Here is a 206621-nt window from a genome sequence, read left to right as displayed (position 1 = left end):
TAGTTTTTGTTCAGACACAACAGGCTTTATTTCCTGTATGGAAGCAGAGAGGTCCCTAGTGAATCCTTTCAGCATAAAGGAAGCAGTTATATTAAATTGGCTTCATGACAATTTGCACTCCACAGGCTTCCAGAACTGAGCGCATAAACCAGTATCTGTTTTTACTCTTTGGTTCTGTTTTGTGAGTAGCTGGCCTCACTCCAGGATATCTTTTAAAATCTTTTGTTTGTTAAAATAAATTAAAAGGTGACTACTGTCATATGAGTAAAGACATGGTTCTGTTTATCAGGGCCGAACTCTAAAAACATTTTTTTTAATGTTACAGTAAATTCACGATTTTGTGGCTATAACTATCTCTGGCATTTTAAGATGTGTAGGCTCAGGAGAGTGTATATTTACTTAACATTTACTTAAGTGCTTGTTGTATGCCAGGTGTTCTTCTAAGCACTTTTCAAATATTAACTCATTTAACTCTAATAACAACTCAATGATGTAGGGACTGTTATTACCCCCATTTTACAGATGACTTTCCAAGCTCATATGACTAGTAAGTGCCAAATCGAGAATTCGAGCCCAAGCTTAAGAGCAGAGCCAGTATCATGGGCATGTGGCCTCTGCGGCCACATAGGGACCCATAGTTAGGAGGGCCCGACACTTGGTTTAATACTCTGCTGTCTCTCTCTTGAATTTCTTAGCATATTTTGAACAAGAGGCTCACATTGTATTTTGCACTGGACCTTGCCGATTATTTAGTTGGCCCTGCTTGAGAATCTGTGCTCCTAAAGAGCCATGTCAACTACAACAGAAGTACAACACCTAATGCAGGGCCTGGCCCAGCAGCTCTGCAATAAACAGGAATTCCATTCCCCTCCCTGCTATTTTAACAAGGCAACAAACAATGAGAAGACCGCTTGTGATGTTTAAGTTGTTTTTTTTTCCTCTTAAATCTGTCTTATAAGTATGATATAAATCTAATAAAGAAATGGTAAGAAATTAACAAAGAAATTGACTTTTGGTGAAAAGAGGCTTGATCACCCAAGATGACATAAAATTAAAATGCTGAGGCTACCCTAGCCTTTCTCTTGTTCTTTTAGAAATTCTCTTTCTCTGAATAAAGTAAAGTAGGCTCATCTGTCAGGACATTTTCCCAGGTTTTTGGCTGGAGAAACGCATGGCAGAAGACTCTCAGAATAGTGAAAGCACTTTGCCGTCTGGATTCGGTGGTCAGCGGGGCAGCCAAGCGCTAGTTCACTGTGTTTTGACTTTAAATCTCAGATCTCAGGCACTGGCTCTGTGTCACCTGACGTAAAAGTCTGAAATATCAGGTACCATATTTGTGTGGTTCCACCAGGAGTGGAGATGAAGTAAGCCTCTACTTTTCTAGGGAGAAAGTGATTTTTTTTTTTTTTTAGAGACAGCAGCATGTACATTTTATGCATCTTTGAAAAGTTTTTCTCTGTCACTGTTCCTGAGTGGCACTAGGTGAATAGTTGATGAGTGGACTGTGTTCAGTGCAGTTAATGCCTGTGCTCCAGGGCAGCTGTCCCAGGGCCCCCGCAACTAAGCCTGCTGCATTGGCTCCTGTCGGGCCAGAGCTTACGATGCTTAGGCCATGGAGAATTGTAGAAAAGAAGCCATGATTTTTTCCAGAAACGTATGTCCCAGATGTTTTGCAGAGCCTTAACTTAGACAGTGGTTAGCCTGGAATGTCAGAGAAAGAATCTGTGTGTGTTATATCACTAAAAGTTCAGAAATATCTTCCTGGGTTCAGGCTGCTAGGCACACGTTCAGAGCCCAGCTGAGGCACATGTGATCATGCCTTCTTGCTCAGTTCCAGATTATTTGGTAAACCAATGCCTATTCCCCTGTGTCTTATTGTTACGGCTAATTCAAGTCCTCAGGGTCACACTAGCAAAGGGAGCTGGTTTGAGACTGCAGTAGGGGCTGTATCCCTGCCGTGCATTTCTGCGGCATGAAGAAAGCTAGTGTTCCACTCTCAACTGAAACTGAAGAAATCAGTAGCTAACTTGTCCTTTCCAATTTCTCTTGAGGCACTCTGGAATGCAGCTCTTACTGGAAGAGACTATTCATGAAAAATTAGTTGCATCAGTGTTTAAATGAGAGGCAGGGAAACCACACATCCTGCCCACACCTACTTCCCTGGAAGATTTTATCTACAGTTCAGCTGTCCTAAAGGGTCTCAGCAGCTTGCCAGGTCAAAGCCTAAATGTTTCAGAAGGGACATCCAAAAGTCATCACAGGAAGCTTTCGCCTGGAACGAAGAGTGCTATGAAACCACGTCAACAAGAGGAATGTTGTACACTTTTAAACTGAATAGCAAGAGGTCCTTGCTAGAAGGGAGATGACCCAAGCTTCCCTGTATAAAAGCAACTGGAAACACACTGTTTAATTGCCTTTACCAAGATAGGTTAACGTTGGGAAATGTGCCACCTCTTACGGTGCAGCTCCTTGCATTGAATCTGTGCTTCATATCTCCTAAAAAGCCCCATCTCACCAAAAAGAGTTTGATAGCAATGTATGAAGCTTCTTTTATCCACAGTAATGCCATCGTGAATATTAAAGAAGGTCGTCCTCCATACAGCTCAGTGTTGGGGACCTTGTGTAGTTTCTTCCCCATGATTTCAGCTTTAGCAGGCGATGAGCAGACATCCACATTTTGTCATCTGCCATGAGCTTGCTTCTGTAAGCCCCAGCACCCCAGGACTCTAAAATCAAGTGGTCTGTGTTCTTGTTCCCACTCACTTTAAATTTATTTATTTATGGCTGTGTTGGGTCTTCGTTTCTGCGCGAGGGCTCTCTCCAGTTGCGGCGAGCGGGGGAGCCACTCTTCATCGCGGTGCGCGGGCCTCTCACTATCGCGGCCTCTCCCGTTGCGGAGCACAGGCTCCAGACGCGCAGGCTCAGTAGTTGTGGCTCACGGGCCTAGTTGCTCTGCGGCATGTGAGATCTTCCCAGACCAGGGCTTGAACCCGTGTCCCCTGAATTGGCAGGCAGATTCTCAACCACTGCGCCACCAGGGAAGCCCCCCACTAACTTTAAACGTGGATTTGACGTGCCTCCTCCTTTTCCCTTCAAAGTAGTCACCTGATGCCAGGCTCTGTCATCTCGCACAAACAACAAACTTTGGAATAATTTTTGTTTTTTTACTCTTTCTTTAATCCACATATAATTGGTTGCCTTTTTTTTTTTTTTAATATCCCCAGAATTTTCCCTTATCTTTTCATCCTCTTCTCTCCTTGTCATCTGATTTCACCCATTGATTCTGCGTTTGGACTAGTTCATATCCAGCCTTCCTTTTTAGTCCCATGGTCACAACTAAGCTAACTCTTTAACATAAATTCCTTGCTTTGTTAGCACATTTTTTGAAGAACTGAGGCATAAAGAGATTAAGTAACTTATCTAAGATTTTACAACTAGAAGGTAGCAGAGCTGGCATTTGAACCAAGGTACTGTAGCTCCAGCCAGACTTATTTGAACAGCTATGTTAGGTTTAAAATTTTAAAAGTGCTAGAAAGGAAATCAGCAGGGTGCTGTGAAGGCAATACAGTGCTGACTGCTCTAGAGAGGGATATCAGGAAAGGCCTCTAAGAGACATTTCAGCTGAGATTTGAGGCAGAGTGCCTGAAATATTTGTCCTCTTCCCACTTCCCCTCCCAACTTACATTTCACCTCTTCCGTAAAACATCCCCTGTTCCCCCATAGCCTGGTTTCAGCAACTTCTTCTCTACCCACTTCTGTGTCCTAGCCGCCCACACCTAAGGTTAGCACGGATTATGTACCAGCATATTGCAGTACCTTGTACTTACATAAACACCTGTGAAGGGAAGACACGGATGCTTTTGCTAATGAATTATTTGTTTGCCTTACTTCAGGGACTGTACCTCATGCTACTTTTGTGCCCTTGCTCCACTCTTGGTCACACCTACCACAGCTCATGACAGAATGTAGCCATTAAGTAAGTATATAAATTCTTATACTTTCAGACTTTGTCTAGGCCTACTTAGTTCCATTTCATCTGAACCAGTGGTTCTCAAGCTTTTTGGTCTCAAGACCTCATTAAAAATTATTGAAAGACCCCAATGAACTTTTGTTTGTGGGAGCTATATTTGTCAATATTTACCACATTAGAAATTAAACCAGAAATTTTTTAAACATAGGAATAGACGGGGACACATTCTATTAACCATCAGAGCAATGACATCATCACACATCCTGTAGCATCTAGAAAACTATAAAATAATGAGAAGGAAAAAGATAACACCTCAGTATGCCTTAATCACATGACAATAGTTTTCACCTCATGGAGCCCTGAAAAGACCTTGAGGGCCCCCAGGGGTCCCTGGGCCACATTTTGAGAAGTGCTGCTCTTTATGTATAATGACACACCAATGAGTTCATCTCCTCTAGCAGCCTTTAGTCAGTCTGTGCTCTGTGTACTAGTTTTCTATTGCTGTGTAACAAAGTGCAGCAAGCTTAGTGGCTTAAAATAACAGTCATTATCTCACAGCTCCGTAGGTTAGAAACCCATTCAGGGCTTAACTAGTTCTCTACTCAGGGTCTCACAGGCTGTAATCAAGGTGACAGCCAGGACTGGGTTCTGATCTGGAACTCTAGATCTTCCAAACTTGTTCAGGGTGTTGCTGGCTGAATTCAGTTCCTTGCAGTTGTAGGGCTCATGGTGACCTGTTTCTTAATGGCCAGCAGGAGAGTCTCTACTGCAGCTTGTCTCTTTTAAGAACTCATGTGACTGGGATCAGGCACACCTACGGTAATCTCTCTCCCTTTTAATTAAATCAGTGTCAACTGACTAGGAACCATAATAACATCCTCAAAATCCCTTTTGCCATATTAATATAACATAGTCAGGAGAGAAATAGCCCATAATATTCATAGGTCCCATTTCTACTTCAGGATAGGGGATCATACAGGGTGTGGGCATCATGGTTAGAATACTGGGGGCCAGCTTCGAATTCGGCCAGCTACAATGTACCTGATGTTTTTTGTTTTGTTTTGAAAAAAAATTTTTTTTTAACTTTTACTTAGACCACCAGACTCCTTCATTAGTATCCAAGTTCTCTAACTTTTTTTTAGTACGGGAAATTCATGCCTTCCAAACCTCGTCCCTTTTCTAGCAAGTTATTCTGTGCCTCACTTTGTTTACTTGTCCAATAGGCATAATAATGGTACCTAGTTCTAGAGTTGTGAACACCAAACTAGATGATACATGTACTGCCTTTAGCACAGAGCCTAACACATAGTAAGCCCTCAGTTACCTATGTCTCCAGGCAACCAAGGTGGCTTCCTTGGTATGTAGTGTCCTAAAGGAAGGCTCTCCTTAAACTAAGACCAGCAACCACTCCCACCCTCTAGGATGGCCTTTATCAAACAAAGCAGAAAATAACATATGTTGCCAAGAATGTGGAGAAATTGAAACCCTTATACATTGCTGGTGGGAATGTAGAATGGTTCAGCAGCTGTGGAAAACAGTTCAGCAGTTCCTCAAAGAATTAAAGTTACCATGTGACTCAGCAATTCCACTCCTAGGTATATACCCCAGAGAATTGAAAACATGTTCACACATATCCTGTACCCAAACATTCATTCCAGCATTATTCATAATAGTCAAAAGGTGGGAACAACCCAGATGTCCACCAAACTAATGGATGGATTAACAAAAGTGATATATCTGTACGATGAAATATTATTCAGTCACAAAAAGGATGTGACTAATTCATGACATGCTACAGCACAGATGAATGAACCTTGAAAACATGCTAAGGGAAATAAGCCAATCATAAAAACCCACATATTGTATGATTACATTTATATGAACTGTCCAGAATAGGCAAATCCATTGAGAGAAAGTAGATTCATTGTTGCCAGGTGCTGTGGGAGAGGACAATGAGGGTGACTTTAAATGGATGTGGGGTTTTCTTTTAAGTGAGATGTTCTAGAATTCGATAGTGGTGATGGTTGTACAACTATGAATATACTGAAACCCACTGAGTTGTACACTATAAAAGGGTGTACCTTATGGCATGTGGATTATTTCTCAATGAAAAAAAACTATCATCAGTAGTCAGGGAATCTGTCCTTAGATATTTGTGGGTGTGTATACAGATGAAGAAAGACAAACCAAAAACTAAGCACAGCAGCCAGGAAGCTGCTACAGGGAGTGTTTTTGTTTATTGTGATTCCATCTCTGCCCATGACCAGAGACTGAACAAAGACTGAAGGTGCTGGGGACAAAGCGTGGCCACTGGGGAGGAGCTGAGTAAGAACTGGGTGAAAAGAGCCAGTGGGGGGGCCTGGAGGGAGAAGATGGCCTTGGCACACAGTAACTCGCTCTCCCACCTCCTCCCTAAAGGGCCTCAACCCAGACCACGGAGGTGAATTGTATTTTCCAAAGTTGGCCAGCCACATGCTCTGCAGTATGACCTGGCTGCTTCCTCACGCAGAAGTGGAGTTTGGTTGCTCTCCCTTGGAATTTAAACCGGCCACCAGAATGCAGCGAGAGTGGGAAGTGACATTCTAACTCAGACATTCCCCGGGGGATGCCCTCACAGAAGGCAGCCACCAGGCTGTGAGAAGCGCAAGCCCCACGGAGGGGCCAGGTGTAGGTGTTCAGGGTCACGGTCACAGCTGAGCATAAGCTTTGAGTCATCTCAATCCAGGTGCTAGACGTGTGAGGGGAGAAGCCTCCAGATGATTCCAGCCCCGCCATTTGAGTCACTCCCAGCCTTTCTTGTCCTCCCAGCTGAGGCTCAAACACCATGGAGCAGAGAAAACCCCTCCCTTCTGTGCCCAGTGAATTTCTGACCCACAGCGTCCATGAGCAGAATTAAATGGTTGCTGTTTTCTGCCACTAAGTTTTCGGGGAATTCATTTCAAAGCAATAGGTAATTAGAACAATAACCTTTCAGAAGGAGCCAGTCCCTCTAAAGTTTGGTTACTTTGGCTTAATATTAGGAGAGGAGACGATTTCTCCCTCCAAGGCAAAAGGAAGAAAATGTATTTCTACACCATGGATAGGAAAAGGCTTTTTTTTTTTTTCTCCTTGCTCCTTGGCCTGCATGTAGCAGTGAAATAGAAACCAATGGATTCTTTTAAATCTTTTAACCATATGCAGATGAATAAGCAAATGCTTGGACTTGATTCCTAATCTCTTTTCCTTCCCTGTATAACTGATTTTTTTTCCACTCTAATAAACTTTAGCATTTAAACAGAAGTCATGTGTCACATGTATGATGATTAGTGGCAAGAATGTAGAAAAAGAGATAGCTGCGGAGCACGAAGCCTTAATTAATAGCCAAGCCATTCAACTGAAAATAAGAACAGTGTTTCTGGCAGGGAAATGTGAACTTGGCATCCTTTTTCTTCCCTCAGTCTTTTTAGGAAAATTATTTAAAATTCAATGATTATAAAGAGAACTTTTCAGAGTTTTCAGTTGAGCTCCAGTGATTGAAGTACAGTAATCTTTCAATGACATTGAGTAGGGCCACCCTCCCCATCCCTGGGTCCTTCTGTGAACTGCCAAACCCCAGAATTTGCAAACTGAGACTAGTGCAGAAATCAAACAGAAGAAAAGGCGACAGCAGCAGGAGGGATGGAATCTGGAATGACAGTCTTCTCCTCTTTTGAAAAAAGGGGAAAGAAGTTTCATTCTTCAAAGAAAAGAGAAAGAAAACAAGACTTTTATGGAAATACCATATACAGAGTTGGCAGAAATTCAGCAAGGAATAAAAAGTATCCAAAATGTTGCCTTGTTCAGTTCCATCCTGGCAGCCAAATGATAGAGGCTCCATTTTCAAGCTGATTTGCTCTGAACTTTCTGGACCTATGACCATGCAAGGCCTCTAGAAGTGCCTAAGCTTTGGTCCGTTGATTCCCCAGCTGAACAAACTAAAGTCTAAAGCAGCCAGATGGAGAAAGAGCTTAAAATTCATCAAAATCTTATAGAAAACAAAGTGTTTATGGATGAAATGAAAAAAGGCCTGAGATTTGATTCAAACTTCATTGCCAGGGTGGGGAAGGAAGGCAGGTTTACAGATGCAACAGGATTAGCCATAGGTGATCTCCCTGGAATTGGGGCAGGGGGGACAGTGGGTACACTGGGCATCATTATACCCAAACTTCATCATATTATATTATTCCCTTTACTTTTGTATGTATTTGAGCATTTCCATAATTAAAAGTTTCAAAAATATAAATCATGTTATCAATCTTCAACTGCTAAAAAGTCAAAGAATGTATTGATTACAGGTAAAATGAAACAAACTAGATTTTAAAATGAGAACAAGAAAGGAAATTTACAAAGTACTTCTGTTCATATTTAACTCATGAGAAGAAATTCAGTCAGTCTGCAAATCTGATTTCTGAACCAGAATACGTTTTTCTGACTTAGAATATTCAGTCCTGGAGCTTTCACTACACTGCTCTCGAGTACAGAATATCACCTTCTTCTTTATCCATGTAAGGGCTGTGCTTCTCATTGCTCAGTAAATATTTGAGGTGTTCCCACCTCAACTTGATGAGGCCTTCACAGGAGGCTCCCGGCACTGACTCCCACTGAAGGTGTCCCCTTTCTCCAAGGACACGCTCCCTGCTCCTATCCAGAAGACGGCAATAGCACAAGTCACCTCTGTGGACTGGGAATATTAAAGTCAGTGCTGACCCTAAAGTCTTTGTGCTGCTGAGGAGATTGCATTATGGAGCAGAGGAAAGGCAGCTGCATGGTAAGAGCCCTGGGTCAGGTTGTGGCTTTGCCACTATGCATGTGTTTAATCACGGTTAATTGTAATATATCTGTGTTTCCTCACCACGTACATAACATGAAGGATTTGGACGAGATCATCTTTGAGATCCCTTCCAACAGCACTGCCACCACAACAATAGTAACAGTAGCTTGCATGATTTATCACATGCTAGCAACAATGCCAGGTACTGCACTAAGCACAGTGCGTGCAGTGACTCATTTAATCCTCAGACCCAGGCAATGGAGTTCCCACACTTTAGAGACCCCTCCACTTGCCACTCCTTCCTTATGGGGCCAGAAAGGTGTGACCACCCGAACCCACACTCCCTTTCTGGACCAAGCTCTGGCTGCCAAGGACCCCAGAATCCCCTGCCTCAGTGGCCCAGGCCTGCTTCTAGGACTTGCGGGGTCCTCTTCCTCAGGTGTGCCCTCCCAGGTTGGTTTACGGTGGGGAAAAGTAAGGAAGGCTTTTAGGCCCTGCAGGCTGGGGGCAGGACACAAGGCACGAAACTCCTCAGTGGAACCAGGTAGAAAGAGAAGGACAATGGGGTGGGGGGAGTTATTTAAGCTCTTGGCTGGGGTCCTGTAGATGTTAGGGCTGGGAATAGTGAGATTAGTATTATTATTACCATAGATTTTTACAGAGGATGAAACTGAGACGCAAAATGCTTGAGTGATTGCCTGAGGTCGCACAGCTGGTTAGTGGTGGAGCCAGGGCTCAGAGTGTTGTCCTTGTGATTCCAGGCTCTCTTGCCTTTCATGCTGCCACCCAGCGAAACCTGCAGACCCCGCAGATCCCCGAGGGCCTCATGAGATGCAGGGAAGGTCCTGAAAAGCTATCTTCCACCAACTAAGCTGCTTTTCTACCCCCAACTAAATTATTGGTGCCAACTGAGAATGTGGCAGACAGTAGTGGTGGCCGAGCCTCATCCAGAAAAAATTACCATGGGAAGTTGATTCAACAGAAAAATATTTGATGTAAGAGTATGACAGTTAATCCTAGGATTTCACTTTTTGTTCTGAACTTCTGACCCACAGCTGCTAGACCAACCACGGAATATCAAGAAGGTACCTTAACTAGATTTTAACCCTGTTAAACAAGTGTTTGGCCAATCAAATAAGTAGGCCTTTGTTGATTTCCTTTAAACTCTAAAACCAGGAAATGACTTCTAATATGTTATGACCCCCACCTTCCCTCCAAGGACATCCTGAGGCACAGAAATAAAATCTAACCAAACATGCTTTCAATGACTATTTATCATGAAACATCCAGCAAATTATAGGTGATTTGAAAAAGCAAATTTCTGAACAAAGCTATAAAAATATTCTTGCAGTATTTTTAGAAGGCATAATTTGATGTATTTAGTACCAAGTACTCAATTTAGCTATGTGTTAGATATTAAGCACAAATATCTAAAGTTAGTTTTAATAATAGTAACTAACGGTATTGAGTGCTTGTTATGTGCCAGGCACAATCCTTCATCTTTTGCATGAATTCACTCACTCGATCCTCACACAGCCACATGTAGTAGTTAATATTATTATTTCTTCACAGATGAGTAAACCGAGATACAGAAAGAATGGTAAGCTTAGAACTGAGATTATACACAAAGAGGTTTATCAAAGTAGTATTTAAAATAGAAGAAAATTGGAAACAATCTAAATTGGAAAACATTTAGTAAATTATGATATGTCCATAGTGAACAGACTTGTGGTTGCCAAGGGGACGGGGGGAGAGAGAAGGATGGACTGGGAGTTTGAGGTTGGTAGGTGCAAACTATTACATTTAGAATGGATAAACAATAAGGTCCTACTGTATAGCACAGGGAATTATATTGAATATGCTGTGATAAACCATAATGGAAAAGAATATTTAAAAAGAAAGTATACATGTGTATAACTGAGTCATTTTGCTGTGCAGCAGAGATTGGCACAGCGTTGTAAATCAGCTATACTTTGTTAAAAAAATAAATTTAAAAAATTTATATGTCCAGATAATGGACTATTTGTGCAGTCATTAAAAATCATATTCTTGAAGAATATTTAATGGTGTAAAAAATGCTTAAAATGCTATATTAAGTAAATTTTTTTAAATGATGCAAATAAGTGTATATTGCGAGCACAGTTTGAAAATCGACATAAATATATGCAAAGTTTAAAAAGGGATAAAAACATATAAAAGGTTTAAAATGGCTCTCTCTGAGTTAAGGAATTATGTATGAAGTTTGTTCTATAATTTTTAAAAATCTATATTGATTATGTATTACATAATGAAAGAAAATAAGATTTTAAAAAATGACAATTTCTGTGAACCATTAGTTTAGGGAGTAGAAAAGAAACATAATGTCTTCTAAGAAATATTATACAGCAGTATGACAAATAATAATAGAAATAACTACTTAATAAACACGTGTCTAGGGAATTCCCTAGTGGTCCAGTGGTTAGGACTCTGCACTTTCACTGCCAAGGGCCTGGGTCCAGTCCTTGTTAGGGGAACTAAGGTCACACAAGCCTCGCAGCTCGGCCCTCCCCACCCAGAAAAAAAAACACAGTAAACATGTGTCTAATACGTACCGTTTTACATGCAGCTTTCACAGCATCTCACTTGATCCCTGAAAAGACACTGAGAGGAAAGTAGTCTTGGCTTCCATTTTTCAAATGATGAAAATAAAGCTCAGAGAGGTTATGACTTTTCCAAGACTCCACAGATGGTACATGGCCAAGCCAGGTCTGAAATCTTTGGACACTCAGTCACAGTGCAGCATCTGTGAACAGAGGCCCCGTTTGTGGGCAGAGCCAGAAATAGGTTGTACTGACCATGTTCTAACTTCTTCACAGTGAGGTTGAATAAGTATGGCAGCAGATGAAGAGAGCCTCACACCAGTTCATGGGAAGGCCCATGAGGTAGGAATCGGGAGATGTGAGTTCTGGTCTTGCCATTAATTAGGTCTGTGGGCAAATCCTTTGACCTCTCTGGACCCCTATTCATCTAGATCAGCGGTCCCCAACCTGTTTGGCACCAGGGACCAGTTTCCTGGAAAATAATTTTTCCACGGACCAGGGTGGGTGGGTGGGGATGGTTTTGGGATGATTCAAGGGCATTACATTTAATGTGCACTTTATTTCTTTTAATATTACATTGTAGTATATAATGAAATAATTATACAACTCACCATAATGCAGAGTTGGAGCCCTGAGCTTGTTTTCCTGCAACTAGATGGTCCCATGTGGGGGTGATGGGAGACAGTGATACCCGAAGTGTGTTGCTTCTGTCCAGTCTACTCCGTAATCTTGTTTTGGTTGCTGTCACTGCAGAAAACCCTGCTTCACAAAGATAGGATGTTGGGGGCTTTCCTGGTGGCGCAGTGGTTGGGAGTCCGCCTGCCAGTGCAGGGGACACGGGCTCGGGCCCTGGTCCGGGAGGATCCCACATGCCGCGGAGCGACTGAGCCCGTGCGCCACAACTACTGAGCGTGCGCTCTAGAGCCCGCGCACCTAGAGCCCGCGCACCTAGAGCCCGTGCTCTGCAACGGGAGAGCCCACCGCAGTGAGAAGCCTGCGCACCGCAGCAAAGAGTAGTCCCTGCTCACCTCAACTAGAGAGAAGCCCGGGTGCAGCAACAAAGACCCAACACAGCCAGAAATAAATTAAAAAAAAAAAATAGGATGTTGGAAATGGAAGCAGGCTTTTCAGTGTTTTTGTGGCAGTCTCAGGATATTCCGCCTTGAACATATGGAGATTTGAAGTTGTCTCAAACATACTTTTAAGGCCACCGTCATTTGCGATCTCAAGCAGTCGATCCTCTTCTAGCATGGACAAAGTCGATTCACCCGGCTTATTCACAAATGGGTCGCGGATCCATTCCTTCACAGTTTGGGGGTCTTTTGTGGTTGGGAAGTAATGCTCAGACTCTTTTGAAAGCTGAGATAGGTGATCGTGCACCAGCTGGGAGAAAGAAGGCCCTGGCTCAGTTTCTTTCAAAATCTCTGCTAATGTTTGAAACATGTCAAAAATCCCATTGTTCACTCATCGCCCCCATAATTCCAGTTTGGCTTTGAATGCAGCCACTTTATCCCCCGACTTGAACACAGTTGTCGTTCTCCTTTGAAGTGACAGATTGAGTTCGTTGAGCAGGCTGAATATGTCACACAAGTAAGCAATTTTGTGACCCATTGTGTGTCACTGAAATGTGCTGCCAGTGGTGACTGTTTCTAAAAGAAATCTCCGGAGCGGCTCTCAAAACTCAAAAACTCTGGCCAGTGATCTACGTTTAGAAAGCCATCTCACTTCTGTGTATAAGAGAAGATGTGTGTGCTCCGCGTCCATCTCCTCACAGAGCTGCATGAACAGACGTGAATTAAGGGCATGTGCTTTAATGTGGTTGATAATTCTAATCACATCCTGCAAAACGTTGTTAAGTTCAGGTGATATTTTTCGGCTAACCAGCATTTCCCCATGGACGACACAGTGCGTAGACTCACATTCAGAAGCGACCTCTTCGACCTGATTAGTGAAACCAGGAAGCCGTCCAGTCGTGGCAGCCACTCTGTCCCTTGCATATACCGACACAAAATGACCAGTTCAGTTTTCCTGATATGTAATCATTCAAAGACTTGAATAGTTCTGCAGCTGTGGTGTTGGTTGGCAACAAAAGTGCACATAACATATCCTCATGCACAATCTCCTGAAAAATGTATCACACAAAAACAAGCATTATTGCCTTGTTGTCAACATCAGTAGGCTCATCAACCTGGATTGCGTACCACGGTGACTCAATCCTCTCTAACAGTTGTGCCTCAATATCCTCTGCTATTTCATCAATTCATCTTGTTATGGTGCTAGCTGAAAGAGGGACACGTCACCTTTTGAACTGCAGCCTCTCCTGAAAGTTCACGACAAATGTCCTTAGCAGCAGGTAGGATCCACTCTTCACCAATAGTAAAGGGCTTCTTAGCTTTAGCAATGCAGTTAGCCACTTAGAATGATGTTCACAGTGCAGACACATTTGATGAAGTGGTGGCCTTCAATAATTGCTTATCTTCTTCGTGTTCACGTTTTTTTCTCTTGAAAAACTCCAAAGGCTTGTCTTTTAATGCAGGGTGCTTGGTCTCAATGTGGCAAAGCAGTTTTGAAGATTTCGTGGCTTCGTTGGATAGCCAATCATCACATATTATACAAAGTGGGCTTGGAGAATGTGAATCACCTGTTGCAATGAACCCGTAATTTAAGTAGGACTTTCGTTTTTCTCTTTTAAATGCAGCTTTCTTTCTGTGGGCAGTCTTAGAGTCTTCTGCTCTCATCATTGGGTCTTTCCCCTTTTCAAAGAAGCTCTCCAGCGACGTTTGTTTTTTACTCATTTGGGCTAGGCTTAGCCTGTGGGCTTACCAAAACTGTGACTGAGACAAGTGCGCAGTGCAGGAAAAAGGTGCGGACGGAAATGGTAAATAAAACAATGGGCGGGCCACGTGCGGACTAAAATGAGTGTCGGTTTCTGACTTAAAGCCTGCCACCAGATGCAGCTGTACAATTGAAGTACGTCAACTCACTTGCCACTATAAAGTCTGCCACCAGATGCACTTAATTGTCACTTGCCACTCACTGATAGGGTTTTGATATGAGTCTGCAAGCAATTGATTTATTACGGTCTCTGGGCAGTCAAACCTCTCTGCTAATGATAATCTGTATTTGCAGCCGCTCCCCAGTGCTGGCATCACCACCTCAGCTCCACCTCAGATCATCAGGCATTAGATCCTCATAGGCAGCGCGCAACCTAGATCCCTCGCGTGCCCGTTCTTCCTCCAGTAGTGGTCCATAGCCCAGGGGTTGGGGACCCCTGATCTAGATACAACACAAATGTAATAGAACTTCCTGGGCCCAGGGACTGTCTTGGAGGTCAGTGACTGCCTTGTCACCTGCCAAAATACCCTAAGTATGATTCCAAAGGCTTTGAATGACAATGTTGATTTCTGCTGAAGATGAGGGGGAGGAGGGTTGCATCACACATCATCAGCAAAACATCCTTACGGTTTCCTTTAAATACTTCTTTTTTCTGCCAAATTCCCTCTTCCCCTACCAGCCTCCCAAATTCTCTTTTTCTGTTTCCTTTACCCTTTAAAACGCACACACACACGCACACACACACACACATACACACACACACACACTTTTTTGCCCCTTTCTTTCTAGAGCCATACTCTTCAAGATTTCTCCCTATTCCAAGTGCCTACTACTTGCCAGGACTATTCTTGGTGCAGGAGGATATGGCAGCAGACTTTGTTGATACATTCTATCCCTTTAGTAGATGGAGTAATCTAACTTGGTCTCAGCTTCTTAAATTTGCATCCAGCCAAAGGCAGCTGGTGGAGGACTAGGGAATATTTAATTACAAATAATTTATTTTAATGTTAACATATAAAATGAGAAGTAAGCACTTGCTCTCAAAGGACTCCAAGCTCAGTTTTTATTTAAAAGAATTCTATGATTCAATGAAATTAAATTCATAATAGTGTCTGATAATTTTAACAAGCATGTTTTAGGTACTTACTGTGCCCCTAGCACTTAGCACTTACATTGAACCCTCACAACCATGAACAATAGGTACTATTATAATTCCCCTTTCCTTGATGAAGAAACTGAGGGACATTCGTTGACTTACCTGAAGTCAATGGGCAGCAGCTTGAGGATTCAGACCCAGATGTGCCTGACTTGAGATGCTGTGCTTTTAGCCTCTGTGCTTACTGCACCATCTCACCCCTTCTCATCTACTCTTATCCAAAGTGTGGCATCGTTGAGAATATTGATGGGCATTAGAATCTATATGCCTGTTCCATTTTTGCCATGTTTTCTGTCCTAGTCCATTCGAGCGGCTATGAAAAAATATCATAGACTGGGTGGCTTATAAACAACATACACTTATTTCTCACATTCCAAGAGGCTAGGAAGTCCAAAATCAAGGTGCCTGAAGATTTGGTGTCTGGTGTGAGCTATTTCCTGGTTCGTAGGCGTCCGTGTTCTGGATATAACCTCACGTAGTGGAAGGGACAAGAGAGCTCTCTGGGGTCTCTTTTATTAGGGCACTCATCCCATTCACAGGGCTCCAGCCTCATGACCTAGTCACCTCTTAAAGGCCTTTTTTGGATGGAAAAAGGTTATTCAGGATACTGGTTATGGAAGTAATTTGTCTGCTTCTCAACATGCTTCCAAGTCATGGGCTTAATAAAGCTACTCCAGGCCCCTACAGTGGAGTCTCTTTTGTCTTTCTCTTTGGTTTTCTCTTTATGTACCCATGTTTCAAATTATTACTACAACTTCCCATATGTTACAATTTTTTTTTGAATGCAGTCTTCTTAGAAGACTGCCTCTCTGGAGATCAATGAGAACCCCTGGAGGAATTCATAAAGAACCAAGATAGGTTTTTATTTCTGTCCTAAAAACAATGGGGTAAGTGGCAACACGTCTTTGGTGGGCTGCCAACATATTCTTCTTATCAACATAGACTAGAGTGATCTGGTTTGAGCAACAGAAGTCACTGAATTCTTACAAGCATCAGGGATTTTTGTGGAGGTTCTAACTTGATGTTAATCAAGACAATTCCCGTTCAGTGTCAGGGTTTTTATGGATTTGTTGCTGCTTCTATTGTCTAACAATAGTTTAGAGGTGAATGTCCACACAAAGTATCAAAGTGTCACCATGTGAGTCCTGGCTTACAGAGGATACTGAATGTGTAGTTTTAAGGCAACATGTGTTAAAAGGTGTATTCAAGTTTTTGTTTTGTTTTCTTTTCTTTTGCGGTATGCGGGCCTCTCACTGTTGTGGCCTCTCCTGTTGCAGAGCACAGGCTCCGGACGCGCAGGATCAGCGGCCATGGCTCACGGGCCTAGCCGCTCCACGGCATGTGGGATCTTCCCGGACCGGGGCACGAACCCGTGTCCCCTGCATCGGCAGGCGGACTCCCAACCACTGTGCCACCAGCGAAGCCCTGTATTCAAGTTTTGAGAAAGAAACAAGTTAGTACAATGGAAGGGTTTCCTTACTTTTCCCTCTACTGTTCCAGAGAGGGGGTACGATGGTCTAAAACCCAGATTTGTCTAAGCAAACCTGTAAACATTATTTTTTTTTCATAAGTTTACTGGATAATAAATGGGAATTGATCTACACCATATACAAATTATGTATTAAATATTTTGGAAAACTAAGGATTTAGCTTACCACTGTTACTTATGTAATATATCTGATAATCATACATCCAATTTTTTTTAATATTTATTTTATTCATTTTATTTATTTATTAGGTTGCACCAGGTCTTAGTTGTGGCAGTTGGGCTCCTTAGTTGTGGCAGTTGGGCTCCTTAGTTGTGGTATGTGCACTCTTAGTTGTGGCATGCTTGTGGGATCTAGTTCCCTGACCAGGGATCAAACCTGAGACCCCTGCATTGGGAGCGTGGAGTACTAACAACTGTGCCACCAGGGAAGTCCCATACATCCAATATTTTTCAATAATTTTTCTTCAGTGACTAAGCCAGGGATCTTTAAACTGGGGTCCGTGGAAATGTTTGCAAATTTTGAGATTTATCTATGCATTCTCTGGAAAGAGAGGCCATAGCTTTCTTTAGATTTTCTGTAACGCTTCCATTACCCCCCCAAAAAAGGCAACAAAACTTATACTTAAGATTTTGAGGCTTTTTAAGTACTTATTTATTTATTTTAAAATCTTTTCTTCAATTTGAGACTTGAAATTTAATGGAAAAACAAACAACCTATCTCGTTTCCCTCTGTGCCTATTCAATCATCCCACTCCTCTGAAAATGAATGGTGTGTGTGTGTGTGTAAAGCCTTCTCTGAAGGCAGCAGGATGCAAGAAAGAAGACAGAAAAAAAGAAGAGTAATGGAAATTTTTTTAAAGAAAATAATTTTTTTCCAGAAACCTGCCTTGAATTTTTAGATTTCTCTCCAGAGTCTTTTGGCTATTGTTATCGTTATTTAGTAGTCACTGTGAATTCTTTTGTGGATGACTGTAAATTACTAGATTCTATTTTAGCTAAAGGAGCCGACACAGCAAATTTATGTTCTGTTATAAATTAAGTGATGTGATGACATATGCTTAGTGGTTAGGCCGACATGCAAAATAAATCAGATATAATCATTTGAATATAAGTTTGAGATATAAAATAAACCATTTTGGGGTCAAAACAAAAGACCGTAGGAGTAACAGTTTGCCAAAGCACAAATATGCTAATTCTGCTTGCAGTCAGCAAAAGAAAAATTATTTCAATTGGATATTTTATTTGTCTTCTTCTGTGAGTACCATACAGAGAAGTTAATCGCTCAGATGTGGAAACATGGAATTTAGAGATGGAACGTTTATAAGTGGACACCTTCACTTTTCTTTTTTTTTAAACAGGTGAGGGCATAGGACCAAAGACACTCCAAAACACAGAGCCAGCCAATCATAAAGTTAGTCCTGTGTTCTGACTCCTAGGCCTACTTTCCACTGAATCTCATCCAAAGAACTAAAGTGAGAACAATTGACTTGACTTAGCATACAATGCCATTAAAGAATATGCAGTAAAAACACAATTACATATCTGGAACTCAGATAGGAACTACAGTAGTGAAAGCTAAAAAGACACTCCTGCCTATCACTGAATAACTGATAACAAGAACACAGCAAAGGGCTAAGCGTGAACTTTGTCATTCTGGTTCTCAGGCCAGAAACCGATTTCAAAAACTGACTTCATTAAAATCAGTTTCTTCATTTAAAGTTATACTGTGGAGGAGATAAAATTAGGGAAGTGAAGGACAGTCACTTTATAGAGTATAGATTTCTGTGTATTTGAATTTCCTCCCTGATCAGGTAATTATCTCTTACTTGCATAATTTAAGTACAAAAAAAAGAATTCTCTACCCTGAGGTTTTGCTTCCCAGTGGTTTTCTACGGCTCACACTGGGATATCCCAGAGGGAAGGCATCATTCGTTTTGTCTAGTGAGTCTCACCTCCCTCACAAGGTGTAAGGGTCTGAGCCAGAGCCTGGCTAGTGGTTGCTGTGTGCACGATGTATCAGGCACTCGGCTGGCACCCTGCACACCTCAGCGCATTTACTCTTCGGGGCAACCTTGTAAGAGAGCTGCTACTATCCCTCTTTTCTATGTGAGGAAACTGAACTCAAAGAGGTTGGGAAACTTGCCTAAAGTCCCACAGCTCATAGGCAGCAGAGCTGAGATTCAAACCTACATAGGTGTGATTCCAAAACTCACTCGAAACACTCTTGGGTGAGATTACACTTTATTCGCCTTTGTTTTCCCGACAGGTGCTAGCACATTGCTCGACAGATAGTAGGGACTCGATAAATGCTGTCCAAAAGAATGAACAGGGAATACCCTGGTGGTCCAGTGGTTAGGACTCCACGCTTCTATCGCAGGGGGCACGGGTTTGATCCCTGGTCGGGGAAATAAGATCCCACAAGATGCGTGGTGTAGCCAAAAAAACAAAACAAACAAAAAAACCTGAAAAGAATGAACAAATGATAGATTTAAGCATAAGAACTTTTAAAAATGTTATTGTCTACATTTCAGTTATGTTTTGTTCACGTTTCGGGGGGTAAAAACCCACCTAAAACTTAGCAACGCAGTAATCGATCAAGTTTCTTTGTCATCTGACAGGCCCTCTAGCAGAGTGGGGTTGGCTTTTTTCCCCCCCTTTGGTCCCGCTAATCAATCAGTCAATCAGTTAATGAATTTTTGGCTTGATGGGGTTTTTCTTAATTGAGGTATAGTTGATTTACAATGTTGTGTTAGTTTCACGTGTACAGCAAAGCGATTCAGTTATACATACATGCGTATATAAGTGTATATATTCTTTTTCAGATTCCTTTCCATTCTAGGTTATTACAAGATATTGAATATATATATATATTGATATTGATATAGCAGAGTGGTTTAATGCTGAGGTCTGGGGCCAGGCTGCCTGCATTTACCTCATGTCTCTGCCTTTCCCCTCTGGGCAAGTTACAGAGCTACTCTGTGCCTCATTTGTTTCATTTGTAAGGTGGGGATTATAGTTGTGATTTCTTTAGAGGGTTGTTTTGAAGATGAAGTGAGGTAATAGATGTAAAGCATATTGCAACACAATAAACACTCAATGAAAAGTTTTACTAACTCAAATTCATTTCTTCGTGGCCCTTGTAAAACCCGTGCTACCCTTTTGCAGTCAGGCATTTTCACAAAGTACTCTGTACCACAGACCCAGGGTTATCTCTGGGTTCTTCTCCCAGAGGTTCCTGAGTGTGGACTATGTTGACATCCCATTATTAGTATCTCCTGCTGCCTGGGCTGCAGTCAAAGTTTTTCAAGCGGTCTTGGATACCCCCGGGGTTTGCTGCACCTCAGTGCACCTCGGAGCATGATACAGGAACTGAAATGGCAGAAACCGAAAGCAAAATTTTAAAATTCAGCCAAGAAACGGTTGGCTGTTTGTCCCTTTGCTGTGTATTTTTTAAAAAGTGGGGCGGGGGAGTTAAATGGAAAACCTATAAAACCTGTAAAGTCTTGCATGTTGTATTTCAAGGTTGTTTTGGTTTAATTTTCTAAATATCAGGACAGAGTTTTCGCTCCTTTCATTCAGCAGACATCTGTTGAGTGCTTACTGTGGTGTGCCCTGATTCCCCATATACATCTGGTGGCCATCCACCCTGGATTTTCTAGAACAATCCCAATTTTAAATGTCTTTGGCATCTTTTCATGGAAATAAATTAACAAGGCATGGGGGGAAAAGCCTTTGTCGGACCCTCTGGCCAGAGTTTTGTTTCGTATTTACTTTCAGCTGGGTTTTTGCTTGCCCCAAGCTTAGGAGCTGTCTAGAAACAAAGTCTCCACAAAGCCTGCAGGGCTGCTTGTGCCAGGGGACGAGGTACCAGCCTGTATCCTCTGTTTCCCCTTTGGAGGAAGAGACTTAAATATGAAAGGTTTTCATCTGTAATTCTGGTTGTTTCTTTGGGGCTGGCAATACTGGAAACTAACTTTGTATATTTCATATTCTTGTAATGTTTGCTTTTTTCCCTTTTACAGTGAGATGTATCACTGCGATAAGTAGAAAAGAAAGTTTTTTAAACTATTGACTTATTGCCACAAATAAAATGGACGTTCTCTTTCTAAGCAACCCAGTAGTAAAGAGCGGTGCACGCCAGGAAGCCAAAAGCTATATACTCTGTGGGGACAGGGACCCTCTGCTGTTCCCACCTTTGTATTCCCACAGAGCAACACTCGATAAATATCTGCAAAGTAATTACAAAGGCCTCTTTAGTGTACCTTGAAACATCTTTACTTTCCCAAATAGGATGACCAAACATTGTAGCTCACCTTAAACATGCCAAAAATTATGTATTATACACATATGTATATAAAGTCTGGATTTACACACAGGCTGTTGTTTACTTGATGAAAGGATTCCCCAGGTCCTATAGATGGCAAATCTCAGTAAGTTTAAAGTGTAATTTGATTTACTTCATTTTTCCTATGAGATAGCGGAGTAAATTAAAAGAACTTTGGTAAAACGGAAGCCCTGACATTTGAATCCTGCTTCTACCTCTGACCTATTGTATGTCCTTGGGCAAGTTTTTGTTTGTTGACTTTACCTCTCCGTGCCTCAGTTATCTCTTCCGTAAAAATGAGAATGCTTGGAGATGTTAAAGGTACCCATTAAAGCACCTGGTGCCCTGCCAGGAGCATAGTTATAAACGGTAGCTGCTATTATTGTTGTTGTTTTATTAAAGCTTTTCAGAACATCCAGTGCATGCACTGAAGTATAATTACAGGGATAACCAGGAGTCCTGAAACAGATCGTGGAGGCTCATGCTTAACTGATTTGAAAAAGTAAAGCCTTTCTTGCTTAATCCCAGGTGAGTAATACAAGTGCTCAGACTCACAGCATTTCATGCTTGGCGTTGTAAGAGTACAGAAGCTTCCTTCACTTCCTTGTTTATGGGGGGGGGGGGGCGGGAATCCCACCCTCCTCCAGGCCTTCCCGGCTGCCCTGCCCTTTTGAGGCTCAGCAGGGGTGAGGGCGGGGCTGGGCAGGGGGGCAGCAATTAAATTCAGGAGCAAGGACTGGTAAGCTGAGATGTTGGAATTGCAGCCTAGCCAGGGGAATTATTAAAGGTTCAATTCAACAAAAATACCTAAACTTCAATATAAACCTTTCAGTCTGATAAATAAACCAAGAGCTGCACCATATGGGGAGGTAGGAAGTCTCCTCCCAATGGCCCCCTCCTCTTTGAGGCATGAAAGACGCCAGACAGGCTGACAGGCCTGCACACTGAAGGCCTGGGTATCCCTGCCATGGTGCCAAACAAGGAGGATCTGCTCCAGGTTCATGGTTCCAGGACCCTCTGAGCTTCAAGAAGTAATGACAGGAAAATAAAAGGAAGAAGAGGGGAGGGAGGCAACAGACGAGTGGCTTCTTGCTCCAGCATCTGGTCTCCAGCCGTCAGGTTATACAGGCACCAACCAAGCTGAGCCTGTGGGGTGGCCTTCCCTGTTGTCTGGGAGCACAGTAGCTCTGGTTCTTTGCTAACACCCTTTGCAAGTCAGCAAGTGAGCAGACTTTCTCCTCGTGCCACACCTGCCATGATGTCCTTCTAGAATCGACGAGGGTCCACTGGGAAGTGGATAAGGGTCCACGGGCTGCTGGGCACTCCCACCCTGACCCCACAAAAGAATGGGTCTCCATGTCCCCTCTTGTCCATGTTGTGAGTGTGTAATTTCATTACAGTTCAAAGATCAGAGAGATAGAATGGCCTTCAAGGGAGGAGACCCAGAAAACAGGCCCCTTCTTCCAGAACACATGGTTAAAATAGAATAGCCTTATCCTTTACATGTATGCACACACACACAAAGTTACCGTACATGGAGATTATAAAGTAAGAGTTTACTGAGATGTGTGAGACTACAACTTGTTCTTCTTTGAATCCTTTATAATTCCTGATACAGTGCTATATCCATAGTAGATGTTCAATCAATATTTGTTAAATAAATGAATACATGCCTGTTGAAATAAGGAGCTCTGGGTTGATTAGGGTGGGTTTCAGGGAGAAGGTAGTAAGTTACCTAGATCATTATGCGGCATTGACCACAATGTTGGGTATAGTAAACTTTTCAATGTTATTGTCAGAGCTACACAACCTGTAGTGTTATGTAAACATTAAGAAACAATACCAATTCCCTTCCAGCTCTTTCTTATAAGATGTAATGGGGGGCAGGGAGACAGTTAGCTTTTGAGTGATCTTTTTTGCTGTTGAAGGCAAGGAAGTTATTTCCTGAGATACGGATGTACAGCAATCCTCTTTTCAGTCCTGTTTTTCTCCTCTGCTTACAAGCTTCCTAATAAGAACCATGTCATGAAATCCGCAGTGGTGAACAACAGGGGTCGGGTGATCTCACTTGAACAACCACCCATCGCAAGAATAACACATCACTTAGTTCTGTTGAATATGGACACATAGGGCAGGCTCCTTGGTGATAATCTTCACTGTACCTGATTCTAGGAAGAGAGACAAATTGTTTGTTAAAACTCAGGTGACTATATCTTTTCTGATGCAGACATGATGGATTACGGTGTAATGATTATAGTGTATTCTCCAGTGCTTTTGCAAATAATTTATTATGCCTTTGTAGAAAGTTTGATGTTTTCAGCATATTTTGAAAATAACGTGTCTTCCTCTACCAGAGCAGGAACAGCCTCTGAGTGAAGGCAGGAGCATGAGAAAGATGCCATTTCTGCATGGGTGGCTTGCTATTCTCAGCACATCTTGGTGTAAATTAAGGCAATACTGGCTGCTTGTGATGGTTAATTCTGTGTGTCAACTTCGCTGGGCCATGGTGTCCAGATACGGGGTCAAATATTCTGGGTGTTTCTGCGAGGGCATTTTTGGATGAGATTAACATTTAAGTTGGTTGCTTCCGTGTAAAGCAGATTGCCCTCTGTGATATGGACGAGGCTCATCTAATCCGTTGAAGCCCTGACTAGAACAAAGATCTGACCTTCCCCAAGCAAGAGTGAACCCCTGAGCAGATGGTCTTTGGACTTGAACTGCAGCGTTGGCCCTTCCTAGGTCTCAGCCTGCTGGCCCACCCAGCAGATTTTGAACTTGCCATCTACCACAATCACATGAGCCAGCTCCTTAAAATAAATCTCTCTGTAAATAGATAGATACACACATCCTACTGATTCTGTTTTTCTGGAGAACCCTGATGAATACAGTGCTATAACAAACAATCCTGCACATTTCAGTGGCTGCACACAGTAGAATTGATGTCTTGCTCAGGGAGCTGCCCAATACCAGGGCTCCTTGTCAGGGGCCAGTTTTCCACTATGTGGTGATTCAGAGACCCAGGTTTCTTTCATCCTATGATTCACTTTCCTCCAGGCTTGAATCTATGTCCAGCCAGCAGAAAGGAAAGTGAGAGTAGAGAAGGCACATCTTGTTAACCACCTTGGCCAGATGAGACATACATCATTTCCACTCATTTTCCACTGCTGGACATTAGTCACATGACTCCATCAAGAAGGATGATGGGGTTGGGAAATGTGGTCCTTGACCGGGAAGCTACTTCCTGACAACAACTCTCTACTATAGAAAAGGAAGCAAGAATTTGGGAGCTACCACAGTCGTCTTCGTGAACACTCATTTTCTTATATGTATTTTTAAGAAGATTTACTACACTTCAACTCTAATTCCTTTTGTGTTTTCTTTGGTGAATTTGTTTCCTTCTGAGATGACACAGAGCCTCTTGTGTCAATTTTCTGAGTGATTGACCTCACATCATTATACTTTTCACAGATTTAAAAATCTCACAAGGAAAGCAAGGTTAAGTAACAACAGAAAGCAGAACATATTACATGTGCAATGAGCAGGATGGAAGGTAAATACAGTGGGTGTTCAGAGGAAGGAAAGACTCTTGGGCTGTTATGTTCAGAGAGAGCATTTATGGAAGATGTGTACTTGAACTGAGACATTAAGTATGAGTGGAATTTCTTTTTTTTTGGCTGCGATGGGTCTTCATTGCTGCGCGTGGGCTTTCTCTAGTTGCGGCGAGCGGGGGCTACTCTTTGTTGCAGTGCGTGGGCTTCTCATTGTGATGGCTTCTCTTGTTATGGAGCACGGGCTCCAGGGGTGCGGGCTTCAGTAGTTGTGGCTTGGGGGCTCTAGTTGAGGCACGCAAGCTCAGTAGTTATGGTGCACAGGCTTAGTTGCTCCGCAACATGTGGGAATCTTCCCAGACCAGGGATTGAACCTGTGTCCCCTGCATTGGCAGGCAGATTCTTTACCACTGCACCACCAGGGAAGTCCCGAATGGGCAGAGGGAATGGGGAGGACACTCCAAAGAGGATGAATAGGAGGCTTGAGTAAGAAAACAGAGACAGAAATGAGAAAGTAATTTTTTGAGGAATAGTCAGAAAAACAATTTGACTAGAGAGAATACCAGGGAGAATATTGACTTTTTTAAAAAAGCAAATTAAATCTGGATTGTGTTTGAATTGAATCAAAGTAGTATATAAATAATGGAGATCCTCAGAATATTTTTGCATACAAAAAATAATATTTTAGAAGAACAATGTAGTGGAAATGTGCAGGATGGTATGGAGAGGAGTGCACAGAAGTAACAGACCAGAATCTTCATGACCCCTGATTGTACAATCTGTGGTTGTCTTTTATTAGTCAGAACATTTTTAGTTGCATGTGAAAGAAGTGCAACTTAAACTGGCTTAAGCAAACAGAGGATTTCTTGGTTTGTGTAAAAGAGAAATCTTGGCTACATCTGTTTTAAGCATGGCTGGAATCCAGGAGCATAAAGTGTACCATTAGAGTTCAGTCTTTCCATCCCTCATGAGCAACATGGCATTGGCAGCTCCAGCCTCATGTCCTCACGGCTTGGTGAGCCCAGCAGAAAGAGACAATCTTCCTAGACAGTGCCTGTGGGCCATCCCGGGGCAGATGCTACTCGTCCAGGTTTGGGACATATGTGCATCCCTGAACCAGTACTATGGCCAGAGTCGGGGACTGCTCTGGCCAGTGCTGGACCTTGTGCCCCCAGAGTGGGAAGATATGTGTATTTGGGGGAGGCCAACCAGTCCCATCTGAAACATGCAAATGGGTCTACCAGGAGAAAGCTGCTATTATCAAAAGGAGAAAAGAGGCATACACTTCACTACCACCTCTAATTTTTTGCATTAGGTTTCTCCTTTTCCTAAGTATGTTTTAAGTTCCAACTTATACAAACATTTAAGTGTTTCTACATTGGCTGGATTCTGTTTTACTAGTATCTTCCATCTCATCTCTCTATATCACCTATGCTAGTACTGAGCATATAGTAAACACTCAACTCTCTCTGAATTCTACTCCAGAAATTCTACACTCATCCTATTCACACTCCCCATCCTTACCCCATGACCAATGCCCTCACATTTCTTCCCTGGCCTACTGCAACAAACTCCCTACTGGGCTTTCTACCTCTAATCTCTGGCCTTTCTAATTCATTATGTACAATCTACCAGAGTTATCTTCCTAAAATGCAGGTCAGATTGTGATAGATCTTGACATAGGACAAATTCCATAATCCTTAGTATGGTCATGTGATTGCTTGTTTAATGCCCACAAATTCCTCCCGTCTCAGTATGTATGCTCCTTTGCAATGTGACTTTGCTGCTTCTCCCGCTGAGAAGTGGAGTCCATTTTTCTGCCTCCTCGAATCTGGGTTGGCCTTGGGATTTGGGTTGACAAATAAAATGCAGCAGATGTGACATGAGAGTTCTGAAATTTAGGCCTAACCTGCATGGTAGCTGCTGCGTGTTTGGAGCGTTGCCCTGAGCCTGATATGAGCGAGCCAGTCTAGCCTGATGGAGAACGAGAAGCCAGGTGGGGAAAAGCCGAGGCTCTCTAGCCAGCAACCAGCCCCTGACACCAACTGCCAGACTTGTGAGTGAGGCCACGTGCACCTCCCAGCCAGTTCATTCTCTAGCTCTCTGCAGGCAGCGTAATGAGCCCAGGAGAAACAGAAGAGGATTTCCCAGCCAAACCACGGAATTATGAGAAATAGTAAATCGTTGTTGTTTTAGGCCACTAAGTTTGTGGGCATTGTGGTATGCAGCAGTGGATAACTGAAATAGGTAGAATCACTAGAATTTGTTGGAAGGTGAGGAATAAAATGACTAGAATGACTCCCATTAATTGAGGTTTAAAGAAATAGATAATGGGGCTTCCCTGGTGGCACAGTGGTTGAGAGTCCGCCTGCCAATGCAGGGGACACGGGTTCGTGCCCTGGTCCGGGAGGATCCCACATGCCGCGGAGCGGCTGGGCCCGTGAGCCATGGCCGCTGAGCCTGCGCATCCGGAGCCTGTGCTCCGCAACGGGAGAGGCCACAACAGTGCGAGGCCCGCGTACCGCAAAAATAAAAAAGAAAGAAAGAAATAGATAATTAATGTAGATGAGGGTGTAATGAGCATTGGGAGCCTTTGGGATATTCCAGTGTGTCCAGATGTCCAGCCGGTAGGTGAATACATGGGTCTGGGGCTGCCTGGATTGAATCATCCTTTTCAGTAATTGAGATTGGATTAACTCACCAAGGAGCATCCAACGAGTGAGGGGAGGCAGAAGCCAAAGTTCAGAAGAGACAACGAACTTTTAAGATTGGGCAGAGGAAAGAAAGCCAGAAGAGGAGATGGAATTTTTTAACACAGTTAAAAAGGGGTAGAATATGTTTACGTACTTTGCTTTTATTCTTCCTTTTTTTCCTGGCTGATCAATGAGGAAAGAAAGAAAAGCAGTAGAAGAAATCAAGACTCTACCTGGGATGGTAATGGAAGGGTATCCCAAGGACCTAATCAGTCATTCTCAGGATGCAAACTACCCCTAGAAACACAGCAGGTCAGTAGTGAGACGTTCCCCATCGCATTCCAGGGCACGGGGGAGATGCTCAGCAAAGTGGCCTGGCAAACCCCGAGAAAAAACTGTTAAACGACCTTGCTGCCTATGCTCCTCTTTCACCCAAACAGACATCTGAGGAAAACCCAAACAAATGCAGAGAAATATAGACAAACTAGCCACTTGTCAACATCAGAAGAGGCAGAGATGTGTGCAGAGGCAGCCACAGGTGGACAGAAATCAAAATCTGTAGAACATAGACAACACAGTGAGGAAGAGACAAAGATACATGAACATAGCAAAGGGGCATGTTTCTTGAACTGTGCGACCTCTTCCTCAAGTTCGTATCTCTCTCAGATACAACATCAGTGTCGCTTTATGGATAACGTCCTGTGGGAAACTCAGTTATTCCCTTTATATTTCAGGATGTGTAAGTATACAATTACAGATTTATGCCAGAGTCACAAACTCCCCATCCAAGACCCACCATAACAGTTTAAATTAACAGAGCTGCTGATACTCTATACAGTATGCAGGATATGTGTGGATGTGTGTGTTTAGTAATCACATCACATCCCTCAAACAAACTCAGCTATCTTGGATTTAGTCCCCTCGTTTTACAGTTTTTTTGACATTTTTGATAATAAGACTGCAGCACTGTTTGCAACTCTCTACCTCTTAACCAAAGACTCAATTTAAAAAGAACATGCTGAGCACCCACTCTCTGAGGTTCTGCAGGGCCCACACAGATGTAGGTAGTAGTGCCCTGGTAAACCTGCACTCCAGAAAAGCTGCCCTGATTTATAACATTTGCCAATTTTTATAGTTGAAACACTCCCACTGTGGCTGATTTCAAGCCACCAAAGGTTTTACAACTAGCTCACAAAAATCCTGACTATTTAGCCATCCTGGGACAAACATTTAATAATGAGTTGCAGGACTTCCCTGGCAGTCCAGTGGTTAAGACTCCACACTTGCTTCCACTGCAGAGGGCACAGGTTCAATCCCTGGTCAGGGAACTAAGATCCTGCATGCCACGTGGTACAGCCAAAAAAAAGCAAAAAGAATGAGTTGCCACATGGAGGAAATCTGAGGTACCCCAGATGACAACCAGTACCAACCATCAGCTATGTGTGTGAAACCTTGTTGGTCCTTCCAGCCCAGCTGACTCTCCAGCCAAGTGTGTCCAGGTGAGACCAGCACAAGAACCTCCTAGCCAAACCAAAGAAGCATGAGAAATTATGCATTATTGTTTTAAGCCACTAAGTTTTGAGATACTTTGTTATACAGCAATCGCTACCTAATACACATAAAGTACAGATTGCATGGGAAGGGTCAGTCTATAGCGAAGCAAGAGCCTTTTTTTAGCCTTCCCATCCCTTTTTTTTCCATCCTCAGCCCTATTCACAAGTTATCTGGGAAGTTTCAATCTCTTTCTTTGCTACACCAATACTTCCTGGACACCTAGTGCTGAACATAAGCATTGGCAACTCCAATGCTCTAGCCCCTTGGAATATGCCGCCAGTCATATTTTTAATCAGACTAGGGGCTGCACAAAGCAAAGATTCGTATTTACAAACAGTGGTCTTAGGAAAATGTGTTTTACTGAAAATCAAGACTGATAATTCCATGAAGTGAGGGGAATTGGAACCCCCATGATCAAAGCCACCCAAAGGCAGACAGAACATTTAATAACACCCTCCTCCTCTGTTTTATTGTCTCCCCTGGATACTGACATTTCTTATCTGTCCCACCATCAGTAACGGACTTTGACCAACTGTAACTGATGTGTTAAATATTGACTTGGTACAGTAGTGAGGATCCAGGATCCATTTCTTCCAGGACATTCCATTCCCATAGTGAGTATTTTGGGGAACGGGTGCCACTGTTTCTGCACACTTTTGCATAGTGGGCTCCTCTAAGGGATTTTCTCCTACTGAAGATTTCCAAAGACAAGGTCTGTCACTTTGGCCTGTGTACTATCATCATGTGTGAAATGCTGGTGACTCCAAAGTGTCAGGAACCAGGATGATGAAAAAGCAACACCTCAAAAATTCAGTTTTCTAAAGAAAAACAAGAAAATGATGATCACAAAAGTCAAGATAGGGTTTCCTCCCAGGAGAAGGGAGCGGGTTAATGATCAGGGAGGGACACAGAGAGAATGCTTCAGGTAATGCTCCATTTCTTACCTGAGTGCTTGGGTCACATGGCATTTGCTTCATAACAATTTTTTAAAGTATTCACGTAATTTTTTTATTGAAGTATAATTGATTTACAATATTGTGTTAATTTCAGGTGGATAGCAAAGTGATTCAGTTTATATATATATATATGTATTCTTTTTCAGATTCTTTTCCATTGTAGGTTATTACAAGATATTGAATATAATTCCCTGTGCTATAGAGTAGGATCTTGTTTATCTATTTTATATATAGTAGTGTGTATCTGTTAATCCCAAACTCCTAACTTATACCTCCCGCTCTTCCCTTTTGGTTGGTTTTCTTTTTTTTTAATTTTTAAAATTTTATTTATTTTTTATACAGCAGGTTCTTATTAGTTATCTGTTTTATACATATTAGTGTATATATGTCAATCCCAATCTCCCAATTCATCCCATCACCACCCCCGCCCCACTTTCCCCCCTTGGTGTCCATATGTTTGTTCTCTACATCTGTGTTTCTATTTCTGCCTTGCAAACCGGTTCTTCTGTACCATTTTTCTAGATTCCACATATATGCGTTAATATACAATATTTGTTTTTCTCTTTCTGACTTACTTCACTCTGTATGACAGACTCTAGGTCCATCCACCTCACTACAGATAGCTCAACGTCGTTTCTTTTTATGGCTGAGTAATATTCCATTGTATATATGTGCCACATTTTCTTTATCCATTCATCTGTCGATGGACACCTAGGTTACTTCCATGTCCTGGATATTGCAAATAGGGCTGCAATGAACATTCTGGTACATGACTCTTTGAATAATGGTTTTCTCAGGGTGTATGCCCAGTAATGGGATTGCTGGGTCGTATGGTAGTTCTATTTTTAGTTTTTTAAGGAACCTCCATACTGTTCTCCATAGTGGCTGTATCAATTTACATTCCCACCAACAGTGCAGGAGGGTTCCATTTTCTCCACACCCTCTCCAGCATTTATTGTTTGTAGATTTTTTGATGATGGCCATTTTGAACTGTATGAGGTGATACCTCATTGTAGTTTTGATTTGCATTTCTCTAATGATTAGTAATGTTGAGCATCCTTTCATGTGTTTGTTGGCCATCTATATATCTTCTTTGGAGAAAAGTCTATTTAGGTGTTCTGCCCATTTTTGGATTGGGTTGTTTGTTTTTTTGGTATTGAGCTGCATGAGCTGCTTGTATATTTTAGAAATTAATCCTTTGTCAGTTGCTTCGTTTGCAAATATTTTCTCCCATTCTGAGGGTTGCCTTTTCATCTTGTTTATGGTTTCCTTTGCTGTTCAAAAGCTTTTAAGTTTCATTAGGTCCTATTTGTTTATTTTTGTTTTTATTCCCATTTCTCTAGGAGGTGGGTCAAAAAGTATCTTGCTGTGATTTATGTCACAGAGTGTTCTGCCTAGTTTTCCTCTAAGACTTTGATAGATTCTGGCCTTACATTTAGGTCTTTAATCTATTTTGAGTTTATTTTTGTGTATGGTGTTAGGGAGTGTTCTAATATCATTCTTTTACATGTAGCTGTCCAGTTTTCCCAGCACCACTTATTGAAGAGGCTGTCTTTTCTCCAGTGTACATTCTTGCCTCCCTTATCAAAGATAAGGTGACCATATGTGTGTGGGTTTATCTCTGGGGTTTCTATCCTTTTCCATTGATCTGTATTTCTGTTTTTGTGCCAGTACCGTACTGTCTTGATTACTGTAATATTTTTAGTTAAGGAACCTCCATACTGTTCTCCATAGTGGCTGTATCAATTTACATTACCACCAACAGTGCAAGAGAGTTTCCTTTTCTCCACACCCTCTCCAGCATTTGTTGTTTGTAGATTTTCTGATGATGTTCATTCTAACCAGTGTGGGGTGATACCTCATTGTAGTTTTGATTTGCATTTCTCTAATAATTAGTGATGTTGAGCAGCTTTTCATGTGCTTCTTGGCCATCTGTATGTCTTCTTTGGAGAGATGTCTATTTAGGTCTTCTGCCTATTTTTGGATTGGGTTGTTTGTTTTTTTAGTATTGAGCTGCATGAGCTGCTTATATATTTGGAAGATTAATCCTTTGTCCCTTGATTCATTTGCAAATATTTTCTCCCATTCTGAGATTGTCTTTTCATCTTGTTTATGGTTTCCTTTGCTGTGCAAAAGCTTTGAAGTTTCATTAGGTCCCATTTGTTTATTTTTGTTTTTATTTCCATTACTCTAGGAGATGGGTCAAAAAAGATCTTGCTGTCATTTATGTCAAAGTGTGTTCTTCCTATATTTTCCTCTAAGAGTTTTATAGTGTCTGGCCTTACATTTAGGTCTTTAATCCATTCTGAGTTTATTTTTGTGTATGGTTTTAGGGAGTGTTCTAATTTCATTCTTTTACATGTAGCTGTCCAGTTTTCCCAGCACCACTTATTTATTTATTATTATTTTTTGAGGCCTTTGGATAGAGCACTTTTTTTTTTTAATTTCTCGGAGTAATTTTTTTTTTACATCTTTATTGGAGTATAATTGCTTTACAATGGTGTGCTAGTTTCTGCTTTATAACAAAGTGAATCAGTTATATATATACATATGTTCCCATATCTCTTCCCTCTTGTGTCTCCCTCCCTCCCACCCTCCTTATCCTACCCCTCTAGGTGGTCACAAAGCACCGAGCTGATCTCCCTGTGCTATGCAGCTCCAGCACCACTTATTGAAGAGACTGTCTTTTCTCCATTGTATATCCTTCCCTCCTTTGTCATAGATTAGTTGACTATAGGTGGTGGGCTTATCTCTGGGCTTTCTATCTTGTTCCATTGATCTGTTTCTGTTTTTGTGCCAGTACCATATTGTCTTGATTCCTGTAGCTTTGTAGTATAGTCTGAAGTCAAGCAGTCTGATTCTTCCAGCTCCATTTTTTTCCCTCAAAACTGCTTGGGATATTTGGGGTCTTTCGTATCTCCATACAAATTGTAAGATTTTTTGTTCTACTTCCATAAGAAATGCCACTGGTAACTTTTTTTTTTTTTTTTCAGTATGTGGGCCTCTCACTGTTGTGGCCTCTCCCGTTTCAGAGCACAGGCTCTGGATGCACAGGCTCAACAGCCATGGCTCACGGGCCCAGCCGCTCCGCAGCACATGGGATTTTCCCGGACCGGGGCCCGAACCCATGTCCCCTGCATTGGCAGGTGGACTCTCAACCACTGTGCCACCAGGGAAGCCCGCCATTGGTAATTTGATAGGGATTGCATTGAATCTGTAGATTGCTTTGGGTAGTGTAGTCATTTTCACATTATTGATTCTTCCAATCTAAGAACATGCTTTATCTCTTCATCTGTTTGTGTCATCTTTGATTACTTTCATCAGGGTCTTAGAGTTTTCTGAGTACAAGGTATTCCTGAGTACAAGGTACAAGGTATTCCTAGGTATTTTATTCTTTTTGTTGCAGTGGTGAATGGGATTGTTTCCTTAATTTCTCTTTCTGATCTTCCGTTGTTACTGTATAGGAATGAAAGAGATTTCTGTACATTAATTTTGTATCCTGCAACCTTACTACATTCATTGATTAGTTCTAGTAGTTTTCTGGTGGCATCCTTAGGATTCTCTATGTATAGTATCATGTCATCTGAAAACAGTGACAGTTTTACTTCTTTTTTTCCAATTTGGATTCCTTTTATTTCTTTTTCTTTTCTGATTGCTGTGGCTAGGACTTCCAAAACTATGCTGAATAATAATGGTGAGAGTGGACATCCTTGTCTTCTTCCTGATCTTAGAGGAAGTGCTTTCAGTTTTTCACCATTGAGAATGATGTTTGCAGAGGGTTTGTCGTATATGTGGCCTTTTTGTTTTTGTTTTTGCGGTACGCAGGCCTCTCACTGTTGTGGCCTCTCCCGTTGTGGAGCACAGGCTCTGGACGTGCAGGCTCAGCGGCCATGGCTCCCAGGCCCAGCCACTCCATGGCATGCGGGATCCTCCCGAACCGGGGCATGAACCCGCGTCCCCTGCATCAGCAGGCGGACTCGCAACCAGTGCACCACCAGGGAAGCCCCAATGTGGCCTTTATTATGTTGAGGTAGTTTCCCTCTATGCCCACTTTCTGGAGAGTTTTTATCATAAATGGGTGTTGAATTCTGTCAAAAGCTTTTTCTGCACTACTGAGATGATCATATGGTTTTTATTCTTCAGTTTGTTAATATGGTGTATCACATTGATTGATTTGCATATATTGAAGAATCCTTGCATCCCTGGAATAAATCCCACTGGATCCTGGTGTATGATCCTTTTAATGTGTTGTTGGATTCTGTTTGCTAGTATTTTGTTGAAGACTTTTGCATCTATATCCATCAGTGATATTGGTCTGTAATTTTCTTTTTTTGTAGTATCTCTGTCTGGTTTTGGTATCAGGGTGATGGTGGCCTCATAGAATGAGTTTGGGAGTGTTCCGCGCTCTACAATTTTTTGGAAGAGTTTGAGAAGGATAGGTGTTAGCTCTTCTTTCAATGTTTGATAGAATTCACCTGTGAAAGCATCTGGCCCTGGACTTTTGTTTGTTGGAAGATTTTTAATCACAGTTTCAATTTCATTACTTGTGATTGGTCTGTTCATATTTTCTATTTCTTCCTGGTTCAGTCTTGGAAGGTTATACCTTTCTAAGAATTTGTCCATTTCTTCCAGGTTGTCCATTTTATTGGCGTAGAGTTGCTTGTAGTAGTCTCTTGTGTGCTTTTTATTTCTGTGGTGTCCATTGTAACTTCTCCTTTTTCATTTCTAATTTTATTGATTTGGGTCCTCTCCTGCTTTTTCTTGATGAGTCTGGCTAAAGGTTTATCAATTTTCTTTATCTTCTCAAAGAACCAGGTTTTAGTTTTATTAATCTTTGCTATTGATTTCTTTGTTTCTATTTCATTTATTTCTGCTCTGATCTTTATGATTTCTTTCCTTCTACTACTTTTGGGTTTTGTTTGTTCTTTTTCCTTTGTCTAGTTCCTTTAGGTGTAAGGTTAGTTTGTTTATTTGAGGTCTTTCTTGTTTCTTGAGGTAGGATTGTGCTGCTCTAAACTTCTCTCTTAGAACTGCTTTTGCTGCATCCCATAGGTTTTCGAACGTCATGTTTTCGTTGTCATTTGTCTCTATGTATTTTTTGATTTCCTCTTTGATTTCTTCAGTGATCTCTTGGTTATTTAGTAATGTATTGTTTAGACTCCATGTCTTTGTGGTTTTTACTTTTTTTTCCCTGTAATTGATTTCTAATCTCATAGCATTGTGGTTGGAAAAGATGCTTGATATGATTTCAATTTTCTTAAATTTACAGAGGCTTGATTTTTGACCCAAGGTGTGATGTAACTTGGAGAATGTTCTGTGTGCACATGAGAAGAAAGTGTAATCTGTTTTTTTTGGATGAAATGTCTTATAAATATCAGTTAAATTTTTCTGGTCTATTGTGTCATTTAAAGCTTGTGTTTCCTTATTAATTTTCTGTCTGGATGATCTGTCCATTGGTGTAAGTAAGGTGTTAAAGTCTCCCACTATTATTGTGTTACTGTCAATTTCCTCTTCTATAGCTGTTAGCAGTTGCCTTATGTATTGAGGTGCTCCTATGTTGGGTGCATATATATTTATAATTGTTATATCTTCTTCTTGGATTGATCCCTTGATCATTATGTAGTGTCCTTCCTTGTCTCATGTAACATTCTTTATTTTAAAGTCTATTTTATCTGATATGAGTATTGCTACTCCAGCTTTCTTTTGATTTCCATTTGCATGGAATATCTTTTTCCATCCCCTCACTTTCAGTCTGTATGTGTCTCTAGGTCTGATATGGGTCTCTTATATACAGCATATTTATGGGTCTTGCTTTTGTATCCATTCAGCAAGCCTGTGTCTTTTGGTTGGAACATTTAATCCATTCACGTTTAAGATAATTATCGATATGTATGTTCCTATTACCATTTTCTTAATTGTTATGGGTTTGTCTTTGTAGGTCCTTTTCTTCTATTGTGTTTCCCACTTAGAGAAACTCCTTTAGCATTTGTTGTAGAGCTGGTTTGGTGGTGCTTAATTATCTTAGCTTTTGCTTGTCTGTAAAGCTTTTGATTTGTCCATCTTAATGAGAATCTGAGAATCTGAATGAGATCCTTGCCAGGTAGAATAATCTTGGTTGTAGTTTCTTCCTTTTCATCACTTTAAATATATTGTGCCACTCCCTTCTGGCTTGTAGAGTTTCTGATGAGAAATCAGCTGTTAACCTTATGATAGTTGCCTTGTATGTTATTTTTCATTTTCCCTTGTTGCTTTCAATAATTTTTATTTGTCTTTAATTTTTGTCAGTTTGATTACTGTGTGTCTCAACTTGTTTCTCCTTGGGTTTATCCTTTGTGGGACTCTCTGCGCTTTCTGGGCTTGGGTGGCTATTTCCTTTCCCATGTTAGGGAAGTTTTAGACTATAATCTCTTCAAATATTTTCTCACGTCCGTTCTCTCTTTCTTCTCCTTCTGGGAACCTTGTAATGTGAATGTTGTTGCATATAATGTTTTCCCAGAGGTCTCTTAAGCTGTCTTCATTTCTTTTCATTCTTTTTTCTTTATTTTGTTCTGCAGCAGTGAATTCCACCATTCTGTCTTCCAGGTTACTTATCCATTCTTCTGCATCAGTCATTCTACTATTGGTTCCTTCTAGTGTATTTTTCATTTCAGTTATTGTATTGTTCATCTCTGTTTGTTTGTTCTTTAATTCTTCTAGGTGTTTGTCCTTTAATTCTTCTAGGTCTTTGTTAAACATTTCTTGCATCTTCTTGATCTTTGCCTCCATTCTTTTTCTGAGGTCCTGGATCATCTTCACTATCATTATTCTGAATTCTTTTTCTGGACGGTTGCCCATCTCCACTTCATTTAGTTGTTTTTCTGGGGTTTTATCTTATTCCTTCATCTGGTACATAGTCCTCTGCCTTTTCATTTTGTCTATCTTTCTGTGAATGTGGTTTTTGTTCCACAGGCTGCAGAATTGTAGTTCTTCTTGCTTCTGCTGTCTGCCCTCTGGTCTTGTTTGTTTTCTATGTCTGTGAGTCTGTTTCTGTTTTGTAAATAAGTTCATTTGTATCATTTTTTTTTAGATTCCACATATAAATGATATCATATGGTATTTGTCTTTCTCTGTCTGAATTACTTCACTTAGTATGATCATCTCTAGGTCCATCCATGTTGCTGCAAATGGCATTATTGTATTCTTTTTTATGGCTGAGTAATATTTCATTATATATATATGTACATATATATATATATATACACACCACATCTTCTTTATTCATTCATCTGTCGATGGACACGTAGGTTGCTTCCATGTCTTAGCTGTTACAAATAGTGCTGCTCTGAACATTGGGGTGCATGTATCTTTTCAAATTAGAGTTTTCATCTTTACCACATATATGCCCAAGAGTGGGATTGCTGGGTCATATGGCAATTCTATTTTTAGTTTTTTAAGGAATCTCCATACTGTTCTCCATAGCGGCTGCACTAATTCACATTCCCACCAACAGTGTAGGAGGGTTCCCTTTTCTCCACACCCTCTCCAGCATTTATTATTTGTAGATGTTTGATGATGGCCATTTTTACTGGTGTGGTGTGATACCTCATTGTAGTTTTGATTTGCATTTCTCTAATAATTAGCGACGTTGAGCATTTTTTCATGAGCCTGTTGGCCATCTGTATGTCTTCTTTGGAGAAACATCTATTTAGATGTTCTGCCCATTTTTTGACTGTGTTGTTTGTTGTTTTGATATTGAGCCATATGAGCTGTTTGTATATTTTGGAAATTAATCCCTTCTCAGTTGCATCGTTTGCAAATATTTTCTCCCATTCTGCACATAATTTGTATACTTTTGTGAATGTAGGTTTTATTTCACCATAAAAAAATAATTTAAAAGTAGTGCCTTCTGCATTCTGATTTCTTATCATGTCACCTGGAAGCTTGTTAGAAATGAAAAATCTGGACCCCACCTCAGACCTACTAGACCTACTGATCCCCAGTGGTTTGTCTGCACGTTAAAGATTGAGAAGCACTGTCCAAGCTTAAAAGACCATAAATCACTAGTCCCAAGGTATTGGGAAAGTCACCTTATCCTTGAGTCTTAGTTTCTCATCAGCAAAATGGGCATAATAATACAGATGTGGCCTCCCTTCCAGGCTGCTGTGAGGAGGATGTGAGATGGTGAATGTGAAAGTACTTTGAAAAAACAGTAAAGCACCATCTAAAAATTAGGTATTTTTATCACCTTGGGGTAGAGCCCTGAAAGAATTGATTACAAAGAAGCAAACAATTATCATTTCCTCAGTTTCATACTTTCTGGAATCTTTTCAACTCTAATTTCCTGGTAGCCTCACGCTTCTTGGTTCTTCTTCTTCAAACTTGCTCTCCTCCCTGCCCTAGGACCCAGATGCTGGGTCCTCCAGGCCCTTTGCAACCTCTCTAGGACAGTTGGCCTCTTTCAAAAGGCACTGGGATTGCCAACGTGACTTTCTCACAAATCAAATTGTGCTGTATAACAACAGTGTTCTGGCCTCACCTGGGCAGAAGCTGAGCTCCAGAGAAACCTGTGAACAGTGGATAGGCAGGCCTCCAATACACTTTCCATGGCTCATGGCTCTTGTTTTTTAGGAAAAAAAACCCAGAAATCCTGTGGTCTACATGTTGGAAAAACTCAAAAAGTGATGAAAAATACATGCATTATTTTGTAAGATATTAAGTCTTCTAAACTTTGAAAAATACACAGCAATTCACAAAAGGTCCAAATGGACAGGTAAGGAAAGTACTTATGCATGTGGCTGGCCCAGGTTTCTTGCATTGGGCTCCTTCTGCTGAGTTTCTAGAATCAACATGATGTTATTTTTAAGGATGAATTTCATAAACACTAGACATTCAGCTGTTAAGGTTAATCATTTGTTCATTTAAGTATGTCTTTAAAGGCCGGCCCACACCAGGTTCTGTTCTTCGTTGTCCTTGTGATCTACTAGTACAACATGGAGAGATATAGATGTGTGTATGTGTGTGTGTGTGTATTGTGTAGGTTTTTCAATGACCACATTAAAGAAAGAGAAGATATCAAAGGGGTATAGTGAAATTTTTAAGAACTCCCCCCAGAGCACATGTTCTAGAGTCAGACCTTCCTGGCCAATCCTAGTACTACCAGTTATTAGTTGTAAGACTGGGTAAGTTACTTAACTGCACTGGATATAAATGTTTTCATCTGTACAATGGGGACAAAAACATAACCTGCTTTTTAGGTTTACTGTAAAAATTAAGTGACTTAAACCATGTGCCTAGTATGTGATAAGGACTCCATAAATGTTAATTACATAATGATCAAAGAGAGGAGCTAGACATCAACTTAGGGGAAAAAACGTCAAACTTAATTAATGTCATTATCATGCTTATTGATGTTCTTCTTATGATATTTGTGCAGAAAAGAGTTAACATAGCAGGCTCTTTAATTTTTTTACTTTTATTTTTTTTTAAAGAAAATGGGGTAGGAGTTTATTAATTAATTAATTTATTTTTGGCTGTGTTGGGTCTTCGTTTCTGTGCAAGGGCTTTCTCTAGTTGTGGCAAGCGGGGGCCACTCTTCATTGCGGTGCGCGGGCCTCTCACTGTCGCGGCCTCTGTTGTTGCGGAGCACAGGCTCCAGACGTGCAAGCTCAGTAGTTGTGGCTCACGGGCCCAGTCGCTCTGCGGCATGTGGGATCCTCCCAGACCAGGGCTCAAACCCATGTTCCCTGCATTAGCAGGCAGACTCAACCACTGCGCCACCAGGGAAGCCCCAGCAGGCTCTTTTATTTTCAGACAAATTATGCTCAGAGACTGAGAATGTGTTTGCCAATAATTTATTTAACATAGGTTCACTGTGGGAATTATAATAATTTCACAAGCCAATAGCATACAGGATAAGTCTCTTAATAAGCCAGTAAAAAAATAACATAGTCCAAACCAATGATAGATTAATTACAGTATTGTTCCAGGTAAGGGGGAGATGAAAGGAATAAAGTCCAAATTTAGTTGAGGTGTGCCTTTGCACGAGCTGGTTCAGAATAGTCAGCTTAGCCAACCAAGAGCTGACTTCCAGCTGCTAGAGAAGCAGAAGTCCCTTGTTGCTAGGGATGAAAGCATTGTTGTTGGCGGGCAAGATGCTCCCCTTCATGAGGCTGCTGTACAGTTTTCACCACTGCTGGCAAAGAGTCACCTTGCTGAGGCAGGGGCTGGTGCCCCAAGGTCTTCAGAGAGCAATTAAGATCAGCAAAGAGTAGCCTTGCCCAGACATAATGGTCTTGGTAAGTCCTCACCAACTCTTGGTGTTTAAGGCTGAACTGTCCCCTAGCCAGAGTGGCTCCTCACACGTTCTTATCCATTGGCCCCCAGCAGTGCCTGCCAACAGCTGAGCTACTGAGCGCTAAGAGACGACAATAGATGTTTATGACATCAGGACACAGCTTCCTCAATGTAAACAACTTCACTCTTGGATCAAAACAACTTCAGTCTTAGATCAAAAAAAAAAAAAAAGTGGGTTTGAAATCATGTTAAACCAATACACAGGCCTAAACTGCTATACAAGGAGAGGTCTGCTTGCAAGGTTGGCCCTTGGCTGGTGTCTGGGAACATAGTTTTTAAGAAGGTTCCCATCCTTAACCGATAAGACTGGCTCGCTGTGTCCAAACTGTTTATACAAACAACGTGGTTTATGCTCAACCCCCGCTTTCCTTCTGAGAGTCTGGAATTTGGGCTTGTGCCAAGCAGAGGCTGCCTGCGTGCACAATCAAAACCTTGGGCACTGAGTCTCCAAGGAGATCTGGTTGGCGTCTCTCTTACATGCAGAATTCTTTGCTTAATCAAAGAACCAAGTGTGTCCTTTGGGACATCCATCTGTGGATGCTTGTGCCTGGCTTTCCCCAGACTTCGCCTACCTGCTCTTCCCTTTGCTTACTGTGCTTGGTGTCCTTTCACTGTAATAAATCAGAGCCATGAGTAGGATGGGATGCTGAGTCCTGTGAGTCCCTCTGATGAATCATCAAACTTGGGAGTGGTCTTAGAGACCTCCGGATACAGTGCTAAACTAGTTGCCTCTGAAGGGAAAATATTTTTTGGAAAATACTGGTACCAGAGCATTATCTAACTTAACATCAATAAATGAACATATCATTTTCATAAAAAGACTCAGAAACATAGGACTTGAAAAAATGTTCTTGAAAGAGTAAAGGATAAAAATGCCACCAAGCAGCATTCTGTCCTCAATAACCCCTCTGTAAAATTGTAAAGATATTAGGAATCTTTCAGCACTGTAAAAGTTAACTGCAATGTGTAGAGGAAGGCAGAACATGGCAGTGCTGTAATTGATAATTTTAAAATCATCACACTTTAAAAGTCCTCCTGCTCCCTTCACACAATTTACCCCCTAAGGGACTTGATTTCATTGTCAGTATAAATTAATTTTGATATTCACTCACAAGTCCTGTGTTTTAAGAGATAAATGTAAATGTATCGTGTTATAGATATTTCTAGACTAACTGCTTCACCATCAGTTTTGAAATGTATTCATTCAACAAGAATTGATTGAATACCTTCTATGTGCCAGGCAGACATGTAAAATCTTTAGTTTAACTTCCGTCCTGCTGTTTTCATTATGATACCATGGAATGCAGCTCACTGGCCCTGGTTAGGCAAGCCTCTCAAAACCCCTTGCTTTATTTTCTCTTGAAGATGATCATCAAACCATGTATTTGGGTATGTTGTTGTGCTGGGCTTTGTATCAAATGAATTAGTCAGGAGTATTGTTTTCCATCCTTTTGATGACTGCAGCTTTCCCATTAAAAAAGCAAATCCTTCATTTAAAAAAAAAAACACGTTTAATAGCATGGTACTCTTTCCAGCTGGTTAAATTTAGAACACTGAAAAAAAAGTTTCATAAAAGACTCTTCTCCAAGACTGGGCTGGAGTATTTTCAATTTGAGGGTGAGCTGGATGAGTTTGTATTTAACTCACATATCTACAGTCATTTGTCCCTTCACACGAGGGGGCCAAGCCCTCCTGGTCCTCCCAGTTTGCATAAGGGTGGGTGAACACTGCTGTTGCATTATTGCCGCTGATGACGGCACCTCCCTCCGAGTGGTGACAGATTTCAGGGAAAGGCCTGTGCCAAAGCTGTTAGTATTTTCCACTTCAAGCCTCAAATTGAAACATTCCCGGTCCCCTCGGAGGCCCACCCTTTCTGTTCTTTGAAGTAATTTGGAAGCCTACAGTCTGTAACTGGCAAAAATGATGGAGACAGACAGTCAATACATCCAGTTGCAAAAGGAAGCAATACATTAAGTCAAATCAATGTTTGTCTACTGAGCACAGGAGCTGTGGAAACACTGAGTCAGGAGTAAGAAAGTAAAATGTTGCATTCATGGAGCATATAATCTGGTTGACTGTCTAAGACAAGGCTTTTTGGTGTCAGGGAACAGAAGGCACCCTTGGGCTGGCTTATGCAAAACCAAGCCTTTATTATAAGTGAGAGAGAGAAAGTTGCTGGGTCTCACTAAGAGTCTGAAACCGAGGACTGAGTGCCAACAGGAACCAGTGTGGCTCTCCTTGTAGCTCTCAAGTCTCTCGCTGCCTCTTTTTCTCTGAGTTTCTGTTTCGTGGTAACTCCATGCTGACCAGCTGTGTGAGCTTGAAACCAGCTGAGACTGCTTGTTGTACCTGTGAGATCATTCCTCCCCTTCCATGGGAATAGCATTTTAGCTGGACACAAAGCTACCAGCCAAAGGCTAGGCTTCCACGCCTCCCTTGCTGCTAATTGCAGCTGCTGACTAGGCTCTGGCCAAATGCGATACAGACAGGAGTGACGTACGTGTACAACTTCCAGGTTATGCTCTTACATAGAAAGGCGTGAGCTCCTCTCCTCATTTTCCCTCCTCACTGCCTAGGTGTGGCTGAAGATGGCAGAGCTGAAGCTATGTCTTCGACCTGGAGATGGAAACTGCCAGTACAAAGTGGCAGAGACACGAGGTAGAAGGAGCCTGGGTGTCCAACTCCGTGGAGTCATCATGTTAGCCTCAGACAGCCTAGGTTCAGACACTTTTAGGAAAGAGAAACATGCTTCTATCTTGTTTAAGCTGGTGTTATTTTGGTCTTTATGAAAGAAGCTGGAGCCTGGAACCTAACGAATAAACCTGCTTTCTCTGCTTTTCTACATATAAAATGGAAAATGACCACCTCATATCTTCTAAATTTATAAGACCTAAGTTGAAATGACCAACCAAGGATCAAACACCCAAACAAGAGAATTGATTGCCCCATCTTGGTTTTCTAGTCAGCTAAACTGAGAGGGGAGAGTTGAAGGATACAAGCCTAGGGGCTGGGCTCACCCTGTGGGTGGGGTGGATTTCAGGGGTCCTCAGAGATGCCCGTCTACTTTATTGACCCAGGCTTCTATACTGAGACTAACCATTCCTAGAGGCATATATGTACTGTTTTAGAAATAAATAATATGTAATATGTAAATGTAAAGCGTATGCATTAAGTGGATTAGTGAGTGAGAAGGAAAGCTCAGAAATTGGAAAGGGAACCAACATCTGTCTCCCAATTAATAAGGTCTCCTGTGGACCCGTCCTCCCACATGGATCTTCCAAAGCTGCTGGTTCTGCCAAGGACGAGGATGATCCCAAGTAGAGAAGAAAGACTCTTCAGTGAAGGGTATTCCAGGAGCTGTGTTCTTCTGCTAGACCCTCAAACCAGAGTAACTATGAGGTGTGTTTGGTAGGTAGGTGAGAGTTTGGGATGAAAGGAAAGGATGCCAGAGTGGAGAGCAGCACTTTGGGTATATGGGTGTGTCACCCCCAGGGACTGAGATAACAGGAAGGAAGAATGAGGCAGGGGATTCTTTGTGTTCATCATCTTCTCTCTTCCCCTGTTCTCCCTCTCAGCCAGCAGCCAGCAGGCAGCAGCAGGGCGTAATAGTTAAGGGAATGGACTCTGGAACCCCCCTGAGTAAGCTGGCAGGTCACCCTCTCTGGGCCACAGTGTCTTCACTTTCATCTGTAGAAGGAATACAGTAGCACCCACCTCACAGCATTATGTGAGGACTAAGGGAGGTAATAATATGGGGAAAGTGCTCAGAACAGTGCCTGGCACAAAGTAAGTGCTATGGATGTTAGCTATCATTATTAAGCCTGTAATCATCATTATTATTCTTTCATTAAGCAAATGCTTATTAAGCCCCTGCTTAGCGCTGAGAGCAAGAGACCCAGCTGAGTTAAGTAACTTGCCCAAAGTTTCACAACTAAGAATTATTGATGATGGGTTTGGACCAAGTGGGTCTGACTCCAGAAGAATGGGCTCTGAGGGGAATTCTTATCAGTTTCGCCCCACATGTTCCCTTTCTTCTTTCTTTTTCTCTCTCTCTGTCTCTTTATTTAAAATACTTATTTATTTATTTATTTATTTGGCTGCACCGGGTCTTTAGTTGTGGTATGCGGGATCTTCGTTGCAGTGTGCAGGATCTTTAGTTGCTGCATGCGGGATCTAGCTCCCTGACCAAGGATCCAACCCGGGCTCCCCTGCATTGGGAGTGTGGAGTTTTAACCACTGGACCACCAGGGAAGTCCCTTTTTCTCTTTCTTTTAATATGGTCATCAAAGATGTAAAAGAATTAATCTCTAAATTAAAGGAGCACACAGTCTAGTGAAAAGAGAGGCTAGACAATTATAATATGCAATAATTTCTATGACAGAGGTTAAAAACTAAAAGTCATAGGAGCCCAGAGGAGGTACTTAACCGGATTAGGGGGAGCCCGGGAGGCTTCCTGAAGAAAATGACTAGTGAGCTTAGTGAGAGAGAGAGAGCAGGTAAAGCAGAAGATGACATGGAAAAAGGCTTTCTGGACACAGATGTTTTACTAAATAACTAAAAGCAAGTCATTGCCTAGAACAAAGAATGTGAAGGTGAAATATATGAGGCTCAGAGAGTGTCCCCCTCCCCACCCCAGTAGTTATCAGTGAGACATTCTATGTGAGGAGGGCTTTGTAAACTCAAAGATGTGTGCATTCATCCTGGAAGCACAGGTGAGTCCCACAAGAGTAGGACAAGACTGGGTGTGCTGCTATCTTGGGGCATGTGTGTTTTTGGTTAAATCAAAGATATAAAAACAAACATCTTGACTTTTCATGAATCAGTTCAAATAGTAAAATCCAAGCAGGGAAAGCCAGGACTTGGAAGGCATGTACTGTGTCTTGCTCACTGCTGTCTCTCTAGAGTCTAAAACAGAACCTGGCACACAGTAACCACCCAACAGATATTTGTTGAGTGAATAAATGCACTGGATGAAAAGATGTGTGCATTTTAAGAGCACTGTTTGCCAACCTTCGGTTATCCTTTGTGGACTGATGATGATTAGAACAGTATTTTTGGCTTACATATGAAGGAGCTGATAAGTTATATATTAATCACTCATTTGGATGGTTATATAAATAACTCAGTAGTCTTCAGGAGGTAACACTGCATTTTTAAATTGAGGTGTATGCAGTATAATTGATTATACTGCACTTTTAACTCATAAGTAAGAAGTGGGTACCTGCTTTGCACTCAGAACTCAGCTAGGGATAAAACATGACCCCATCCCATGGATGTAAGATGTAATAGAAAGATGGGGATAACATGTGAAGAGGATCAGAATATGCCCCCCCTCACCAAATATGTTGCTTTGGCATGAGGATTATTTTGAAGTGAAGGCAATTAAGAAACAACAGACACAGGAGGAACCTGCTGCCTTCCCCTTTTCTGACTAAAATCAGGGCATAAGTTTCCCTTTGTGAAGGTGTCACCTCCCTTTCCCTCTCCTGTACTAAGAAGAGACCCTTAATCACAAGAGATTCTTATCACTGGAGTTTGCATAGCAAACCTTACTAAGATAACCCTTATCTGCATTCACTTCCCCCATATATTTACCTTCCCCCAATTTTATGCCACTAGAAGCCAGAACCTCTTTACTTTTGTCATGTTACTCTTCCATATTCATGGCCCTATGTTAAAATGGTATATATGCTCTCAAGCCTAACCACTTCTTTGGGTTTTCATTTCTCTTCTGTGAAGCTCCCATTTGTGTGCATAGTAAATCTTTTCTCCTATTGCCAGTTTAATTTGCAGTCATCAGTTATCAAACCTAAGAGGGTAGAGGAAAAGTTTTTTCCTCACCTACACTTGCATTAAAGAAGGGTGATCGAAAGAATGCTCACCATCACTAATCACTAGAGAAATGCAAATCAAAACTACAGTGAGGTATCACCTCACACCAGTCAGAATGGTCATCATCAAAAAATCTACAAACAATAAATGCTGGAGAGGGTATAGAGAAAAGGGAAGCCTCTTGTACTGTTGGTGGGAATGTAAATTGATACAGCCACTATGGAGAACAGTATGGAGGTTCCTTAAAAAACTAAAAATAGAACTACTATACAACCCAGCAATACCACAGCTGGGCATATACCCTGAGAAAACCATAATTCAAAATGAGAATTTTGAATTGGTTAAATCAAAGATATAAAAACAAACATCTTGACTTTTCATGAATCAGTTCAAATAGTTCCATAATTCAAAAAGAGTCATGTACCACAATGTTCATTGTAGCTCTATGTACAATAGCCAGGACATGGAAGCAACCTAAGTGTCCACTGACAGATGAATGGGTAAAGAAGATGTAGCACATATATACAATGGAATATTACTCACCCATAAAAAGAAATGAAATGGAGTTTTTTGTAGTTAGGTGGATGGACCTAGAGTCTGTCATAGAGTGAAGTAAGTCAGAAAGAGAAAAATAACATATGCCAACACATATATATGGAATCTAAAAAAAAAAAAAAAAGGTTCTGAAGAACCTAGGGGCAGGACAGGCATAAAGATGCAGATGTAGAGAATGGACTTGAGGACATGGGGAGGGGGAAGGGTAGGCTGGGATGAAGTGAGAGAGTGGCAGGGACATATATACACTACCAAATGTAAAATAGATAGCTAGTGGGAAGCAGCTGCATAGTACAGGGAGATCAGCTCGGTGCTTTGTGACCACCTAGAGGGATGGGATAGGGAGGGTGGGAGGGAGACGCAAGAGGGAGGAGATATGGGGATATATGTATACGTATAGCTGATTCACTTTGTTATACAGCAGAAGCTAACACACCATTGTAAAGCAATTATACTCCAATAAAGATGTTAAAAAAAGAAAGGGTGATCATTATCAATGCTATCTGTGTGATAATGACTAATGGTGGTTTAATTCATATGCAAAGATAAGAGTATGTGAATAAATGTAGTGTAAGATAAATAACTGAGGGATAGTTTTTTTTTTTTTTTTTTTTTTTTTTTTGCGGTACATGGGCCTCTCACTGTTGTGGCCTCTCCCATTGCGGAGCACAGGCTCCGGACGCGCAGGCTCAGCAGCCATGGCTCACGGGCCCAGCTGCTCCGCGGCATGTGGGATCTTCCCAGACCGGGGCACGAACCCGTGTCCCCTGCATCGGCAGGCGGACTCTTAACCACTGCGCCACCAGGGAAGCCCATAGGAATAGTTTTTAATGAAATATGTGCAATTTCACCTTGGGAACATATGCTTAAAAATAATAGTATATGATCATTTAAATCTCATGAGACCATAGGAGGAAAAATATCCTTTTTTTCTTGTATAACTTCTGGCAGGACAGTAGTAGAACCGAATAATTCAAAGGCAAATTGCAACAGCTGAAATTGATTTTTGTTTTTGGATTTGGAATACAAGAATGCATTGTTTTATTGCACTTCATTTATTGTGCTTTGAAGATACTGCATTTTATATAAATTGATGGTTTGTGGCAACCCTGCATCGAGTAAGTCTATGGCACCATTTTTCCAATAACATTTGCTCACTTCATGTCTCTGTGTCCCATTTGGGTAATTCTCCCAATATTTCAAAGTACTTCATTATTATTATATTTATGATGGTGGTTCTTTTTTTTTTTTTTTTTTTTGCAGTACGCGGGCCTCTCACTGCCGTGGCCTCTCCCGTTGAGGAGCACAGGCTCTGGATGAGCAGGCTCAGCGGCCATGGCTCATGGGCCCAGCCGCTCCGCTGCATGTGGGATCTTCCCGGGCCGGGGACGAACCCGTGTCCCCTGCATCAGCAGGCAGACTCTCAACCACTGCGCCACCAGGGAAGCCCCTATGATGGTGATTCTTGATGTTACTATTGTAATTGTATAACATAAGACACCCATATAAGGTGGTGAACTTAACTGATAAATGTTGTATGTGTTCTGACAGCTCCACTGACCAGCACTCCCCAACACTCTCCCTTTCCTTGGGCCTCCCTATTCCCTGAAACACAGCAATATTGAAATTAGGCCAATTAATAACCCTGCAATGGCCTCTAAGTGTTCAAGTGAAAGGAAGAGCCTCACATCTTTCTTAAAGATGTGAGACTTTAAATCAAAAGCTGGAAATAATTAAGCTTAGTGAAGAAAGCATGTTGAAAACAGAGAACGGCTGAAAACTAGGCCTCTTGTGCCAGTTAGGCAAGTTGTGAAGGCAAAGGAAAAGTTCTTGAAGAAAATTAAAAGTGCTACTCCAGTGAACACACAAATGATAAGAAAGCGAAACAGCCTTATTGCTGATACATAGAAAGTTTTAGTGGTCTGGATAGAAAGAAAGTTTTAGTGGTCTGGATAGAAGATCAGACCACCCATGACGTTCCCTTAAGCCAAAGACTAATCCAGAGCAGGCCTTAACTCTCTTCAGTTCTGTGAAGGCTGAGAGAGGTGAGAAGCTGCAGAAGAAAAGCTTAAAACTAGCAGAGGTTTAAGGAAAGAAGCTATATCCAATAACTTAAAAGTACAAGATGAACCAGCAAGTGCTGATGTCGAAGCTGCGGCAAGTTATCCAGAAGATCTAGCTAAGATCATTAATGAAGGTGCTACACTAAACAACAGATTTTCAATGCCTGGCTTCAAAGCTTCAAAGGCAGGCTGACTCTGTTAGGGGCTAATGCAGCTGGTGACTTTAAGTTGAAACCAGTGCTCATTTACCAATCCAAAAATCCTAGGGCCCTTAAGAATTAGGCTAAATCTACTCTGCCTGTGCTCTATAAATGGAACAACAAAGCCTGGATGACAGCACATCTGTTTACAACATGGTTTACTGAATATTTTAAGCCCACTGTTGAGAGCTACTGCCCAGAAAAAAAGATTACTTTGGAAATGTTACTGCTCATTGACAATGCACCTGGTCACCAAGAGCTCTGATGGAGATGTAAAATGAGATTAATGTTGTTTTCAAGCCTGCTAACAGAGCATTCATTCTGCAGCCCACAGATCAAGGAGTAATTTCAACTTTCAAGTCTTATTATTTAAGAAATACATTTCATAAGTCCATAGCTGCCATCGATAGGGATTCCTCTGCTGGATCTGGGCAAAGTGAATTGAAAACCTTCTGGAGAGGATTCACCATTCTAGATGCCATCAAGACCGTTGTGATTCATGGGAAGAGGTGAAAATATCAACACTCACAGGAATTTGGGAGAAGTTGATTCCAACCCTCATGGATGCCTTTGAGAGGTTCAAGACTTCAGTGGAGGAAGTAACTGCAGTTGTGGTGGGAATAGCAAGAGAACTAGAATTAGAAGTGGAGCCTGAAGATGTGACTGAATTGATGTAATCTCAAGATACAACTTGAATGGATAAGGAGTTGCTTCTTATGGATGAGCAAAGAAATTAATTTTTTGAGATGGAATCTACTCCTGGTGAAGATGCTGTGAAGATTGTTGAAATGAAAGCAAAAGATTTAGAATATCATGTAAACTGAGTTGATAAAGCAGCAGCAGGGTTTGAGAGGACTGACTCCAATTTTAAAAGTTCTACTGTGGGTAAAATGCTGTCAAACAGCACTGCCTGCTACAGAGAAACCGTTCATGAAAGGAAGAGTCCATCTGTGTGGCGAACTTCATTGCTTTATGTTAAGGAGCTGTCACAGCCACTTCAGTGTTCAGCAATCACCACCCTGATCAGTCAGCAGCCATCAACATCAAGACAGCATCCTCTACCAGCAAACAGATTACGATTCGCTGAAGGCTCAGATGATGGCCAGCATTTTTCAGCAATAAAGTATTTTTTAGTTAAGGTGTATACATTGTGTCTTTAGACATAATGCTGTTGCACACTTCATAGACTACAGTGCAGTGTAAACATAACTTTTTTTTTTTTTCGGTACGTGGGCCTCTCGCTGTTGTGGTCTCTCCCGTTGTGGAGCACAGGCTCCGGACGCGCAGGCTCAGCGGCCATGGCTCACGGGCCCAGCCGCTCTGCGGCATGTGGGATCTTCCCGGCCCGGGGCATGAACCCGTGTCCCCTGCATCGGCAGGCGGACTCTCAACCACTGTGCCACTAGGGAAGCCCTAAACATAACTTTTATATGCACTGGGAAACCAAAAGAATTGTGTGACTTGCTTTATTGCAACATTTGCTTTATTGTGGTGGTCTGGAACTGAACCCACAATATCTTCGAGGTATGCCTGTAATGCCTATAAATCATACCTATACCTGCTTCAAGCTGAAAGTAAAGAGTGCTTCCATCACTTTACAAAGCAGTTTCTTTGAAAACTTTTTGAAACAAAGACTGGGTGAGGTAAAAATATTTTTAAAATCTGTGATCATGATCCAAGCATTTTAAAATGCAAAACTGGAGAAAGAGATGGAAACTAGTAGAGTAGCCAATTCTAAACACACAACAAAGAGTGGAAAAATGTTTTCCTGTTACGTTGACTACATTCTCCCCTAAGTAATAAGTATTTTACTTGAATAAGCATTATAATGTAATAGGTGGTTATTTATCTAGAATGGCTGGGAAATGGGCCCACCTACTTAATTTCATTTTTTGGATGAGGTATCAGATAACTCACTCAAGAATTTCTATTTTTAAGTCAGTTCAATACTTCACTTCTCTGGGCTTATTTTAATCTTTCTTTAATTCAGAAAACAAGCACGAAAGAATTTTTCAGGACCTCAGATCACCACTGTTACTCTTTTAAGTCCAAATTCCTCACAGCCTTCAATACCTTGCTTGATCTGGCCCTCTGCCTACCTCTCCCACATCACCCTTCTCCCTCTTGCCCCAGACCTCCAGCCACTTCTCTCTGTTTCTTGAATCCTCCAGCTCATCTCGCCATTCAGATGTCCACTTAAATATCACCTGTTCCCTGATCACCCTCTCTGAAGCTGCACACAGACTCTCTAGCACAATATCGATTTGCTGTCTTCATGATTACAAGAAATTATCTTCCCTATTGTATTTGCTTGATTAAGGTCTGTGTCATCGTCCCCCCAGCCCCACCCAGGAGACTGAAAGCTCCTAAAGAAGGATTTTTTTTTTTTGCGGTACGCGGGCCTCTCACTGTTGTGGCCTCTCCCGTTGCGGAGCACAGGCTCCGGACGCGCAGGCTCAGCGGCCATGGCTCACGGGCCCAGCCGCTCCGCGGCATGTGGGATCTTCCCGGACCGGGGCACAAACCCGCGTCCCCTGCATCGGCAGGCGGACTCTCAACCACTGCGCCACCAGGAAAGCCCAGAAGGATTTTTTTTATGAGCAGGTTTTGGGGTGATTTTATTTATTTATTTTTATTTTTGCGGTACGCAGGCCCCTCACTGCTGCGGCCTCTCCCGCTGCGGAGCACAGGCTCCGGACGCGCAGGCTCAGCGGCCATGGCTCACGGGCCCAGCCGCTCCGCGGCATGTGGGATCTTCCTGGACCGGGGCACGAACCCGTGTCCCCTGCATTGGCAGGCGGACTCTCAACCACTGCGCCACCAGGGAAGCCCTGGGGTGATTTTTATTTTATAAATTTTTTAAAATTTTACTTAAAAATTTTTTTTCTATTCTTTTTCAAATTCTTTTTCCATTGGGACTTCCCTGGCTGCCCAGTGGTTAAGACTCCATGCTTCCAATGCAGGGGGCACGGGTTTGATTCCTGATTGGGGAACTAAGATCCCACAGGCCGCACGACACGGCCTAAATAAATAAATACATAAATAAAAAGAAGGATCTTAGCTGTCTCATTTACCATTGTATTTCCTGGGCCTAGAAGAGCCCCCAGTACAGGATGGGCACTCAACAAATAGCTAATGAATGGAATGAAGGAAATGTTGATCAAATGACATGCCTTCAAAAATGCATTCTATAAAATACATTCTGTTATCAGCTTATTTTTCATTCATTTATTAGATATTTACTGAATATCTACTGTGTATAAAGTGTGGGAGGTACAATGTTGAACAGATTGGTTCCTGCCCTCCTGGAGTTTATAATCTAATGAGAAGTAAAAGAAAAACCAGTTAGTTTAGTTTACTATATTAATGTTTTTAATACTATTGAACAAAATGCCTCTTTTCCAAATGTCTTCATTGCCAAAGGTAAACATGTTTATTTCAAGAAACAGGTGCTAAGTAACTTTCTGTGGAAATACTCTCCTTTGTTAGAATAGCTGTGTGCTGAAATTTAGACCATTGAGAAAATGATTCCTGCTGCCTCAAAGAGTGAAGAGGAATTGCATTTCAATAGGGAGCTCTGGTCTTTGCATTTCTGAGTGAACAAGTTTACAGAGGAATTAAACTGCATTAGTATTTTGATACCATCTTAAATTATCTAAGCTTTCCGATAAGCAACAAAGATTGGAATGCGAGTCATTTTGCGGCTTCAAAATGGTTGCTTAGCTGCGATTCTTGATGTTTACCCTACTGTTGCAAACAGAAGCTTTTAACTACATCCTTATCAAAATCAAGAACACAATCATTATAAAGAAGCTCAAATGAAGCAACTGTATTTGATGAAGGTGAAAGGCAATGAGACTCCGAAACTTTATGATCCTCATTCCCTTTGAGAATCAACAAAAGCAGAAGGATCCTCTCCCAGAAAAATGTCCCTGAGCACATACACAAAAATCACTTGCATAACAGTCTTGCGAAGGTTATGAATCCCTGATTGGGACCTCACCGCTCTTCCTAAACTCTTTCCCCAGACTGCCAAGTTCTGACAGCTGTTGAAGGATTGGTTTGATTTTGAACACCGAACTTCAACAGTCAGCAATTTCTTTGATCCTGAATGACAATAGATAAAATGACTGGGATTTAGCAGTGGCTTCAAGCAGGAATAAGGCAAGAATAAAGGCCAAAGGAGAGAGAAGGGCAGAGGAGACACGGGGAGAAAATGAATGAGGAGTGAATGAATATGGGAGTGAAGAGAGGAAGGAGAGAGAGAAAGGGAGACAGAGGCAGGAGGTGGGGGACAGGGAGGGGGGGGCAGCCCTCCCGTCCGGACCTCCAGAGGAAGCACTTACTCCCTCAGTTCCTGCTGGCCCCTCTGGTCCATGAGCAGTCAATCTGTCCAGCTCTCCCGGGCCCCTTCCATTGGAAGCCTAGGGATTCTTTGCTCTGCGTCTCTCAGCCCACCTGCCTTCTTATTAAGGACCGCTGCACTTCTCTGCTTCTTCCCACAAGAGATGGGTTTTCTACTGCTGCCTCCATTTCTTTACCAACCCTTCCCTGTCTTACCCAGTTATTTGATTTCTACCGTGGTCTTGGGGCTTCTCATCAAGAAGGACCATAGTGAAAAAGAAAATGTTTTTTCTTGTCTTCACTTATTTTATATATAGTTACTCACCTTTGCCCTTAAAACTCTCTTCTACCTTGTTTTCTGGGTTCATTTTAGTAACTTTTTAGCACTTCTTCGTTGTTTCACTTGCTCCATCTCTTTTTTCCCTTCCAAGTCTGAGCAATCCCAGAGTTTAGCTCTCACTTTTCTGTTTTCTTTACACTCCCTCCCTGAGGAAACGATGGATTATAATGACGCAGTGTAGTGTGGTAAGAAAAACATGGGGTTCAGAAGCAGAAAAATACCCTAAATTCTGGTTCTGATATCACTGCTGTGCAACCTTGAACAAGTCACTAACCTCTCTGAGCCTCTGCTTCTTCCATCTGAAAAAAACTGAGGACAATAATATATCTCTAAAATTCTTGTCGTGAGGATTCAATGGGATAAGATTTGTAAGAAAATGCTTGTCATAGTCTTTCACTGAGTAAGCATCTTGACCATCGAGTATATGCCAGCCTCAATATAAGATGGTGCAATCAACAATACACAGTTTTCTGCCCTAAATCTACTCACAGTCTAGGAAGATGATTGGCATGTAAACAAGTAAATTAAATACACTGTGTCAGGAGCAACAATAGGAATATTTACAAAATATTTAGAAAGGACACACAGGACAGGGAATAAATAAATCTACAGGAGGTTTGTGATACAAGGAAGGCTTCTGGGGAAAGGTGATATTTGAGTTGGATTTTGAAGGATAAATGTTAAACAATAGAAGCAGGAAAAAATCAGGTTATGTAGAGGCACCTAACTGTGAAACAGCATGGACTATTCAGGCTGGAAAAGTATGGAGGGGCCAGATAATACTGTGGTGATGATAATGGTGATAACACCCAATTATTGAGTGACTGCTCTGTGCCAGGCATTGCCATATACTTAAGCACTTGCACACATGATTTCTTGAAATCCTCATTACAACAACCCTGTGAGCGGAAGAGCTTGGGGCTTGGCCCTGTGGCCAGATGAAGAGCCACTAGACTTTTAAGTAGGGCGGATACTCTGATCATAGTGTATTTAGAAAAGTGATTAAGGCATCAGGGATTTTTTAATCATGGTGAAGTACACATAACATACATTTTATTCATTTTTAAGTTTACTGTTCAGTAGCATTAAGTATATTCACATTGTTGTGCTACCATCACACCATTCATCCACAGAACTCTTCATCTTGTAAAACTGAAACGCTGTACCCATTAAACAAGAACTCCTTTCTCCCTCCCTGCAGCCCGTGGCAACCACCATCCTACTTTCTGTCTCTGTGAATTTGACTACTCTAGGTACCTGATATAAGTGGAATCATACAGTATTTTTCCTTTAGTGACTGACTTATTTCATTTAGCATAATGTCCTCAAGGGTTGTCCATGTTGTAGCATATGTCAGAATTTCTTTTTATTTTTTTTTAAGCTGAGTGATATTCTATTGTATGTATATACCACATTTTGCTTTTCCATTCATCCATCGATAGACACTTGGGTTGCTTTCACCTCTTAACTATTGTGAATAATGCTGCTGTGAACTTGGGTGTACAAATATCTCTTCAAGGTCCTGCTTTCAAGTCTTTTCGGTATATACACAGAAGTGGAATTGCTGGATCATATAGTAATATTCTATTATATTATTATTTATTTTATTTTTATTTTTTTGGCCGTGCTGCATGGCTTGCGGGATCTTAGTTCCCCCACCAGGGATTGAACCCAGGCCCTTGGCAGTGAGAGCATGGAGTCCTAACCACTGGACCGCCAGGGAATTCCTAGTAATATTCTTTTTTTTTTTTTTTTTTCGAGGAAATCCATGCTGAAAGGCATCAGGTTTGAAGATAAATCTGGGAGAGGAAGCCTGTGGGCAGGATGCCATTCCCTGACTAGAGATGGTAAGAACCTCAACTTCAGGCTATTGGGAATGAAGAGAAGGGAATGTAGGAAAGCAATTGACAAGATCTTGGAGCCTAACTGGCGTAAGAGAAGGGGATTCTGGATGACTCCCTTACAAGGTAGGTATCTCCAGACTTTTTGCCTGAAGTGTATATAAGTTTAGGGACCCCCTTTGAGAAAAAGAATTTTTAAAATGAATTAAAAAATTAAGTGCAAGGTTCTGAAAGGGGTCCATGGAAGCGAGGGGGCCCTTCTAATGTACACCTGAGGGAGAAGAGCAGGTGCAGATGACATGGGCATCATTTTATCTGGCCTGCCAACATCCTTTTCCTCTGGAGTTATGCGTCTCCCCTTTCTCAGCTCCTGTGGTGATGGAGGAGCTGCCTACTCACCTTCCATGCCATCTCAGGTCCAGACCTGCCAGTCAGGGCTTTTCTCCCTGTGGCTAAGAGATTGCTGTGGAGAGGGGTAAGTGACCCAAAGCAGGTCAGTGAGACTCAGTTCTGGGACTTTTGATGGAACTGTTGGGAAATGGTTCATTTTTCTATTATGCCTTTTTTTTTTCTTTTCTTTGTGGCTACTGAGAGGTTAGGATGTAAGCCTGAACCTTCTGGTGGTAAATCTGACACCAAAAGGGAAGAGTCAGTGGAAGAGAAGAGGTATATGGAGATACACTGGCTTGTGATACACTTTGATTGAGTCCCTGGGTCCAGTCATGCCTAAAGTTAGAACGACTTCAGCCATTTTTGTCAGATGAACCAATTAAGCCCATTTTTTGTCCATGTCACTTTGAGTTAGTTTTCTGTCTACTCTAACCAAAATAGGCAGCTTCTGTATCTGTTCACCAAAAAGAACAACGGTGGGCCCTGCTTGGATCACATGCCTCCTTGGACCCAGTAACCATGCCTCGGGGGATAGGGCAAACCCTTTGACAAGTCGGCCACGTGAAAGCCTCTGGTGGGGAAGGAGGTGGCTCTGAGATTGAGAGACTGACAGTATCCCATGAAGTGAGTGGTGGGTACTCCCCAGATGAAGCCAAAAATTTTTAAAAAGGAGTCGATGCGCCTTACAAGGGTGATTTTAGATTCTTGAGGGATCTAGGAAGTTGGTTCTTCAGAAATCATCCTAACGCAAGCCCAGTATCAAATCCTAATTTTGCTCTCTATTAACCATCTGCTTTTGGCCAGGTTGTGTATCCTTTCTTACTGAGTCAGTTTCTGAGTGTAAAATGGGTATAGATAATATTTACCATTTTAGGATTGTTGTGAGGGATGCCTATAAATGAAGTGATCATTTTATTTATCATCTAAACAGGGACACTTTTCAGAGCAAAAAGGAACACTTTCAAGGAGCCTTATCAGGACTGCCTGAGACAAAAAATATTAGCAGTACCCCCTTTCACTCTCAAAAGTCTCCCTATTTGGGTGATAAATTGTATGATCTCACTGCCCATAATGCACCTCTAATATTGTTTACCACATAGTAGCTGCTTAAAAGTCGCTTAGCCTCCTCTGAGCCTTCTAATAGAACTGACTGTTTCCTTCTTATTATACTTCTTTGTAATTCTCTGGCATTGTGCATTTACAGGGGATATTCTCCAAAATGTTTTTTACTATTGTCCTGGTGGGAAGGTACATGACAATACGATCTACAGATTTGTATCTGTGAAAGCACTTTCTTAAAGCTCTCCACCAACTGCTTTTAATTAATGGGTATTTGGAAAGGTAGCATTGACCTCTTTAAGAGCATTTATTTCAATTCGAAGTGTTCTGCATATTAAAGACAGCTCCAGTTAAAATACTTGAGATTGTTGGGACATACCCTGGTAGCTATTTTGTAATGTGAAATTTTACTTAAACTCTAACATTTGCTGACACATTTGATTGTTAGACTTTGGTCAGGATTTTCTAAATTTGTCCTGGCAACGATAAGTTAAAGATGTATACTATAATAGGAAAACACAAAAAATGGAGAAAAGATTGAACAAATACTCCATGAAGAAGATATACACATGAAAAAATAAGCACATGAAAAGATGCCTAACATCATTACTTATTTGAAAAATTAAAATTTAAACCACAATATCGCCTCACACCTATTAGAGTGGCTAAACTTAAAAATATTGACCATAATAAGTGTTGGTGAGGATGTAGAGAAGCTAGAACTCTCATACACTGCTGGTGGGAAAGTAAAATAGTACAATTATTTTGGGAAAAGTTGTCAATTTCTTAAAAAGTTAAATGTATAACTTTCATATGATCCAGCCATTCCACTCATAGGTATTTATCCAAGAAAAATGAAAGCATATATCCATAAAAAGACTTGTACATGAATGTTCATACAGCTTTATTTGCAATAGCTAAAAATGGGAAACAACACAAATGTTCATCAACAAGGGGATGGGAATATATACATATATTGATATATCCTTACAATGGAATACTACTCAGTAGTAAAAAGTTATGAACTACTGATATATGCTACAATGTCAATGAATTTCAAAATAATTTTGCTGAAAGAAGCCATTTAAAATGGACTCACTGTATGGTCCCATTTATATAAAATCCTAGGAAACACAAACTGATATGTAGAGACAGAAAATGTATCCGTGGTTGCTTGACCAGGTTGGGTAGCAAGGAGGAGAAAGAGGGAGGGATTAAAAAAGACCCATTTTTAAGTATGTAGTGGCATTAAGTACATTTTCATTGTTTTGCGACTATCACCACTATCCATCTCCAAAATTTTTTATCATCCCAAACTAAACCTTTGTACCCATTAAACAATAACTCCCGTTACACAAAACTCACATTTCTGTCAAGTTTTCATGACAAAATTGAATATGATTCTTGTACGTTCTACAAGGAATGACCTTGAAGCAGATTAAAGTGATTTTGACCCTATGTTCTCCGTCGCCACTGTGGTGAGACAGGCTTACATCATAGCAGGAATGGAATGTGATAGAACTGTGATTTGTACCTCAGATCTGGCCACCATTTCCCACACTCTTTACTCCCAAAGAAAAGTGGGTAAGGTCTTGTCCATGACACTTGGCCACTATCACACTACTGGAAAAACAGCCCAAACGGCTTGCCTCACTAATCCTAGGTCAACTGTGTCATATTTGTGTGGGAAGACTGAGCTAATTGTCATTCCTACCTCCTGACTAAATTAGCAAATCACGTATAAATCATTCACCTTCCTATTAGCCTCCTTCACCTTCTCCCCCCACCCCCCAGTCATTCAAAAGTCCTTGAAAAGCTAATAGCAGTCTTGTGCATTTTCTTTTAAAGTTGACTTATTCACTTCTGCTCCAGGATGGCTCAACTTCGGTAAAATATTTGGTTCCTCTTCTCAAGCAGGTTGCCACACCTGGTTCCATGGGTCTGTTCTGGCACAGTAGCTGGTGTTTGCTAAACAAAACTCTTATACTAGGGTCTCAGGGATGGAAACGTGTCCTAAGTGTGCAGGAGAAAGTGATGGCAGGAGGCACAGCTTTAGAAGCTGGCAGACCTGGGCCAGGATACTTAGGTCTCTGAGTTTCAGCTTTCTCACGTCTACAACGGATATAATGTCTACCTACCGGTTGTTTGGGGGTAGTAAGTGAGAAAGTGTTTGGAAGGCATCTAGAACAGTGCCAGGCGCTCAGGCGAGTGACGAAAGTTCTGTTCCCTTCCTCCTCTCTATCAAATTACTTCGAGATCAGAGGGAAAGAAAGTGGTGGGTTGGAAGTGTGACCACTAAAGAATGGAGGCCACTTTTGGCCTAAAGGATACAAGGATATTTATCTCTATACAAAGATCTGCTTCAAAGAAGCCTACAGATTAAAAAAAAAAAAAAAAGAACAGCCACCTGGGTTTTTGGATTAGTTGAACCCCGGATAAAGATGCTTGTAAAAGGGAGCTGGTGCGAATCCAGAAAAGGACTTGGAAATGCCCAGGCTCTGCCATGGCACATTCCCCAGTTTTTTCCGCACGGCACACACAGAGTGAACTCGAACTTGGCCCAAAGCCTTGACTGTTCCCATGGCGGCAGCAGGGGAGAGGTCAGACCAACAGGCGTGGGAAGCTGCTAGGTGTGGGAGGAAGAAGCAGGTGTCGGAGGACGGGCCCCCTTTCTCAGACAGAGGGGCCCCAAGGCTGCTCCTGGTGCTTCCCGCAGCGGGTGGAAGGGTCCTGCCCGCCACCTGCGCCCGCTGGGCCTGGAGGCGGGGAAGAGGCAGAAGGAGGTGGCGGGCCAGCCGTGGTGGGCTTCCATCCCCTCCGCCGGCCCCCGAGCGAATGCCTGGAAGTTGACGCGAACTCCAGACCGCTGGGAAGCCCCCGGGCGCGGGGGCAGGGCCGGCTCCCATCGCGGGGCTGGCCGCCGCCGGCGCTGCCCTGTCGGCCGGGTCCGGAGGAGGGGCAGCCTCGCCGCGGGCCTGTATGGCGTGAGGGCGGGGACGGGGTCCAGAGGCCGCGCGGGGAGGGAGCGCCGCGCCCGCCGCCCTTCAATTGGCCGCGCCGCCCCCTCGCGGGAGAGGCGGGAGGAGGAGGCCCTCCATTGGTCGGGCTAGTCGGCCAATCCCTGAAGGTCCGGAGGAGGCGGTGGGGGGCAGTTCGTGCGGGACTCCGGAGCCGACCGGGAGGCTCTGCGGGACCTCGCCCGACTGAGTAGCAGAGGCACCGCCCGCGCCCCGCCGCCGAGTCCGGAAGATTCCTGCGCCGCCCAGGGGAGCGAGCTTCGAGCATCTTGTGGTGCGGCCACTCCTCGGGGCCAGGAGCGGGGAAGCCGAGTGCGAGAAACCCCCGGACCGGAGCTCAGCCTCTTCCCGCCTACCGAATCATCATGACCCACTTCAACAAGGGCCCTTCCTATGGGCTCTCGGCCGAAGTCAAGAACAAGGTACGCCTGGGCAAGGGTGGGGCGGGACCTCGAGGCCAGAGGTGGGATGCAGGGCGCCGCCCAGGGAACCCTGGGACGGGGGTGGCGTGGGCCGCGCTTCGCCCAGTGCGCCTTGTCTCTGGCGGGCTTCGCGGAGAGATGTCGGGGCGGCGCGAGAGTCGCCGGGCGTCCCCGACCTGTCCCCGGTTCCAAGCGCCGCCTCCCGGGCTCTCTTCTGGCTTTGTTCCAGCGCCGCGGGCCGGGACTGGCGGCGGGCGGTGGGTTCCCGGGCTCCTGGAATCCCGCAGCGCCTGCCTTCGGCTCCAGGAGCGGGTCTGCGGCTGCAGGACGCACCCTTCCGGGAAGGGGGCGCTCCTGCGTGGTCATTCGCCCTTAGGTGGGGTCAGTCCGCGCGGCTGGGGACCCAGCGAGCAGCCTTCGCCACCCGCTCCGGCCCGGGCTCCTGGCGGACCCTGAACCTTTTCTCACTCCAAACCCCAGGCCGAATTCAAGTGCGCGAGTAAAGTTAGGCGGTTACGTGGCCAAACTGGGTCCCCCATTGTTCCTTGCCTCTTCCCGGGTGGGAGACCGCTGAGCATCCCACGCACGGACCTCAGGGACCACCGGAAGAACGGGAGCCGTCCAGAGCCCTTTACGGTTGTCGAATACTGGTGCCAATTGCTGCTGCTTCTGCGGGAAGCGGAGACAAAGCCTGAGTGCGCCGCTTTGGGAATATCTGCTGTAGACTTGAGATTTATTTTTATAAAACACTGAGAAGTTTGTAGTACGTTAGACTTCAATGATATCAAGGAAATCTTTGTGGGTTCCTTTTGTTTAGGGTTTATTTGCTGAGGCGGGCTGTAGTTTGGAGTGATTGGGCTTTGGTAACGCTCGGTTCTGCCACTTTGCCCAGCATAAGAATGCGTTGGGTTTATCTTTAGTACTTTCGGTCTGGGAAAGAGATGAGAGGCGTCCCCCTCCCCAAATCCTCTCCTTCCTTCCTCCCTCCCTGCATTCCAAGCCCATGACATCAGGGGTTTCTGGGGGGAGAGAGCAGCCAATCGGCGCGGAACTGCTCACAGAACGCTCATTGTCTCCTTTCTGCTGTTCTGGCCAAAGCGCCACAAAGGAGGGCTGCTGTGGTTTAATTCCCCTTAACCTCCTGGGAGCCGAAGCATGTCAGGATTGCCACCGCACCGTCCTACCGCTTGTAGAATTCACTGGCATTGTCAGAGCTGTAACATCCCAGCGTTGTGGGTGTACGCGCTGTGGAGTGAATTATGTAGAGGCCATGAAGTGCACCATTGTCATACCCCAAGGGAGAATCGTGGCTCTTCTCACCCCGTTATATAGTCTCCAGATCATATTATAATTCAGTTGTTAATAAGTTCTAAACAATCTCTGAAGCAAGGAGTTGATTTCAGTCTATGTATCCAGAATTGAAATTTAGATCTTTTACCTTGTCAAGTGTGTTGCCCATTTTAGAAAACAATTTTCTGAACATTTTTGTAAAGAACAGAAAAGTGAGTGGTTTGTGTATGATTGATTACAAACCCCACCAATTGAAAACTTGCAGAATATTTTTCAGTTCTTTCCAAGGTTTGCAAGCGGAGCTTTAGGAATCCTTTCAGAGGACTCAGCATGTCCAAACTGCTGGATGTGATACCCTGGCCTGGCTTGTGCACATTAATTTTAATTCGCCCTTGTGATTCTTGGCTGGCAACAGTTGAGTCTCTACCTTTTGCATTGTAAATGAGGCACTGATAACTTTGGCAGTCCTTTTAGAGACTTACTTTTCTTGGACGTTAATATCCATGTTAATTTCTTTTGGCTGACTAATGAAGCAACTTCTGCCCTTTGCCTACCTATCATTGAGCAGACTGAAGGAAATGCGTGGACTGAGGCTAGATCATTGTAATTATTATACGTTTTTAAAAATAGTAAAACCTCAGCTTTCAGAACCTTTGGAAAGTTAGTTTTAACTTTAGGTTTCTATAACTGTGGGTTTATCCCTTTAAGCATCAAACCATCCTTAATAACCCCTTTCATTTTATATGGTGCTTTCATACAGTATTCTTTCATAGGAAGTCTTTTATATATATATATATATATATATATATATTTTTTTTTTTTTTTTTTTTTTGGGCTGCATTGGGTCTTCGTTGCTGCGCGCGCTTTCTCTAGTTGTGGCGAGCGGGGGCTACTCTTCGTTGCGGTGCGCGGGTCGCGGGCTTCAGTAATTGTGGCTTGCGGGCTCTAGAGTGCAGGCTCAGTAGCTGTGGTGCACCGGCTTAGTTGCCCCGCAGCATGTAGGACCTTCCCCGACCAGGGCTCGAACCCGTGTCCTCTGCTTTGGCAGGCGGATTCTCAACCACTGCGCCACCAGGGAAGCCCCATAGGGAGTCTTTTGATCTCAGCAGTAGGGCAGCCCTCTGAGGATTCCTGGGATTATCCAACATCATTTACAAATCAGGATGCTGAAGCTCAGAAAGATGGGATTTGCTCAAGATCACAGAAAAATGTTGGACTATTCTAAGAATTTTAACTCTAAGAGTGATATCTTAGTTTAGTTAGGTACTTAGGGATGTTCTGCTACATGTCACTATTGTCCACCCTCCTCCCCGCTATTTTTGCTGTTCACCTGTCAGTTCCTGGCATCATGATTATTCATTTAATGCTGTTTTAATCTCTTCTGGGCTTGGAAATCAAATATCCATGTTTGCTAGTCCTTTGTATGAGATACTGCATTTCAGTTGAGGGCTCAGAACCACCAGATTGAGTGGGTCTATGGAACGTGATCTTTGTCATTGCTTGGTTTGGACACCTTTTGATTTCTTCCTGCTTTTTCTTTATGTATTGCATAACTGATATGTTGCTTAAATATTAATTTTTTTTCTTAAAACCTCATTAACAAAGTGGGAGGAGATAGTGTGGAATGGACCTTGGAGTGATGCAGATGTGGGTTCTAATCCCCCTTCTGCCACTTACTGCCTTGAATGATGTTGGGCAAATTATTTGATATTTCTATCCTAGTTTCCTAATCAGTAAAATGGGAGAAGTGATAGTTACCACCTCTAAACTCTGCATTGTTGAGATGTATCTGGCTTGCAGTAAGTACTCAATGACTATGTTGTGGCTATTAGTTCTTAGTAATAGAAAACTAGTATTGGTATTATATTTCTTAGACTTGTATGTCACTGCCTCTTTAAGTATTCCATTTCTATTAAAAAAGCCTTTGGTCTTTTTATATTTGAATTGAGGAAGTATTTGATCTTAGATAGTTTTAATTAGTAAAATTTCAGGGAAAAGTCAGTAAATTTAAGATACTTGTTTGATAAGATAATAATACCTGGTAGAACGTACAAACTTACTTTTTTTTAATAGGCAAGAAGATGTTTGAAAACAGCCTAAAAAAAGTAGAATCCTTCAGCCTGTGATATAATCAATATGTCTCTAATGACAAGAAAAGGATCATAAGTTGCAATCTACAAAGACTATAATGGAGTAGAAGGTCAGGGAATATATAGAAGCTGGTGTAGATAGTTCAGTGAGGGATGGAAACACTCGTAAAGTAGTAAGGTCTTACATGTATCATACAGGTTACGCCAGGCCCTTGACTGCATCTTGGGGACCAAAGTTAAATACCTCTGTGCCTTATAAGCCATGGAAACATGACAGGTCCCAAAAGGAAGCACAGCATTTCCTGACACTTGGCTCTGAACAAGATGTTGGAGTCGGGTACTTTCTTGTAGAGCTGAGGACGCAGTGAAGCATACCCTCACCAGTCTTAGAGCACATGCTGCCAGGAGCTTTCTTACAGGTCTCAGGGAACGTGGAGGAAATTAGCTGTGCGGCGCGAGTGGTGGAGCTGAAATGATCTTACCTGGGCATGTTTCTTAGGAGGAGTCTAATTGAGATACTAAGAAGAATAGAATTGGAATGCACATTCTAACAGTTTCTGCTCCCAGGGAATGTCTGATTTGAGCAAAGTAGCTTCTCACAGAATCTTGGTTTCAAAATGGTACCCCTCAACAGATAAAAACCATTTTGGAAGGCTAATAAGCCTTTTAAAGTCTTTACTAAAATTGCAAGTCATTGAAGAGTAAGTTAAACAATCATATAGTAATAATTAAATAGGACCAAATGTCCCATGAGGCCATGCCGGCCTACCAGCCCAGTGCCACTTGGACACCCGGTCTGCTCTGCGGATCATAGTAACCCCAGGGTGTCTGTGGACTCCTGTTGTAAACTGTATCCGAAGATGGTCTGCCTTGTTTTCTGCTAGAGGAACAGAATCATGGTAAAAATATATTGATGGTTTTAGCTTTAGCTTTTTTTTTTTTTAACTTTACAGTTCAGATATAGGTTTTTTAAGATTTTTTTTCATGTGGACCATTTTTAAAGTCTATTGAATTTGTTACAACATTGCTTTTTAAAAAATTAATTAATTTATTTTTGGCTGCGTTGGGTCTTCTCTAGTTGTGGCGAGCAGGGGGGCTACTCTTCATGGTGGTGCACAGGCTTCTCATTGCAGTGGCTTCTCTTGTTGTGGAGCACCAGCTCTAGGCGTGCAGGCTCAGTAGTTGTGGCTCATGGGCTGTAGAGCGCAGGCTCAGTAGTTGTGGCGCATGGGCTTAGTTGCTCTGCGGCATGTGGGATCTTCTCGGACCAGGGCTTGAATCTGTGTCCCCTGCATTGGCAGGCGGATTCTTAACCACTGCGCCACCAGGGAAGTCCCTGCTTCTGTTTTATGTTTTGGTTTTTTGGCTGCGAGGCATTTGGTACCTTAGTTCCCCGACCAGGGATCGAACCCGCACCTCCTGCATTGGAAGGTGAAGGAAGTCTTAACCACTGGACCGCCAGGGAAGTCTCCAGAAATAGGTTTTTAATTCAGAACTTTTTTATTGTTTCTTTCCACCAGCAGTAAGATCTCGGTCTTATTCACTGATGAGATATATCAAGATCTATATTTTAGAATATAACTTGACACATAGTAGATGCCCAATAAATATTTGCTGATTTAATGAATTTACCCATCAGAAATAGATTTTACCATCTCTAGAAACTGGAAAGTAACCATGTTTGACAAGTCTGTGTAAAGGAATTCTGTGGTACAAGTGTGATGTTTTTGAAGGACATGGTGATTTTTATAGTTTGCTTTTCTTGGGCAGTTTCTTTTATTAGTTAATATTACACTGAAAACTTATCAGTAAGATAATTCCTTCTTTGTTGCTGAAGTTCTTTCTTAGACTCCCAGATTAGGGAGGAACAGTAGAGGCTCCTTCTGCAAGGCTCTGTCAGATGCATCTCCCAAAAGACCTCCTTCGAAGTGGCCATTAAGCCCGCCAGGGTACCGTGCTCCTCCTGGTAGGGATGTGCCATTGTGGTTTGCCTGCTTTTTTGGTTTGTTTTCCTGTCTTGACCAAAACAGTTAAAGAAATAGACAGTTTGCTGAATTGAGAAGAGGTACCATGCTACCTCTTTAAAAATACTCAGACTGGTCTTCCCTGGTGGCGCAGTGGTTGAGAGTCCGCCTGCCGATGCAGGGGACATGGGTTTGTGCCCCGGTCCGGGAAGATCCCACATGCCGCGGAGCGGCTGGGCCCGTGAGCCATGGCCGCTGAGCCTGCGCGTCCGGAGCCTGTGCTCCGCAACGGGAGAGGCCCGCGTGCCGCAAAGAAAAAAACAAAAACAAAAACAAAAAAACTCAGACTTATTTACTCTGGAATAGTAATGGGGATCATTATCAAGCTCGCTATCCTGTGATCTACAGCTTTTTACACTTTTTCCTTTCCCTCTGTTCTTTAAGATTCCAAAAATAAGCTTGACAATGAAGACCTAGCTGCTGCCATCATCAAGCAGAGGCATATCCTCTATTTCCCTATGCCTTTTCCCCTTCCAGGTGGAATCATGAGGTTAGTGAGTGTCTTCTTTTCACTTAACAGTATATCGAGAACCACAGTTAATATTCTCTGTTACATTAAAAAAAATTTTAAAAAAGAAGAAGAAGCACAATTGGATGGTTTTGGTTTTTCAGCCAATTATGACCATTATATCTAAGAGAGAGAGGAAATGTTTATTTCTCGTCTCAATATGACTAGGTGGTGGAAAGGAGCTTGTTCTTAGAATTTTCCACAAGTTTCATTTTCTTCTAGGCATTAGCCTTCTGTAGCATATACCGCGTGCATTGGCTTTCCTTAACTCTGAACTCGTAGCGATGGTGGGCTCTTAGCTATTATTCATATGAACTTGTGCTCAAGTTTTTGTTAAGGGTTTTTTGAGCCTGGGGTTGATCCACACTGTTTGTGGAGCCTGAAGCTTATATAGTTTAGGGTTTATCATTACAGAAAGTACAAAAGAATTTTGCACATTTTATAAAAACATGACCATGAGAAGCTTTGTGAACTTGAAGATGTCGGGTAGGTTCCCTCTAGGTTCCTCTCAGTGAGAAAGTAGAACCTGGTGGCCTTGGAGACTGACTGGGTTGTAATCTTGGTTCTGCCTCTTACCCTGTGACTTTGGGCCAATAACCTGTCTGTGTCTCATCTGTAAAATGAGGATGTGCTAGTTCCAACCTCTATAGGGTTTTGGGGAGAAATAAGCAAGATAGACAATCCACGTAACATGTTTCAAATAATGCCCAGAACCAAAAGTACACATTATGTAAATGTTAGCAATTGTTCCATTTTGCTCTGCTGGTTAGGTTCAGTCCCGTGTTCTCCTGATTAATCTTCTAGATTTTGAGATTATCGCCAGGACTTGGACATTCAGGCATGAATCTGTTTGTATCTGAATGAGGCTTCTGGCAAATAGGGGACTAAAGAGCCAAGCAGTACCTCTCGATTTCACTTCTGTGTCAGGACTGTGATCTGCCCCCAGAGTCCTGATCCAAGCCTCCTCCCCCGGCAGCCTGTGACGCATTTCTGCAGTGAAATCCCGGGGTCTCTCTCCCTGTTCTCACTCTGTCCACATTGCCCACAGGGCCACGGACTTCTGTGTAGAGCTAGAGGCCTTGTTTTCTGGGCATGCCATTACTTGGGTTTTTCTTCCTAAGAAGTCGATTTCTGTTAGACAAGACACATCTTTCATTTCTTGGTTCAGACAGGGCTCGTATTCCTCCACAGTGGACTGATAAACATGTTTACCTTGTAGTGTTGTCACTGGAGCCTTCAGTTTTCAATGGTCTTTGCAAGGGTCTACCTAGACCTGTGCGGACCTGAAGCAAGTCCATGAGTAGAGAAGCCTAATTCCTGGCTTTCCCCCGTGTGGTAGGGAGGGAACCTCTTCCTTCCTCCCAGGACCAGGAAGCTTCAGGGTGTGAGCACGGGCACTGCTGGGCGGGCATATCTGCAGTGGGAAGGCCAGGAATGAGGGATGTGAGTGCAAAGAAAAGAGAAGGCCCTCTGGGCTGGGAAGGACTCTTCTGGGCAAGTCATAAGCTAAGCATTTATGGCCCTTTTCCTCTCTTCCCCCACACATTTTCTAGGGGATCCTAGCTGCTGAGTGGTGGCTAGGCATGCTGACTATGATATCATTATTGTTTCTTCTCTCCCCTTCTCAAATGTTTGCACACTAATCTTTCTTCATTATCTCAAGCCTCCCTGCCTGCCTGCTTAGTGCCGCAGAAGGCTCTACAAATGGATAGAGAGAGTGCTTTATCATTGCAGTTTTCCCTCCTTCCTTTCGTTTCACGTGGGAGGAAATAGAGAAAATAATCAATACCATGTGTAGTGAGTCTCTCATAATTCAAACATGTGATTCTACTCTGGATGCAAAAATAGCAACAGCAATCATACTTATAATCGAGTATAGAAATTATACTTATATTAAATAGCATATTTTGAGCTTGTTGGAGTCCTTAGCCCTTAGCAGCTGAGCTGGAACCTTAGGGCTGCTCTTCAGAGTCCACACACAGCCAGATCTCTCCCCCTGAATGGACATGCATTTGTCTCTTCTTTTCCCTTTCTTCAGAGGCCTGGATGTTGAATAAACCCCCGTCCCCCAACCTCACCTCGGCCACACACACACACAGGCGTGGGCTTTGCCAGCCGGGCTTTCGTTCCTAAATGTCTTCCTCTCTGGGCTTCGTTTTTCCATTTTCTTTTCCTCCTTTCAGTGACAACTCTGCTATTGACATCCTCTTCTGCAGTCGGTCTTACGGCATTTTCTAAAACATGCATGCGGTAGGAAGCTACTTTTTATAGGGGCCAGGGGAAGAATTAAAGTCTGAGGCATCTCTGCCAAATCTCTCTTACTGTGAACTTTTGAACCATGCTGGCAACACCCTTTGAGACTACAGATTCCGGGGCTGGTTTGAATCAAAGCCACAGCAAGTTCACGGTGTATCGGTCTGCTACAGTGATGGTGGTGGTGGTTACTTTTGGTTGCACTCTCATTTCTCCATGAGTTGGAAGGACTTTATGTTAAGCCACAGTGTCTAAGCCACCACCCTGCTCCTGGTTCTTGATCCTCTGTCTGCAAGCGGCGTAGTTGCCCGTGCTATATTCTCTGTGTATAGCTTAGAGTTCCCATCTCAGTTTGGTTAGAGGGGTGGGGTGAGTCGAGAACGTCCAGTGGTGGAAAAGCCTTAGACTTCGGAGCCAGACCTGGGTCCGAATCCCTGCTGAGCCCATGACCATGGACAGGTCATCTCTGCATGAAGATGATGCATCTACCTTGGGATGCCACCTTCCTTGCCTATGAGAACCTCTTCTCTTTTTTGATCCTCATTTTGTGAATGAAATATTTGTCAGGAAGAATGCAAACCGTACCACAATATAAAAGTAAAGAAGTGAAAGCATCCTGCATCCCTTACCCCTACCCAACTGCTTGTACAACTTTAAATATCATTTGAACATTTTAGAAAGTGAATTATAGTTTATTGTGTGGATTTCCACTATGTATTTATTCATTACTTCCCTACTGGTGGATATTGTCTTAAAATGTGCTTGTTCGGAAAAGTGTGTAAGTTTTGACCTAACATTTAAATGTGTTTATAGGTATTACCAACTTGCTGTCTAAACAGTTGTATAGTTCCCACCAAAGCTTCAGAAGAGAAGGAAGATCTCCTCTTGATGTTAAGAACAAATAAAACTATCAAAGCAGCCTTGTCAAAATTCAAGTCACTTGCTTTAGTTCTTTATTTTCAAGTCTTGAGTCAGTGACATTTGTGACCTCTGCGCCATCTGTCACCCCCACCGGACTCAAGTGGGAGTTGGCAATGAGATGAGGCCAAAGAATGGGGCGAGGGCATCTTTTATAAGTTATATGATGAGATAATTTTGTAAATAGAAAGCTCAGACAGCATCACAGTGATCTCTTATCAAAATAGCTATCAAATGGTAGTATCAAGTAAACGGTTTTTATGGTATATTGGATTTGAAAGAGGAAATCTTTCTAGTATCTGGACAGAAGTGGCCAGCAAAGTGTAGATAGAAGGTTAGGGGTGGACATTTATTGAGTTCTTAAGATTTATGTAAATTAAGTCATTGATTCTTCTCAGCACCCTCTGATGGAAGTGCTATTAATGATCTCTGATTTACTGGTGAGGAAACTGAGGCATGGTGGAGATGGAATTCTAAACAGAGCATTCAGTTTCCAGAGCCCACGCCCCTAACCATTTTAATTTGAGGCCAGAACTCGGGGAATCGGCATCTTTCAGGGGAGGAGGAGAAGGCAGACCAGAGAGGGAAGCTCCAGGTCCTTTAACAAGAAGCCAGAGGGAAGAGAGACGGGAGGGGGCCCCAGGAGTGCTGCAGAGACGCCAGGAAGAGGGAACAGCCCACTGGACTTGGCCACGGAGGGATCACTGGTGGCCTTCTAAGAGATCGTTTTCAGTAGAGCAAATTTCCGGTGGGGGTTAGGAAGGAGTACTAAGTGAGGAAATGGAGAGGTTTGTCTTGAAATAAAAGAGAAACAGGACAGTGTTTGAGGCTGGCAGCAGGTTCAAAGATGCACTTGTTTCAGACAAGATAGGGGGTAGTCTGTGCCCACTGACGGGCCAAATAAAGGAACGGCTCGATACACATGGTGGGTGGGAGCAAAGCAGCAAAGAAGCTTCTTCGCCATGAAAAGTTGGGAAAGGAAAAGGAAAAGGACCAGGAAAACAGAACTGAGGTGGATAAGACATCCCCTTTTCTGTTGCAAGTGCCGTGTTCCTCTTCTCATGGAACCACTGATGTATGATGGCGTATGCAGCCAGGGGTAGGAGGAGAGGGTCCAGGCCAAGGTCTGCTCGTGGAATACACTGTTGATTCAGTTGCTTCTCTCCGCTGAGTCCTGCTGGGGCCCCTTTGCAGCCTGGGTACTGCTGTCTCCTCAGTCCCTCGGCCCTTGACCTGGAAAGGATGCGAAGCTGGGCTTATTTTGTTCTTTGTGCTTGGGTGTCCCCTAGCAAGCCTTCATGACACCATGTCCAGGGGACCGTGCAGTGCTTCCAGAGGCACTCACTTTCTCCCCGCCTTTCTGTGCTCTCAGATGACATTACAATCAGGTAAAATGTGGAGTTAGTTTTTACTGTTGAGATGTGGAGAGTGCCATGTGACCCCACTGAAATTTCACACCCTCTAGTTTTCATTGGGGAGAAAACAGCAGTGATATCTAGCACAGTTAATACCTCTGTAAGACTCCAGTGAAATCTCTCCATCCTACATTTAAAAGGAGGTGTTTCAACTCTGTTCTTCGCTGGTTGGATAAAGCCATCTCTCCTATGGGCAGACTCAGCTGTAGTAAGCAGAAGAGGGTCCCCAAGAGGAGCTCCAGATGTACTGAAAGCTGACTGAGATGCTGGGATCTGTTCCTCCTTGACCTCCTTTCCACCCTCGTCTCATCAGTAGTTCAGAGTCAGGGGGCAATGTGTGTTTTGACTCTGTTCTGGGGTAGACAGCTGGGAGCACTTGGATGAATGTGGTCAGTGGTCTGGGAGCGGAAAGGGTTTCCCAGTTCCAGAGAGATGAGATTGACACTTGGGACAGTGGGGGTGGATTTCATGCCTTCTTCCTCAGGTCATAATGGACTCCGAGACTCATCCTATGAAGCAGACTTGCCAAGTAATCGATGAGGAATGAATAGACATTCCCAAGCTACAAAAAGCTACTGCCATGATATTCCTTATAATTATGGAAAAAGAAAGGAAGATTTTTCAGTGCTATTCACATGCGCAACTCAGATTATTTAGGAGGCATCTAGAGTCCTGCTGAGGAGACAAGTGTTGAAAACCTGGATAGCAGCAAAAAATCTGGTGGATACCTGCAAATACTGTGATGAGTGAGGTGTAGACCCTTAAATATTCTAGAGGTGAGGCAAAGCAAACAAAAACTTGGAAGAGCATCTCTGTTTTCCTTTATCTCTGGGGGCTTTCGTTAAGATCCCCTTTCAGCAAGATCTCTACAGTGACATAAAATTCAAGACCCAGCCGGCCTCCTTCCCGAGTGAGAGGATGCCCTCCAGCAAGCTTTCTCATGGGTCTCCTTCCCACCGTTGCTGCATTGGCACACGTGCTCTCTCCACTCCTGTGTGCCTCTCTGGTCGGCTCCCTAGGATTTCTGCGTTTTTAGCCTCGGTCTGCCCTATGTGTGGCATTCAGAATTTCTGTATGACTTCCATCTAAATAGTTAGATGGTACTAAGCTGTTTCTCCTGCCCCCAAAGTCCCTTCTAGGCCACATGTAGCCATTCCTGGCTGACCAGTCTCTCACGACAGGCTGTGTATGATTCTCCTAATCTCTTCTGCACCCAGTTTGCTCCCTCTCAAAGCTGATGCCAGTTTGTAAATGTCCCCTTTTAGAGTGTGGCCCACAGAATTGACTACTAGGGTACAGTGGGATTATTAACTAGCTCCTTTGTTTGACTACAAAGCACTAACTCATTCTGTTTTGATCAGTGCCATCATCTGGTGAGGTTGTTCGAAGGGGGATTCCAATCCTTGCTTTGGCAAGTTGATTTTCTAAGTCTAGAGGTGACTAATTGCCTAAGATTTTATAGTTCACATACTCCTCTCACACCTGTTTCACTTAAATAATTCTTTCCTTGATTACCTCGTGAGGCTGTTTCCATTGAACAAATAAGATGAGCAATAGTATTTTATAAATAATTGTAGATCTGTGCAGACCAAGATAGCATTAGCTTTTTTAGGCTCACTGAGTAAACATTACTAGTTAGTTCTAGAGCTTTGGACAGGATTTTACATATATCTTGAAGAATTTGTTTATTAAGCGAGGATCTTTCTGAATCTGAATTTTGTTTCTTTTTAACTATTCCCAATTTATTTTTTATAAGTTTATTAAGTATGCCCAATAGTTTCAAATTGTTAGCTACCAGAACAGAAGAGCACAGATCTAAATCTAAGCCTCCGGGTACACATCCCTAGGAGCTCCTCCTACCTTGACGTAGATCAGCACAGTGAGCATGGTTGTTCCTTCTGACCAGGCCCTACTTCTAGGGTTACGAAACTGGACTTCAGGAGTGCCATAGACATAAGGGACTTTTATCAGAAAGTAAAACAGATATGTCCCTAGTGATCCATCTAAGATGAGATCTAGGAGATGTGACGCCCATAAAAACCAAGCATTCAAATGCAGATGCCTTTCCGTAACAAGAGAGATCTTTAGATCTGTGGCATTTCCCTAGTCTGGTAATACTATCGGTAAATAAAAAATCATTTACTGAGTACCCGCTATGGGTCAGGCTTGGGCTCTACAGGTAGAAAGATGAATGAAGCCTGTTTTGACCTCAAGAAGACATAGGCAGGTGTTCTTGGATATGCCTCACATGCCTACCCTGGCTCCTGGTGATGACTGCCCTGCCCCCGCGAGTGCACACCCTGTCTCTGTAGTCCACTCGAGTGTGACAGCCACGTTCTTCAGCCTGTAGTGGAGACACCCTTGACTTCGGGTGGGAGTGGGGAGGAGTGGGCCCATCTCTAGGTTCCTGTTACTACTGTTTGCCAAGATTTCTCACATGGTGAGCTATTCAATGTTCACCTCTTTATTAATCATTATTTCTGAGTCTAGATTTTTCTGGGAATCCAGCCTCTATGATTACTTCCTCATTGTTTAAGTTTCAGCTTTCAAAATCCACCTTTAACTATGTATGTTCTAAGCTTTGTAGTCTGATGGTCATTTTCTAGATAGAAAAGACAAAGTTGACCTTCTGTTGTTTCTGCATTTTTCCTACCATTTGTTAGTTATAGTATTTGCTTTAGGCACTGGACCAACTCCTCTTAAGTTATTTTAACACCTTTCATTTCTTGTCAGTTTCACAGTATTCATACGTTGAGTCATAGTATCTTTGTATTTATTTGACTATACATGTTTGGAGGGAAAAATTTGTGCTGGTGCCATATGCTGATACCTTGATCCGAAGATCTGGCCGTGCCTCTCAGAGAAGGGCCAAAATTTAAAATGCCCTTAGACGTCACTCTGGTTTACCCCAGGCAGATGTGATTTTCTCTAGTTTTGGAATATATAGTCATTTCCTCTCAAATATTTAGTAAGTTCATGCCATAGAATGAGTCTCAGATTCTATAGTGAACTCGAACAAGGCACGCAATCTACCTTGCCATCAATGTAAAGTGATTTTCTCTAGAATTCCTACCCCCTACTTCCCATAAAATACAAACCCACTTTTAATTTTTTAAATTAAAAAAATGTTTTTCCAGTTTAAAGAAAAAATGTATATTAAAAATACAATTGCTCTCTGATCCCATTCTTCCTTCCCTGTAGAAACTGCTGTCTTACATTTGGTATTTACCATTCCCACAGGATCTGCTTTTAATCCAGTGTTTAAAGTTGATGATAGTAGACTGAACATTTGTACTAGCTACTTCTTTTCTTTTCTTTAATTTTATACTTTTTTATTTATTTAAAAAGTTAAAAAAATTTTATACAATTTTTAAATGTTCCTTTCCATTTACAGTTTTTACAAAATATTGGCTGTATTCCCCATGTTGTAGAATACATCCTTGAGCCTATCTTACACCCAGTAGTTTGTACCTCCCACACCCAACCCCTAAATTGCCCCCCCCATAACTACTAGTTCTCTATGTCTGTGAGTCTGCTTCGTTTTTGACAAACTCACTTTAAAAAAAATAGTTACTTCATCTCTTTCACCAGCAGTAATCTGGAAAAGAATGAGAATTTGGGATGCAAACACAGGCAGGAAGGAGAGTGGAGATGTGTGGTGATGGGAATGGTCAGTGGGGATGGGCAGTATCTGAGGTGAGCCTGTCTGTGGTGGAATGCTTTTTGAATTGTAGGCAGTAAAGGGAACAGGTTGCGGTGGGGTTTGGTTCATACCAGTTCCGTGCTCAAGCTGATATAAATGGCGAGTGTTAATTCTGAAGTGTGTCAGGCACTGAGATGGGCTTCCTCCTCACAATGGCCCTGGAAGGAAGGAGACAACTTGCAAGAAATGAGGTCACCAGGGTTAAGTTACTTACTTATGTCACTCTGGAACTGGGAACACAGTTTTTGGAAGTTTTTGAAGTTTGACTTCAAAGCATGTGATCTTTGGTCTGTTGTATCCCCAACGTGAATACTTAAAAATTTGCAAAGGTATTTTCCATGTTTGGGGGATCTCTTGGGGGAAGGGTTTAAGGCAGGTCAACCCTGTTAAAGCCTGTTCATTCTCTTGCATGAGATATCAACCAGGACAAGTGATAAAGCAAAGGAAGGGAAGCGGCATCTTGATATTTCAGATGGAAATTTACTATTCATTTCTTGTTTGAGTCTGTGGTGGTCCCAGTCTTTCTAGTCTCCCCTTATTTTAAATACCCTACTTTATTCTTTTTTTGACGAATGTCTTAACACACCTTATTTAATATTTGTCTCTTTCCACTAGAATATCAGCTTTTAGGACAGAGACTTTGCCTTTGAACCATGCCTGTTACAAAGTGGCCATTTGAATGAAGGACAAAAGGAAGGAGTAATGCAGAAAGAAGTTGAAGGAAGAGTCCAAGACACACAAGGATCACTTGAAAGAGAGGGAAGCTGACACTGAATATGATTTTACTTAGAGTTTGGGGTAATGCTGGATTATTCTGGTGGCTCAAAATGGCGTCTAGTGAGAGTTCAGGCACGACTGACATTTGGGGGACACTCTTGTAACCACCAGAGACAGTAACCTGTTTGCTTCAGGTTTTAATGACTGCTGGGATAAAAAATGTATTGTGGGAAGGAATATAGAGGAAAGACATGTCTTAATTCTTTAGCAGATTCTACAATATCCTGGGTGTAAGCCGGCTGTCAGACAGTTCTCGTACATATATGATCATCACTCTGCCTCGTGCCAGGTACAGCCCCATCTTTCTACTAAATTGCGTCTTGGCCAAATGCTCCATAGAACAGTGTGGAACAGCACTGTTTGGGTCAGTTTGTGGAGATGTTTTTGAAGCTCGGTTTCCCTCATTACTCAGTATCCCCTCTTAGGGATTCTGCGAGGGAAGCTTCTCAGACCTCAGTGCCAGGCAGGGCTGGGCAGTTCTTAACAGCCAGAAGGAGCAGGCTTTTATCTGATCTAGTGTCTCCCTTTACTGCTAGGAAGTTTAGGCCCTCAGGGCTTGTGTTGTTGAAGGGGATCTTTTTCTAGTGCTGTTTTGTACACGATTCACTATAAGACATGTGCATGTGGTCTGGAAGAAGACTTGGCAGACGGGACAGGAGCTTACTTCTGGGGAGGTGGGAAAGGGAGTAGGATTTGGAGGAGGGGTGAAGAGAGACCTGTACTTTTTTACTCCGTCTAGTGTTTCTCAACTTTGTTTTCCGCATCTCTTTCCCAAAGAGCCTTTTTAGACGTTTTTCCTAATTGCCTCCCGACCGCCACGAAATTTAAAACAAAGGAACAGAGTTTGTTGGGGAGGGTCACAAATTATTGTAATATCTAAGGTGGTTTTCACTCCCTTGGGGGGGCAGTATCACCCCCACTGAGAACACGTGCTCTACATACTTATACCTGTTTAATTTTTTTTTTTTTAAATGCTATGGGACTTCCCTGGTGGCACAGTGGTTGAGAGTCCACCTGCCAATGCAGGGGACACAGGTTCGAGCCCTGGTCCAGGAAGACCCCACATGCTGCAGAGCAACTAAGCCCGTGTGCCACAACTACTGAGCCTGCGCTCTAGAGCCCACGAGCCACAGCTACTGAAGCCCACGTGCCGCAGCTACTGAAGCCCGTGCGCCTAGAGTCCGTGCTCCGCAACAAGAGAAGCCACCGCAATGAGAAGCCTGTGCGCCGCCACAAAGAGTAGCCCCCACTCACCGCAACTAGAGAAAGCCCGCGCGCAGCATCGAAGAGCCAACGCAGCCAAAAATAAATAAAATAAATAAATTTATTTTTTAAAAAAGAGGTCCTCAACAGGTGGCCTAAAAAAATAAATAAACAAGTGCTATTTTAGAAATCCAGAAGAAAGGCCTTTGTACTGGAGGGTGACTCCAGACTGGGGCTCTTAGCTGAAGAGAATGCAGGGACGAGCAGAGGCTGCAGCCACTCTGGGCATGGGCCCTGGGCTCAGAAGCACTGGATGGCAGGAGATGGTCAATCCCATCAGATGCCCTAGAGGCTTTTTTCTCAGTCTTCATTTCTTTGCTTTTTGATTGTATTTGGAGTGGGGGGGCGTTTGGTGAGCTTTAGCGAGAAGCCCCTAGCAGGTGTTCTCAGTGACCGTACAAAAGTCATTTACAAGTGTGTCTTGATGTGAGAAGAGTTGGGAGGCCCCGCTGCAGAGAATTCGTGGGTGATTAGGCAAGGAGGCAGGGCCATGTGAGGAACAAGGGGCTGCTGTGGACTTGAACGCACCAGGCAGAAATTCTGAAATCCACTTAGGAAGGTCAAATAAAATAAATCTTAAAGAATAGTAAAGAAATGAATGTTTATAAACAACTTGGAGGAGTGATTTTTAAACAGACTGGAGGGAAATTTCCATGAGGTATTAATGAGATAAGATGAAGTAATTTTTGAAGCTAACTTCCTTGTTCTGAGGAGGAAATACCAGCATTTACTTCCTGCCTGATGTTCAGTAATTAAGGCTTTTTAGATGAAAATAGTAAGTAAAGTTTATTGGCCAAAGCTTACATTTAGTTTTAATTGCTCTCAGTCCCTTGATTTTAAAAGAGGTGTATAACAAACAATTTAAAAATAACCTGTGTAAAGAATATAATTAGATTAGCTTGGGTTGTATTCTCGTGTACTTCTAAAGGAAGCTTGTGATTTCTGTATCCTACGGAGCAGAGCTGCAGGCCAGAAGCTAAGAGACAACTTGAAATAGATTTTGTCCCTAGATGATTTTGAAGAATTGTTTTCTTTTTTAATTTTGAACTTAAAAAAAAAAAAGGACCCATTCCTAAATCTGGAATTCTATTTAGCTGACGTGACTTCAGAAAGCTCACCTATTAGCAGTATTTGGGTAGAAAAATCCTTGCTGCTCATTCACTTAAAGGAAAACTCTAAGTCAAAACCAATAGTTATATGATGTGGAAGCATACCTAGTTTTCATTTTTAGTTTATCACCTGGGCTCTTGGCTTTGCATGTACGTGCTTAAGAATTTTTTCTGTGCACGTGCTATTACATTAAGTCTCAGAGACCGAGTCAGTGAGCCACCCAGAGCCCCACATGTAACTAGTCAGAGTCAGAGTTTGAACCTGGGTTCATCTGAGTCCAGTCCTTGATTTTTCTTTCCTCATTCCCTTGATTAGAACAGTGAACAGAGGAGATGAAAATTCTCCCTGGCGTTCCTACTTGGATATTTCATGTTAGATCTGTAATCACTCCGTGGTTTGGGGCACGGCACCGAACCTGTCAGAAACATTTTGAACAAAGGAAACATAAATACGCTTTTATGCTTTTGGTTGAATAAAAATGGGTCTCATTTGGTTGAGAATTACCACCACCACTAACCACCCACCCCAAGAAAGACAAAACTCCTCCAACGTAACTTCCAACTCTACATTTGAAAAAATGAAGAGAAAGAATTTCTTTACAATTTTTGCTGATTGACCAAGTTATTTAACACACAGCTTAGAATGGGAGGAGACCTAGTGCCCTTATTCAGCCAGCCTTCCTGTCGTACAGACAGGAACTGGTTCGGAAGTGAGACGAATGAACCGGTGTCCCATAGCAAGATGAGGGGAGCCAGGCTCTAGCCAAGGCAGAGCCCCTCCTACCCTAGCATATTGTGTTTCTTTAGATTTATTGAAATGCATCTCCTAGTTGAGAGTGCTTTGCTTTTGAAAAAACTTCAACTTACTCTTAGATATTGCTTTTCATAGCTGATGCTTAAGGAGTACTACTTCCTACTTTTCTTCCTTGCCTGTGCCTTTCTGTCTGTTTTCCCCTACCTCCACATTCATATAGAGAGAATTTCTTTTCCTAGCCACCTAGAACAAGACTCCAGTGTGAAAATATAGCCGTCTTAAAATTTTTCTAATGTATTATTTATCCATTTTCTGAAGGTGCCGTATGTAAGTGGATGTGTTTGATGTGTTGAGGAGGTACATTATCCAGGACTGTTGTCTGGGGTGTAATAGGAACGATGGCTCCCTCCTGCGCACCAGAGGCTGCGAGTCCCTGTGGCAGAAGCTTCGCACATCACTACCTCCTCCTTCCCTGTCCACACATCCAGATGCCAGTGTAACTCAGACTGGCAGGAAGTCAGAATAGATGTGTGATTTTTAGGGGTTGGGGGTCCCGGGAGCAGGAAATTAACACATTAACATTTTGCCTGATCTCTCTCATAAACTAACCTCCAAGCCAAAGCTTGATCCAGGAAATATTGCACAGTGTTAGTTATCTTAACATGAAAATATAAACGCATTGAATTTCCATTTGTGATGCTGGTTGAGTAAATCTACAGCTTAAATAAATTATCCATTATTCTTCAAAGGTATAGAGCCATTTCTCTAACTTGGAAAGCAGTGCACACGGTGAGGACTTGCTGTCTCCTTAAATGACACAGCACTTAGTGAAGTCATTTGCCCTGTGGTGAAGCAGAGGCCCCTCCTCCACACTTGGTGGGGGGCAGGGGGAAGGTTTCCTCTGGGACTGGGGTAGACTGGAACTTGGAGGGCCTTTCCATGATGAAAATGTCCTCATGCCATCTCATTTCTTTCAGTAATTAAACCTAATCGTGTGTTACAGAAGCAAACATTTCTACTGATTATTTCCATTTCCAGCAACGCTGCAACCCTGCAGCTGACTCCTAAGCTCACCGTGATTACTGTCCCCCTGGGCATTGTCTGTGTGTTGTTGGCACTTTGACCTGTGCTAATGAGAAGAAAAATGACACATAATCTTTCCTTCTTCCCAGGTGTGTTCTCCTTAGTAACTCTGATTGATAGATAAGGACTGACCCTGGGACAAGGAACAGCATAATAACTTGAGCATGTGATCTTTAACAGTACTTAAATTGTATTATTATTTTTTTAATTGAGGTTTATGGTCTTATTATGAACGGATCTTTCAAAACCTGTGTTTAGCAGGTATTTTTAGCATGTATGATAGTAAAGCATCTGTGTTGGTAATGTTGCCTTTATCGTAGAATTCTGTAAGTAAAGAGTTAACTTTTAATTTTATTAAATGTTTGGGTGTTAGATGCAATGCTGGGTAGGTACTAAGGGTCCAAAAGTGAATCAAATGCTTTTCCTTCCTCTGAGGAGTCTAACACGATACAGACTATACATAAAAAGAATTTCAGTATTCTAGGGTAAGTACAATAATTATTACAAGCAAAGCGTGCATGTGTGTGTGTGTTTGTGTGTGTGTGTGTAGGGTACAGTGTGTATTTGGCTGAATAGAAGGCATAGAAACACCAGAGCTTTCCAGGCAACAAAACTACTAGACTGGTAGGTATTGCAATACTGTGTCAAATAGTTGGATGTATCAGAAACCTGCCATTCTCACTCCCTCTCACTCTTTTTTGGAATGTGGTAACTGATGACTTAATCTTTTAACATTTCCTGTGGCTGGTGCAATATTGTAATACACTATTAGCCCCTGTCACTTCCTGTCCTGTCATGAATGGGAATCTGTTTTATCTTGATCCATATTTTCTCCCCCTCAGTCCCATCTTCCCTCCATGTGTTGTTCAAAATTTGTATGACACCTCCTTAACCAAAAACTTTTATTAGTTACTGAAGCTGTAATTGGTTAGGTTCCCCAGTGAACTCCAATGAGTGTAATTTACTGCAGGTCACAGCTGTGGTCTTCATGGATCATTAAAGCAGAAGAAGCCAGCAGTTTTGGGTGCTTTAGTGAAACTTCTAAAGTTAGTTAACTTTGTATTTCAGATTGCTTCCAAGTATGATCATCAGGCGGAAGAAGATCTTCGCAATTGGATAGAAGAGGTGACCGGCATGAGCATCGGCACCAACTTTCAGCTGGGCCTAAAAGATGGCATAATCCTCTGCGAGTAAGTTTTGGTCCTGATGTGGCCACTCTTCCAGTCCTTTCCACGGGCCTCTGTCTTGCCCACCTTGCCAGTCCAGGGTGTCAAACCTTGATATTCTGCACATGTTTTTAATGCTTTCCTTTACTGATGTCAGAAGAACCAACTTTACATTCCAGTCCTTGTTTGTTGTTCCAATAAATATGGTATCACTTATGCTTTTCTTTTCAGACTCATAAACAAGCTACAGCCAGGCTCAGTGAAGAAGGTCAATGAGTCATCATTAAACTGGCCTCAGGTAACAGCCAAACCTGGCAACCCCTGATTCCAGTCGGTTACTCTTTATGCAGTGAGAACTTGATAACAATTTTAAAATAGACATTTGAGCAGAAATTTGTGCACATGACTATATTGTTTTTTACAATGTTATTTTTAATGTTTCCATAATTACTTACAATTAGTTCTGTGACTATTAGATGTTTATCTTAGAAGTTTTCTTATTATGTATTTAGTCTGTATACTCTCAGAGAGGATTTGACACAGCTTACACAGAGAAATACAACCTATGGTCTAGGTCCTAGAACATAGGATAAATGAAGGAAAAAGCAAGGAATTTAACATAACAACTAAGGGTTGACTGTAGAGCACTGTATTAAGCATAGTCTTAGTTCATGAATGTGTATGATAAGTAAAATTGGATATTCTGTCTTGAGCATATGCTTTGAGTTATGAGGATAAACATTTAGTAACCACACATTTTTTAAATTAAAATTTAAACATAATAAATTGTGCATTAATATAATTTTGTACCTTTTGACAAAGAAAATTCCAGCCCTGGATAGGTCAGACACAGAATTCTTTAAAACATGTGAGGAAGATTTTGACTTTAAAGAACTGAAAAAACTTGACTGCTTAAAAATATTAAAAAGACCATTATGTGACCAGCTATGAAAATACGCTTCCTTTTCCAGAGAGGGCTACACTTACCATGTATCTGGTTGAGAATCTGGTTGAGAATCCTTGCCAAGTAGCTTTCTTCCTGGCATCTTGTACCTAGTCATAAAGCCTTAGAATTCTTAGATAATATGAATGTCAGTATTTAACTCCAAAAGTTGTATGCTTTTTTTTCTTTATAGTTGGAGAATATTGGCAACTTTATCAAAGCTATTCAGGCTTATGGTATGAAGCCACATGACATATTTGAAGCAAATGATCTTTTTGAGAATGGAAACATGACCCAGGTTCAGACTACGCTGGTGGCCCTAGCAGGTCTGGTACGTATATGTCTTTAATGACTGGTTAAAAAATTCCCCACTATGTTGGTGATTAATTGCATCTTTGCTCTCATAGGAGTTCAGACTAGGCAGGGAGGAGCCTGTCTCTTCTGTAATTATTAGCTTTGTGGAAAGGCTGCTGACATTAGCTGCCTAGTACTGGATAGCTTAATCAGAATACTCACATTTCAGAGGTCTGGGGTGTTTTTGAATGGCTTTAGATGTGTTTTTACCCCTAGCTTGGGTCTTAAATGAAACCTTCATCTATGGACAGTATCATTTCTCTGTTGTTCCTTCTGTAAAACTCTGTTGGCAGAATCACTAGTTAGTGTGCATATTTCTGTCTAGGCTAAAACAAAAGGATTCCATACAACCATTGATATTGGAGTTAAGTATGCAGAAAAACAAACAAGACGTTTTGATGAAGGAAAATTAAAAGCTGGCCAAAGTGTAATTGGTTTGCAGGTAAGTAATGTGGTATCGCATATCAGTTACTTATTCAATGTCATTAATTCTTACCATGCAAAGCATCTCTCATAAGTGAGGAACAGATAGATATACTATAGTGTATATTTAGGGATGGATCTGTGGTTTATACAATTTATGTCCATTTAAAGCCCATGAGACGATGATGGTTTTAGAAGAAACCTCAGGCGTGCCATCTGACTTAGTAATTGTTTCTCCAGGAAATGATTTTTTTTCCTAATTACATTGTCCTATTTTTTAAAGAAAATATACTTTATAGATTCCTAAATGTTATTGACCAAATGAAGCAATTTTAGAAAACCTCAATACCATTTTTTTACCCTAGTAAAGCATGATTTATCAGTCCTGCGGAATACTTTGTTCAGGTATTTTTTTCCCTTCATGTTGTTTCCCTGCAGAGTGTCACAAAAACACCACTGCTAAATGCCTAATATGCTAAGGGCTTTACTGTCTGATACCTGCCGGATACAATGCCTCACTGTTGACTGAGTCTACATGAGTTGTATTTATTTATTTATTTCAGCTTTATCAGGGTATAATTGACATATGGATTTATTTTTATACAGTACAAAATCATGTCAGTGGCGAGAAATTGGAAACCTGAATTTCCAGACAGTAATCAGTTGTTTAAATTGTGAGAGCTCCATAAAAGGAACTAGTAATGAAGAAAATGATATACAACAGTTCAAAGATTAAGGAAAACAAAGCAGGTCATAAAATATTGGGTTGGCTAAAAAGTTTGTTTGGGGTTTTTCAGAAGATGTTATGAAAAACCCAAATGAACTTCTTGGCCAACCCAATACTATATAGTCAGTGTGATCCCAATTTTATTTTTTAAATGAACATGCATATTTTTGTATGTATATCTATGTGTATCTGGGTATGTACACAGAAACATAAGCCTAAAAAGCTAGATGGTTGGGCTTCCCTGGTGGCGCAGTGGTTGAGGGTCCGCCTGCCGATGCAGGGGACACGGGTTCGTGCCCCGGTCCAGGAAGATCCCACATGCCGTGGAGCGGCTGGGCCCGTGAGCCATGGCCGCTGAGCCTGCGCATCCAGAGCCTGTGCTCCGCAGCGGGAGAGGCCACAACAGTGAGAGGCCTGCGTACCGCAAAAAAAAAAGCTAGATGGTTATACACAAATCTTTACAATGAATGTCTAAATGGTAGGATTTCAGTGATTTTTCCCCTCCCTTCCTTTTTGCTTATATGTGCTTTTTTTATCTTCTCCAGTGACAGGTTTGACTTGTAGTAATAAAGTTTTCCTTTAATAAATCTTGTTTTTTAAGGAAAAAAGACCAGCAGTAGAAATGTGTCCCCAACCAGTAGAACAAGGTGTACTGGTTGGTCCTGAAGCCATGTTATTCTCAGTGGGGAATAAAAGTTAATTATTATTCCTCTGAATATTACTAAGTTCAGATTCTTCATTCTGCCCCTGACTCTGTCTAGTGACATGAGAATTAGAGGAATAAAATGTGGTTCTTTTCGCATGAAAATGTTGGTGATTTTAATGAAACTTAAGCCCTTGCTAAGCTGTCAGAGAAGACATCTGGCATTTACTGTCACATTTTATGCAAAACATGTTTGGAGTAGAAAAGCATGTTGTTTAGCCAAAGATTGCTCTGTCCCTTTAAATGGCTGAAGCAGGTACCCATAAATTTGGTTATTTGTGCTAAAGAGGGTAGGGGAAAGAGTTGGAGAGGAAATTATTCATAATTCTGCCACTGTAATAACTTTTTGTGTGTCTGTCCTTCTTTTTCTATGTGCATGTTTGTATCTGGTGAATTATATTGTGAGGCTTTATATCCAGTGAAGTTTTTGAAATTTTTCTTTTTAAAGTGAGCACCTTGAAATTTATTTGTAAAAGCATAGATTTTGTATCTAGTTGACTGCAGCCTCAGCATTGGAAGGGACTTGTCAATTGCGTCCCTTCTAAGAAATCTTTTCAGTAGAACAGAAAGTTTTGTTTGTGTCATATATATTGTTGACTTCTGATAATTAGTGATTTTATTTTTAACTTAAAAGATGGGAACCAACAAATGCGCCAGCCAAGCAGGTATGACAGCCTATGGGACTAGGAGGCATCTTTATGATCCCAAAATGCAAACTGACAAACCTTTTGATCAGACCACGATTAGTCTGCAGATGGGCACCAACAAAGGAGCCAGCCAGGTAAGCAATACCTTTTTGTACTTGTTTCAAAGAGTACAAAAGGGCCATTTAAATTCACACTTACCTTATTAACTGAGTCCAAAGCGGTTACTTTTTGTACAATATATATATATTCCTTCAGGAAAGTAAGATTTGCTGAGAAAGCAAAAGAATCAAAGGGCCTTTTCTGTAGCCACGCAAGTATGGTGTGGCCCATGGCTTTTATTGGCAGTTAGAACAGCTGGCCTTTCTACCTAACCAGAAGAAAAAGATATGTTTATTACAGTGTTCTTGTTCCAAATCCAAGTGAATTGCTCATTCTGATGCTTCTTTTATTTTTAAAGAAGCCCTCAACTAATTTGGTGGGTAAAATTATCTGGTATTTTACCAAGAACTCTAGCTAGCATCATGGGAAATGTGTGAATCTAAGGAGATGGAAATACAGCATGGTGAGAATGCTAGTATTCTACCACCACACAAGATGGAAGTATTTCCTGTGAAGAATAAATAGATCACCAGCACCTCGCAAGGCGGTGTGCACATAACCATATCAGAGCGGGACATGTCTTACATCCAACAAGAGTGGGGATAAAGTTTGAAAAAGCTTTTCATCATGACCTCATGAGGTGTGGTGTTGTTGCCCTTTATGGAATATGTCCTGCCACACGGGGCACTGTCTCAGAGCTGCCACTCAGGTTTGCTTTTTTACCGATTAAATCTGAAAGCATGTGCTTGGCATAAGTGGAGAAATGAGGTGAGTTACAGTACCCTGAAAAGGAGGGGAGTGGGAGTAGTTGTTCTGAAATAGCTGGCTCTTTGGTGTCTCAGAGCCTTCTGAAAGACTGAAGTCCTTAAGGACTGCTCAGCATAATTTTTGTTGAATGTATTACAGACTTTTGAAGTTGGTAACCTGGATAGCGTGTATGGTCATAATAGGCATTCAGATGTAGCTTTCAGGTATGCCAGCATTACGCTTTGTTTTTATATTCGTTATGTCCAATCTTCTTATTCCAAAGTAGGTAGTATTGTCTCCATATTGCATCTGAGAAACCTAAAACTAAAAGTAAGTTAACTTGTTTGAGGCCACATAGCAATTTTATAGCAGAGCAAGGATTTGAAGTGAGGGCTGACCTTAGCTTGAAAGCCAGTGAATATTGCTTTATAAGAGAGTCAGCATCAGGATATTTTGGTAAGCTAGCTTTACCCCTGAACCGAATGAAAGTTGTGAGTGTTCACATTCGATGGGAATTTCATAATTTAGAAAATACAAGAAACAAGAATAGATTTTAGCTGCTGTTTTAACTTTCATACTATGTTTTAATACCAGGCGGGGATGTTAGCACCGGGTACCCGAAGAGACATCTACGATCAGAAGCTAACATTACAACCCGTGGACAACTCGACGATTTCTCTACAGATGGGTACCAACAAAGTCGCTTCCCAGAAAGGGATGAGTGTGTATGGGCTTGGGCGGCAAGTATACGATCCCAAGTACTGTGCTGCTCCCACAGAACCTGTCATTCACAATGGAAGCCAAGGAACCGGAACAAATGGGTCAGAAATCAGTGATAGTGATTATCAGGCAGAATACCCAGATGAATATCATGGCGAGTACCAAGATGACTACCCCAGAGATTACCAATATGGAGACCAAGGCATTGATTATTAGAGTCACAGAGGAGCTCAGTATTTAGCCCGTTGTTTTTATTCAGTGAGAACCAAGCTAGCCTTGAGTAAGTTTTATCTTGTCTTCCTAAAACACTATTATGCTTATTGTACCTAAAGGAAATACTGCCTTACATACATTCCTTTTTCCTTTTTCTGCCTCTTCCCTAAATAGTTGCCTTTTAGTGCTGTAACAGTTAAATCCTACAGCATAACAAATAACTCACATATGAAGTAAAAAGGAATACTGTGAAAGGGGAGTACTCTTGTACAGTCAATTCTTTTATTAAAGATCTATGCATTTTTACAATCCTCTACTTAAATTGGTATTTTCAAACAATAGGAAGCTTTTTTTTTCTTTTTTTACAGTTTAGTATCTGGTTTCTACATGGAAGACTAAACTCATGCTTATAGCTAAATGTGGTCTTTGCCAAGTAAATTTAAGATGCAGCATTTTAGAAATTTATATATCAATGTTTCTACAGTATTGTTTGCTAAATTTTAAATAAAGTCCTGATCAGTGTGCATTTGTGATTATATGTGTACTCATTCTTACCTAAGCCGACAAGATCTTTTCCGAGTGGTGTTTTGAAAGGAGCGTGTACAAAGCTGGCCTGCAGACATCGAGGTCTGGGGGGTGCGTTTGCTCTTCCTGTTTGTGCCAATGTATCGATGTAGAGTTGCTCTGTTTTCTTCCACTGTATTTATTGCTGCATTTCTCAGCATAAACTTATCCCATTGTATTTTTTATAAATAAATATTTTTTTTGAACATTCCTATGAGCCACAGGCTGATTCTTTTCTGGCTAACTTCCAGATGGGTAGAGTCAGATTTTTTTTTTTTTTAAGTATTCTTTCCCAGGTACTGTTAAAGATACTTGAACATTTCTTTACTGAATCTATACACCAGTGCACTGAGTACTTGAGAAGGAGGCTTAGAAAAACGAAGGCACCTGCCCATTGCATACAGGAAATGCCAGCCGGGATTCATACTATCATCTGACCTTTGCTTATTCCATTGTGACTCATCTGCCTCCAGTTCATTCTAAATCCAACTTGGAATAATCTTAAAATCATCTTGGGGAACATTGGTGGGGATGGGGTGGGGGGATTTTATATTCATATTCTAACGTGAATAAATATTAAGAAACATACTGGATCAGGAATAGGACACGCTGTTTCATAATGAACTAGGATTTATAGTAGGAAGTGTTAGCAAAACCTAACCTTCAGTTATGATCTAGAGGAGGTCAAAGAGCTAAGTGTTGTAATGATAAAAAATTCAATCGCTAACACACTTTTTGACATTTTCTCAGCCAAGTGATTTCCTCTGATAGCACTGGTTCTATTAGGCCTTGGGGGTGAAATGTGCCTGCTTGTTTTTTGCTGAGGCAGATAATGAGGACATAGGGGTGTTTGATGAACCCACAAAAGCGCAGTTGACTTGCTCTTCGTGCTGCAGTGACTAAGGTTAATGCCTTGGAGAGACTGCTCTGTTGTAAATCCTTTTCCTAAAGGAGACTGTCAGAGCTCAACTAATAGTCTTGTTTAAGAAAAAAGTTATAATTTGCATTTGTTAAAGGAGACCTGAGCTAGCATGCTGCTTCCTGCCCTCCAGGAAGAGGGGTTTAGGGAAACCTTATATTGCACTGCTTGCCCTGCCAAATAAGCCAGATTGGGCGTCCTGTTAGGAGAGTTAGTAATTCAGTTTACCTGTTATCTAGTTGAAACGAGGCTGCCAATCAGCACGTTAGATGTTCCTATTTGTTTAAAGCTTTAAAAAGGAAAAGCCGCCAGTGCACGCCCACCGTGGCCCTTTCCTCTGACCCACCGCTGAATCTAAATCTGGGAATGGGGTCCAGGCAGAAGGACTTTAAACCTTCCTCCGGGCAATCTCAGGTGGGGCTGTGGTTGAAAACCCGCTTCTGCAGAACGTTTGCTAATTTGTAAGACTTAGCCTTGTACTTTTAACAAAATTTAACTTTTCACATCTGGTTAATCTTCTGCCCGTTCTATACCACGCCCATCAGGTGGTAGTTCCTTTTACACTTTCGGTTTTAATTGTCCCTAAATCTAAGAATTGTACTTTGAAAAGCTATAACATATTTAGCACATTTCCAGGAGTGGAAGAGTAGGGAAAAGTCCTCTGTACTAGGGCAACATTCCAGAGAGTTTTGCTAAGGTTTATCGGTTGTGAGTGAGGAATTGTCCTTTAAATCAGTTTTTACATAATGTGCTTTTTAATTGACCACATTAAACATGTTGTTAAAAGGTTTTTCAGTCCCAGTTGGTACCAAAAAGTTGTATACTTTTATGGTTCTACTATTGTAATGTGGTCAAATAGTGGGGACAAAAACAGTGAGGAAGAATAGGGTCCACGTTGCGCACGGCTCTTAGGAGAAGGAAACTTTTTCCAGGTGCAAATACCTGATGGGCGCTTATCTTACAAAGGCCGGAGTTCTGTTCCCTCTTCATTCGTTAATGAGTTCTTGTCTCTCTGTGCCCTTGCATTGTTTAATTTGTTGATCCTTTTTATAAAACTCTGAAAAACAAAAGAGTGAGTTAGACCAGTGTTCTGTATCTGCACAGATTGGCAATCATTTACTTGGCCATATCATTTCGGGGAATTTAATCCGTAAAGTTTTCCCTGTTGAACTAAAATATCTTGGGGGGGTAGATTTCAAAGTAGGTTTTCAATCAGAAAAGTGTAAATTGGAGAAGGAAGACCTAGTTAGCTTCCTACCACCATCAGAAGTATTTTCTTTGGAGTACATACCAAATATGTTAAAGTGCTACTGTATTTTTATGTTTTATTTGGAGAAGAATGACGATACACTTAACTATAAAACTGTAGAAGTGCTTGTTAAACTTCAGTGCCTGGCCGGACTAAGGAGTGCTTTGCATGCTCTGTTTAAAAGCAAAAGGGCCTATGTTTTAGGGTAATAGAATGAAAGAAAATTGTTAAAATGTCACTTGACCCAGACAACAGAAAGAGATGAGAGACTTCATTCACCTGTTAAAATATGCCTGTCTACACAGGATAAGGCAAATCAGCAACAACTGTGTTGCAAAAGCTGTTGGAAACAGCTGCCTGCTATTTCCAGATAGCAGTATGGGGGCTCTAATGAGGGTGTGACATTTCTCAACATTGTGTGCTGTGGTTAATAAAGGGCCTCAGAAACGCAGATCTGTCATACTGGCGCTGAAGGTGATTGGGCTACACTGGAGTGGGTGTTCCCTAAAATACAACGGGTATGACATGATGCTTGGGGATGCAAAAAATGCCTTAGAAAAAGATCATCTGTGAAATCTCCAGACCATCCAAAAGGCCAGACCAAGCCATTAGCACCAAAGGGGACTTGCACTGCTACTCCACCCAGGCCCTCCTACCCTGGGTCATTTGCTTAGTGATAATTGCTCAGTTTCACTTCTTTCCAGGGAGAAGGTTTCAATAAGGGAGGTGGGATCAACCTCAGAAAATACATCCCAAATCTCACTCTCAGGACATTTGGGTCATGTGGCCCTCCAGAAGAGAAAATAAGCTGGGAACCAGCCTCCTTTATGTGTGAGTCTTCAACGTTTTTGAGATTGTGAGGATGGAATCTAAAACAGGAAATGAGATGTTTACTTACCAAAAACTCTTGGTCCATAAAGTAGGGCTTTTCTGATGATCCATCATTTGTTTCCAGATCAACAGCAAAACACAGGAAAAGTACATCCAGCATAGTTTCAAACATAGATAAAAAACTATGGGCAACTAAGTAGGCAAAAAAAGCAACCAATAGTAGTGGGATTGCCCACACCTGGAGCACACGGTGGTAGTTAAATGCCATCAGTCCTCCAAAAACTGTGAAACACACCACTAGCACCTGTCCAGAACAAGAGTTTGTTGAAAATGTTTATAAGTTGGTTGGTTAGGGTATTTTAGAAGAGACATTTGTCAGGTATAAGCAATAGTTTTCATGTATGTGCATGTGTGGGAGTGTATGTGCCTTACTGTAAAGAGTGCTTGTCAGAAAATTGGGCACAATGAAATAGGAAGAAGAAAAATGAAAAGCTATGATACCAAAAGAAAACCCAGCTAATTTGGAGGATGAGAAGAGTATATATACTTTCATTTTATCTGTGCCCAGTTTTTGTATTTATGCAGATGTAATGGTACCTCACAAAGTTTTTAGTGTTTTTTTCACTAAATGCTACAAAAAGCATCTTCATTAAAAAAATTTTTTTGTAATAAATGCTATTTTTAAAAACAAAGCACAACAATCCAGTGAGTGGATATACTGTAGTTTAATATGTGAGTACTTTTACCCTGGGGATTAAAGTGGATGGGCTTTCCAATGCTGGTGTAGGGAGATAATAGGCTTTTGCTACATGTAATTATTATATTTCCAGGAATATGATTACAGGCCATGATGTACCTAACTGTTTAACAGACAAATTGGAGCCCCTCTGGAGCCCTCACTGCACTTGGATATCCATAAAGATGGACGCGGATGTCTGCATGCCACTTCATTCAAAAAAAAAAAAAAATCAGCAATTATGCGTTCCTTTTGGGAAATATAGGAAAATGAATTACTGCCTAAAATAAAATACAAGTCTGTTATAGAAGAGTAGCTCCCACTCACCGCAACTAGAGAAAGCCCGCACGCAGCAAGGAAGACCCAATGCATGCAGCCATAAATAAATAAATAAATAAATTTATAAAAAAAGAAAAAATGAAACCTCCTTCCAAAAATTTTGGGAAGTAGTTATTACAAAATATATCATCCACAATCCTACCAAGCTAACGTAAACAATACCACTTAGATACAACTACAACTTAGATTATTAGGCTGTTTTGAAAGGCGTAATCAGTTTGTTCTTCTAGAGCTACTGTCCCATGAAAAGTCTCTGGGGCCCAGCTGTGCCTTAAAATATATGTGCAATTAACAGACACCTGTGAAGTCCATGCATGTTCTAACTTGTTACTGACAGCTAACCATGACAGTAATGCACCAGAGACATACACCAAATGCCACAGAAACACAACATGCTAACAAGGAGCCCAGAGGCCCCATATTTGGCACTGGCACAACTGGAGCCTGATATCTTGTTCATTTTAGGGCACCATGAGTGTCCCTGGCATTCATGTCCTATGTGGAGGACTGGCTGGAAGAAGCAAGGATGTCTAGCTTAGAAGAGGGAAGATGTGGAGGGAGGGTCAGGACATCTGTGGTCAAGAATTTGAAGGGCAGTCAACTGGAAATAGGATCAAACAGGTGTGTAGAATTAAGCCCAGTGGGTGACATGGAAAGAGACATGCTAGCACAGTATAAAGAATCTTCAACTTGAGGCATGGTCAAGTAGGGGCTGGAGCACCACTTTCATCACTCTTTTAGGGATTCTTCCCTGTAACCCAGAAAGGGAATGTGTTATCTTTAGAGGTTTTCACAAGACTATATACAACTCCTTGGAAAAAGATGACAGCAGAAATGTAACTGGTTCCATTTGGGACATTAACCATTCTATCTTTATATTTATGAATTCAATGCTCTCAAAATCATCAGGTTTCAATTTCAAAAATTTCCATATATTTTTATGACAAACAACCCCTATAAAACATTCATTTTCTGAGGTTAGTAGCATTTTCATTTTAGATATGAGAAAGCAGGATTCAGAATGGTAGAAAGAAATGATCATAGCTAAGAGTTAAGACTAGGATTCGAATCCTGGCTCTACCTATTGTGGAATCCTAGACAAGTTATTAAACCTTAGTTTCCTCATCTGAGAAACAGGGTTACTTCACAGGATTGAGGATTAAATGAGAGGATGAGGCACAGCATCTACCACAGAGTAAGCACTCAGGAAACAGTAGTTCTCCTTCACGGTTTTGTTGTATGGCTTAATTTTTGGATACCAAGTTCCTTTATTATTTTAGTGAAGACATCTCACCTTTCCTAGAAAAATTACGAAGTCTCCAAAGCAGTTAACAGATGTAAAATGACTTGAATTCTTGGATAAGAGTTTGAGTGCATCTTTTGCTGATGTACAAAAATCTGTCCCATTAATCGCAGTTGTAGTGTATGCATTCTGAAACAAAAGACAATAGTTAAAAGGATGATGAGTCTTACTATTGTAAAGACAATATAATGCCAATGCAGAATACTTCCAAAATAGAGAAAAATAGTTACTATTAACCCACTATCTCTACTCATAACAGGTCATTTCATTTTCAAAGTCCCTTCCAGTCTCTGGAATACATACACATATATTTTCATATAATTGTAATAAATGGAAAAGATAAATAAGTATTTCTGGTCAATATGGTGGATTGAGCATCACCACTACAAACATATGGAAATGATGCGTAAAGCATAACTATCTTAATGCACAGCAGAGTTTGAGGGGAGGAAAAGAAGTTTAGGTGCTAGAAACAAAGCAGACCCTAGCTAACGGTGAGCGCTGAACCCAAAGACTCAATGGGCAGGGAATCAGTAAAGGCTTTAGGAGTGAGGGGCTGGGGATTTAACACCTTGGGGCTAAGAAACAATGCTTAGGCCCATGCCAGGAAACTGAGCTGTCTGCATAAATACAGAATTTATATTCAAACTCAATCAGCCATTCCAGGAAAGTGGTAAAGAAATGCAACATCTGCCTAGGACCATTGAAATTACTAGGGTCTGGCCATAGGCAGAGCAAAACCACATCCCTCCAGGCCAGGGAATGGTGGAGGCCCACAGACAACCATCCTTGAAGAAGATGAAGAAGGCTTCACAGGAAAAATGTACAGGTGACTCAAGGAAATGAACAGCACGTCAAACAAAAGAATCTACACCTTGAGAACAATGTGAAATAAAGCATTCAAGGAAGTATGTTTAAGATGTTAAGGAGATAATAGAAGGAAGAGTGACCGTAAAGAATGAACAGCACAGTATAAAAAATGAAGAGGCAGTGTAGAAAACAAATGGAATAGAAATTCTAGAAATGAAAAGATATACAATTTAAATGGTTCAGTGTCATTGTTATATATCTGACTTATTTTCCTTTATATAGAAAATAAGCATTTTCATGTTGCTCCATGGCTTATTTATAATTTTAATTTTTAATAAATACATATTTTATCAGGGTTGTTTGTGTGTGTGTGTAGCTAGGGCATATTTAGACTATTTCAAATATTTTGCTATTATAAATAACTATGCAATGAACATCTTAATTTCCTCATTTTGGATAATTTCTTAAGGATAAATTTCCAGAAATGAGATTACTGAGTCAAAGAGGACAAGTGGGTATATGTGTTCATATAAGAAGATTTCTTTGGTAATTTTTCCAAAATACCTTTTCCTTATAACTATACAATAATTTCAAAACCATCTATTTCTTACATTTCCCTTGAGGTCTTTAAAATGCTACTTGCACTGCAGTTTACAATTTATAACTTCCCTGGGAAAATACACTGGAATGCTACCTGCTTGGGTTTTGCCTTGCCTTTTGGCTTAAAGGATGAAAGTTTTTTTATCTCATGATATAAAAGTAATCCTTTCATACAGCCATTCAAAAACATTGTAAAGAAACCAATTTGGAGTCTACTGCAGTAATTTAGCCCCAGTGATGCAGGTCTTAAGCAAGGTGAGTTACAGAGGAGAAGGAGACTAAGGCCGTGGAATTAACTGACCCTCTCTTGGTAACCCCCTCTTCCCCAAGGCCAACTAGAGAGGAATATTTGGTTCTTAAAGATGAAAGGCTGGGTATTCACCTCCCCACACAGGGCACCCTGCTTGCCTCAGAGGGGATATTCTCAGTCAGATGTCAGATGAGGTCCCTGCAGAAATGCCTTAATGGTATTCCACAAGAACTTTTGATTTCCGACTTATGTAGAATGCATGTGAAATTGCTTTTAATATCCCGAACTGGCTGTTGGTGAACTTAAGTCTTGAGTGGGGACGTGGAAACTCATTGCTCATAATTTGATCAAGCATCTTTGATCATCTAATGTTCTCAGAGCCCTGACTACCAGCTCATCATCCTAAAGACACATGTGCAGGGTGCGTAGGTACAGACTGGAAACCAAGGTCAAAGGCATTGCCCCAGGTGCTCTGGAAAATCAGGGAACTTTTTTTTTTTTCATTCTAACTTTATGGATACGACACTAGCAACTTTAATTAGAACAAAAGGCTATTTAAAAGCATGGTGGTTAAGGTAAGCACAGGCCCTGTAGCCAGTCTCTGGGTTCCAATCCTAGTTCTTTTTTTTTTTTTTTTTTGGCTGTGTTGGGTCTTTGTTGCTGTGTGCAGGCTTTCTCTAGTTGCGGTGAGCGGGGGCTCTTTGTTGTGGTGCGTGGGCTTCTTATTGTCGTGGCTTCTCTTGTTGCGGAGCACGGGCTCTAGGTGCGTGGGCTTCAGTAGTGGCAGCATGTGGGCTCAGTAGTTGTGGCTCACAGGCTCTAAAGCACAGGCTCAGTATTTGTGGCACACAGGCTTAGTTGCTCTGGCATGTGGGATCTTCCTGGACCAGGGCTCGAACCCATGTCCCCTGCATTGGCAGGCAGATTCTTAACCACTGCGCCACCAGGGAAGTCCCTCAAATCCTAGTTCTTACCACCGACTGGCTGTTGGTCTTGGGCAAATGATTTAACCCCTCTCAGACTTCAACGTCCTGATCTGTAAAGTGAGTTATAGCACCTACTGCAAAGGGTTGTTGGGAGGATTAAAGAACACATTCCCTATAAAGCATTTAGCAAAGTGCAGGCACATAGAAAGCATGTAATAAAGGGTGGCTATTTTCCTCCAGACCTCACCAATGATGAACTCATTTATAACTGGAAACACAGAGGCCATTCTTTAAGCGCGGAGGAGGTGCAGAAGGGACCCGTGGTTTCTTCATCTGTAGACTTTAATCCCTCACATTCTCAGGGACCCAGGAGGGGCAGGACCTGCTTCCCAGACCACGTCCCAGGCCCCCACGTGGTCTTGCTCCACAGCAATACCTCATGCCGCTCAGCCTCTTTCTTTGCGTTCGGGCTCTGTCCCCAGCCCCGCCACGGCCCCACTTCTGCCCTCTAAACTGAGGTTCTTGGTGTTCTTCCTGATTCAGGCTGGGAATAGAGTTTCTGCGGGACTTCCTTTACCTACAGATCATAACCTCATAGTCAGTTTAGCACAACTGCTCATAAGCAATAAAAATAGATTTTGCTCCCTGGCTAAAATGATTAAAGGTTAAAATAGTACTTTCTCATGCATGTGTTGACTCCACAGATCTTGGGGGCCCATACCATTTATCTTTTCTTTAATGTATCATGCCCACTGAAAGACGGCATTAAAACCACTCTGGCAGGGAAATTATATATACGCCTTCCTGCAGCTACTACACCGCTAGTATTTTACCACAGGTTCAACCCTGATTGCCGCAGAGAGACCTAGAATTAATGTCTGAATGAAGAACTGGAGGAGGGAAGAATTGCTCATGACACAGGATATGGATTGAGAATTTCTGCAGTTTCAGCATTAGCTAATTTATACTTATTCTGAGGAGAAGTGCTTCCTTGCCAGGCAGCTGGAAGATGGACTGCAGTAAATGTTCAGTGTTGTAAGTCCTGGCTCGGAGTGTTTGCATTTGCCTGGCATGACAGAACGCTAAGGCAATCTGCAGACCCTCACAATATGTGGAAAGAATAGATATAAGGAACAGGGAACACGTTTTGTTTGTTGTGAAGGTTAATCAGGAGATCCTGAAGCAAGAAAAAAGGAGGTAGAGGTACCAGGCTTTTATTACTAGACAAAATTCAGTGTGTCTGTTTAGCATCACCAAACAAGTGGACACATCTGTGCCTGAGACTGAACCCGTGAAAACACAAAATCGATACAAGGAAGGAATCCCCGCTTGACAATGGAAGCACCTCAACACTAGGTTGCATTCTCATTCCTTTGCCTGGGACTGAGGACTCCCTGCACATACAGGTGGCTTTGCTTTCAGATTCGCATGGACTGTCCACCAAGGTCTGTTACAAGCTGCAGGGGAGGGTGGGTGGAGGTCTTGTGTGGCTGGGAGGATTCGTGAACAATGAACTACAACTCAAGCTCAGGTGAAAGAGCAATGTGGAGTGGAAGCCCAGCCTGGGGTGAGAGAGAGGAGAGAGCATGGGGGAGGGGAGGGAGTAGAAGACGTCACATTAGTGGCATTAGGCTGGGCCCCTGCAGGGAATGTGGGGTGGATGGGGCCAAGGCAGCAGCAGAAGGCAGTGGACTGAGACTCAGGGGCCAAGCAGAGAATTGTGGTGGGACTCCTCCAGACCCAGATCTCGGTGGGGCTGAAACGCCACGCTGTGGAGCAAGGGGGGTGACAGGAAGGTTCAGCCTGTGCTTCTGGAAGCTCTCCCAGGATGCCCTGTGAAGGTTCAGGGAAGATCTCTCATTACCGTCTAACGCTGAGCTACAAAGCCCTGCACCTCCCAAAGCTCATTCTCACCAAAGCCCTTGGGGAGCCCCCCAGGCACTTCCACTGTGCCTCCTGGGCTCTGCTTGAGTTGCACATAAATGCCCTGTGACTGCTCAAACACTGAGCACCTTGGTGTCATTAGCAGTCATAAGCCAGGAGAAAATGAGCTCAAAGAAAATGAGCTCTTCTGTGGGGAGAAAATAAGAGTACTAGGAATTGTGGGACTTCCCTGGTGGCGCAGTAGTTAAGAATCCACCTGCCCATGCAGGGAACACAGGTTCGATCGCTGGTCTGGGAAGATCCCACATGCCGCGGAGCAACTAAGCCTGTGTGCCACAACTACTGAGGCCTGTGCTCCAGGGCCCACGAGCCACAAGTACTGAGCCACGTGCCACAACTACTGAAGCCCACATGCCTAGAGCCTGTGCTCCACAAGAGAAGCCACCACAATGAGAAGACTGCGCACCACAACGAAGAGTAGCCCCCGCTCACCACAACTAGAGAAAACCCGCTTGCAGCAACAAAGACCCAACGCAGCCAAAAATAAAATAATAAATTTAAAAACAAAGAGTACTAGGAATTGTACCTTTTTCCAGGTGCTGTGCTCCCTTCCACCCTACTTCAAGAGATGCCTTAGTGATATGTCCCGAATGGCTTGCCACAGACCTGACAGTAGCTTCCTAATTTGTCCCTGCGGCCTTTTTTTCTCTTTCACTATTAGTAGGCGGGTGTGCAACTTCTGTGTGTAAATAAATAATAATAGTAACTAATAATGGCAAGAATCACGGAGTGCAGACTATGTGCCAGGTCCTATTCTATATTCCCCTGAATGCATTTAGTCCTCTTAACAACCACAACTGGACGATAAGGTAGCTGCAGAGACTAGAGTGCAGAGAGGTTGGGTAGCACACCCCCGGCACACGCATGCGACGGAACTTGCATCACTTACAAGAAATGGACCTCTGACTCATTCAGGCCCATCAGGAAAACATTTACTTTGAGCTGTACTCTGTGCTTTTCCTTCCAAAAGGTTCAAAATAATAAAGTGGTGCTCTTAGGAGATGTGTCATTAAAAAGAGCCAAGGATGCGGCAGGATGGTTTAGTAGAAAGAGGCTGGGTTCCAATCACGTTGCCTCCAAAGACTGGCTGAACGGCTTCCACTAAGTAATGTCATTTCGCACTTACACGAGCCCTCAGGTTCTAGCTAAAGGTGCTTCACGTTTGTGCAGTACTTCAAAGTGGACTAGACACCCTCCTGCTATTATCTTACTTTATCTGCTCCTCATCACGACTCAGTGAAATAATCACCATGGGTATATTATTCCCATTTTACAGAAAATTCTAATTTTTGAAGAGAAATGAAAGAGATTTAAGTGTACTTTTAGGTAACAGAAAAGTTGGATTACTTCTTGACTTTGAGAGTTGTCCAAGAATGTTAATTGCAGCTTTTACACAGAAAGAACATTTTTCCTCCTTAACTCAAGCCGGAAGCCAGCCCAGTCCACCCTGTGTCCTTCCTCAGCGAAGGGAAGCCATTCGTCCTCCCACGAAACTGAAGCGGGCCCTTCTTTTGGTGGCAGAACTGTGAACCCGAGCTTCTGCTGACTCTTCAGAAAGGTAAACAGAGTTTCCCTCCGTACAGGAGGAAAGGCATTTGCCAAAAGCCATGCCGTGAATAGCCAGCTTTATTTCTGGAATGCTTTCCTAACAAAATTCTAATATTTATTAACTCAAAATAAAACAAGAACTACGAAAACAAACCCGAGAAACTGGATGATGAATAAATAACACTGGCATTCATGCTTTCCTCAGAACCAAAAGTAATACAGTGAAATCTGAGCCCAGAGTGATTCCCGTACATCCAAGGGTCTTTTCTGGTAAAACCTGCAGGAACCATCACAAGCTAGTTTCATCTCAGCCCTGTTTTTATCACAAACACATGCTGAGGGAGGTGGGGCACAGCCTCCAGACCTGGCGCTCGCTGCTTGGATCAGTCCAAGAGCTCACTGCTCACCAGTTGCAAAAGTCCGGCGAGATGGCGAGTGGGGGAACCTGCCGGCCCCTCGGGGTTGGGACCAGGTGGGGTGGAGGCACTGTAAAGCCAGGTGCTTGGCAGTGCTGTCCTATTTGCTCCTTTTAAATGTATTTCCTTTTTGCTTATTTTTTAGAATAATGGCTTTATCATTTTCATGCTCATCATTAAAGAAAATCAAGCAACATAGAGACAAAGAAGAAAGCAAGAAAATCGCTCTGATCCCACCCCTCAGAAATAACCACTGCTCACATCACATGGACCTCACCCCAGTGTTTCCCTGCAAAGATACACAGAAGGGAGACAGACAGAGGGAGGAAGTATGGGCAGGCAAGCAACAGTTATAAAAATGGAAACAAAAAGTATGGTTTAAGTAAAAGCACGAATGTGAATTTGACTTCAGCAAAGGAAACTGAAACTGAAGGAATATTTGAATGTCAGACAAATGTATCTTCACACACAAAACCTAGGTTTCTAAAGGAAACTTTCTAAAATTACTATGAAAAACATTAAGAGGTTAGAGTGCTTTTTTTTTTTTTTTTTTTAACACTGTGGCTTAAGTTTCAGCAGCATGGATGGTGAAAGATGAGTTGTCTTACGCTTTCTCCCGCATCCCGAATTTAGTGCGTTTCATTATTATTCTGACTTTGTCAGGATTTTGAACGTCTACAGCCTCTTCTGTGGTGACGGCTTTAGTTACTTAATGGAGTGTACCCAGCACAGCCACTGTGCCTGTTGCCTTACATTCCTGCTCTGTGCCAGCTGCTCTGACACTCTCCTGCAGGACGTGGTGGCGGGGTGGGATTCCTTGGCCAAGACGCCCTCCCTGTGAGGCTCGTGCTCATTGAATGGCTACAGGAAGATGCTGTGGCAAACCAAGAATGGCCTCCAAATAATACTTCTTCATGCAAAGCCAAATTCAATTCATCGGTACATTTGTTCCTTCAGTAGAATGTTAGGATTAAAGGGCTACCCCAGACGTTACTCAGGAAAACCCTCTCATTTTACTGATGAGGAAACTTAAGTCTCAACAGGCTAAGTGACCAGACAGAGGTAACCAAGATGGACATGAATCAGATATTCACAGCCATGCCCCTTCCTCCCCCAAATCCAGAAAAAGCCAAGGAGGCCACTGCATCTTGCTGAACTTGGCCATCATTGATGCGCTAGCAGAGTTCCGCCCTCCCAGTGAAAACCCACCGAGCAAGGATGTGATACTTAGTGATGCGCAAGTCCTGGATACAGGGCTGCGCAGCAAGTGCTGCCTGTCTCCCCACAGGCCCACAGACGGCTCTCCCTGCGTTAACCTCATCCGACCTGGGTATAATCAGCTGAGGAAATGAGAGAGGCGAAGGGGGACCTGGGCTTCCATAAGGGAAAATTAAAGTTGCAGCCTGTGAAATAGAAAATGCAGGGGATGGGAAATGCTCATACTGTATTTTGATCTTAGGCTTTATTAGAAAGAAGACTAAATGGATGGGCTGTCCCCTGTGAGTGAAGACCATTGGCTTCCTCTCCTCCTTACTCTTACTCTTGACAAGGAACTGCAGGCAACACAATGAAGCCATTAAGGCTACAGACCTGGAGTCATATGGATCCCCACAGAGCAGCTAGCATTCTAGATAAGCTCTTCAGCCTCTGGGCCTCAGCTTCCTCATTTGTACAAGGGGGGTAATACCCACTTAACACACAGAGTCCTTGAGAGGACAAACTTAGACCGCATATGTAAAATGTGTACCAGGGTGCCTGGCAGACCCTCAAAACTCAGTAAATGGCTATGTTATTTACAGACCTGAGAAGGTTGGTTCTTTAGTTAAGAGAATGCCAAATATCTCTTATTTGAAGCTCAGCCTGAGGAAACAGCAAGAGGGAGATGGAGGGCAGAAATGCGAATGTTTACATGTTTTCGTATATTGCACATCTGGGGGAATAACTTTTGAAGTCAGGTGTGTGTCCCTCCATGAACACACTGTTGATGGGTATGGGGCTGGCGAAGCAGCAGCCGACCTGTTAGGCTGCATGAGAAAGGCCTGCTGACAGAGAGCCTGGTAGTCGATTGAAAGGTCGCAGGCTGCTGGGAGTAATTACTGCTCTGTGCATGGCTTGGCTCAGCATGCAATGAAAACTCTTATAAGAAAAAAGCATTTATTTAAAGACACTGGCTTAACAACAGAACTCTTCTTTCTGAAGCTCCAAAGACTATCAGCCCTTCCATTCTGGCCTTCTCTAACCACTGGCACTTCTGCTTGGAAAGCAGCTTTTCTTGCAGTCAGTCTTAGGTGTTGTTAGGGCAGCTCCAACAAGAAAGGGCAGCTCTTTGAGCTTGTGTTTCCTTTTTCTTTATTGTCTCCCTGCTACGCTTAGCAGATGCTCCAGGCTCTGTGAAGGCAGCACGAACCAGGACTGGGCTGAGAAAGTAGGGGCTCATCCTTCCATCCACAGACGCGTATGGAGGGTGTGCCTCTACTAAGCTCGGGGCTGGGCACAGGCCACTGAGCCAGGCCGACAGGCTTGTGTTCTTCGATCTCAGGAAGTTTCTTTGTTGCTGCCTCGATGGAGGCAAGACGTGGGCATGGCCAGCAGGCCCAGAGGGCCCTTCTCACCCCCACTGAGATTCATCCTCATGAAGTCATCTGGCCTCAGCTGTCTCACTGCTTGGATGAATGCAAGTCTAGCAAATGCTTCTCTCTGCCTCACCCCTATGCCAGCTGAGGCCTTCTATAAGAGGCAAAAGGAGGGGGAAGATGAAACCATTTGAAGAACATCAAAGACTGGATCCACTTGCTGAAACTTTTAGGAACTTTCTAGTCCTGCCTAGATAAGAATGCTAACTGAGCCAAAATTCTCTTAGTCACTTCCTCTCCTATTTTTCACAGACCTCATTTCTGAAATGTCTATAGAGATGAGATTCTAAATGGAAGGAGGACTGTCCAGCTATCCCCAGTGTGTGTGTGATGGTTCACTTTGCTATCCTGACTTCTGTTTCGCTTCCCTCATGTATTTCCTCCTTTCTTGCCTCTCTGCCCACCTCCTTCCCGCAGGACTTGGAGGCCCTGTGCTCATTCCCTCAGGTGAGGGGAGGGAGCTGGGGGGGGAGGGCAGGAGAAGACACCCAGTCTGCAATTCTTACTGGCTTTTGATTTCTAAAATTTTAAGCTCTTCAGGCCCTTCCTACCAGTGGAGAAGGTGAAGGAAGGGGGTTCCCAACATGACCCGAGTCTAGGAGCAACAGGTGGGTGTGCAGGTCTTCCTCCACCCCCGGATTGGAAAATGAGACTCCCCTGCACTGGGGAAAGAAGGGCCGGGGAGAGATCTGTGGGTCCTGACCAGGCGTCCAGCTCTGCTTTTTTAAAGCAGAGCACGGAAAAGTGGCAAGACTCTAAAGGGGAGTGCCCACTCCTAGGGTCTGAGTTTGCCAGGAGTGAGGGGGTTCCAGAGACATGGGGGGCTTTCATTGCTAAAACCAGAACAGTCCCAGACAAAGCAGGAGGGCTGGTTACCCTACCACTAGCACATCTAGGCAGACAGGGCCATAGATGGCCTTCCAAAAGACTCCTGCTTCCCAAGCAGAGCTTGAAGGAGCCATGAAGATGGGAAGATGGATGTTTCAAGGGCAACCTGTGTGTACTAATGCCTGGGGCTACCTGACACCTCATATAACCCCATGGGGGGATAGCCCAAGAATAATGGATTAAACTTTCCGCCAGTCCAGTGGAATGGGAGTTCACAGACAGAAATTAGGTTGAGAGACATGATATAGTATTTCTTGCACATCTGAGATTGTGGATGAGGCTCACATCTGTGTGGAAATCAGTCAGAGATGAGACTCAGGCAGTGGCAGCACAGAACACTGTCAGACTCTAGCTTTGAGCAGAACATGGAATCAGTAGCCGCTGCTAAAAGCCATCAAAGCCATCAAAGTGGCTTTTATTCCCTTGACCACTGTGACTCACACCACCTTCCTTTTTTTTTAAAACCTTTTTATGAATGCATTCTCTATTCTCTGGCCAACAATCAGTACCTTCTCCCAACAAGTCTAATGTCTAAGACAAAGACAATTGGGGAGCGACAGCTGAGGACTGTATTCACAGTCAGTGTCTTGCTTAGAAGGGTATGGAAGGGGATGAAGCATGGGCTTCAGAGGTGGCCACTCTGACAATGACTCTGTTCCAGAAGCAGAGGCAGATAAAGAGAAATGACATGAAGAAACCTGCTCACCATCATGAGGAAGATTAGATTTGGGGTAGGAGCTATATTTAATGGTTTAATTTCATTTCCCACACTAAATGAATTTGGGAAATGTCGAAACTAATCTACAGTCTTTCCATTTCTTAAGCACTTAGGGTAATGTTGAGAACTTGGATTGTGAAAGTTCTATCTTCCATTTGAACCAGCCCCCCACCCGGCCCCCACCCTGGCTGCCATCACAGATGATGGGCCAGCGTCAGTGGTAAGCATGGCGCCCACAGCGGACACGAGGCTGCGGATGAGAAGAACACAGGAGGAGCCAATGGGCAGCTGCCTCAGCCCCACGTGGAACACTGTCCATCAGAGCACAGTGTTTTCATGGGTCACCTGCTTCCTTACTTCTGGGGAAATTGAATTTTGCTGACTCCAAAGATAGTTTTCATAGGTCAAAGTTAAACACACAGGCAATCTCCCTCAGCATATTTGCAGCATACCTAGAGCATGTCATGACAGAAAGGGAAGGACAAAGAACATTAGGGTTTGCTTTATGTCCTGCATGGAGCTCAGACTTATGAGAGGAGTCTTACAGATAAGCAAATGTCGATTCCTTGGATCAGATGACCTTTTGAACCAGTGTTGTTGGAAACAGTCCCAGTCATCCTCCCTAGGCAGTGGCACAACTACCCTTGAAAATGGGAGTGAAGAGGAAGAAAATGAATGCTAGATGCAGAAAAGAGGGGGCCAAACTGATGTGCTATGCAGGGGATGTTTCCTTAACCTCGGGCCACAGTCATTTTCTGGTCATGGGTTTGGATTTGAGTACTGGCTTTCCCTCCCCATCATCCTTTGTGAGGGAAAACTTAGTCATTAAGTTCCCTGGACTGCAAGGACCAGAAGGGCTGCTCTTAGCAATTCAACTCCCCCCAACAAGTCATGAGTGCAGTGATTCTGGCTGAGGGTAGTGGGGAAGGAAAGGTGTTTTGGGAGAAGTTCGCTGTGGATGCTGATATACCCCTAGCTGAATAATAACCCCAGGAACCCAGCACTGCTCTAAATGCACAGGATAGAATCAGAGCTTGTACACTTAGTGGGTTGATAATGATAATGACTCCCATTTATTCAGCACATACCTCTACATGCTAGGCACAAAACCAAGAGCTTTGCAAACATTATCTCTTTAATTATTTATAATAATCTTGGGAGACAGGCATTGTTATATCCAATTTGTCTGGTACATGGTAGACTTCCAGTATGTGGTGAGTAACTAAGACTCTCCTTCCCCTCACAGAAGAAACTAACATTTATGGAGCACATACTAAGAGCCAGACACCACACCATGTTTATTAGTTTAATTAACCCTCTCAGCTGCCTATGAGGTAGGTGTTAAGAACTTTGCTTTATATATGGGGAAACCAAGGCTAAGTAAGAGAGGTGAAGTGACCTGTCCAATGTCACACAGTAAGTGGAGAAGCTATGATCCAAACCCCGACCTGTCTGCCTTCTTCCCATTCCATCACACTGCTGGGAAATGAACAGAGGGTCCAGGTCCAGAGAGGGAGGACGGGGAGGAAGGAGGAGCTCTCATAAGAGGTGGACAAATATCTTCCAGAAGAAGGGAAGCGCTAAGGTGTGAGGAGAAGGGAGGATGCTTGGAGAAGGAAGCTGGAGGAGTGGTACCATTAATAAGAGGTGAGATCCCATCCTTCCCAGATCCAAGTGTTCCCCACCCTCTGCCCTGTGAGCATGGGCCCTGACTTCCACGTTGCCCAAGGGAGTGGGGTGATCTACGTATAGTTCTGTTTATGAGGTGAGCCGGGGCAGCTCTCATCGACATTCTGTGTACTGTGACATACTTGTTTGTCCCTAGTGTCTCAGTGAAGCTCGGGAGGATGGGGGGAGAGAAGATGCAAGGTAGAGAAGAGGAGAATCAGAAAGAGCCTTACCCACTGTGTAAGCCTGGTTGAAGCACTCAAGCCCTCTGGACCCCAGATTCTGCTGTAATGAGGGGCAGGGCTTCCATGATCTCTTAAGTTCTGGGGTCTGAGTTCCTCCCTGGGGAAGGGGTACCCTGGTGGACTGGTAAAGACCTGGTTTTAAATCCTGGTGGACATAACCCTGTGTTTGTATTTCCATGGCCATTCGTGCCCAGAGGAGGTGGATGACTTGAGGGACTTGAGGGACTTAGGGTGAGTTTGCAGGGAAGAGCAGAGCACAGGCTGGCTCAGCCCTTTGTCATTGCCTTTGGGATCTACCTAGCACGGAGGACACACCTCCTCAGCTTCTCAGCTGAGTTTACAGGGGAGACCCCAGGGGCAGGTCTACACTGTTGGCTGGGCCTGGGACAGGGTGAGTTGGTCTCTCCATTTCAAGGGTGAAACTTTAATAAGCTGCTCCTACACTGTATTTTCCAACCCGGCCATTAGGTACTCAAGGTGATATTTTTAATCTTCATCTGCTGTCTCTTGGGTCTCTCAGTTGTTCAGAACTTTACGAGGAAGAGGGGATGACTTATTATGTGTCCCAAACCTTAACACTCAACTCTGTTACTTTCCTCCTGTCTAACCTGGAGCAGGTTGCTACTTAACCTCTCTGAACCTAAGTGTCACCATCTATCAAAAAAAGAAAAAGGGTAATAATGGTACCTTTCTCACAGGATTATTTGTGAGGCTGAAGGGAGTTAATACATGTAAAGCAGTTAGCATGGTGCTTGCTGCACAGAAGTGCCCAATAAGTGGTGGGAATTCCTGTCTTGAGGAGCTGCACACCTTGGAGGGAGCCTAACGGTTGCCTCCCAAGAGGTTTTCTGATTAGCTGAGGGCTCCTTGCAAAACTCACCCTCCCTTCCCTGTAGTGAGGCAATCATTCATTCAACAAACATTAACTGTTTCTCCGAGAAGGTAGAAGAATTTCAAGTCAGAAAGGACAGATGGCAGCTGCACACTGGGCCTTTCCTCAGAAGGAGGAGAGACTGCTGAGGCCCATTTAGGGCAGAGGGCTTTAGGGTATAGGAAGTGAGCTTGAGCTCACCCTCTTGAGCCCCAAGCCTTGCAACACACCCACAGCAGGTGGGAGCCGGGCTCCAGAGAGGCTGCTCCCCAGGAAGCCACATAAAGCCGCAGCGCTAAGCCCAGCAGCTTCTGAACCACGCACCAGGAAACATGAGGATACAGTTGGTTTTCTCCCAGACAGCCTGGGGTCTCTGACAAATACGCGTCTCAATTCCTTTCTATCTAAAGTCAGGACAGTAGCATTTGCCACAAAGCAGCTGGGCTGTGAGGATTACCATCATCTAGAAATGGGCTTTAATGTAAACTATCATATTGACACACATGCGGGTTTCTTCTACAACATGCACACACAGAGGCATCTCTCTGGGGCTCTCAGCATCAGCTGGCTGCCCCAGAATAGCTCTAAGCCAGTCGGTGGGGGCAGGAGAATTCGGAACCGCCGCTGTCATGGAAAGAACAGCTGTCTGCATGCTCTGTGATGAGGCAATGTCAACTACCCCAAGAACTGTGTCCTCTTAAGAACCTTTACATCATTTTCATAATCGAGTTCGAGAAATTGCACGATATTCATTACTTTTCTTTTCTGAGCTGTACACATTTTTCTGGGGAGAGGAGAGGAGTCCCTGGAGGTCTGCCAGCTGGCTGACGATGAACCAAAATCAGACACGGAAAAGTTACCCAGTGCCTTTGCTCCTGATGGACTGTGAGAAAGAGAAGCATTGAAATCGAGCTAACTGCAAAGGAAGTGGAGGGGGGAGAGAAGGCTTTGGGATATTACAGAGTCAAGTCTGCCACAAAGGCTTAGAAGACAGAGACCAACTTTACGTGCCCTGAAAAACAAGCACTGGCAGGCAGTATGGGCTGGGGTGTAGGGGTGGGCTACGAAGCAGGGAGGGGAGAGACGTGTATATTTTCCTAGTAGCAGCCAGTTTTTCTCTGCACTGGACTCGGCAAGATTATCTGGAGCCTTTCTGACCAGTATACCTGTTAGTTAGGAAGCCAGGAAGCTATGGGCATTTCAAATCAAATGCCAAGAGGCAATAATCTATGCATTTCTTGGTATCTCATATCTAGACGGATGCCACAATAAAGCAGGCTGGCAGCTTGATGGGCTGCATTAAGGCAGATCTGACCAGGAGATACAGCAGAGATCCACTGGGTACCCAGCTACCCTGCATAATGGCCCACGGCAGAAATGGGAGGTGAAAACTGCGGGACATTACTCTCCACTGTTGAGAATGACCGAGGTGACTGGCATTTTACCAGCATCTTATCACCAGTTCAATGTACTTATTGCTGTCACTACAGCAGCAGTGTTGGGAGAATCGCTTTAAGGGGATGTAGATAGCGGCGCACTCACATTCTCAGTCCACTCAAGAAAGATTCTGGAGGCTTGAGATCCGGACAACATAAAGCATCATTAATCTTTGTGATTCCAGGGTAAGTTCTCAACATGGATAAGAAAACCAACATTAAAAAAAAAAAGATCCGGGCTTCCCTGGTGGCGCAGTGGTTGGGAGTCCGCCTGCCGATGCAGGGGACACGGGTTCGTGCCCCAGTCCGGGAGGAGCCCGCATGCCGCGGAGCGGCTGGGCCCGTGAGCCATGGCCGCTGGGCCTGCACGTCTGGAGCCTGTGCTCCGCAGCGGGAGGGGCCACAGCAGTGAGAGGCTCGTGTACCAAAAAAAAAAAAAAAAAAAAAAAGATCCTGCCATTCAGGACACAGCGGGAGGACACATCCTGCCCCACATCCCGCACAAAGCGTGTCACGGATATGATGCGGCAACACGGTACCCGTGTGCCCCAGCTCTCGGCCGGCACCACAGCATGGCTGAGCACACCCCATGAGGACCTCAGATCATTTAAGCTGATCCTCTTCTGCAGAAGCTCAGTAATGTGGAGGGATTCACCCAAGTTCCACAAAGATGGCAGAAGCCAACTGCTGCCACACCTGACTAGGGGTTGCCTTTACCTAAGAACTGCTCCCGGGAAACGGAATGGAAATCGTTGCTCTCAAACTTGTTTGACCTCAGCCCACAGCTCACTTCCTATACCCATTCCCACTTCTGCTGGAAGAACAAAGAATTGAAAAGGAATGCAATGCTCGCCATGATAAAAATACAACACATTAAACAAGAGCCAAATACTCACCAGAAGTAAAGTGGTAAACAAGGCAAGTATAACTGCAGTTGAATAACACAGCCAATCCAAGGCAACTCTGGTGGCACTCATAGCAAAGGGCTCCTTCCCCAGTCTGCAAAATCCCAGCTCTGCCTGGGCTCATTCACAAGCATTGCATGGTCACCAGGCATCGCCTTGGCAGTCAGAGACATCTTAACAGAATTATGAATTTGAGTCCTCAGGAAACTAAGTAAAACATCAATGTTGGTTCATAAATGACACATTTCAGTAAGCTTTAAGTAACACACTATGCACTTTATCAATCGGTAAAAAGCCTTTAGTTGTATGTGAAAATGAAAATCCATGAATTGAAGAAGAATGAATTTGCCTGTAAGAACTGAAGAAAGAACACTTTGGAATATTCAATCCGTTTGGAATCATCAGGAAGAGTCCTGTGGCCCACCAGTGGGTTTCAAACCTAGAGGAACACTGACCTAATGCCACCATCAGCTCTGGGACAGACATCTGTGTCCTCCATGGGCAAAACGTGCACTCAGGGAGACATTTCCACGAGGAACCGTGTGTGGACTGTAAGAATAAGGGGCAGGCGGTTCCTGCCGAAGGGTTAGGCTCCACAGTCCCATGAGGGGACGTCTCAGTCGGGCTCCTGGAAAGTGCTGGGAGGGAGGGGGAGGCTGCAGGATCTCCTCGTCTGAAAATCTCTGAGAACACCCAGGCCAGTTGGCCTCCCAGAAGCTTTGACACTGACTTGCCTGAGGGGAGGAGGTGGGCTCAGACCACCCTGACTAGCCTTTTCTGCACCACCCAGGCTTCAACGCCTTCACTGTTCCCATACCTTTCCTGTCCTCCTGTACAAAAGTCTGTCTGAAGCCAGCCTTGCTCAACAGCCAGCAACTGACTTGTCTGGACTCTGGCTTGGGCAGGCGCTCAAGCGATCCACCCCAGACAGTGGTTGCGACTCCCTCTCTGACTGTTTCAAAATGCACAGTAAGTATGGGCTTGGGTCCCAGAGGTAAGACAGATATGGATTCAAACCCGAGTTATGCCACTAACTAACTATGCGCCCTCTCTAAGCCTCGGTTTCCTCATCTATAAATTGGAGATAACTATCTCAGGGGGCTGCAGTTAAAACTCAAAATTGATCCAATGCAGGGAAAGTGCTGAGCACACAACTAGCCATACAGTGAGTGCCAGGAGGCCATGGCTATTGTTGTCGCTATCAGCTGATGACCTCCGGTGGTGCTCTATGCTCACGCCTGACAAATCCAACCTCTTCTGTGCAAGCTCTCTTAATCATCAAGTCAAAGTACCTCCCCAGGGGGCTTCCCTGGTGGCACAGTGGTTGAGAATCTGCCTGCTAATGCAGGGGACACGGGTTCAAGCCCTGGTCTGGGAAGATCCCACATGCCGCGGAGCAACAAGGCCTGTGAGCCACAACTGCTGAGCCTGCGCGTCTGGACCCTGTGCTCCGCAGCAAGAGAGGCCGCGATAGTGAGAGGCCCGTGCACCGCGATGAAGAGTGGCCCCCGCTTGCCACAACTAGAGAAAGCCCTGGCACAGAAACGAAGACCCAACACAGCAAAGATAAATAAATTAATTAATAAACTCCCACCCCAACATCTTCTTTAAAAAAAAAAAAAAAGTACCTCCCCATACCAAGACTCCCCTTTTCTGAACTTCGCAGTCCTCATTCCAGCATATATTGTTCTTTAAACATCTCATGCAAGTGCCTCATGATCTTCCTCATTCCCCACACTAGCTTGTCAGCTCCTTGAAGGTCTGGCCTGCTTTATATTGACTCTGTTTCACCACAGTCTCCTCCCCCATTAACCTGGTTCAAATGGCTTGAATACAGCATAAACAAATAGATATTGGATAAATAAATGTGTGAGGTGTACACACATAATATTTTCAGCTATCTACACATTTGGTATTTATGATGTAGAGAGACAAATAACGAAAAATGATGAGATGTGGGATTTCATCCCCCACCCCGCAAGTGAATTACCATGTAGCCTTAGGCTGGGTGTTGACAAATGTGGCAACTGCCACCAGCCTCCCTCCCAGGACTGGTGAAGATGGATTAGGCTTTTAAGGAGCAATGCTGAAACACAGCCGGCTACTTGATCTTAAGTAAAGAAGAGCATCTGGGTTCTGTTGGTAACAAATGGATCTCATTCTCTTCTAGCATTTCCCATCTCCTTCTGCACAAAACTAGCAAAATAAAAAATAAGCCTCAACTCTTATAAATCTGATTTCCAGAGAAAATCTTTTCCTAGCAACTCATTCCCGTGCCAGGAAATTTTTCAAGAGGCTAATCTAAATTCCTTGTCTCACTTTGAGCTCACTTTCCTTTGTCTACTGCCAAATGAGATCAACAATAGCTTTGACTACCATTATACAACAATTATCTTTATTCTTACAAATCTTTATTTCACTCTGCTTTCCAGTAGTTGATTTAGACTAGAGGTGACCTTTCCCTCCCCACCAATATTCACGCCACTTCTTTCTTTCTTCTCCATTCTTCCTTCTCTTCTTTCTCAATCTCCTAACCCTTAGGCCTCCCAGTGGTCCCCACATCAGCTGGCAGTGCCTAGTCCTGTAGGAGTCACCCCACGTTAAAGCTGCTCCAACAGCTGGTTTAGGGCCAGGCCTAGTGCACGGGCACCATGAACAGAATCCAGAAGACCTATCCCTGTTTGCAACACTGATCCACTATGAGCTGGATCCTCGAGGCTAGCTGAGCCTTTCTGTGATTCAGGGACAATCATTCCAACTGTAAAACTGTTATAAGGATTCCTCCCCTTCATAATGGTAATTATAGTGTGATTAATACTAACACTACTTAGGATCTTGGAAATGTTTTTAACTCCCCAAAGAAAAGGTACTGGGCTAATATAAGGTGCTGAAACTTCAGAATGAAGCAAATACATCCCTTAGGATAATAGGGCAGAGAAAACAAACATGAACATGGTATGAGAAAGTGGCTTTCAAACATGTTCAAGCAGCAGAGCCTGTCTTCAAATGAAACCTTCAGTGGAATCCCACTCCTAAACCAGATAGAAGTGGAGCTGCTCTGGTTGCAAGGCAGGGGTGGGTGCTGGTGGTGGTGCTGGTGATGGTGTTGATGGTGGTATTGCTGGTGGTGATGGTGTTGCTAGTGGTGGTTCTGGTGATGGTGTTGCTGGTGGTGGTGGTGGTGGTGCTGGTGCTGGTGTTCCTGGTGGTGGTGCTGGTGCGGGTGGTGGTGCTGGTGGTAGTGGTGCTGGTGCTGGTGTTGCTGGTGGTGGTGCTTGTGGTGGTGGTGGTTGTGGTGGTGGTGGTGATGGTGCTGGTGCTGGCCGTGGTGCTGGTGCTGGTGCTAGGGGTGCTGGTGGTGGTGGTGGTGGTGTTGGTGCTGGTGGTGCTGGTGCTGCTGGTGGTGGTGCTGGTGGTGGTGGTGGTGCTGGTGATGGTGTGGCTGGTGGTGGTGCTGGTGTGGCTGGTGGTGGTGCTGCTGATGGTGCTGGTGCTGGTGTTGCTGGTGGTGGTGGTGGTGGTGGTGGTTCTGGTGGTGCTGGTGGTGCTGGTGGTGCTGGTGGTGGTGCTGATGCTGGTGGTGCTGGTGGTGGTGCTGGTTGATGGCGCTGGTGCTGGTGTTGCTGGTGGTGGTGGTGGTGGTGCTGGTGGTTGTGGTGCTGGTGGTGGTGGTGGTGTTGCTGGTGGTGGTGCTGGTGCTGGTGGTGGTAGTGGTGCTGGTGGTGCTGGTGATGGTGTGGCTGGTGGTGGTGCTGGTGGTGGTTCTGGTGCTGGTGGTGATTGTGGTGGTGGTGCTGGTGCTGGTGCTGGTGGTGATTGTGGTGGTGGTGGTGGTGGTGGTGCTGGTGGTGCTGGTGGTGGTGCTGGTGATGGCGCTGGTGCTGGTGTTGCTGGTGGTGGTGGTGGTGGTGCTGGTGGTTGTGGTGCTGGTGGTGGTTGTGGTGCTGGTGGTGTTGCTGGTGCTGCTGTTGCTGGTGGTGGTGCTGGTGCTGGTGGTGGTAGTGGTGCTGGTGGTGCTGGTGATGGTGTGGCTGGTGGTGGTGCTGGTGGTGGTTCTGGTGCTGGTGGTGGTTGTGGTGCTGGTGGTGTTGCTGGTGCTGCTGTTGCTGGTGGTGGTGCTGGTGCTGGTGGTGGTAGTGGTGCTGGTGGTGCTGGTGATGGTGTGGCTGGTGGTGGTGCTGGTGCTGGTGGTGATTGTGGTGGTGGTGGTGGTGCTGGTGCTGGTGGTTGTGGTGCTGGTGGTGGTGGTCGTGCTGGTGGTGGTGGTCGTGCTGGTGGTGGTGGTCGTGCTGGTGATGGTGCTGGTGTGGCTGGTGGTGGTGCTGGTGTTGTTGTTGGTGGTGCTGGTGGTGGTGTTGGTGCTGGTGGTGTTGGTGATGGTGCTGGTGCTAGTGGTGGTGCGGGTGATGGTGCTGGTGATGGTGTGGCTGGTGATGGTGTGGCTGGTGCTGGTGCTGGTGGTGATGGCAGTGCTGGTGGTGGTGGTGGTGTTGGTGGTGGTGGTGATGGTGCTGGTGCTGGTGGTGGTGGTGGTGCTGGTGGCGGTGGTGGTGCTGGTGGTGGTGGTGGTGGTGCTGGTGCTGGTGGTGGTGGTCATGCTGGTGATGGTGCTGGTGTGGCTGGTGGTGGTGTTGGTGCTGGTGGTGCTGGTGATGGTGTGGCTGGTGGTGGTGCTGGTGCTGGTGGTGATGGCGGTGCTGGTGGTGATGGTGCTCATGCTGGTGGTGGTGGTGGTGGTGGTGGTGCTGGTGCTGGTGTTGCTGGTGGTGGTGCTGCTGCTGGTGCTGCTGCTGGTGCTGGTGTTGCTGGTGGTGGTGGTGGTGCTGGTGGTGATGCTGGTGGTGGTGGTGGTGGTGCTGGTGCTGGTTTTGCTGGTGGTGGTGCTGGTGGTGATGGTGGTGCTGGTGGTGGTGGTGGTGGTCGTGCTGGTGGTGGTGCTGGTGTGGCTGGTGGTGGTGCTGGTGTTGTTGGTGGTGCTGGTGGTGGTGTTGGTGCTGGTGATGGTGCTGGTGCTAGTGCTGGTGCGGGTGATGGTGCTGGTGATGGTGGTGATGGCAGTGCTGGTGCTGGTGGTGATGGTGCTCGTGGTGGTGCTGGTGGTGGTGGTGGTGCTGGTGATGGTTTTGCTGGTGGTGGTGCTGGTGGTGGTGCTGGTGGTGATGGTAGTGCTGGTGGTGGTGGTGCTGCTGGCAGTGCTGGTGGTGGTGCTGGTGGTGATGGTAGTGTTGGTGTTGGTGGTGCTGGTGGTGATGGTGCTGGTGCTGGTGCTGGTGGTACTGGTGGTGGTGGTGGTGCTGGTGGTGGTGGTGGTACTGGTGGTGGTGCTGGTGGTGGTGGTGCTGGTGGAGGTGGTGCTGGTGGTGGTGGTGCTGGTGGTGGTGTTGCTGGTGGTGGTGATGGTGCTGGTGGTGTTGGTGGTGCTATGGGCCCAGAACCCACCTTTCCTCCTCCTCACTCATTTCTTTCCCCTCCTGAGTGGTGGTCCCTGCAGTACCCACAGGGAGCCCCTAGGCTTCCATGGGGCAGTGAACGAGGTACATGGAAAGTACCTGAATTTACATAATACAATGAGGGCACTGCAACTCAACCTTCAGTTCTTAAAGGGCCATGTGGCCAACATATTAGTATATCAATGGTCCCACTGCTTTTGTCTTTCTCGTCTGTCTATATGTTTCTTAGCTTGATTTTCATGTACATATATTTTATCACAGTACTTTTTTGTAATGCATCTCAAAATCTTTGTGGAATAAGTTGGTATCTGGATATGTGCACAGAGTTCTAGGAGAGAGAGGCTGGCGTATTACACTGTGACAAGACACTCATAGAGTTTGGCCTGACTTTGCTACAGGACCCACCATTCTGAAGGTGCTGTGGTATTTTACTGTGTTTTATACATGCTGGCTTGAAGTGATTCAAGTGAAAACTAAATACACTCTAAAATGTATTCCAAGATTCTTAAGAAGAGCCTTAAATATAGGGTTTTACTACAAGACGACTACAATCTCGCCAGGACAATGAAAGATATTCTTAATGCCACTTACAAGACATTAAACATAGATGGCCTAATTAGTCCCTTTACTTCTACTGGTATATTTATTAGGAAGAGGGGCAATAATAAGAAGTACTTTTCTAAGTGAGACAAAGTATAAAACAGCCTGCTGACTTATAAAAATAATGCTTTGTGTAAATTTTACTAAGGGTTATTAAAATTCCCTAAATTATCTACAGAAAAATAAAACACATATTTAAATTTCCATCAGTTTGGAAGACTCAGGAGAAAAAAAAATCTGAAATTCAAACAATCACAGTATGCAATTTTTCTGATTTTCAAAGGAGTATTTATAGCTTGAAAGGGAAAGGCTGGCAAAATATATAAAAATTAGGGAGGCAATTCTTTTCCTATTTCAGGAAAATTATAGTTCTTGGAGAAGACATTGAAAATTAGCTCTCAGTTGATACACATGCCTTGTGTTAGAGTTTCTAAAGCCCCTTCCTCTTTTTATTTCTGAAAAGAGAAATTTCTTTCAGAATTTGAAGAATGGCATTAATGACCTAAAGTTCTAAGGTAAAGGTCTGCAAACTACAGCTGAGAAACCAGATCCATCAGACACAGAGTGCTTCCCTCTGGCCAGAGCTAAGAATAATTTTCACATTTTAAAAATAGCTGGAAAACTTCAAAAGAAGAAGAATATTTCTTGACACATGAAAAATACAAAATTCAGATTTCAGTGCCCATAGGTAAAGCTTTACTGGAACACAGTCGGGCCCATCCAGTTACATCTTGCCTATGGCTGTCTCTTGTTGCCGTGGCAGAGCTGAGAAGTCATGACCCAAACTGAATGACCCAGAAGCTGAAAACTTTTACACAATCTGGCCTTTACAGAAAAATTGGCCAACCCCTGACCTAAGAGTTGATGCCCACTGGCAGGCCCCTCCGTGTGTCCCTGGGGCATGTGGCAGGAGACATACCTGGTTGAAATGGCACAGGCATTTGTCAAGACACCGCAAGCAGCAGTAGCAGCATCGGGACACACAACTCGACCAGGCACTGTGCTGCTGGGGTCAGGTTAAGAATGAAAGGATCAGTGTCAGAAACAACACAGGAAAGAGGTAAGCAGGCAGTTTCTGTGAACATACCGTGTTCCTACTTGGAGACCCACGTACCTGGGGAAGCACTGCAGCAGTTCTCACTCGGTAGAGAAGTTCTTCTATTCTGTATATGCTACTCCTACTACTAATTATTATCATTACTACTACAGATAAGCAAGATTTCTCTCCTGTGGGCTTACCTGTTAGGACTGCTGTTGACTTCAGCAGAAAGGGAAATGGGTTAGTCCATATTTACTAGTAAAGGTGAACTAGACCTCCTGGTTCTAGTAAAAAAAAAAAAAAAAAAAAAAAGAATCTCTCTTCCCTCTTCACCTTCCCCTAAGAGTCTTCAATTATAAACTCTGCTTTTTCAAACCAAAGTCTGTATTCATGAAAAATTCGTATCCCTGAGACAATAAAACTAATGAACTGGAGATACTAGTTACATGTCCGCATAAAAAAAGAGTCAGGTTTAATTTTTTTGGAAATACATCCTATAGTGAGACTTTCAGGGCTAAATTTTTAGGGATAAATTAGTCCTTCGAAATATAACTTGAACTTGTGTATAACTCAGGAATGAATAATTTAACGAAACTTGTTAGGGGAAGGGGTGATTGAATGTGCCCAGACCCAGGGTGGAGGATCCCTGAAAACAATCCTGAAATAGTTCTCTTTGAGGACCCCAGAAATAACTCAGCCTTACATGGACATTTTCTTGTCCCAATTTTAATTCAATTGGATGAAATTTGACCTGGATACTTTTCAGCCTGGCCATGGTTGTAAATAAGCCACTTAATGTAAGAAGGGTCTCACAGTGGCCATGTGAAATGTTTAACTTGTAGGTACAGTATGGGGCTGTAAGGCTGCTGAGGAAGACCATTTTTTTTTAACCTAAAAACACATTTCTCCAACAGTGACACCACTAAAAGGGAGTTTGGCCCCTTAGTCCTTATGGGATCTGGCGAGTGATAAATAACCTTTTAGATCTCTGCCAGAGAGGATGACCAGTAACTTCTCTTTCAGATTTATGGAGGCTGTTTCCCCAAAGAATTTAAGGTGTCTAGCTCTAGGGGAGATAGTTAGTCCCCTACTGCTCATTAATTTGTGAGTATCTATTACTAATGCATACATACACCTATAATACCTAAATATGAATATATTTAATATATATAAACTATATGAATATATTTAAAATAAAAAAGCTGCTCTGTTCTTCAAGAAATCCTTCTTCCAAGTTTCCTAAGATTGAAGGATCAATTTCAAAATGCAAGAGCCGGAGTAGCTTGATTTGTCCTGGATGTGCAAATGCTTCTTCAAGTCACAGACATGTAGCTAAGCAGTACTTCAGCAGAAATACAAGAAAATACTCTCTGATCAGGGGCAACGGCTTAGCATGCATTTCAAGATGAGGAAGCTAGATAATCAATTGTTCCTAATTAATATACTAATCTTAAATCTTGATTACAGACTTAAATATCAACAATTCAGATTTCTGCTTAAAAGAGCAAACAAAAACAATTCTAAAGTATAATTATGAACCCACATGTAAAACTTCCCCAATTAACTAAGAGCACATACATATACCCAAAAGGTTGGACTCATGTACATCTGAGAAACTCTGACCAAGTCACCAACGCTGAAGTGGGGATGGGGTCGAGATTAACATTGTGTGAGAACAGAAAAGTAGGGGAAAATCCAACCTTCCCTTGTTTGGCAGGCCAGAAATACCATGAGAACAGCTGTTTTCCTGGTGTTTTGGTTTCCACTGCCATTCATAACCAAATGTGCATGGAAATAAAAACCAGGGAGGAGAAAAAACCCCAGGCACAAAAGCCCCACAGTTTTCTGTCTTTTGAGCTGAGATTGAGGTCAGCTTGCCCATTTCTAACCATCAAGCACGTGCGTGCGTGCGCGCGCGCACACACACACACACACACATACACCAGCAACTTCCCAGGTCACCCTCCAGGAAACACAAAAGGTGGGGAATATTTTAGCTTTAAAACAGAAACAAACAAACATTATTCTTATCTTATAGTGTATTTTTCTTTCTTTAAAAAATAAAGCATGATAAATGTCCGTAAAAACTTGCTTAAATTGCATCTTAAGAATGCCTCCCATTTGTTCAGCATTTAAATAAGAAGGAAAACCAGCAAACTCAGAGCTATGCCCTCTCCACCCCACCTCTGCCACCACATTGGAGAAAATCCAACAAACAAAGCTATGAACAAAACAGGGACGGGAAAAAAAGATTGCTGGGGGTGGGGGGATGGGACCTGAAGAACACTGGAGCTTTCTGAACGGCCACTGGCACAGGTCACATTCCTGTCCCGGGACCCAGTGTAGTTTTCCAGCGATTAACTTTTCTGTAACCCAAACACGGAGCGCACCCTGTTTTAGGGTGCTGCCTTACCTTCTCTTTCAGAGTGTTATAGATGTACATGAGAACGGCTCTTGGAATCCTCACCACAGTGATTAAAAATGACCCTTTGACAACTGTTCCCTGATGGTAGCAGAAAAGAATGGACAGAGATGAAAGGATCGGGCGATCAGGAGGGTCATTTTTATTTCTGGGAACAGGAGAAAAAAAGACAGCATTTAAAAAACACTATTTAGAAAGAAACGAGAAACTTCTCTCTGGTTCAAATCATCTGCGGTACTAACAATTTAGAAAGCAGGGACGCCATCTACATTTGGCAAAATTTTTACACTCCTTGGTAGCTAAGGGTAAATGATTTCTTGGACGAAGTTAATTCCTTTTGGTGGCACTCAATGTTACAAACAAGGAACAGAAAATTAAAAAATAAATACTGATGAGTTAAACAAGTTTTCCTCTTTACCACGTCTACCACCTCCACCAATCCATTAAATTGCGTATTGATCCCATTTTCATTTTCAGAAGTTTAATTATATAATAATCCCCAAGGTTTAAATTACACACGTGCATCTGTAAATATTGCCAGTATTAGCTCGGTGATTAAAATCACCACCAAATCACATGACCAGGATTGGCAGCCAGAGAGGAACCAGCTTACAGCGAAGGGAGGAAACGTTCTGGCTTTCACACAGCTCCAAGCTCCTGAAATCCAGCTGATTTCTACTCTGCTCTGTAAAGGTCACTTCACTGTGAATCATTTACGGGACTTGTCATGACACAGCTCTCAAGAATGCAAAAGTCAGTTTCACAGGCAGGAAAAAGTGAAAAAGAACAGAATGGGCATATCCCCTACCCAAAGCTGAAAGATAAAACAAAGGCAGGAGGGCTGATGCAACTCCTCCCCCGACACTCTGATGCCAGTTCTAGAAAATGAGGCCCTTTCCGAAAAGCTACTTCACTGCTTCCAAGTGAAGCTTGCTTTCTTCATAATGGATCATTCTACAACTTGCTCTGGTTGCTAATAAGTCACTATGAATTAAGGTTTTGACAAGAATCTAGGTTTTGAGGGAAGAAAAGGAAATTGGCCAGAAATGTTTCAAGAGTTGGCAACAGCCGTATTTTGCTGTTACTTAAATCATCCAGGAAGGAATAGAGAATATGAAAGTAATATTGGGAGCAGAATAACTGCAATCCAGTTGTGCCACAAAAAGGGCGATGTGTGTTTCAACTCAATATTGTTGAAAATAGGAAATACCAGGGAAGCTATTGCTGATATGAATTCATTTAGATCTGATAAACTAGAAAAGTAGCACAGCCAGGAAAATCTGACACTTTTTTTTTCCTTTTCCTCATTCTTTTTTTTTAAAAGGAAGAATGTTTACTTTCCCATTTAGGAGATTTATGTGCCTTAGAACATATTATGGTGCTCAAGAGGGGATGCAGGGAGAAGAAGGCAGCACCTGCTTTCCATCTGGTAGGGAAACAAAGGATTCACAGGCCACTGTGAACAGGGCCTTGGGGGCTGGTCCTCCAGGTACTGAAGTTTGGGGTTAGGCATCCGCTTTCTGAGGCTTTGCTGGGATGGGATTAACCATTTCAGGCAGAGGAGTGTCTGCACTGTCTGGGCTGCCCTCATCCATGTTGCATCCCAGTGATGGCTCCAGCCACTCCAGGGCTTGGCTGGAAGAAGATGTAGACAATCCAGAAGCTGAGTTACCACGTGAGAGAGAAAACCTGAAAAGAAGGCCAGCTTGTGGAGCCAGGAGTCACTCAATACCTGCCCTGAGAACTACATGCCACCCAACAGGGAAAGGTCAATCAGTGGAGGGTCTTGAAGTCCCCACTTTCTCTCCCTAGACCTTTTTTCCATGTTCAAAGGTAACATCATCTTATCATCCCTCCTCCACTATGCATGTGGCTGGGGCCTTCATCTCTGTTACCTTCACAACCAGCAAAAACTGCCTTCAGGAAGAGGCTCTGATTACACCTGGTGAAGCTTAAACTGAGACTTCACCATATTTTGAGAATTGGCGTTCGGGACTGCAGAGCAGCGAGGGGTGTATTGGGCAGCTCAGTGATGGGCTTGTGAGGATGCTAGGGCCTCCCGTCAGGCCTATGCCTCTGTCTCTAGGGAGTACTGCATGCTGAGCATCTTCCACCGGGTTCTGTGGGTGGTGGCAGTAGGAAGACCCCGGGCAGTGTGAGAGAGCAGGAGACTCGAGGATGTGCCCCACACGCCTAGCTCCCCTACTTTTAAACTTGTGGCTGCTGAGTGCTAAAGGTGCCTGGCCCTGTGCAGTGGAGCCAGGGCCCCAGGACACTGCATCAGCTCAAGTCACTGGGCAAAGCATTTAATGGTTCCATTCATCCAAGTCTGTAGCACCTCTGGGTCATGGTACGTAAGTGCTGTTTTGCAACTACTATTTGCTCGGACAGTAGAGCGTAAGTCGAATCCAGCAACTTCAGGGTCCTAGAGGCACGTTTTAGCTCCGGTTAGATCCAGCCTAGAGCTCATTGAGAACTCTTCAACAGTATGGAAAATTCATTTTGTGCTACGGCTCCTGGACAAGGACTGGGCTGCACAGGATGGATGGATGGCCTCCAATGTCAATCTGGTCCTGAGCAAAGGAGCATGGTGTGTCCCTGCAGAGACCTTGTCCTTTCCTGATATTTCTTTCAGCAAAACTACTGCAAGATGGGATTTTTGTGATGACTGTGGGGAAGCTGTGAGATTCATCTTTCCAGTCTCAAAGAAAATGGAAGCTCTTCGCTATGAAGAACAGGTCCTTGGCAGCTCTTCTCAGGGTTAGGAAACTCATCTGTCTCCTACCTAAATTCCTTAGGCTCCTCTGTGATTCCACTTCCTCACTTCCTCCTCAGCAAATCCAAAGCAGCTGGAAACCATCTTTTGTATAGTTGCAAACGATGAAGTCATGCCTCATGCGTCCCTTCTCCAAACTGAGTGGAGCTGGTTCCTTCCTATCACATCTCAGCCACATCTTTATGGCTCTCAGTTGACCCCTCTTCAAGCAAATGGTTGTAAAAGGGAAATTACACAGGTTGCCCATGTCCTGGTACTTGATGGTCTTTGTATGAACTCTTCAGCCCTCTTACTGCTTAAATGAATGACAGAGATGAATGCACTCTGGCTATATTTAATTCTCACCCTGCGTGCAGGCTAGAACATGAGATTAAAGAATTGTGAGCCCTGAGATAAGGAAAAACCTTGAGGTTTCAAAATTAGCACACAGTCAAAAAGAATGCAGAACTCTTTAATAAATGAAATAGTAGTGCTAAAAATAAATCAGCATGCATTTTACTTTGAATTAGTTTGTTTATTTTTATCAAATATATGAAGTATCTTAAAAAGTCAAATAGTACTGCTAGGCATAACAGGAAAAACAACAGTTTTCTTTCCCCACCACTAATTTTCTCTCCCTGGAGGTAATATTTTAGCTGTTTCTTCTGGAGATCACCCTCACACTTCTAAATTACTTTACTTGTTCTTACTGCTATTTCTTGATTTTTTTTTCAGCCTCAGAGACTGTCAACCGACTTCCCACCATGGAAGATGCAGGTTTCTTTCTCCTACACAGCCTAAACTCCCCAACACATTCATTTTCCCACCCCTCTTCTTCTCAACATAATTACACTGAAGTTTCTAATGTTTTTTTCCCAGCTTTATTGAGATATAATTGACATATAACATTATGTAAGTCCAAGGTACACAATGTGTTGATTTGATCCACTTACATATTGAAAAATGATTACCACCATAGCGTTAGCTAACACCTCCCTCACCTCATATATTTAACCATTTCTTTTTTGTGGTGTGAACATTTAAGATCCACTCTTTTAGCAACTTTCAAGTATATAATACAGTCTTATTAAGCATAATCACCATGCTGTACATTAGATCTCCAGAACTTATTCATCTTCTATCTAGAAGTTTGTACCCTTTAACCAGTTATCTCCCCTTTCCCCTACCCCCAGCCCCTGGTAACCACCATTCTACTCTGTTTCTGTGAGTTCAGCTTTTTTAGATTCCACATATAAGTGATATCATCCAGTAACTGTTTTTCTGTGAATTATATCACTTAGCATAATGCCCTCAAGGTCCATCCATGTTGCTGCAAATGGCAGAATTTCCTTCTTTCTCATGGCTAAAGAATATTCCATTATATATATCACATCTTCTTTATCCATTCACCTTTTGATGGACACTTAGGTTGTTCCCATACCTTGGCTACTGTGAATAGTGCTGCAGTGAACATGGGAGTGAAGATATTTCTTCAAGATAATTTTTAAATTTCCTTTGGATATACACAAAAGAAGCGGGATTGCTGGATTGTATAGTAGTTCTGATTTTAATTTCTTGAGGAACCTCCATACTGTTATACTGTTTCCATAATTGCTGTACCAATTTACATGCCCACCAACAGTGCACAAGGGCTCCCTCTTTTCTACATCCTTGCCAGCAGTTATCTCTTGTCTTTTTGATGACAGACATTCTGACAGGTATAAGGTGATATCTCATTGTGGTGATTTGCATTCCCTGATGGTTAGTGATGTTGAGCACATTTTCATGTGCCTGTTGGTTATTTGTGTATCTTCTTTGGAAAAGAAGTTCAGTTCCTCTGCCCATTTTTTAACTGGATTTTTTTTTTTTTTTACTATTGAGTTGTGTGAGTTCTTTATATATTTTGGTTTTTAACAGCTTATCAGACATACAATTTACAAATATTTTCTCCCATTCCATAGGTTGCCCTTTCATTTTGTTGACTGGTTCTTTTACTGTGTAGAGATTTTTAGTTTGATGTAGTCTCACTAATTTTTGCTGTTGTCGCTTGTGCTTTTGGTGTCATATTCAAAAAAATCATTTCTAAGACTGATGTCAAGGAGCTTTTCCCTTATGTTTTCTTCTAGGAGTTTTATGGTTTTAGTTCTTACGTTTTAAGTCTTTAAACCATTTTGAATTAACTTCTGTGAACAGTGTAATACAGAGGTTTAATTTTATTCTTCTTCATGGGGTTATCCAGTTTTTCCAGAACGATTTATTGAAGATATTATCCTTTCCCCTTTCTGGGATCTCAGTTCTCTTCTTTTGATCTATGGGTCTATTTTTATGCCAGTACCATACTGTTCATATAGTACCATACAATACTATAGCTTTGTTGTATAGTTTGAAATCAGGAAGTATGATGCCTCCAGGTGTGTTCTTCTTTCTCAGGATGGTTTTGGCTATTTGGAATCTTTTGTGATTCCATACAAATTTTAGGATTCCTTTTCTATTTATATGGAAAATATAATTGAAATTTTGATAGGGAATGTATTAAATCTATAGATGGCTTTGGGTAATATGGATATTTTAACAATATTAATTCTTCTGATCCATGAACACAGGATATATTTCCATTTGTTTGTGTCTTTCATCAGAGTCTTGTACTTTTCAGTAAACAGATCTTTCACCTCCTTAGTTAAGTTTATTCCTAAATATTTTATTGTTTTTGATGCTATTGTGAATAGGATTGTTTTATTTCTTTTTCAGATATTTTGTTGTTAGAGTATAGAAATGCACCCATTTTCTGTATGCTGATTTTGTATCCTGAAACTTTACTGAATTCATTGATTTAGTCTAACAGTTTTCTGATGAAGTCTTTAGGATTTTCTATATATAAGATCATATCATCTGCAAACAAAGGCAATTTTACTTCTTTTCTGATTTAGATGCATTTTTCCCCCCTTTTTCTTGCCTGATTGCTCTGGCTAGGTCTTCCTGTACTATGTTGAATAGAAATGGTAAGAGTGGGCACTCTTGTCTTGTTTCTGATCTTAGAGAAAAAACTTTCAATCTTTCACCACTATGTTTTAGTTAATGTTTAGGGTTTACATTATCAGTACATAAATAAAATAAAATCAGTACATAAAAAAACCCAACTGATCCAAACAGTGTATTCTGATTATATTTCCTTTTCTGTACAACTTTTGGTTTTTCCTTAAGTTAATAATGTTTCACATTTTTTATTTGCTTGGTTTTCCATGGACTTCACCAAATGCTTCACCAAAGTATACATTTTTTCTCCACATATTCAAACAACACATCTGATAGTCTCTCAGTTTGCTTTTTATTTTTTCTTGGAGACATCCCTCCTGGAGCCCACTGCTCTCCAGCTCCTCCTTGGACTGGTTGTGCTCTATACCTGCTGACTAGCTACCCGCCTGGGGATTCCCTTCTTTTCTTCACTGTGTTGGAGCCCATTTCCTGAAACTCATGTTTTCCTCCCTGGCTTACTCATTAGTTTCAGTGGAGAAAGGATGTGGGGGGGAAATCTTTTGGGATGTTGTATGCCTGAACAGGACTTTATCCTCCTTTACCCTTGACTGATAGTATGAGTAGGTCTAGAATTCTAGGTTGGAAATAATCTTAGAATTTTGACAGCCTTGTCCTACTGTCTCCCTGCTTCAGAGTTGCTGTTGAACATCAGATTTCATTCTAGTTATTTTTTAAATTTAATTTTACTTTTTATTGAAGTACAGTTGATTTACAATATTAGTTTCAGGTGTACAACACAGTGATTCAATATTTTTAAAAATTATACTCCATTAAAGTTATTATAAAATATTGGCTGTATTCCCTGTGTTGTACAATATATCTTGTAACTTATTTATCTTATACATAGTAGTGTGTACCTCTTAATTCCCTATCCCTACCTTGACCCTCTCCACTTCCCTCTCCCAAATGGAAACCACTAGTTTGTTCTCTAAATCTGTAGGTCTGTTTCTGTTTTGTTATAGTCATTCATTTGTTTTATTTTTTAGATTCCACATGTAAGTGATAACATATAGTATTTGTCTTTTTCTAATTTATTTCACTAAGTATAATCCCCTCCAGGTCCACCCATGTTGTTTCAAAATAGCAAAATCTCATTCTTTTTTATGGCTAATATTCCATTGTATAAATATACCACATCTTCTTTATCCATTCATCTACTGATGGACACTTAGGTAGCTTCAATATCTTGGCTGTTGTAAATAATGCTGCCTGAACACTGGGGTGCATATATCTTTTGGAATCAGTGTTTTCATTTTCTTTGGATGTATACCCAGCAGTGGAATTGTGGGATCATATGGTAGTTCTATTTTTAGTTTTTTAAAGAACCTCCATACTGTTCTCCATAGTGGAGTGCATCAATTTACATTCCCACCAACAGTGTACTTGGGTTCCCTTATCTCCATGTCCTTGCCAACATTGGATATTTGTGGTCCTTTTGACTACAGCCATTCTGACAGGTATGAGGTGATCTCTCATGGTCTTGATTTGCATTACTCTGATGATTAGCAATGTTGGGCATCTTTTCATGTGCCTGTTGGCTACCTGTATGTCTTCTTTGGAAGAATATCTATTCAGGTCTTCTGCCCATTTTTAAATTGCGTTCTTTATTGTTTTTGATATTGAGTTGTATGACTTCTTTATATATTTTGGATATTAACTCCTTATTGGTCATATCATTTACAAATATCTTTCCCATTCAGTAGGTTGTCTTTTCATTTTGCTGATGGTTTCCTTTGTTGTGCAAAAGCTTTTAAGTTTAATTTGTTTATTTTTGCTTTTGTTTCCTTTGCTTGAGGTGATAGATCCAAAAACTATTACTATGGCTTATGTCAAAGAGTGTTCTGCCTGTTTTCTTCTGGGAGTTTTATGGTTTCCAGTCTTACATTTAGGTCTGTAATCCTTTTTAGTTTATTTTGGTATACAGTATGCAAAAATGTTCTAATTTCATTCTTTTACATGTAGCTGTCCATTTCCTGGCATCACTTATTAAAGAGACTTTCTTTTCCCCATTGTATATTTTTGCCTCCTTTGTCATAAATTAATTGAACATAAGTGCATGAGTTTATTTCTGGGCTCTCTGTTCTGTTGATCTATGTGTCTGTTTTTATGCCACTGTAGCTTTGTAGTTTTGATTATTGTAGCTTTGTAGTACAGTCTGGAGTCAGGGAGTGTGAAACCTCCACCTTTGTTCTTTTTTTCAAGATTGCTCTGGCTATTCAGGGTCTTCTGTGGTTCCATATAAATTTTAGGATTATTTGTTTTACTTCTGTGAAAAATGTCATGACATTTTCCCATGACATTTTTGATCAGGATTGCATTAAATCTGTAGATTGCTTTGGGTAGTATGGACATTTTTACAATATTAATTCTTTCAATCCATGAACACAGGATATCTTTCCATTTATTTGTTTCATTTTCAATTTCCTTCATCAAAGTTTTATAGTTTTCAGTATATAGGTCTTTTACCCATTCTAGTTCCTGATGTTTTACCTGTGATCCGTTTTTCTCTGTAAAGCTTCTGGGATCTTCTCTTTACTCATGTCCTCCAGCTCTGGGAAATTTTGATAATTTCTTCCCTTCTTTTTTCTTTGTTCTCTATTTCTGGAACTCATATTAGTCAGATGTTGGGTGTCCTAAATTACCCTCTGATTTTTTATCCTTTTTCTCCCATTTTGCATCTCTTTATCTTTTTGTTCTACCTTCTGAAAGAGTTCTTCAACTTTATATTTTAATCCCTCAATAGAAAAATATCACTTTGCAATCATATTTTTAACTACAAAGAGGTCTTTCTTGTTCTCTCAATGTTCTTTTTTTTTTATTCTTATTTTATGGAATCAACATTTCTTGGTTCTTTCTGAGGATACTATAGTGGTTGTTGTTGTAGTTTTCTTCTGCTGCCTGCATTGTCCCTATTTTCCCTAAGTTCTCTCTGTTTGTTTGTTTTGTTCATTTTGATCTTTTTCTTTCACTAGAAGCTCCTTCTAATGTTTAACAATCACTGGTTATCAGTTCACATTTAAGAGTGAGGCACTGAAAAGTGAATTAGAGGTTCTATATGAGGGTGACTGCTGACCGGTGAGTTCCACGACCTGGTTCAGAGTCAGGGAAACAGGCCATTTCATTGGGGGACCCCCAAATGGCACCATCTGTAGGTCCTTTCTTTGGGTTAGACAATTTCTCCAAAGAAGAATCCAATAATCTCCTGCCAAGGAAATATCAACCTGGCTGTCAACATCCTGGAGGCTAAGCTGTGGAGTGTGGGTTGGTAGTAGGTAGAATACTATTCAGTATTTAGACTTTCACTTGCTCCCCCTTGTTTCAGTGCAGAGCCTTGCCCCAGCCTCAGCTGTGCCAGATGCCCCCTGTCCAGACCCTCTCTGATGACTTCTCCAGAGAGCAAAGCTCCCGTCTTGTCTTCTGCTGGTGTGAAGGAGGGGCCCTGGGGCCCAACTGCTCCTTAGGAAGACTTTTAACTAATCTTTGGAAGCACATTTTACACTTGAATTCCTGAGCCTCTCTAGGTTTTTGTGGCTCAGACCAGCCTCCTTTCCCACCGAATGCACAGAGATAGGGAGATATTCACTTCACTGGAAGTTAAATAAAAAGCTCTCATTGAAAATGTTTTGATTTTGTGGATACTAAAATAGCACAAAATCACTGCTGTCAGAGAGATATGACCTGCTGGCCAATGTCGTTAGAATAATCTCTGCTCCTCTACTCAGGAGTAAGCAGCACACCCCACCCCCTCCAACGGCTCAAAGGTTCTCAATGCCAAGGGCTACAGCCCTTTGTGCATTCTATGGGCTCTCTAATGATGGAGGCTCCCAACAGCACCTCTGTAATAAAACCCACAGTACTCCTTATCATCAGGAGGTAATTGCTCAATGGCATGAATCATCCCTGGTTGACTTTCTTACCCCCACGAACCCTCATGTTTTTCTGCTCATTTAGGCTGAGAGATTAGAGGAGGATCAGCCCCATAGGAGTAAACTTCCTGTTCTGAGTCCAACCCTGTCATTCTACTGGCCGTGTTCTTCTTGCCTGTGTCTTTATCTTTGCCTCATGGAGAGCAGCATACACAAAAGAGGTAAAGGGTTGAGAGGTGTGTGTGTGTGTGTGTGTGTGTGTGTGTGTGTGTGTGTGTGTGTGTCCTCAATTATTTTGATGAGGTAAAGGAGGATAAACACTTAAATAAGTATCATAGCGAACAGAGAAGCAAGTAATTAATTCACTAGCACTTAACTATATGAACATGAATTATATTTTATAGTCATGTACAATTCCCTTAGGATTTAAAACTGTTTTTCAAGAAAACATTCTCCTCATTTTGCATAGGATGAAATGAAGTCCGCAGAATTTACTGAAGTGTGCTCCAAATAGATCAGTAATGTTTTTAAAGTTTGAAGTCAGTAAGAATGGATATTTACAGGAGAAGTCAACCCTTTCTTTTGGATATCTTTCAATTCTAAGCGGTACAAATACTTCCCCGTTGGGCTTCCTTCTGGATTTGCTAGCTTAAAGTAAAAGAGGTTGGAAATGTGACAGATTTAAGATATAACATTTCTTTTTACTACCAAATGAACATCCTTCCTAATTTTTAACTTGGTCTTTTACTCTTGCCAATCCCTTTTGAGAGGTCACGTCAAAATTCCAAAATATCTTTTGAGAAACACAACATGAAGCACATAGACAAATCAATAGGAATAACATGCTAGACCTACCTGTTGAAATAACATGTAACCACTGCCCCAGCTATAGTCATTTGCTGGCATGCAAGGATGAATTCACTAGTCCAGATGAGGGCAATTAAATGGTACCACCACATATACCGAATGCCCGAAAGAGGCTTATATTCCACTTGGCCGCCTTCGATGACCTGTGCAGCTCCTAAAGTTTAAAACACAAACATGCTTTATACCTATGTTTTCCTAAGTATGGAAGAAGGTTCAACAGGCCATGCTTCCTCATACCTGGGCTTTGGTATTACACAAAACACAGATGCCAAAGTAAAGTTTGAAATACCCACCATAATATAAGATCTTCATAGCAAAACTAAAAACTGAGAACACACATTTAACTTATGAATAATATTAACAGGGATAATTATCATGACTGATTGGTAGGCAATTTGCAAGACACTTGACCTATACTCTAATACTCACCCCACTTTACAGATATGAAAACTGAGGTTTGGAAGAGTCAAGTGACTTTTGCAAAGTCTCATTGCTCATGACTAGTGGAGGGAGAATATAAACCTGGACACACTGGACTCTAAAACCCATGGTTTTTCTACCACAGCACTTAGTGATGCAAACAAAACTTATTTTGATGAAATCACACAAAGCCATTAGGACTCTGTTATAGAACCCCACTTCACCAAAAGTTTAAACTTAATAAAAGAGACAAGGATCTTCGTTTTTTCAAAGGGATTCATTTCAAATTTCATTTTAAGAGCAAACTCTTCTAGGACATTTAAAATATCTACTGGGCCTCAGTGTTAAACTTCTAGGTTCAAATCTCAGCTTCACCCCTTTTTGGGTAGCCTGGGGCAAGTTATTTGGCCTCTTGGAGTTTCAGTATCCTAATCTGTAATACCTATATGCTGGTGGTAGTTCAAGAGAGAGTAGAGTGGGACTACCTGGTCAGTGCTGGCCCAAAGAAATATCACTACATAAGTGATAATGATTTTTATTATTATTATTATTAAATTTCAGGAGCACAACACTGTATTAAACCGAGGCCAGGGAGGTAACCCCAGCAATGCTCTGCCATTCACTGGTTATACCCTCCTTTATTTGCTCTCATCTAAAGAAGCCTTTGAATTAGCTCTGCAATTCAATTCAATTCCATTTGGATCTAGTAAAACCAAATCCCAGCTCTGCAACTGCATTTGATCTCTAGATGTCCTCTGCTATGTATATATATATATTTTTAATTTTTTTATTCTTTTGCGGTACGCGGGCCTCTCACTGTTGTGGCCTCTCCCGTTGCGGAGCACAGGCTCCGGACCCGCAGGCTCAGCGGCCATGGCTCACAGGCCCAGCCGCTCCACGGCATGTGGGATCTTCCCAGACCGGGCACGAACCCGTGTCCCCTGCATCGGCAGGTGGACTCTCAACCACTGCGCCACCAGGGAAGCCCTCTGCTATGTATTTTAAATAAACTACTGTAAGAAAGAAGATGGCACTTCAGTCTTTGGCAAAACCTACAACTTGAAGAACATTTAAAGATAGTTTAATATTTCCTTTCACAGCTATAAATTGCTTTTAGGTTCACAATTCATGTGTCTTTAGACATTCACAATACAGTCTGTGCAAAGGAAGTGGGAGAAGATAATCATGCTGTAGAGCAAACTAATTCCACAGACTAAGGCTGGTCTTAGTAACTCACGCTCTGTGTTCTGCTGAACAAGAGTCACATTGTGAGAAATAGTGGAGCAGCTTGGTTTACAGAGAGAAGTTAATATTTTATTGAACACTGGGCTCATTCTGGCTTGGAAGCAATATCTGATTCAGGTAAGGCACTGATAAATGCTTATGCTTTTCCAAAATGGGTGTGTTTCAGAAAAGCATTCCCAATCCCAAAGAAGGTGACCCCTCACAACTAACAAGCAAGTGTAGGTAGATCAGGTGAGTGCAGACTTGGAGAGCCACTCCTGGAATAGCAGAAGTGATGGGGCCAGTCAACATGCACACTGATGCCCCCACAAGGTCACCAGTCATGGGGACAGACTACAGTTTGCAAGAACAGGTCTACAACATCACACATGGTTCAGGGGTGGACGACGTTTCCAAAGAACAGGAGGGATGATTTCCTTGACAGACAAAAGGCAAGTAAGTACAAAGGCCCTGGGTGCTAAGGGGGGATCGTCTCTCCTTGGGGCTGCCCTGTGTTGCCAGTGGCATATTCACATACATCTCAGCTTGGCACACTGATGGCAACAGTCAGCAAGTAGAGAATGGCTAAAGGGATAAATCATGATCCACGCAGGCCTTCACACCCTTGGCATTCTGCACAGAAGCAGAATTCATAAATTATTCTTGACTGGCTACTTGTTTTTGAACGTCTTTACTGAAGCCATCATCTATTTATTTTTCTGGTTCCATTATAGCAGACTATTTAAAGGTTTTCTTTTAGGACAGGGTTTTTCAACCTCTCAACATAGCAACTGGCATTTTGGGTCAGATAATTCTTTGTTAGGGGCGGGAGGGATGGAGGCCTGTCCTGTGCATTGGTAGGATGTTTAGCAGCTTCCTTGGCCTCTACCCATTAGATGCCAGGAGCTTCCTCCCTCCCCTCCTCCAGTTATGACAACCCAAAATGTCTCCAAACATTGCCAAATGCCATGTGGGGGGCAGAACTGCTGCTTGAGAACCACTGCTTTAAGCAAACATTGTCTGAAGAATCAGGCGCTCTGGCTTCAGGAAGAAGCTTAGGGTGGGGCAGGCGTGTTTATGCGCACAGGAGTGCCCTCTCCTGGATGGCTGGGTCGGTGCAGGCAAGAGCCTCTCATGAAAATACCAGTTGCTTGGTTACTAAGGACCGTTACAATATAGCTACCACTAAGTGTAGCTAACGGGCATGGGAATCGATCCCAAGATAAGATTGATCTAGGGGATGGTGGTGGAAGGGACACTGAACTGGAAGAGGGCTTGGTTCCAATCTCAGCTTTGACGTTTGTGATAAGCAACCTGGGCCTCGGTTCTCTTATTGTAAAGATGAAGAGGGAAGACAAGATGAACTCCAGGGCAGTAGTTACACAGTTTGAGAGTCACGCAGGCTGCGATTCACATCTCTGCTCTGTCTCCTAACGGCTGACCAACCTCAGGAAAGTTATGAGGTTGTGGGACATTTTAAAATCTCTGTTTCATCATCTGTAATCTGAAGACACTAATACCACTCCCTTGTTGATTCCATCTAGTCTCACGGCTCTAAAAGCCATACACATAGCTGTTAGGAGGATTAAACAGGTAGGTGCTTAGAACAGTGAGTACAATATAAGGTTAGCTATAGTTGAGGTATAAGTAGATATGATTCCAGTTCTGAAATGAGCAAATATTTATTTAGCATATACTGCATGCTAGAATTATGCTGGACATGAGCTATCAGGGGAAAAAATGAAAAAGGCAAACACAAAAATCAGAAAGAAGATATCATCAGAGTGAATATCACATTTGCTACATTAGTTTATTGATCTCCCCTTCTTCTGGACTGTTTATGATTCCTCCTCCAACCTCTAAGAGTTTTTTCCCATCCTCATGCTCAGTCAGTGGCCTCATTTCCGGTTTCTCTGAGAAAACTGAAGCAATCGGAAAATCTCTGCTAGCACCTACCCCCATCTCTATCCCTTATCAGCATGTGTCCATAATTGGACCCCCCCTTAATATGATAAACTGTCTGTGATCCTAAGGCCAACCCCTGCACTAGATCCCCTTTCTCACCTACTTGAAGATATCACTCCAGAAATTTTCCCTCTCTTTCTTGCTTCATCAGAATATTCCTCTCTATTGAATCATTTTTAATCACCTCACATCTTTAAAAAAAAAAACCCTACTTTTTGACTCCCTTTCCTCCTCCAGCTTCCTTTCTATTTCTCTGTTCCTATTTACAGCTGAACTTCTAAGACGGTCTCTTATGCTTTCCAATTCTTTTTTCTCCTCCTTTCTCTTAAACTGCTCTAATCCTGATCCATCCCCCCCCCCCCGACTTCTCTGAAACTGCTTTGTTTCACTTCCATGTTGCTAACTTCAATGGTCAATCCTTAGTTCTTATCTGATTTATCAGCAGCATTTGACACATTGAACCCTTCACCCCAATTCCAGGACAGCACATTTTCCTCCTCCTGTCCACTGGCTGCTCCCTTTCAGTTTCCTTTCCTTGTTCTTCCTCGTCTCCAAGACCTCTTTACATTGACATGCTCCAAAGCACAGTCCTTGAATTTCTTTTCTATCTACACTCATTCAAATCTCATGGTTTTAAATACTATTCATGTGTTCCCCAATTCCCAAATGAGATCTCTCCAGAAACTTCAGACTCAAACAGCTAACTCCCTACTTGACGTCTCCATCCAGCCATCTAAAAGGCATCTCCAGCAACACAACTAAAAAAGAACATCTGCTCTTCCCCGAAAACACTCCAAAGTCTTGTCCCATCTCAGCTGATGGCCATCCCATCTTCCAGTTGCTCAAGCTAAAAAACCTCAGTTTTATCTCCAACTCCTCTTTCTTTCACACCCTTCATCTAATATCAGGAAATCCTTCAGAATCTGATATGTCACACCATGTCCACCATTACAACACGTGTTCTAAGCCACCATCACCTCCTCCCTGGAGCACTGCCATGAAAATGTAAGTCAGATCATACCACTATGCTGCTTAAAATGCTGTAATGACTTCCCATTTCAGAAACAAAGTTCCTATAATGGCCTACAACGCCCCAGGATCTGACCCTGTGCTTTCTCTGACACTCACCTGAACCATTCTCTCCCTCGATCAGGCCACTCTCACTGAATGGGCCTCCTTGCTGTGTCCCCAGCACCCCTCCCTCTTGCTGTTCCCTTTGCCTAGAACATTTTCTCTTCCTTTGCATAGTCTCATGGCTCTGCCCTTACCTCCTTCAAATGTCTGCTCACAAATTATCTTCTCAACAAGGCCCTCCCCAATCACTAAATTCAAAATTTGACCCCCCTCCTTAAGCATTTCCTGTTACTCTTCTCTGCTTTATTTTTCTCCTTACCACTTATCAACTTTTAATATACTATAAAATTCACTTACTCACTTAATGCCAATCTCCCTCTAGCTTCCAAACTAGAAGGAGAGTTGTATCTCCAGCATCTGTAACAGGGTCTGATATAATAAATGTTCAATAAATATTTGTTGAATGAATGATTGTATGAATGAATGAACCAACCTTCCTCAAGTAATACATCCTATCATAGAGATTCGAGACAACTTTCTAGAAGTCTTCCTAGAGATCATCATTATAGCCTGGAGGAAATGCATCATGCAGCTAGCTATAAGTCTGGGTATTACAAGCAAGCTTTAAGGCATTTTGAAAGACTGACGTGATACTGATATCATATTTTTTTTTTTTTTTTTTTTTTATTTTTATTTTTTGCTTTATCACAAATTTAATCAGTTATATGTATACATATGTTCCCATATCCCCTCCCTTTTGCGTCTCCCTCCCACCCTCCCTATCCCACCCCTCCAGGCGGTCACAAAGCACCGAGCTGATCTCCCTGTGCTATGCGGCTGCTTCCCACTAGCTATCTACCTTACGTTTGGTAGTGTATATATGTCCATGCCGCTCTTTCACTTTGTCACAGCTTACCCTTCCCCCTCCCCATATCCTCAAGTCCATTCTCTAGTAGGTCTGTGTCTTTATTCCTGTCTTACCCCTATGTTCTTCATGACCTTTTTTTTTCTTAAATTCCATATATATGTGTCAGCATACAGTATTTGTCTTTCTCTTTCTGACTTACTTCACTCTGTATGACAGACTCTAGGTCCATCCACCTCATTACAAATAGTTCAATTTCATTTCTTTTTATGGCTGAGTAATATTCCATTGTATGTATGTGCCACATCTTCTTTACCCATTCATCCAATGATGGACACTTAGGTTGTTTCCATCTCCGGGCTATTGTAAATAGGGCTGCTATGAACATTTTGGTACATGTCTCTTTTTGAATTATGGTTTTCTCAGGGTATATGCCCAGTAGTGGGATTGCAGGGTCATATGGTAGTTCTATTTGTAGTTTTTTAAGGAACCTCCATACCGTTCTCCATAGTGGCTGTACCAATTCACATTCCCACCAGCAGTGCAAGAGTGTTCCCTTTTTTCCACACCCTCTCCAGCATTTATTGTTTCTAGATTTTTTGATGATGGCCATTCTGACTGGTGTGAGATGATATCTCATTGTAGTTTTGATTTGCATTTCTCTAATTAGTAAAGATGTTGAGCATCCTTTCATGTGTTTGTTGGCAGTCTGTATATCTTCTGTGGAGAAATGTCTATTTAGGTCTTCTGCCCATTTTTGGATTGGGTTGTTTGTTTTTTTGTTATTGAGCTGCATGAGCTGCTTATAAATTTTGGAGATTAATCCTTTGTCAGTTGCTTCATTTGCAAATATTTTCTCCCATTCTGAGGGTTGTCTTTTGGTCTTGTTTATGGTTTCCTTTGCTGTGCAAAAGCTTTTAAGTTTCATTAGGTCCCATGTGTTTATTTTTGTCTTTATTTCCATTTCTCTAGGAGGTGGGTCAAAAAGGATCTTGCTGTGATTTATGTCATAGAGTGTTCTGCCTATGTTGTCCTCTAAGAGTTTGATAGTGTCTGGCCTTACATTTAGGTCTTTAATCCATTTTGAGCTTATTTTTGTGTATGGTGTTAGGGAGTGATCGAATCTCATACTTTTACATGTCCCTGTCCAGTTTTCCCAACACCACTTATTGAAGAGACTGTCCTTTCTCCACTGTACATTCCTGCCTCCTTTATCAAAGATAAGGTGACCATATGTCCGTGGGTTTATCTCTGGGCTTTCTATCCTGTTCCATTGATCTATCTTTCTGTTTCTGTGCCAGTACCATACTGTCTTGATTACTGCAGCTTTGTAGTATAGTCTGAAGTCAGGGAGCCTGATTCCTCCAGCTCCATTTTTCGTTCTCAAGATTGCTTTGGCTATTCGGGGTCTTTTGTGTTTCCATACAAATTGTGAAATTTTTTGTTCTAGTTCTGTGAAAAATGCCAGTGGTATTTTGATAGGGATTGCATTGAATCTGTAGATTGCTTTGGGTAGTAGAGTCATTTTCACAATGTTGATTCTTCCAATCCAAGAACATGGTACATCTCTCCATCTATTTGTATCATCTTTAATTTCTTTCATCAGTGTCTTATAATTTTCTGCATACAGGTCTTTTGTCTCCTTAGGTAGGTTTATTCCTAGATATTTTATTCTTTTTGTTGCAATGGTAAATGGGAGTGTTTCCTTGATTTCACTTTCAGATTTTTCATCATTAGTATATAGGAATGCCAGAGATTTCTGTGCATTAATTTTGTATCCTGCAACTTTACCAAATTCATTGATTAGCTCTAGTAGTTTTCTGGTAGCATCTTTAGGATTCTCTATGTATAGTATCATGTCATCTGCAAACAGTGACAGCTTTACTTCTTCTTTTCCAATTTGGATTCCTTTTATTTGCTTTTCTTCTCTGATTGCTGTGGCTAAAACTTCCAAAACTATGTTGAATAAGAGTGGTGAGAGTGGGCAACCTTGTCTTGTTCCTGATCTTAGTGGAAATGGTTTCAGTTTTTCACCATTGAGGACGATGCTGGCTGTGGGTTTGTCATATATGGCCTTTATTATGTTGAGGAAAGTTCCCTCTATGCCTACTTTCTGCAGGGTTTTTATCATGAATGGGTGTTGAATTTTGTCGAAAGCTTTCTCTGCATCTATTGAGATGATCATATGGTTTTTCTCCTTCAATTTGTTAATATGGTGTATCACGTTGATTGATTTGCGTATATTGAAGAATCCTTGCATTCCTGGGATAAACCCCACTTGATCATGGTGTATGATCCTTTTAATGTGCTGTTGGATTCTGTTTGCTAGTATTTTGTTGAGGATTTTTGCATCTATGTTCATCAGTGATATTGGCCTGTAGTTTTCTTTCTTTGTGACATCCTTGTCTGGTTTTGGTATCAAGGTGATGGTGGCCTCGTAGAATGAGTTTGGGAGTGTTCCTCCCTCTGCTATATTTTGGAAGAGTTTGAGAAGGATAGGCGTTAGCTCTTCTCTAAATGCTTGATAGAATTCGCCTGTGAAGCCATCTGGTCCTGGGCTTTTGTTTGTTGGAAGATTTTTTATCACAGTTTCAATTTCAGTGCTTGTGATTGGTCTGTTCATATGTTCTATTTCTTCCTGATTCAGTCTTGGCAGGTTGTGCATTTCTAAGAATTTGTCCATTTCTTCCAGGTTGTCCATTTTATTGGCATAGAGTTGCTTATAGTAATCTCTCACGATCTTTTGTATTTCTGCAGTGTCAGTTGTTACTTCTCCTTTTTCATTTCTAATTCTATTGATTTGAGTCTTCTCCCTTTTTTTCTTGATGAGTCTGGCTAATGGTTTATCAATTTTGTTTATCTTCTCAAAGAACCAGCTTTTAGTTTTATTGATCTTTGCTATTGTTTCCTTCATTTCTTTTTCATTTATTTCTGATCTGATTTTTATGATTTCTTTCCTTCTGCTAACTTTGGGATGTTTTTGTTCTTCTTTCTCTAATTGCTTTAGGTGCAAGGTTAGGTTGTTTAGTCGAGATATTTCCTGTTTCTTAAGGTGGGATTGTATTGCTATAAACTTCCCTCTTAGAACTGCTTTTGCTGCATCCCATAGGTTTTGGGTCGTCGTGTCTCCATTGTCATTTGTTTCTAGGTATTTTTTTATTTCCTCTTTGATTTCTTCAGTGATCACTTCGTTATTAAGTAATGTATTGTTTAGCCTCCATGTGTTTGTATTTTTTATAGCTCTTTTCCTGTAATTGATATCTAGTCTCATAGCATTGTGGTCGGAAAAGATACTTGATACAATTTCAATTTTCTTAAATTTACCAAGGCTTGATTTGTGACCCAAGATATGATCTATCCTGGAGAATGTTCCATGAGCACTTGAGAAAAATGTGTATTCTGTTGTTTTTGGATGGAATGTCCTATAAATATCAATTAAGTCCATCTTGTTTAATGTATCATTTAAAGCTTGTGTTTCCTTATTTATTTTCATTTTGGATGATCTGTCCATTGGTGAAAGTGGGGTGTTAAAGTCCCCTACTATGATTGTGTTACTGTCGATTTCTCCTTTTATGGCTGTTAGTGTTTGCCTTATGTATTGAGGTGCTCCTATGTTGGGTGCATAAATATTTACAATTGTTATATCTTCTTCTTGGATCGATCCCTTGATCATTATGTAGTGTCCTTCTTTGTCTCTTCTAGTAGTCTTTATTTTAAAGTCTATTTTGTCTGATATGAGAATTGCTACTCCAGCTTTCTTTTGGTTTCCATTTGCATGGAATATCTTTTTCCATCCCCTTACTTTCAGTCTGTATGCGTCTCTAGGTCTGAAGTGGGTCTCTTGTAGACAGCATATATATGGGTCTTGTTTTTGTATCCATTCAGCCAATCTGTGTCTTTTGGTGGGAGCGTTTAGTCCATTTACATTTAAGGTAATTATCGATATGTATGTTCCTATTCCCATTTTCTTAATTGTTTTGGGTTCGTTATTGTAGGTCTTTTCCTTCTGTTGTGTTTCTTGCCTAGAGAAGTTCCTTTAGCATTTGTTGTAAAGCTGGTTTGGTGGTGCTGAACTCTCTCAGCTTTTGCTTGTCTGTAAACGTTTTAATTTCTCCATCAAATCTGAATGAGATCCTTGCTGGGTAGAGTAATCTTGGTTGCAGGTTTCTCTCCTTCATCACTTTAATTATGTCCTGCCACTCCCTTCTGGCTTGTAGAGTTTCTGCTGAGAGATCAGCTGTTATCCTGATGGGGATTCCCTTGTGTGTTATTTGTTGTTTTTGCCTTGCTGCTTTTAATATGATTTCTTTGTGTTTAATTTTTGACAGTTTGATTAATATGTGTCTTGGCGTATTTCTTCTTGGATTTATTCTGTATGGGACTCTCTGTGCCTCCTGGACTTGATTAACTATTTCCTTTCCCATATTAGGGAAGTTTTCAACTATAATCTCTTCAAATATTTTCTCAGTCCCTTTCTTTTTCTCTTCTTCTTCTGGAACCCCTATAATTCGAATGTTGGTGCGTTTAATGTTGTCCCAGAGGTCTCTGATATTGTCCTCTGTTCTTTTCATTCTTTTCTCTTTATTTTGCTCTGCATTAGTTATTTCCACTATTTTATCTTCCACCTCACTTATCCGTTCTTCTGCCTCAGTTATTCTGCTATTGATCCCATCTAGAGTATTTTTCATTTCATTTATTGTGTTTTTAATCGATGCTTGATTCATCTTTAGTTCTACTAGGTCCTTGTTAACTGTTTCTTGCATTTTGTCTATTCTATTTCCAAGATTTTGGATCATCTTTACTATCATTATTCTGAATTCTTTTTCAGATAGACTGCCTATTACCTCTTCATTTGTTAGGTCTGGTGGGTTTTTATCTTGCTCCTTCTCCTGCTGTGTGTTTTTCTGTCTTCTCATTTTGCTTATGTTACTGTGTTTGGGGTCTCCTTTTTGCCGGCTGCAGGTTCGTAGTTCCTGTTGTTTTTGGTGTCTGTCCCCAGTGGCTAAGGTTGGTTTAGTGGGTTGTGTAGGTTTCCTGGTCGAGGGGACTAGTGCCTGTGTTCTGGTGGATGAGGCTGGATCTTGTCTTTCTGGTGGGCAGGTCCACGTCTGGTGGTGTGTTTTGGGGTGTCTGCAGACTTTTTATGATTTTAGGCCACCTCTCTGCTAATGGGTGGCGTTGTGTTCCTGTCTTGCTAGTTGTTTGGCATAGGGTGTCCAGCACTGTAGCTTGCTGGTCGTTGAGTGAAGCTGGGTGCTGGTGTTGAGATGGAGATCTCTGGAAGATTTTCGCCGTTTGATATTATGTGGAGCTGGGAGGTCTCTTGTGGACCAGTGTCCTGAAGTTGGCTCTCCCACCTCAGAGGCACAGTACTGACTCCTGGCTCCTCAATTTGGGATGATTTGTTGTCTATTCATGTATTCCACAGATGCAGGGTACATCAAGTTGATTGTGGAGCTTTAATCCGCTGCTTCTGAGGCTGCTGGGAGAGGTTTCCCTTTCTCTTCTTTGTTCTCACAGCTCCCGGGTCTCAGCTTTGGATTTGGCCCCGCCTCTGCGTGTAGGTCGCCGGAGGGCGTCTGTTCTTCACTCAGACAGGAAAGGGTTAAAGGAGCAGCCTCTTCGGGAACTCTGGCTCACTCAGGCCGGGCGGGAGGGAGGGGCACGGAGTGCGGGGCGAGCCTGCAGCGGCAGAGGTCGGCGTGACGTTGCACCAGCCCGAGGCGCGCCGTGCGTTCTCCCAGGGAAGCCGCCCCTGGATCCCGGGACCCCGGCAGTGGCGGGCTGCTCAGGCTCCCGGAAGGGCGGTGTGGACAGTGACCTGCGCTCGCACACGGGCTTCTTGGCGGCGGCAGCAGCAGCCCCAGCGTCCCACGCCCGTCACTGGGCTCCGCGCTTTCAGTCGCGACTCGCGCCCGTCTGTGGAGCCCCTTTAAGCAGCGCTCTTAATCCCCTCTCCTCGCGCAGCAGGAAACCAAGAGGGAAGAACAAGTCTCTTGCCTCTTCGGCAGCTCCAGAGTTTTCCCGGACTCCCTCCCGGCTAGCTGTGGCACATTAGCCCCCTTCAGGCTGAGTTCTCGCCGCCAGCCCCAGTCCTCTCCCTGCGCTCTGACCGAAGCCCGAGCCTCAGCTTCCAGCGCCGCCCGCCCCGGCGGGCGAGCAGACAAGCCTCTCGGGCTGGTGAGTGCCGCTCGGCACCGATCCTCTGTGCGGGAATCTCTCCGCTTTGCCCTACCCAGGTATGTGGGGAGTTTCTTGCCTTTTGGGAGGTCTGGGGTCTTCTGCCAGCGTTCAGTAGGTGTTCTGTAGGAGTTGTTCCACGTGTAGCTGTATTTCTGGTGTATCCGTGAGGAGCTGATATCATATTAATGATCAATGTAAATGGCAGTTTCTCAAGGGAGGCAGTCCAGTTAGTTGGGATAATTCCCCAAAGGATGCAGGCCCAACTTAAAAAGGTTCTATATTCTGGCACATTCTGTGCACTTGGCCTCTTCCAGCAAACTGGCTCAGTGTCCTGCTGACACCCATCCTGCCTGTGCCTCCTGCTGGCTCAGCTTCTGCTCTGACAGCATGAGGGTTAGGGCAAAAGAGAAGAAAATCTCATTGACAGCACACCTGTGGTTCACCTAGTTCTTTCTGTGTATACAACACAGGCACAACATTAATGTGAATTCACTTACTGACTAAGCACACACTTATTGAACTCACTCAAGGGCTACGCACTGACCACAGAGACAGAAAGAAAAAGACACAGTCCAGGCCCTCCAGATGTTCATTCTCTCGAGGGAAGACAACACACAAGTCATTAACTTGCATTATTGTTTTTTATAGACCTTATCACTACCTGACATAATCTATTTACTTATTTATGCTCTCTTTCCCCACTCACTAGTACCTTTATCTGGTTCACTGCTGTATCTCAGTACCCAAGCCACATAGCAGGCATTTGATGAATATCTGTTGAAAGAATGAAGAATATAAAAAATGCAGGGAAAAATGAAGAAGAAATATCTAAGTATGCCTGGGCAATTTATAGGAGATTTTCCAAGAAATATATTACTCAAAACAAATCTTGAATAATGACTAGTTTTCCATGAAGTTTGGGGGAAAAAGTTGGGGTGAAAGTTAGGAAGAGGAGCAGACTCTAGACAAAGACCACAGCAGGTGCAAAGGCACCTAGATGTTCATGGAGATTGTTTTCCCTCACACTTCCCCACAGGGACCATAAACTTCTGAAAAGCAGGAGCTGTTTTAAATTTCTCCTGAGCAATCTCCCTTCCCCCTGTTCCTAGGACAGGACTGGGCCACTAGGAAACTTTTGTGAAATAACTTCAGTTATCTTCTAGATCTCTGATAACTTAAAAAAGGACAATTTTCTTTTAGATTGTGTTCTCAAATACACCATGCAGAGCAGAGAATAAACCACAAAGCTGAAGCTAGTACTAGACATTCTCTAGTTGACATTAGTTCCTAATATAAGGAACACATACTGCCCCTTATCTGCAGAGCAAAGCTCTGGTCCCATCTCAGCCTCCTAACATCATTATGAGGCAGCCTGGGGAAAGCACCATTTTTCCACTGTATAAAAGGAAAACAGGAAGCCCAGAGGATTAACATACAAGGAAGGCCAGAGCCATCCTGGATCCCAGGTCCCTCGATTGGAGCCCCTCTGTCTGACCTTGCTGCCTCCTTTCCAAGCATGGTCCTTTGCCTTTAAGCACGCTGAGCACATCCCTGCGATGACCTCTTCTAACTGCAGTACCACTGGGAGAGAAAGCCCCCCCTTCCCCAAATGTGCCTCTTTCTTCTACTGTTCTGACTGTGGGGCATCCCAACCACTTTATGGTAACTGGGGGTCATCAGATCAACTGGGCTCTTTCCAACCTGCCAAGTGCACCTACTGGATTCCCAAGGTTATTTCCGTTTTCCTGTAACTACTATTTTCACTGGATTTAGTAGTCACTGTCACATTGCTGGTGGCAGACAAGTCCCAACTGACTAGTTACTGTCATTACTGAGGGCCTGGTTATGCTGCACTGAAACAATCCTCAAACAAGCCAGAGTGTGTCAACTAGTTAAGAGACTGATTAACAGACACTAGAGAAATAGCTCATCAAAAAAATGGCAAAAAATGATCAACCTAAAGTTCACTTTTTCTGCATTTTCTTTTCTTTTATATACATTAAAATATTAACTCATTCAATCATCTGACACAATAAAAGTCTTACAGTATTTACCCACTGAGGACACCCCACAGCACTGGGAACATTGGGTGGAGACTGAAGAGAGAGCCTGAGGGTTCTGGGACTTCCTGAGGGACATGAAATGAGACAGTCAGGTGCTGTGCAGGCATCTCTCACCACCCGGATCACCTGGGCATCTGCTGAAGATCAAAACAAGCAGCAGATGACCTGCCCAGGCCCAGAGCCCATCGTCCTGGCCCTGCATGAAAAGGCCTTTGAAGTCAAAGGGAGTTCTGTGCACCTGGGTCAGCCCACAGGTGAGTGGAAAGGAGAGGCAGGTGGCCTAAGGGGACGGCGGGTCTGGTTTCTATGATGCCCAGCCTCGGGGAAGGGGGAAGGCAGTCACTCTGTGCGACACCCTCTCTTGCGAAGCCAAACATCAACCTGCCCACAGACCCCTACAGTAGGTCCTGGGCACCTGGTTTCCTCTTCTGCCCTTCAACTCCTCTCACTTTTGCTCATTTTGCTCCTCCCACAGATAGAGAAGGGCTGTGCTTTAATATGTGACCCTCTGATGTGCTGCCTTTGGCCCTACAGAGCAGCCCACTCTCTCCCGGCCCCTCCTCTCAGTCCTGTGGCTGAGGCTGTTTAATGTCCCCAGGCCCTGGGCCCAGCTGGGGCCAAAGTGGGGGAACTGAAGGACAGCCCTGCTAGCAGCTCACCCCCGAGTTGGCCTCGGGGCGTGTTCCTCTCCAACTACATCCCCAACTCTCAGGATCAGCTCTTGCCTTGTCCCCTGTGAGCAGGTTCCCTCCTGGGCTTGGACATGACCCCACTAAATCCCCTTTGCCTCGTTCTGTACTTTCCGATCTTCTGGTAATTTCCAGCCCATCCTCTGAGAAGCCTTCCCTGACTTGCAAAGGGGGCTGGAGCCTCACTGTGGTGCTCCACAGCTCCCCAAATTTCTCCTCTTGCGATGTTCATCAGCCTTTGCCATCCTCACTGTGGGGAGAGGCCACCACTCTTCCCCAGTGCCTTGCCAGGGCCTCGTCCCTCCAGTGCTCACTTAACGTCTGTGCATTAAAGAACGAAAGAACGTTTCCTGCTCCAAATCATTGAGGGTTTAAGCACAGAGACAATTCCCTTCACCCAGACTCATAGCCCATAATGACAGCGACAGCGGGGCGGGCAGCTATGCCCTGGAGGCTGGAGTAGGAAGGTCCCTCCCTGGTCCTGATCTGTACTTCCCGAGGCTTCACCTCTCCTCTGTGATTCTTTTTTTTTTTTTTTTGCGGTAAATGGGCCTCTCACTGTTGTGGCCTCTGGACGCGCAGCCTCAGCGGCCATGGCTCACGGGCCCAGCCGCTCCACGGCATGTGGGGTCTTTCCAGACTGGGGCACGAACCTGTGTCCCCTGCATCGGCAGGCGGACTCTCAACCACTGCACCACCAGGGAAGCCCTCCTCTGTGATTCTTTAGGGCGAGGGCCCAGCACCACAGTCCACCACCAGGGCGTCAAGCCCTGCCACCTCCTGCCACACCTCACTCCCAGGCTGATCTGGCTTTAGCTTCTGGCCCTGTCATGTTGCCCTCTGGCCGCAGGTCCCAAACACCACATTACAGGCACAGCTTGCATTCACCAGCCAGCTGCTGTGGTCACAATACTGCTTCAACTTGAACAGACAGACCTCAGGAGGTCTAATTTGATCTCCTAGCTTTGTATCCCAGGCACAAGGGACATGCGAGGTAGTGGAGAGCACAGGTTCTGTTCTAGAGCTCTGGCGCCAGTAAGAGCCATCACACTTTCTAGCTGGACCTTCAGCAAATTGCTTTCTCAGAACCTCAGTTTTCTTGCCTGTAACTTGAACATAACAACACGGGCATCGAAAGGGGGTTGCGACACTTAAAGGAGAGAACATAAGAAAGCATCCAGTGCCGAGCTTAGAATTTGGGAAATTTTCAACAAATGCTTGCTTTCCTGCAGGCACCGAGGCCATCGCTTCCCTTTCCGCCAGGACTAAGACCACGTCAATGAAATGAGCTGGAAGATGCTTGTTCAATGTTGCCCTAGTTAAGACTTCCAACTGTCCTGCAACTTCTGTTCTTTCATCTTTTCTTGGTAACAGAACCTCTCATTTTTAGGTTGTGCATGGCCGCCACCAATAAAATGACATTTCCTGTCCCCCCTTGCACATAGGAGTTGCCATGTAACTGGGATTTGGCCAATGGGTGTAGGTGGAAGTGTTGTCATGACTTCCCTGCTACCTTCCTCACAGCCCAAATAAGACAGGGTGGTTGGAACTCGAGTGTCTATTTCAGCTATGAGGTGGAAGCAAGTGGTAGGCTGTGCAACAAGAAAAAAGGTGCGTGGGTCTGTGACCTCTGGTAGCCCATGCTGGCATGGGGTCTCCTCCTGTGGGCTTCATTTATATGAGAGAGAAATTACCTGTCATCTTGTTTAAGCCACTGTTTTGAGGTTTCTGTCACTCTCACACAAACCTCATCCTGATTGATTACTCTCCTGTACCTGTTCAAACAAGGTTCCCTGCTGGATAATTATCAGAAGTGCATTGCAGGCCTTCAGCAAGCTTCCAGAGACCCCCGACAGAAGAGACTTCCCCTAGAGCATCTCTAAGCTGGAAACATGGGCTTTCAAGGGCTTGGACCTCCAGAAAGCTGGCTGCCCATCTTGAAGAAATCTCCATGGGGTCAGTTTACTCCAGAAGAGAGGTAAGAGAACCTAGTTTACTAAGAATCTACTACATGTAGTTATTCCTACATATACAACTGGAGCCTACAGGGAACAGAATAAACTTGATAAACATTAAGAAATTATGTTAGCCTTGTTGCTTTGACATCTGCTGTGGTTTTTATCTGCCTGGTGACAGTCTCCAAAAGCAACTTACTCTTTTGTACTCACCTCAGAATGTGAGTTTGGGCCTTAACTAAATCAAATCGAGGAGTGAGTGAGAGAAGATCTAGAGCAGTATCACTCAAACTGGGGGCCATAGACTAGTGGCCTGGGCTCACTTTGTATGTGATTAGTCCACAGTGAGGTAAGGAGCTTGTGCCAGAAGGTAGGTCAGCTGCATCACTAGGCCTATCGTCTCGTTCTGCTGACATTTTTTTTTTCACAGCAAGACTTTCTTGATGGAGGAAGTGATGGAGGAATATACATTCTGGCATAAGCTCCTTTACCGGTGTCAGACAACCCTTTGAATAGCACTGTTCTAGAATGTGGTTGCTCTCTTACAGGGATCCAAAAATATATAACCCTACCACAAACCAAGTGAATCAGAATCTCTAAGGATGGGGCCCAGGCATCTGTATTTTAGTAAAGCATCATAGCTGATTCTGAGGAATATCTCTGGTGGAAAACCACTGTATAGGTATGACAGCAGAATGGAGGATAGTATTGTCTTCTCAGGAGCAAAGCAATGTGAACATCTGTGCATACTTGCTTTAAACTTAAGCTCGTTCTTCTGAGCACAACATTTTAACAGGGTCTTTCCTGGGTTCTTTTTTTTACATACTGATACAAAAGAGGAAAAAGAATTTCCTGCTTTTTCTCCCATGACAGAGCCCCAGGCACCTTCACTGTTGGCATTAGATGCCTTTAGCTGCATGGGAAATTTGGTCCTTACAAAAACAGGCCAATGGTTCCAGAACGGTGAGGCTTTTCGTGCATGACTCCAGGGTGATGGACCCCACTCCCACTGCCCTTACCTGCAGTTCCCAGGCTCAGGAGCACGGCCACCCAGGGGACCCAGAAGAAAATGAGGATGGCAAACGTCCACAGTGGCTGGAACAGCAGGAAAGGAGAGTTGCTGATGGCTTTATTTGTGACTCGGAGAAGTTCAACTGTCAATTTTATTCTCTTTCTGAGGACAAAAATCAAGACGAGCAGAACTGCCTGGTGAGAAAGGGGTTAAATTATTCAAAATAATGAAGAACTGAGAAGAGCCGAAAACAAACCCCAATATTTTACTGACATCTTGGCAAACAACTCTTTTAAGATAGTTACTCCCTACTTTTATTATAATAGAATAGACATAGTCTCAAATACTAACTGAGCATCTACTATGTGCTGATACTTATGCTAGATCCTGCTTCTACAACAGTGGACAAGACACAGTTCCTGCTCTAAAGGAGCTTGCAATCTGGTCAGATAATGAGAGAAAACGAGAATTAGGTCCTCTGGGGTCAGGGAACCGTCTATTTCTTTTTCCCTCCACAGCACCCAAGATGCTCAGAGAATGCTGAAGGACTGCAGAAGGTCAAGGGGACACAAGTATGAGGGAAGAGGACAGTGATCGTGCCTCAAAGCAACCTTCTGTGCCTCCTCCTCTGCTGGCTTTGGCCTCCCTGTATCATATTAAAGAAACAAACCTCCCTCTACCCTCACACCACGGTCCAGCCACCGTCATCTCTCATCTCCTTCACAGGCGAGCTTCTTCAAGTACTAGTGCACACTAGCCATCTGCACGTCCATGCCTGCACTCATCCTTCAGCTACTGTAAACCTCCAGACCCCAAGACTCTCCTGAAACTGCTCTCCCCAAGGTCACCTCATCTGACCTCCTGAATGTCAAATCCCAAGGAAACATTCCAGATCTTGCTTGACCTCAGTATGGCGTGTGAGTCTCTTGTCCCCTCCTCTTTTCCTAAAACTTTCTCCTTTGACTTCTGTGACTGCTCTTTCCTCTGGCTCTCCTTCTACTTCTTCAGTTGCTATTTCTTGGGATCCTTTGGGTGGTCTCTCCTACTCCTCTGTGGTTTTAGAATCCTTCTTAGATGCTGATAAACTTTAAATAAAAATCTCCAGGATCCAGTGGTTAGAACTCCACGCTTCCACTGCAGGGGGCACGGGTTCGATCCCTGGTTGGGGAACTAAGATCCTGAAGCCAGTTAAAAAAAAATTTCCAGCCTCACTTTTCTCTAGGTGCTGGATGAGTAAGCACTTCAGTTACTGACCAGGCGTTGGGTGTCCTACAGGGTTTCAAACTCAACTTGTCCTGAACCGAATTCATTATCTTCATACACAAACTTATTTCCTCTGTATTCCCTACTCCAGTGGCCCTAATTTTCCTGGACTCTCCAAGAAAAAATCAGGTTCCTCTCTTGCATGCTTCCATTTTATCCCATACTTACCCTACTGTAGCACTCAACATACTCTACTGTAGACGTTTATTGTCTGCATTTCACATTACATCAAGCTCCTTGAGGGCAGGGCCGTCTGTTATTGTCAAGGACTGGCACAGTCCCAGCGCACAGCACAATCTCAGTCACCTCAGACTCAGTTTCCCAATAGAGCTCTCAATCTATCCTCTCCTCTCTATTCCCACGTTGATGCCACAGCTCAAGTCTCAACGTCTCTCACCCAGACCCCAATAGCCTCCGCACTACCTTCTGCTTTTAATCCCCTTAGCCCCCTACCCCTGCCTCAATCCCTCCTCTAACCCAAGCTAAAGGGATCTTTGTAAAAGGTAGAGTCAAGGATATCATCTCCCTGCTCAAAATCCTTCAACATCTCCCCAAAGCTCCTGGATAAAGATCGAAATCATCATCACTGTAAATCAGGATCTTCCTGGCATGGTCCCTTCCTGCCGAGGGAACTTCCTGCAGGCTCCTCTCTTGTCTATGTGACCCCTCCCATGCTACTCCCTTGGCCTAAGATGCCCTTCCTCTTCCAGCTGGGCTTGGGCATTGCTGACCTCAGGGACCTCATAATCAAGTGGAGGAAAGTCAGAGGGCAGTGGGATAAACTGTGCAAAACTGCTCCTGGGGCTGGGAGCAGGGCCTCGTGCCATAGCTGTGGGGACTGGCCTGAGGAGACAGGGAAGATGCCCGGAGGAGACGGTAGGAATTTCCGTCTCTGTGTCCTAAATGCCTAGCACAACCAACAAGGAAGAGGGACATTTTTTGTTGTTGTCGTTTTTTACTAAAAATTTTAACGAGGCTAGCTCCTGAGTGGAACGGTAAAATGTGTGTGTTTAAATGTGTGTGTGTTTTTCAACTATATTTTATATAATATATATATATATATATATATATATATATATATATATATAAAATATAAAATGCTCCCCTCACGTTCAAAGTACACCAGGATATTGACCACAAGTGATGAGTTAACTCTAACCCATCACTTCCCCAGTCTCAAGGGAGATCAGCATTACCCACTGGGGATGGTGCTAGGGGCGCTGGCTGGGCGGGGTGGACAGCAGAGCTGACTCACCACAGGGATCAAGCCTCAACTTCACCCTTCTGGGCTCTAAGCTGCAAACTGCTGCACCTCAGCCTGTGCCCCTAGGCTGACACACTGAGGCGAGCATTCGATGCCATTCATCCCATTTTCTTCATCGCTGCTAGTGGTTTTATTGAAACCACTGAAATAATATTCCTAGGCAGCCCCCCTCATAGGCCGCCATCTCTCCCCGTGTACCACGTCATGGCGTTGCTAGCCCTGTAATTCATCTCATCGTGGGGTGTGTGTTACCTTTGTGTTTTGTCTTGCTAGGTCCATTGCTTAGTGCAGGGCCCTGGGCATAACAGGCGCTCAGTAAATGGTGATGGTGACAAAGAAGCTAGGGCTCTTATGAGAACAAGCTCATCAGCAGCCAGTCCTTGGTAGAGACTGAGCAGCAGTGACACGTGTGTTAAATGAATGGTGTGCGAGCCGTGGTGCGCTTCCTCACTCTGCTCTCACAGCCTGCCCCTTCCCTAGCCTTAAGCTTGGTGAAGAGCATTCCCCGGACCCTGGCATCCAGCGGCCATTAATGGTTCAGTGTGTGAAGACAAAGGGAGCCCTGTGGAGGGCTGGGGGTGGGGGAAGGGGAGAAGCAAGCTCTCCCGGCTCCCAGCCCTTCTCCTCCCTGCCCCTAGTGCCAACAGCCCAGCATGCGGCCTGGGGTGCAGGGGGGCGTTTATTCTCCAGCCTCCTGCACACGCCCTGGCTCAGCTACGGGCCTGGTCCCAGGACGAACCAGGAGCTTTGCTTTATGGGATACTTGCTCACTGAGATGCAGTTCAAGTGACAAACACAAACCTGACACCTCACTAGAAAGGAGAAAACGGGAAGCCTATACCAAATGTGAGAACCGAAGGATTCCCTTAGAGGAGAGAGCTGAGCTGGTGAGAGAATCTGCCCTTGCTAAAGATTTAATGGGTGTGTGGAAACCCCGGCTGCCGTGCCTCCGTGAAACGGTTAGCAAGCAACACACCAAAGGATGCCCGTGGGCCACCTGAAATCAGTTCCCGACCCTCTCCGGGGCCCTGTGATTCCAGAACTGCTATCAGCACCAGGGGAGGGGCCAGAACGATTTTCAGTTGCCAACCACCCTCCCCCAACAACCAGTATCTCCAGGCTCAATGCTCTCTGTTTGCCTGCTCTTAACTAGGGAATTCACCAAGGAGGCGACGGTTCTCTCAAACCAACTTAGCCTAGCAGCCGCACGTCTAGAAACAAAGGGCTCTCTGTGTTCAAGGGCAGTGCGAGTTGTCACAGCCTTGAGAGCAGAGCATCCACTGGCTAGAGGGGTGGCGACTCTCCGCAAACCAGGAAATGGGAACTGTTGTATGTCTGGCTCCCTCTCCGCGCTGCGGCGTCCCCCCTATAGCCGCCTGTGGGTGAAAGCGGTTCTACTGTGTTCAAGGGTAATGAGTCAGCAAGGGTAACGAACCGACCTCTGAGATGGCGGATGTGACTTGGAACGAAGTCAGAGAGTTTACTCATCTTTTTGAAGGCTGCAATGCATTCCTATGTAGGTATCTCAGATAAAGGCACTAGACATGTATGTACACTCACTACACTAACACGTATATACATTCTGCAGTGAAAGAAAAACAAGTGCTCGTTGTTTTTTGGTTAAAATCTAATTATTTGGATTTCAGAGTTCTGGCCGGCTACTTGATCTACTGCTGGAAGGGTGCTTCTTACCGTGATAACTGTAGACACAACAGCAAACCCCAGCAAACACTTCATATTCTCCCTTTCTGTGTCCAATTCTGTGCTGAGGTCATTAGTATAGTCATAATACAGCCACCATAAGACACCACAGACAACTGGAAAGCAAAACACCAGCAGAACTCAGCGCGCATGCCATGAAGTAAGCACCCGCCCCTCCCTTCACACCAGGCGGCCCTGCTCAGGCAGTGGGTCCCAAATCCCTGGGGCTTTGCAGGCAATGACCAGCCCTCTGAAGCAGCTGGATGAGGCCAGCTGAGGACCTGCCAGACCTGGGGTGGCTGCCTGTCTCTGGGAGATGCAGGGAGGTGACTCAGGAACACATATGTGTCCTGTCAGCCTAGCCCATGGGTGGGGCTGGGTGTGAGCAGGGAGGAAACTACACCAATGGGATGGTGAGAGGAACAATATTAGAGTCTAAAGTCTAAAATTTCCAAATGAGCTCTGCGGGTGACAACTCCAGGGGCAGCCTGGATATTGGATTGGCACCTACAAAACTGGGCGGATGCCCCGACATTGCAAATGCTCTGCATTCAGGTACTAAGTGCCACCTGCACCACATCCACAGTGATGACAGGGAGGTCACAGTCGTCTTTACTAGCCGTAGGTGGGGAAGGCACCCTCACAAGCCATAGTGCGTGTCCTCCAGCACCTGCACGCTGGGCACCTGTGATCTGCAGAACTGATTGTTTAGGGAATGAAACACCTACGGTCATGCCAATTATTTATTTATTTGGTCATGCTAATTATTAAAAATTAAAATATCCTATACTTGCTCAGAAACAGCTGCTGCCTTGAGCTCCCTGCATGCCTCTGCCCCTCGGCCCTTCTTCCCCGACAACTTCTGGATGGATCTAGGATCCAGCACTGAAAAGGAAAACAGTGGGTACCGGGCAGGGTCTCCGGGACCCTGCCCCAGCTCAGGGCCTGCGTCTCTTCAGATTGGCCGGAGCCTTTTCATGACAATGTGGGTACCCACGTGTCAATGGGTGATGTGAAAATTCAGAAGACATCCTTTAAAGCAATGGTCCCCAACCTTTTTGGTACCAGGGACCGGTTTTGTGGAAGACACTTTTTCCACGCACAGGGTGGGAGGTGGGGAGATGGTTCAGGCCATAATGTGAGCGATGGGGGTGGGGGAGGAGAGTGGCAGATGAAGCTTCGCTCAATCACCTCCTGCTATGCAGCCCGGTTCCTAACAGGCCTCGGACCGGGGGTTGGGGACCTCTGCTTTAAAGGGCTTCCAACAGGCACTGGAACTGACTTTTAATGGTGTGGAAACCAGTACCACTCACCTGTCCGGCTCATCTGAGAGGCGGCACAGTGCAGGAGAGACAGAAGGCTGGGCAGGAACTTTGCTGTGATCTGTGACACAGAAGCAATCCTGTGGTCCTCCCTGTCCTCTCTGGGTCTGAGCCTCCTCATATGTATCATGAGGGAGTTGGACGAGAGACTCTCTAAGACCCCGTGTAGCTCAGAAATGCCAGCTTTTAAGTTCTACACTTAATGGTAAGGCTTTTCATTTAATCAAGAAGTAATCAATCAAGTGGAAATACTTACACAGCAATCCCAAAACAATCAGTGCAATGAAAATGTGAACCAGAAGGGTGGTGATGAATCGGAAGGTGAACATCATGGCCAAAGACAAGGCTAGAAAATTAAGCAAAACGTATCAATTCTAACAACCATCAAGGCATGAGGGGGATGATGATGGGGCTGGAATGCCTAAACCTTCCAAAAGAGTGAGGGCTGAGGACTTCCTTCAATCTCTAAATATCTTGGACATCTACCAAACAAAAAAACAAGACACACCCAGGCCCCTCTCTGAAGCATACACAAGTTAGGTCTGTGACAGTGCCACTTCCTGAAAGTGTTAGCACTCTTCTTGAATTAAAAAAAATTTCTTTTAAAGCAGGTATTATTCCCCAAAACCCTAAACTTTCTTTTAAGTCCAAATGAACCATCTAAAATTTTTTATCAAACTTAACTTTTTTGATTTCATAACTTATCTAAAGTTCTAATTTTGTGTTCTCAGATGCTCTCATTAAATATGAAAGATGAATGCCTTTAAAAATGAAAAATGGGGGCTTCCCTGGTGGCGCAGTGGTTGGGGGTCCGCCTGCCGATGCGGGGGACACGGGTTCGTGCCCCGGTCCGGGAGGATCCCACGTGCCGCGGAGCGGCTGGGCCCGTGAGCCATGGCCGCTGGGCCTGCGCGTCCGGAGCCTGCGCTCCGCAACGGGAGAGGCCGCAGCGGTGAGAGGCCCGCGTACTGCAAAAAAAAAAAAAAAAAAAAAAAAAAAAAAAAGAAAAATGGGGGCTTCCCTGGTGGCGCAGTGGTTGAGAGTCCGCCTGCCAATGCAGGGGACGTGGGTTCGTGCCCCGGTCCGGGAAGATCCCACATGCCGCGGAGCGGCTGGGCCCGTGAGCCACGGCCACTGAGCCTGCGCCTCTGGAGCCTGTGCTCCGCAACGGGAGAGGCCACGGCAGTGAGAGGCCCGCGTACCGCAATAAAAATAAAAAAAAAAATTTAAGATTATAAGATGTATGTATAAAAATCTGCACATCAGTTTCCAATTGGGGGTTTTTAAGCCTATGAATTTATTCTAAGTACTTCAGTGAATTTATAAATACTATACTACTTTTTTTTCTAAACAAGAATTCAAGATTACATATAGATATTTGGGTGTAGTGGTTAAGAACATGGGTTTAGAATCAGATAGGTCTGGGCTGAGTCTCAGCTCTGCACCTCTGCTTGGCCAAGCCCCAGACCTCTCGAAGCCTCAGCTTCTCCTACAAACAGTGATAGGGTTCTGATGAGGTTTAAGATGTTAACAGCAAGCTCGATGTCTGACACACCTGGGTCATAAGAAGTCTGGAAGTTACATAATGGTGGCTAGCTAAGCATCCCCAAGCATTCAGGAATTAGTAACCTTTGGGTAATGAAATTATGGAAAACTCAATTTGTAAACTGGCAAAATTATGTTAGTGGCTGATCAAAGAGCTGCTTTCAACCTTCCAAGGTTGGGAGGCAGCCGCTGTAAATAACGGGGTAAATAAGAGGCCACTACTATTGCCTACAGCAGCAGAGAGCACTAATTCGTTCAAAGAGAAGGTTGACTCTTAAAGGGGCTCATCGAGCTGAAATAGCAAATGGGAAGTCAAATGGTCACGAGTGCCTGGGGGGCTGCTTCCAGAAAGGCCGGGAAAAGGCATGATCTGGCTCAAGACCTTGACCCTCCTACAACCCAGCAGGCCTGTTCCTAGGAGGAGCTGGATACATCAGGCCAATGCCCTCTGATGCTATTTAACATGATGCACACACCTCCTTCCCTTGCTCACCAAGCAGCCTTGTGATCGGGCTCGCCTAGGGGAAGAGGGCACATGGGCCAGAGGACATGCATTCCTGGTACTTATCATGGCCAGTTCACAAAGTGGCAATCTGCTCTGCACATCCATCCTTATGCAGAGCTGAGGGGCAGGCCCTGGAACGTGGTCCCTCTCTAAGGCAGCCCCACCTAGTGAGGCCTCGGGCCAGACAGCCAGCTGGCGTTCCTCCAGTCTTACTGCCCCCTGCTCCACTTGAAGCTGAAACCCTGAAAATAACTACAAAGCAAATATATGAAGTGAAGTTTTAGATTTAAGTCAAGAGGCTAATTTCCATTGTACAACATACATAAGTGCTAGAAACTTTGGTATAAATAGTCACTGACATAAAATTAATTGAAAATTACCGAAGGCGAGGACACAGAGACCGAGGATTGTGTCTCTTCCTGACATTATTCCACTTAGAATTCGATGGAGGGCATCAACATCATTGATCAAAACAGATGCAAACAGGGAATAACACTCAGGCGTTTGAGGGATGCATCGATTAAACAAGGGAAAAGACTTGCTAAAAAATAAAAGAATAAGTGGCAAAGATGTTTACTTAATTACTTATCTTAAAAAAAGATGTGTATTTAAAATTCTCAGCAACCAAAATGTATAAGATCTAAAAAGAAGTTTAACATCTTGTTTGCAGTCTACACTTTACAAAGCCAGGCATCTGTGCTGCCACAGTGTTCAGCTGATGCCTGGATGGGAAACTGATTATGGAGACCCATAGACACCAGAAACCTAATCTTGGGGAGTGACATTGCTGACTCTCATGTCTTGGCCATTCCTGGATAACAAACTACCAACTCCAACACAAGAATCACATTTCTTTTAGGAACTGTTAGAGATAAGGACTGGCTCAATCAAATGCTGTACTAATGAAACCACCAGCTTTATTTCTATCCTCTTTAAGAAGACGTAAAAGCCTTGAGAGTTTTCTTACAAACAGAGTGAGTGCTTAATAAATGAGTGATAAATGTATGAATGAAGCTGTGGTTGATAACTGCCTTGGGTAGATGAGAAAGCTGACCTCTTTTGGGGCCCTTCCTGAAATGGAAAAATGCCCAGGAATGTTCATCCTAATGAATCTTAATGAGGCCACACATACCTTCACAGCATCCTGCTCTTCTTTCCTTCTGTGGGCCCCAAACAGTGGAAATAATCCTGACCCAAGAAGTGCCAAATTATCTGACAAGTTGCTAAAACTGGGCAGTCACCAGCATCGCATTGCCATGAAGGCAAAATGGCTTCTGAAACCCCAGTGAAGCTCAACACAGAACATACAGAAGGATCTTTCTCAGGAGTCACAACAGTTTATAAGAGTTCCCGAGTTACTGAATGGTGATTTAAGAGAAGAGTAATACAACCGAGCCGTTGTTTTTTTTAAATTAAAAATTTTGCAAGTGTGATACATTCACACAGCTCAGATTCCAAAAGGTGCAATAGGATAAACTGTGAGAGACTGCACTTTCTTCTCCTTGAGCCACGGAAATACCTTTCCTCACAGGCGACTGTTGTTTTGGTTTCCTGTATATCATTCTAGAGACATTTTTAGCATACACGAACATAATAGGAAATTTAAATAGGAGTCTGATGCTGAGGCTCAAAGATAATAAAAATTATATCCCCAAATGAGATGCCAGACCCCACCAAGCAGGGCTTGTCAAAAGGGAGGTAGGAGAAAACTGGTTATTCTCTTAAATCCTTCACCCACACTGAATGTAAGAGTGTTGGAAGCTGGAGATTAGAAGAGCATTTTATAAAATAAACTTTTAATTTTGGAATAACTTTAGTGTTACTGAAAAATTGCAAACATGGTACAGAGAGTTTCCATGTACCTTCACTCGCCTCCACCTAATGTTAACATCTGCCATAGCCACAGTACATTTGTGAAAATTAAGACATCAACATTGGTGCTACACTATTAACTAAACCACAGTCTTTATTTGGAAGTCACCATTTTCCACCAATTCCTTTTTCTGTTCCGGGATACCACACTGCATTTATTTGTTGTGTCTCTCTTGGTCTGTGACAGTTTCTTAGTTTTTCCCTATTTCTCATAACCTTGACACTTTTGAAGGTTCATGGTCAGGTATTTTATAAAATGTCCTTCAAGCTATAGAATGACCCTCACATTTTCTCATGATTAGGCTGCAGTTATGGGTTTATAGGAAGAAAACCACAGAGGCGAAGAGCTATTCTCAGAGGATCACATCAGGGGACACGACAGCAACATGACACCACTGCTGAAGTTGCCCGAAATCACTTGGTTAAGGTGGTTGGTACCTGCCAGTTTTCTCCACTGGAATGTGACTATTTTTCTCTTTCTACACTCTGTTCTTCAGAAGTGATTCACTAAATCCAGCCTGCTCTCAAGAAGAGGGAAATTAAGTTCCACCTCCTGGAGGAGGAATATCTACACACATTATCTGAGATCCTCTGTAAAGATTTATCCCCTTTCTCCCATTTATTTATTTACTTAATCAGTCATTTATTTATATAAGTATGGACTCATGGATATTTACTTTATCATCAACCCTAGCACGTAGCTTCAAAATTGCTAAATAGTACCCTGTGAGAAACAAATTTACCAACTAGAGCACAGTGTTTATGTACAGTATTTTAAATTTTTTGGGTTTTTTTTTTTTTTTTTGGCTTTAGCTTACAGTACGTAGTCACAGGGTTATTTCCCAAAGTTACTTAGGCCAGCTCCTTTTCTCTCTACCCCCTTCAGTTAGGTTATGTCATACATTTATAATAAGTTAAATTCGTTTGTTGTAGTCTACATTTTATCCTGAGATCTCCTGATACCTTGGTTGATTGTATTTTTTATCTGGCTACAGTTGACTGTGTACAGGTGTTGGCAAGTGCATAGACTCATGTACAAGAGCAATTCTAAAGAGATGTTTTTGTTTTTGTTTTGAGAGAGAGAACTGCCATGTGAATCTACCGCTGTCCCTTAGGGTAAGGGATACTACTCCTAAGTCAGATGAGAAGTGTTTCCTGGAAAACTCAGAGGCTTTACAGACCTTAACCTGTGGGTTAAGGTCTGAGCCCTGAGAACGGGGTGGGGCTGGTGTCCAGGACGGCTACATGGATGACTGTGGGGACCTTAGTGGAAAGAAGCTGTGGGTAGCTGCTCAGTGCCTCGGGAAAGGGGAAGGAAGGCCCGACCAGAGGAATGGGGAAATGATCAGCCAGAGCAGAGATGCACTCGACCATGTAAGGGGCACTGCTGGTGAGAAAGCCCATTGGTGGAACTTTCCAAATAACCCGAAAAGTGCTTCATGGAGAAAGCTGGCTGGAACATCTCCCAGACCCAGAAGACTCATCCTAGAATCAGTACTAGTCAAGTAAAAATGCTCCTGGCTCCTTCTGTCTTCTCTTCACTTTTGGTGTGCCAGCCCCAAGAGTCAGAAGCCCATTTTAGCAAGCTGGGAAAGGAAGGGGTGAGGAAGCAGGAGAGGAGAGAGAAGCAGAGGATTGCACATCTCCTGACCCAAGCCGTCCCCCTGCTCCTGACCCAACCTGGGGGACGGAGAAACTTCAACTTCTGGTCAAGTCTGAAGTCTGTCACACTGCGCTGAACATTTTAATTCCTGAATTGAAAGTGTCTTTTACCACTTAAAGTGACTGAGTCCTTACTACCTAAAAGTAACCAGAGAAGTCTTGGGAACTGTGTTTTCATTCAGGGGCAGAGAAAAAACTAGTCTGGCTGAATAAATTTAAAGAGACAGAGAAACAAAACTAGAGTAGCTTTCTAACTACATCCTATAGGTTATATTTGATGTAATGATTATACAAGCAAATATACACACACACGTATATATACTTATATGTATATAAATACATAAGTCACACTTATGATATTTCCTTTTTATGGAAAAGGTGATACACTGCATACTGCTTTATAGTTTGCTTTGTTTTTTTTAACTTAATACATCTTGTAGCTCTGCTCATATTAGAATATAAGAGATTCCTCTTATTTTTACTGAGGTAAAATTTACATATAGTGAAATGTACAGATCTTAAACATACAGTTACAAATACACCAGCCCTTTCAAGGTGCAGAACAGCTTTCTTACCCCAGAAAGTTCCCTCATGCCCCCTTCCAATCAATCTCCATGCCTTTACAGGCACTATTAGTCTGATTTCTATAACTAAACATTAGTTTTGACTCTTGCCTAATCCCATTTAAATGGAATCACATAGTATGCACTCTTCTGTGTCCAGCTTCTTACACTCAGCTGTCACATGTATCAGCAGATCATTCCTTTAACTGCTGAGTACTATTCCACTGTATGAATATACTACCACTTGTTTGTCTAGTCTCCTGTTGATTGCCATTTGAGTTGTTTACAGTTTTGAGCTATTAAAAGTAAAGCTGCTATCAAGGACCTACTGTATAGCACAGGGAACTATATTCAATATCTTGTAATAACCTATAATGGAAACCTGAAAAATAATATATTTATATACATACATATATAGTGTGTGTAACTGAATCACTTTGCTGTATACCTGAAACACTGTAAATCAGCTATACTTCAGTTTAAAAAAGATGCATCATCATCACCATCATAATTTTTAAAAAGCTGCTAGCAACATTCGTATATGTCTTTTTAGGGACATACATTTTCATTTCTCCAAGTAACTACCTAGAAGTGGAATTGTTGGGTCATATGGAAAGTGTATTTTATACACTTAGCTTTATAAGAAGCACCAAACTTTTTCCAAAGTGGCTGCAGCATTTATATCCCACCAGCAATGGCTGAGACGTTCCACCTCCTCACCAGCACTTGATATGGTTCACCTTTAAAATGGGGGCCCTTCTAGTAAGCACGTAGTGGTATCTCATGGTATTTTCAATTTGCATTTTCCTGATGGCTAACAATACTAAGGATCTTTTTATGTACCTATTGGCTCTTTGTTTATCTTCTTTTGAAAAGTGTCTGTTCAAGTCTTTTGCCTGGTTTTATTGGGTTGTTTGACTTTTTGTTATTGATTTAAAGTAGGGATCAGCCAAATTCAGCCCACCATCTGTTTTTGTACACGAAGCTTTATTGGAGCACAACACAATCCATTTCTTTATGCATTTTCTATGGCTGCCCTTGCCCTGCACTGGCAGAGTTAAGTACTAGTGCCTACTGAGATGATAATGTCCACAAAGCCTAAAATACCTACTATATGGCCCTTTAAAGAAAAAGATTGCAGATGCTGATTTAAAGAAATTATTTATATACATATTCTGGATGTAAGCATTTGTCATATATACATACTGTGAATATTTTCTCCAAGACTGTTGCTTGTTTTTTTGTTTGTTTGTTTTGCATTTTCTTAATGGTATCTTTAGAGGAATAGAAGTTTTTAATTTTGATGAAGTCCAATGTATCATTTTTTTCTTTTATGTATAGTGCTTTGTGTGCCCTCTCAAATTTTTGCCTACTTCAAGGTGGCAAAGATATTCTTCTCTTTTTATTCTAGAAGCTTTATAGTTTTAGCTTCTTAGGTTTAGGTCTAGGATCTATCTAAAATTAGTTTTTGTGTGTGGTATAAGGTAAGAGTCCTCAATCAAAATGACCAAGTCATTTTCCCCCATGTCTTTCTACTTATTTTAGCACCATTTGTTGAAAAGCCTTCTTCTCCCTATAAAATTGCCTTGCCTCTTTCATTAAGAATCAATTGGCCATGTATATGTTACTCTATTTCTGGGCTCTCTATTCTGATCCACTTATCTGTCTATCCTCATTCCAATGCCACACGGCCTTAATCACTGTAATTTTATAATAACTTTTGAAATCAGGTGTTATGAGCTCTCTAACTTGGTTCTTCTTCAAGTTTTTTTTTTGTGTGTGTGTGAACCTATGTCTTTATCATTTTCTATATTTTTTAGAATAAACTTGTCAATTTCTACAAAAATTATATTGGGGCACTGTGTTGAATCTATAGAACAATTTAGGGAGAAGAGACATCCTAACAATATTAAAACTTCCAATTCATGAATTAGGTATATTTCTCTACTTATTTAGGTGTTCTTTAATTTCTCTCAGCAATGTCTTATCAAAGTTTTCAGTTGAGGGCTTACATGTCTTCTGTTAAATATATTCCTAGTTATTCTATACATTTTTGATAGTGCTGAAGATGGACTTCAAAATTATTTCCTAATCGTTTGCTGCTAATACATAGAAATGTAACTTGACTTTGTAGTTTGAAGATTTGCTAAATTCACTAAGTAATTATTTTGTAGATTCCTTTGGATTTTCTATGTAAACAATTAGGTCATCTATTAATAAAGATGGTTTCGCCTCTTCCAATCTATTTTTTTCCCTTACTTTATTGCAATTCCTAGGACCTCTATTACAGTGGTGAGTAGAAGTGGTAAGAACATATATCCTTGCCTTGTTTCTAATTTTAGGTGGAAAGCATTTTATAGTTCACCATTATGTATAATATTAACTATAGATTTCTCATAGATGCCCTTTATCAGACTGAGAAAGTTCTCAGCTATTCCCAGCTTGCTAGTCTCTTATTTAAAAAAAAGAGCTAAATAGTGTTACATTAAGTGATATACCATTATTTATTTAAGCAGGCCTCTATTGAAAGCCATTTAGATTGCTTTAACTATTTTGCTATCATAAACGCTGCAGTGAATAACCTTATACAAATGTCATTTCACACTGGTACATGTATACCTGAAGATTAAATTCCTAGAAGTAGAAATGCTTGATTAAAAAGCGATGAATGTAAGGAGGGGGATCAAGATGGCGGGGCAGGAGAATGTGGAGCTCACCTCCCCCAACAAACACATCAAAAATATATCTACATGTGGAGCAATTCTCATGGAAAACTAACTGGAAACCAGCAGAAGAACTCCTATACCACCAAGGCTACAAGAAAGATTTCTACATAACCAGTTAGGACAGAAAAGGCACTGGGTTGGGACCTGTGTCCCTGAGAAGCAAGCAGGTCAAGCCACAATCTGGGCATCCGAGTCCTGGTCTCCTGTGTGGAGAAGACAAGCCCCCTTTTCTGCTGGAAAATCTGCTGCGACAGACAGAAGGGCTAGAGAAGCCTAGACTCTGCTTGCAAGGAGTGTGTGACTGCTGTCTTGCTGACCGTCAGGGTGGAGAGAGCCATGCACGGGTGGCTGCTGCCTCGTCGCACTTCTTAATCAGAAGGGGCAAACACCCTGGCCCTGCTCACTCCACACCACAGCCTGCTGCGAGATCAGGGCAAAGGTTCAGTTTAGCTACGCAGAACCAGACCAGGTCACCTGGGGTGTGATCCAGGTGAAGCCACAGAGGCTATTGTGCATGGATGGGGCGAGTGGAGCCATAGTGGCCACTGTCAGGGTGAGCACAGGGAGGTGTCACAAGAGCACACAGAGGCTAAGGGCTGAATCTCGGGCAGACAGGCCCTGGGAATTCATCTAGCTACACAGACACAGCCCAGAGGGCTTGGAATGCAGTCCGGGTGGGACAGTGATGGCCACTGTCAGTGCATTCAGGAGTAGCAGAGTATCTCCCAGTGACAGCACCCCAGCTAAGCCCACTTCACACCACAGCTTAGCCCTAGACCTGGGGCAGACAGGTCCTGGTAGAAAGCAGCATAGATGGCAGGTGGGAGCACAGCCACCTAAACTCCTGCAGCCACAACGTCCTGACCTGAAGCCCCAGCCCACTCCACACCAAAGCCTTGCACCAGATCTGGGATGAACACAACAGAGAAAGGGATGCAAACTTGGGCTGCTTCTAAGCAGAGCCGTGGGGGCCCACAGGTCCTCTGTGACCGCACGGGCCTCACTTGCTTTAGTATTCACCTCCCTAGGGGTGGGGCACGCACTCAAGGGCAATAGAGCCTGACTGAACGTGACCTTCAGGGCTTCTAATCCAACAACTGGGGACGAGACCCTGCCCCTGACAGGGTGACAACAGCCACAAAGCAGAAGGGAAGCCCCACCTCATATCCTGCACAGGGTCTAGAAACTAGAACATGAACTACACCTCCTATCAAGGGGATAATGGCCAGCAAACTCTGAGGAAAGACCTGGCTGGCAGCCATACCCAAGCCAGCAACTTGTACCAAAGACATTGGACATGCACAGTCTACACAGAGATGCTCCCACATAAAAACACCCCTTCAAGACCACAGTAGATAATTGTGTCTCCTAAATTTATAAAGACAGAGAAAGTTAAATAAAATGAAAAGGCAAAGGAACTACTCCCAATTAAATGAAAAAGAAAAATCCCCTGAAAGAACAAACAATGAAACAGACCTTTCCAATCCACTACACCCCAAGTTTAAAAAGTTGGCAATAAAAATGATAACTGAATTAAGAAAGATTATTGATAGAAATGCAGATCACTGTAACAAGGAGCTAGAAACTATAAAGATGAACCAATCAAAAAGAGACAATTCAACTGCCAAGATAAAAACCAATCTAGAAGCAGTTAATATCAGAATAAATGACACAGAAGAATGAATAAGTGACTGGAAGATAGAATAATGCAAATCACCCAATCAGAACAGCAGATAGAAAGACAAATGAAAACAAATGAAAGCAACATACGAGATCTATGGGATAATATAAAATGTACCAACCTACACATAATAGGCATTCCAGAAGGAGAAGGTAAGGGGGATTGAAAATGTATTTGAAGAAATTATGGCTGAAAACTTCCCAAACCTTAAGAAGGAAACATATAACCAGGTGCAGGAAGCACATAGGGTCCCAAACAATATGAACCCAAACAGACCCACACCAAGACATATCATAATTAAGATGGCAAAAGTTAAAGAGAGGATTCTAAAGGCAGCAAGAGAAAAACAAAGAGTCAGTTACAAGGGAACCCCCATAAGACTATCAGCTGATTTCTCTGCAGAAACTTTGCAGGACCTGAAGGGAGTGGCAAGATGTATTCAAAGTCCTGAAAGGGAAAAACCTAGGATGCTCCACCCAGCATGATTATCATTTAGAATAGAAGGAGAGATAAAGATTTCCCAGAAAGGCAAAAACAGAAATCATTCAGCAATACTAAACCTACCCTAAAAGAAACATTGAAGGGTCTTCTCTAAATAGAAAACCCACAAGAATTTATAGGAAAGGGAAAATCATAATAGAAAAGGCAAATATATAAAAGGATTGAAGATTACTTAAATAAGCCAGTACATAGATTAAACAACAATAAAAAATTGTAAAAGCAATTGTAATTACAATAAATAGGAAAAGGATAAGCATGAAGATGTAAAATATGACATCAAAAGCACAAAATGTGAGGGGGGGGAGTATAAAAATGTAGATCTTTTAGAATGTGTTTGACCTTGAATGACTATTAGTTTAAAGCAAGTAAATAGATATAGTTGTGGGTCAACATGCTTGAACTTCATGGTAACTACAAATCAAAAACAGAATAGAGGGCTTCCCTGGTGGCGCAGTGGTTGAGAATCCGCCTGCCGATGCAGGGGACACGGATTCGTGCCCCGGTCTGGGAAGATCCCACATGCCGCAGAGCGGCTGAGCCCGTGAGCCATGGCCGCTGAGAGTGCGTGTCCGGAGCCTGTGCTCTGCAACGGGAGAGGCCACAACAGAGAGAGGCCTGTGTACCGGAAAAAAAAAAAAAAAAAAAGACAGAATAGATTCACAAAAAACAAAAAGAAAGGAACTCAAGCATACTACAAAAGAAAGTTATCAAATCACAAAAGGAAAAACAAAAAGAAGAAGAAGTGAATGGAGAACTACAGAACAACTGGAAAACAAGAATTTAAATGGCAGTAAATACATACCTATCAATTATTACTTTAAATGTCAATGGACCAAATGCTCCACTCAAAAGACATAGCATGGCAGATTGAATAAAAGAAACAGGAAACTACAATATGCTGCCTGCAAGAGACTCACTTCAGGGCAAAAGACACTCACAGACTAAAAATGAGGGTATAGAAAAAAATATTTAATGTAAATAGAAACAAGAAGAAAGCAGGGGTAGCAATACTCATATCAGACAAAATAGGCTTTAAAACAAAGGCCATAAAGAAAGACAAAGAAGGACATTAAATAATGATAAAGGGTTCAATACAAGAAGAGAATATTACACTCTTTAATATTATGCACCCAGTATGGGACCTCCTAAATACATAAAACAAATACTAACAAGCATAAAGGGAGAAATGGACAAGAATACAATAACAGTAGGAGACTTTAACCCTCCACTGACATCAATGGACAGATCATCCAGACAGAAAATCAATAAGGAAACAGAGGTCCTAAATGACACAATAAACCAGTTGTAACTAACTGATATCTACAGGACACTACATCCAAAAAAACCATAATACACGTTCTTTTCAAGCGCACATGGAATGTTCTCCAGGATACACCACGTACTAGGTCACAAAACAAGCCTCAACAAATTTAAGAGGATATAAATTATTTCAAGCACTTTTTCTGACCACAAGAGTATGAAACTAGAAATCCAATACAGAAAGAAAAAGAAGAAAATACTAAACAACATCCTACTAAAGAAAAACCCCCAAAAAACAAACAAACAAAAATGGACCATGATGAAATCAAAGAAGAAATTGGAAAATACCGAGACAAATGAAAATGAAAATATAACCTTACAAAATCTATGGGATGCAGTAAAAGCAGTTCTAAGAGGGAAGTTCATAGTGATACAGGCCTTCTTCAAGAAACAAGAAAAATCTCAAATAAACTACCTAACTTGTCACCTAAAGAATTAGAAAAAGAACAAACAAAACCCAAAGTCAGCAAAAGGAAGGAAACAATAAAGATCAGAGAGGAAATACATAAAATAGAGATAAAAAAATTGAAAAGATCAATAAAACCAAGAGCTAGTTTTTTTAAAAAGATAAACAAAATCAACAAACCTGTAGCCAGGCTCACCAACAGGAAAAGAGAGAGGATCCAAATAAACAAAACAAGAAATGAAAGAGAAGAAATAACTTATACCACAGAAATATTAAAACATTAGAAAATACTATGAACAGTTATATGCCAACAAATTGGACAACCTAGAAGAAATGGTAAAGTTTCTAGAAACATACAGCCTGCCAAGGCTGAGTCAAGAAGAAACAGATAATTTGAACACACATTACTAGAAGTGAAAAAGAATGTGTAATAAAAAAAAAAAAAAAAAAAAAACTCCCTGCAAACAAAAGTCTAGGACCAGACAGCTTCACTGGGGAATCTTACCAAACATGTAAAGATGAACTTATACCTATCCTTCTCAAACAATTCCAAAAAGTTGAAGAGAGAGGAACACTCACAAATTCATTCTATGAGGCTACCATCATGCTGATGCCAAAACCAGACAAAGACACTACCAAAAAAGAAAATTATAGGCCAATATCTTTAATGAATATAGATGCAAAAATCTCAACAAAATATTAGCAAACCAAATCCATACATAAAAAGGATCATACACCATGATCAAGTCGGATTAACTGCAGGGTTGCAAGAAAGGTTCAACATATACAAATCAATCAATGTGATTCACCACATTAACAAAAGACAAAAACCACATAATCATTTTAATAGATGCAAAAAAATTTGACAAAATTCAACATTCATTCATGATAAAAACACTCACCAAAGTGGGTATAAAGGGGACATATCTCAATATAATAAAAGCCATTTATGACAAATCCACAGCCAACACAATACTCAACAGTGAAAAACAAACACCTTCCCACTAAATTCAGGAAAAAGACAAGGATGCCCGCTCTCACCACTTCTATTCAACATAGTATTGGAAGTCTTAGCCACAGCAATCAGACAAGAAAAAGAAATAAAAGGTATCCAAATTGGAAGGGAAGAGGTAAAACTGTCACTATTTGCAGATGACATGATACTCTATGTAGAGAACCCTAAAGTTTCCACACAAAACTACTAGAAGTAATAAATGAATTCAGCAAGGTAGCAGGATACAAAATTAGTATACAGAAATCTGTTGTATTTCTTTACACTAATAACAAAATATCAAAAATTTTAAAAAGTCCCATTTAATATCTCATTAAAAAAAAACCACATAGGAATAAAATTAACCAAAGAGGTGAAAGACTATATGCTGAAAACTGTAAAACATTGAAAAAGAAACTGAAGAAGAGTCAAAGAAATGGAAAGACACCCCATGCTCTTGGATTGGGAGAAGTAATATTGTTAAAATGGCCATATTATGCAAGGCAACCTACAGACTTAATGCAATCCCTATCAAAATACCCATGACATTTTTCACAGAACTAGAACAAATAATCCTAAAATTTATATGGAACCACAAAACCCCATATTGCCAAAGCAATATTGAGAAAAAAGAACAAAGCTAGAGGTAAAACCCTTCCAGACTTCAGACAATGCTACCAAGCTATGGTAATCAAAACAGCATGGTACTGGCACAAAAGCAGACATATAGATCAATGGAACAGGATACAGAGCCCAGAAATAAACCCACACACCTATGGTCAATTAATATACAACAAAGGATGCAAGAACATGCAATGGAAAAAAGACAGTCTCTTCAATAAGTGGTGCTGGGAAAACGAGATATTTGTAAAAGAATAAAATCAGAACATTCTATAACACCATATACAAAAATAAACTCAAAATGGATTAAAAACCTAAATGTAAGACCAGACACTAAAAAATTTCCAGAGGAAAACATAGACAGAACACTCTTTGACATAAATTGTAGCAATATTTTTTTGCATCTGTCTCCTAGAGCAAAGGAAACAAAAGCAAAAATAAACAAATGGGACCTAATTAAACTTAAATGCTTTTGCACAGCAAAGGAAACCATCAACAAAATGAAAAGACAGCCTATGGATTCAGAGAAAATATTTGCAAATGATGAGACTGACAAGGGGTCAATATCCAAAATATACCAATAGCTCATATAACTCAATACTGAAAAGATAAACAATTCAATTAAAAAATGGGCAGAGAACTCAATAGACATTTTTCCAGTGAGGAAATGTAGATGGCCAACAAGCACATGAAAAGATGCTCAACATTGCTGATTATTAGAGAAATGTAAATCAAAACCACAGTGAGGTATCATCTTGCACCAGTTGGAAGTGCTGTCATCAGAAGTCTACAAATAATAAATGCTGGAAAGGGTGTGGAGAAAAGAGAACACTTGTACACTGTTGGTGGGAATGTAAATTGGTATAGCCACTAGGGAAAACAGTATTTAGGTTCCTTTAAAAAACTAGAATTAGAGCTACCATATGATCCAGCAATCCCACTCCTGTGTATATACCAGAAAAAATGAAAACTCTAATTCAAAAAGATACATGCACACCAGTGTACATAGCAGCACTATTTATAATAACCAGGACAGGGAAGCAACCTAAAATGTCCATCAACAGATGAATGGATAAAGAAGATGTGGTATATACATAAAATGGAATATTACTCAGCCACAAAGAAGAATGAAATACTGTCATTTGCAGCAACATGGAGGGACCTAGAGAATATTATACTTAGTATAATACTTAGTATACCAGACAAAGACAAATACTATATGATATCACTTATAATGTGGAATCTAAAAAATATTATAATACAGATGAATCTATATACAAAACAGAAACAGACTAATAGACATAGAAAACAAACTTGTGGTTACCAAAGGGGAGAGAAAGGGAGTATGGGATTAACAGATACAAGCTACTATACATAAAATAGATAAGTAACAAGGATTTACTGTATAGCACAGGGAATTATATTCAATATCTTATAACAACATATAATCAATATAATCAGAAAAAAATTACTGAATCACTATGCTGTACACCCAAAACTAACATAATATATATATTTTTAGGAATTCTTAAGAAATTTATTTATTTATTTATTTATTTATTTTTGGCTGCATCGGGCCTTCCTTGCTGCTCGTGGGCTTTCTCTAGTTGCGGTGAGCGGGCTTCTCATTGCGGTGGCTTCTCTTGTTGCGGAGCACGGGCTCTAGGCTCGTGGGCTTCCTTAGTTGTGGTTTGCAGGCTCTAGAGTGCAGGCTCAGTGTCGTGGTGCACGGGCTTAGTTGCTCCGTGGCACATGGGATCTTCCCAGGCCAGGGCTCAAACCCGTGTCCCCTGCATTGGCAGGTGGATTCTTAACCACTGTGCCACCAGGGAAGTCCCCTAACACAATATTGTAAATCAACCATACTTCAGTAAAAGATTAATGAATGTATGTACCTTCACAACTGATGAATATTGATGAATTACCCTCAGGATCCTGCCTCAGGGTTGTATGGAAGTGCCTATTTCCCTACACTCTTGCCAAGGTTGTTTTTTTTTAACATGTTGCCAGTCTATGGGGTGAAAACATTAGAATCTTAAATGGAATTTACCCTATCGTGAGGGAGGTTCATTCTTTTTTAGTATTTTTAAAAAATATTGTGCTTTTTCTCTGCAGCATCTATTCATATTCTTTTTTTCATTTTTATATTGAGATACTGATCTTTTAAAAGTTGACTAGTAAGACCCTTCATAAATTAGAGATTAATCTTTTTTATATGAATAGCAAGTTATTTGCCTGTTAATTTTGCTTCTAGTGTTTTGTCATGCAGAAATATTTGCTTTTAATGTAGTCAATGAATTTTTAATGTTATGCCTCCTGAGTTTTAAGTCATGGTTAGAAGCCTTCCTTACTTCCAGGCTATAAGAGAATTCTCCCATGCCTTCTAGTACTTCCTGGTTTCACTTTATATGTTAAAATCTTTAATCCATTTGGAATTTATCCATATAAGCCACGAGGTATAGATCCAGCTCTTCCCTCTGGATGCCTACCCAGCTGTCCCAACCTACATGTTGAATAGTCCATCTTTTTGTCACTGATTTGAGATTCCATTTTTTTTATCATTTACTAAATTCTTATAAGAATTTGGGTCTATTCCTGGATTATATAATATCTTTCACTGATCTTTCTACATATGAACTAGTACCCAGCATTTTAATTATTAAACATTGTTTTAAAAACTGGAAGCGCTGGTTTTCCTTCATTGTTTTTCTTTTTCAGATTTTTCTTGGCCATTTAAGAAACTTTTTTCCTTACAAACTTACATCAGCTTATCTAGCTACTGAAAAATTCCTGCTATTATTTTTATTTTAATCATGAGAAACCTATTGCTCAACTTAGACAGAAATAACATCTTAATAATGTAGGGAGAAGTAACATTTTTATAATGTTGAGTCATACTGTCAAGAACAATTTCTGTCTTCTGATTTGTTCAAGCTTTCTTTGTAGCTCAGGAATATGAAAGTTTTCTTCCTGTGGCTCTTGTACATTTCTTGTTAAATTTATTTCTAGGCACTTTTGTGTTTTTGTAGGTGCTTTTTCTTACTATGGTAAAAGGAGTCTTTTCAAAAAACATATGAATGCTACAGATTTCAGTATATTTATCTTGTTCCCTGCCACCAAAGTTTCTTGTCATTTGTAGCTTTTCATTTAATTTTCTTACCACCTACAGAGTAATAATTTTACCTCCTGCTTTCCAATTTCTAAACCTCTATTTTCTTTTTCTTTGCTTTTACTAAACAGTCTTAATACCAAAGAATCTGAATTGTTTTGAAAGAAAATGTTTTCTGAACTTTCATTTAGTGTTTCTGAAAAATAAGTTCAGATATATAGATTCAATGTCATTTTATTTTTCCCCAAACATAATTTTCCCTAAGAGCTTAATTTTGTCAACATAGTTTGTTAAACATGGTGCTTTTTAGGCATTTAACTTCCCTGTACTGGTAAAGAGTGACCCATCTTACCCCGGAGAGTGATGGAGAGAGGCATGTAAAGTGTGGGTCACCCCTGGTGACCAGCTAGCTGATAGGTGGCTGACCAGGTAGCTGCCTATGGAGTACCTCATTAGCTGGGGCAGGGGATGTGTCTATTGGCCACAAACTGTGGTTTCTTCCCCACTTCTGCTTTTCCTCTCCCCACCAGCAAAGCCACTCAGATATGCTGGAAGTAATTTGGAGAGCTGACTGTATATTTAGGTGACTCATATATGGAATTTATTCAAGCAAACAATGCAGTGACATGCACAGGCACCAATGTGAGAGGCTAGAAACAGAATTTACTGGAGGGAAAAGCCCAAGCCTTTTACATTTTAAATATGTGGGGGACTCAATATACAAATATTACACTGAACACCAAAAGGAAAAAGATATGCTTGCTTGTTATCTTCTGCAGTATTTTTTCACTGCTCTTAGAAGCTCATTCCTAGGTATACAAATCTTCTTGATATTCAGTCATTGCTCTAAAAGGGTATGTTATACCTCACGTGACCAACCCAGAAAGAAGAAACAATTGGCTTAGTCAAAAAGAGGTATTTAGAAAATGTGCTTTGGCCGTATAGCCACACTTCTCATGTTTTCAAGCTTTTCACTCTTGGCACTACTCTTCCATGATAAATATGATAATTTCCATCTTAAAACAACCACTTGCTTGTGTAGGAAAAGGAAATGGAGCCCTGGAGCCTATTTCTATCTCCCTAACTCCATCCAAGAAAAGCCAGTCAATCAGCAGTTTTGTCTTCACTTGAAAAGTTAGTGTTGGAAAGGTCTGCATTTAAGGGGTGAAAGGAGTAGGATCGGCTTGAGTGGAAGAAAAGATGGTGCCCCGAGGATACAGTGTACAGGACCATCCTCCCGGCCCAACGCGCCCCCCCGCCCCCAAGCTTGGTGTGAGCCTAAGGAGGCCATTTGTCAGGCAAAATAAAACCAACGAAGTCTTGATTGTTTGTTTTGGGTTATAGGAACAAATATGGACGCTGTTTGGGTTTGAATGCCAGCTCTTCCATGTGTGCAACCTTAACCTACCTCTGCATCAGCTTTCTCAGCTGTAAAATAGGGTTGAAACAATATCCACAACACAGAGGTTTTATGAGGTCCAAGTAAATTAATACATGTAAAGAGCTTAGAAAAGTACCTGGCAAGTATCAGAGCTCAATAGATGTTTGTTATCATCATCAATATCAAGATATAAGCTTCCCATGGAATTACAGTTACCATTCCATTTACAGTAAGAGGAGAGTTTATCCAACTCTGCTTAAATTACAGCCTTAAAAATTCTATTCTCTTTCAATTCCTTCTGTGGGTCCAGTTACAAATAGTGTTCTTTAAAAAATCCTTCTCAAAAGACAAACACTGCACTACATTACTTATATGTGGAATCTAAAATAGTTAATCTCACAGAAGCAGAGAACAGAATGGTAGTCACCACAGGGGAGGGAGGGAAAAGGGGAGATGTTGGTCAAAGGGTATAAAGTTAAAAAAACTTCTCTCCACCTGTTAAATAATTTTCTTTCAAGTTACTACAGCATTTTGGTTTTTTCCCCTGGATTTAGTTATGTTTCATTGAGACATGCTTATGACATCTAACAAAAATCAGAATTAAAAAAATAAGATATTATAGAAAAATGATATGGTATTCTCCTCTGGAAATAATTCTCCCCTCTTTCAATTACTTATAACACAAAGTATTTATTTTAGAAAAGAAGGGCACAAGGATGGTTAACTATATTCTTCCTCCTATTCTGTTAAAATCTCATTTTTTAGCACCTGCTATCTCAGAATTTTTCAAGCTGCATTTGCAACCTGTTAGAAGATTATGAAATAGATTACTTTTTTAAAAAGTGAAATAGAATAGAAACTATTAGTGTGAATCATATGCAGTAAGAGGAAGTCTTGTTTTGTGAGACTTTTATGTCTGTTCCAAATACAGAAGTATGTATGAAGGTATGTATGCTGGGGTTGTGATGTAATACATGTCTTACTGTGAATCCCAGTCACGAGTTTGATGAACACTATAGTAGGGGGTTGGCGTGATGCCTTGGTTCTACTTAAATTGTCATTATCTTGAAGGGATTTTGCACAGAGGTCTCATTCACTGTAAACATATGTACAATTTTCAAAAGAATGGTAATGCAAAATAAACCCAAGTCCTCCTTCAGTACATCTCAGCATCTTGATGGTGGCAATGATTATTAATTGCATTTTTCCCCTTAGTCTTCTCAATGGCTCACATGTGAGCCATTTACCATGGCAGTGCAACTACTGCTTCACCATTACAACTTTAATTATAGGGACCCTCCTCTGTGCCAAGTACTGCCCTAGTTGATTGGGATGAATAAGACGCTGAAAGCAGTTCGCTGAGTGGTGTTCTTGAGAAGGACCTGTTTTCTATTCTCATTGAGAAGAAAGGTGTGGACTCATTTGGCCTTGTCCACCAAGGCCTGTTTCTTATGGAGAAATCTAGAGCTAAAAAAAACTAACAATGTCTGGTTGCAATAAAAAAGCAAAAGTAAATGATTTCTACTTTGTAATAAATAGCTGGAGTAGAAAAAACACACCAACTACTTTATAAAATCATTCATTTGGTAATAATTCATATAGTACTTCTTTGCTAGCTCCAGGGTTGTCATTTGAAGACTACGTGTATTTTTACTGTTTGTTGAGTTTTCTCCTTATTTAGCCTGGTTTCTAATCCATTGTCCTAAGCCAATATGTATATTGCAAATAGCCCCTCCTTGTTTATCCCTGGCCTTCTGTAAACCATAAGCTCCCTGCGGGCAGGGGCTCTACTGGATATCTCCTTTGCGCTGCTTTCTGTGATACCCAGAAGAGTAACAGCCTCCCACCAAGTACCCAATAACTTTTGTTAATGGATAAGGAAAATGTATGGAAGCTTTTACCTTGGAGGAACTGGTAGCCTGGGGCACAGCGAGTCTGCATTTGGATTCTGGGTGTAGTTGAAGGAATTCAAACTATAAACACACAGGAAGGACCCTGGAAGCAGAAGACACACAGACTGTACCACCTTCCTACATTGTGCTCATCTTTCTAGGGGAGCCAGTAAGGAAACCATAGTCATTTTACCAAACTGGAAAAAAAAAAACCCAGAATAAATCACTCAGGTTTAGAAAACAGGTCTCTGGATGACCTAAGACAAAAAGAATCAGCATCAAAACTGAGACTGAGCTAGGTCCTCTCTTTTTCTCTCTCCAAAATGCCAAATTCAAAACTGAAAGTTATATGATAGGTACTAAAACGATAGGAAGATGAATTATTATATAGGATTCATATTTTTAACCCAGCCTTGCAAACAGTTTTTAAAACTCTGGCACCCCATTTCACAGTCAGATGAAATTTGCAGTGGGTTGTCTCGAATTTCTTTTTACTTTCCTTTGTTTATCTAACGCTTAAAATATAAATCTGAAAAGCAGGCTCAGAGCAAGTTACACAAATGCTTTTGGAACAGCTTAAGGCTATCCCACTGGTCAGTGAAACTATCCATGGCCCGAATATCTTAATGAAAGAACATGCCTGTCGGCAATTCAACCCAAAGCCTGTGGGTGCCTCTCTAGGACTGGATGTGCCAAGTGCACAGAGCTCTCTGACCTCCATCTGACCTTGCCTTTGGGCCCTAAATGTCTGCTGTCTCCTCCTGCTCTCTACGGCAGACCAGTCCCTGGCAGTTAGCAGAGAACAGCTAGGGTTTCAGATGAATTCCAGATAAACCTGAATAAAATTGAACAACTCAGGAGAAAATGTTTATGGCCCTTCCTACACAAGGAGAGGCACCCACAGGAAGGACAATTTCCAGTTTTGCAAAGAAAGCCAGGGCAGGGCAAGTTATCTAGGTCTGCACAGTTTACCCTGCTGTGGTCCCCAGCCTCAGAAGGAAGAGTGTACCCCATCCCTCGGTACCTACCACTGGTGTTTGCAAAGAGCTGGACCTCTTCCAGGGTATTAAGCTGCTCTTCAGGACAGCTGGACACACAGAGAATGGTGGAACTGAACCTCACATCCTTGACTTCCAGGTTGCAGGAATTCATAAAAAACACGTGTCTAGGAGACAAATGAAACAGGAGAAGAATGTCGTAGAGCATTTCCTGTCATTGAGTTTGATTGTGGGACTTAAAAATATCCACATGCTATCAAATGTAGGAATAATTAAGGCAAACTTTCATCATCAAATACTTCCACATAATTTAACATGTATTATGCCTACCTGGGTTCATCTATGGAGTTGTACAGCTTGGGAACCATATTCAAATGTTAACAAAACTTCCCTTTTCCAGATTCAGCATTTTCTGGGACGTTGATTAACACTAGGGAGTTCTCCAAGGAAGTCATTGAGGAAGGGAAAGGACTGATTAAACTGTCCCTGGTTTGCTAGGTGAGGCCAGTGCATGAACTACTCATGAAGTCCACAGAAAGCATATTTGCACCCAACAGTGTTCAATTATACCTCAGAGAATAGCTGAACCCAGGGAAGTGAGAAGTGGAGAGGAGGAGACCAAGGCTGTGAATTAAAGGCTTACCCCTCCCCCTGCCTCCCAGTTTGAGGCAGGAAACTCATGAGACCCTTCCTGCTGCAGCTGCCCAGCCACTGGGCACAAGAACAAAACTGGTTGTTGACATTAACAGGGTCACATGCTGGTTGGCAGTGGCAGCTCTCAGGCCCATGCCCTACACTTAACCGGGTTGCTGAGAGCAGAGGAATGTCAGACCAAGAGCCCTGTAGGCAGTCCTCCAGGGGAGGGAATGGAGAAGGGGTGCCAGAAGCTTCTTTTTCCTCCAGTTGGGGTTGGGAGAAAGGTGGGTGGTGTAACAGGAGACGGGGGAACAGATTTCCTAGGTGTATGATAAATACGTAAATACGTACTTTATTCTACTTATTAATTTAAAAAAATTGTACTAAAATACACATAAAATTTTACCATCTTAAAGCTTTTACGTGTGCAGTGGCATTAAGAACATTCACATTGCTGTGCAGCAATCACTACCACCCAGAACTCTTTTCATCTTGCAAAACTGAAACTCTGTACCCATTTAATAATAATTCATCACTCCCAAACCCTGGCAACCACCATTCTACTTTCTGTCTCTATGAATGTGATTACTCTAGATATCTCATATAAGTGGAATCATAAAATATCTTTTTGTGACTGGCTTATTTCACTTAGCATAATATCCTCAAGATTCATCTATCTTGTAACATGTGTCATAATTGCTTTCCTTTATAAGGCTGAACAATATCCCAGTATATATATATACACATTTTGTTTATTTATTCATCTGCTGATGGACACTTGGTTGCTTCTACCTTTTGGCTATTAAGAATAATAAAATATGTACTTTTCATTTCAAAGAGGATGACTATTTCCCAGCATTGCATTATGAATACAATGTCTAAACAGGAGCACAGGTGCATCTGGGGAGCCCCTTCCTCTCCTGTCTTCTTTGTGAGTGACACCCACAAGTGCAGGGGGAAATGCCCCTCAGGCAGTCCATGTTCAGCAGTGCAAAGCCCCCCTCTTCAAGAGCAAATTCAGGGGTAGAGGAGGCCTGGTCAGAGATTTGTATTTGGTGATTCTAAACTTATACTCAGGACCTATCTAGACCTTTAAGATTTCTTTCCTAGGAGCTGCTTTTGATTATTAAGTCTTGAAATTATCACAAAGCTGTATCCATCTTAGAAAATCATGGCCAGGGATTTCTCTCCCCTCAGGGGATTCCTGTCTCTTCTCTCCCCTTTTTGTTTCTGTGTTGGAGTCGGTGGGAGAAATGTGAGACACCAAAGCTGAGAGTGCCGTAGCTGAGAGTGTAGGCTGGGGAGGGAGTGGGACACAGGTCCCCAGCATTTTCAGGTGGGATTCAGGTATTTCCACATAGAAACAATACTGTGGATGGTGTATAATTAGTAACATGATTCTGATACATTATGGCTAATAATAGTGACAACTAACATGTATTAAGCCTTAGCTTATGCAGTGTCTCAGTGGATCCTTAAAACAACCTTGTGAGGTGGGTCTAATAACCAGTTTAAAAAGATGAAAACTCAGCTCAGAGAGGTTAAGTACTCTGCCCAATTTCAATTTAGGACTGGCTGATTCTAAAACCTGTGTCCTTACTACCACACACATGCCTCCCTCTCTTGAGTTGGGCGAACAGAGTTTTGAGTGGGAAAAGTTTCCAGGTTCAAACGACTAATTTATACAAAGTTTTGAAATCTAGCCCCTCTGTAGGTTGGGGACTTACTTGAAAACTTACTTTTTTAGGGTCATGTCCTGCCCCGAAAGAGGGGCCCCTTCTACTGGGGAGTTCTTCCTGCCACACACGTTGCCAAAGCTGTCGTAGCCAAAGAGGAGTCTTCCTGTGGCCCCAGCCATCACTGAGTAGCCCATGATGAACACCTGGCAAGACCCAAGTAGCCGCCATGAGAGCCTGGCCAAGGGCTGGAAACCGGTCCCCCATATCCTTGGATGTTGATATAAAATGGAACCGGGTGGAAACGAATCTCCCCAGCATCACTGCACTTTCCTCCTTCATCAGTAATACCAGCAAATCAGAGCAGTTAGTGCGCTGCTCCTCTGGTATGTGCTTTAACAGGTTAGGGAGGGAGAACATTCTAAAACACTGAAGCAGATTCCTCTCTATTTTCTCACCAGTTTGTGCTTCTCACCTTCTTCTCCAAGAGTCTGTCATTTTTTTCTTCTTGGCCTAAGTTCACCAGGATAATTCAATTTTTTCCACTTGAGGTTCTTGTTTTATCTAAGGTCATAAGCAAGGCTATGCTGCCTTCCCTGAGGTTCTATCCATCTGTCGAACCCTTACTTCCTTCCACCTCCCTCAACTTTTCTTTTTGTCTTGTATTTAGGGGATTCTAACCCTCTGTCCATAACAAGTGAGAAAATGGTGTTTTGGAGTAAGTCCTTAAAAATACACAAGATAAAGAATCTCAGGAATTCTGCTGGACAAGAACATCATGCAATCTATAGTCACTTTTGTCCAATTCCGTAATGAATGTGGACTATTTAAAATATTCAGCTCAAATGACTGTTCCCTTAATATGCATTGACGGGCCCTCTACTCGGATTGAGTCTGTATCTTCCCATAACATAAGCTTAGTGTTGTAAGTTTCTCAATCTACAATGTGTAGAATACCATTTAATACTTGGAATCTATGGCACTGGTATCATATGTTCCAAAGGTACATTGTCCCAAAGTCAAATATGTTTCAGATACTCTACATTCATTACTAATTTAGGAATCAAAATAACAGTCTTAAAGTGCCCAGTGTGTGCTAGAGACTCTGTTGCTGAGGGACATAGAAACAAACACAACCGAACCCCTGCCCCCGAGGAACTCAGCCTAGAAGACAGGCAGGGCTCAGGGCTTATAAACAGCTGGCCTCCTGGGGAAGGAGGCTCTCTGCCCCTCCTACTCCGCTAGCACCCCCTCAGGCTTGAGGTCAAACTCCAGGATGAGTGGGTCACCCTTGCCGGCGGACAGACCCCTTACCCTTTACTCTGAGGCTATGGCTCTGGGTGTGACCGTGGGCCCATGTGGCTGACGTGATAGGCTGACCCAGCCCCCAGGTGCTGCCCTCCTGCCCTTCCTTCTGGAGTGTGGTCAGATCCTGATTGGTTTTGGACTTAGAGGGAGGAAAGGAGTCCTGGGCTTTTGCCCGGCTCACCAGAGATCTAATAATGAAGCGATATTTCCCATTTATCAGCATTCTTTGTTAATGTCCCCCTTGGGAAGCTTGTGGGGAGGAGTGGAAGGTTTTTTTTGGGGGGGGGGTTTCTGGGGGAAACAGATTTGGGTAATCCTGAGTCCCTGTCATACTACTACTACTTTAAACCATCAAAAGTTCTTTCCAATTTCAAACACACAATTGCAATTCCAAACAGTAGGCGTGTATAGCGGTTATGGTGGGGTTATCAAGGAGGTCACCATCAACTGTACTAGGGGAGATCTAGAAAAAGGAGTCTTGAAAGATGAATAAGAAAAGGCAAGGTGGGAGAGGACACTGGAGAGGTAGTAGAGGCAGAGATGGTCCAGGATTTGAGCTGTTCTGTTCTGTGTCTTACGCACATATAAAGAAAGGCTGGCACTCTTTCTGTTTATAATAGACTGTCCCTGCTTAGAATTCTGGCCCCTCACCCCAAACCTCCTTTGTCTAGCCCTAACTCAGGGCAGCACCATCAATAATCCCATCCTGCATGTGCCTTGTCACTGGTCAGGATGTCACAAGAAAGACCAGAAAGCCGAACAGCAGAGGCAGAAAAAACACTCCTTGCTATCTTGGCTGTGGTTAAAAAAATGTTGCAAAGGTACTAAAAGCTAGTCACCTAAGGAAGAACTATCATTATTCAAATTTAACATAGTAAAGAGAATGTGGGCATTTCAGATTTATTTTGCAAAGGACATATAAATTTAAAGCAGTTTCTAGCTCTGTACCACCTCTCAGATGGTTCTTAATTCTTCAGGCTGTGATGGGACATCTACAAATCCTTTCCTCAGAAAGCCGTTGGTTGAAGGTTTGGTAGTGCTGCACTAGGTCTGAAATGTAGAGGGGCTAGGGAAGATCATTAACAGCCCAAGTTCAAAGCTGCCAGGTACTGGCAAAACAGCTGCTCCCTGCATTTATACAATAGCAGATCCAGAGAGAAATACCAGCATCTGTGGGCAAGTTTAGGTGGAGGTGTTGTAGGTACAGTTTCTCGCAGCTCCTAGAGAAGAGCTCCAAGGGTCATAATAGAAGCAACACAGAACATTCAATTATGCCTTTAAGGACCAACCTTCCATTGTGCCTGTTACCCATCTGCCTGTGAGAAACCAGTGGGTAAGTCAACAACTGAATAAAACGCCTTTCTTACTTGGAAAGAAGAACAAATATATTTTAGGGTTTATTCAAATTTGTTTCCTTTCAACAGAGGTAATTATGTGATAGCTATTGTCCAGCTTTATAGATTGATCATTTACCATGCAGCAAATTGCATGGCTCAGTCTGGAATGGATGATTTCATGAACATAATCTTTGAAGAAGTTGAGTGAGCTTTTTTCTGCTGTTACCTACAACTCAAAAATAAGTACAAAGGCTACAAGATTCAGCTTCCAAGAGACCCTCCCAGGACAAAAATGGCACAGCATAATGAGGTCTACCATCAATCAGACACACCTGGAAACTAGAGTAGGAAGGGGGAATCCCATTACCTATCAAACTAGAGGGTTCACAGCAAAGGCTTGTTTACCTATTAGCTGCTAAACACAACATATGGAGAGGGCGTTACACTCAGCTAAAGTAAGAAGAATTTATTGATATTTCTAGGCTTACACTGGATTTCCCTTTGTTAGAGGAACATTTTATCAATATTTGGGGGGCTGAGATGAGATGGTAAAAGAACTTCCCCTCAGTGAGCTGGGATAATGAGACCACATATTGGCCTATTAAATAACAATCCCACTGCAAAAGGTGGTTTTCATTTCCTAATGGAGTCTCGCATTAGAAGGCGACTGACAGCAATAAGCCAGCCTCTCCAATTTACCGAGCCCAGGAGGTTGAGACACCTGACAGGAATTTCAGAGAACTGCTGTTTACCCTGCGGTACTGGCAGATAGATCGCTCCCTGAAGCACAAACTTTAACCTCGTACCACCCGGAACCTTCTCCCCAGGAAAGGTCCTGGGGACGCTATTTACATTTGGGGCTATCTCAGGACACACACACATACTCTGGTCTCTTCCCTGCCAGGCGCTCACACTTACCAAACCAGCCCAAAAGAGAAAGAACAGGAACAACCAGGCCTTATCTGTGCATTTCCTATAAATCTGAGGTCGCCACTGTCTTTGCCTGGGGGTTCTCTCCGTGGAAACCTTCCAGAAAAAGAAGGAAGAGTATTGAGGAAAACAGGATAATCATATAGGTCCCAACCTGGAAAATGAATCGAAACTTACTTGAAGACTGCTCAGAATAACCCATTCTTTTTTTTTTTTTTTTTTTTTAAACGTGGCCGCCTGAAGCTCTCATGGAGCCTTTGAAACACCTGTCCTGTGCAGAGCGGATGTTAAGGTCCCAGTCGCCGAGTCCTTACCTGGAGGTGCCCCTAGAGGCGGCCCCAAGTTGGTGCTGGGCGGCCAGCCCCTCCCGCGCCTCCGCCCCAGGAGTGGGGTCCGAGGTCCTCCCCGCCAGGTGCCCCCAGGACGCGGCGGCGCCGGGGGGAGGGGAGGGCGGTGGGTATTGATCCGAGGGGATCCGGGGAGGCGGAAGCGTCCGGGCGGGCAGGTGTTTGGAGGGGCCCGAGCCTTCCCCCGCGGTCCCTCCCCCGGGGCCAGGTGCAGGCCTTACCAGGTGCTCGGCGCGGAGGCACGGCATCCTGCGCTCCGCCCCAGGGGCCGCGCACTGGGAGCCCACGCAGAGCCCACGGCGGGCCGGCCCGGGACCCGGCAGTCAAGCGGGGGGAAGGGGCGCAGCGCCGCCCCGCGGCCGCCTTCGAGCGCCACGGACCTCGCCCCGAGTGCTGCCCCAAGGGGCCCCCCGCCTCCGGCCCCCGCGAGCACCCGGGCCGCCCGCCTCAACCTCCTCGCGGTGCGGCGCCCGGGAAGCCCGTGTCGCCCGCTGAAGCGCGAGGTCCCCGCTGGCCCCGCCACGACCCTGGGCGCGTCCTCTCTGGGGCGTAATGAGCCGGCGGCCACCGCAGTGAGCAGGAAGCCGAAAGTCTCAACAAACCCTTCCAGAGGGCGGGCCAGGGTGGGGTGCTGAATTACATCTACATAGCTAACAGGTGAGTGCCCTTACCCTGCCCCTGATTCTGTTTTAACTGCTTTAAGACATTATTAAACAATCAAAAAGGCAGAAACTACCGTTATCCCCAGTCTACAGATGAGGGAAACTGAGGCACGGACAGCAGCCATGTGACTTGCTCGGGGACACACAGCGAGAAAACTGTAGAGCTAGGAGTTGAACCCCGCCACGACACTCAAGGAGTTGTCGCGGTGGTCCGCTTTCTATCAGGATGGCGGCCAGGGGCTGCTGGCTCTCTCCCATAACGCGTGACCTGGAGAAACTAAAGCAGCTGGAGGAACCACGGGTTCCAGGAAGTAAAACAAGAATTAAAAGCCTGGGGAGTTTGAGGATGGACCATCAACTGGTACTTGCTGAAGTTGGGGGCAGTATACATGGGGGTCCATTAAATTATTTTTTCTACTTTTATATGTTACACACACACACACACACACACAGAGAAAATAACAATGCGTGCCACCTCCTAGTCTCCACATAGGAATCTTCTAACACTGTATGCAGGTACCTGTTATTGAACATACTTGCCTTCTCTCCTTTTTTACTCCCTACTCCCTCAACCTGAGCCCATCCATTCCTCAGGAGCAACACTCCCTGCTGGGCCTTAGGATGGTTGTGTCTGGCTATTAGCATAGCCAAGGTGCCAGCTCTCATGGTTTCCCTCCCCCTCAGTCTCCTCTCCGACCCCATCTGGGCCCCCAGTGCTTCTGTAGCACTTTGGTTGTAACATTTTCTCCTCTTCTATGTGAATCTCTTCATCCCCTCCCTCATGCTGCCTCTTTTGCCAATCTGTCCCTAGGTTTCTCATGATTCTCACACTTGTCTTTCCCGATATTCTAATCCAACGCTTTGGCACCTTCCTTAACTTCTAACCAAAGATCCTGGACCCTTGCTCCTGTCCCAGTCCAGCCAGGGATGCAACTAGAACCACTCAAGTTGCCTGCTTTGCTTTCAAGTGTCTGACCATTACCCTTTGGGTCAGGTACTCCAGGTGCAGATTAAGGCTTGAGCTAAGCTTCAGCTGGTGTGTCTTATTGATGCTGTGCTCTGGGGCCAGCACCTGGGAAAGGTCTGGTTTCCCAGCCTTCATTCCACGTTTCTCAAGCTTCCTTCCCTTCCTCACCAGCTCCTGTGGCTGAGTTCCCAGCATGCTTTGAACCAGAGCCTGACACCCTATGGTTAAAATACTGTGATGTTGGAATGTGATAAAGCAATTTCCCTTCCAGGAATTACGGCTCACCTTAGAGAGGCAATTATAGAGGCTCCAGAGGGGCCAGGACCATCAACCCAGGCCTGCGGGACCTTTCATCATTCTTGTCTTTCCTGTCAGTTGTGAAGACTCATCCCTCAGATTGGAAGCCAGAAGTAAGATGGATACAAGGGGTCTTGGGTTTGAACTTTGGTCTTTGTAGTTGGTCCAGGAATGATTCAAGATGCACTTGACAGATAAGGGGGCTGCAAGGGGCCATTTGGCTATGAGATAGGGAAGGGGGTGGGAGAAGGGAGCCAAGAAAGGTATGTGTGCAAAGGAGTCTCAACCCTTTGGAGCTGGGTTGAGGTAATTTCAGGATGAAAGAGTTGGAGGCTCAGAAAAGTCTTTCTTTTCTCCTTTAAATCTTTGGACAGAAATCTGGTCTCTGGGACCTTGATTCTTTTTAGCCCATCTCTGTTCAGCAAGGATTGACTAAGCATTTACTTTGTACCAGGACTTGGCCAACCCTAGGGGCACAAACACCAAGCAGGAAGATTTGGCCCTTCAAGGTCACGCTTACTTGGGGGTTGGTGATGAGATATGAGACACGTGATGAGGGTTCTTTGCCCAGCGTGATGTTTCCTGAAGCCTTCCTGGGAAAGGCTGCCTGAGTGGAGGGGCAAAGGATGAGTAAGAGATGGCGAGGCACAGAAAGGTAGGGAGGGCATTCCAGGCAGGGGACACAGCAGGGATAGAGGCCTGGCTGCATGGAACCACACAGAGAACCCCAAGCAGTGTAGCATGATTGGAGGAGGAGTGTGAGCGAGGGAAGGAGGGTGTGGTGAGTCTAACGGCAGAGAGTGTCAGGCCCAGCCTGCCACACCACGAGCTGCTTGTCCTTCTGTGGTTATATCTTTCCCATTCACCCTCACTTTGTAGGACAGCTTTTAGAGAATGCTACCCTGCCCTGGTTGTGCTCAGAGGACTTGAAGGAGGGGGGCTTGTGTTCTCCTTGTACCTCAGCAGAGCTGGGAGCAAGAGTGACAATCTTGGGGCTGGGCTTGGTGAGGGCAGCAAGAATCAAGTGAGAAAACTCTCATGGGGAAGTGAGACAGTACAGCCTCCAGGCTCCCAACGAAATGTGGTCCTTGGAACACAGCTGTCCTCAAGCCTGAGGGGCTTTCAGTTTGGTTATTTTTTTTATGACAAAAAGTTCTATATATTAAATTACGTTGTGTTAATGTATTCTTTTGTATGTATCAAGTGTTGTATAATAAAATTGTATGTAACATATATATGTTACATATTTCACATGTGCGAGTTCTAAGGCATGTTAACATGAACACTCAGAGTCCACCAGCCAGTCTCAGAGCTAGAATAGTACCATGATGTTCCTCCTTGAACGCACCCCTGCCAAACCTTCAGTCTCAGAGGAAACCAATGTTCTGAATTTTGTTTATCAATCTCTTGCTTGAGCCTACTTATCTCACATTATCCTGTTCCTTATTATAATTTAGTTTGCTTTTCAGGGGATGTTATAAAAATGGTGGTATATGGTATAGAGTTATTTGGAACTTTTTCACTCATAATTGGGTTTTTTTTTCATGCTTGGTTTTAAAATTGAGGCTGGTTCTTCACAGGCTTAATCAATTTAAGCACAGACTTTCTCTGACTGTAATGTGGAAGAGCAGGACAATCAGATTCCCGTGTTCTCAAATTCTGTTGAAGATAAAATGCTTGTGCTGCTAGGGGCTGACTGCTTGGTCTCATTTGTTGGCTTTCCTTTGTCCCACCACATTCACTTAGTCTGATTGTTATGTTATTTGTGTACTAATCATATCTCTTACCTCCCAGATTTCTATATTTGTGTGGCGCAGAGCCATCCTATGAATGACTTTGAGACACTTCCTGCTTCCCCTCACCAAGCGTTTGTACCTGTCTCTAGGACACGTCTTGCCAAAGCCTTTTATATCCATGCAGGTCTTCAGAAACCATTTCCTTCTTTCTGTGTCTTGTGATGGATACTGAGAGTTCTAACTGCAGAGCCATAGGAAAGCCTTCAGAATGGTTCTTTGATGGGGCTGGAGACTGAGCGGAAGGAAGTTTATGACCTGATTCCTCTTGCATGTTCTGAGCAACGTTAGGCCTTGTATTACTTTCCCAGGGCTGTTGCAATTAATTACCACACATTTCGTAGCTTAAAACAACAGAAATTAATTTTCTCCCAGTTCTGGAGCCTAGAAGCCTGAAATCAAGGCGCCAGCAGGACCATACTCACTCCGAAGGCTCTAGAAGGCGAGAACCCTTCCTTTCAGATTCTAGTGGCTTTAGTGTCCCTTGGCTTGTGGCTGTATCTCTCCAATCTCTGCCTCTCTTCCCGTGGCCTTCTTTTCTGGGTCGCCATGTGTCTTTTTTCTGTCTTTTGTAAGAACACCCATCATTGGATTCAGGGCCCACCCGAGTCAATTCAGAATGACCTTATCTCAAGATTCTTACCTTAATTATCTTCATTCCAAGTAAAGTCACATTCTGAGGTTCCAGGTAGATGCGTCTTTATTTTGGGAGGAGGGGGTGACATTATCTACCCACTGCAGATGCTACTTGAAGGAGATGTCCCGTGGTTGGATACGTTTTGGAAGTATTCTCTACACCCCTCTTGGAGCATCACACTGTGCACCAGTGTATCAGAGACTGGACCACAGTGTGTGTGTGTGTGTGTGTGTGTGTGTGTGTGTGTGTGTGTGTGTGTGTGTTAACAACTATAACAGTGCTTTGGGAAGTGCTGTTAGGGACTATACATTTTTGGAGGACATGGCAAACTTAACTTGCGTTGAAATATTCAGGGTCTTAGAATGGATGGAATTATTTTCAAGCACCTGGAAAGCCCTCCTTCCCCATACCTACCTACCTTATCAATGCTTCCTCACATTTCTTAGACAAGAAAGCCTTTTAGCTTACACTGAAGGAAAACTTCAAATACAAATGGCCCTGGAGAGGGCATTTGAGCAATATCTCAAATGCGAATGACTAACATCAGAGCCTTTCTTATCCAAGGTCTTGGTAGAGGGAGGAAGAGACCCGGACCTCAAAGCCACCAGGGCTTCTGAAGTCCCAGGGGTGGCAGGACAGGAGCCCAGAAGTCAAACTTCAGCTTCCTTCCTTTTAACCGGTTCAGGGCCAGTGCTTTTTATGCACAATGCAATACATTTTACAGCTAGAAGTCCTCATCTGTTTAACCTGAAATATAACACTACCTTTGCATTCTGACACCAATACCTGATTCATTAAGATACTGTCTATTTTTGCTTTTTGCCAAATATCTGATATAAATATCAGAATTTTTAATTGATACAAGCATACACTTCTAGAAGGCAGATTGAATTTTGTTTTATAAAATTGTACTGTATATGATTACCTGTGATGCTTCCGTCTTCTCATTCAACAGGTAACCTGTCCCTTTGCATTAAACGGGCCACGTTGTGTTGTTGGTTGGAAAAATCCACCAACACAAATGTGCTCTGATTTTTAAGTTCTTACATGCAACTCTTTTGAGAGAGACATTCGCCTATTTCTTCTGAATTTTATCAATCCAAAAATCTTACCCTTTTCTCTTCTCGGCTGGGGAAAGAGGAACAGGAAAGGAGAGAGAGAAGGGAGTGGGAGAGTGGTGGTGTGAGGGGAGAAGCAGTGGATGGAGAATGTGGAAGCTCTGTTACCAGCTGTAGGATTTTAGGCAAGTGCTCTTTCCCTCTGGGCCTCTTTGTAAAAATGAGAGACGAGGGCTACGTTCTGTCTCCTTACAGCTCTGAAATTCTGTGATTTAAAATTACATGGTAGAGGTATGGAAAGTAAGAACCCAAAGTAAGTAGAAGGAAGCAAATGACAAAGATGAGCAGAAATAAGTGAAGTAGAAATGAAAATATCATAGAGATGGTCAATAAAAACAAAAACTTATTCTTTTTTTAATAGATGAAGGAATTTTATTTTATTTTTATTTTTAAAAATACTTATTTAATTAATTTATTTATTTTGGCTGTACCAGGTCTTCATTATAGCATACGGGATCTTTTAATTGCGACATGTGTGCTTCTTAATTGTGGCATGTGGACTTCTTTGTTACAGCACACGGACTTTTAGTTGCGGCATGCGAACTCTTAGTTGCAGCATGTGGTATCTAGTTCCCTGACCAGGGATTGAACACCGCCCCCCTGCATTGGGAGTGTGGAGGCTTACCCACTGGACCACCAGGGAAGTCCCAAAAGCTTATTCTTTGAAAGACTGAAAAAAGAAAAAAAGACAAGTCTGTGTCAGACAGATCATAACTAAAATAGTTTGAAGATAAAATATGCAAAATACTCGGTGCGTAATAAGAGATAGATACTAATGACACGATGATTGGTGATGTGACACCTCCTCCCTATGTTGCTATCCTTTTTTCTTCCATACTCCTTAGTTTTACTCCTTTAACAATTTATATTTATTCTTAATTTCACCTTTATTCCATAGCCACATATTATATCTGATACTGGCACTCACTCTGTTAGAAACTTGGGGTAATAAAGAGATTATAACCTCAAAACCCTGGTATTGAGGGCCGATGCCGTTGCCACTTTCTTACAACAGGTGGCACTGTAAGCCAATGGCTGCATAGTCAAACCAGCCGTAAGTTGTAGCATGTTTTTTTCCCCACTAATTCTAAGATCTCTTCCCCATCTTCCTTCCTTACTTCCTCCCTCCCTCCCTCCCTTCCTTTCACATTTCCAAAATTGTGATGCATCTTTCACTCAACATATGGACTTACTGTAGAGTTTTATGCCCCCTGAAAGCTGTTATCAAAACGATGTTGCCTCTCATTAAATCTTAATATTGTCTTAGAATGGAAGACATTCAATATGTTATGAACTTATGAATCTGAAATGAATTGATTACCTGTAGAGAATGTTCAAAATCACTGAACACAAGTGAATTGAAAGTGGTGCATTATTTAGTTATCTAGGAATCACTTTTGCTTTGGGGTTGGACAGACTCAGTAGTTTGAAATGCAGCTTGGACACTTACTTGCTGTGTGATCTTGGACAAATTTCTTATCCTCTATAAGCCTGTTTCCTCATCTTTAAAATGGAGATAACAATGGCTAATTTGGAAAATTGTTATTCTATGCCTACCATATATCTTGGCTCAAGACAGTTTCAATAACCTCTAGCTAGTGTTATGTAATTTTTAAAAGCTGAGGTTAACAATGAAATGTGAAACAGACCTCTGTTAATTTATCAATATAACAAATAGGGAGAGTGCACCTGTGCTATTCCATGAATTAGCTAATTGACTTGGGGACTGTGGATATTGGGCCCTTGTTTGGCACTCAACCCAGATGGCATTTTTTAATCATCTCCAATGGTTCCCAGAACAGAATCTCCTGGGATGTTTGTTAAACAAGTGGTGGGTTCCTGGGCCCACCCAGACCTACTAAATTAAAAATCTCTGGAGGTGGGGAACAGAATGTGTCTTTAAAATGAGTTCTCCATATTGTTTGTAGCGAATAAAAATGTGATAACTCTGACCTAGAGTATGATTTCCTACAGACTAGTGTTGGGATCGTATTAACTTAGCTTAATTTCTGTAGTACTTGAATGATATGTGATTTTAATTTGTTTATTGGGTATCGGAAAAACAAAACTAAAGGGCAGCTCTGGTTCCTTCTGTTCTGTTTCCCCGCATGTTACTCATCTTTCACAAGTCAATTGCAGCTGAATGAGTCTTGAACTTGCAACTAGAAGGTAAAAAAATTCTGGAGATTTAATGCACAGCATAGTGATTATAGCCAACAATAATGTATTATATATTTCAAAGTTGCTAAGGGACTAGATCTTAAATGTTCTTATCACCAAAAATAAATAATGTTATGACTCGATAGAGGTGTTAGCTGATGTAATCATACTGTAATATATAAATGTATCAAATCAGCATGTTGTACACCTAAACTTACACTGTGTCATATGTCAATTATTTGTCAATAAAAACCTACAACCTGTGTTAAAAAAAATGAATGGGTCTGCCATGACAGTGATAAGGTGTCATCTCTATTGTATGAAATAGTTAGAAAAGGATAATTCTAGATTGGTGAGTGACAGTTCTAGATAACTGAAGTTTAACCTTTTTAAATGTCTACACTATTTTAACATTTTTGATGGAAATTATTTATTCGACAAATACTTGTTGATGGCTTCCTAGGTCCCAGGCTCAGGTTCTCTTTGTCAGTATGCTGAACACAAGGAATAGAGCACACGGTGTATGGAGCTGGGAGACCCAGCTGGATCAGCTCTCCACACACAGCAAGGTTCCCGAGAAGAGGGCCATCAGTCCCCTCAGTCAGGACCTGTCTGGATGGGTGTTCTTCCCGCTGCCCTTCACACAGCTGTCGTCAGACTTTCAAGTCTCCCATGACATTTATGATGCCCCTCAAAATATCAAGTTGCCTGTTTCTTCCTCCTCAAACGTTCCTTCTTTCCTTCCTTCCTTCCTTCCTTCCTTCCTTCCTTCTTTCTTTCTTTCCTTCCTTTCCTCCCTCCCTTCCTCCTCCCTTCCTTTCCTTTTTTCTTCCTTCCTTCCTTTCTTCCTTTCTTTCTTTCTCTTTCTTTCTCTCTCTCTCTCTCCTTCCTTCCTTCCTCCCTCCCTCCCTTCCTTCCTTCCTTCCTTTTGTTGTGCTGGGTCTTAGTTGTGGTAGGCGGGCTCCTTAGTTGTGGCTCATGGGCTCCTTAGTTGTGGCTCATGGGCTCCTTATTTGTGGCATGCGAACTCTTAGTTGTGGCATGCATTCAAATGTTTTCATTGAAGGCAACTTAAGGTGCCAAAACCCGTGAATATACAGCTAGCTATGTATCTACAAACGTGTACACACACATACATACATATGTATGTGTATTTGGGTGGAAGGTCCAGCACACTCTTGCTTCTGCACACGTGATCTACTTCTTGATCTACTTCTCTAGGTCAAAGTGGTTTTCTAGGATACAAGTAACATGACAGGAGACAAGGTCACAGTGAAGTGAGCCACACACAGTGTTGGATGTCAGTGTGGGATGAGGCAGCAGAGGGCTCCTGGCTGAGAGCATTTGCAGATGCAAGTCAACACTCACTGCCAGTGAGCACAGCTGTCATTGTCACAGAGCTTAGGACAGCGCTCAGAGCGTGGGAGAATATAGATTGCCATCTGCTGTATGGGTTGGCATCTCTATTTACTTTGATAGCTTACTATTTCAGAGACAAATGGCATTATAATGAAACAGTAGTATGGCTGCTTCAAGTGGAGGCATGTGTGTTTCAACTTTCTTAATGACAGAAGGTCATTATTAGGAACATAAATATTGTACTGTGAGATCATCTTGGGACTTATTGTGAGTAATTTGTGTGGCTGGTGGTGGGCAGGTGCATTTGCCCCCCGCTGAGTGGCTCAGCCCTCTCGGTGCTGTGACCGTCTCCGCGTCCCAGGGTCTTCTTGTCACTGTGTGAGCCTCTTGCCCCTCCTGGCACCTTTCTGCTCTCTGATGCCCTCTTCCATCTTCTCTCTTCTCTTTCCTTTCCTCTCTCATTCTGAATTTTATTATCTTAGATGCTTTGTTTTTAGAGCCTTTTCTAACCAATGAGAATGTGTCCTGCATTGCTAACTAAGACCATTAAATAAATTTTTCCTTGTCCCAAACCAAAGCCATTTTGCTGTATGTTTTTGAATAGCATACAAAGACTACAGAATCAGGCCTCACATATATGTAGCCTCCAGATGCCAGTTTTACAGTGCGTTTTATTATACTTGCTTTCATCTGCTTATCTCTAGTTCTTAGATTTTTAACTGGCTCTTGTTCTTGTGTTCAAGGCTTTTCTGGGTGCTTCTGGGTCAGTGGTTGTTTTGGACAGTTAAGGGTGCCAAAGGCCACAGTGCAGGTCATGACTCCATTGACCAGTAAAGCAGTTCAGACAAAGTGTTTCTCAGATTGAAATCAATGGGCTTCAGGGAGCCTGTAAGAGCACTCCAGTAGGTGTCAGGCTCTCACACTGTTCTAGGTTTTCTTTCTTTTTTTTTTTTTTTTACTATCAAAATGCAAAAGTGACCTGGATAAGCACATATGGGGCCCATCTCCCAAATGCGTATGGTCACTACCTGGCACCCCACAGCCAGCCCCCTGGGGTGCGGCCAGGACAAGGGTGAGGAGAGTGAGGCACCCAGGGGGTCTAGGAGCTCGTGCCTCCTGAAATTTTGCACCATGGGCACTGTGCCTGCCTCACTCTTGTCTTGTCTGTCTCTGGGAGCTTCCAAATGTCTTCACTCCAAATACTCGAAGTTCCACCCTGAGGATGGAGCCAAATAACTTTAAAAAGAATATATGCCTCTCATGTTCTAAGTGGTTATTAACCAGATAAAACGAACAGCTTAGAAAACGCTACCCTTCTAGTTACAGCTTGGGCCTCTTAGGCAGCACTTTGTTAGCTTATTGTTTAAGGAAATGAGAACTGATCCAGGATTTCTCATCTGCAGTAAATAAAAGTTCTGTTGTGTTATATTTGGATGTACGCAAGGAAACAGGAGGATACAGAGTGAAACTGAAGTGGGCCAGAAGAAAGGGGACCAAATGTGACAAACAGAAATAAAAGCACCAGTTTTACTAAGCAATGCAAAGGAGGCTGGAAGAAAGAGAAGGCCCCTGCATGTTGAGAAAAGGAACCATCGTGAAAGTGAGACTGTTTTCAAAATTAGTTCAGAGGCTTGATGCAATTTCAAACTGAATTCAATAGGATTATTTGTGAGGGAGAAGTCTTGGCAAATTTAAAGTCTCAAAATTTATCTAAATGTATATTCAGACAAGATCACATCAAATTCTAAAGAAGAGGAGGAGGATGAGGCTGCACCATTAGGGGAGCACTGGTGTCATCAGAGAGTAGCACAAAAATAGTAATGGGATGGAAGGATACAGTTCTTGGAGCAGAATCGATGGCCTACCGATGCTACATGTTATATGTACATGAATTCAACATGTATTACAAAGAGAAAGACTAAATAAATAATAATAAATAAAATTAATCCTTGTTGGAACAAGGCTGCACATAAATAAACAAATATATGAAATAAACAAATAAATAATAGTCATAAATAAAGAGAAGGAATCAGTATAAGTTCTCATCTCACACCATGGCCCCAAATACATTCTTGATGAATTCAAGTTAAACAGATAGTACATCACAGAACAACTTCATGGATGTAAGTTTTAATATTTGTCAAACTTCTAGAAGATGGAAGACTGAGTTTCCAAGTGGTAGAAAGAAAATCATAATGGAAAATACTTGAGTACAGAACATAATGTAAAATTTCTGAATTCAGGACTTCCCTGGTGGCTCAATTGTTAAGAATCTACCTGCCAATGCAGGGGACACGAGTTCTATCCCTGGTCTGGGAAGATCCCACATGCTGCAGAGCAACTAAGCCCGTGCACCACAATTACTGAGCCTGAGCTCTAGAGCCCGTAAGCCACACTACTGAGCTGGCGTGCCACAACTACTGAAGCCCTCATGCCTGGAGCCCATGCTTCATAACAAGAGAAGCCACCGCAATGAGAAGCCCATGCACCGCAACGAAGAGTAGTCCCTGCTCGCCGCAACTAGAGAAAACCTGTGCACAGCAACAAAGACCCAACTCAGCCATAAATAAATAAATAAATATTGGCTAACATTGTAAAAAAAAATTTCTGAATTCAAAATTAAATAAGAGTTTGTCATATTTGCTGCAAAGAGTTTCTGAAAACCTTGGTATACTTATTCTAAGGTATGATCATAAAGACTATAGAGAAAAATGGGCAAATGAAAGAATTGGCCAGTTCACAGCAGAAGACACACAAGCACAGGAATAAACACACATATAGAAAAATGCCAACTCCTGATATTAAAATGAAACTGCAGGTATAGAACATTCATTGTTGCAAACATTTTAAATACATGCATTTAAAAATAAAATGATCCATTGCCAGAGAGAGGGTGATCTAATGGGTATGCTCACACTTAGAAGAAATTGGTTTGTGTTTATCTTTTTTTTTTTTTTACATCTTTATTGGAGTATAATTGCTTTACAATGGTGTGTTAGTTTCTGCTTTATAACAAAGTGAATCAGTTATACATATACATATGTTCCCATATCTCTTCCCTCTTGCGTCTCCCACCCTCCCTATCCCACCCCTCTACGTGGTCACAAAGCACCGAGCTGATCTCCCTGTGCTATGCGGCTGCTTCCCACTAGCTATCTGTTTTACATTTGGCAGTGTATATGTGTCCATGCCACTGTCTCACTTTCTCGCAGCTTACCCTTCCCCCTCCCCGTATCCTCAAGTCCATTCTCTAGTAGGTCTGCATCTTTATTCCCGTCTTGCCCCTAGGTTCTTCAGGACCATTTTTGTTTGTTTGTTTTTTAGATTCCATATATATGTGTTAGCATACGGTATTTGTTTTTCTGTTTCTGACTTCACTCTGTATGACAGTCTCTAGGTCCATCCACCTCACTACAAATAACTCAATTTCATTTTTTATGGCTGAGTAATATTCCATTGTATATATGTGCCACATCTTCTTTATCCATTCGTTGATGGACACTTAGGTTGCTTCCATGTCCTGGCTATTGTAAATAGAGCTGCAGTGAACATTGTGGTACATGACTCTTTTTGAATTATGCTTTTCTCAGGGTATATGCCCAGTAGTGGGACTGCTGGGTCGTATGGTACTTCTATTCTTAGTTTTTTAAGGAACCTCCATACTGTTCTCCATAGTGGCTGTACCAATTTACATTCCCACCAACAGTGCAAGAGGGTTCCCTTTTCTCCACACCCTCTCCAGCATTTATTGTTTGAAGATTTTTTGATGATGGCCATTCTGACCGGTATGAGATGATACCTCATTGTAGTTTTTTTTTTTTTTTTTGCGGTATGTGGGCCTCTCACTGTTGTGGCCTCTCCCGTTGCAGAGCACAGGCTCCAGACGCGCAGGCTCAGCAGCCATGGCTCACGGGCCTAGCCGCTCCGCGGCATGTGGGATCTTCCTGGACTGGGGCATGAACCCGCGACCCCTGCATCAGCAGGCGGACTCTCAACCACTGTGCCACCAGGGAAGCCCTCTAGTTGTAGTTTTGATTTGCATTTCTCTAACGATTAATGATGTTGAGCATTCTTTCATGTGTTTGTTGGCAATCTGTATATCTTCTTTAGAGAAATGTCTATTTAGGTCTTCTGCCCATTTTTGGATTGGGTTGTTTGTTTATTTGATATTGACCTGCATGAGCTGCTTGTATATTTTGGAGATTAATCCTTTGTCAGTTGCTTCATTTGCAAATATTTTATCCCATTCTAAGGGTTGTCTTTTCACCTTGTTTATGGTTTCCTTTGCTGTGCAAAAGCTTTGAAGTTTCATTAGGTCCCATTTGTTTATTTTTGTTTTTATTTCCATTTCTCTAGGAGGTGGGTCAAAAAGGATCTTGCTGTGATTTATGTCATAGAGTGTTCTGCCTATGTTTTCCTCTAAGAGTTTGATAGTGTCTGGCCTTACATTTAGGTCTTCAATCCATTTTGAGTTTATTTTTGTGTATGGTGTTAGGGAGTGTTCTAATTTCATTCTTTTACATGTAGCTGTCCAGTTTTCCCAGCACCACTTATTGAAGAGGCTGTATTTTCTCCACTGTAAATTCGTAGCTCCTTTATCAAAGATAAGGTGCATGGGTTTATCTCTGGCCTTTCTATCCTGTTCCATTGATCTATATTTCTGTTTTTGTGCCAGTACCATACTGTCTTGATTACTGTAGCTTTGTAGTATAGTCTGAAGTCAGGGAGCCTGATTCCTCCAGCTTTGTTTTTCTTTCTCAAGGTTGCTTTGGCTATTCGAGGTCTTTGTGTTTCCATACAAATTTTGAAATTTTTTGTTCTAGTTCTGTGAAAAATGCCAGTGGTAGTTTGATAGGGATTGCATTGAATCTATAGATTGCTTTGGAGAGTATAGTCATTTTCACAATGTTGATTCTTCCAATCCAAGAACATGGTATATCTCTCCATCTGTTTGTATCATCTTTAATTTTTTTCATCAGTGTCTTATAATTTTCTGCATACAGGTCTTTTGTCTCCTTAGGTAGGTTTATTCCTAGATATTTTATTCTTTTTGTTGTGATGGTAAATGAGAGGGTTTTCTTAATTTCATTTTCAGATTTTTCATCATTAGTGTACAGGAATGCCAGAGATTTCTGTGCATTAATTTTGTATCCTGCTACTTTATCAAATTCATTGATTAGCTCTGGTAGTTTTCTGGTAGCATCTTTAGGATTCTCTATGTATAGTATCATGTCATCTGCAAACAGTGACAGCTTTATTTCTTCTTTTCTGATTTGGATTCCTTTTATTTCTTTTTCTTCTCTGACTGCTGTGGCTAAAACTTCCAAAACTATGTTGAACAATAGTGTTGAGAGTGGGCAACCTTGTGTTGTTCCTGATCTTAGTGGAAATGCTTTCAGTTTTTCACCATTGAGGACAATGTTGGCTGTGGGTTTGTCATATATCGCCTTTATTATGTTGAGGTAAGTTCCCTCTATGCCTACTTTTTGGAGGGTTTTTATCATAAATGTGTGTTGAATTTTGTTGAAAGCTTTCTCTGTATCTATTGAGATGATCATATGTTTTTTTCTCCTTCAATTTGTAATATGGTGTATCACATTGATTGATTTGCATACACTGAAGAATTCTTGCATTCCTGGGATAAACCCCACTTGATAATGGTGTATACTCCTTTTAATGTGCTGTTGGATTCTGTTTGCTAGTATTTTGTTGAGGATATTTGCATCTATGTTCATCAGTGATATTGGCCTGTACTTTTCTTTCTTTGTGACATCTTTGTCTGATTTTGGTATCAGGGTGATGGTGGCCTTGTAGAATGAGTTTGGGAGTGTTCCTCCTGCTGCTATATTTTGGAAGAGTTTGAGAAGGATAGGTGTTAGCTCTTCTCTAAATATTTGATAGAATTCGCCTGTGAAGCCATCTGGTCCTGGGCTATTGTTTGTTGGAAGATTTTTAATCACAGTCTCAATTTCAGTGCTTGTGATTGGTCTGTTCATATTTTCTATTTCTTCCTGGTTCAGTTTTGGAAGTTGTGCATTTCTAAGAATTTGCCCATTTCTTCCTGGTTGTCCATTTTGTTGGCATATAGTTGCTTGTAGTAATCTCTCATGATCCTTTGTATTTCTGCAGTGTCAGTTGTTACTTCTCCTTTTTGATTTCTAATTCTATTGATTTGAGTCGTCTCCCTTCTTTTCTTGATGAGTCTGGCTAATGGTTTATCAATTTTGTTTATCTTCTCAAAGAACCAGCTTTTAGTTTTATTGATCTTTGCTATTGTTTCCTTCATTTCTTTTTCATTTATTTCTGATCTGATCTTTATGATATCTTTCCTTCTGCTAACTTTGGGTTTTTTTTGTTCTTCTTTCTCTAATTGCTTTGGGTGTAAGGTTAGGTTGTTTATTTGAGATGTTTCTTGTTTCTTAAGTTAGGAATATATTGCTATATACTTCCCTCTTAGAACTGCTTTTGCTGTATCCCATAGGTTTTGGGTCATCGTGTTTTCATTGTCATTTGTTTCTAGGTATTTTTTGATTTTCTCTTTGATTTCTTCTTTGATCTCTTGGTTATTGAGTAGTGTATTGTTTAGCCTCCATGTGTTTGTACTTTTTACAGACTTTTTTCCTGTAATTGATATCTAGTCTCATAGCGTTGTGATCGGAAAAGACACTTGATACGATTTCAATTTTCTTAAATTTACCAAGGCTTGATTTGTGACCCAAGATATGATCTATCCTGGAGAATGTTCCATGAACACTTGAGAAGAAAGTGTATCCTGTTGTTTTTGGATGGAATGTCCTATAAATATCAAATAAGTCCCTCTTGTTTAACGTATCATTTAAAGCTTGTGTTTCCTTATTTATTTCATTTTGGATGTTCTGTCCATTGGTGAAAGTGGGGTGTTAACGTCCCCTACTATGATTGTGTTACTGTCGATTTCCTCTTTTATGGCTGTTAGTATTTGCCTTATGTATTGAGGTGCTCCTATGTTGGATGCACAAATGTTTACAATTGTTATATCTTCATCTTGGATTGATCCCTTGATCATTATGTAGTGTCCTTTGTCTCTTGTAATAGTCTTTGTTTTAAACTTTATTTTGTCTGATATAAGAATTGCTACTCCAGCTTTCTTTTAATTTCCATTTGCATGGAATATATTTTTCCATCCCCTCACTTTCAGTCTGTATGTGTCCCTAGGTCTGAAGTGGGTCTCTTGTAGACAGCATATATACGGGTCGTGTTTTTGTATCCATTCAGCCAGTCTATATCTTTTGGTTGGAGCATTTAATCCATTTACATTTAAGGTAGTTATCGATATCTATGTTCCTATTACCATTTTCTTAATTGTTTTGGGTTTGTTATTGTAGGTCTTTTCCTTCTGTGTGTTTCCTGCCTGGAGAAGTTCCTTTAGGAATTTTGTTGTTCCTTTGTTGTACACCTGGTTTGGTGGTGCTGAATTCTCTTAGCTTTCGCTTGTCTGTACAGGTTTTAATTTATCCGTGAAATCTGAATGAGATCCTTGCTGGGTAGAGTAATCTTGGTTTTAGGTTCTTCCCCTTCATCACTTTACATATGTCCTGGCACTCCCTTCTGGCTTGCAGAGTTTCTGCTGAAAGATCAGCTGTTAACCTTATGGGGATTCCCTTGTGTGTTATTTGTTGTTTTTCCCTTGCTGCTTTTAATATTTTTTCTTTGTATTTAATTTTTGATAGTTTGATTAATATGTGTCTCGGTGTGTTTCTCCTTGGATTTATCCTGTATGGGACACTCTGTTCTTCCTGGACTTGATTGACTATTTCCTTTCCCATATTAGGGAACTTTTCAACTATAATCTCTTCCAATATTTTCGCAGTCCCTTTCTTTTTCTCCTCTTCTTCTGGGACCCCTATAATTTGAATGTTGGTGCATTTAATGTTGTCCCAGAGGTCTCTGAGACTGTCCTCAATTCTTTTCATTCTTTTTTCTTTATTCTGCTCTGCAGTAGTTATTTCCACTATTTTATCTTCCAGGTCACTTATCCGTTCTTCTGCCTCAGTTATTCTGCTATTGATCCCTTCTAGAGAATTTTAAATTTCATTTATTGTGTTGTTCATCACTGTTTGCTCTTTAGTTCTTCTAAGTCCTTGTTAAACGTTTCTTGTATTTTCTCCATTCTATTTCCAAGATTTTGGATCATCTTTACTATCATTATTCTGAATTCTTTTTCAGGTAGACTGCCTATTTCCTCTTCATTTGTTAGGTTGAGTGGGTTTTTACCTTGCTCCTTCATCTGCTGTGTGTTTCTCTGTCTTCTCATTTTGCTTAACTTACTGTGTTTGGGGTCTCCTTTTCGCAGGCTGCAGGTTCGTAGTTCCCGTTGTTTTTGGTGTCTGCCCCCAGTGGCTAAGTTTGGTTCAGTGGGTTGTGTAGGGTCCTGGTGGAGGGGACTACTGCCTGTGTTCTGGTGGATGAGGCTGGATTTTGTCTTTCTGGTGGGCAGGTCCACGTCTGGTGGTGTGTTTTGGGGTGTCTGTGGCCTTATTATGATTTTAGGCAGCCTCTCTGCTAATGGGAGGGGTTGTGTTCCTGTCTTGCTAGTTGTTTGGCATAAGGTGTCCAGCACTGTAGCTTGCTGGTCATTGAGTGGAGCTGGGTGTTGGTGTTGAGATGGAGACCTCTGGGAGATTTTCGCCATTTGATATTATGTGGAGCTGGGAGGTCTCTTGTGGACCAGTGTCCTGAACTTGGGTCTCCCACCTCTGAGGCACAGCCCTGGTGCCTGGCTGGAGCACCAAGAGCCTGTCATCCACACGGCTCAGAATAAAAGGTAGAAAAAAGAAAGAAAGAAAATATAAAGTAAAATAAAATAAAACAAAATAAAATAAAGTTATTAAAATAAAAAATAATTATTAAAAAAAAGTAATTAAAAAAAGAAAGAAAGAAGAGAGCAACCAAACCAAAAAACAAATCCACCAATGATAACAAGCGCTAAAAACTATACTAAAAAAAAAAAATTGGACAGACAGAACCCTAGTATAAATGGTAAAGGCAAAGCTATACAGACAATATCACACACAAAAGCATACACTTACACACTCACAAAAAGAGGAAAAGGTAAAAAAAAAATACATATATATATATATATATCGTTTCTCCCAAAGCCCACCTCCTCAATTTGGGATGATTCGTAGTCTGTTCAGGTGTTCCACAGATGCAGGGTATATCAAGTTGATTGTGGAACTTTAATCCGCTTCGCCTGAGGCTGCTGGGAGAGATTTCCCTTTCTCTTCTTTGTTCGCACAGCTCCTGGCGTTCAGCTTTGGATATGGCCCCACCTGCGTGTAGGTCGCCTGAGGGCATCTGTTCTTCGCTCGGACAGGACGGGGTTAAAGGAGCAGCTGATGCGGAGGCTCTGGCTCACTCAGGCAGAGGGGAGGGAGGGGCACGGAGTGCGGGGCGAGCCTGCGGCGGCAGAGACCTGCGTGATGTTGCACCAGCCTGAGGCGCCGTGCGTTCTCCCGGGTAAGTTGTCCCTGGATCCCGGGACCCTGGCAGTGGTGGGCTGCACAGGCTCCTGGGAGGGGCGGCGTGGATAGTGACCTGTGCTCGCACACAGGCTTCTTGGTGGCTGCAGCAGAGGCCCTAATTAGCGTCTCATGCCCGTCTCTGGGGTCCGTGCTGATAGCCGCGGCTCGCGCCCATCTCTGGAGCTCCTTTAAGCGGTGCTCTTAATCCCCTCTCCTCGCGCACCAGGAAACAGAGAGGCAAGAAAAAGTCTCTTGCCACTTCGGCAGTTCCAGGCCTTTTCCCAGACTCCCTCCCGGCTCGCTGTGGCACACTAGCCTCCTTCAGGCTGTGTTCACGCCGCCAGTCCTCTCCCTGCGATCCGACCGAAGCCCCGAGCCTCAGCTCCCAGCCCCCGCCCACCCCGGCGGGTGAGCAGACAAGGCTCTCGGGCTGGTGAGTGCTGGTCGGCACCGATCCTCTGTGCGGGAATCTCTCCGCTTTGCCCTCCGCACCCCTGTTGCTGTGCTCTCCTCCGTGGTTCTGAAGCTACCCCCCTCCGCCACCCGCAGTCTCCGCCCGCGAAGGGGCTTCCTAGTGTGTGGAAACCTTTGTTCCTTCACAGCTCCCTCCCACTGGTGCAGGTCCCGTCCCTGTTCTTTTGTCTCGTTTTTTTCTTTTTTCCTTTGCCCTACCCAGGTACGTGGGGAGTTTCTTGCCTTTTGGGAGGTCTGAGGTCTTCTCCAGCATTCAGTAGGTGTTCTGTAGGAGTTGTTCCACGTGTAGATGTATTTCTGATGTATCTGTGGGGAGGAAGGTGATCTCCACGTCTTACTCTTCCACCATCTTGAAGCTCTGTGTTTATCTTTTGAACACTATGAATCTTCTAATGTCTCCTGTCTCCCTGTCTGCATAGACCACTGGAAAGAAGACTTTTATTTTGGTTCACACCTAATAAAGATACCTCTGTGAAGCCCCAAATGAAGTAGAGCATAAGAGCTCAAATTCTGGAGTGTAAATAACTACTCTGTGCCTTACTGGTTTTGTAAAATTGGGCAAGTTACTAACTTTCCAGGCCTCAGTTTTCTTATCTGTAGAATGGGCATATTAATACCTCCCTCTTTGCTGTGGGAATTAAATGGGATTATATATGCTGGACTTAATACAGTGCCTGATACACAATAAGTATTCAGTAAATGCTGGTTGTTACTTTTCTTATTTTCACCCTTCACCTTAACTCTCCCACTTTAAAAAAAATATTTGTTTAGCTGTGTTTGCTTTTGTAAATTGCTTCAAATCCCTTTTGGAACCAGGCTGCATGTAAATTAGTAATCTGTATTGCCAGTGCCTTCTTTAAGAATTGTATAAATTTATTCTGCCACCTCCAATATAGGAGAGTAATTAGACACAAGGTGAGTTGCAATTTGTCATCATCTATCCTAAGACTTAAAATACTCATTAACTTTGACACAGTAATTTCATTTTTTGACTCCAGAAGTGAAAAAAAAGCTGAAACACTTTTTATATACATAAAAAGCTCACTCACAAAATTCTTTCATAGTTTTATCTATAATAGCTACAACTTGAAAATAATCTGAATGCCCTTTAAAAGAGAAATGGTTAATATTCACTCAAGCAAACTTTATGCAGTCTTTGTTTTTGAAAATTATGTGATAGCATGGTAAATGCCTATGATATAAAGCCAAGGGAAAAAAGCAGTTTACTTAACTGTAATATGACTACAGCAACCTATGAAAATTTATAAAGAAAAAGACCAGAAGGAAATATACTAACATGTTAATAAGGGAGTTTGAGTGGAGAAACAATGGATGCTTTTTAAATCCTTTTTCCCGGACTTCCCTGGTGGCGCAGTGGTTAAGAATCCGCCTGCCAATACTGGGGACACGGGTTCGAGCCCTGGTCCAGGAAGATCCCACATGCCGCAGAGCAACTAAGCCTGTGTGCCACAACTACTGAACCTGTGCTCTGGAGCTCGTGAACCACAACTACTGAGCCCACATGCCGCAACTACTGAAGCTCACACACCTAGAGCCCATGCTCCGCAACAAGAGAAGCCACTGCAATGAGAATCCTGTGCACTGCCATGAAGAGTAGCCCCTGCTCACCACAACTATAAAAAGCCCGCATGCAGCAATGAAGACCCAACACAGCCAAAAATAAAATATAAATTATTTATTTTTAAAAATATCCTTTTTTCCATGTGTTTCTGTAATTCCCGGCTTTCTCTCATAATGAATCTCCCCACCTACACACAATGCCATAGAAGGTCCCTGTTCATAACTCTTGGATCAATGCAAAGGACAGCTCAGTTTGAACTGTTTTCTTTGGACATGATGTCATCTTTATTTCATTAAAAATGCAATTGCCTAAGGTATGCTGTTGGGTCAGGGGAGCAGCTTTGGGGGCTGTATAAGGGGGTAATTTAGTGTAGATTCCTGTCAGTGGCCTTGCTTAGACTGATAAAATGAGAGAAAGCAGAACACCTTTAGAGAAGGGAGTGAGGAAGCAGATATTTTGTACCAGTCACAGACATTACAGAAATTCCAAAATCAGGAAAATGGAATTCCAGAGCAGAATTCTTTGCCTGATTGGACAAAGAAATCACTCAAACCTTATCTTTTTAAGAAGTAAGAAAAATCCAATTGAAACATGTTGTTATTGTCATTTCTGTTTTAGTAATAATTATTTTTTTAGCCTAAAGTCATCAAATTAAAAACATTTTAGAATCCGAAGATACAATTAGATACTTTTAATTTTTATGCAGTGTATTGTCTTTTCTGGTTATAAATTTTAAATATATAAAATGTGTAAATTAATGAATGAAGTTCATTAGTAATCCAAGCACCCAAAGAATCACCACTGTTAGTTAGGATGTACAATGTGAGATTTCTTATTCTCTCTCTGGTATAGCTAGAGCTAACATTTCTTGAGTGATTAGCAAGTGCTTGGCACTGCTTGGAGACTTCTACGTGTATTAACTAAGTTCAGTCTTAGAGAATGAGAATTCCTAATTATCTACAATGATTACTTTGCATTGGTGAAGTTCAGTTTCTTATTGAAGACCATGCAGCTGGGATGTGGCGGAGCCAGGATGTGGAACAGGCATCCCGACTCTGAGTCTGTGCACTTAACCTCTCTCTCTCCATAGCGTCAATATCTTTATAAGTACATATTTTACCACAGTGGGGTTATACTGCACCTAACCTTGTAACCTGCTTTTTCTTTCTTTTTTTTTTTTGCGGTACGCAGGCCTCTCACTGTTGTGATCTCTCCCGTTGCGGAGCACAGGCTCCGGACGTGCAGGCTCAGCGGCCACGGCTCACGGGCCCAGGCGCTCCGCGGCATGTGGGATCTTCCCAGACCGGGGCATGAACCCGTGTCCCCTGCATTGGCAGGTGGACTCTCAACCACTGCGCCACCAGAGAAGCCCTGCTTTTTCTTTTTAATATATCTGAACATCATTCCAAATCAGTAGAGATAAATCTACATCAGTATTTTTAATAACTGCATTGTATTTTATTGCATGGGTGTCTCACAATGTATTTAACCATAATCCATATGGTTGGATATTTAAAATTCTTTCCAATTGTAAACAGCAAAGGAATGCACATTCCCATGTGCAAGTGTGCACTTAAGAGAGTATTTTATTAGGATAAATTCTTAGATAAGAAATTTCTGGGTCAAAGTGAAGATTTTCAAGGTTTTAAATACCTGTTGCCAAAAGGCCTTCAAGAATGTTGTGTCCATTTACATTTCCCCGTGACAGGACAGGAGAGTATATTTTTCTCTACATTCTAGAGTGTTTCTCGAACTTTTGCACCTTGACTTACTGTAAGACATGCATTTTATATAGTGATTCTGTACACACACATTAAATAAACACACATTTCTATTTTCTTCACTAGATGCAATGACCTCTTTTTCTCTCCTCTCTCTCCTTTCCTTTTCAAAATTCTCTTAAATGCCAGATATGATTCACTAAGTTAATTACATGATCCACGAATGAGTAGTAACTCACAGTTTGAAAAAACACTATTCAATGCTTGGATATTAACATTCTTTTTAGTATTTGCCTATCTGATAATCTGAGATAATGGCATGCTATTGTTTCTATCTTGACTTCTTCAATTACTCGAGGGTGAACATTTTAGAAAATCATGTTTTTGAAGAGAGTAATCTATAATTCATTGTTTCTCAACTTCCAGTGCATATTAGAACTACAAAAAAAATCACATTCTTGAATTAATTGCTGGACCCAGTAATCTCTAGAGATTGCGCTCAGGTATCAAAATTTGTGGCCAAGGCTAAGAATAAATGCTATAAATGGTTATAGTAAATTAGAGATTTGTGTGATGGTATTGTTCACGACATAACTAGATTGTCACTTTATAAAACTGCATTTGGGTTGATATCCCTTTGAATTTGATATTTATTTCAAAATTTACTCCACAGGCATTTAAACAAATACATATGATTAACTTTCTAAAATGTTTTGTTCAGTTGTAAGAGTTCTGACTATTAAGCACATGTCATTTCCAAGGGTCACTCTTTATTTAAATTTAAGTCCCCTATATTTTTTTCAGGCCTACTGTGTGCAAAGCGTAACCCCAGATGTGTGGAGTGAGAAGGTGAGCCGGCAGCTCACCATGTAATAGGTACCCTAACCTAGGCATGCAAGTAACTATAACGCCAGGGAGAGAGTGGTAATTTCATGATCATAGGAATTTAGAAATAATACCATTAAAAACCTATGTTTCTAATATCCTAGTATAGCTTATTTATGACAATTATGTTATTTACACCAAAAGCAACAGGAAAATTCAGAAACTCTTTTAGCCGGATTCAAATAGAGTATGATTGCCCTTTAAACATTACATATTTTAAAAATATCATGGTCATCTGAAGGTATGATTTCACTCCATCTTCAGTATGGAGTTAAAGAAAGGGTTCTAATTTTGGCTTATGTGCTGTTAGCTGCACAAATCACAGTTATGCTTGTTTAAGTCTAATTTAGTGGTGAATTATGACAAGGAAGCTCATGCGAGACGGTTTAGATTCTCATGAATAAAATCATGTCGTGGGAGAACTATGGTGCTATTTAGTATTTCAGAGTTCCATCACAGAGTTCCAGTTGCCTACTGGACAGTCCACCTAGATGGTTCTCTGGAACCCCATTTAATTTAATTTAATGTATCTCCCCAAAAGAGTTCTTAGCTCCTTCTTGCCTCTTCCCCAAACCCATCTTCCCTCCTCTAACTGTGGCACAGTGGACAGTCGTGTGCTTTGCAGTAGGACAGAAGTTACTTTACGTTTCTCAAGCTGTCTCCTTGGTTAGAGAAGGGGAAACCAGGCTGGGGTATTGTGGGTGGTCTGTGGGCCTCAGTGCTGGCTGCAGGCCTGACTACTGAGATTCTAGCTCTGAAAGCCCAAGAAGGCCAGCCTGGGACAGCTTCCCCCCACCCTTCCCCCTCCTGCTTCCGGCTTTTGCTTCTCTGTTGTACATGGAGGGGGCTTCAGGAGAGGAGGGATGCTCACAGGAGGCTCTCAGAGGGCCACCAGGACCAGCCTCTGGTCACAGTACTGTCCTGGAGAAGCAAAGCCAGCAGAGTTGCACGTCTACACTGGGTGTCACTCTGAGGGCTGGCACAGGTGAGAGATACAGACGAATTCCAAATGTGTTCCACAAATTGGTGAATGGCAGGTGGCTAAGAGGAGCTGGGGGGTTGAAGTCGAGAGGGGTCATTCATGTCCTCCCATGGCATTGGTCTTGAGTCTGCTATTGGTCATACTTGGCAGTTCCCGTCTCCAGGTTCCTCTATTACTGCTCCCTTAGAAGTGTGCTGTGGTAGAAAAAGCTTTGTCCTTGAGCAAGGTACTTAATCTTTCTATGCCTCAGTTACATCATCTATAAAAACTGGATGAATGACAGCTCTTTAGAAGGAGCCAGCTTTGATGACGAGGATCAGACCCCCTCCACACATGCAGCTGATCTCAGATGATCAAATGGAGTGTCCAGTAAGGGAGCTGGGGTGCGCTGGGTGGGTTGTGAGTTCACATGTGGTCCCTGCCATCTTCCCCTGCAGTGTAAAATGATCACCCTTCGGTACAGCACAGCCTTGGCAGAGATGTAGCAGAACAGTTATAGATCCAGTCAGATGATGGATCATCTGTTCAGTTTTTACCTGCTCTTCACCTGTTTCTGGAGAGGAGACTACTAGTCACCTAGGAAAAGAACAGGAAGTCTAACAGTCTTTGAGGCTCAGATTATTGGAGTGTGGATTTTCCCCTTGTTGGCCGTGGTCACTAGAGGTCAGTGATCAAGTCATCAAACCCAGACATCAGGTTTTCAGAGCTGGAAAATGGAAAACAGGGGACAGCTACATCCTGTTGGGTCACATCCTGTTCATGAAGGCAGGAAGTGGGGCAGCAGACCAAGATGGTTAGAAAAACATGATGCTTATGAGGCGTTTGCACGCTACGTGTGTGTGTATTGATATGTAATTTTTTTTAAGACACTGCAAATCAAAGTCCATATATCATGATTTTGGAAGACCTCAAGCTTCTTGTGAAATAATACTGGCTAAAAGCCAACTTTTTGTTATATGACTGTGCTCAATCTGTAGCCATACCCATCTAAGAAGTAGAAGAATATCCTATTTGCCGTCTGAAAACTGGTCACAAAGGCACTGAGTGTTTCCTCTAAGAATAGGAGTGTAATGTTGGGAATTTCTCAGTGGCAGTCCTAGTGAGTATGAGATTGTGGATCATGTCCAGAAATAGAAATGTGGTTGCCTCTCTCAAAGGGAAGGATGGATTTTCCCAGTTGCGGGAAGCCCATAGTCATTGCGTGAGAGGCATCTGGCTCATGCGGAATTGCTGGTGCACGGAGCTCCTCCCTTAAAGCACAGCTTGTCATTCCTTCACTCAGCTACGTCAGCTGACAGAAGAGCTTCCTGGATGCAGGAACGTCAGAAGTCCCTTCTGCTTCTTTCTTTTTACCTTCACTGCTCCTATTCATCTTCTCTTTCTTGTCCCCTTTTCTTACATGTGTTTCAGTCAGGATAATGATCACACAATGGTTCCATGCTGCTTTGCATGGGGGTGGGATTAAGCAGAAAGCAATTGCCGTTTCTCGGGTTTTATGTTGATAATTAGCGTCCTTCAGGAAGTGAGAGGCCTCTTCCAGCTCTGGGCTATCCAGTAGCTCAGGACTGCAGTGTGTCTAAGATAAATCAAGCATTCAAGATGGTGGTGCTCAAAACTTTGGGGCTGCTGGTCCCAAGAATCTGCCTTTAAGATTTAAAAACCATGTGCTTTGCAATTAGTACTCAATGGTTTGCTGAATTTCTTCTTGAATTTCTTTTACTCTATGGTAAGTAATTGTGCTAGGAATGGGCCACAATTACTAGGAAATTATCTCTTAAGAATATCCATGCATTATGGAACTAGATGCGAGGGAATGTTCCAGGTAGGTAAGACTGCTAAAGGCTTCACCTATCACCTAGTGATTTCAGATTTTAGTATTTAGAGAAAGAGATAGAAAGAAAGCAAAAGAAAAGAATGATATTGACTACTAAGATCTATGCATGGGTAGTGTAGGTTTTATTATAAAAATTTTCAATAATGGAAATACAACACAAATATTGCATATAATTTTAGCCCAAAATAAAGTTGTGTTTTTGTTTATGTGCTCTTCTAGTTGTTATGATATGTAATTTTTAACCTGTTTATGTATCATCATAAGTATTTTATGCCTTTACCTAAATTCATGTATAAGAGATGTTCTTTAAAAAAGAAATGACGGGCTTCCCTGGTGGTGCAGTGGTTGAGAGTCCGCCTGCCAATTGCAGGGGACACGGATTCGTGCCCCGGTCTGGGAAGATCCCACATGCCGTGGAGCGGCTGAGCCCATGAGCCATGGCCGCTGAGCCTGCGCGTCTGGAGCCTGTGCTCCGCAACGGGAGAGGCCACAACAGCTAGAGGCCCACGTACTGCAAAAAAAAAAAGAAATGACATTTAGACCCACTTTTGGTGCTCATGGACAGAGCAACAGAAGTAAGTTACAGACCACAGTAAGTTGTGGATTTCCTTTTGGCTTTGCCCATGGGGACTTCATCATTTTTGTATTTCAGCTTGACCTATGAAAAATGGGAGTGGGTGACTAGTCACCTTACAAACATATTGAGTGGAAAAATAACTGGTGAGTGATTTCAGTTTCACCAAGATGGAAAGATGTGGTATCAAATGCTGCAGTACTTAAAGGACCTCAGTATTGGGCAGGTCACCAGGCCTGTTATTGTCCTTTCACTTCTTTCTTTTCATTTTATTTCTTATTTTCCCAGCCACTCCTTCCTCAAAATCCCGTGTAAATCTAAGAGCGAGGTTCCTCCTTGATAATCCCTGGGTGCTGGCTGTGTGACAGGAAAGGTGCTGAGGTCTTTGCTCACATACCTCATTTAATCGTACTCTCTGATACAGGAGGTACCATTATCCCCACTTCACAGATGAGGAGGCTGAGATACTACTGATTAATTATCTTGCTCAAGATCAGTTAGTAAATGATGGAGCTACTGTTCCCACAGAGACCTGGCAATTACGTAGATGTTTCTAAGAACAGATTAGGCTCTTTTGCAACACTGAACTGCCTCAGTGCAGAGCCTGGGACAGAAATGGTAGAAAAAGAAGGCATGTTTTAGAGTCGGCTGCTAATTCTTTGAATGATATGATCTCTCTTTACTTTCTTTCGTTTTTGCAGCTTGGATTTACTGTCACCACCTTCTACAAGCTGGGGACATTCATTAACACACGTAATTGTTTAGAGAGTATGGTTTTATGTAATAGGAAGAGGTATTTCAGAAATTTAAACTGTAGGAAAAGAAAAAAATATTGAGTTTCCGGATATGTCGGTTCCTTTTTTTTTTTTTTCTTCTTTTGTAAACTGGTTGATTCCATTCAGAATGTAATGTTAACCTCCTGGAGGATAAAAATAACTTCTTTTGTAATTTTACTTCATACAGCAACAACATATTGTGCTTTTTCATGGAAAGATCTATTTTGAAAAAGAATGCAAGG

At 42.6% G+C, this 206621-nt stretch overlaps 2 protein-coding genes across 3 annotated transcripts; one reads left to right on the top strand and one right to left on the bottom strand.

Annotated features, from left to right (window-relative positions):
- Positions 1-59965: 59965 nt before the first annotated feature.
- Positions 59966-86220, top strand: CNN3 (calponin 3; the record flags this gene model as incomplete). Of its 2 annotated transcripts, XM_079697220.1 has the most annotated exons (7): positions 59966-60288; positions 80544-80665; positions 80873-80939; positions 81778-81915; positions 82264-82380; positions 84426-84572; positions 85879-86220. In XM_079697220.1, the coding sequence occupies exons 1-7, from the start codon at positions 60232-60234 to the stop codon at positions 86218-86220; spliced, it is 990 nt and encodes a 329-aa protein (XP_079553346.1). In that variant the 5' UTR covers positions 59966-60231. The 2 variants fall into 2 exon arrangements, with proteins under 2 accessions (XP_079553346.1, XP_079553347.1); XM_079697221.1 differs by lacking the exon at positions 81778-81915.
- A 2438-nt stretch (positions 86221-88658) lies between these two features.
- Positions 88659-179303, bottom strand: SLC44A3 (solute carrier family 44 member 3; the record flags this gene model as incomplete). The annotated part of the gene is made up of 15 exons (XM_079727374.1): positions 88659-88757; positions 89848-90084; positions 92150-92287; positions 114986-115072; positions 117519-117675; positions 128037-128202; positions 145506-145692; positions 149718-149842; positions 151305-151394; positions 153479-153639; positions 171833-171926; positions 172852-172988; positions 175197-175339; positions 178697-178804; positions 179277-179303. 15 exons carry the CDS (start codon positions 179301-179303, stop codon positions 88659-88661), a joined length of 1956 nt encoding a protein of 651 aa, XP_079583500.1.
- Positions 179304-206621: the final 27318 nt, after the last annotated feature.

The sequence above is a fragment of the Hyperoodon ampullatus genome (genome assembly GCF_949752795.1).
Source record: "Hyperoodon ampullatus genome assembly, chromosome: 2".
NCBI classification, from domain to species: Eukaryota; Metazoa; Chordata; class Mammalia; order Artiodactyla; family Ziphiidae; genus Hyperoodon; species Hyperoodon ampullatus.
Note: the sequence above shows the minus strand (reverse complement) of the source record. Positions and strands in the feature narration are given on the sequence as shown.